The sequence below is a fragment of the Chenopodium album genome, chromosome 12 (genome assembly GCF_948465745.1).
Source record: "Chenopodium album chromosome 12, dcCheAlbu1.1, whole genome shotgun sequence".
Lineage (NCBI taxonomy): Eukaryota > Viridiplantae > Streptophyta > Magnoliopsida > Caryophyllales > Amaranthaceae > Chenopodium > Chenopodium album.
In genome coordinates, this window is record NC_137845.1 from 7,772,561 (window position 1) to 8,055,637 (window position 283,077).

A 283,077-nucleotide genomic window follows, 5' to 3' on the forward strand; every position below is an offset into this window, starting at 1 on the left:
CAAAATTTCCTAAATAAAATTAATTCAAGTCAATGTTTAAATTATATGGTATTAAATACTCCACCTCGTATGTCCAAAAACAAGTGATCAGGGTTCTGGGATGGGCGAGGGTGTTTCTAGCATTGTCTTTTAATACCTTTTCTATCTAAATTGTAGGGAGGAAAATGCATTATCTCTTACGTGGTCCCAACGACTTTCTTAGTCAAGATTTAAGACATTGATATATTTGAGCTCAAGTGTAATCAATATAGTGTACATACAATCCCCCCCCCCCCCCCCCCCCCCCAAAAAAAAAAAAAAAAAAAAAAAATTGAAAAAGAACCAGTTAATCGATCCAAATTTCATCCATGTCAAAGTATGGAGGCAGTGATGGTAATGCTCTTATTGACACCGAGCTTTACCAACTGCTAGTCACCGGGAATGTTATTGGGTTCAACGGAGTCGTATCGAGTAGTCAAGTTGATGTTCTTGAGCTTCGGTGTGCACGTGACAACAACACTGTTCTTCACATTGCTTGTAGCTCCGGTGAAGTAGAGTTGGTGAATGACATTCTTATACAATGGCCAGAATTAATGGTGCAGGGGAATTCTCAAGGTGATCTCCCCATTCACACGGCAATCAAGAATGGTAGAATGAACGTCGTTGTTGTTGATGCCCTGACGAGCTGGTTACAGCAACAGCAGGCATCAGGCGTCGACGTTGTAGTCCATCAGGTATTAGAGTGGAGCGATGTCGAAGGGAACACCGCCCTTCACACTGCCTTGGAAGTGTATGATGATGAAGAGGTCAAGCAGGCAAGGGAGTTGGTTGACTTGTATCCTCCTGCGGCGTATGCCATGAATGTTGAGGGAATTTGTCCTTTGTATTTGGCCATCTTGAAAGAGCTTTCTGATCTTGTACAACACATGCTACGGAAGTTGCAGCCATTCAAACAAGATGCACTCAATTGTTTGACAAAAGGCCAGTCGGTATTACATGTTGTTGTATCTGCCCAAAAGACAGGTATGCCTATGAAGTTAAGGACACTTTTGCAATGACTACAAAAATTTTGTTACTTTTGAAATTCCACCATTGATCATCCTCTTCTATACCTTTCCTCCATTTTCCGTAATCTAATGCATGCTACGGTGTGTATAATTGTTTATTTGCTATTTGACTATATAAGTTGAACTCCTAAAAATTTAGTAATATGTAGAAAAATTAATTCCCGATCTCCCATCAAAACCATTTTTAAATAGAGAAGGTATTGTGTCAGTTCGGACTGACGAAATTTCGTCAGTCCGGACTGACAAAATTTCGTCAGTCCGGACTGACAAAATGCGGATTTTTTATATTCTCAATTGGCGGATGATATCCTCTATTGGCTGGATGATTTCCTCTATTGGCTAGATGATACCCTCTACTAAGTGGATGATATCCTTTATTGGCTATATGATATCCTTTATTGGATAGATGATATTTTTACTAGTTGGATGATATCCTCTATTGGCGGATGATATCCTCTATTGGCTAGATGATATCCTCTACTAAGTGGATGATATCCTTTATTGGCTATATGATATCCTTTGTTGGATAGATGATATTTTTACTGGTTGGATGATATCCTCTATTGGCTGGATGATATCCTCTACTAACTGGATGATATCCTTTATTGGCTATATGATATCCTTTATTGGATAGATGATATTTTTACTAGTTGGATGATATCCTCTATTGGCTGGATGATATCCTCTACTAACTGGATGATATCTTTTATTGCCTATATGATATCCTTTATTAGCTGATGATATCCTCTATTGGCTGAATGATATCCTCTATTGACAGAATGATAATTCTATTTGCTAGATGATATCCTCTATTGGCTGGATGATATCATATAGCCAATAGAGGATATCATCCAGCCATGATATCATATAACCAATAGAGGATATCATCCAGCCAATAAATGATATCATAGACACAATCATAAATGATATCATATAGCAAATAGAGGATATCATTTAACCATGATATCATATAGCCAATAGAGGATATCATCCATCCAATAAAGGATATGTATAACTTGTTTGTGGATATGTATGATTTGTTTGATAATATGTATAACAAATGTGGAACCTCTATTGAAGATCTCGTACTAAGGTCATGGGTATAGCATAACTTGCTCATTTTTCAACCAAAATACATGCATATGTTATCAAATGCTCACAATTCAACATACAATCATATAGGACAATCAATTTCAACAATTATACATCATATAAGAAAGCCCCAATTCGATTTTTTGGGCATTTTTCGAAAAATCCGAGAATTAAACTTTCTCTCTCTTCCACCGTGAATAACTCCGCTTCTCTCCTCCTTCGCCATTGATGTCGTCATCGTCATTGTCACCTACAGGGGGAGAAGGAGATCCACCATTGTTGTCATCGTTGTCTTTATCGTCATCGTCATCGTCATCTCCTCCGCCGCACGAACTATTTGTGTTTTGAATAATGGTACGTAAAACAAGTGTAGCTAAGGAGAAGCATGTAGTTTTTTTTTTTTTTTTTTTGGTAAAAATATGTTAAAAGCTGTTTTTCATTTGGATCAGTTTTACCCTAATGATTTACATATTTTGTCAATCATAAAGATTAACTTATATTTCCTCTTAGTTTATTTTTCTTTGGATTTAAACAAAAATTATCACTTAGTCTAATATTGAAACATTACAAAACTGGATATGTTATGCTGTATATAAATTTAAAATTGACAATAATTGCAGAAATGTTGGAGCACCTACTTCTCTATGATGATGGAAAGCTTATCAATTTAGTGAATGAAGAAGGGTTGACACCTCTATCTTATGCAACTTTTAGAGGTTATCTGGCAAAGGTTCAGATTTTTGACATGAAAGTCCCTAATAGCGCCTTTATATGCAACAAAGACAAATCCTTTCCAATTCACCAGGCGGTACATGGAGGTCATATTAGTATCATAGGGCTACTAAGTAGCTCAAGATTTCTGCTTAATGGAAGAGGCCAAAATATTCTACATTTGGCAACATTGATAGGTGACTCAAAATTGGTCTCTTATGTGCTTAGTTTATCAGATGTAGACCCTTTACTCAATCAAAACGACGATGATGGTAACAATCCTTTGCATTTGGCTACTCTTTCCAAGCATGTTGAAGTGGTTGAACTTCTTATCCGAACTGAAGGGGTCAATGTTGGATTATTGAACAAGGAAGGGTTAATGGCAAACGATTTGGCAAAAGAATTAACGTTTGTAGATGATACAAGCAAAAGAGTGGTTATGAAGCTAAATTTGATGCTAGAAAAAGCTACAAATGATATAAAGTTGTTTCCTATCGATGGTAATTTGCATCTACACTTGGCTAAACGAGAGATAAATGGAGTTTTTGAATCAGTTAGAAGGCTTCAGCTTAAAGACCTTCTAACCCCTGATGAGGGGGAAAATGTTCTCCATATTGCAGCTTGTATGGATAGTACCCAACTGATTCACGATCTCCTTCAAGGACATGCTTGTACTACTCTCATGTACCAAGCCAACAAGAAAGGTGACCTTCCGATTCATTCAGCTGTTAAGGTTGGTAATTTCCAGTCCCTTAAAGGTCTTTTTCAATGGTCTCCATCTATCCCTTCAGATCGTATATGTATAAGGCCGAATATTGATGGAAACACAGCATTGCATGTTGCAGTGCTATATAACCATAGGAAACTTGCCAAATACTTGTATGAAAAGTGTCCACAAGCAGCATATTGCTTAAACAAGGACAATATCTGTCCTTTGTTTCTCGCTATAAAATATTGGAGTACTAGTGAGGACAAATTGATCAACAATATGATCCAAGGACTTGAGGGCAATAGACAGCTTCAAAATCACCTAAAGGGCGCAGAATCAATAGTCCACGTAGCGATTCTTGCAAGGAGCAAAGGTAAGTGTATTGTTTGACAAATTTCCATTATCAATTGTTTGAGGGGATGTCCCAGTTTCTCATAGTGAGAAACAAAATTTGTGTCTCACATGGCATTTTGGTAAATAAACCAACAACTTTATTTAATTGTAGGGCTCACAATAATAAAAATTTGTTGATTTATTCAAAAAATGCCCTATGAAAAACAAATTTCAAATTTCGTTTCTCAATATGAGAAACAGGTGGGGGATGGCCCAGTAAAACAAAATTTGTGTCTCACATGGCATTTGAGTCAAACTATTAAACATTATCAGGTAAATTTGTAGTTGAAATTAATGCATGCAGCTATCTTGAAAAGCATAATTAACAACGCTCCGGGTCTTTTGGATTCACTTGACAATGATGGGCGGAGTCCTCTTTCTTATGCAGCATTTAGTGGTCATGTTAAGGGGGTTAAATTATTACTGAAAAAATGTCCGGATCTTGAATTTAAGCGTGATAAAGATAAGAACGGATCCTTTCCAATTCACCACGCAGCGGAAGGGGGTTTCGTAAACGTCATTAAACTCTTCCACCACTTGCATTTGCTTAATAGCAAAGATCAAAACGTCCTCCATGTTGCAGCAAAGAAGGACGACAACTATAACATCATTGCATATTTGCATAAACGAAAGTTTAAGAAGCTGATCAATACAACTGATGATAATGGTGATACTCCGCTACATTTGGCTGTTAAAGGTTTTCATCTCCGCGCTGTGTATCGTTTGCTGAAATATCGACACATCAAAGGCAATTTAAAAAACAAAGAATTGCAGACACCTCTAGATATATTTATTATGCATATGAAATGTGCAGATGAAAAAGGCCTTTCTTTTCTACAGGTATACATGCCTTCCTCTAGAATATATATTGCTCTGCTACTTTATTTTATGCAAAGCATATTTGACGATGTTGTTTGATAACAAATTTGGTACATTCTTACCTTTACAGATAACTCATAAAAGATCGAGCATACTATTAAAAAAATAAATTTCTGATTGTAGGGTTAATAATACAAGGATGAAAAGATTGATTTTCGAGTTGATAATATTATTTGCTTTTTTGGAAACTCATATCTTGTTTGAGTAAAAAAGTTTGCACGTGTGCATACCAATATTAAAAGAGAGAATATTATGTACACCCGGGTATATTTGTTCAGTTGATTAAATTCTAATATTAAAATTATGCATATAAAATATTTTTCATCCTTTAATATTTATTTTAAGCATGCATCTTCTCATTTGGATCCTTTATAATTCATTACTCCAAACAAATTTAAAATTTCACTCAATTAAAAACCCATGACATGCATATTCTTGTTTCACAATGCAGATCCATCTTATGGAAGTGATGCTGACTATCGTTAATGGGAGAACTTTGTTTTCATCATTTACAAGACGAGATGACCTAGAGGTCAAAGAAAAATTTAAGGAGGTGAAGGCGACAAAAATATATGCATGTAAGGATAGAGGCTCCAATAATGGGGCTACAAGTAAGGAGAGAGCCAACGCTTTTCTGGTGGTAGCGACGCTTATCATTACTGTTACATTTGCTTCAGCATTTAGCCCTCCTGGTGGTTATAATGATCAGACTGGCATGCCAAATTTGGTATCATACGAATCGTTTCAACTTTTTGTCTCCAATAATTCTCAAGCGCTTGGTTATGGAATAATAACAGCTATAATTCTCATTTTAGGCATGCATATAGAAGGATTTATAGGAATAAGCCTTTATTTTGGAGGATGCTATATTTTCATTGGGCTCTTTTATATGGCATATTCATTCCAAAATGCGTTAACGCTATATACTGCTAAGAAAGATTTGCAGACAACCAGGGTTGCGGTTGAAAGTGTCAAGGAGTACAGGCTACATGCAAATATACCATTCAACATAGCTTTTCCATTCATCTTTTGGGTGTTTTCGAAGGTCAAAGTAACATTACATATGTATGTTGGGTTATTGCTACCATTCGCTACCTATGGGCCTTTCATCCCATGCACATGATGCAAAGTGTTACTATGAATGTCTGTGTGATACGTACTTTTGTTTGAAAGCATTATGTGATATACTGGTATGTATGCACTAATATACGATCTTGTACACTTAAAAGGTGTTGGATTGATTCAAACTATTTCCTATATTTTAGGATAAGAATTGTTGAAATCGGTTAGTTCCTATTAGTAGTAGAATGCTATGTTGATTTTATTAAGTTTTTAGTGGTGTAAAACGTGGGACCATGTTTACCCACTTTGTTTGTTAGTTGCTATTTTATACTCCGTAGTTTGTTAGTCGCGTTATGTATAGGGCTGTACAGAGTGCGGTTTAGGCCGTACCAAACCGCAATTTTGCGGTTTGAAAATTGCGGTGCAATTTTTGAAAATGACCAAATCGCAGTTTGCGGTTTGGTGCAGTTTCTAAAAATATTGAGACTTAACCGAACCGCAAACCGCATTAAAAGTGTGGTTTACAATTTTTATACTATATTTTCATTAAAATTATATAAAAAAAACTAAAATATATGAGCTAATCTTTAACTATTAGTTAATTAAAGGTTAATAAAAAGAGTTTAATATTTGAATTATAAACTAATAATTATAAAATAAAATAAAAGTTTTGTTTTAAAAAGAATAATTACAATTTTAATAAAATACGGTTAAACCGCAAACTGCACCGCACCAAATTGCATGGTTTGGTGCGGTTTTTTTAAAAGTGCGGTTTGGTGCGGTTTGAAAAACTTACAAACCGCACTTTTGCGGTTTGGTGTGGTTTATGATCCAAACCGTACCAAATCGCACCGCGAACACCCCTAATTATGTAAGTCAATTTTTGGCTTAGTATTTTCAATTTCTAATGTAATGTAATCAGATTGATAAAATATTTTATCTCTTATCTCTCTCTTTATAATTTCAACAGAAGGTACATAATTAATAAGCTAGGCAATTTTTGACAAGATACTAAATTTATGCTTCGTACTTAAATGTTCCTTATGTGAACGTATGGATTTCTCATTTGCTTTCTTTATTTTTCTTGATGAATGCACTTTTTTGTTTTTTTTGTTTGCTTGCGACTAAATTCAAACTTCAATCTTCTTAAAATAACAGTGGAAATTTGGAGAATTTTGGTTGTTGGGCAACGATGGATGTTGCTGGAGGTGAGTTACAGGTTGGGTAGTGGGGCTGGTGGCGATTAATGGTTCGCATTATGGTGGAGAGATGGTGGTTGGTGGTGGTGGGGAGGTGTCTATTGGGGAGAGGTTAGGGAGGTAGTAATGGGTGCAGGGTGGAAGGAAAGGGGGTGTGTTTATTTTGGTTGGCCATTGTTTTTAAGGGTGGCAACGATGGCGGTACTAGGGTGGTAGTACGTGGCAATGGTAGTGGTGATGGAGAGAAGAGACACATTTCTTTAAAAAAAAAAAGAAAAAAAAAATACTTAACATGTCAAAGGGCTTGTTAAAAGAAGATTGATGTAAAAGGTGGGATTATTTCTGGAATAATCAAACGTGGGATTGTTTTTAGAAGACTGAGCAAAAGGTGGGATTATTATTTTCCAATTTTTCAAAAAAAATAAAGAATTAGCAAAAATAAGTTTTAATCCGTAAAAATAATTTTAGTTTGGTAAAAATACTTCAATTTAGCAAAAAAATAAGTTCAATAAATATAAATTTTAATCAACAGATTTTTCGCCCTATACCTTTGAGTTTAACTTTATTCACCATATATCATCGAGCATTTTCAAATTCACCATATACCACCCACTTCTTGTACAATACCACAAAATGCCCTTCTGCTAACTGTCCTTAGTCTGCCACAAAATTCACTATATACCTAGTTTTTAAAAATTATTTCACCATATATCCAAATATTATAATTGCTACTTTTTAATAAAAAAAAAAAAAAAAACTAGTCGTTGACATTTGTAACGGCTAGTTTATGTATAAAAACATTTTCCTTAAGGGATTGAAGCAACCTTTCACACTTTTAAAAGCATTTTGTGAAAAATGTTGACACACTCGAAGGGGCTGTTCATATTTACTAAATTGAGCTGAACTGAACTAAACTAATATAAACTGAACTGATTTGAGTTGAACTGAACTGAGCTGAACTGAACTGAATAGAGCTGAAACGAATATTTTATGAGAGAAGGAAATTAGGAGCTGAACTGAACTGAACTGAACTGAAATTAAGTTATAGTGAACAGGCTCGAAATCATCCCAGAAGCACAACGAACAAAGAAGTATGGAGGTTTTGTTGGGAAAAATTAAGAAGAGGGCAGTATTATATCAGTCAAAAAGCAAACACCATAAGCAAAAACCCAATGCTTGATGATAGAAATGATAAAGAATCTAATGGATGAGCCAAAGAAATTAGTCGTTACAAATGTCAACGACTATTTTTTTTTTTAAAAAAAAAAAAGAAATAGCAGTTATAATTTTTTGGTATATGGTGAAATAACTTTTAACAATTGGGTATAGTGAATCGACTTTTTAACATCTGGGTATATGATGAATTATTAAAATAACCCTTAACGTCAAACTAACGACAATTAGCGAAAAGGGTATTTTGTGGTATTGTAAAAAAATTGAGTGGTATATGATGAATTTGAGAATAAAATTAAAACTCCGGACTATTAGGTGAAAAACCGTTTAATCAATAATAACATAAATATATATTTACAATCAAAACTACAAAAAGTACACTATATATTTTAAAATAAGCGATATGAATCGTATGTCTAAATATTCCGCATTATCAAAATTAATTTTAGAGTGAACTATAAAGTTGGGTACTAAATAAGCGATATGATATCGTATGTATAATTCTTACAAGCATTTCTTTTCTTATATTTTAAATTACGAATAAATAATACTCAAATAGGCTTATTCAATTTTTATCACTTGTAAGTGGGGAGAAAAAAATTCTAAAATTATTCTTGATATATTACTAAACCTCTAATTTTCATTTTTTCGTCGTATTTATCAATTTACAAACCCAAAATAATAAGCTCGTATCTAACCCACCGATAGGTATATTTTTTCACAAGCATAGTATTAGAAATTATCACACGTAAATAGGTATTTACATACTATATATTAATAGAAGAAAACTATTAAGATATAGAAAGATATTAGTTACACTTCAATTCTAACCAATCAAATGATACATTCATAAAATTAAGAATGGCATAACATTTATAATGTATGTAGAATATATATAACTTATTTTGGAAATATGAGCATTAACTTTATTATGGACATGGTTGTATAATTTTAGATATTCTTCAAATAAGTTTCATTAGTCATTAAAGACAGTTTTAGTTTATTTTAAACTAGTTTTGTGCCCTGAGCGATGCCCGGGTTATTTATTTATATGGCACATATGTATGTTCCCCTAACTCACAAATTATTCTAATCTTTGCTAAAAACAATCAACATTCAAATTATAAACCCTATTTGCATGAAACCTCCTTTTTGGCTCAAACCTCTCGTAGCCACGTACTCATGTATGGTTAGTTGTTACTATCATTACACTTACGAAAAGTTGGAATATTCCTTGGCCAATCATATGACTTAAGTATTGTTGTATCGTAGCTTGACTAATCACACAACTCTATATATATTTAATAATGGATGATATATTTTATGTATCGTGGCTTAAACACTCTTGATTTTTTTTTTGAAATATTTGAAAAAATATGAAATAAAATTATTTAATTTATAACATAATTATTTATATTTTTTTTGAAATAATATTTCTAAGATGGTTATTGAAAGTTGTAATTCAATTTCTACATAAAAATTGGAATTTTATCGAATTTTTTTTAATCAACAATTTTATCCTAAAAATCTATCCAAATTTTATTGAAAACAAACCTTAAACTAACTTTTTTATCCAAAAAAAATCTATCTAAACTAAGGGCCTGTTCAGATTTACTTAATTTCAGTTCAATTCAGTTCAGTTCAGTTTAGCTCCAATCAGTTAAGTTAAGTTCAGCTCCTAATTTCCCTGTCTAAAAAAATATTCATTTCAGCTCAATTCAGTTCAGTTCAGTTCAGCTCCAATCAGTTCAATTCAGTTCAGTTTAGCTCCAATCAGTTCAATTCAGCTCATTTCAGTAAATGTGAACAGGCACTAACTTTTTTATCCTAAAAAAATCTATCTAAATGTATCCAACTTTTTAATCCTACAAAAATATATCAAAATCATATGTCATACTAATAATTAATTATTGCCTATATGGCACGACACTTGGCGAAAAGTTATTACAACGTAAAGTGTCGTTCTCTCGTGACCTAGATTAAAGTTTAGCTGTATATATTAGTTATATGATTTTATAGCATCTTAATTATTATATTGTGTAAGACTTATGGCATAACTTTTGGTAGATAATTAATTTTTTAAGGAAATTTACATAATTGAACTCCTTAATCTTCACAATTTGAAAAATCTATATTTTAATCCAAAATTACATTCATAAAAAATACTTTTATAATCCATTAAAATCAATCAAAAAAATTAAATCACTATGATATAATTTAGAATCAATAATATACAAATATTAGAAAAAAAAATTAATATAAATAAATTCATTTCTAAATAGTTTGGACCTATTAAAATTATTCTAGAATCAATATGTTGATATGTTCTATATGATATATAAAATCTAACCAAAAGTTTTATGCAAACTAATACTCCCTCCGTCCCCAAATGATAGTCCCTTATGGCCTATTTTTAGTCCCAAATTGATAGCCCCATTTGCTTTTTTCAAGTACCATTAATATCAATTTTTTTTTCAAAATTTCCTCCAATTACAACAATATTTGTGCAAAATTTAACTTTCCCATGTAAATTTTATTTTTCAATGTACTTTTATTACTTTCTCTCTCTACTATTTTACATACCCAATGTAAATTTATCTTTTCAATGTAATTTTACTACTTTTATTTAAGTTTCTTAATTCCCGTGATTTTTGCCCATAAGAGACTATCATTTGGGGACGGAGGGAGTATGTCAAGTTTTTTATTTTTTATTTTATATATATATATATATATATATATATATATATATATATATATATATATATATATATATATATATATATATATATATATATATATATATATATATATATATATATATATATATATATTAAACAAGCAAATTATAGAGCTGACATTTTGTCAATCTAATTGGCTTGCTTGTTTTTATACTCATATTGACGATTGATTGATTTGACATTAACGTGTTTTGTAATTGATTTGACATTAACGTGTTTTGTACTTCATATTAAGCTTTAACTAGCCAACGGGCTATTACTTAAGTTATTTTTTTTTTGAAATGTGTTGCATAGTGTATTATATGCATTGGTGTTGTTTTGGAATTTAGATAGGTAATATATACATAGCTATTATGGGGTATAAAATGATACACTCCAAATTAGTTTAGGTTATATTTTAAGTTTAGGAGATGGAATGACTAATTTATTGTGTTATGTTATGTGTACTTTTAGTTTAACTTTAATTTATTATATTGGAAATGAAACACTTTGTCTTTTTACTTATCGCAAGTTTAATTTCAGAATGCATAAAGACTTAAGAAGGGAATATAAAAAGGAAAGATTAAGGACCTGTTCTCTTCATATTATTTTCAGTTCAGTTCAGCTCTTAATTTCCTTCTCTCATTAAATATTCAGTTCAGTTCAGTTCAGCTCCAATAAGTTCAGTTTAGTTCAGTTCAGTTCAGTTCAGTTTAATTCATTTCAGCTCAGTTCAGTCAATCAGAACAAGCCCTAAGGGAAGTAACACGTGGTATAGGAGTGATTATGGTGACATGTGGCTTAGTATATATTTATGGTTTGTACACTAGGTGAAAAAACGAAATTGGCACCGATTCAAAACCCCTCAAAGCCACCGGTTTGAACCGGTGCCAATGTGGGGGGTGCCAATTACTAACTTGAAAAGGCACCGGTTCAAACCGGTAGCAAAAATGATTATTGGCACCGGTTAACCGGTGCCAAAAAAGGGCCCAAAAAAAATTTTCAATGTTTTCGGCACCGGTTAACCGGTGCCAAAAGTGCCCAAAATTTAAATTTTTTTTTTCTTTTTCTTTTTGTTTTGTCATTTTCACATAACAATTAAATCTACTACCATAAATAAGAACATCACAATAATAATTGACGAATTTCAATCAATGTAATCCAAAATTTACAATATATAATCAAATAAAAATTACAATCAATTACAACATATAAATAAATATAAAATATTACAATAAACTCGTAAATAAAAAAAAAATTACAATAAACTCGTAAATAAAAAAATTACAATAAACTCGTAAATAAAATAAACCCAAAAATCGAAAACAAATGAAAATAAAAAAAAAAACCCAAAAATGAAAATCGAAAAAAAAAATGAAAATCGAAAAAAAAAATCAGAATCGAAAAAAAATCAGAATCGAAAAAAAAAACAAAATTGAAATCGAAAATAAAATAAACCCAGAAAAAAAAACCTAAAAATCACAAAAATTAAAACCCCAATACCGCATGCATTAACCCAAAAATCGAAATTGAAATCGAAAAACAAAATCAAAATCGAAAAAAACACAATCAAAATTGAATCGAATAAAAAAAACCCAGAAATGAAAAAAAAAATAATCGAAAAAAAACCCTACAAATCGAAATTAAAAAAATCAAAATCGAAAAAAAAATCTATTAAAATCGAATTATAAAAAACTTGAAATCGAAAAAAACAATCAAAATCGAAAAAAATTGAAATTGGAAAAAAAAACCACAAATCGAAAACACCCAGAAATCGAAATAATTGAAATTGAAAAAAAAATTGAAATCGAAAAACCCCGAAAAAAATTGAAATGGTAAAAAAAACAAGAAATCGATTAAAAAAAATCAAATTCGGTGTTGCATGTTGTGGTCTTCGAATTGTTGGTGGTCTTCAAATTGTTGGTAGTCTTCGAATTTGTTGGTCTTCAAATGAAAGAAAGGACACGAAGGAGATCGAATTTGGTGGTCTTCGAATTTGGTGGTCTTCGAATTTGTTGGGAGAAGGAGATGAGGGAAAAGGAGATCGAGAAAGAGAAATAGGAGATGAGGGAGAAGGAGGAGGACACGAAGGAGAAGGAGAAGGAGATGAGGGAGGAGGCGAAGGAGCTGAGAAGGAGAACGAAAGAAAGAGGAGGAGAGGAGAGAGAAAGAGGAGAAGAGAGAGAAAGAGGAGGAGAGGAGGAGAATTGAAGAGAAACGGCTATGAGTATTAGGGTTGGGGGGTAATAAGGGGCCGGTTTTTTTTATTAAATAATGGCACCGGTTCAAACCGGTGCCCTTTGCATTTTTGGCACCGGTTTGGGCTGAACCGGTGCCATTGCTCTTGGTCTAAAATCCCGCCTATTTCTAGACCGATTTTGGCCACCGGTTTGGCCTGAACCGGTGCCATTTGGGGGCTGCCTATTGCTATTTTTCTACTAGTGGTATTTTTAAATATTAAAATATTGAATAGATGTGTTTCCTAACGTGGTATTATTAATGCTTTAACACGTTTTCTAACGTGGTATTAACGTTTGCACTACGTATTAAGCTTTAATGTGTCTCCTATTATGTGGTTCACCCCTATATCACGTAATAATATTAATGGTACTTGAAAAAAGCAAATGTGACTAACATTTTGGGTCACCAAAAATGACAAAAGTGACTATCAAAAGGGGACGGAGGGAGTATTAATTAAAACTTTAAGGGGGTGTTGGTAGGGGTGATGAACACCGGTCCATTCCCGACCCGGACCGGACCTGCACCGATTGGACCGGATTATATGGACCGGCAGCGGACCTGATTCTGCCGATCCGAGCCCGGTCCGGTCCAAACACGTCCGATTCAGGTCCACTTTCCGGTCCAAGGGGTTTTTGTGTGCGCAAAGGGTGAATACCGGTCCATATCCAGACCAGAACCAGGTTCGACCTTGACCGGGTCACGCGGACCGGTAATGGACCTGAATCCACCGGTACGGTTCGAGTCCGGTTCAGGTCTGGTTTGTTCTTTGTACACCCCTAGGTGTTGGTTTGTAAACTGGTGTATGGTTGACTTGATATTAAGAATGAAACCATGGTGGTATGAGTTTGGAGCTTAATTCTCGATATCATATGTTTGGTGTAAATGTGGAATGAATTTTTTTTTTCTTTTATTTGATACCTAAAAGTATAGAATTGAATGGATCAAACCCATCTCCCTCCTTAGATTTCTATACCCCACACCTACACGCCTGAGGACTTGAGGTATGAGTTTGAAACTCTTAATATCATAAAACAAATACTCCGTACTTCCTCTGTTTTTTTTTTAGTTGCAACACTTCTCTTTTCATGAAATTTTTATAGTACACCCAAATGTACCAAGCATGGTTGTAGACACCCAAATGTGTCTCCCTAAAACCAAACTCAGTGAAGAATATCTTTCACGTCATTTGATTATCGAACGAATTGAAAGTGTGAAAAGTCTAGTGATGCGGTTGTTTTTATTAAATTCTCTCTTTCTGTTTTTGAAAATATACTCTATTTATGAAAATCATTGATGGGCTACGCCGCATTGCGGCTACCTCGGGATTTGGGCCTGAAGGCCGCCATTTCTCCCAAGTTATGGGATGACACGTGTCAAATGGAGATTGGTCCCATTTGGACCAATGAGGGCTTGACACGTGTCAAGCAGAGATTGGCCCACATGGCATGGGTAAAATTACTCAAAACATTTGCCCCTCACAGGTGTGACGTGGCGCGCCACGTGGCATCTATGACATGTGTCACTCAGCCAAATAAATAAACTTTTTTTTTTACTGTGAAAGGATGACTTTTCACATTCTAGGGAAATTACAAGATTGCCCCTGAATTTACCCCTCTATAAATACAAACGTCAACCGTCTTATTTTGGACGTTTCAAAAAAACTTTCTAGAGAGATAAAGCTCACAGATTTTCAGAGAGAGAACGTCTGCCTTTACCGCCTGCCCCGGTTGTTGTAAGGTACCGTCACATTGAACCGGTGCCAATATGGGGGGTCCCACAAAAAATTTGTTCAAAGTTTTTGGCACCAGTTAACCGGTGCCAAAAACGCCCAAAATATCAATTTTTTTTTCTTTTTTCACTTAAAAATTAAATTGACTAAAATAAATAAGAACAACAAAATATAAATCGAATATCATTGAATATAATTGAAAATTTACAGTATATAATCAAAAAAAAATTACAATATAGATCTATAAAATTAATCAACTACAACATATAAATAAAAAAAATTACAACATCACAATCAAAAAAACCCCAAACAACACCTAAATCAATATTCTTGATTCTTGATTCTTCGATTATGTGCACTATTTTGGGCTTGCAAAGCAATAGTATACATGCGCCAATTAAAACATCCAAAAAAAATCGATTAAAATGAATTAGCTGCAAAAAAAATAAAAATAAAAAACCCACAAAATTAAAAAAAATGGAATTAAAATCGATTAAAAGAAAAAAAAATTCGATTAAAATAAAAACAAAATCGAAAATTAAAGAAAACGATTAAAATAAGTTAAAAATCCTAGAAAATAAAAAAAAATCGAATTGAAATAAGTTAAAACATCGATTAAAACAAACCAGAAAATCGAAAATCAGTTAAAAACCTAGAAAAAAAAAACGAATTAAAATCGATTAAAATAAAAAAAAAAATCGCTTAAAATAAAAAAAAAATTGAATTAAAATCGATTAAAATAAAAACAAAAATCGATTAAACCCTATCTTGCTCATGCATGTGTTCTTGGTGGATTAAACCAAAAAAAAATTCGAAGAAACCCAGAAAAATCAACTAACATAAAGCCCAGAAAAATCAATTAACATAAAGCCTAGAATACTCCAAATTGAAATCGAAAAAAAAAATACCTAGAAATCGAAGAAAAATAAATCAAAATCGAAAAAAAAAAAAAATTAAAATCGAATAAAAAAAACCAGAAATCGGAAGAAAATAATCAAAATAAAAAAAAAATCAATCAAAGTTGAAATCGGAAAAAAAAAACAACAAATCGCAAAAAAAAAAATTGAAATCGAAAAAAAAAAAGAAAGGAGGACGGTTTTGCATGTTGGTGGTCTTTGAATAATAGAAGCGAGGAGGACACCAGGGAGAACGAGATGTGGGAGAAATAAGAAAGAGAAATAGAAGGAGGAGAAGGAGATCGAGAAAGCGGAGGAGAGGAGATAGAGAAACGGCTGAGAGAGGAGGAGAGAGAACGGCTGAGAGAGAAAGAGAGAGGAGAAATAGAGAGAGTATGTTAGGGTTGGGGGGGTTAAATGGGCCGGTTTTTTTTTAAAAAAATATTTAATGGCACCGATTCACTTCAAACCGGTAGGCTTTATGTTTTTGCCACCGGTTTAAAGTGAACCGGTGCCATATATCCTGGTTCAACTTCCCACCAATTTTTAAGGCCATTTTTGCCACCGGTTTGGACTGAACCGGTGGCAATTAGGGAGTGCCTTTTTGATTTTTTCTACTAGTGTTTAGGCAAATATGATTATAATTCAAGTGATCGCCAATAATAATTTTGTTTGTGCATTAATATTCAACCAACATAGATTAAACAGGTTTGGGTTAACCTATTGATTGCATGTTAGTCAGAAAGCGCACATGAATATGAGAAGAATAAAGTAGAGGCCTATTTTAGGGCGAGTTCTTGCTCTTTTAGATTGGATTCGTACCTTCATCCCCGAATATCCAGTCATGGTTCCAGAGCACTATGGAGTTAGCGATCTCATGGATCGTGAAGGGGTGTAACCTTCACCCTGTGAACGGTTTACAAGTTCCTAAAACTTGTTGGTGACTATTTTGCTCTCGTTTCTTTCCCTTTGGACGCCACCATGCTTAAGTGTATGATCACAGTGGGGTTCAAGCTTGGGATGACTTGAAATATTCCCTACAATGGTACACTTGGATGAAAAACTACCGCAGTAGTTTTGTTTTTTTTTTTTTTTTTTGAAAAAAGAAATCTGTTTTCAAATATTTCTTCCTTAATGGAAGGAATTTGTTAATTCTTTTATATATCAATAGCATCCAAAATATTTGTCTCTATAATTTTCTATAATTTAATTTATGAGATCCAGAGAGAATTTTTTAGAGAGTGAAATTTGCATAGAGAAAAATGATAGTCCGTGGTGAATTTCATCACGATTATGATTGAAGATCTCCTCTTAATTTTATGCGAATGATGTTTTTGAGAATGAAGGTGAGATTTATGAGGAATTCATGACCCAATAAAAAGGTAAATTTTAGATTTTTTTTAGTATTTTTTGTAAATTACCACCCCAAAATGTATCGTGTATTAAAATAACCACCCATTTTTTTTGAAATTAAAATAACCAACCATATTTTATAAAACATGTAGGTTTTACTAGGAGTGAAAGTTCAGTTTTCGGTTTGGTTTTTTGCCCAAACTGAAACCGAACCACTCTAATTTGGTTTCTGGATTTTAGAAACCACACCGCACCACTTTACTTTAGAAATCGAACCAAACCAAACCATATTTATTTCGATTTTATAAAAAAAAACCGAACCAAACCGAATTTTCATATCAAGCACCATAAAATTCAAATTTTGCAAAAAAAACCGAACCGAACCAAACCAATCAAAACCGAACCAAACCAAACCAAACCAAACTAATCCATACAAACATAATTAAACAAGTTTTAACCTTATCTCACCACCCCTAACCCAGATCCGCAAACATTCCTAGACATATTTACTATAAAGATCGAACTACTATAATCTCGAAAAAATTAAGATAAAACCCTAATATCATTGAACTAAAATTGGAATAAAAAGCACCGAAATATCAGGAAAAAAAAATTGGACATAAATTATAAGTTTAGCATATATTAGTAGAAAAAAAAAACTCAAACCAAATTAAAGGAAAGAAAAAAGAGGACATACCTCACATTCCATCGAAAAAACATCGAATTTGGGTTTTAAAGGTCAAATTCGACCATGAAAACTCTAAATCTAGAGTTTTCATGGTCGAATTTGACATGAAAAACCTTTAGTTGATGGTGTTCTTATCAAAACCTCGAATTTAGTTGATGGTATTCGTAGATGGTGAAGGGGATGAATTTGAAAACAAATTCGTTGATGTGTTCGTTAATGGTGGCGAGGAGAAAGACAAGAAAAAGGAAAAGATAAGAGGAGAATGAAGGCGTGAAGCGAAGAAGAGGAGAGGAGAGGAAAGAGAATGGGCGGAATCCGCAAGAAGAGAAGAGGAAAGGAGAAAGAAAGGGTGGAGAGAGAGGGGGGGGGGGCTGAGAGTGATTAGGGTTTTTTTTTTTGCACTATGTACCTAGGGTAATTCAGAGTTGGGCTAGGGTTTAATTGGATTGGGCCAATATTTCGGTGTGGTTCGATTTTGTTCGGTTTTTCATTTTTGCAAACCGAAATCGAACCACACACCGAATTTTTTTTTAAAAAACCGAAACCGAACCACTTCCAAAAAATACCGAACCAAATTTCTTATTCGGTTTGGTTCGGTTTTAAACCGAGTTTGTTTCACCCCTAGGTTTTACCACCCAATCTATACTCTGACCAGTTTTCCGAGCATGGCCCCACATAACGGATGTTTTTGTTTTTTTAATAAAAGTTGTTTCTCGATTTATTTCCTCCCTTGTTTCACAAACTACTCCCAAACTTAAAATTCTGCATTTTTTCCATAAATCTACCAATTTTTACACCAAGTTTTGCAAATTTACAAGCGAATCCTTTGAAGAACGCACTTAAATTTTTTTACACCAATTTGTACAATGACATAATTGAAGAACGCACTTAATTTTTATTTGTTTTGGTTATTTTGCAATGTTTTATAAAGTAGAATTCAAGTTATACGATATTTGTTGTTTGGAATGTGTTTTATTAGGAATTTAATAATGTAATCGTTGTTTGATTCATTCAATTTGACTAGAATTGGATTTTAGGGTTCTTCATGATGAAATTGTGGGGCACATGCTCGGAAAACTGGCCGGAATATAGGCCGGGGTGGTAAAACCTACAGTTTTGTAAAATATGGGTGGTTATTTTTAATTTCAACAAAAATGGGTGGTTATTTCAACACATGATATATTTTAGGGTTTACAAAAAATCCTTTTTTTATATTTAAATTTATAAATTTCATTATTTGATGGTTGTTTGATGATGATTTATATTTTTCATTGATCATGGTTAACAAATTCGTTAATGAAATTATCTACTTTTTAATAATATTTAGTATTTGCATTTTTTTTCTTCTAAATTTGTGTTATTTTCAAAAGTTGAAGATGATGTTCTTCAAACTATAATGAATGTTCTTTTATTTGTTCGATCCATATTTATCGTTTTAAATGGAATGTAATATGTACTTTTGAGTCAGATTAATATATGTTCTTTGAGTTTGAACTATATGTTCCTTACATTACTAATTATGTTCTTTAATGTATATGTAGATTATAAATGTTCTTTGGGTTTTAATCAAATGAAGTATATTCTTTTTACTTTATAGTATGTTCTTTTGCTTTTTTTTTTTTTTTTTTTTTTTTTTGGAGAAAAAGAATTATACGTATACATGTTTTTTTTTAAAACAATGTATACATGTTCTTCTATGCTCTTTGATTAATTTACATTATTTTATATTAATTTAGAATATCTAATATTTTTATTCTTTTTTGTAGTCAGGATTATGAAGGTTAATGAGAAGTTTTTGGGACAATGATGGACATTTAGATCTAAAGATCATCCATAATATTAATAAAGGACCTCCGTGTTATTGATAAAGAACATGATACTATCCTGTAATGAACAGTAAGTACATTAAACTTATCATCAAAGAACATAAACATTTAAAATAATTTATTAAAAGATTAAAAAAAAATAGCATTATATGCTGTAATAATGTACATATGTAAAAAGAACGTGGTTAAATTATACAAAGAACATTACAACTTATACGCATGGACAAACCAAATAATAAAATGAATATAAAAAATAATAATAATAATAATGAACATGATATTACTATAAGAAGAACATTATTTAAATTTTAACCAGCATGAAAAAAATTTGAAAATGAAATTTTAAATTTTAAAGTTTAAATTTTGAAAATCAAATCTTGAATTATGTTTAAGGAAGAAAAAAAAAATCTCGTAGAGGATAATTATTATGAGAAACTGATTTTTTTAAAAAGATTTACCATAAGATGCGAACTAAAAAGATAAAGTAGTAATTATCTTTTACTTATTTAAAACTTATGCTAAAAAATTGTCACGTTCTTTACCTTTTAACAATAGGTTCTTTTCACTTTAACTATATGTTCTTTACATTTCATTTCAAATATTTAAAAGCACCGTGTTCTTTATGTGTAAGCACTATGTACTTCACGGTTGTACCTTGCTCAGTACACTAGGGTGTAAAACCATGCATTGCTCTTTTCACGCTTGGCGATGCATGTTTTTAATCGTTAATATCTTTAATTACCAATATGTAAAAATTATAAACCTTAAATATTAAAATTGTATAAGTCGAGACGAATCTAACAAGATCCCACATGACTATATTTTTACTTAAGTATAAATCGTTAAAGATAGTCAAAGTGAAACATATGAATAGTGTAAAAGTCAAAATGTTGCAACTATAAAAAAACGGAGGAAGTATTAAATATGGATTTAAACTATTCTAATAAACCCATATCTTGTACTTCCTCCGTCCCCAAATGATAGTCTCTTATGGGCAAATTTTAGTCCCAAAATGTTCACCCCATTTGTTTTTTCCAACAACCATTAATATTAATTTTTTTACCAAAATTACCTTCAATTTGCAATAATATTTGTGCAAATTTAATTTTCCCATGTAAATTTTGTTTTTCTATGTAATTTTATTACTTTCTCTCTCTACTTTTTTGAATACCCAATGTTAATTTACTTTTTCAATGTATTTTTACTATTCTTATTTGTGTTTATTAATTCCCGTGAAAAATGTCCATAAAAGACTATCAATAGGAGATGGAGAGAGTATCTAATTAAATTATAGGTACCAAACATCCCTAAACATTTCCTAATGTCAATGCGTCATTGATTTTTGTACGGTACTCCGTATTAAGCTTTAACGTGTTTCCTAGCGTGGTATAATAAAAGCTTTAACATGTTTCCTAACGTGGTATTAAAAGTTGTGAATTTATGAAATGTCACATTATTTAGTTTTTCTAGCTATGACTATTACATGTTTATTTAATGGTATGGTTTCTATTCACCAAATCATATACCCCATTTGGTTTTTTTTATTTATTTATTTTTTATTTTTTGAAAGAAGCTCTAAAGGACATTAAATTTCATTAATTAAAGTCGTACGACATCTACAATTGACAATTAACGATAATGAAAACGAATTTAACAAAATCAAACTATAATTAATCGGGGAAGGGCTAAGAATCCAAATACATAAATATAACAATTCGGCACAGTCTAGATTCATTGTCTCATACAACTTTTTGAAAGGATACGTCGTCACTTCGCAATTTTGTGAGAAAGTAGATTCTTGTGCTAATTCCGTAACCCGAATCCGAATCATAATCAATCATAGCCCCACACAACCGGAGACAAATTAAACACAAATAAAACCTTGTCTTTAGAAGGAGTCCGAAAACCTTGTCTTTCGAAGGAGATCGAAAAAAACCTTGTCTTTCAAAAGAGATTAACCCTTTCTTTCGAGGGAGACATAATTGTAACCTAAGAAACAAAAAGCTTAAAAGAAAATAACGATTGGGGATTTCCACCGGTGAAATCCGATGGAAGCCCCTTCAAAATTGACAATGAAGGCTAGAGTTAAGGAGAGAAGAGAGAGAGGAGGCTAACTTGCCAACTGATTTGTTCTAATATGGACTTTTTTTTTTAACTTTCTTTCAATTACGCAACTTTGACCATTAATATTTTAAATTGTCTGCAAGTATAAATTATAAAATGTTGATATTATGAAAATATACATGATAACTTGGTAAGCAATCCAACAACATATTACATGACAAAATTTGTTTCTTGTACACTATTAAAACATACAATTGAAAATCACTAATTAAATGCAGGAAAAATTGACATTTGCTACCGGTGAAAGCACCTTGTGTCACATTTGCTACCCGTTTAAAATTTTATTTTACATTACTACCACCCAAATCCCAAAAATATATATATTGCTACCACTTAACAGAATCTCTTAAGGTTTCGTTAAGTGGGGCCAATATTTCATTAAATAATAATTTAATTTATTAAAAAAAAACTTTAAAAAATAAATAAATTCTCAAACACCTCCCTATAGACACCCAAATGTGTCTCCCCAAAAACCAAACCCAGTGATGAATATCTTTCACGTCAATGATTATCGAACGAAGTGAAAGTGAGAAAAGTCTTGTGATGCGGTTGCTTTAATAAATATTTTTCTTTCTATTTTTGAAAATCTACTCTATTTATGAAAAATAGTCAGTTCAATTTAGTTTGGTCCATGATAAGGGTCCAATAATAGTGTAGTTGGATTGGGCTCGAAAAGACCTTTCTAGCAATATATTATAAGCCCAATTCCCATGAATAATGAGGAAGTTATGGCCAAAATACTAAGTTGGGCTCGATATGAATATGCGGCCCAATGATCTAGTGGAGAACCTATTAATTAATATTCCTAAAGTTATTAGGATTGACTTTAATCTTCTAGAATAATCTAGAAGGTTCTTTTAAATTCTAATGGGATTAGGATTGATAATTATATTTTTTGAAAAATAAAGAGTTTGATTTAGAATAAAATAAGTGTTTTATGATAAAACTGATTTTTAAAACTGATAAACGCGGAGTCTAATTACTTAATTATATTAGGGAAAGGATTCCGTACAAAAGCGCATTTAATCTTTTAAGCTAGCGCCAAACGACAAGTCTGTCGCCAAACAACAGACTCTGTCGCCATACGTTATGCTTATCGCATGGCGCTGGATCCTGTCGCCAGTGAAATGAACCAGTTTTATTTCGAGTCGAATTTTATTTTTTTTTCAATTGTTTTCGGACTGTTTTCTTATAAATAGGGTCCTTATTCCCCGTTTTCAAATCATCAAGTCACAATCATTGCCAATCATCAACAATCATCTAATTCTATTCTCTTCTCTCTTTTAAGCTAATAAAAAATAGCTTTTCTTTCTCCCTCTTTCTAAGGCTAGCCGTTTTCAAACACAATTCCGCATTCACAAGTTCTAGACACACCTAGCCAAGTTCGAAGTTGCCTTCGCCCTCGACGTGAAAGGTTGATAATTTCTGAGGGTTTGGTCCCAAATCTCTATTTCAATAATTTAATTTAATTGTTTGATGTAATATTTTCCTTGAAGTTACTAACGCGTGTATTTTGTTATTAGAAAGAGATACGAGGCAACACAATATGTAATCTAATTACTTCTTAATTATTCTTTTGATATATAAATCATGTTTATATTATTATATTAATTCCTAGTATCATGTTAGGATGTTCTTTATTGCTTTCTAGTATCATGTTTAGGTTGCTTTCTATTTCTTTCTTCTATTATGTTAGTATCATGTTAGGGATAAAGCTTTGATCTTTAATGTTTAGTGACATGCTAGGATTTGTTATTAATCATGTTAGTATCATGCCTAGGATCTTGCAGATGTTATTATGCTTTAATGATGAGATTGAGATTATTATTATGATGATGATTGTTGTTATTATTATTATGCTTTATTGAGATGATGATTATTGTTATCATGTTGCTTGATATATATTATTGTTATTGCTTGATCACGCCTTTTACGCAGGTTTAAAGGGAATTTGTACTTGCAATGACGCTTAATAAGATAATTAATAATTTGAATTATGTTAATATGATTTTAATTCAAGTGATCGCCAATAATAGATTTGTTTGTGCATTAATATTCAACCAACATAGATTAAACAGGTTTAACATAAACCTAATGATTGTATGTTATTCAGAAAGCGCACATGATATGAGAAGAATAAAGTAGAGGCCTATTTTAAGGGCAGGTTCAATTTCTTTTAGGTTGGATTTGTACCTTCATCCCCGGATATCCAGTCATGGTTCCAAACCACTATGGAGTTAGCGATCTCATCACTAGGTGAAAAAACAAAATTGGCACCGGTTCAAAACCCCTTAATGCCACCGGTTTGAACCGGTGCCAATGTGGGGGGTGCCAATTAGTGGTTTAAAATGGCACCGGTTCAAACCGGTACCAAAACTCAAAATTGGCACCGGTTAACCGGTGTCAAAAAATCTCAAAAAAATTAATTCAATGACTTTGGCACCGGTTAACCGGTGCCAAAAGTGCCAAAAAATCAATTTTTTTTTTTTTTTGTCTTTTTTACTTAAAAATTAAATAAACGAATCTGCTCAATATATATATAAATCGAACATCACAGTCAATATAAACGAATATGTTCAATATATATATAATCAATAAAATTTTACAGTATAGATCAATAAAAAAAATTACTAACATATAAATCAAAAAAAAATTACAACGTATAAATAAAAAAAAACTACAATATAAATCAAAAAAAAAAAATTACAACATCACAATCTAAAAATCCCCATATTCTTGATTCTTGATTCTTCGATTACGTATACCTGCGCCATTTAAAACATCAAAAATAAATTGATTAAAATGAATAAGTTGCGAAAAAAATTAAAAAAAACCCAGAAAATAAAAAAAATCGAATTACAATCGAAAAACCCAGAAAATAAAAAAAAAATCCAGAAAATAAAAAAAACCCAGAAAATAAAAAAAAAATCCAGGAAATAAAAACAACCCAGAAAATAAAAACAACCCACAAAATAAAAAAACCCCAGAAAATAAAAAAAAAACCCAGAAAATAAAAAAAAATCGAATTTAAATCGAAAAAACCCAGAATCAAAATCGAAAATTGAAAAACAAAAATCAAAAATCAAAATCAAACAACAAAAATCAAAATCAAACCCAGAAAATAAAAAAAATCCAGAAAATCAAAAACCCCGAAATCAATTCGAAAATCAATTAACCCCAAAATCAATTCTAAAAAACCCAAAATCAATTCGAAAAAAAAAGAATAAATTAACCCATAATCAATTCGAAAAACCCCAAAATCAATTCGAAAAAACCCAAAAAAAATCAAAAATTAATTAACTCATAAACCCTAACCTCGAATAATTAAAACAATAACATGCAGAGGAGCTTGGTTGCGGCGGTGGGCAGAAGACAGAAGAGAGGGGAAAGAAGAAGAGAGGGGAAAGAAGAGGAGAGAGAAGGGAGAGAGGTCGAAGAAGAGAGGAAATAGAAGGAGGACGACGACGAAGTAGGAGATCAGAGGACTAGAAAGAAGGAGGAGATCAGAGGATGAGAGGAGTAGAGGCGTAGAGCGAAGCAGAGGATGAGAGGAGTAGAGGCGTAGAGCGAAGCAGAGGATGAGAGGAGTAGAGGCGTAGAGCGAAGGAGGAGAGAGATGGAGTTTTAGGGTTAGGAGAGATCAGAAAGGAGGAGGAAGGAGGAGGAGAGAGAAAGGAGAGATCAGAGGAAGGAGGAGGAGAGAGAAAGGAGGAGAAAGAAAGAGTAGGGTTAGGGTATATATAGGGGAGAAAGGTGGGAGCCGGTTTTTTTTTATTTAACAAGGCCACCGGTTCAAACCGGTGCCCTTTGTATTTTTGGCACCGGTTTGAGCTGAACCGGTGCCATTGCTCTTTGTCTAAAACCCCGCCCAATTTTAGGCCGATTTTTGGCACCGGTTTGACCTGAACCGGTGCCATTTGGGGGTTGCCTTTTTGTATTTTTCTACTAGTGCATGGATTGTGAAGGGGTGTAACTTTCACCCTGTGAACGGTTTACAAGTTCCTAAAACTTGTTGGCGACTCTTATGCTCTATCTTTCTTCCCTTTGGACGCCACCATGCTTAAGTGTATGATCACAGTGGGGTTCAAGTTTTGGCATGGCTTGAATTATTCCCTACACTCCCCCTCCCCATCAGCCACCCTCCCCACTCCCCTTGCCGATGCCGACGAACCCTACCTCCTCCATGTCCCAACTTCCGATTACCCCTAACCCCGACGACGCCCCAAATCTCTTCCCGTGGCCGGTACACCACCTTCTCACCTTCGCGCGACACCACCCCTTCTCTCCTAGACCCTAAACCACGATCCCCTTTCCCTCACACAAAACCCAGAAAAACCCCCTTCCTTACCTTTAAATCTCCCAATCGCTCCTCGCCTAACCCCGAAACCCTAGCGACCAGGGTTTTTGAGGGTGGAGGAGGAACGATTTGGGGGATTCAAGGGTTGAAGAGAGGCAAATTGAATTGGGGGTTTCAAAGTTGAAGATGGGTTTTTCTAGGGTTTCGTGGGAAGGATTTCGGGTAGGGGATTGTGGTTTAGGGGCAAGGAGAACCGGTTGTTGGCGAGAGGAATGTGCTGGCTGGTGAGGGGAATGGAGTGGCAGTGAGGTTTCTGCCTTTGGGGCAGCGTTGATGGGGGAAAGGGAGCACTAGTAGAAAAACGTAAATGGGCAACCCTAAATGGCAAGCAGTTATTGAATTCCGCTTTCAAAAACACCTAAAAAAACCTGAAACAAGCAAATGGCAAACGGTTTTGGGTGAACCGCTTGCAAAATTGTAAATGGCAAGCAGTTTGAACATTGAACTGCTTGCCATTTTAAAAAAAAAACCCTAAAAAATTAGAAGCCCATCATATCTCACACCTCCTTCTCTCTCCTCTCTCTCCTTTCCCCTCATTTCTCACACTCTCTCTCCTCTCTCCCCTCCATTCACGCCTCACTTCTCTCCTCTCATTTTTGGTTTTTTCTAGTAAATGAAAAAAAATTCTCTTATATTTCCAGATTTGTATAATTTCTGTAAATTAATTTTCATTTTGTTTGTGTTTTACAGTGATACTTCCAGCGAGAGTAGTCCATGCTATGAATCGGGATTTCGAGGAGGTTAACCTGATTGCTCATTCACGATTTGGGTATGGATTGTTGCCTGACCACGGTAGCAACCCACCGAGCACCATCGAGCAACCCACCGAGCACCGAGCAACCCACATCAACCCAAAGCAACCAACCAAGCAACAACAACCGAGCAACCCACCAAGCAAGCGCAACACCAACAACAACACCGAGCATCCTCCACTGAGCAAATACCCACATAACTTGACTCATCAAATTTTTTTTAGATCTAAATTTAATTCTATAAGTATTTAGATCTAGGTTTTTTTTTTTATCAAATTTCAGATTTAATTTCTTGCATTTTGTATTTTTTGATGTAGTTATTTTTTATTTTATAATTGTTGGCTGGAATATGCATGTTTTTCGGTGGATGGTGGTGGAATCGGTGGCGCGTGGCAGGGGTTTGGTGGTTGGGGGTACACGTGGCTGAACAAGAGCAGCAACAACAACAATTTTTATTGAAGTTATTATTGTTAATTTATTTTTTATTTTTTTGATGAAAATCTAATATTACATCATTTGATTAATAAAAATAATGTTGGTAAATATGTTAATTGTTTGTATTTCAATTTAAGTGAAAAAATAGCAAAAAAAAGAAAGGCATAATGGGCACCGGTTTGGAGAAAAACCGTTTGCCATTACCTTCAAATAGGAAGCGATTTTGAACCGCTTGCCATTTTAATGGACAATGTCAAGCCCTCCAAGCGCAAGCAGTTCAAAAACCGTTTCCCATTAGGGTTTTGAACTGCTTTCCATTTACTATTTTCTACTAGTGGAGGTGGCTGGAAGGTGGCAGTGAGGTGGTTGAGGATGAAGGGGTGGCTGGACGGTGGTTGGGCCACATTGACAGAAACAGTAACGGCAAAAGTCATTTGGTAGTGAAATATACAGTTAGGGAATTTGTGTGGTAGTAATGTAAAATAGAATTTTAAACGGGTAGCAAATGTGATACAAGATGCTTTCGTTGGTAGCAAATGTCAATTTTTCCTCAAATGCATATATACCATAAAAATCAAAATATAAGAGTAAAAGTTAGCTCAAGTGGTTAGAGATTTACTCCACTTTAAGGAATCATAAGATTGATTCTAATCAACCGCTAGCTCTTAATTAAGACCGTGTTTAACTAAGTAAGTTCTTGAGTGATGATGTCATTTTTTGTGATAGTTTTTTTTTTCCTTTTGCGTGACACTTCGTAAACAAGCTAAGTAAGTTCTGTCAACAACTTTAATATAGAAAACGAAGTATAGTAAATTGAATAGCAATTGTATTCCTTTCTTTTGATTTAAAGATCTATCATTCCCTCTCCTAAACTCCTTCACACCAATATTCAAACGTCCAGAAATTTCTTGAAATTTTCAAACTGTATTTCTTTTGAGAAATCTCTTTCCAATGAATTTATGACAAAATTGAAAAGATTCATTGTATATACAAGTTCTATACTATAATTTGTTTTATTAAAACCGTGCATCGCACGGAGATAATCTAGTTTAAAAATAAAATAAATATATGAGAAATTATTTTGAAACAAAGAGAGTAGCTAATAACTTTGGGAAATGATTTTGGCACACTAAAATTGATTTCGGCACACCTTTATGCGAGAGCACAATTTTCTATGCTCTTCTCAGTTCTCACATAAGGGTGTGCCAAAATCAATTTTCAATAACTTTAGGTACAAAAGCATGAAAAAATTGTGGTTTTTGCATTGAATGAATACTATGGACGGAGTACTTAATAGTCACTAGTCAGTAGTCTTGAATTACAAAGTCAAGTAGTTAGTTGAGGCGGAATAATAAAGGGAATGATTTAGATATACTTTGTACAAAGTATAAGCTTACAAAATGCACGTTTGCGTAATTGCGTTATATAAAACGAATTACGAGTATCATTTATCAATTTAAGTTTTATATAAAGTTTTATAGTGTATGTATATAATCTATACCAAATCCATAGTTGGGTCACTGACAAAGTGATTTATAAATAAACTTTGCTCAGGAGATCGTACTAAAATTGGGATCATAAAATGTGGAGGTTAAAGGTAGGAGAAGGTGCAAATGACCCTTACTTATACAGTACTAATAATTTTGTTGGACGTCAAATTTGGGAGTTTGATCCCAACTATGGCACACCCCAGGAGAGGGAAGAGGTGGAGGAAGCACGTCGTAACTTCTATAACAATCGGTTTGAAGTTAAGCCATGTAGAGATATTTTATGGCGTCTTCAGGTACATTTTCTAGTTTGATGATAAGATTGAGATTTTTTTTATTTTTTTTTTCACAACAGCTAGCTGAACATAAAATAAGAAAATAAGGGTGTTCACCCGATTTTTACTTATTTGAACTTATCTGATATTATCTGAACTTATTAGCCCTTATTAGAACTATAAATTCTTAAATGGACCTAGTTTACACTAATTTATTTTGGACCAGTAGACCACCAACATTAGAGAGACAATATGATTGTTTTATTAATAAAAAAAAAGGTCACTATATTAAAATAAATATTATTATGTTGAAATAAAAGCCAGGCTATAAAAAGTTAAATGGCCAATATAAATAATAAAAATCACACTATGTTAAAATTAGGGGTCACTATATTCAATATAACGGCAGCTACAAATTATTTTAATTATAAATTAAACTTAGTAGCCCTAATTAACCCTTATCACAACTTATCTGAACTTATTTATCCTAAAATTATCTTATTTACTTATCTAAAAGGTAATAGAAGATAAAACCGAGCAACGTTGAAGCCGACACTAGTTAGCAATAAGGTGAGCTTGATATATTAACTTCTTCCCTGTTGACTTTCAAATTAGCACAGTGTTGGAATGCACGGCCTATTCTTTTGATACCGTCTATCGTCCAATGCGTCTCCGTACTTTCCCTTTTCTTATGTACGGAGTAGTAGGGAGTGAACTAACACCGCTGAGTTGGTGAAGATAGTTACCGAGCGAAGGCCACACTCCAAACTCCACTTTAAAGCAGATAGACACATGCTATCCCTTCCGCATGGATCGGAGGGCCAAACTTGCTCATCATTTTTTACCTTGTTTCATGATTTAGAGAATATTTGTTTTGTTAGAGATATGAGATATTAGAAAATATATGTGTGATATATTTTCCATAGATATCATTAAGAGAATAATATATTTAGGTTTATTTATATCAAGATATTATTTAGAGATTATATGTTTAAGGTTTATGGTTATGCTAGTATATCTTCTAGGAATATTATTTTCTATCTTATGAGTTTAGGTTTTGTATAAATACTTAACTTGTTGATGAATAATAAACAAGCCATTCTATTCTATTTCCTCTCTAATTTGTCACTTTTTCATTAATTAAATATCATTATATATACAAGCACGTATACTAGCTAGGGTTAAGGTTATGGATACATTAATTAGGAAAATACTAACTAATAATATACACTAAATAATTTACATGATCTAACATTGATTATAAACTTGCTTTTAGTTATACAATATATATAATAATTGGGAACTAGGGTTTGGCTAAATAAAATATTAAACAAGTTTTTGAAGTTTTTTTTTATTTTTATTTTTACTTTGAAACAACAAGTTTGTAAAGTTTTAATTTCAAGTATAATAAATATTTTTACAATCTATCTATATACTATACTAAAATAGAGGACACTAGCTCCAAAGCTGACACGTGTCCCTATTTTAGTTTTTTAGGTTTTTTTTGTACAATTGTAAAAGATCTTATTATTAAGGAAATTCTAAGATAATATCCTTGACTTGCTTAATATTGTTTCTCAATCAATATTATTCACGGATATTCAGCATACATTTAGTCCATATATATCAGTTGACTTTAGAGTTTAGATTGCGTAATTCAAAGAGAGTATATGCTCTTATTTTGTATAGTATATTTTTGCTATCCTTATTAGTATACGTACATTAAATTGTGAATCAATTATAATGACTTTGCTAATTTTCTACTATTTATAATTTTAACTTTCATAGTAGTTTTTTTATAAATGTAATAAATACATATTTTATCATGAAATAAGTTGTAAAATAGATATTAATATATATAAGGTTTCATGATTAAAAAATTTATAATTTTTTATTGATTATTAATTATATAAAAATTAGGTCAAACTATTCTACCGACATGTATGCAAAGTTTGATTGTCAGTTATTATTTTAAGACAAAGGGGGTCGGGTATATGTGTGGTTAGCCACCATAGGGTTAGTTGGTTATGTTAGTGTTATAGAGGTTACTCAATAAGTGATATAAGCCTTACTTTTTAGTAAGTGTTATAATGGTTACTCTGTCACTGTTGTAAGGGTTACTTTATTTGTACGTTATTTAAGACTTATTCAATAAGTATGATAAGAGGCTACTATAATCTGTTAGTATATTAGGGGTTAATTTGTTGGTGTCATAGGGGTTACTATATGTCTTTTTACAAGCGGTCACACAGTGTTTCAGTCACATAGAAAACGCATTGTAGAATTTGTATATGTCGTCACGAGTGATATGTAAGAATAAAGTGCATTTTTTTACTTCTCTTATATATGTGTCCATTTAATTTTTTCACTATTATCTGATTTAGCATAGAGTGACATGTCGTATTATTAACATGTCTAACTCCAGGCAAAAGCTCCACGTGTCACTATGATATTAAAAATTTTCCCGCTCTTTTCTGTGATCCTAAATAAAGCAGTTATTCACTAAATTTTTAAAGACCTTCTATTTCCTATAAATATTATGCATAATATATATAAGAAAAATATCAGTTTGTAAATATTAGAATAGTATTAATTGATCTTATATAATATTTTATGCCAAAAAAAATATAAATTTTTTTTATCGTATGTAAAGAATATTTTCATTATTTTCCTTAGACTTGATACCTACAAATGATTTATTGTAAACTTCATTTACATAAATAAATATTTACACATGTGAACTTGTATTGAAAATATCAAATTCACATGTGGCTTCAATACTATCGCATGAGTTATTCTAAACTTGATATTTATGTAAAAATCTTGACCCGTAAATATCACAAGTTGATATTTACATCAATTATCTAGATTGATTATAAGCTAGATTATTGAAAATATGCTATACAATCCTCTAAAACTTGACACATGTCATTCTTACAATGAATTTTTTTTCGCCTAATTACTATTTATAGTAATTCTTAAGTTTATTGCAATTTATTAACATGCAATCTAAAGAATTTTTTTAGCTAGTAATAATTAGTTGTGTATAAATTATAGAGCAAGATTCTGAATAGTGATCTTATTACATTAATAGTAATAATAATGTATATGCTATAATACACCAAAAAAAAATGTTATCATATACTTTCTCCGTTTCATTTTAGTTGCAACACTTTCGTAAAATGGAAATGTCACAATAGTTGCAAGTTTGCAACACACTATAATTGAAAGTATTTTATGTCAAAAGTTGTACTATCACTCTTATTATAATCTCATGGCCCACTAAATTATACTATTAACAATCTCTCTCCTCCATTTTAAGTATATTTTAAATCACATGAGACCCACTTTTCTTAAATACCGTGAAAAAGAGTGTGTGCAAGTATTAAGAAATGGAGGAAGTATAAGTAACTGTATACAGGTATATATATTATTATTAATTGTCAAAAAAGCATGCACTAGAAAGTAGAATGTCATAAAGAGTAATAAACAAAAAATATACTTCAAAAAACATAATAAAGAAAAGATATATGGGAAGGAAATAAGAGAATGTTTAGGCATATAGTACTTGTATATGAATCTATCATTGATTTTAAATATCTAATAATTATGATTAAATAAGTGTAGTATTTTCTTATATCCATATTATATATCATTCTATAATGGTGAGCATAAATTGTGATTATCAACGGTATATCTCTAAGGCAATTTTTTATATGTGGTTGGTCACACCGCAGGGTTACGCGAGTTACTCGGTCAGGGATTACTCGAGGGGTTCGGTCAGGGGTCCTCGGTTAGGGGTTATTTGTGGGGTAACTCAGTCATGGGTTACTTGAGGGGTTACTCGGTCAGGGGTTACTCAAGTGGTTATTCAGTTAGGGGTTACTCGGTCAGGAGTTAGGGGTTACTTGAGAAGTTACTCGGTCAAGGGTTACTCGAGGGGTTACTCGGTCAGGGGTTACTTGAGAAGTTACTCGGTCAAGGGTTACTCGAGGGGTTACTCGGTCAGGGGTTACTTGAGGGGTTCGGTCAGGACTTAGTTAAGGGGTTACTCGGTTAGGGGTTACTCGATCACCACATGGTGTGGCCAACCACACAAAAAATCCCCATCATTTAATTTTATCCTTTTGAGTGGTTCGTATCTTGAATTTTTTATGGTTATTATTTGTTATTCTTATATTATATTAATTTAAGTTTTATGCGAGATAATAATGAATATTATTAGAGAAACGTGCATTGCACATGTGATATACTAGTTATACAATATAATTCATATCATTATCGATCAAAATCAAAAAATAATTTTTATGAGGGATTTAAATGGTTAGTATTGAACTTTTTTTATACCCTTAATAATAATAATAATAATAATAATAATAATAATCTAATATATATATAAATAAAGTAGGCATTTTTCGGGAGCATTTGGCGCGCCACATAAGAAAAGGTATTATTTCGACCAATGAAAAATTAGATTAATAATTTATTTTAGAATTAAAAAATTTACTCGCCACTTAAGCAAAAGTGACGAATAAGATTTAAGAATTAAATTTTTGATCACAAATATCTTTAATCTCTCCCTAGCAAATATTACAAAAGTTTGATTTTTATAATGTACTCATCGAGACGAATAAAACTAAATCTCATAGGACTAATTTCCTATAATTTTAATAGTTAAACAATTATAAAGTAGACTAACATTTTAACAGAACGAGTATATTAAATAAACGCATAGGCAAAAGACTTATTTTGATCAATAAAAAAACGAGATTTGTCATTTCTTTTTTAAATTAAAAATTTAAATTGTCACATAATCAAAATTAGTGAATAAGGTTTGGGATTTTAAATTTAAGCGTCACATAATAAAATAAATAAAACAACAAAAGATAGCTTTAGTGTTAAAATTAAAAAGTTATCTTATGATATTAGGAATTATATCCATATATTTAATGAATGATCTTCATAAATATACAAAATTTTAAATTAAATAAAATGATTTACTAGAACCGTGCATCGCACGGGCTTACATCTAGTAATAATAATAATAATAATAATAATAATAATAATAGTTAATATACTAAAATTTCAAATTACAAATAAAAAAATGAAAATTACACATGCATTTAAAAAAAAGAATAGGACTATTAGTGATACATACAGGTGATTAAAATTTTATAAAATAACAAAAATATAAAAATAAAAATTAATGACATCATATATATTTTAGGCGGGGATTTTTTTACCACAACTTGACACGTGTACATTTAGGGAAAGAGATGGTGTCATCGGTTGTTATATTAGTAATAGTTACTTCCTCTGTTTTTTAATAGTTGCAACAATTTGACTTTTATACTATTCATGTGTTTCACTTTGACTAGCTTTAACGATTTATACATAAATAAAAATAGTCATGTGAGATTTTGTTAGATTTGTATCTATTAGTACAATTTTAATATCTAAAATTTATAATTTTTACAAATTGGTAATTAAAGATATTAACGATTCAAAACATGCCTCGACAAGCGAGAAAAGAGAAGTGTTACAACTATAAAAAAACAGAGGAAGTATAAAATTGATCCTAGACTCTAGCCTGCCGAACCCACGTTCTTTGGGGTTAGTTAGGCCTGACCCATGGCTCAGCCCATGAGTAACATGTCAGGCCGTGCTGAGTTGAATGTTCAAAAGGTTGACCCGTGCACGGCTAAGATCCACATTACATTGTGTTGGGCCGTGTCGGGCTTGCATGCAGCAAAATTTCGTTGGTTTGCGATGATGTAACTACATCTATGTAACATTAAGCTAGAACATTAATTATTTAATAACCACTAATTATGCGATTGATCATTTGAACCATATACAGTTCCTAAGGGAGAAAAACTTCAAGCAAACAATAACTCAAGTGAAGGCGGAAGAAGGGGAGGAGATCACATACGAAACCGCGACGACAACACTAAAGAGAGCAGTGAATGTATTCACTGCCCTGCAGTCTGACCAAGGCCATTGGCCTGCTGAAATTGCTGGCCCTCAATTTTTCCTTCCTCCCTTGGTTAGTCGGTAATTCCATCATTTTATAACGAAGTTTTCAAGAGTTATAATGTAATAACCAAATAACATGTACATAAACATGTAATGTCATGCAGGTTTTCTGCTTATACATTACAGGGGATCTAAATTCTGTTTTCGGGCCAGAGCATCGTAGAGAAATTCTTCGTAACATCTATTATCATCAAGTCGGTGTTGGTTTGAACATGGAAATAAATTTAAGGAAATTTTGACTTTTACTGCCGGCAAAAAATGAAAATTGCTTTTACCACTTCTATAATAAAAAGTTGTATTTTTCCCTAAAAAAAAAAAAGTTGATTTTTACCATCAATTACCGCCAAGAGCGTCAACTAACGGATTTCATCCATAAATCCCGTTAGTGGGGCCTACTATGTCCACGTGTCACTACATTATTGGATTATGTTCTTTTTTAAAAAATTTACCCAATAATTATATGGTGACATGTGGACATAGTAGCAGGGCCAGCTAAGGGCCCGGAAATTTAAAGGACCCATTTGTGCTGAGCCCAGCTCTTAAGGTAAAAAATAAATAAATTTGACTCTTATTTTCACGTGAAAGAGGGAAAGCTGCTTATCTTCCTCCTTCAATCCTTCATTTACTCCCACAATTATCTACATTCTTGTACCGCGGTATCTCGAAAATTGCTCCCAAATCCCTTTAGTTTCCTATAATCTTCAATCTTCTTTCCTAATTTCCCATTTAATTTATTGGTTTACTTCCAAATTTTCGATTTTCCAAATTAAATTTCGTGTTTTGTACAATAAAATCGCTTAATGTTTGTTTATCAAAAGATTGAACTTTTCACCCCTATAAATTCATTTTCAATCTCGATCTTCTCCAATTAACCAGTGTTATTATCATACTCAAATTATTTTTGAGAATTAAAAAAAAAATTAAGATTCATAATATTAAGTGGGTATAAGGGGTTAATAAGAAGGACCAAAATAATTGCTCATAGTCAGCCATGGAATTGCTAAAGTGAGTTACGGCAATTAGAGTTGCAAGTTCTTTAAATCCTTTTTGCACTTTCAATTATTAGATTAATTGCATAATTTGTTGTTTTTTGGGTGAATTGTTTTTTTAATTACTTACACTATTGCATTTTTTTTTAAAAAAAAAAATTTATGCTTCCCAAAAGAAAGTACTTCGTATGTGTTTAGAATGATAAACTTATGAGAAAGAAGAAAAATGGAAGGTCTAACTCAACCTCAAAGAGGAACACTTTTAAATTAGTTTGAAGTTTTAGAAAATTAGATTGTATTGGGATGCTAATCATATTATTTATAATTTAAATAAGCTGAGGGTTCGTTTGGCATCTATGGTTTTCTGTTTTTTTGTTTTATAAAAGTATATAATATATGTCCCATAATGAATCAAAAATTATTTAAACTTATTAAAATCATGATAATTTTGAAAACTGACAACAGAAAAGTGGAAACACCTTTCCCTTGTTTCCTGTTTTTGGTTTTAAAAAACCAGGAAACTAAAAACCAAAAATGATGTCAAACAAGCCCTGAGTTATTGGTTTTGTTTAAAATGGTTAATTATTTCATCTATGATATATATTATATTCAGATAATTGGAGAAAAAAATTACCTTTGAATTTTAAAAATTTTATCTCTTAAATAATACTCTAAATTTACACATAAAAAAAATTAGAGGTAATACTTCATTATTTACAAGGGCCAAATTTCTATGTTTAGAATAGGGCCCCTAAAATTGCAAATTTTAAGATGCACCATGGTGCACCTAGAAATAGATGCACCAAATAGGTGCACCTCGCCTATACTTTTGAACATTTAGTAAAAAAATCTGAACAATTGCAATTTTTGAACATGTAGTAAAACATTTGAACATCGCAAATTTCGAACTTCTAATTAAAAAATCTGAACAATCGCAATGCATCATGCATATACTTTTGAACATTTAGTAAAAAAAAATATGAACAATCGCGAATTTTAAACAATTAGTAAAATAATTTGAACGTCGCAAATTTGTAACATTTAGTAAAAAAAAATCTGAACAATCGCAATGCACCATGTCTATACTTTTGAACATTTAGTAAAAATATGAGTAATAACAAATTTTGAACATTTAGTAAAAAAATCTGAACAATCGCAAATTTTGAATTATTACAAGTCAGACAAATTTTGAAAAAAGTTTGTTTAACTCGTAATAATTCTATAGTTTATTAATATAAACTGAACATATACTGTATACAAAATGAACATTTCTTTATAAAATATGAACATAAAAATTGCATGTTTGTTCAGTTTTTGTGACATGTTCATATTTTTTTTAGTAAGTGTTCATTTTTTTTACTAAGTGTTCAATTTTTTTACTAAGTGTTCAAAAGTATAGCCGTCTAGGTGCACCACGGTGCACATAATACTAATTGCCCCTAAAATGATTAAGACGGCCCTGCATGATAGACCCTACTAACGGATTTATGGACAGAATCCGTTAGTTTACGGTGATTGGTGGTAAAAGCCAAGTTCCATTTTTTTATGTGGTGATAAAATAATACCTTTTTTTATGGAGGTGGTAAAAGTAAATTTTTCGTTTTATGCAGATGGTAAAAGTTAAAATTTTCTAAATTTAATTTGTTAAGAAAATAATGGACAGATCATATAATAATTTATTATAATAGAATGAAGATGGAGGTTGGGGACTGCATATTGAAGGACACAGTACCATGTTCTGTACTGCACTCAACTACATTTGTTTGCGAATGCTTGGAATCGGACCTGATGAGGGCGATGACAACGCTTGTCCTAGGGCTCGTAAATGGATCCTTGACCATGGTAGCGTTACTCATATCCCTTCTTGGGGAAAAACTTGGCTTTGTGTAAGTCAAGCAAGTCATATAAATACTACGTATATATTATTCTTTCACATAAGTCATAACTTGACCATTTTTTAATATGTGTGATTCATATACTAATATGTGTGACTTACAACAACTAAAACATATTTCTACCATTTTAGATACTCGGCTTATTTGATTGGTGTGGAAGTAATCCAATACCGCCTGAGTTCTGGATCCTTCCGTCTTTCCTCCCTATGCATCCGGGTATTAAGTTTCAGGATTCGTGCTAGATATATATCTTGTACTCCGTAACACGTGATGTTTACTGCTAGCTAGTGATTATAAATAAAAATTAATTTCTTGACGATTTCTGTACCAAAATTTGATGTTATGCAGCAAAAATGTGGTGCTACTGTCGAATGGTTTATATGCCAATGTCATACTTGTATGGGAAGAGGTTCATAGGTCCAATAACACCTCTCATTAAGCAACTTAGAGAAGAGCTTTACAACGAACCCTTTGAACGGATTAATTGGAAGAAAATGCGTCATTTGTGTGCACCGGTAGGATTATATGGCTTGGCCTTTTATGCATGATATTCAATATGTTTGGGTCCAATTTAGTCCAATTGGGCCTAGTCATTAAATGATCCAATCCAAAGCCCAAGGTCAAGGTTCAACTCTCCAGCCCATGCTAAAGTCAAGATCAGTTCTCAAGGCAAGTCAATTGGGCCCAGGCCCACATCTCTCATATATGCCAAGGTATAAAAGCCATCAATGTTTCATTATTCTAAAAAAAACACAAAAAAGCCTCAAGCAATTAATTCTCTTGCATAGCTTTCTTTCTACACATTGTACTGACTTTAGCATCGGAGGGGCCTTCCTCGGCAATACCCCCGAGGCTAGTTTACGTGTGTTTGCTGTGCAGGAAACCTTCGGCCCAACATAACTTGGACCGAATCAAGTCTTCACCACCTCATCGGACCTTCAGCTAGGTCCCATTGTTTTCATCCGAAACAATTTGGCGCCGTCTGTGGGGAAGACTTTCAAAAAATCTTTAAGCCAATTTCGCTCGTTCTACATCAATCTTAGTTCCAATGGCTAAGAATCGCAAGAACAAAAATGACGGTGCCTCTCCTATGAGAAAGCGCCGAAAGTCACTAGGAGGGGGCCCCCTAGAACGCCCCGCTTCTAGCCAATCTCCTCCCCGGGATAGGAGCCCCTCCGCGGGACCCTACTCTCGTGAGGAGTCTAGGGAGAGATCCGAATCTCCTATTATCCAGTCCAATCATCAACCGAGTCCACCTCGGCCGAATGACGACGACCAGTCCATTCAAAGGACTCAATCTCATGCCCGGAGCCAATCCCGGAGCATTCGCTCGAACTCCCGCTCTCAGCCGAGGACACCCTTGACGGGACTCAATTCTGAGGAGGTAGTGAGAGCCCTAGCGGCCCTCATGGAAGCCATGAAGGGCCAGAGCATGCCACCTCCGCGTGACCGAACTCCTCCGCAAACCAGAAATCAGCGGAGGAACATCGGCCAGGAGGGGGGGAAGCTCTCCTCCTTCAAGGAGCTCGGCGAGTGGGAAGAGGACACTTGGAGAACCGAGAGGGAGAGGAACAGGAACTCTCACTTCTTCAGGAACTCCTCAATTCAGCTCACCACGAGCCGAACCCACAAAAGCAGCAGTTCAGCCTCTCGGCCAGAAACTGCTCGCCGAAGCATTCACGACCGTCTCGGCGGTAGGGAACGGAGCGTGCATAGCCGCCTCTCTTACCCTGCAGCCGAGGCCCGGACCTCCCAGCCAGGGACGAAAACCACTTCTACCTCTCTGAGAGGGCGAAGCGCGGTCCCTTCGGCTGGGAACAAGGGAAAGGCTGTGATGCTACCTTCCAGTTCCCCATTCGAGCAGTGGATATTGGAAGCCCATGTGCCGACGGTAAAAATCCCGTCGCACATTACTTATGATGGGACTTCGGATCCGAAGGACCACATTGCCTCGTACGAGGCCCACATGCATCTTTGCCCCAGGTCCGAAGCGACTTGGTGCAAATATTTCCCAACCACTCTCAAGGGGGTCGCACAATCGTGGATCTCCAAAGGAGTAAAGGAAGGCTCGATAACTGGGTGGGACGATCTGTCCTCCAAGTTTAAGAGCAAGTTTTCCACGGCCAATCGCCGAGAGAAGACTACTGCAGAGCTGATGGGCCTGCAGCAGGGGGAGTCTGAAAGCCTCCGAGACTACCTGACTCGCTTCAGCAACGAGTCATCCAGCATTTCTCAGCTGGACCAAGGGCTGGCAGTTTTCGCTCTTCAGCACGGCCTCAGAACTGGGCCGTTCTCTGACTTCATGGTCATGAATTCACCTCAGACCCTGGAGGAAGCATTGAATGCCTCGGACAAGTACATCCGAGCCGAAGAGTGGAACAAAACAAAAACCCAACCCCAGTCTGGGGGAGGGAAACAAAAACAAGCGCCCTCGTCCGAAGGCCAAGGCCAGAAGACAAAGGGAAAGGCGAAAGCCTCGGAACAATCTTCGGCCAACGAGTCGAAGAAGGAAAAATCTGCTCCTTTCGCGGGCAGATACGAATCCTACACTCCGCTCTCTCTTCCGCGCGCTAAGATCTACAGCGTGACAAAAGAGGAGCAGAGTTACAGAAAGCCGAGACCGCTCCCAGAGTGGTATCAGCGCAAAAATAAAAATCAGTGGTGCGAGTTCCACGAATCAGCGGGACACAACACTGAAGAATGTATCCAGCTGAAGGACCAAATCGAAAATATGGTCCGAAGAGGTACTTGAAAAAATACATCGCGGATCACCGCGAGAAAAAAGAAGCAGAGAGGTCCGAAAAGGACTCTCGGCAGGAGATCGATTTCCCCCGAAAGAACAGCAAAACTGCGGAGGGAAAGTTCCCCCCAATTCATGTTATCTCGGGAGGACTATGTTCTCGGAGGGAGCACAAACGTCACCTCAGGGCTTTGACCCATCAGGTGAATCATGCTGATATACAGCCACCCCAGTCACCGGTGCCGAACATGACGTTCACAGCCGCTGACTGTCGGGGGGTGACGTACCCTCACGAAGACCCGTTGGTGATCATCGCCACGGTGGCCAACCATGACGTCAGCAAAGTCTTAGTTGACGGTGGTAGCGGGGCAAATATTTTGTTCCGAAAGGCCTACGATCAAATTAAGCTGAAGCCCAAGCACCTCACGCCGGTATCCTACCCAGTATCCGGATTCAATGGGGCTTCAACTTTTCCAGACGGGAAGGTTCTACTTCCTGTCACCATCGGCTGCGACGAAGCAGCTAGGAACGTCATGACCGAATTCTTGGTCATTGATGCTCCTTCAGTGTACAACGTGATTTTGGGGAGACCCATAATTCACGAGATCCAGGGAGTCGTCTCAACTTATCATCAGCTGATGATGTACGTTTCAGACGGCGGCTTCCCCGAAAGGATCCAGGGCAGCCAAACGGAGGCCCGAAGGTGCAACTACCTCAAGCCATCCCCTAGTCGTCCAGAGGACGATGACGAGGATGAAGAGGAGAAAGAAAAAGAGCCGAGCACGAAGAAGCCGAAAGGTCTAAGTGCTTCGGCACAAGGTTCTGTACCCAAAGAAAAAGGGTCAGAAAAAGAAAAGGCAAGCTCTTCATCTGAGCCGAAAGACTCAGAGAGCCAGCCGAAGAAAAAGTCTGGGACACCTGCTGACATAGACAGCAGGCCAGATAATGAAGAGTCCGGCCCCGCTGCTATGGAGCTGGACCAGCAGACCGAAACGGTCGAATTGTCTGAAGGAGACGCTGACAAATGTGTAACAATCGGGATGGACCTTGATCCGAACACCCGTTGTGAACTTATTCAGCTCCTCCGGGACAATAGAGATGTGTTTGCTTTCTCGGCAGCCGATATGCCCGGGATAAGTCCAGACCTCATCTCCCATAAGCTTAACGTCGACCCCACATGTCGGCCAGTTAAGCAAAAGAAGCGGAACTACTCCGCAAATAAGAACCGAGACATCGCAGCCGAAGTCAAAAAGTTACTGGATGCAGGTTTCATCGAACCTTGTCAGTATCCAGAATGGCTGGCAAATGTGGTGATGGTTCAGAAGGCCAATGGTACTTGGAGAATGTGCGTTGACTTCACGGACCTAAATAAGGCTTGTCCGAAGGACTTTTATCCCTTGCCGAGAATCGATCAGCTAGTCGACTCGACAAGTGGCCATGCCTTGCTTAGTTTCATGGACGCATTCTCGGGGTATCATCAGATCTTCATGCACCCCGACGACCGAGCAAAGACGGCATTCGTCACGAACGCCGGGGTGTACAATTACAAAATGATGCCCTTCGGATTGAAAAATGCGGGGGCAACTTATCAAAGGCTGGTGGATCAGGTTTTTGCCGATCAAAAAGGCCGAAACATGGAAGTCTATGTGGACGATTCAATCGTCAAAAGCAAAAAATCTGAGGACCATGTTAAGGACCTGGCCGAAACCTTCGCCACCTTAAGAGAGCATCAGATGAAGCTGAATCCGAAGAAGTGTGTCTTCGGCGTGAAGTCAGGAAAATTCCTGGGATTCATGGTCAGCAAAAGGGGGATTGATGCCAATCCCTCCAAAGTCAAAGCAGCTCTAGATCTTCCCGAGCCGAAAACAAAAAGGGATGTTCAGCGGCTCACCGGAAGAATGGCAGCTCTCTCGAGGTTCATTTCTAGAGCTTCGGACAAGGGGTTACCTTTCTTCAAAGCCCTGAAACTCCCAAAAACAAAGGAGCTCGTTTGGGAAGAAGAGCAAAGAAAAGCCTTTCAGCAGCTTCGAGAGCATCTGGCTCAGCTCCCAACATTGGCAAGCCCAGTAGAGGGAGAGACTTTGTACTTATACGTGGCTGTCAGCCCAGCCACTATCAGTGCAGTGCTGCTGAAAGAGGAAAACAAAATTCAGCAACCGATCTACTTCGTCAATCACACTCTGACGGATGCCGAGACTCGCTACCCTCTACTTGAAAAAGTTGCCTTCGCAGTAGTGGTAGCTGCTCGGAAGCTGAGGCCCTATTTTGATTGCCATCAGATAGTGGTCTTAACTGATCAGCCGCTGGAAAAAGTTCTCGGCAAAGTCGAAAAATCCGGTAGGTTGGCCAAATGGGCTTTTGAACTCACTGAGTTCAGCATCAGCTACCAGCCGAGAACAGCCATCAAGGCTCAAGCTCTAGCGGACTTCTTGGCCGAATGCTCGTACCAAGAGACGTTAGACGATGAAAATAAAATCTGGACCGTTTTCACGGATGGATCCTCCACCGTAAATGGTTCGGGGGCAGGGGTAGTTATAACCTCTCCCGAAGGCAAATCTTTTGAGTATGCACTCAAATTTTCTTTCAAGTCTTCGAATAATGAAGCTGAATATGAGGCAGCAATCGCCGGCCTAGAATTGTGTATCTCATTGGAAGTCGATCATGTCTGTCTAAAGACAGACTCTCAGTTGGTCGCAAATCAGATCCGAGGCGAATACGAGGCCAAAGAGCCCTCAATGGTAGCCTATCTCGCAAAGATCAAAGCAACTATTGCGAAACTGAGAACTTTTGAAGTTCAACTGATCCCAAGGGGTCAGAATGCTCAGGCCGACGCACTCTCCAAGCTTGCCAGTTCAACTCTTACTGAGCTGAACAGATCTGTGTATGTGGAAGTGCGCCGAGAAAGAAGTGTCGACGAAGCACCTGAAGTGTGTTGCGCCGACCCAGAGCCCAGCTGGATGGATCCCATCCTAGCTTTCAAGCTTCGGGGAGAAATTCCCGAAGACAGAATTTTGGCTTCCAAACTGAAGAGAACTAGCTCAAGGTTCATCGTCTTCAGAGGAGGGCTTCTGAAAAAATCCTTCTCAGCCCCGTTGCTGAAATGCGTGGGACCAACAGATGCAGATTACATCCTTCGGGAAATTCACCTCGGCATCTGTGGGAACCACATCGGGGGAAGGACCCTAGCCCATAAGGCTTTGAGGGCCGGATATTACTGGCCCACCATGATCTCAGACGCTAAGGAGCTGGTCAGAAAATGCGAGAAATGTCAAAAATTCGCACCAGTCATCCATCAGCCAGCTAGAGACCTTCAGCCGATCCTCAATCCGCTCCCATTTGCCCAGTGGGGGCTGGATATTTTGGGACCTTTTCCAAATGCACCTTACCAAAAAAGATGGTTAATAGTCGGCATTGACTATTTCAGCAAATGGATTGAGGCTGAAGCAGCCTCGAATATCACAGAGCAAACCGTCAGGAAATTTATCTGGCAGAATATTATTACTCACTTTGGTATTCCGAAGGTTTTTGTCTTTGATCATGGGAGGCAATTTGATAACCTACCGCTGAGGCGGTACACAGATCAATTCGGCATCAAATTGGCATATTCAGCAGTGTGTCATCCACAAAGTAATGGCCAAGCCGAAGCTGCAAACAAGCAGATCCTCAACGCTTTGAAGAAAAGGGTTGAAGATCAAAAGTCCAAGTGGATAGAGGAGCTTCCAGGAACCCTCTGGTCACTTCGGACAACCGAAAAAGAGGCAACGGGCTATTCACCTTTTGAGCTGGTGTATGGTGCCGAAGCCGTCCTACCAGTGGAGATCGGTTCTGAAAGTTTAAGAGTGCACCACTTCTCGGCTGAGAACGAACAACTTATGAAGGAATCCCTTGATTTCCTCGACGAAGTAAGAGACTCAGCCCGAGACAAAATGGCCGCTTACAAGCAGAGAATCAGCAAATTTTACAACCGAAGGGTCCATGCAAGGCCTCTCAAAATTGGAGACCTTGTCCTTCGGAATGCTGCTGCAGTTCAGAAAAGCCGAATCCATGGGAAACTCTCAGCTGCATGGGAGGGACCCTACGAAATTTATGACGAGCTTCAGCCAGGGACATACCGACTTCGGCAGTTGGATGGAACTGAGCTGAAAAATCATTGGAATGCTGATGTGCTTAAGAAATATCATGTATAAACCCTTCGGGGCGAAAAATCTTTGTAAGTACATTTTGAATTGTTAATGAAAGGCCTCAGAGCCACCATTTCCACAACATTTTGCAACATTTCATGCTTTCAAGTTTTCATTTTGCTATCTACTCTTTAAGGGCTTTTATTCAGCCTTGTCTGAAACCTTCGCCTTCGGGTAACTGGGTTTCAGATTGCTGACAAGCTCGTCTTTTTAAAGAACCCTGGTCTTTCAGCTGAAGTTCGACTTCAGTAAGACTTGTTCTCCAAAGACAATGAGTCCATGGACAAATCTGGGATATTGCCTTAACTGAGCCCCGTATCCCAGAAAGCCGTTATCCGAGACATTGCCTTCAGTTGGCCTTGTGTTTCGGGTATCCATTTTTATAGATAGACAGAAAATCAAGCATGACAACAACTATTAAAGTTTTTTATCTCAGCCTCATCTGGAACCTTCGCCTTCGGGTAACTGGGTTCTAGATGGCTGACAAATTTGTCTTTTGAAGGAACTCCAGTCTTTCAGCTGAGGCTTAGCTTCAGTAAGACTTGTTCCCCAAGACTCTATGGACAAATCTGAGGTACTGCCTTAACTGAGCCTTGTATCCCAGAGGGCCACTATCTGAGACATTGCCTTCAGTTGGCCCTGTGTCTCAGATATCCATTTTTATTCAGCTAGCTTTTTCTGAAGGATTAAAACCCAACTCAGTAATCCAAAGACTTGGATCTTCAGATTACTGGGGGGGCAAGGAGCACTGTCAGTGCAAGTTCATCTTCAGCAAAGTCTTCAGCTGAAAGCTTTGTACTTAGCAAATTTTGCTACAATTGATCAAATTCAGAAAGAGTAAAGCATTCAAAATAAGGCAAAGCAGTTGAAGAAAAAGCATCAGATTAATGAGAATAATGCTCAGAAAATGAGCTACAAATTCAGATGTTCAAATAAAAAATCGGCAGCCGTCCACAAACGGAAAATAACAGCTGCCGAGGTACACGCAAAAGCAATAAAGCAGTTTGTACATCAAGGCAAGCTGAAGCAAAAGAATACAAGGCAAAAAAATAATTCAGAAGCGGCAAGTCTAAAGTTGAGCGCACGATGAACCGCAAGATTCTGAAGACGACTGCCCGATTTCCTATGCTTCAGCCTGAGGATCAGACTGATCAGCAATGCTGGCTTCAGCCCCAGCAGCAGATGAAGCAGGCCGTGCACCCTGCTGAGCCTCCCTCTCTTCGAGTTCCCTCTCTGCTTCTTCCTCAGCTTCCTCAGCTGCAAGAATCTCAGCTTCGGCTGGAGTTGGGAACTTCATGTGGGGATCTTCTGAATTCTGGATCCACTCAGCACATTTGGACCAGTCCAGATTTGGCTCAGCATGGAGACAGAGTCTTCGGCACACTCTGAGCCCGTTCGTAAATCCCATCTCATACTCTTCTTGAGTGTAAATACGGGTCTTGAGCAGGGCCTCAGCATCTGCCAGCTTCTTCTGTACCTCCTCCAAGCTTTTCTTGGATTGATTCAGCTCTTCAGTGAGCTTAGAGGAAGCACTTTTCTGCTTGTTCAGCTCTTGCTGAACCTCTGAAGTTTCGGCCTTCAGCTAAGCCAGCTCATCATTTATGGCCCTTAGCTGATCCTCAGCCTCTTGAAGCTTGGCTCTCTCAGCATCAGCAGCAGCAGCAGCTTCTGAGAGTTGGACGTTCTGGGCCTGGAGCTTCTCTTCAGCATCCATCCTACTGGCTTCTGAAGCTTCTAATCTTTGCTGCACCTCAGCTTGTGCAATAGCTCCGTCCCTGATTCGGCTTTCAATGACAGCCTTGAATTTAGTGACGTCCACTCCCAAGTGGTCTCGGAGGAAGTTCTCCCCTTCTATCAGCGGGGGAAAAACCTCCTCTTCCATGGCAGTGCAGAAGGTCTGGAGGGCTTCAGCGGCCTTCCTCTCATATTCTTCTCCTTCCTTCTGCCTCTCTTCGGCTGCTGCCTGCTTCAGCTTGGCAAGCTTCAGCTCTTCAAGAGCCACCTTCTGGGCATGCTCAGCCTCATCAACCCTATCTTGTAGGGAATCGATCAGCTCTACAGTGAGAGTCTGATTGTGCACAAACTGAAAAGCAAAGGCACAACTCAGTCAAAAAAAAAAAACTTCAAATCTGAAGAAAATCAAGCAAAAATCAGAGGAAATTACCTTTATCTGAAGCGGAATTCGCCGATCTACTAGTTCGGAATGATGAATTTCGGTTTCTAAGCTTATTCCTCGGGGATTCAGCGAAGTTTCGATACGGATTCAGGGGTTCTCTTGCGGGGTTCAATTTCGTGTGGGTGAAGAAATGAGGAAAGAGTGCGTATCTTTTGGTTTTATTTCCAGAAATGGGAATTTTAAGAGGTTCACGCTTAAAATTGCTCTTTAATTCCTCATTAAGTAACCGTTAAACACGTTTCCCGTAATCTGATGACCCATTATCCGTCCAACTTCCTCCATTATCCATTTAACCGTCATTATTTCACTAATTGCGGTTTAAATTCAAATTTTTGGATTAATTAAATCATTTACTTCCCTCCTTTTTCTGGTTAATCAAACCCGACCCGTCATTCTTCCAAATCGGGTCTGGGGGGCAAGTTGTTTGGGTCCAATTTAGTCCAATTGGGCCTAGTCATTAAATGATCCAATCCAAAGCCCAAGGTCAAGGTTCAACTCTCCAGCCCATGCTAAAGTCAAGATCAGTTCTCAAGGCAAGTCAATTGGGCCCAGGCCCACATCTCTCATATATGCCAAGGTATAAAAGCCATCAATGTTTCATTATTCTAAAAAAAACACAAAAAAGCCTCAAGCAATTAATTCTCTTGCATAGCTTTCTTTCTACACATTGTACTGACTTTAGCATCGGAGGGGCCTTCCTCGGCAATACCCCCGAGGCTAGTTTACGTGTGTTTGCTGTGCAGGAAACCTTCGGCCCAACATAACTTGGACCGAATCCAGTCTTCACCACCTCATCGGACCTTCAGCTAGGTCCCATTGTTTTCATCCGAAACACAATATATTCGTAAATTTTTTGTGTAACTTATTCTTAGTAAACTAAGGAAATTTTGCAAAAACCACCTTTTATAAGAAATATTTTGCAAGAATTCACATTATAATTTTTTTTTGCAATGGCATACCTTAATCAATTTTTTTTACAATGACACACCTTAATCAAATTTTTTTTTGCAATGACACACCTTTGGCCGGAAAAGAGGGTTTGACCCTGTTTTCTGGCGTTGAACTAACCACATGCGAGGCATGTGACCTCTTAAAACCACTCTCCAACTACGCCAACCACCAGTATGCCACTGAAGCCTCCTTAACTACCCCACCGAAACCACCTTACCCACCCCACCACCACCGTTCGGGTGGGTCGCATAGTTGGAAAGTGGTTTTAAGAGGTCACGTGCCTCGCACGTGCTCGAGTCAACGCTAAAAAAAACAGGGTCAAACCCTCTTTTCCGACCAAAGGTGTGATATTGCAAAAAAAAAAAATTGATTAGGTGTGTTATTGCGAAAAAAAATTATAAGGTGGTTTCTTTCAAAAAAATCACTTATAAATTGTGGTTTTTTGCAAAATTTCCATAAACTAACTAATTACTATGGCCATTTATAAATAATAGGAGGATCTCTATTATCCTCATCCATTGATTCAAGATTTAATGTGGGACGCTCTTTACATCTTTACGGAGCCTCTCCTTACTCGTTGGCCATTCAACAAGTTGATTCGAAAGAAGGCACTCGAGGTTACAATGGAACATATTCATTACGAAGATGAGAACAGTCGTTACATAACCATGGGATGTGTTATGAAGGTATCAATCGAAACATACTTATAATTAATGTACAAGTAGCATGGGTGTGATTATAGATAAAATTAGTACTTAAGATATAAATTAAACATTGTAGGTTTTATGTATGTTAGCCTGTTGGGTGGAAAACCCTAAAGGGGATCATTACAAAAAACACCTCGCTAGAGTCCCAGATTACATTTGGATTGCTGAAGATGGGTTGAAAATGCAGGTAATTACCATCAAAGAGATTTTATGGAATATACAGATTATACATGTACATGAAATTAAAAATTAATTCTCCAAAATTATGTTACATGATCATTACTAATCTAAAAAAAAATGAAACGTTATAAATATAAAAAAAATGCAGAGTTTTGGAAGTCAAGGATGGGATTGTTTGTTTTCTGTCCAAGCATTGCTAGCTTCAAATCTTAGCCTCGATGAAATTGGACCTGCTCTTAAGAAAGGCCACTTCTTCATTAAAGAGTCACAGGTAATTCTTTTCTATTGTCAAGTGAAATTTTCATGTGTAACAGTGGCTCCCTACGAACATCAGGCGCGCAATCTGGTAAGCTCTTCTGCAGTTGGCTCTAATGCGCTATACCTATCTGCATAAAGCTATTTGCATATAGATGATAGATACGAATATACGATAGATGTTGTGTAATTGTGCAATAGAACTACTGACGATGATGCTGGTAAAATGACTATTACAAAATATTGAGTTCTAGAAATATTTATTGTAAAACGACTTGATTCTAAGCCTATTGTTGATAATGTATATAATTAGCCACAATACGGAATAAAGAGTTAAGTGATTAACCACAAATATATTTGATGCCAATATTATCATATTCTAAAACATAAAAGCTACCTGATAAAGCACATTTATCATGAGTTCAAATGTTTAGACGAGCAAAACTTCAATATATTACAGGTACTGAGGTACAAAATCAGGTGTTATCAAAAAAAAAAAAAAAAAAAGGTACAAAATCAGGTGAATGCATGGAAGTGATGGAACACACCTAAAAACATTAAACATGACATGTTGCCAGGCCACCCAACGAATGAAGTCATTGACTTCATCCCATCAGCTTGTTCAACCTTCCAACTTTATTCAACGTTGATTCCCACAAAATTTCCTAAGTTGCCCAAAATTTTTTATATAGCGCGCGGAAGATCTAATCTATCCCTGCCAAAATTTTCAGTGAATAAAAACTGATATTTTATAGTGGTCTCTACTGATATTTTTACAATGGTCATTTAAAATTTATAATATGACAACCATAACATTTGATTAATAAAACAATATGATCGGTTCACTTGTTAAAATATGGATACTATTAGGGCGTGTTCTGATTCATTGAACTGAACTGAACTGATTTGATTGGAGCTGAACTGAACTGAACTAAATATAGCTGAAATGAATATTTTATGAGATAAGGAAATTAGGAACTGAACTGAAATGAAATTAAACCGAATAGAATAAGCCCTAAGTCTTCTAAAATCTACAATACAAATATATTTTTTGAAAACTTTAATCTATCATAAAAAATATATATATATTTTGAGATTTTATAAAATAGAAAAATTAAATAAATGAAACTAAAAATTGGATAAATAAAAAATTATTGATAATAATATTTTATACCAAAAATACAGAAATTTAATTTATTATTTGGAGGAAAAGAAATAGTCAAATATAAATTGTACACAAATTTTTGTATGCGGCCTGTTGTTCTGTGCAGCATGAGTTACCCGGGTTTTTCGATCAGGAGTTACTTGAGTTTTCGGGGTTACTCGAGTTTCTCGTTCAGAGATTACTCGAGTTGCCGGGGTTACTCGAGTTTCTTGGTCACGGGTTACTCGAGTTGCCGGGGTTACGTACTATACTCGAGTTTCTCGGTCGGGGACTACTCGATCAGGGGTTACTCAAGTTATCGTGGTTACTCAAGTTACTCGGTCAGGGGTTACTTTAGTTACTCTTGACCGAATAACCCCTCAAGTAACCCCTGACCGAGTAATTAACTAATTGAGTAATCCATAACCGAACCCCTCGAGTAACCCCTGATCGAGTAACCCCTCAAGTAGTTCTTGACCGAGTAACCCCTCAAGTAACCCATTGAGTAATCCATTACCGAACCCCTCTAGTAACCCCTGATCGAGTAACCCCTCAAGTAGCTACTGACTGAGTAACCCATTAAGTAACCCCTGACTGAGTAACCCCTTAATTAACCCCTGACTAAACCCTTAAGTGACCCTGACCGAACTCCTTAAGTAACCCCTGACCGCATTACTCGAATAATCCCTAATCGTGTAACTCGAGTAACCCTTGACCGAATAACCCCTAACCGAGTAACCCATGACCGAGTAACCCCTCGAGTAACCCTTGACCGAGTGAACCCCTCGAGTAACCCCTGTCCAAGCCTCTCAAGTAACCCCTGACCGAGTAACCCCTAACAAAAGAAACTCGAATAACCCCTAATAAAAAAACTCGGGTAATCCTTGCAGCATGGTGTGGCCTGCTGCACCAAAAAGTTACTGTAAATTGTATAATCATTACTCGTAAAACATTATGGTAGTCATATTTCAATTAACCACCATAAACTTTTTAAGTTTTTAGTAAATACTAGATTAATCCTTGTGCAATGCACGTTCGCTAAATATTTATAACAACAATAAATTTGACCAAAAATAATGGTACAGTACAAAAATTATGAATAGATTCACCTAATATTAAAAAGTATGAAATATATTTTTAAAAATTAGAAATATGCGAAAGACTATAATTAAACACATGTAATATTTATAATGAGTTATTTGATTTAAACAAGTTTAATTTATTTTGTACAAATAAATGTCATAATTTAGGGACAATTGTAGATACCTTCTTTTTCTGTAACAATGAATTTTCATAGCAAGTAATTTTGGAGGGAAAACTTTTAATAATATGTTGACAAGTGTCCCTCTAAATTTCGCCTTTTGTATTATGTAATTGATTGATTGATGATACGTACGACTTAGCTAATGTTGTTCTTTTTTTTTTTTTTTTTACAAAAGTAGCTAATGTTGTTCATGTTTATGTATTGTATAAAATAGGTTAAGGACAATCCGTCGGGCGACTTCAAATCTATGTACCGCCATATCTCCAAGGGATCATGGACATTCTCTGATCAAGATCACGGTTGGCAAGTCTCTGATAGTACAGCTGAAGGCCTCACGGTACGTATGACCCCTAAACAATTCAAGTAATACTAGTAAATTATAATTTATACAAAATTTAATTTATAGTTTTATACATTAGGATGTTTACTTAGTTATATAACAACCTTGCGTTTCTTCTATAAAATATAGTGTTGTCTAATGTTTTCAACATTACCCCCGGAGATCGTTGGAGAAAAGATGGACCCTGAGCGACTTTATGATTCTGTCAATGTTGTGCTTTCTCTACAGGTAAAGATTCATTGCTATTGTTACTCTATATTCTACTCAGTATAACCGTAATTAATAGTATTAACGTCAAGAATTTTCGATCCAATTTTTTGGGTTATATAAGTTAAAAAAATTTTGGACCCTATTTTCAAATTTCTAGATCTGCCACTGTTATATTCTATTCAGTATAACCGTAATTAATTTGATTGATATTGACCAAGGGTTTAACAATGTAATATGGCATATTGGCAGTTTTATAATTAACTGTCAGTCTATCACACAGCTTAACTTTTAATTTACTTACAATAGTTACATATCTAAACTTTTTCCAAAATACTTCCTCGATATCTAAAAGGTATCTTAAAGGCTTAAAATACTAGCATACATATCACTATTTTTGTCTATTGTCAAAATTCTAAAAGCTACTTAAAAAATATCAGCATTTAAATCACGGCCAAGTGGCCAACAACCAGAACGTTACACTACCTCACAAAATATTACTCCCTCCGTTTTTAAATACTTGCTCCCACTTTCCTTTTTCGGCCGTTTTTAAATACTTGCTTCATTTTCTTATTTGGAAAGCTTTTACAATATTTAATTAATTTCTTTCACCAATTGGATCCACCATTAATCATATTTATTAGTTTCATGTTCTTTCTCCTCCAATTCTCTCCACTACTTTTGCTTTTTATAATTTTTTTTATTCTCACACCTACTCCACTACCTCCATATTTCATTACTTTCTCCAATTTCTTTTAAAACACCGTGCATGGAGAAATGGAGCAAGTATTTAAAAATGGGTGGAGTAGTATTGTTTTTCTGAAGTGAGCTATGCCATTATTCAATGTTACTTTTTTTTTTTTACAATAGCAAATGCATAACAATTCAATGTTACTAGTCCTTAAAAAAAAAAAGAAAAAAAAATCGATGTTACTAGTTTACTACGGAGTAAGCAGTAAAAACAGTACGGAGTAAAAATTATGTAGGCATCAATTTTTTATATATTAATTATTTATTTTAATTATTCTCAGAGTAAAATTGGTGGGGTAGCTGCTTGGGAACCGTCAGGGGCTCAAGAATGGTTGGAGGTGAGTACGTTATTTTCATGCAACTGATTGATCCAAGTACTAACAATGTTGATAAATTTTCCAATCATTAAATATGATCTATCTTGATATAAATTTATTTGTACAATCTCCAGATTTTAAACCCAACAGAATTTTTTGAAGGCATTGTCATTGAATATGAGTGAGTATCACCTGTAAATCTGTAATTTACATTTTAATTTCTACACTATTATTATGAGTTTATTTTTCTTTCATTATTATAAAGTGATTTTTTTTTCTCTTTTTTAATCGATTAGTAGATAACTAATAGAAAAGAATTATAATAGTTATGTAGAATGCACGGGTTCAGCAATTCAAGGAATAGTTATGTTCAAGAAGTTATACCCAGACCACAGGAAGAACGAGATCGACGATTTCATCGTAAATGCAGTCCGGTACCTTGAGAACACCCAACATCCCAATGGAGGATGGTATGTTGTTATGATGAAACTTGATTACGAAAATACTATACACATATTAATAAATCTAGCTATACATACCATTTGTGTATTAATGTATGTATATAGAACATATCCATTTAATGTTTGTGCACATTGTGTACGCTTTCTTATAGATAAATTTAATCTGATTAATAGCACAAATGATACGCAGGTATGGAAAATGGGGAATTTGCTTCATATATGGGACATGGTTTGCTCTTAGAGGGCTGGCAGCTGCTGGTAAAACGTACTATAATTGTGTTGCTGTTAGGAAGGGTGTCGAATTTTTGCTTGCTACACAAAAAGAGGATGGTGGATGGGGTGAGAGTTATATTTCATGTCCCAAAAAGGTATGTTATTAACCTTGTAACTACGTCCAATGCAAATTAGTTGTCACGTTGTTAGTTTAAAGCTCGCTACTTAAACGGATGTGTCTTTGCACATATATATAAAACAGCCCATAGAATTCATATAGGGCTCGGTGTGCTAGCATTGTGTCACACTAAGACGAGGTGTTGCGACCTTCATGCTAAACCCCTGCCTTATTTTACAATTGCACACCTGTTTGTAAAGAGTTAATAGTTCGTTTGTACTTGATAACACAATTCAATACTTTGTTCTTTTTTTTTTTCATTCGTTAATTTGATATTTAATTAAGGATTTTGATTGGTAAACCACAGGAATTTGTGCCAATAGAAGGAAAGTCCAATTTGGTTCAAACCGCATGGGCTTTAATGGGTCTACTTCATGCTGGACAGGTATTTTCATAATTCTATTAATACACCAAACCTAGCTCTTCATACTTTAATATATACTCCATATTAATTTTGCGAATTAATGACAATTCACGTGTCGTTCAACTTCACAACTATTATATTTTTACTTGGCTCTTAACACCGGATTATATAGACAAATAATCCTTAAGACTACACTTGCCTTTTAATTCCATTTTTGTTTTTTCATCTTATATATAATTGTGTAAAACAAACAATTACATTAATTTATTCAAATTTCCTAATCAACACTTCAACATTATAGGCGGAGAGGGATCCAACTCCTCTACATCGTGCAGCAAAGCTTTTGATCAACTCACAACTCAAAAATGGTGATTTTCCTCAGCAGGTAACATAATCAATCTCCTACGAAAATCATAAATTTAAATTTTGTTATTTCGCAAGTTACATATTAATTATTTAATTACAATATATTATTCTTATGTTAATTAACTTAATTTTACTCTTGTGATTTAAAAACAGGAAATAACAGGGGTGTTCTTGAGGAATTGCATGTTACATTATCCAATGTACAGGAGTATATTTCCATTGTGGGCACTTGCAGAATACAGAAAGCGTGTTCCATTACCTTCTATCAACGCTGCCTAATCAAGTTTATTTATTCCTAGCAACATTGATATTAATGTTACAATAACTTTGCCAAACAATAAATTTTTTTATTTAGTAATTAGTATCCCTCCCTACCTTAAAAAGTAAGAGATTGCGCTTATGAATAGTACACGGATCTATAAGCCCTTCAAATTGTTTGTTTACGTTCTTACCTCATATGTAATTTCTTACATTTATATTCTTCCACGTGTACAGATATAATAATGAGTGTTCATCTTTCTCTCTCCTTAAATTTATGCACTTTTATATTATTTATTTATATTATAGGTAAATATATAATAGGTAAATTTAAAGTTCACCTCTCATGATCGAATTAATAAGATGACTCTATTAGATGGATGAATTTGAAAGATCCTTCTACTCAATTAATTAAATTAAATAGAAAGTGAAATAATAAAATTTAAAATGTTTGATATTTAATGGAGGTTATAGTTTAATTTCATGACGACTTTATCAGTTGGATAAGCAAAAAGTTATTTTTTTGTGAGGGTCAAAATTAAAGATTTATACATAATTGTGTTTAAATGGCATTGAGACCAATGAAATGAATATGATGATTTTGCCGAATTAGATGTACAAGGAAGAAAGGAAATCAAACTGACTACAGTGAAAAATGGAAAAAAAATAAGAATGAAGTCAAGGGAATTATCAAGGGTTTAAAGGCTACAATTGGGGTTGTATAAAGCTTTTTCTACTGCATAGTGAAATTCACGTTTTTGGAAGAAAGTTGAAAATGCAAGCTAATTACTGTATTTTCTCTTATTGCCTGGATGTTATTGTTTATGCGAGTTGGGTGTAATTGTTTCTCTTTTTTAGTTTCATTTTTTTTTAGGAAACGCTTTTTTAGGTTCATATAGTTAATCCCATATAATTTATGTAGAGTAATTACTAGGTTGGGTGAGAGTATACACATGCAAATAGTAAATGCTCTAGAAAACTTTTCCATTATTATATGCATATGCAATGGTAATAAATTGCATGTTAGTATATAATATGTGCTCTATGATTTTTTAACTATGTTTAATCTATTCCTAATTAAGTTTGTAGATTTTTTGCAATATTGTACTGTTGAATAATTGCAAAGATGTTTCCAATGTCGTGAAGAGTTTAAATACAACCCAATATAAACATCAAGAAAGGGCAAGCCACTCCGCGCGCATTGCAATGTTTCCAATGATACGTGTAAAACAAATGCAAGAGTATAGCTAGTACTCGTCTGTGGATGCATTATTTATAAAAGTACAAGTGTTTTTGTGTACTACGTACCTCTTTTTTTCAGTTGACACTGTTTGACTATTGCACCATTCACAAATTTCACTTTGACTAGCTTTTGTGATTTATAGCTACCGATAAAACATATTCATGTGGGTTCATTATTTGCGTCGTCTCAATGTATATTTTATTAATATCCCCTTTTATAATCTTACAATGTTTATAAGGGTCGCTACCACCAGAAGAACATTGGTTCTCTCACTGATTTTAGACACGAATCATAATTATTTTTACCATACCTTCTTTCTTTAACGAGGAAAATCAATCTACAATTATTTTCCATGGTATCCTGTAATGTATCTAGTTAATTAGGTTTAAGAGTACAACTTCATAACAGTGAATCGATCAAATCAATTTATACACTGGGAGAAAAGTGAATATCAATTTCTACTCCATATATACGTCGTACATTGTATTTATTATAATCTCGTACATTACATTTTCAGAACCAAAAAATTGAGAACACCTTCAAATTTCAATATAACGAGGCAAATACGTACGTATTTGATCTACTTTTGGAATTTGATCAATTAATCGACAATTGAACGCATTTTAGGCCGTATTGGATGATTTATAAATGCTTAGTACGAAGTATATATTGTTGTAGAAATTCGGTCAAAGATTAAGATTGTTATATTTTATCTAGAATTGTTATTTTTTTATCTATTTTTTGAATTTGATCCATATATATAATCGATAAGTAGTTATAAATGGGAGTTTATCAACTTTTATTGGAGGATTATTTTAGGAAAATTGCCATTGGTACACCTGTGGTTTTGACTTTTCCCATTGATGCACTCCTAAATTTTTGCCTTCCCATCGTACACCCATGGTTTGGTCTTTTTCCCAACCGTGACTAACACCGTTAAAAAGTATTTCATTAAGTTAAAATAATTTAAGGAAAAGACTATAATACCCCTTTTAAACATCTAATGTCTCGATTTGCGTGTCGAAAATTGTTCGGTTAAAGTTTTGGGAGTCATGTTAGTCCTTAAGAATCCAAATTAACTTCGAAACTAGCAAAAAAATAACGCAAATGTCTCATATGCGTGTTAAAAATGTCTCGATTTGCGTGCTGTTACTTTTTGTGGTGTAACAAAAACTTGGTATCTGCCACCTAAGTCAAAAGAAAAACTGGCTAAAACCGTGAGGGGTTTGTGTTTATAATTAAAAAAATAGGTACAATAAATTTTTGACGGCTTTTGCTTATAAAGCCATCAGAAAAGTTACCAAAAAGAAATGTTTCAAAATGTTTTTCATGACCATCCTATATTATTCTCTCTATTTTGGAACGGCCATCTAATTAAATTTGTTACAAACCATTGAAAAAAATCTCCGATGGTTTTAAAACTATCGGAAATTATGAGCTGACATTCTTTTTATTATTATTATTATTATTATTATTATTATTATTATTATTATTTATTTTTAGAATTTGTTCAAGATTATTTTATAAATGCTCTACATTATAGGGTTTGGATAGAGTAATTAATAATAGAATTGATGAGTAGGGAATGCACGTTATCTGTCTAGCTAATGTGATCAAAATTGAGGCAAAATAACCCACAAATGACGAGCATTGATGAAATAATCTACTATCTACTATATGAAAATAGGAGGGAACTAGTAAACAAATATATTAGGACTTAATTCTATAGGTTTGGATTCTTGTGTGTATATATTGATTGAATGTCCATCACCAATATTTATAGCTGACGATGGAAGTTGAAAAAAATGGCTAGAATATTCCTTCCCTAATCCCTTCATCGTTTTTGTATTTATAATATTCTGGAATTTTCAAGAACCATATCTCTTATTTATTACTTCCAAGTTCAAGAATTTTTTAAAAAGGTTCAGCGAACCTAGCTTGATTTTTTCGAAAGCTTCTAGATATGCACAGGTACACCACTAAAATAATGGGCTTATAAAATTTGGGCTACACCTAACAATCTTATCTTAGACCAAATTTTATGTGTGCTTGTCGTAAGAACCCAAAGGGGTATTAAGTGGACATGTCACCCGTAAAACTTGGCGATAAATTGATATTAGAATATTGTGAAATGTACATATATGTATGATAACGACTTGGATATGATGTGAATGAATAAGCCATAATATAGTAGAAGACTACATAGAAACTTATATGTTTGATCGTCTTCATAATGTCATGAGCACCTTTGTAATTTGAGGACTCTACCTTGAGCTGATATCTTGCACCATTAGAAATATTTAGAATTATTAAGAGTGCCTAGAGACGAGATGATTATATGCTTTAAATCAGGAACATATTGAACATTAGATAAAGTCTCGATCTTATTATCACGTCTTTTGATTCGAATGAAGTAAGTGCCATGAACTTTGCAATGATTTTGCCCATCGAAACATATCTATTCTTTACCAAGCAATAAATCAATAATCGATAAAGAGATCCTTTTGTGAACAACAAATATGTTAGGAACAATCGGAATCAAGCACCCAATCAGGAATTTTACTTTTTTTTTTTTTTTTTTGTGAAGTAACCAAAAGAATATCATCGATTCTATCTTACCAAAAACGACTTATGCAATTTCCTTAGCCTTTTTCTTGTTTCTTCTCTTTTTTAGTTTTTTATTTAACTTTAAGCAATCAGAAACATCGTGCTCATTCGACTTATTACAATCTTTGCAAAAAATCTTTGGATTCATTAATTACTGGTACTATTTATTCAGTGTGATCTCTCTCTTACATGGAATATAAACCTTCAGCATTTCATCAATATTTCAATGTTAAAGTTTTCTTTTAAAAGTAAATTTGATTTAACATCTTCAAAAGATAGAGGACCATTGTTGCCATATAGCATGATCTCCTTGAAGTGCTCATATGAAGGCGGAAGAAAGACAATTAATCTCCTTGAAGTGCTCATATGAAGGCGGAAGGGAGACAATTAATAGATTGCCTTATCGTCATCTTTAATATTAACGTCTAGATTTTCTAGATAATAATAATAAGGAAAAATTGACATTTACTACCAGCGAAAACACCCCGTGTCACATTTACTACCTGTTTAAAAAAATATTTTAAATTACTACCACGCAAATTTCCTAACTGTATATATTGCTACCACTTAACAGAATCCGTTAAGTGGACCCCATGTTTCATTAAATAATAATTTAAATTATATAAAAAAAAAAATTAAAACACCTCCCCTCCCCTTCCCGGCGTCAGCCACCCTCCCCCTCCCCTTGCTGGCGGCCAACTGTTTCCCCGAAATCGGCGAACCCCACCTCCTCCATTTCCCCTCCTGCCAACCACCCCTAACCTCGTGGTCGGTGCACCACCCGCCCGTTGCTAAAACGTCACCTCCGCCGCGAAGTTCCACCAAATTCTTCATCGGCGGCGCCCCGACCTTTCCCCCACCCCTACGCAGCCAACGAACCCCTTTCCCCTTCTTGTTGCCCTGACCACCAGCCCCAAACCACCAAACCACCAGCCAATCGAAACCCTAAAATTCGAAATCGAATTCGAAATCATAAACCACCAGCCCCAAACCACCGAAATCGAAACCCTCGTTTAGGGTGGTTTGGGGCTGGTGGTTTAGAATTAGGGATGGCCGAAAGGTAAGGGAAGGGGAGAGGGTCGATTTCGGTGTGGGGATAGGGAGGGGGGCGATTTCCGGTGGAGGAAAGGGAAAGGGAGTGGTTTCCGGTACGGGGTGGGGGTCGGAGCAGCAACAACGGGAAAAGGGAGGGGGGTTGTCTGCGTAGGTGGGGGAAAGGGAGGGAGTGGGGTCGCGCCGGCAGGGGGGATGTGGTGGGGTCGCGCCGGCGCCGACGGGGGGAGGGGGTGGCAGTTGAGGGGACGGGTGGGCTGCAAGGTGGTTGAATGGTGACAACTAGCCGTTGTTGTGGGCCCCTCAAGCAGAAAGAGTAACGGGGTTAGTCACTAGTAGTTATTTCTACAGACTACAGTTAGGGAATTATGGTGGTAGTAATATAAAATATTTTTTAAAACAGGTAGTAAATCTGATACGTGGTGCTTTTGCTGGTAGTAAATATGAATTTTTCCTAATAATAATAATATTGGAATTGAATTCATTAAGATGAGATCATCGATTGGAAGTACATATATACCTTCTGCCATCTGAAGTGTACAGTGGCAGAGCCACCTTGTGTCCTAGTAGGGCCATGCCCTTCAAGGAAAAAAAAAAAAAAGATCAAGTTAAGATTTTGTTTAAATAGAATACAAAGTACATTATTATGTTCAAGCTTTGGAAGATGTCTTTTCTATCAAAGGTCATGGGTTCTAATCTCTTGCCTAACCATTATTCGATTGATGTCTCTTTGTGAATGTCATCGTGGATCGTGGACAATCCTTTTTCATCCAACTAATAAGTACCCATATGTCTATATTAATCTTATACTTCTATATAAAGTATAAATAATAGTCAAAGTGGTACATATAAATTTGTGCAAAATTCAAAATGAGATACCTTTTAAAAAATTTACAAAATAGAAAAACTGAGAGTATACTTAAGGCATGTTCACTCTAGCTTAATTTCAGTTCGGTTTGGTTTATTTCAGCTCAGCTCCAATCCGTTCAGCTCCTAATTTCATTCTCTCATAAAATATTCATTTCTACTCTATTCAGTTTAGTTCAACTCCAATCAATTCAGTACAGTTCAGCTCAGTAAATGTGAACATGCCCTTAATTGGTCCAGAAATAACTTTCAATCATGGAACCTATTCTAATTTCTACGTTACATTAGGAATTCCCCTCGTGAGGAGGGCTTGTATTCAGTATTTGTATATTCACCCGTAATATATAAAGCGTTAATGAATGTTAATTTCTTAGGAACAATTTCAAGTCTTAAGATTATTTTCATCATTTGTAAAATCATTAACGACAAAAAAAAAATCAACTTATTAGTCAGCACATGCTAGTATAGTAATATCTAGGCTTAAATCTAAAAGTCAGTAAGCAATAACAATCCACAGGATGCTAAAATTAGACAAAGAGAGAGCCCAAAGGGTGCATTTGGACTAATTGATCTTGCTTCACTGGCCACGGAAGCTGTAGCAGCAGCCGCAGTGGCAGCAGCCGTATTGGCAGCAGTATCAGCCCCTTCTGCAGCTTCTCCTGCAGCCGCGGCTCCTTCTCCAGCCGCGATTGCAGCTCCTTCTCCAGCAACAACATCTACATCAACAAATTTACAGTTTCGGACAAGTCCACCTACGGCTGCAACTTCATCCTTAGGTGTTGAGGCTCCTTCGCCAAGACCGTGACCACCCCTACTGGCGTGACTACCTGTTAATCCCCTACCTCCAATCTCACGGAGTGCTGCAATATACACCTGCTTATTTTCCACAACCTTCATGTTGTTATGTTCTTCCTGCATTCCTGTTTGACATATATAATGCAATAACAATTAAAATTTATTTGATAAACTAACAATAATGGGAATGGTTAATCAGATTACATGATTGTAATCTTAATTCAAAAAAAGATGCAGTGGTTCCACGCACTCTTTTTACATCATACCATCATTGTAACACTTGTACATGTTTTGTTTTGAAATTGTTTGTATATTCTATACATTTAATATTTCACTAACAATGCAACATAAATTACACTATACTCTAGGACGAAGAAGATTTGTACGTACATCCTAGCGATTATTATACATTTATACATATAATTACTCCATGGCAAACTAGAATATACCCGTATATTAATGCACGCGATGTATATACTCCGTATATGTGTGAAAAGTAAACTAATAGTAGAGAAAAAAAAATTATGGTAAGAAAAAAATTTTAACGGTAAGGTAGATAATTCAATTTACATCTTTACTATTGCGACCAATATAGGATATATATATACATTATTATATATTTCTGGATCTTGTTTGATTGACAGGTGTTAACTATTATAGAGCTATTCACAAACTAGGGTTGTACTCCGTAACAAGTTTCTTTGAACATCTTCCATACGTACCCTCTAAAACTGAGAACACCATAATTGTAAAGAAAAATGTTGTTGTATCATAAATTTGCAGCAAATTCATGTAAAGAAAATCTTAATTGCAACAAGAATAACAAATTAAATAATAAATTAAAGGAAACAGATACGAATGAAGTAGTAAATACTGTATTTGTTACCTAGATTGGAGCAGTTGGTAGTAATTTCGAGAAGCTGAAACTGCAAAAGAAGAACCAAAACAATCGTAGAGATTCTCATCTTCTGTTTTGTTTTTGTTTTTTTTTGGGTCAAAGTTTAGAGTGGAGAAGTTTTTCGATCTAACGGGTAATTTTTAGGGCAATTGCAAATAAGAATAACAGGAATTTTAACAAAGACTTGTTAATATATACACTCCTCAATCCTAAGTTATCTCGAATTTTAAGTGGCCGTCAAAGTTTATCCTATATCTTTAGCACTTTAATTAGGAAATAAATTTATATACTTCGTATTTGTATTGGGAGGATAAATAATTGAGACGTGAGACTTGAGAAGTTGAGAGTGATGGAATCTCTTACATTAAACAATGTTTTCAGAAAATGAACCTATTATAGATCCTTCCATCCTTTCATATGATATACTTAAGGTGAAATATTCTTTTTTTTTTCTTTTTAATTTTTTTATTCAAACATTGTCTAAATATGGCTTCGATTACACGTTTGATTCACCCATACATTACTCTGTATTTTTCAACCACATTTTGTGATTAATACATAACCAAAATTGTTATAGAAGATATTTTGGTTTTTTGTTCTAATTTTTCTAGAGTATGCTGGTCTTTTGTGAGAAGAGGAGGGAACAAAGTTGCACATGAATTGGCTCACCTTCAACCATGGGAGGTTGGTTGCCGTTTGTAGAGTGATGTCTTTCCGTCTCGTGTAATCGAACTTGGTTCAGTTGATTTAATGGTTTAGTCTCGCCCTTTGGGGTTGTTTCAAAAAAAAAAAAAAAATTGTAGTATTTTAATCTAGTTAGATTGACTTCTTGGGAATTGGGATGTGTATGTAACTTTCCAAGTTCCCACATTTCAATAACAAGTAACAAAGAAAGTACATCACTTGTACTTCGTTCTATTAATATTGCAATAATGGACGTTTTGCGTTATTCATTACCCTTATTTGACCATATAATATGATTTATACGTTAAGTAAAATATAGTCATGTGGAATCTTGTTGGATTCGTCTCATAAAATATTTTCACAATGTCAACTTTTTATAATTTTTACTCTTACACAATTATAGATATTTAGCATATAAAATGTGTTTTGGGACGTGTAATTTCATTGTTGTTGCAAAATTAATAGAACGGAGGAAGTACGATATATTCCTATCAATATTTTCACAAACATTTTCGTGGTAAACTGAAAACTAATTTTGACACGCGTAGTCTGTTCTGATTGGCTAAATTAAGCTGAACTGAACTGAACTTATTGAAGCTGAACTGAACTGAACTCAATATTTTATGAGAGAAGGAAATTAAGAACTGAACTTATTGGAGCTGAACTGAACTGAACTGAAAATAATCTGAAGAGAGCAGGCCCTAAGTGAAGCAATAAAAATTGAGAATTGTACTCTAATGTCAAAAAAAAAATAACTTTGATAACAAATTTAGGAAATTTTGACATTTGCTACTAGGAAAAACACCTCGCTTCACATTTGCTACCGGTTTAAATTTTTTTTTTTACTTTGCTACCACCTAAATCAGAGTTTCTTAAAAATCACTATCACTTGTCTTACACCGTTAGTATTTCCGTTACCACCACCCAACCACCGTCCAGCCACCACTCCTTCCCACCCACCAGCTGTCCAATCCACCGCCACTGTTCAACATTAAACCCACCGCAACCACCACGCAACCACCGTCCAGCCACCACTCCTTCCCCACCCATCAGCTGCCTAATCCCTTGTCGCGACTCCAGCCACCCAAACAACTCCCCTGCTCCTTTTTCCTTTCCTCAGCCGCTCAAACCACCATCAATTACCAACTCTTTCGCTGCCCCTTTCCCCTGTTCCCTCGCATCACCACCAATCGACACCAACAACCACCACAACCAATCCCAGCCACCGCACACAACAGCAACGCTGCCAGCTCCACAACCAATCAGAGAAGCCGCATCAATCGAACCCAAATTCGCAACCCCCTCCCCTCGAAAACCCGCCTCGATCCCAGCCCTGTTCGCAGCCCCCTCCCCTCGAAAACCCGCCTCGATCCCAGCCAAAAACCCCAACTGAGCAAATTGCAAATCTCAAAAACATTAAACCGTAACGAGAGTGGAGAATGTATTGTTTGGTGCGGTAACGTCGAGGTGTTGTTTGGTGGAGAATGTGGGTGAAGGAGAAGGAGGAAGAGCGGTTTTTGTGGAGTTTTCCGGCGGCGAGGTGGAGGACCATGGGGAGGGTGGCGCCGGCAGGGGGAGGGTGGCTAACGGGAGAAGCAAGGTGTTTTAAGGGTGGTTTTTTTTTTTTTTTGAATAAGCTTAACGGAATCAGAATAAACTTAACGGAATCCAAGTGGTAGTGATTTTTAACAAAATTTGATTTAGGTGGGAGCAAAGTAAAAAAAAAAAATTAAACGGGTAGCAAATGTGAAGCGAGGTGTTTCCTCTGGTAGCAAATGTCAAAATTTCCACAAATTTACTTGCCTTTAAAATTCGGTTTTTTTTTTGGGAAATTGACTTAAAATAATACCAACTATTAACGGTGTGTGCAAAATAAGACAACCTCAACTATTTGCTATCAAGAACACAACCTTTTGTACTATATGTGCAAAATGGTACCCCAGTCACCAAAGAAGACATTTAAAGGAATATTCCGTTTGTATTCATTATTATATTATTTTTATTATTATTTTTTAATATTAAAGTATTTGTTTTCAAAAAAACATTTTATGTTAATAACTTCATCCTCCCAAATTAATAATACTCCACCCCTTTGTTAGGCTAGTAAATTGATTTCACTAATGAAAAAAAAAATTTACACTATCATACAAAAGTTAATAGGGTATTTTAATGCATATTATATTGATATAATTAGTTCAAAAAATGTATTGAATGCCAAAATTAACATAATGTTTTCTTTGTTTTTATACTTACAACACACCTTTTGACATGCTAAGCTATTTGAAAAAAATTATTAGACTACGTAAGCGGACAAATTATGTTACAATTTTTAATCGTAGCAATTTAACACTTTCTTCTTCATTTTTTAAACATAACACTTTCTTCTTATTGGTGGTAAATTTTGTTGATAAATTCGTCCTTTTTTCTAGTCTAATATCTCTTTTAAAGTGTGTGTCATGTCAAAAATAATTTGTTATTGTAAATAAAAGGAAATTTTAGAAAATAACACCACAAAAAAAACCCAAATTTTGATTATAACACCACAAAAAAAAAGTTTTTATTATAACACCACAAAAAAACTAAAAAATTTGATTTCACCACCATTTAACTTTTCCATCCAAATAAACCGTTGGTGGGGCCCATAATTGACACGTGTCAATAATTTACTGGTTTAAACAATTAAAAAAAAAAGAAATTTTTTTTTTAAAAAAAAATCTATCCCCTAACCCAGCCAGCCCCACCGCCGGAGCCACCTGCCTAGCCGCCGACACTCTAGCATTGGCTGATGCCCGTCGACACCCCCAGCCCCCACCCCAAACCGACGAAAATCAGCCCACCACGACGACGCAAACCACCCTACATCGCAAACCCAAGGCGTCAGAGAACTCTCCTGCCACCGCAATATCACGCCACCACCACCTACCTCAGCAACATCACCGAAATCCCCTCCCTTACCCAGATCTGTCGCCGACACTCCAATCCACAGCCAAACCCAATTACCGCTTTACATCCCTCACCCTCACCGTCACTGTCACATGAACCCTAACCCGCGCCCAAACCAAATCGAATCGGGGCTGAGGCAGGGTACAATGTGGTGCGGGGTTCAGGTGGTCGGCTAGGCTGGTTGGCCTGGTTTCGTTGGTTGGCTAAGGGGAGTCGGCAGTGCGCGTTAGGGCGACGACGGTGGGCTAGGGAGAACCGGCGCTGGTGGTGAAGGTGGTGGTTGAGTTAAGAGTTTAGGGTTTTTCTTTTTAAAAAAAAAATTATTTTTTAATCCAATAGATAACTGACACGTGTACAATATGGGGCTCCGTAATGGTTATTTGGATGGCGTTAATAACTGGTGGTGAAATCAATTTTTTTTAGTTTTTTTGTGGTGTTATAATAAAAACTTATTTTTTTGTGGTGTTATAATCAAAATTTGGGTTTTTTTTGTGGTGTTATTTTCTAAAATTTCCTAAATAAAAAAAAATTATGTATTTTGGAAAATAAATTAATGATTAATAGTATAAAAAGATATAATAAATATGGAAAAAATATTGCTCGAGATACCTTCCACGATAGTTGGTGTATCATTTTGCACATATATTACAAAAGGTGGTACCGTTGAAAACAAATATCTGAGTTCTTATTATTTTACACCCACCGCTAATAGTTGAAATTATTTTAAGCCAATTTACGAAGGCAACTTTAAAGCAAAGTAAAAGTGCTAAAATACCCCTTAACTGGCAAACCTCACCAGAAAGAAACTGTCAAAACTGAAAAACCCCCGAATTTGATCAAGGTTAGAGAAAAATGGAAGACGACGATGTGCAGCAACATCAAGGCCAACAAGGAGGAAAAGCTATTGTTTTGCTAATTAGCGGAACATTGATTTATTACCATTGTTGTTTCCGCAATTCCAGTTTTCTCTCTCTTCTTTCCGATGTCTTCCTCGTTATTCTCTGCTCTCTCGCCATTCTTGGCCTCCTCTTCCGCCATTTCAACATTTCGTATGTGATTTCTTCTTTTTGATTAATTTTGTGGTTTCCCCATTTTTTTCTTGTTGGGTTTTTGTTGTTTTCCCCAATTTTGATTGTTATTTTAACTGTTTTTTTTTTTTTGAATTACCATTTTGAGATTTTTTTTTTGGGCTTTGGTTTCTTATTAATGAGGGAGATCATGTGGGGTTTAATTTTGTTTAATTTTTCTGCTTTAATGTTGATCTTTTTAGTTTTCTTGTAGTTGATCTTCATAATTTTAATATTTTTTGGCAAGTTTATATTTGAATTGAAGAATTGGGTTTTTGATTTTAATTTTTTGTGATATGCAGTGGAATTTCGGGAAAAGAACTGTTGAAAGTGTATTAATTTTGGGTTTGGATTGTATTTTAATTGTATTGTACTCTATGCAAATGCAGGGTGCCAGTTGATCCATTAGAATGGCAGATTTCACAAGACACTGCCAACAGTATTTTTGCGTGTTTGGCTAATACTGTTGGGGCTGCTGAGTCTGTTCTTCGAGTCGCGGCTACAGGTCATGATAAGAGGCTCTTTGTTCGGGTATATAATTCTTAGTCATATGTGCCTCTTGGCCTTCTTCTTGGTTATGCTGATTCACATTGATATGTATGGTATGATGTTTTCTTATTGCTTGTGTTTCTCAGCATTTGTCAATAGTGGGGCAAAAAATGGGATGTGCATTCTCATTTAATAGTCTTGTTCTAATTATGATTGCGAATCTTATGACATTAACGGTGTGATACCAGAACATACCTGTGCCCTTGGAAATATGGAAAGATCAATTTCACTCATATAACATGTTATATGTTATGTTTTGTTGTTTTCAGTCATAGTAAATGTTGTTATGGAAGCTGTATCTTCAAGTTACTCTAATAAATCTGTCTTGTCCATGTTATGGCCCTAGTATTAGTTGCCACGTTCGTGAACTGTGATCTGATATGGATGTTTAGAGAAGAATTTGGTGTCACAGATTGGTACTTCATAATCGTCTTGTGTGTCTTGCAGGTGGTTGTCAGTCTCTACTTTCTGTCAGTTCTGGGAAGGATCGTCTCTGGGGTGACAGTTGCTTATGCTGGTACCTTCCTTTACCCGTTTCCTTATGTATTATGTGCTTCAATTGGTAAATTTTTATGCAAGTTAATGTGTGTTGTTTGTTGCAAGTTTCAAATTAAAGAGTGACTCTGCATTGTTTATTTGAAAATGAACATCTGATGTTCTGGTGTTTTCTATTAAATACGCAGTAGTCGTAAGTTTCTAATAAATTGATATTGCTATTTGCATCATCACTGGCTTCCTGGCTGGTTATACTTTTCAGTTTCATTAGACCATTCAGGTAGGTATTTGGGATGTATTTTTGCAAATTTCACTGCCCTCAGTCTGGTCTTTGAAATTGCTTTCTCAGCCCTGGCTATGTAACATCATTGGGTGGTCTTTCATCATGCTTTCTTTATGCCCTTGATTGTAGTTTTACTTTTGATGACTTGCACCCACTTGGGTTGCTTACTCCATTCAGAGTCCAATACTTGGGTTTCATTTGGTCACATTCTACAGACTGATTTTAGGCTTTTTAAGATCAGAATATGTGCTTGTTTGGTTTGAGGCTTAGAGAATGATTACATGTCATACTAGCACAAATCAACTTACATTTTTAATCATCTTTTTAATCTCTATTCTGTGTGCTAAAGGATTGTACAATGTACATGGTATATGCTACTCATTTTTCCCTAGTCGTCAACTCATTACGGAGTACTTTTTTCCCCTGCTCTTCCTTGTTGATTATGTTAGTGCTTTGACTAAATACTGGTCACCCTTACCATTGTGTTTGTATTGGTTACATCCAGATCACGTTTATTACGTAGCTAACTTATGGTGCTATTTTCATTCAGGTTTGTGTTTATTTTGCCTCTACATGTTTGTCGAGAGCTCACTGCCACTCAGTAGTCGACTATCTCAGTATTTAGCAAGAAGAGAGAGTGCAGTAGAAATACAGGATTAGTATGTATACAACAGGTCTGATATTCCTGTATACAACACCAACAATACCCCTCTGCTATACCTGTATATGAATATTATATATATGGTACGGAGTACCAATTACTGGTGTACTAATTGTAGCTTTCATTCAGTTTTAGTTGTATGTGTCACAATTTTGGTAAATGGTAGCAATTGTTAAATTGATTGTGTTTATGAAATAAATGCCTTCGTTTATTTTGGAACAAAGCGAGAAGTGTTCATACTCCATAATCCATATGTGTTTTCAATGCTCACAAGTCACAAAGCTAATTAGATTTGGAGGAAATCATGGTTATTCCAACTGTATTTCACAAATTTATCACAACATGCTAATTCTGCAACTGAATTGAAATGTCTTCACTGATGATGTCAATACATTTGAACTATGTACGACAGTGACAAACGAAGCTCAACACTAATGAAGTTTAAACTTTAAATGGCAAACAAGAGGAATTTATCCCCCAAACATGGTGAGGTAGGCCACGGGTAATTGTGCTTCAAGAAACATACTTAGTAATTAGAGTAGTTTCACAGAATTTCTTCATTAATTAACAAAGTTTAAGCCGACACAAGATTAATAACTCAGTCAATGTGCTTCGAACTCCTAAATCCTAAAGAACCTAGATAATTAGATTTCTCTCCTTTTAAATGATACACAGCCTCTCATTATGGTTGTAATAGAGGGCCAATGAGCAAAATTCTAATTGAAGCAAAAGAACATTATCATATATCATCTCCTCTTAAAACAGGGGACGAAGGTTTTTAAGATGCTTATAAATGGCGTCTTTCAAGTAGTAATATGTCTTTCCAGGCTTCATAAAACATCCAGGTGATGCCTGAGTTTGGCATGACTTTCAAAGTACTTGCTCCCCAACCTCTATAAAGCCCCATTACACCTTCTTCCCGAATTACTTCTGCAAGTGCTGCAGCCATATTTGGAGGGCATTTGCCTTGTAGTGCTCCAACCATCAACCTTTTCCGAGCAACCTCAAGGGGAAAGCTAATTGTACTTGCTGTAAGACCTACCAAAATACAACAACAATAAAGCCTTAGTCCCAAAATAATTTGGAGTCGCCTAACATAAATATATATCATACAAAGCAAGACTGAACAAAGTGATTAACCACATAAATGCCTATCATCTAAAAAAAATAATATAAGAACTAGCTTATCATGGCATGGAATGATCTCTCAGCAATAGAAAAGCACAAAATAACTCAAGAGCATTTATGTAACAAAAATAAAAAAAAATGGAGTCTAGTGTTTCACCTGAAACAGCTCCAAGCAAAAGCATCTCAACACGGTTCAGCTTTTTCTTATCCTTTGCAACACAGTAAGACGTCTTTAATTTGTCATACATGAAATAATAGCATGTGCTATATGGGAGCATCCCCACAAGGGTTGGAGCAAGACCAGAATACAAGGCACGAACACCTCCATCTTTGTAAATTTTACCAAGAGCAACTGTTAAATTAGGGTAATCCTCAGGTCTCACAGTCAATCGATCCTGCCAGAAATAATCCAGCAACCAATGTTATTTACAGAGAAAACATCAAAGAATAATACTCCCTCCGTTACGAATTACTCGCAACAATTACTATAAATGGCCGGTACATATTACTCGCAACAAACTTTTTTCTTTCCTTTTATGGTAAGTTTTTTAGTGTGATTTTACAACATTACCCTTACTTATTTTTTTAAACATCCTAATTAAACTACTAATTTAACCTTATTAACTTAAACTTAACATTGATTAACTTAACCATTTTTACCAAAATCATTTCCCTTCCATCTCAATTCATCATCATCTTCATGGGCAACCACCACCACCACTACTACCACCAATCTCCACTCTAGTTACCCAGAAATTTCTCTCTCTTTGTTCATCTCCCCCAATCTCCACCGCAACCACTGCCGATGTCCCATTGTTGTTTGTCGCCGGTTTTCTCTCTCTCCTCTTCTTGTTGTTTCTAAAGCTTAAATTTGAAGGTTTTATGGTGAAATTTAACCATGAAAACTCTTGATGGTTAAATTTGACGAATTAAAGCTTAAATTGACGATAGAGAAGGCATTAATTTGTCATTTACATCCATTTCGTCGGTTAGTCGGTTGTGGGTTTTGGGGTTCTAGGTTCGAGTTCGGGGTTGTGGGTTCTGGTTTTTGAGGTTGTGGGTTTGTGTTCGGGGTTCTGGTTTTTGGGGTTGTGCGTTCGTGTTCGGGGTTGTGGGTTCATGTTCGGGGTTCTGGGTTCTTGTTTTTGGGGTTGTGGGTTCTTGTTCGGGGTTGTGGGTTCGTGTTTTTGGGGTTGTGGGTTCGATTTCGGGGTTGAGGATCTGGGTTTGAGTTCGGGGTTCTAGGTGGTGGTGTTGGGTGGTTTCGTGGTGCTAGATGGTGGTGTTGGGTGGTTTCATGGTGCTATGTGGTGGTGGTGGTGATAGGCTGTTCGTGAATTCATGGTGGTGTTTTTTTTATTTAATTTTTTTTTAAGTTGGATTAATACTTAAGTGTATGCAATTTTTTTTTTTTTATTATTTTTTTTTATTTAATTTTTTTTTATTTAATTATTTTTTATTATTAGAACACCATGTGCAAGGTGCCCCCTTGCACAGGGCCCCTTTAAATATTTTGTCCAATTCTTATTATAAAAAAAAATTATTAAAAAAAAAATTATTATTCTTGTTAATCACGCCAAACAGAAGCAGGCAGCAAGGAGCGAGCAACGCAGCATTCAATCAATTTTCCCATTTTCCCAATTCTCATTCAATCAATTCAACCTTCTTTATTCAACCTTCCATATTAATTTCTCCAAGTTTCCAAATTCCTCCATAATTACATCAACCAACTCTATGGAAAATTGTATTGCATATTTTCCCATTCAAGGATTTTCAACGGGGAAAAAAAAATTCAGTCAAGAAATCAATTTCAATCTTCTGAAATTTTTGTTATCAAACGGTAATTATTTTCCCATATATATGGGTTATCTTCTATTCAATCATCTTCATATATCTTTTCCCAATTGATACAATTATACACAATCAAAAACGAATTGAAGGCTTGAAGCAATTTTTTTTTTCTTTTGAGGGTAACGAATTGAAGCAATCGATTTAAGGTAATTTTTTTATTTTTTTTTAATTATTTCTGGTTTTGATAGTTTCAATTGAAGCAATTTTATTTCTTTTTTTTATTTATTTTTTCTGGTTTATACTCTTCTGTATCTAAGCAATTTTATTTTTTGAAGGTTGAAATTGGTCGTATTATTCTGAACAAAGATTGAAAATCAACGAGATTGAGTAATTCGCCAATTCTTCCAATTGATTGAAACAAACCTTCTGCTTTCCAGGTTTTTTCAATCCATGTATATGATACTTTAATTTATTTTTGAGATTATGCCTCCTAGAAAGTATGAATCTGGGTCTGAAAAGCGTAATAAAAAGAGAAAATTAGAAGTGTTAATTAATTCTCAAAAAGGTGCTCTTGATAAATTCGTTATAAAAGAACCTCAAGTTCCTCTTGTTGAGCCCGTTGATGATGTCCCTATTGAGAATAATAATGTTGATGCCCCTATTGAGATTAATAATGTTAATGTTGATCTTTTTAGTGATATGCCTATTGCGGAGAATGTTGATGATGTGGATGATATTTTTGATGATGTGCCTACTGCCTAGTGCTAATTGCAATGTTAGATGATGTGCCTATTGAGAATGATAATAATTCTGAAAATATTGATGATATGCCTTCTGATAATGACAATGTTGATCACTGTGAAACTAGTTATATGCCTAATATATATGATCCTAGAGTTAGGGATGGTCTTGATTCTAAAATGATTGATTTATTAGTGAAAAATGGTCCTAAAAGAGATAATTCTATTGTGAAAGGTCCTAAAGATAAATCTTCAAGACGATTTACGGCTAACTTGTATACTAGAGTTTTATCAAACGGTGAGAAATGTGATAGGGATTGGCTTGTTTATTCCAAAGAGCTTGATAGAGTCTATTGTTTTTGCTGTAAAATATTTAAAAAAGGAATGGGTAGAGGACAATTGACAAATGAAGGATTTTTAGATTGGGGGCATGTAGGCTTTAGACTTAAAGAGCATGAGACAAGCATAGATCATGTTAAGAATATGACTACTTGGTATGAGTTGCGTCTTAGGTTTCAAAAGAATCAAACTATTAATAAGACAGCTCAAATGCTAATTGAAAAAGAAAAAGACCATTGAAAGAAAGTATTGCAAAGAATTATTTCAATTGTCAAATTTCTTATCAAACATAATCTAGCCTTTCGTGGTTCAAATGGGAAACTATACCAAAAAAGTAATGGTAATTTTTTGGGCTTGATTGAAATGTTAGCCGAGTTTGACCCAATTATTCAAGAACATGACAACCGTATGACTAATAATGATATTCACTTTCATTATTTAGGTCATACAATTCAAAACGAGTTAATACTTTTGCTTGGTTCTGCAATAAAAAATGAAATCATTAGAAAAATAAAGCAAGCAAAATATTTCTCGGTAATTCTTGATTGTACTCCCGATGCTAGCCATAAAGAGCAAATGTCATTGATATTAAGATATGTGAATGTCTCTACTTTTGATATTTGCATAGAGGAATCTTTCTTAGGATTTTTGAATGTAAATGATACAACTGGCCAAGGGCTTTTTGATGTTTTACAAAATGAATTGAAAAATCTTGATCTTGATATAATGGATGTGCGAGGACAAAGCTATGATAATGGATCTAATATGAAAGGAAAACATCAAGGAGTTCAAAAGAAATTTTTGGATTTAAATTCTAATGCCTTTTATACTCCTTATGGTTGTCATAGTTTAAACTTGACATTATGTGATATGGCTAACACATGTAGTAAAGCTAGAGACTTTTTTGGAGTCATCCAACGTATATATACAATTTTTACAGCTTCTACTAAGAGATGGCCAATCTTAAAAGACAATGTAAAAGGACAAATTGTTAAGTCTTTGTCATCTACTCGTTGGGAAAGTCGTGTTGAAAGTGTTAAGGTTATTAGATTTCAAATGTCGGATATACAAGAAGCTTTACTTCAAGTAGCCGATAGCAATGATAAGGATTACAATATAAAGAGTGAAGCTAAATCCTTAGCAAATAATGAGCTTGGTGATTTTGAGTTTTTAATTGCAATAGTAATTTGGTATGAAATACTATTTGCAATTAATTTGATAAGCAAGCTATTACAATCAAAGGATATGCTTATTGATGTGGCTATTAAAAAAATAAGGGGGTTAATTTCTTTTTTTTGAGGGGTATAGAGAAACTGGTTTTTATGATGCTTTGAGTAGGGCTAAGGAAATTGCTATTGAAATGGATATTGATCCTATATTTCTCCAAAAGCGTGAAATTAAAAGAAAAAAACATTTTGATGAGAATCCAAGCACTTCATCAAATGCTCCTCTATCTCCAGAAGAATCATTTAGAATCATTTAGAGTTGATTACTTCCTTTATATTGTTGATCAAGCTATTAGTTCTCTTTATCAAAGATTTGAGCAATTTGAGGAATATGAAAGTATTTTTGGTTTCTTATTCACTCCTCAAAAGATGAAGTCATTGGATGATTTAAGTTTGAAGTCCTCTTGTTTGAAATTTGAAAATGCACTTATGTCAAATGAACAATCATATATTGATGGAAATGAATTATTTGTGGAGTTGAAGTTGTTTAAAGAAATTTTGCATGATGGCATAAAAGGACCTTTTGATATTTTGAGGTTTTTGAATGATGTGGGCTGTTTTCCTAATGCTACTATTGCATATAGAATTTTGTTGACTATTCCTGTGACAATTGCAACTGCAGAAAGGAGTTTTTCAAAGTTACAGCTATTGAAGTCATATCTTCATTCTACGATGCTACAAGAAAGACTTAATGGATTGGCGATGAGAGCAATTGAGAATGATCTTCTAGAGAAAGTGGAATATGAAGACTTGATTGATGATTTTGACTCAAAGAGCGTTAGAAGAAAATCACTTTTTAAATAAATAGAAGTTAATATAGCTTAAGTTGATATGAGCTTTGAGTTGTATTTTTTTTTTACAAGGCTTTGAGTTGTATTTAGTTACTATTATCAACATGAATAAAATATCCGAATTTAATTTTGCATAATTGAATTTATCATTGTTTTATGAAAGCATTTTCATTTTGCAATGTATATATAGGAAAATTGTGTATTGCCTAAATTATAGATTAAAAAAAATGTATAATTTTCACATTATTAAGGGCCCCTTTTTCGATTTGGAACAGGGCCCCTAAAATCATTGCTACGGCCGTGAGTGTATGCCCTTATTTTTCATTAATCATGCTTTCAATATTTTTCCTAGGAGCCCGCAAACTCCCCCTTGTTGCGAGTAACTCGTAACGGAGGGGGTATGTGGCAAATTGAAAACATCAAACAAATTCCCCAGGTATTCAAGAACGACATCATTCTTCACCATATCCCCCCAATAAAATCGAGGAATAAAAAAGAAGTGGCTTTCTAATATGCTTATCAATTAAGATGATGGCTTTTCACGTTTATGTCAATAAACGAATAAAAAGATCAGAAAAGAAGATAATAAAACAGACGGCAAGCCTTCAGTTTAGATACCTTAACAACTTCCAGAGGATGGCAAGCAAGTGTGCCAGCAATACCAGCAGAAGCACCTGCCAGGCCAACTGGAGACAACCATGAGAGAGGAATGGTCAAAGTGATGTCGCCAAATTGAAGCTTAGGATCTCCATCGCGGATCCATTTCTCTTGGGTCGATGTCATTGTTCGCTTGACCCACTCAAATGTTCCAAGCTCAATTGCTTGAGTAGGGACTATGCGCAGCATGTTAATAGTATTTCCTGCCCAGAGACCTTGCCACCCATGCTGCTGAACGACCTCAATGAAGCTTCCAGGTATACTTCTAGACCCAACACCAACAACCATTCTTGTCCTGATATCATGATGTTAAAGTTCCAGAGCACAGCCAAATTAGACACTTAAAATTTGAAACAGCAAATACTCATTGCAACCAAGGAAGTACAACTCAATTGCCTCAGTATTCAACACTACCCATCAAGAAAATAAACTGATGAGTCAAAAATCTCTGATAACAAAAATTACGGACAACAAGCCAAAAATTATAAATTCAGATCGAGTTGTGGACTTATAAACAGCATCTAAGTTACAATCCTGCTACAATCTTCAAGCAGAGTAAATATATATCTAACGAAAACATGCAACACGCTTACATGCACACAAGTTCATTTAAAAATCCAAACACAATCTTAGAAACAGATGAAGATTGGCATCACAATTTTAATAAAAGACAATACAGGAAAGCTACGTTTCAGCATGCAGGAGCAGGACAGCTTAATTTGCATCATGTGGTATCATGCAGTTATTACACCAGACCATGTCAAACGAGTTTTCATGATTAATAAAGAGGGTCAATTCTAATGTCAGATGAAATGAACCATGCAAGTAAGAATCAGAAACTTCAGGTCACAGATTGTCATTAATGTCCAAAACAGTTTCCAACACATTTCGCCAATTTTGCATGCAACCTTTAACATTGCATTCAGGAAGAACAAAACCAATGTAGATACATATACAAGCCAAAAGCAATTAAAACAATGAAGATTATTCGAAACGAGAGCAAACCTGATAGTTTCAAGAGGTGCTAAAACAGCCTTTGTCATTGCCCCTGCAAGAGCACCACTAAGAAATTCACCTACTTCTCTGGTTCCAATAAAATCCTGAGCCACATTATATCAGCATTTCAGTCAAATGCTAAACCATTGAAAGATATCTATTCATGCATGATGAGGTACCAACATAATAGACAGAAGATAAAATCTTACTCAATGTCCAATTTCATCACATGCATATGCAACCAAACCAAATTAAACCTCTTAAGGATTGAATAAATTCTAAAGAAATAAGTCATAAATAAATAAATATACCTGAAACGCTTTGCCAATGTCAGGAACTTGAAGTTTAAGGTCCAAATTTTGGGATTTTTCAAGCTCCATCTCTCTAGGAAGCAAAACAGCTCCATGGACATCCCCAAATACCAACTGCTTGTTATTCTGCAAATTCAATTCTATACCCATTATCATAAAAAAAAATTTAAAAAAGAAACCCATAAATCATCAATATATTCTATAAATACCCATTTCAGCCAGAAAAAATAAATAAATAAACCCAGAGAAAACCCCAAAAAAAAACAGACAAAAAAATCAAAATCAAAACTTTGGAAAAGAAACAGATTGTAGGACATACCTGAGAAGATGGGGATTTTTGGATCATCTGAAATAAATTGAAACCAAAGAAAAAATTGAATATGTTGGTCGCTCCCTCTTCAGTGAGTTGAAGAGGTGCGAAAAGGGGGGAAATTGAGAAGAACTGTCAAAGAAACTATTTTTATTTGTTTTTTTTTTTTTTTAGGGTTTATGGGTTTGGGTTATTTTTGTTGGGCTTAAAAATCTTGAAAAATCTGGGGGAAAAAAAAGTTTGGCGAATTTTATGGGAATTAAGTGGGACCGAAAACGTTGAACGAGGTGCCGCGCCCTTGTTAAGTTGTTTTGGTTTGTTGTTGCTGGTAAGAAAGTAACGTCTGTAGTCTGGAAATTGTGCAGTATTGTGACACGGGTGATGAGAAATTTATGAGCATCTTTTTTGCACTTTTTTTTTAGTTGGATGCTTTTTTAGATTTTTTTTGCATGAGATATTTCTTGTACAACATGAGATAAGTCACAACTTACAATTGGTGATTGTTGATTTGTAGTTGAGTTTGGAATGAGTCTTTGATTTCGATTGATTCAAAATGTGATTGTTTGGTAAAACATACTTACTTTGTATTATACAATATCGTATTAACAAAAAAAAAACCGTACTTTTTAAATCGTAAAGAGAATTAAAATACTTTTTTGTTTTTTTTGTTCCTTCTATTGATGGACAACTTTATTTTTTTTAACCCAAATAAACCATCATTATTCATTTCGAATGAAATTAAGGAACGTCACAAGCTACACCAATAGCAACACAAGGGGGGACCTCCTCAATCCACACCCTCATCTCAACATAATTTCTACTTAAATTTGCTAATTTATGGGCAACAACATTCCCTTTTCTCCCTACATGTGAGAAAGAAATAGAAGAACTTCATGGTTTGCCCTATTATATTTTAAATTTTTTATTACATTCAATATAAATACCTTTGAAGATAAAACAATGCAAGCATGTATTGAACTAGCAGCAATTACAAGTATCTTTACAAGTACCTTTTCAAGACACCAATTTGATCATCACAAATCCGCCCCTTTATATAAATATATAATATATGAAAAAATTGATGGGAGTATAATGACGTTAGGGTTGTTAGTACGTTGAGCATCAATGTAAGTTAGTTATATAATGTTACAATTAGTTAAACTATTTATGGTTTGCAAATGTCAATTGTATATTATGTTTGTTGAGGATTGGATACAAAGAAATAGAATTGATATGGCTTATAAGCTTAGTATGTAACAACTTTGAACACGAGGTCATGAGAGTCAAATAGAAACATTGTAATGTCACGTAGTTAGCAATGGATAATTAAAAGGAAAATGTTATACATATCTCTTAGGGCTACATAAGCATTAAATTTACACTTGAAAATCGTAAAAAGTTAATAATCATCAAAATTTAAACACTAATCTCACTGATTTGCGTGTTTTTGTCATGAATTTCTAATTTTATATAATTTCCAATGTATTTAATACTTATATATAGCCCTTAGGGCTACATATAACATTACCCTAATTAAAAATCACCAAATAATTAATTGAGTGGTGAATGGTGAGTAGATAAAATATCTCTTATTGCCACCTCCTCCCAGGGACCTTCCTTCACTACCGTCACTTGGTCCCCTCCTCCCATGCGTTGTTATAAAATTTTGATGGCTCGGCTATTAATAGTTCAACTTTTAAATTAAATGAAAAACGATGATTATAAACACTTTTAAAATTTCACTCTGACTTTATTTATTTTTGGGCAAAGAGTTTCACTTTCACATACTCCACCCCTACTTGTGGTCTCACAACTTTCACCAATTTTCTATTCAACTCTATCGTACCTATTAAGAAGCGTAAAATACGGTTCATTTAGTTAGCGATAATGTGAATATTATTCTTTGTAATAACTCTAGTTTAATTCTCATTGTGTATTCAGATGCATTAGGGTTTCTCCTTGTGAGGATGATCTCCTTTTTTTTCTTCTCAGCTTAAAAAAAATTAACTCCACTGTACCTAATCTTAAAAAAGTAACCCATACTCCAATCGGGCAATACCATAACCATAACAAGTATCAAACATCTCAATTAAGCTGCCGCAGCCAAACACAGGCAACCCCGCAACTTTCCCTATACTATCTTCCAGTAATCCATGAGATACTTGGATCGATTCTCACCCCCGTCTTTATAGCTCTCTAAACACCAAAAAAAAAAAAATTAGTCAACTAGTTTCCGTCCGAAGTAGGAAGTACCAACCCCACTTCACTAACTCATTCTTCACAGTTTTTCACATCAAAGTCATCCTCAAACTTAACCATGACCATCTTCCTGCACCGAAACCACCGCTACTTCCACTCACCACACCAACTAACAACCGCCCTTCGACACTACTCCCGAATATCGCCGCCCCGGCCCACTGGACCCGACCAAGTGATTCGGGTCGTGAACAATATAGCCCATCTGGGAAGCCCAAAGGAAGGCCCAAAACCCCGTCAACTTCTCTCTCTTCCTCCGTTTCCTTCTGACCCTTTGCCCGCCAAGTGTTCGACGAAATGCCCCAATGGAAAGCAGCATACCCGTGTTACTGCAATCAGTTGGGTCAAGTATTATTTTGATGAAGTTCATGATTCAGTTATTCAGTCTCATTTCAATAAAGGCCTTGTGAGTTTATACGATTGCTTCTTCTATGTTTGGCTCATTGCTGGTTTTATTATGTTTTGAGTAGTTCTTGATCCTGTGCAATGAATTGTATTTAGTTGTATAATTATCATATTTCAATTTCTGGGTATTGTTTATGACTTTATGTATAATTTACGGGTGTTTTTAGACTTTAATCGATCATCGGTATGTATTAAATTTGGGTTTCAGGGTATAGTTCATGTAAATTTCTGGGGTGAAGTATATTGTTTCTAGAAATTAATCATTGAAATGAACGAACTTTCAGGTTTCAGGGTATTGTTCATGTAAATTTTATGGGGATATAGTAAAAATTTTCACTAATTAATCATTTATCCGAGTGAGTTAACATCTAGGAGTTCCTTTATTTGTAAGCTAGCCAGAATTTTACTAGAATTAAATGTAACTAGCTATGATTGTTGCACCTCTGAAATTATGTTGAAAGTTTAGGCTTTAGGTTAAGGGAATTGATGTATGAGGGGAAAATTAAAATAGTGGCATGTGATTAAGAATTGGGAAATGGAAGTGTGCTAATCTTTTTATGTTGTATCTCGGTTATAGGTGCAGATAGAATATCTGAGTACAAAAGGCTCGTCGAGCATCCCAGGGAAGACGTCTATGAGGAAGGTAATGTCCATTTGAGTCATTTGATTGAAGAAAGTCATCTAATAATGTGTACACTTGCAGTTTCTTCCTGCCTGTATTTTCCATGTCGGTTTAATTTTCCTACAATTCTACAGCTTATCTACAGATAAAGCACAATGAAGCCATGAAGGCAGGTACGAAAATCCTTGTACCTGTGTCAATTGCTGAAAGTAGGATTTCAAGGAGATTTGATCCCATACCATGTGGAACTTTGAATCCCAATGCTGATGAAATAGCTTACTTGCAGAGGCTTGTTAAGTACAAGGCAGGTCCCCAGCTATCATATTTGATGTTAATGTTTAATTTTTTCTCATCGGTTTGTTGATTTCCTGATTCCTCCTCTTCTGCTGTAAATTTCAGGATTCAGCTATTATTGTGCTTAACAAGCCTCCAAAATTGCCCGTGCAGGTGACTGCATTAGAAAGCATGTCTTTTTTTTTTTTTTCTGTAGAATAATGTTTGCTTGCAATCAATGCTCATTTTTTCTATTACTGCATTGTGACAGGGGAATTTGCCAGTTCATAATAGCATGGATGCTCTTGCTGCTGCTGCCTTATCTTATGATTATGAGGAAGGTCCTCAGTTGGTAAGCTTTTGTCACAATTGCTTGTAGTATGTTAGTATATGCTTGGCATTTGGTATTATTGATGAACAGTGCATGCTTATTTAGTGATATCTATTGCGAATATGAGTAGTATTTGTATGCCCATTAGACATTGCATCCAGTCTATAGTTGGGGGATTGGGGCTCCTTGAACCATGGTCATTGAAGAGTGTATATTTTGTTCTTTTTTCTTTCCCTATTGCTTTTCTGATTTGGAACTCTATTGATAAAATTGTCTCAACAGGTGACCATTTGCTTGGTGTATTCATGTGCAATAATTTTGAGCATATAAGAACAAATTCGGTGTCATTTATAAGCTAAATGAGTTCTATGAATTGGAAAATTGAGGAAGATTAAGAGTAAGAAGATGATAGTTGAACATCCAATCTAAATATTTTTGCTGAACTATCCAGTGTTTCCATTCTTTAAATTTCATTGTTAGTACTTACTCTTTACCATACCTGTAGGTGGTAATAAAAGGTAGTGAATGAAGAAATGACTTAATTGAAAGTAATAATTAACACTCACATAGGACATTCATGTAAAATTAGACTCAAACTTAAAGATATAATTATCATACCTCAAATTTATGACATTGTATGCAATGAGCTGTGGGGATTGTTTCCTATTAGCCAAAGCTCAGCCAATGAAGTATTGAGCATGAAAAGCTTGCTTGGTTTGGTAACTTTATGTCTTCACAGAGTCTTTGTACATCAAGTTGGTCGTCTGACTCCTAGCTTATGTGTAAGCTACTAGGCTCTGTAAGAGCAAGCTTGTTGCTCATTGTTGCTATTATTTATGGGCCTTTGGGGTACTATATAATCCGTTATGTTATCATTGATAGAATTTTCTCCTTAGTTGTTTTTTTTTTTATTTTTTATTTTGACATATAAATGCTTCTACTAGTGCATCTGATATTCCCCTCTTGTCAGATCAGAAAATATGGAATACTATTTCATCCATATTATTATTTACCAACCTGTCTCTTTTAAGGTACATCGTCTTGACAGAGAAAGTAGTGGTATCCTTTTGATGGGAAGGACAAAGGAGAGCACTTCTTATCTTCAAAAACTGTTCAGCAATATGAATGTTGCAAACACATCATGTCTGGTATTGATTTTCATCCATCTGTCAATATTTAGTGATGATTTTCTAGTCTACATTTTGGTTTGAAGTTGCAAATCTTGAAATCTAAATTAAGTATATTTGTTAGGCCTGGAATGATGCATGTGGAGCTACATTTATGAAATATTGGGCATTGGTCATAGGATCCCCCAGAGAAAAGGAAGGTGTAATATGTGCTCCTCTCACAAAGGTTTTCTCTCGTTTTCTGACACATCCTCCGCCCCCCACACAGGAAAAAAAAGGTGCTTTTGGTACTTCTTTGTTCATATATCAGGTTTATAAAATTTGGGAGCCTTTTTTTACAGGTGCTTCTTGATGATGGAAAATCTGAGAGGGTAATGCTGGCTCATCCATCAGGTTTAGAAGCTTATCAAGAAGCTTTGACTGAGTATCGGGTACTTGGCCCTATGATCAATGGGTGTTCATGGATTGAACTACGACCACATACCAGCTGGAAACATCAGGTAAACTTTATCCTCTTCTGTGTCACTATCGTAAGCTAGCTACCATGTCTATTTGCTTCTTAACCAACGCATGGAATATAAATTAAGACACTCCTATAGCTGATTTGGTTGCTTGACTATGAGAAATTCTGATGCACCAGCAATGCGTTAGGTTTTCTTCCCTATCATGCACATAGTAAAAGAAGATACAAGCCATATTTGCTGTTCTTTGAGTAAAAATGGTAAAATATCTTTCTGTACCATTTTTACTTAGAACTGTTAAGGGGATTAGGTTTCTTGAAATTTTGTATAATCAGGTATGATAAAAGTATTTTTGTCGGGTTAAGCAAGTCAGCTAACTCAAAGGAATCGAACACCATGCAGTTGGACTGTTGGATGTCTATCTTTTTTGATGCTGTAGTCGGAAAATACAGACCACCGCATAATGAATTTAGGTAAAAATATTAAAATGTCATTGATAGGACATTTAAAAAGGAGTTTAGAGCTCAGTGCTTACCAATATTCCTCTCATGGTAATGAAGTTTTTGCTAAGGGCCATGTCTTGATGCATTTTGATGTTCAGTTTTTTAATTGAAACTGAAGCATTTCTTATGCAATTGGAAATGATGATAATTTCATGATATCCCTGTGCCACCTGTAGCTGCGAGTCCACTGTGCTGAAGCTCTTGGCACTCCCATTGTGGGTGATTACAAGTATGGTTGGTTTGTGCATCAGAAGTGGAAGCAGACACCTCAAGTTGACATTGAGCCAATAAGTGGCCAGCCTTACAAGTTGCGGCGGCCAGAAGGTTTGGACATTCAGAAAGGAAGTGTTTTATCTAAAGTTCCATTACTACACCTCCATTGCAGAGAACTCGTTCTCCCTAACATAGCTAAGTTCCTCAGAGTTTTAGGACAGAGGTCTGCAGACTACCACCCTAAGCTCAATGAGAAACCGGATGTCCTCCGAGTTGTTGCACCTATGCCTTCACACATGAAAATCAGTTGGAATGTCATGTCTTCTTATTTGGTCTGAATTACACCCTGCTCATTTCAGATCATCAGATGTATAAATTATTTAGACTGCACTCCAATCTGTACAATTTTGCAAGGTCAATGTAAATAAAAGTTTGCATACTATCTTCAGGTTCAATTTCCTCTCAGTAAGTCAGTACCTTTTCTGAATTTCTCTTCACACGCTTCCTTAAAAGTCTCAGTTAGATCAGCGCTTTGTTCTATCATGCTACGTTCATAGATATAATACCGGAGTACCTAGGCCATTAGAAAGTTGAGAGAAAAGGTAAATGTATAGGATGAAGGGGATAAGAGGGAGAAGGTGAGTTATTGGGATAAAAAAATTTCATTCAGAAAGTATATTCTACTCTTGAGAGTACTATTTCTGGCCTAGTAAAATCATGTTCAATTGTTCATCTTTTCACGTATCAAAAGGACTGAAGCTCAAATTCTAAGTCATTCCCAGATCATATCACAATTTTGTTACAGTCAAATAGCACTTGCTCATGGAAAAATCAAACAAGTGAAGAAAGTAGGAATCCATATTCCATAGTAGTAACTAGTAAGTACCAACCATTTATAGTCTTAATAGTTAATATCTTAGTGTACCACATCATATTTTCAAAGTTACAAGACTTACAACAATTTGAAGCTGACTTCTGTGATGAAAAGTCACACCATTTGTAACTTTTGTAGGACCAAAGTGATAATTTTATGAATAACAAAAAGGAAGAAGTATCCATAGAGCACATTTCACACCAAATGTGTTGTAAGAAGTACCCTTTTTTTTTTTGGTCTAATTACAAAGAAATTGTATGTTGCTCCACTGGTACACTTGTTGCTCAATAGACAATAGTGGTAAGGTTGTTGCTCTATTTTTCATTCGTAATTAATAGCAATCAAGTTTTCCATTTGTTCCCATGAAGACGTAATTGTAGCTAAGTAATTTATTATTTTTTTTAACGGGATAGTAGCTAAGTATTCCCTCTGTTTTTTTTTATTTGGATCAGTTTGACAGGCATATTTGTCGAGATACAATTTTGACTATTAAAATCTTTAATTGTTAATTAGTAAAAATTATATTATGAAACAAGATATTATGACGAATCTAACAATATATTATATAATAACATTTATTTATTTTATAGAGGTGAAAAAAATAAGTCAACCATGATATGTGAAAAATCTAAGTGATGCATTTAAAAAAACACGGATAGAGTAATTTAATAATTGGTTAAAACTAAGAAGTGAGAACTGAGAACACTAGGTTTTTTTTTTCCTTTTTCTTCTTCTTTTGTTGAGAGGGAAAAAAAAAGCGTAGACAACCCTTGAACCCTGAGCAAAGCATCGTTTTTGAAGATTGGCCCAACAAAATAAAAAATAAAAAAACCCATAAATTCTGGGGAAAATCAAACTCCTCACTTCCCTCTCTCCCTCGTCCTCAAAACCCCCATTCCCCGCGCTTTAATTCCTCTTTCGCCGGCGTCGGAAACATTTCTCTCTCCTCTCATCGACGGCGTCGGAAACCTAGAACCGCCGCCATTGTTACACACTTTTCTCTCTCCTCCTCCTTCTTCGCCGCAAAGTAAAATCAATGGAGAGAATACTGAAGAGCAGAAATGAACTTCTCGATCAATGGAGAGCTATTGAACAAGACCAGGAACAAGAGGATGACGATGATCATAGTTGTGATGATTCTTCTCGCCTGAATCGTATTCAACAAGCTAAAGAAAATTGGTCTGTTTTTTTGGATTTTTTTTCTTGAATTTGATTGTTATTTTGGTGATTTTGAATTCCAGTGATTTTCTTAGTGATTCGTGCTACTCGACACATTTAAGAGATTAAATTTCGTTATATACTTGTTTTGACATTTTGGATACTATTTTAAAATGTACGGAAAAAGTTTAAAAGTTGCATTTCTTGGAATAAAACTGTTTCATGATTGGATTTTCCAGTGTACCTCTACTCCAGAAATTGATTGGTTGAAAGAACTTAAGAAGAATAATCTATTATTATGATTGTGTAACCACAAATTTACGAGGGGTTGAGACAACGTGACAATGTTTTCGTGATAGGAGTAGTACGGAGTATTCATTATTGTGCTTGCTTGTTTTGAGTTTAGGATTATGTATGTATAATTGCCAAACATGGAACATGCATAAATTTTGGTGAGTAATTTAGGTTAAGTAAATCAATCAGTATAAAAGATATATTGATGCTTGAAAAGGAATGTTGTATTTAGTGTGAGTGTGTGACATTGATTGTTTCAGGATGGTTAGTTTGAGGCAGCCGAATCTGTATAGCATAGAAGATGATAGATACTTCCTCCGTTTTTACTAAAATTACAACTCTTAGAGTTGGGACATTGTTTAATGTAAGAGGGGAGAGGCAAAATTTTAAAAGTAAACTGTATACCTTATGGAAGACAGAGGGGGGAGAGAAAAAGAGTTGCCGGAGTATGAATAAAGTAGGTGTGGAAATTTGTAAAAAGTTGTTTAGTAAGAAAGTGTTATTTGTGATTTTGAAACATCCAATTTAGGTAAGTGTTGCAAGTTTAGTAATACAGAGGAAGTATTATTGATGATTTGTTCAATTGAATATGGGTTGATTTCTTGAACTTATGAAGTCTTTTGCTTGGGTACTAATGTTAGTAACTCACTTTGAATCATTGATAAGGTAATGTCACTGTATTGAAATTTTCAATAGCTGAAACGCTGCTGTGGTGTTGCTGGATTGTGGTGTTGCTGGATTGGTTGTCAGCTTTGTACTCCGTATTTATGTTTGTTATCCGGCATACATTGAAATTTAGAGGCTGCTTTTCTCGGATATAGTAGAAAGTTGCAAGTATATCAAATTGTCTATTTAACTCTCATGCATGTATAATTTAGAAGTTTTGGACAAAACTATAATGCAGATATTTTCTTAGAATGCTACTCCATGTATTTCCATATTCCTTTATTCAGTATATAAGGTTGTTCACTTGGTATGCTGCTCCATTTTTATACCCCCATCCCCCCCCCCCCCCCCCCCCGCTGCGCTTTTGGGTGTAACACATGAAACTTCTTGCCCTAATCTCCTTTAAATTTGGTTATTTGTCTGATTCAGGTTTTCATCTGCATACAATTTCTTGATTTGTCTGCCCAGTTCGCATCATCCTTGGTGTGGATATTGGGATATAATGGGTCCTTTTCTAGAGACATTTTTCAATTACTATAAGGTTGAGAGCGATGATTCCCTTCTTAAGATGTTATGGGGTAGGGTATCTCAAGAAATGAGGAGGTGTACAGAGTGCATCTCTCGGCACCACCAAGCCCAAGAGATGTACAAAGCTGAATATGAGTCAAGTTTTATTTCTCCCCTACTTAGTATATTGCAGCGCCTTGACGAAGAAAGAGTCTCTGAACACATAAAAGAAGCAAACTCAAGACTTGCACAAGGAGTATCATCTTGATCATGATAATGCTGAGATTGTTAGTTTAATGTTTGAGGTATGCTACGTTGCCTCTTTTGGATTGATCATTATGTATATAAGATTTTGAAACAGGAATTTGGGTTATTTTTAGATGAATCTAATTGAATGTACCGTATTACTCCTATATGTTTTGTATCTGCATTCTATTTTTGGTTTCATTGGAAGGACAATGTCTCTAGTTCTTTTACCTTCTGTTGATCTGTGCCATTTATTTCATAGCTGTGAACATAGGCACACTTGTTTATTATGTCATTTTTTCTTTCTTCTCTTGGCTGAGAAATGTGTTTCTGATAAAGTCCACTAAGAAAATATCCTCTCATGTCAAACCTATAAGGGCCTGCTTGCCAGCCTTTGCATGGCTCTTCTTATGGCTTGTGAATACTTGTATTCTTTCTATCTGAGTGCATTAGTACATCAAGGAACTTTTTTCCTTTCTTTTGTGGTAATGTTCTGTTTGATAATTTTGATTACTCTTTTTGGTTCTCCCTCTAGGCCTCTTCTTGACATAACAAGCTTTTGTGTAATTGATTTTGTTTTCATGCAATTATGATGGTATAGCCAGCTAATTCTGTATTATATACAGCATGTATATTTCTTATACACCATATGCCCATACATATGGAGGCTGTTTCTTTGTGTTGTGATGAATGATGTTGCATCTATATTTTATTTGCAGGTCTTAACGTTCCCTATATTGTTGGACGACGAGTTCATTGTCAACGAATTCCAAAAATTGATTGAGGCTGTTGATGATGCTCATGAATTAGCACTAGCCAAGCAACAGCACTTTCCGGTATTCTTACTTTTAGGTCTGATATATTAGTCTTGTGTGCCTGTACTGTGCTATTGATATCAATTCCCTGAATTTGGCTGTCATTAGGGTGTCTACGCTTTACTTTTTTTCAAAAGCAGAAAATCACGATCTATTGGCCATCGGTTAGCTGGTAATTTGGGAAAGTTGAGGTATTGTACCCTGTCACTTGAAAGTATTTTTACGTTTCGATATTAGTTATAGTGTTCTTGTGGAATTGTTTTGTATAATATGCTAAATCTGGATTTCCAAGCTAACTGCTGACCTCTATTATCTTATGTATTTTTGGGTTGAAACTTGAATATGGTGCTAAGTTTCACTGGTGATGGTAGTACTACATGTCTACATATACCCATATAACATGAGATGTGAGGCATCCGCTGTAACCGATCGATCTAAAATCATTATGATGTGGTTTTATTAATTTTTATTTTGCAAAATGACTGTTCACGAGAAGTTTATTTTGATGCATATTTTGAAGAGTCTTGAGGCCTGGGGCTAAATTGAAAATTATTGAGGATTTGGGATGAGAAACAAATTCCAATCATAGTTCTGCTCATAGATTTGATGTTCATAGGTAAATGATTAAATACATCATGCATGCCTAAGTTCCCATCAAATTATATCTCAAACAAGGTTGCAGAGTGAATCAATTCAATTCTTTATATTGGAACATTACATCAATATCTTCTCTTGCAAGGTCTGCTGCAGAGCTGGAACCTCTCCAGCCTTTTCTTAAGAGATGCATTGGCTTTCTAACTGGTGATGCGATGCAGCCAACTTCTGAAAATTCAAGGCCAAGAGCGCAGATGGATCATGTTACTATATGGTTGGGACTCAAAGCATTGTATGTATCTGTCTGGCCTTCAATTAATGTGGATGATAGAACCTTTAGATGTAATTAATGTGGCTCTGCACCGTTGGTAATTTGAAAGCATGGGACTTCACTTCTTGTACTCACCCAGCTAATTATGTCCTCATATTGATTTGCTGAAGGCTTTCTTTTTTGGAACCTCCTGCACTAGAAGATGGGATATTGGAACCATATCCTGTTTTTCTCAATTTTGTACTGGATCACATCAGCGATGATTCCCCTGATTTTTCTCATGCAGTCAATTGCATGAGGTTGCTCTTTGAGATTTTGGGTATGTTTTAACTGATTTTTGTTGGTATTCTCTTCTTTTAATTTCATTTGATCACATCACTTTGTGACTCTTCCTATATTCTTTTCAGGCTGTAAACTTTGGTTGAGAACATCATTGCCACCAAGTGTTATGCGTGACTCTTTACTTAGTCAATGTTTTCATACACGAAATGAGAAAACCCATAAAGAAATATTTGATCTTTTCCAGCCACTTTTGCAGGCATGTGACTGGCTATTTATCACTTTCACCTTAGCTGTCTAAGTGTCTCCTATATTTCCCACTAGCAGTAATCAATGGGGCTTGTCTCTATGCAGTCTCTTGAATCTTTGCATGATGGAGAATTCGAAAAGCAACGTAGGCATTTCTTATACTTTCTCTTGCATCAAGTAACAAGGAGTAGTAACTTTAGCATGCTGATGAGGAAAAAGGCATGCCAGGTCTTTCCCCCTCCAAAATTTGGTATAGGTTGAATATATGGCTCTAGTAATTTCTGAGTAGATAAGTTTGTTTTCTATATCCTTTGCAGATTTCTTTTCTTATTGTCCATCGTGGTTACAAGATGAACCCGCCTAGCCCACCTTTTGAGTGTGCTCACATGTGGTAAGAATCATACTCTCAACATAATTAATTTTATGTGATGTGAAATGTTGTGCACAATTAAGATTCTTTATGCAGTTTTATTTATTATTGGTTCATGTATTTCTTTTGCTGTTTTGCATCAAATTTAAAATTGACTGTTGGGCTTTGGCTATCTTGATATGCCATTGTTGTTTCCATATTCTATGATAGCCATATTTTACTACACTACAACACTACATGCATTTGATTAATTTGGTTATTAAGGTGATCAGATATATTTATTCTTTTTTTTTTTTTTTTTTTTTTTTTGGTTTTTGTTCCCTCTTTCCTCTGAACTTCATCAATGGCCATTTTGGTGCTATTTCCTTGCAGGGGGCCTTCTCTTGTGTCATCTTTGAAAGATCTGACACTCCATTCTTCTCTGCGCCAACCTGCCATCGATCTTGTACAAACGATTATTGTATCGGATGCTACTGCATTATTGTCCTCCTTATTGCACTGCCAGACTTCAACAGATGATAGTAGCAATTTCTTTGAACTGAGTGAAGAAATTGATGATGCTACTTCATGCTTTGTGCTGGATGACAAGAAATATGTTTGTTGCTGGAATGAATTTACCTTTCAAAGCAATATTGTTTGTCAGGAATACACTGAATGGATGTGTGCTCCTATGCTGTGGTTTGATGTTTTGCTTGACATTGAACCTTCAATCCTACCAGTATCAATTGCTAAGGCTGTCCTGTGGGCTTTATCTCGATTTTCCATGGTGGAGCCTGAAAACAACTCTGAGCTGTCACTTCCTGTTAAAACGTGGCTTTCCTCAGGTGCTGCTGAAGTTGCAGCTTTTCTGGGTTGGAAATGCCCTTCTGGTTCTGATGACAGTGGAGATGGGAAGGTATCAAAAAATTCAGTAAGGGTGTCAACAATGTGTATCCCTTTGATAAGAACCTTTCGAAGGTTGGTGCTTTTAAAGCTTTCTTCTCTGCAATTTACGGAAGACTGTTTTTACAGTGATAGTGGAAACTTTCTTGATTGGCCTCTTTTTTGTGGAAGGTTAATTGGATCTGCAGTATTGAAAATTGTATGCAATTGTGTTTCTTATAGGTTAGCTGCACAATTCATAATTCAACTGGAGCAAGGAGAGCTTCGGAGGCAGTGGACTTGGGAGCCACAGATGGGTGAAAGTCTGATCCTTTTGCTTTCAGACCCTAATGATGTACCTCTCAAAACTTCCATTGTTGAATTTAATGCTTTTTTATTGAAGGAGATTGTGGTGAATTACCTAATAAGAATTATTGCATCTTTTGAACGACCTAATACACTCACACCGAGATTTTAGTAAATTGCCCAATCAATGTATAAAAGGCTCAAGGCGCACCAAGGCGTTTCAAAGTTCCTTGCGCCTAAGGCGCGTCTTATTGAAGTGAGGCGTATATCATCGAAATCGCCTCGCCTAGACCACAAAAAGCGCATGACCCCTAACGCCTTAGCGCCTAGGCGCGCCTTTTCAAACACTTTGCCCAATAAGAATTTGTCACATCTTTTGAACGACCTAATACACCACAAACTCACACGCGTCTATTATTAACTCAAACTTTTGAGATTTGGTGTAAATATTTCCAAGCTCCTTCAATACCATTCTTCACCAATAGTCTCATATATGATCTTAAAATTTTGGTTTTGTTGGATAAGTTTAGATTTGTTGTCGGTTTTTTTTTTTCATCCAAAATATGAGCATTATATGACTTCTATAATAACACACAAGTAAAGATGTTTTTGTTCAAAGATGTCTTGGAGACTGAATTAAAAGAAGCAAATGGTCTAATCAAATTGGGACAGAAGTGTTATTCTTTTCTCTTATTGTTATTTCTTTCCTTTCTCACTTATAGAGTATTTAGAAATTTTTAGACTTTAATGCCTAGTTGTTTTACTATTTTTTGTTTAAACCTTGCCCTAAGCACAATTATCTCATTCCTCCTTCAAACTTAGTGCCTCTAGTATTGCCTAAACCTCCATATTCTCTATATCTTTCTCACTGGCTTTCTTTGATTTTTGCTCTTATAATGTTTTGTATAGTACCACAGATGAAAGTGTGTCTTAAAAATAAAAATGTATTAGTTGGCTATCTATATATTGTCTAATTATTAGGTGGTTTCTTGCAAAAAAATTAATTTTATTTTTCATTATTTCTGATTTTACATAAACTTAGGTATATAGCTGTACATTTTTTTGGGTGCTATAAATTTTGAAGACCTTGCTGCTTGATGCAGAATGTCAGGCAAGTTGGTAGGCGTATTTTGGAGCATGTCTCGGACACACGTGGCCTTGCTTCTGGATTACAGTTTCTCTGTTGTTCAGGATCTTCATTGACTGCAATTTTACAAGGCTTGAAGCATGCTTTGAAGCTGGTAAAACTTTGTCTATGGTTTAGTTGATTTTTAACTTTTTTTTAATTTTTATAATTAGAGCTCAGGTCATATTTCTTAGAGTTCATGTCATGTTGTAGGTTATTATTGAATGATCAGTTATCGATGCCAATAATGTAGTGCTTTGCCTTAGAAAACATCACCAATGATGCTATCATAAATTCATAACCACCATAGTAGAATAAACATTTTTCCAATGTTCTAGTTTATCGTGAATAAGGAAATTTTCAGCAGTTGAGATTTAAATATTTGACAAGGCCATTCCTTATATTGGAAGTCTCCGCTCTCTATTATTTCAGGTACAGTTGGATTCTGTTCTTGTCAATTTCCAGAGTCTGCATCATTTCTTTTTTGTCCTTTGCAAAATTTTTAAAGAAGGGTTTTCACCTGCTGCTCACCCAGTGGGAAATTCTTCTGATGAGCTAAGTCTTAAGTTCGCATCTCAAGGTGGGTTCTTGCAGCAATTGAACCTCAGTTCATTGCAAGTGAATGATGGAAAACAATTGTCCAAGGTAGATAAGAAACTTTGGGAGAGCTTCAGCTCCGAGCTTGCTGAAGTTGCATGGCCGTCTGTGAAAAAGTGCTTGCACAAAGGAAAGGCTTTTATGGATTATAGAATCTCACAGGTACTTTATCAATCCCCATTATGTTTTGTTTATTTTGGTCTTTAAATTGACTGTATGTGATGTGAGGCAATATATATCTTGTTTTGTTAACCTTTTTTTTTTTTAAAGGTTTTGAAAAATCTTTGTTGTGTCATCAAATTACATGCTTGTCTGGTATGGTTAGATGAATGTAATCAATATTTTTACTTGTTACAGATGTCTTGTGTCCGTTTGCTTGAAATCCTGCCCATTTTGTTCGGGGAACTTACACAATCATCTGAGGTGTTTCTTGGGAAAAATTCAAGGAAGATGAATGGATTATCCGACATGAGCTGGCTACATGATCTGGTAGATTGGGGAAAGTCTGAACTGGAAGCAGTTATTCGATACTGGAAACTGTCTATGACCTCTTTGCCTGCTTTGCTAAAGAGTTTATGCAATGAAAGAGCAGAGGCGATTGTCAAAGTTATTGAAAAGTTGATTGCATCAGGTGCATTAGGAATTGTTGTTTGGCCCTTTTTTATTTTATATATATTTTTTTTTATTGTTTTATAATAAAACTTAACTATGTCTTACTTATAATTGCTCACTATGTTCCTTGTGCTGGCCTATGTCTAATGGTTTTCTGAGCAGATGAGGTTCCAACGGATTCATTGAAGGAGCAAGTATCACATCTTTCTGTTTCATTGTCAAATAAAGTTTCATATATTGACAAATGCATTCCAAAGTCAAAATCACTTTCAGATGGATTGGCAGCTGGGAAGAAGAGTTCATCTTTTGATATTGAATCTTCTATGCAAATTTTGGACAGTGTGGCCACTAGAAACAGAAATAGTGACCCTGTGATTCTATTATCAGATGATGAGACTGAAATTTTGGAACCTCCTGTTGTACTTCGTGATGCTATAAAACCAACTAAGGGAGATGTTTTGGCTCCCTCTGCCGATAAGTCAGTTATGCAATCCAATATTGAAAAGAGCTATTCTGAATCTGGCCCTGCAAGGATTTTGTCAGAGGTTGTTGAAGAAAGAGCTCCAAAAGATGTGCTTGCACCAAAGTCTCAAAAACCTGCTGTGACAAAACATGCCCTGACATCAACATCTCTTTCCAAAATAAAAGACAAGCAGATTGGAGAAACTGATGTCCCTAAGAGTATTCCAAAAGAAGGCATCACACTTGACAAAGCCACGGCTAGATCCTTCCCTGCTGAAACTGCCAAAAACAATCATTTGGTTAATGCCCAGAAAAAGGCAGTTTCTGGTTCGAATGACTCAATTTTAAAGGAAATTGTGCGTGATACTGAAGATCCATTAGAATCTGCATTGAAGTCTGCCGGACGTAATCATTCATCTTTGAAAACGCAGATTTCCTCTTTTCCTAAACGTAAAGTCATTCAACTTGCAGATCCTATTGATAGCAGATCTGTATATTTGCGTAAGATGGAGGCAGCAGCCAGACGATTGAAGCCTCCAAAAATGGATGAATGGTTTAGGGCAATACTGGAGATGGACTATTTTGCTGCTGTTGGTTTAGATACTGATCATCAAGAGAAAAATCAGACACCGCTTGGTTTAAAGGAGGTTCCAATATGTTTTGAGTCACCTCAGCAGTATGTCGACATTTTCCGGCCCTTGATCTTGGAAGAGTTTAAAGCACAATTACGCAGTTCTTTCCAAGAGGTGTCTTTATTAGAAGAAATGTCTTGTGGTAGTTTATCTGTGGTTTCAGTAGAAAGAGTTGATGACTTCCATCTTGTTCGATGCGTCCATGACGAGCTTGGTTCTTCTGCATCTAGCAGTTGTGCTGAGAATGACTTAGTTTTACTCACTAAACAACCCATAAAAAATTCTCCTCATAACGTATACTTAGTAGGAAAGGTATGAACTAATAATCTATTCCTCCCCATCACTCCTAGTTGATTCCTGGTAAAATACTCTTTGGTCTCTTTTTATGTTTCTTTCCTACTATGTCTAATGGAGTGTACCCTGTGCTTATGCACGGGTAATATTGGGAGTTAACCTCATATAATCTAAATATTTACAATTTTTGTATCCTTTTTTTAAAGGATGCAAGTATTAGACTCTTAGAGGTATAATAGAGGTTTTTAAATCTAATTTTTCTTGAAATTAGGTATAGTTTTTATTTTTTTTTATTATTTTTTTATTTTAATTTTATATTAAAGGATGCAAGTATTAGACGCTTGGAGGTATATTAGAGGTTTTTTAATGAAATAAAATGTAATTATGGGACTGAAAAAGTAGGGATAGTGCATTCCTTGAACTTAGGGACCAAAGAGCATAGACATTTCTTTGCTTAGTCTGTTTTGGTCGAGGAATTGTGATAGCAAAAAGATTCCATGAATTCTTGCAGAAAACTTTTTTTCTTTTATGCTCATTAATTGCACTGTTTGTCAGTTTCAATTTATCTCAATTGTTGCTTTTCTACTCTATGTAATTCTTTGGTGTGTCTTAGGTGGAGAGACGTGAGAAAGACAATAAAAGAAGGCTAAATATGCTTCTCATAAGATTTTATGTTTTAAGTGGATGTTTACGCTTAAATCAAGCTAGGAAGCAGCTTCTTGAGAGGAGCAAATGGTATCTGAGTCGTATTATGAGTATTACGCCTCAACTTCGAAAATTTCAAGCACTTTCTTCAATTGAGGTTATCCCTGCCCTTCCAGTTATCTTGAAACCTGCTGATCATTCTCATGCCTCTACACAGAATAGAAAGGTAGATTTGAGCAAGCTGTCGCGACCAATGCAGCAAGTGCTCAAGTCAACCTTCAATGGGAGTCAGATTCAAGCAATCAGTGTAGTTTTAGAAATCCCTGATTCTAGAAATGATTTCGATTTGTCTCTTGTTCAGGGTCCTCCAGGTTTGTGGCTTTTCTATGCAACATTAGTTGGCAATGTATCAAATTACTTTCTGTTATGTGATGGTCTTTATATACAGGTACTGGGAAGACACGCACTATTGTGGCTCTTATCAGTGCGCTGCTTGCAGTATCATTACAGTCAAAAACTATTGACAAACAATATGGTAACAATTTGAAACACAACTCTACTCCATTCACCAATTTCCGGAAAAGTATTAGTGAGTCTGCTGCTATTGCAAGGGCATGGCAGGATGCTGCCTTGGCTAGACAACTGAATGATAATGCTGGGAATGATGTGAAAATGCCAAGGTCCTGTGGGAGAAAGAGGGTGCTTGTTTGTGCTCAGTCAAATGCTGCAGTTGATGAATTAGTTTCAAGGTTAGCTGGTGAAGGTCTGTATGGTGCTGATGGAAACATGTACAAACCATACCTCGTACGTGTTGGCAATGCAAAAACAATACATCCGAATTCATTACCATTTTTCATTGATACACTGGTAGAACATCGTCTTGCTGAAGAAAAGATGGCTGTGGGAGATGGAAAGGATGAGTTGATTGTAGAATCTTCGACAACTCTACGTGAGAGTCTAGAAAAGACAGTAGACCGCATCAAATTCTATGAATCTAAACGGGCTAATTTGAAAGATGAAAGTACAGACAAAAATGGTGCTTCTGCGGATGAACATCTTGAAGTTGATAATGGAAAGAAAATGTCGAATTCAGAGCTGGAGGCTAGGTTGCGAAGCCTTTATAATCAGAAAAAGGAGATTTACATGAGGCTTGCAGCAATACAAGCCCGGGAAAAGAAGACTAGTGAAGAAATTAGAGTGTTAAGGAATAAATTAAGGAGATCAATATTAAGGGAAGCTGAAATTGTGGTAACAACATTGAGTGGGTGCGGCGGAGATCTATATTCGGCATGCTTTGAGTCCATGTCTAATAGTAAAATTGCGAACCTGTCTGAACATAACTTGTTTGACGCTGTTGTTATTGATGAAGCAGCACAGGTTTGTATTAGGGTAGTTGTTGTGTTGAACTTTGCCCCCACCCTGAATTATTTCTGATGTCTTCGGACCTTTGATATTCTTCTGTTACTGTAGGCTTTGGAACCAGCCACTCTGATACCTCTTCAGCTTTTAAAATCAAGTGGCACAAAATGCATCATGGTGAGTAATAAAGACTGTTGGCCTATTTGTTCTGAATAAGATTCAATCTTATATTGATGTTTACTTATAAACATGTTTTGAAGGTTGGTGACCCAAAGCAACTTCCTGCGACAGTCCTTTCTAATGTTGCCAGCAGATATTTGTACGAATGCAGCATGTTTGAGCGTTTACAGAGGGCTGGTTATCCAGTCATTATGCTCACTGAACAAGTAACTTGAACCCAACTGCTTACTGATTGTTATTTTTTTCATTTGTTGATAGAAATAAATAGCCTTTTTTTTATTTTTTTCATTTGTTGATAGAAATAAATAGCCTTTTTGTTATTTTTTTCATTTGTTGATAGAAATAAATAGCCTTTTTGTTATTTTTTTCATTTGTTGATAGAAATAAATAGCCTTTTGGTAAACTGTTTTCAATTATCCCTCTCCAAACTGACTCTTACTTATGTCAAAATGTTCAGTTTCTAATGTAGTTGCTGAGCAATATTGGTGTTTCTTATATGCAGTACCGAATGCATCCTGAGATTAGTCGTTTTCCTTCCTTGCACTTTTATGATGGCAAGTTGCTGGACGGTGTTCTGTCATCAAGTAAAGCTGCACCTTTTCACAAGACTCCGGGTCTTGGACCTTATGTCTTCTATAATGTCAGTGATGGTCAGGAGTCCTATGGAAGAAATACTGGGTCTTCATCCCTATATAATGAGGGTGAGGCAGATGCTGCCATTGAAATAGTGAAGTTTTTTCAGAAAAGGTATCTCTTATTAGTTATTATTTTGTGATGCTTGTCCACATTACTTAAAATTGTTGATGTATTCTTATTTGCTTTGTTTAGGTATTCTTCAGAGTTCGTTGGTGAAAGAATTGGTATTATTACTCCATACAAGAGCCAACTTTCCCTTTTACGCTCAAGATTTTCCAGTGTATTCGGATCATCTGTTTCTTCAGAAATGGAATTTAATACTATTGATGGTTTTCAAGGTCGGGAGGTTGACATACTCATTCTTTCAACAGTTAGATCTTCGGATACATATTCTACGCCCAAAATGAATTCTAGCAGTATTGGGTTTGTTGCTGATATTAGGCGAATGAATGTTGCTCTCACAAGAGCAAGGCTTTCTCTGTGGATTTTGGGCAATGAGAGGACATTGAAGAAAAACCGTGATTGGGCTGCTCTTATGAAGGATGCTAGGGAGCGGAATTTGATTATATCTGTGAAAAGACCTTACAAGTCCATATGTGAGAACATATTGGGTACAACCACCTACACCTTATGTTCAGATGATTATTGTGGCAAGGTTAGTGAAGAAGTTAAGAAAAGCCAGCATGGATTGCAAATTGGAAGTAATCATGATAACTTTAGAAGGAAGAGTAAGAACAAGGACACGAAGCATAAGCATGATAAATCTTCTGCGAGTGAGGGCCTTGAAACTGCCAGAACTAAAGAGGATACTACTGAGAAATGTAAGAAGCAGGCTGAGCAGCAGAATATTCATCATAGTGGGAAAAAAAACATTAGGAGTGTCAACCTACCTGACCAAGAAAAAAGTATCCATTATAAAATCACAAATTCACCGGGGTCAAGTGAGCATGTTCATACGAGCGGGAAAACAGGTAAATATACAAGGGATGTACACCAGCTTGAGCGTGAAAATAGTGGTCTTAAGAAAATCTCTGATACACTGGGGTCAAAAGGAGTTGAAAACCCTGTACGACATTCTAAAAATCAGGAACCTGCACGACATTCAAAAAAAATGGACCCTGTAGGGAATTCTAAAAACCAGGACCCTGTTGAACGGCATTCTAAACACCAGGAAGATAAAGGAGGTCTAAGATCGCATGTTAACAGCAAGGTACGAAGTAAAGGCGTGAATGAGGATGGGAGACCTGCTGAGATTGAGAGGCCAAAGGACATGATTTCTAATAGAAAGCAACAGCGAGAGGCTGTGGATGCCCTTCTTTCCTCAGCCCTTTTACCTTCTAAGAAACCTGAAACCTCAGCCAGAACCATGGCCCACAAAAGGCCTCGTTCTCCATCATCAACAGATGGTGTTTCTAAATCGACCAAGCAACAAAGAGGTACAAATGTCTTCCAATAATGTTGTAGATCCTACTACCTCTGTTTCACATTGACCTTAACATTTACTAATTGCACAAATATTGAGACAAAAGGAGAGAGATTGTTGTACGATAGTGAGTGTAACAAATAGGTGATATAATAAAAGAGAGTGTTAAAAGATGGGTGGGGTGTAAGAAAAATGTTGATTAAGTAAGATTAAATGGACATGTGTAAATTAGAGAGAGAGGGGGGGGGGGGGGGGGGGTGGTGGTGGTGGTTAAGATACTAGGATAGAAAAGGGGATATGGCAACCATTGAGTAAGGTAACATGTTATGAACATTTTGAAATGGACCAAAATGGGAATCATTTTGAAATGTAGTATAATGAAACATCTGACTGTTTTGTTATCTTCTTTTCTCCATGTTAAATAAATCATCCTAATTTCAAGATTATGAAGAGATATAATGATTAACCTTGTCTTTATTTGTAAGAAATCTAATGTTAATGCTGGTGGGAGTTTTTGCCTTTCATGATTTATGAATTTAAGGAAATATTTTTGTAATGTTATTGGAAGTACCTTCTAATCTTATGTCATGCTTAAGAAATGGGCTATTTTGTCTTATATGCTTTATATCCCTGATTTGCCCATTTTCATGTTGCTATTATTTGTTGCATGACTTGCAACTCAGTGGATTGTTGTCGAAGTGCACACAAAATTATATCCACTCTACCAAAGGGTAAGTAAGAGACGATCCCATGAAGAAAGTGAATCTAAGAATAGTAAACTAGTAAATGATGTTCCACACAATATGTAGCACACTTTTTTTTTTTCTTTTTTTTTTCGGGGGGTGGGGGTGGGGGGAGTTAAAGAACTAAATTAACGACAAGTTTCACTAGCATAACAATATATGAACAATTAATAATAGAAAATACTTATTGGATCATTAGACTGTAGTCAGGTAATTGTACAATATCATCGACACTTCAATCAACCTTTGAATAAGATAGATAGTTTGTCAAAAACTTGGAATAAGTTCCCCTACCCTTAAGTTTAGTCAGTTAAGTAGTTAACCCTAACAATAGAACAACCCCAACACTATGAGCATGAGATTTAGCACTATCAATTGCATTACAAACTAGAAAGACTTCATCAATCTTAGACAACCACAAGGTCCACAACATTATAGGAACATGATTTAGCCTAGATCATGCGAAGTACAACTCACCCTTGACTATTGATTGGTGCTTGGGTAAGGACCCTTAAGTAATTACAGACTTAACCTCCTTAATAGGTACTCCTTCCGTATTTAAATAAATGAAACATTTCCCTTGTGCAAGTATGCCAATGCAAAACTTTGACTAAAAATATTTTTAATTATCATTAAGTAAAATTTATATGAATTTAATATCAATAAACTATTCATTGAGCCGATTCCAACAAGTACCCACATGACTATTTATTCATATGTATAAATCACAAACATTAGTCAAAGTGAATTAGATAAAAAGTGCAAAAGGTTAAATGGGACTTAAAACGTTTCATTTATAAACAAGGAGGGAGTATGAAATTCAATTCAATTAATTGTTGGCTGCCAAAAGTCATCATTCATAAGAAAAAACAAGTATTTCATGAATACTCAAAATAAGTCAATAGAAATAACGAATAATACGGAATCATTGTCTCAAATACTGATTACATGGCTTCTATCTAATCACCACTGAGCATAAAAGAACTACTCACTCATGTTACAAAGTAGAGAAGCAAATCTTTTAGGGGAACACATTGTCAATTCCAAACTAGAAAAAGAGAGTTCCTCTAGGTTGTTCCTTCTGGACGAGAACATGTGTAAGCGATTTTGAAGTAAGGAGAATGGCCAATGATAGCTTCTTTGAACGCTGAATGTCCATGGAGATTTATAGGGTTAAGATAGAATGTTTCCCCAAGTAAAATCCCAAAAAAATATCGAAGATGTAATAGTTAGAATTTTGGATAATCTATGTTTTGACTTAACTTTTCTTATATGATAGGATCTCCTCAGTAAATAAATCTTCCAAACATCTGTAGATCTTCATAAATTATTCTCAAAACACCCAAATTTTGTAATTTGAAGCCCTTCTTTGAGCCACTGCCAGCAAGTTTCTTTTCTATTTTGGATATCCTGACGGACACGAGTTCCTTTCAGCTTCTCTTCATAATTAGCCACTACCAAGAAAAGATGGCCGCTGCTATTCTTCACTATATATGATTCAAATGCTACAGAGAGTCAGAGACTACCCTAAAATATTAGGAACAAGGCTAGAAAATAATGTCATAAATGACACTCATCAATGAGCTTCCTTTGCTTTCTTCATATACGTAAATAACACTACAAAGGATGAGCAAGGGAGTCTGATCCGGTTGATAGATGGCTTAATTTGTAGCTTAAGGTGCAAGATCAGGTGGAAGTCTCCTGATAATCTGTATATACATGCTTTTCATAATTCCTCTATGAAAGATGATCATTAAATTTTACTGATACCATAATAATGGTAAGAAAAAAAAAAGGGCATTTTAAATACAGTGGGGTGTTTCTGTTTCTCATAACTTCGTTTTTAAGATGTGAGTTCCTCTATTTGATTGTTATCTGGCTCTTTATGAGGGCAAATGATGCCACTTTGTCATTTAAGGATGGATTTTCAAGTTTGTGTTTTTGACTGTTTCATTGGTAGGCCTGCAAGCTGAACAGAGACAGAAGAAAGACAAGAATGTGGAATCACTTAGCTCCAGTAAAAAGAGATGATGTCGTATTATATGGTAAATTTCTTAATCCATCTGAGGAAGGCTACGTTTGTGATTGATTTCCCTGTGCTTGCACATACATGCTGCCCTTTGAGGGGAAATTTTGCTAAATTTGCTGATGTGATTTATGTCAGACTTGTGTTTCCTAATACATGTTTTTCAAATTCTAATAACTTGAGCTTGTTTTTATTTTCCAGGAATGGGATTCAGTTACTGTGTAGTGACTATCTATCACTTGAATAAATGATGTGATTTGCTTTAAGTAACAGAACACTATTCTGCAAAGTGAGCAGGGTTCAAGTTTTCCAGGTCTGACTCTCATGTAATTCAATAAACTTCCTCCATGCAGAACTGATTATTGGTTGGTACACCATCGATGCAGAATGTATGGCCTTCATAAAAGGTATACTGGTCAGCTTATATTTTGAGTTACCACATTGTATATTTATACTTAAGTACATTAGTGATGCTTTTGCAGCCTTGAAGCCCTTGATCTTCAAGAGCTTTTATACCAGTGTAATTTTGATTTTTTTTTTTTCTCTGTTTTTTTTTTTAGATAGAATATTTTGATTTCTGTTTTTCCCCTTAGTCCCTTACGTTAACTTAATCTGTGTTAAGCACTCTTTGTATTTTCTTTTCTTCAGTGAAGTAGATGTTCATGTTTGCGAACTTTAATCCTTCATGCTATTTAGAATTGATTTTATTTTTCATATGTCTCTGTTGCTGATGAATGTATGTTTATGCAATTGTGCTTCCATAGCTTATCATAGTTCTTATCTAGGATACTCTGTATGTTATTTGTTCTCTTTGTTGTTTCATGAGTGGGTTTTCCTGCACAATTTTGCTTATATATTGTCTATTTCTTGAAGCTTGGCTGTTTGAGTTGAAGATGTGCACATATGGCACCCTCTTCGCATGTCTCAAGGACCCGAGGAACCAATCCCCTCACAAGATGAATTATTATACTGTAATATCATCTTGTTCTGGTGTATTATTGGCAAATCAAAGCATGATAAAGTTCAAGTATGTTCTTTTCCTTCTTTTTTTCTTTGTTTAATCTTTTCTCCACCTTTATTGCTTTGAGCTAACTAATCATTTGATAAGCGGCTCTTGGCTAACACCTTTCTTTTGTTTTTCGGCAACAGCCTCAGATCCTCTGGAGCAGTGAAGTACATACATACGTTAAGTCTGCCCTTGTTTTGCTTGTGTATATATGCCAGAGGTTGATGCAAATGGCTAGGATCCTTACTTTATTCTTGCTGTTAGAGATCCCACTTCGGTATCGACATAGCTGTGATTATACCAAAGATACTGGTATTTCATAGGTGAACAGATATAGCCAATTTTTTCTGTGAATACTGTATAGTTGGAAATGTTGTCTAGAACACGATGAAGATCCTGTCTCACATAGGTATATAGTGAATTCTTTTTGTGAACCTCACTGATTGTTGTGTTATTAAGCTACTTGAATACTTATAACATCATAGTGCCAATACATCTCTGGCCGCAGTGGCTATGAGTTTTACCTCGTAGGGTTGTTATGAATTTGATATGTCGTTCCTTAGGTCTTGAAACAATTGTGTTGCAAGAAAACCCCGATGGATGATTTGTGCTTCTATATTAGTAGGTTGAATCATGGTTAATATTTCTAAAAAAATTCAATGAAAATCATTTTTTATACTGCTAAAGCTATTTCAGAAGCTGATATTGAGTTCTGTGATATGGACTTGTAATATTAGACCACTTCTGGTAATATTATTCATTAATCTTGTCAAGTGTAAAAAATTAAGAGGGGAAATAATTATAATGCATGTTTTGCTGAATTTAGTATCCGTATATTTTTACATGATTCAGGCATTAAGAAATAAGCTTTTTCATTGGGTAATTTTTCAGTTGGTTTTCCGTTTTAGATGACATTCCATCTTTGGTGTTACCTCCAGTGTTCTTCCTGCTCCTCGTACACCGGTTCTCAGCTTTTGACTATATGTATTCTATTCACCTCTAAGATGCCCTACCTCTAAAATGTCCTTGGCCTTCAAGTTGTTTTTTTTTTTTTGAACTTTTTCATTATTATTACATGATTGTGATGTTACTTCCAATAATAATACTAGTTGTAACATGTCAGAGAAACTGAAATTGCATTCATGCTCAGCTGTACATGTAATCTAAACTTATTTCTAGATCTGTTATCTTGTCACCATCTTCAACCCTGTTATATCGATATATCGACTGGCTCACCAGTTGTGAATATACCCTTGTTATATTTAATTTCCGAATAAGGTGTACGATTTTCGGATCGAAAATCTGTAACTTTGGGATGTAGTGACTACAGATTTTGTGCAGCTGCACAATTGAGCTACCAATTGCTAATAGGATGATATATTGATTTGGATCACATAAATTATTAATCATACTGATTATTTTATCTTAATGCAGGTTGATTTCATTCTGAATTGTGATTGGTACATAAATGATTGCAATGTAGTTGGCGGAGCAAGTGAAAGGTTGCTTTCTGACGCTCAACAGAAGTTATGATTGAAGAAATGAATTATAAGGTTCATTTTCTCTCTCCTCAACATTATTCTTTTCAGCCATATATCCTTTTTTGGTCAAGTTACTAATCATAGTATTTCCATGTTAAGTAGGTTTATATGGCTGGCAATTACATGATTAATTAGTGCTTTGCATTAGTCGGACCATTAAATAATTGTTTGAATTTTTATGAAATGTACCTTTTGGGAAAATCCAAAAGCAAAGAAATTTTATTTATACAATACAAAAGCAAAATAGTACAGTACTAGTTTGATAATATTTGTTATAGTTGTCCTTCTTGGTTGGTCTCAACTTGAAATTGTCGCAAAAAGTTGTAAATTTGTATGAGATGGGGTAGCTACGAGGAATCTGTCACCAACTCACCTACGTACACACTTGTGGTTTATTTAGATTAGGTTATGGACCATCTACTAGTGTACCAGAAAGGATATACGGAGGTTTTTATGTGCAACTAGTGTCTAATTTTGGAACGGTGATGTTTTTGTTGTAACATTATCCCAACTCGGTATGGTCGTGTGTATAACAGACGATGTATGTACAACAATTTAAGTTATTTCAAATCATGTAAAAGTTTTAGTAAAAAAGAAGGAAAATTTGCAAATTACAGCCATTTAAAAAAAATTACAATTTGCAGACCAAAAGTTCGTATTAATTGTAAATTGTAGCCCAATTTAAGTTTTTCATCGGTTTACATGTTGAAAAATTTTCGGTCAAGGTTTTAGGGGCCATTTTAGCTCTTAAGAGTCCGAATTGAGCTCGAAGTTAGCAAAAAAATAACGCAAGTGCCTCGTTTTGCGTAACAAAAAGTATCGATTTGTGAGAAACTGTAAAAATGAAACACTTACGTTATTTTTTTGCTAATTCCGAGCTCAATTCGATTCTCTAAGGCCTTAATTGGCCCCTAAAACCTTAACCGAAAATTTTTCGACATGTAAACCGATGAAAAAGTTGAATTGGGCTGTAATTTACAATTTATACAAACTTTTGGGCTGCAATTTGTGTATTTTTTTAAATGGCTGCAATTTGCAAAATACGAACTTTAAATGGCTGCAATTTGCAAATTTTCCAAAAAAGAAATAGAAAGAAAAAAAGTCATGTAAAAGTTACTTGTATTTCGTATTTATTACAGCTTGTTCATTTCTAACGAGAGTTGGGCATTGTTCAGTTTATCTTTTTTTACTTATTGCTAGAAAATTTAGTTCAGTTAAGTTTAATTAGGAGGTTAATAAGTTCAAATAAAATAGGAAAGTTAAGGGTCTGTTTTTTTCAGTTTAATTTCATTTCAGTTCAGTTCTTAATTTCCTTCTTTCATAAACAATTCAGTTCAGCTCAGTTCAGTTTAGTAAATCAGAGGGAAGTTATGATAAGAGTATATAACGGCTATTTTAATTTGATTTACAACTACAATATTTTCTAATAAAATTTAATAATCTTCATAATAGTTGTATGGTTTAAGTTATAATAGCAAAATGCCACTTAGGGTCTGTTCTCATCGACTTATTTTCAGTTCAGTTCAGTTCAATTTCAATAAGTTAAGTTCAGTTCTTAATTTTTTTTCTCTTATACAGAGTAAAATATTCAGTTCAGCTCAGTTCAGTCAATCAAAACAAACCTTTAATTTTTTTTTCTTTCGTTCCTACTTTTTTCTTTTTCTTGATTTTTAATCTTAAACTCGAACGGCAAAAAAAAAAAAAAAAAAAAAAAAAAAAAAAAAAAAAAAGGTACGTATCAGTGGGCTACGTCGTCTCCTAGTTAAAGTTTCCTGGTAGCTGTTTTCCACACAAACAAAACTATGGAAAATAATAATACCATCAGTCCATCACCATAAACCCATAGTTTGCATAATTTCATTGATTTGCTAAATAAAATAAAATTCTTGGATTTACTAAACACGTAGCTCGATATTGTTTCATTAAATCAAAGAGTCAAGATTTGGAACAGTAGGAAGATATGCAATTCATGAACAACCCATTCTCTTTGCCTCTTTGGTACATTGCATTTGTACTCACTGCACATTCTAGCACCAATAATGATTACTGATTAGCATCTTCGCCTTTTAGAATAAATGTTCTATGTTTTACCCTTTACCCATTTTTTGTTCCTCCCAACAATGCTTGCAATTATTCATGTAATTAATCATTATGCTCCCGTCCGTCCTAATTAATACGATTTTATACTTCATTTGAAACGTATGTAAATGAGTGGGTGATTGTGGACTTGTGGTACTCAACATAAGAGAAAAAGTAATGATGATTAATTCCTTGAAAAAAAAATTTTGAGGTAAAGTGAATCAAAAGACATGGTTTACATGTAGTTAATTAATACTTAGTACTCTGTAATAATGCAAGGTTATAATTAGAATAAAATGTACTTTTTATTTTTAGAATATAATGTTTTGAAATAATTTGCACTAGTGTATGTATAGATAACATATTATGAATTTTTATATTATTCATTTCGATCTCCACACATAAGTGTTGTTCATAGTATGAACGTGCACATTTATAAAAATTACATCATTCTTGAAAAATAACTAAGTGTGCTTCTTGATACAAAAAAATAAATTAATTAATTAATAAATACTCATAATAATAATAATACTCAAAATAAAGATAATAATAATTGTAGAGGAAAGATTCAATTGTGAGCAAGTGGTTGATCAAATATCGAAATATACATGTGTTATCAGAATGGTAAGGGATAATAATTAAGTTTGATTTGGGATCATCAACCATGTGAACAATCAAGTAGATGCTTGAACCAATGCCATCACTTGTTTTTATACGATATGAAGCATTAACATTTACGATTGATCAAAGTCAATATTGTTATGGATGGTTCCAATGCAAAATTATAAGCTTTATACATTGAACATGTTTCTTTTTATTACAGAAGTCAATTAGTAACAACATAACATATGCTTCTAGGCTCAAAATAAATATTATTCAACTTGTACTCGATCTCTTTTCACGTTCTCATTCGTAACTTTTTAAAGTGCTCGATACAATATTTTGCCAATTTTAACATCAATTACATAGTCAAAATTATATCTTTGTCCTATATTATTATATCCTTGTACAAGATGTATACAATCAGTATTATGGTAAATTTCCTCTTACAGGGTTTGCTCACAATTGAGTCAAGTGATTAATATAGGGTTTGCTAGCTTGTTCGATGAGTCAAAGCAACATGTATGTAGTGACCTTAACCAATGTAGAGATGAATCCACAAAAAATAGTAGACTCTTATCATTATTGATTACAAAACATAACCCTAAATGCTAAAATTTAGTTTTATTTTGTTGAACAAATCTTATAAGATGTCATCCTTTTAGATTATTACTAAATCAAATTAAAAAAATCATACCCTATACGATCATAACCCTAAAATCTTGGAAACAAAATTGGAAACTAAAGATTTTTGTTTCTTTGATAAAATGAAGAAAAATGTTGAAAAATTTGGTTGCACATGATGTGTTTGATTGTGTTGCTTAATTTTCGCCAAGAGGCTTGAAAGTTAAGGTGTTTAAGCAGTAATTTGGGATCATTAATCAAATCATATTGATCGATCAATGAGGATTGTACTTCCCTAGGTATTTGCTGCTTAAGCTAATCATATACAAAGATCTTTATTTCCCTTCACACATTAATTAACTTATTAAATGAAACATGACTTTGATCAACTTGCTATGCTTCAACTTGTCATTAAAATTAACACAAAGACAAGTTAATTATAAGAATCATTTAATGGCCCATCCTCCTTTGACCTTTGACCTTTGACCAAATTACCATCCCTTTTTGTAAATGCCAATTGAGTTGGAAGTACTTATATGGTACATGGTACATCGTCACTTCGATCATAAACTCAGTCACCGGAGCGACACGTTAATATTCACCCATCATCTTGTTACTGTCACCGGTATATCTTTTTAAAGACACGTTTTAAGGGTATTATAATACCAACCTAAATAATGTTCATGAAGTAATGAAATTTTATCTTCAAACACGTATTTCTCTAATTTGCCTTACCCAAATTGATAGTGTAATAATGCATGGTAATGAACATTTATGCATGCCGTAATTAATTGTGATAGATCGACTCACATTACCATTTATAATGAAAATTTACACATAAATTCATTACAATTCTCACAATTGATAACCACTTACCAAACAAAACATGCATAATCATGTATGTTGTACACTAGGGTAGGGTATCCCTAGAGAATTCCCCTTTATTGACTTTTCGTGCACTTTAAACTTGTTAACAGTGCTAATTAACTTAATTAAAGGAGGATAAAATTCTTTTATTAAAATATGTCTACATCTGTAAATTAACATTTGGGCATATCACATGATTAACCTCATTTTTGCCTCCTCCTTCCCCTTAATTAAAGATTAAAACTTCACCAAATCATCTTATAGATAACGAGCCGATTTGGGGTAGATATGTACCTATAAAAAATCAACTATAATAAAATAATATAATTACTCTCTAATCAATGATTAATCAACTTTAATAGGACGGATTTCGTACTGCCTTAAAATTGATTAAAATGATAGTACTACTTCATAATAGAGGTACGTAATACTACCAAATCACATTATCACATGCTAACAATAATAACCCACCTTAAACATTTTGTTAATTAATAGGGACTATAATATAGTCTATTATATAATTATATGTAGGTCTATTATTATTATTTATTTTGATACAATTTGTTGTTTATTTAATTGTTAATACTATTAATTCACGGCAGGATAGTAAGGACTAAGGAGTTCTCACATGGAACCCTTTCTATTGCCATTTTCTCCACGTTCTTCAAAGCAATTCCCCAAATTTCTGATGTCTCTTATAAAACGATTGTGTTATGTGCATGTACGTATACTTCTTCGTCTAGTTGTACAAGAGAGGTGGAGGAATTAGTTGGTGGTTTATTGTCAATTTGTCGTTATCTGCGGAACATATTGAGATGGATTGTCATTATATACGACTGAGTGATAAGTGAATAATGCTAGTTTGGACTATCACGAGGTATTAGATCACCTTAAGTTTTATAATTGACGACCATGCATAATTCTCAACCTCCAACTTGATGAAGAGTAGTAGAAGCGGAATAACACTTGTATATCCATCACTAATAGAGAGTAGTGGTAGCTGATAGCTAATTAATAAGGTACATTTATTTACCGAGCACGGTGAAATATCTTTTAAAATTGTGTTGGTATTGGGTTATTTACTCATCAATGGGTAGATATAGTAATGTTATTTCATATACTGTACATATGTGCATATTTTATACAACAACAATAGCATGTTCATGCATACATTTAGCCACATTTTGACTTTAATAATCATAGTAAGTTTTCTATGAAGAATACAAATTTGACATGTAAAAAGTTGTTCGCCCACTTACTTACCCACTTGGTTCACAGTCATCATATTGCTTGTTCTAATAGAAGTTATCATAGCATAAGACAATTCACATATTATTGGCATATTATGTTAATAAATACGGAGTAATAACATAAAGTCAATCTTAGCTTATAAGTAATTAATCTAGGTAAAAGGTGGTGCAATTTGAGATGAAGTAGAAGTAACAAAGGAAAAAGAATTATTACTACTATATTAAATCAAATTCAAAGGATAGATAATAACATAGACATCTTTAAAAGTCGGAATGTTTATAATTCAATACACAAATTAAATACGAAGTATAAGCGGAAGGTTAGAACCAATACGACTATCAGTATTTGTATCTGTATCCGTTCGTATCATTACCTGGTCAAGTCTCGGCTCATAACGCCTATTGATTTCAGCGCATATAAGATAACAATTTTGCAATAAAAAAGTACTATTCAGATAACTTATACTTTAGTGGTACATTATACATGCATAATGGTACATAATGGTACATTATAATGTACCACTAGAGAGTCAGCTTTTTCCATAAGTTGAAACTTATAAGATGGCAAAAAGTACCACTACACTCATAATAGTCCACAAAAAGTACTATTTAAATAACTTATACTTTAGTGGTACATTATTCATGCATAATGGTACATAATGGTACATTATAATATATCACTAAAGAGTCAGCTTTTTTCTAGAAACAAAAATTAAATCAGCAAAAATTACTTCCTTACCCTCCTATTTACATAGCTTGCCCAATGCCTAGACTCACTCGCCATTACCTTAGTGTATATGTTCAATTCATCATTGTTTAATAAATGACAACAGAGTCACGGGCACCAATGCTAAGAAAAGGGTACTAGTCTACATACATGAAAGAAAGATAGATTTGCGTTTGATGGTTTTTGACTGTTGAAGTAGTTACTAACACTATAATAAGTTTATAATTAATATAGCTCCTGGTATGAAGGGAGGCATTTTACCTTGTATTCCGGGGAACTATACATCTGTTATATGGTAGTTTTGCTGCAACTAAATTTAGTTACACTCTGCTGCCTACTCAAAATCTAACGGTTTATATATTTAATAATATTGAGAAGATTTTTAAACTTATATATCGTATAATTAATTTAGAAATGCATGAAAACAAACCTATAAATCAATATAATAAACACTAATTTAAATTAATATTCTTACAGTTAAAAATTATAATTAATATATACCGATTAAACACATCATTACCATACATAATTAATCGAAATAGTCAAATATGGAGTAGTGTTAGTGTAGAGAGTATATGGCGGTTAAGGATAGGTCAAATTTTAACGAAGTTTTAGTGTACATTTTTATTTGTTTGTTTTGTAATTTTGCTACCTAATGCTTGTTTCTTCTTCGTTCTAAAGTTGGTGCATAATTTCAACGAACCGAGTCGACCTTTCTTGTCTAAGCTTAATTACTTGTTTTAAAGGCAACTAATTAAATCAAATTACCCTTTTTTCTGCCTCATGAAATTAAAATAGTCAAAGACAGTAACATTATGGGGAAGGGCCTCCCAATGGTCTCGCTCATCGAAACAACCATTATATCAAATTTCATGACATATAATGAGAAAATTAGTTAGCTTTTGACTTTATGAAAAGTTAGACATTTTTACGTACACTCCAGTACTTTACCGTTTACATACATTAAAGGGTAATTTTTGTCTATTTAATATCTGTTTGCTCATTGAAGATATACCCGAGTGCATATAAGAAGTTTTAATAATGAAAATTAGGAAATTAAAATCTACTTGAAGCAGTAGATAAGTTTTTGCTTTGTATAAGATGATGTTAATTTTTTTTTTTTTTTTGACAAAAGACGATGATAATTCTTTATTCTATGATATTTCTCAATAACTTGTATATAATCGATTTAACATAACAAACCCTAGTGTCAAGAGATATATATTTTGTTTCCTTTTTTTTTTTTTTTTACAATGATGGATGCAAAATTAAAAAATGTTCATTTTTATAATTGCATTTTTTCCCTCTATTTTATTTGAATTGGAAGTCTCATATTTTGAATACGCTTACTAATCACAAATTCCCTCATGTAACTAAAATAGTAATAATAATACAAAAAAATATACGATAATAATATAGGACTAGTGTCAATGTAAACAAGGTCATGCTTTCATCACCTTGATGATACCAATTTAATCGCGTATAAAAAAAAAAAGAAATTTTTTTTGATGAAATGAACTACAAAGGGTTTTTTATTGTTTTTTTTATACACTCACATATTCCGTAACCCCTTGTCTTACTAAAATATAAAGTTTGGTGCATGGTCCTTTAGGGTCTGTGGCACCAAGCCACCACAGGGTCAAATTTGCTAAATTTGAGATCATTAAACAACATTATTTGATTGGAATCATCAGTTTCTAGTTTTCACATACATAAATTTTAATTTAAGAAACTAACATGAATTTAAGAATGGAAAATGTAATTTATTTTTTGTGGATAGAGTTATTATTTTCGGTTAATGAATTAAAAAAAAAAAAAGTTCAATAAATTATTTTAGCAACCAAAAAAAAAAAAAACTGCAACAATTTTTATAAATGAGATTATCTGAACATCCACTATGAAAAGAAAGGAAACATACCTATCTAGGGACCAATTGGATGTTGGTGTAGTGGTGATTGAGACTACACTTGATAGGGAGGACCTGTGTTCGATCTCCCGCAATAACAATTGAGAGGGGAATGAAGCCTAACTAACCAAAACTGATCCCAAAATCTGGATTAGCCCAAAAGATGAACCGGGTGGGAAAAAAAAAAAAAAAAAAAACATACCTACCTAGGGGAGCCAACTGTCTAGTTGTTGAAAAATCTGGAAACTCCCTTACATCGAAATTCTAAATTAAACACCCCTGAATGATTTATTCGACTCTTGAGGCAGTTGCAACACCAACTAATTAAACTAAATAAAACTTCCACTCTCTCAAACTATATAATAACATAAATATATAATTTTTCAATAGATAATTATATAAACTATAGTTTATTATTTCTTTAAAATATTCAAACTAAAATAAAAAATTCAACCCCTTAACCTTTCCATCCCCTTTAAATTGCCCCCTAACATGGTTTCTTCACCAATCATCCCCTCATCTCACTTTTTGAAAAAAAACAACAACAACAAAAAATAAAATCATGGATTCAAAAAAATCCAACAAAATTAGAGATATAGTAAGGCTACAACAAATCCTCAAAAAATGGAGAAAAGTAGCTAATGCATCTAAATCGAACACAATTACAACCACTGTATCCACAAACACAACCTCGGCCGCCACCACCACCATTGCGAGCAATGGTGGTGGTAGCAGTAGCGGAAACAAAGGCATAAAATTCTTAAAAAAGACACTTTCATTTTCAGACAACTCTGTTTCAGGAACAGAGTATGTTCCAAAAGGATACTTAGCAGTTTGTGTAGGAAAAGAGCTTAAAAGATATGTAATCCCAACAGAATACTTAGGTCATCAAGCATTTGGAATACTGCTAAGAGAAGCAGAAGAAGAGTTTGGATTCCATCAAGAAGGTGTCCTTAAGATCCCTTCCGACGTCGCGGTGTTTGAGAAGATCTTACAGATGGTACAGCATAAGAGGGAGGAGTTTTACTTCCATGAAATGTCTCAAAGTTTTGAGTTTCATGCATCTGATATTGATGTTATGAGTTCTACTTTGAGTGGTTGTTGTTCACCTGATTGTGATCAAATTCTTCAGCCTTCTCTTCCTCAGTTGTGCAGATGATGATTTTCACTACTAATTAAATTTTGGTTATAATTTTTTTCATAAATTTTAGCCATTTTTTTTTTTTGTTGGGTTTGTTTGCCCTTCCCTTATTAACATTTTTTGTTGGAAAAAAAACAAAATGTTTGAAATAAGGGGAATGAGGTAGATTTTTCTCATTAGAACAAAACAAATTTGTTCTGTTTGTAATGGTTGATTAGTTTTTAATAGATCAGTCATTCATGTATCATTAATTCAATATCGTTTTTATTCATATTGTATTTACGTTATTTATATTATCGCACATGTTTATTTTCACGTATAAAGACGGGAAATTAGACTTTGACTTCAAAATAAATATTCCGCAAACTTAATCTATTATTTGATACCAATTCAGTTGTATTTTCTAGGAAGTAGGAACTAGAATTTCATTTGAGAAACAGATTTATTTCTAGAAGTAATGTAATTAATTCCCTTCATTTGCTATCAATCAACAAGCCGTGATGTATGATGAGATTTGAATATTTCCTCCGTTTTTATTTTATTGCACCATTAGGACTTTTACACTATTCACTTAATATTCTTTGACCATCATTTGTAATTTATATATTAGGAAAAATATAGTCATATGGGATCTAGTTAGATTCGCATTAAACTCTACTTTTCAAATATCAAATTTTTATAATTTTTACAAAAGTATAATTGAAGATATTAATAACTAAAATAATGTATTGGCAATCGTAAAATCCCTTATGGTGCAATAAAAAAAAAGAACGGAGGAAGTATTTAAATTGATTGAGAATTGTCCTCTAATTTGTCCTTTCATTCTAAGGAATAATAGTAAAAGTTGTACTGTGCATTTTTATTTAATGATATCCAATCATAGATTATGGATCAGAATATGGTAATCATGTTGTAATTTTCTTGCTTCAAAAAAAAAAAGTTGTAATTTTCTTAATAAACACTATAAGACAGTTTTCCCATGATAGTCGGGAATTAATAATCAAAATTTTGATAGGGAATAACAAATGTTTAATCTTCTCACTTTTAGTTAACGATTATTACTTATTCTTGTTCAAATAAGATCTAAAAAAAGAGAGCATATGTTGAAGACTTAGATGGATCAATAAAATCTTTACTCCACATATATTCCTTTTATTGGATTAAAAAAAACGTCTTCTTCATATTAATTTGGCAACTTAGGAGAGTTTAAATTTTAATTGTTTTTACAACTATAGAAACTATGTTAATGCAAAATAGAGGCATGGGTCAACTTAGTTACAAAATAGCGTAAGAAGATATACTCCTTTTTCTTGGTCTATTCTCAGCATAATCAACACGTGTACACACTTTTTATTGTGTAAACCTTAAACCTTTAATAATTCAATATTTTTAAACGTTAACCATAATACATTTGGCTCAATGCAAGCTATTGATCCAAAATTATTGATTGAATTATAGTACTCCATCCATATAAGCTAAATGTACAACATGAATTATTTCCATATCAAAAAGTCAGAATTAATAAATAAAAAATAATGATTCATGAAGAAAGTGCATGCACGATACAAATCAACCATCATGCTTAAAGTAATGCAGGCTTATACAAGCAATTAAGTAAATTCTCACCCCATAAAACAAGCAATTAATAATTATAACATAATTATATTTGTGGTGCAAATTAATAATAACTTAATAAATAAGTATACAATATATATACATGTAATTTTCCTTATTAAATGAAATTAAATTAAATTGAGAATAGGACGCAAAGTTGCACATGAGCATCTATTCAGAGTAGTAGTTATTATTGCCTATGCAAAGGCAGGCTGTTATGCTGCAATGCAGTTATGCAGGCATAGTGGACGTGGTAACTAATCAATTTTATTTTTCTGTTTTTATTATATTTATTTACGGCTTTTTATTTTTATGCCAACATAAATATACTACTACTAGTATAACATCAGCTCACATGCAGCTCATACGTTAACTGCTCTCTTTTCAACCGAAAAAAACATTTGGGCCCCACTATTCATGTGGACCCATTTCTTTTTCATATTACTTTGATTTTATTTTTTTATTTAATTTTATTTTGGAAAATTTGACAATTACCACCTTATGTTATGTCCATTTTAGCAATTACCACCTTGTATTTTTTATTTTGAAAATTACTACCTTCTATTTTCAAAAACATCAAAAGTTACCACCTTCTTGCCCCTCAACTACCACGTGACGTCATTTTGGGCTCATTTTTTCCCTTTCTTCCCTATTTCCCTCACATTTCTCATTCCTAACTCGATTCTCATCCCCCCTTTCACTTATTTTCCCCCAAACAATAAAAAACACTTCAATTCACTCCTCCAAATCAAAATTGACGAACACTTATTGGTGGTTTGGGGGAAAAAAAAAGTGAAAGGGGAGATGAGAATCCAAATAGGAATGAAAAATGTGAGGGAAATAGGGAGGAAAGGGAAAGAATGGGCCTAAAATGACGTCACGTGATAGTTGGGGGGCAAGAAGGTGGTAATTTTTGATGTTTTTGAAAATAGAAGGTGGTAATTTTCAAAAAAAAAATATAAGGTGGTAATTGCTAAAATGGCCATAACAGAAGGTGGTAATTGTCAAAATTTCCTTTTTTTTTTTATATCAATAATATAATATAAGGATAATAAAACAAAAAAAAAACCTTTCATTTTAATGATAATATTTCAAGTATAAGTGTATAACACTTTTACCTCTTGAAGGACTTTAACCTATGAAATAGGTAGAAATAATTTATGCATTATTTTAGAATGTTTGAAAAACAATTTTTATGTTTCTTAAATTAGTAATGATTCATTAACTTATTTTGACTTTTTTCCAAAACGTTCATACTAATTAAGATTGAGTAATGACTAAATGAGGACAATGTGGATACTATCATAAGGTCTCTAGCTAGTAGGGATGGCAACGGGTCGGATTCGGAGCGGATTATGCTAAATCCGACTCCGATCCGACAGTGAGTCGGAGGCTAAATCCGACATCCGACTCCGACTCCGACATCCGACTCCGAGACTCCGAATCCGATCCGACTTAAAAATTCGACATCCGACTCCGACTCCGATCCGACCCGAATCCGAGTTTCTTTTATTTTTTGATTTTTAGGTTTTTTTAAAAAAAAAATACTAAATCAACAATTTCCAAATTCCACTAAAAAACAGTATTAATGAAAATTCAAAGTACAACAAAGAAAATATTACACAGTACATTGTCAGTACTTGTGAAATTGTCTACATTAGAACAATAATATCATAAAAATTCATAATAAATTACAAGTGCAATACAATTATACAAAACAACCAAGTTCATTCCTCCATGGCTCCATGCAACTCTTGAAGACTTCAATTCTTTAACATCAAGTTCACTGTGAAACTAACCAAGATAAAAAAAAAATGAATTAGTAACATAATTACATAATATATTATTTTTAATTAATTAACCAATCAAAAACATATAAAATTCACCTTTGTTCATTATTCCTCATCAACTTCCACATCTTCATCTTCATAAATTAAAGCTAATTCTAGCTCAATCTTTGTAGTATCTAAAAATCATATAAAAAGATACATTAGTATTATAAATTGACCAAAAAAAACTTTAATTAATGAAATACCTTTCAATAGTGAACGCCTCCAACTTTGAAGACACATCAAAGCTTCAACGGTTTCCGGTAGAAGTCTACTACGATGGGGTCCAATGACCCTCCCACTTGTGCTAAATGAACTTTCGGAAGCAACGGTGAAAATGGGTATCGCAAGAATATCTCTAGCAATCTTAGCAAGGGTGGGAAACCTATGTGACTCCGCATTCCACCAAGCCAAAAGACTAAACTTACTCTCATCAACTACAAGCCTCTCCTCTAACAAGTAAGTTTCCACCTCACATTTTTTAGTCCTCTTAGGAGGTTGTTGCGAAACATGTCTTGCCCACAACCCCTCAACTTCATCAAATTCATCCATGGGCCTCTTACCATTCACATTGACAATGGAGGAAGTTACACTAAAAGGAGTGTCATCATAACTTGCATCCATCTCATAATCATGAACTAAATCAACCAACAATCTTTTCACCCTATCACATTCCATCTCAAAACAATCACCATACACAAGTCTATAATAAAAAGTCACAATATCCAATTTTCTTCTAGGATCCAAAACCGAAGCAACCGACAACATTACATTAATCACATTCCAATATTTATCAAACTTAACAATCATTTTTGAAGCCATAGATTCAATCACCTTATTCCCACAACAAACCCATTTTCTCAAAGCAAGTAAAATTTCACACACTTTTTCAAAGTACAAATTGGCCGTTGGATATTTTCTTCCCGAAAAAGCCTCCGTTGCCCTTTTAAATAGTGCTAACCTTTCACATATCTCACTAGCCATTTTCCAATCTTCTTTACTAGGTAGTTTAAATTTATTCCTTCCACTTTTGCTCACCTTTGAATCCAACCTAGTAAATGCATCTTTATACAAAAGGGCTATTTGCAACATATCATAACATGAATTCCATCTTGTCTTACAATCTAAAGTCAATTTCTTAGTGATAGGAATTCTACAATAATTACAAGCATCCTCAAACTTCTCATACCTTTTTGGTGTTGAAACACAAAAGGCAACAACACTACGAACTTTCTCAATTGCACCACTAATCATTTCCAACCCATCACCCACAATCAAGTTCAATATATGTGCACAACAACGCATATGCAAATACGAACCACCCATAATAAGCTTGCTAGAGTTAAGTTTTTCACGCAAAACATCTACTACGGCATCATTAGTTGTACAATTGTCAAGTGTAATGGTGGATACCTTTTCATCTATATTGAAACTCTTCAAACATTCTACCAATGCCTTGCTAATTGATTCCTTGTTGTGTGGGCATGGCACATACAAAAACCTATCAAACACAATCAAGTTACATACATATTAATTATATATTCAATTAAATGTAAGTTCAAACAAAAATATAAAACTATTAAATTACCTAATGATAAGTTCACGCAAAACCCAATCATCATCAATGTAATGTGCCGTCACCGCCATATACCCTTTCTTGAGTCATTTCTTCATCATTAACCTTTGTTGATTGTTTTGTAGTCACATTAGTAGGTTCTTTTACATAAGAGGATGGATCAACAAACCCCTCATCATCATCATATCCATTAGTAGGAGTAGATGAAACTTCTTCCATACCTAAATGCAAAATTAAATTGGGGATAAAAATCAATAATTTAACACACAACCAAAAATTTAACAAACAAAAGAATTGAAAATCCACAAGTAGAAGAACAAACAAAAAATATCCTTTTTAAAAATTGCATAGAGACAAACACTAAACTGAAGAGGATTAGAAAGAATAGGGAAAATAAAATGAAATCCAAAACAGGCTAGTCTAAAAGATTCTTCATCGCCATTCTGGCACGTCCAAAACATGCCCTTTTTAAGAAATTTAATTATTGGCCTTCTCTCATTTTTTAAAGATGGTTCCCAATTGTTCACCTCTCCCAGCTTGTCCATTTGCAGCTAGTTCACAAGCCAAAAGTTTATCCTTTGCCATGCTCAGCTTCAATTCAGATACCATCCATCTCATACCCCATACATCCCCCTCGGGCCTCAGCATTTGCAATAGCATTCAGAGCAATTAAGAGTGTATACTAGTACAGAATCCAAAATTCGAAATTCGAGCAGAAAAACAAACCAAAATTCAAGCAGAATACACAATCCGAAATTCGAGCAGAATACACAAGTAACACAACCAAAAATTCAAGCAGAATAAAAAAAAATCAAAAAAATCGAGCACAATACACAACCAAAAATCGAGCAGAATAAAAAAAGAATTCAAAAAAATTCGAGCATAATACACAACCAAAAATCGAGCAAAATAAATTAAAAATCAAAAAAAAATCAAGCAAACTATTCGGTGTAACTAAATATTCGAGCAAACAATACACATAATCGAGCAAATCATCAAGCAAACAACACATTTAATCGAGCAAATAATTCGGTTTCAGAATATAAAAAAAATTAAAAAAAATGAAAATATACTTGACTTGTTGACGGTGCTGCGTTGCATCGGTCTGCGGGAGCGCCGGAGCGGTGACGAGTAGGTGGTTGACGTGGAGACGCGCCGCCGTGAAGAGCTATGTGGAGTATTGGAGTGGGCTGTGGCTGGTTGCGTGAAAGACTGAAGTGAGAGTGAGAAATTGAGAATGTGGAGTAATGGAGTGGGTTGTGGCTGCGTGAAATTGTGAAAGAAAGTGTGAGGAGTGATCTAGGGTTTTTAGACAAAAGACCACTTAGACTACAAAATTAGAATTAGATATTTTAATTTGAAAAAAATACATAATTTGTTCATTTAAATCTAACTTTTACATAAAAAAGAATGTCTTATATTTTACACATTACAAATATTAATTGTGTAACAAGAACATAATTTTAAAATTGTGTAACTAAATTATTATGTCATTATATATCAAATTGGTCTAATATTCAAAAAAAAAAAAATTGGTCTAATAAAGTATGGAGTAATAGTCATTAGAGATTTAGAGGTAAGGTTTAAGAATAGATCTCATGAATCAAGGTAGTCCACATTGTTGAAAACTATCCTAATCAACTATTGATCGATCAACATTATACTTCGTTGATTGAGTGATCGACTTTATAGATATAAAATAGAATTAGTAACCGTGAATTAGTAAAAAGTTTATAATTTTGACCGATTAACAATGTTTGTGTTATTGTAATATACTGCGTAGTTAATTGTTTGGAATAAAGATCAATTAACATTATACTTCGCTGATTGAGTGATTGACTTTATAAATATAATAGTGAATTAATAGCTTTAACTATGTTTGTGTAACTGTGAATTAGTAAAAAGTTTAGAATTTAGACCGATTGAGTGTGCTATTGACTTACTATGAATTACTAAAAAAAGTTTAAACATTTGATCAAGACTAAACTATGAATCGATTAACATTATATTCCATTGATGGAGTGATTGACTTTATAGATATAAAGTACAATTAATAATTATAAATAGTTTGTGTTACTATGAATTAGTAAATGTTTAAAACTTTTGATCAAGATATTCAAGAATTAACTATTGAGTATTGATTGGTCTCTGTTGATTGAGCACATGATTGACTTTATAGATATAAAGCTGAATTAATAACTTTAAAGATATATCACATATATGTTTATGTTTATGTTTTTGTGAATTAGTGATTGACTTTATAGATATAAAGTTGAATTAATAACTTAAAGATATATCACATATATGTTTATGTTTATGTTTATGTTTTTGTGAATTAGTAAAAACTTAAAGTTTTAAATATTGATTTTTTTTATAAAAAAATTAAAATATAAGGGACACACCAGGAAGGCGGGAAATGACACGTGTCATTGTTGGTGTGTCTTTTAGTATATAATGCGACGCAACTAAATTGTGTTTATACTGTTTGACGGCTTGACGCAACTAAATTGTGTCATTGTTGGTGTGTCTTTTAGACTTTTAGTATACTATCGATTGATGATTGATGAATCATATAATGTGAGTATGTGACGCAACTAAATTGTGTTTATACTGTTGATTCGTAACAATAAAGAGGTATTACAATAAATTAATTATATCCCTTCAAAATATATATATATATATATATATATATATATATATATATATATATATATATATATATATAAAAGTTAGAGTACACAATTACACAAATCCCAAAAAAAATTGTATATAAGTCGGAGTCGAAGTCGGATTACGGGTCGGATTATCTCGGAGTCGGAGTCGGAGTCGGACATCCGCCGGAGTCGGATTTTTTTCTCGGATTTTTTGTAGCATCCGACTCCGACCCTCCTCCGATTCAGATTCGGATTATTTTATCGGAGTCGAACTCGGATTAATTTTTTCTCGGACTCGGAGCGGATTTTTTGCCTCGGATCGGGGCGGAGTAGGGTCGGATCCGGATTGAATTGCCATCCCTACTAACTAGTAAGATTGAAATAACTTTATAAGGGAACAAGTACTAAACAGTAGTTGATACATTGAAAATTTAGACAATTCAAGTAAACAATGAGAAGCATATCAGTTTTTTCATATATTTAACACCTAGGTGTAACTATACATTCAATTCGCTCCCTCACATTCTTCTTCCTCTGTACTCACAAGACCATATACACGAGAAGGAAAATACAGAAGGTTGTACCACTACATCCGATCTGAACATAAGATAAATTCGTACGGAGTAATATTATAATAATGTAACGAGCTCATATGTGGTCCAATCTTATAAGCACATCTACATACACTTGCCACAAACCATAAGCAACGAGCAACGGCTAAGTCAAAAGCACAAAAGCAGCTGCTGCACCATTCTGATTATCTTATTGTACGTCCAAATAAACTTCTGCAAAACAAATTAAACTATATATATATACTTAAACAACATAAAACCCACATACTCTGATATAACTTCCATCTTTGGAACTATGAACATTTTATCCATAATTTGCATGATGTGTAACATCCACAAAGTTGTAACAGAACATGTGTAACACAAAGAAAGCAACAGTTTATTACACATTTCATTCTGATCTGAAATTATATACATTTAATTTGTTCTTTCCCAAACACCAGTGGATAATAATCCTTAGTTCCTGGCCTCAGTGTGCATGTATGTACATACGTACGTTTTCCTGCAAATTTTATGCTTTGAAATCCTTTACTTTCCCAATGTTTTTGCTGATCCATCTTGCAGTAGATTTTTATTCAATTGAAGTTCCCAGGCCATATACATGCACGGTTAATCTTGGATCTGCCCGGATAATGTTTTTATTACAGCGTACCCGTTTCATTTATCAACTCTGTTACTGAGTGTATATACATGTTATAGAGTTTAATAGACTTTGACTAAATTCAAATTTGAATAGTCATATACTCGTAGCATATCCCTAATAGCCGATAAATATTGATACATTATTCTCAAAATTTGAAAGTGAAACAATTGATTAAGTTGGAGCAGCTAAATAAAGCTGATCCAATCACTTATTGATCCGATTTTTATAATAATTGTTTTATGATATTAGCATATGCATTCATACAATACGTCATCCTTTGAAGTAAGAAACCTTAGCTTAGAAGTGTATGAAAATGGTGCCCACTTCATGCACACGTATTTGATAGGCTAAGGTAAGTGGTGGTTATAGTGAAGAACCAATTAAATGAGTGAAATTAAAACCAACATTGAATAATATATGAATGCATTAGTATTTTTTTTTTCAGATGATATATATGACTTTTACGTGACAAACTTTTGCAACATATATACATGCAGCATAAATCATGGTGCTATTATACAATTCGCCACACTTCCAAAGAGTTCGGTTTATCGTTTTCAGATCATGCATGCGAGATGCGACTATAACCGTGCGAGACTTGGATAAGTTTTTCTTTTCCTTTACCCCTTTATTTAATAAATCCACCGAGTTATTTATATACTATATCTATTCATAAATAATTTCCGAATTATTATTATGTTAGATTGTAAATGAGAACATATTCATCTATTATTGTAAAAATGAGTTAATTATCTCTTAAACTTGATCCATCACAACTTCATATCGTGTCAAATTGGTTATATTCTCGTTTACCTTTTATAGTTCTACACATTTCATACAAACTTAATACATACTACAGAAGAAATTTTAGGTAATCAAGTGAAAATTAAAATTGACGATTACGATATTACATAATATGTGCTATTTACTATCTTTGTTTCCTTTTATCCGTCCTATACATTTATTGCTCATTTAATCAAAGTAAAGAAAAACTTTATCACATTTCTCAAAGCATATTAAAAAAAAAAAAAAATAGCTTATGTTATCCATATTTGTCGAAAAGCATATAAATACTTATGTTAAGTATATCAATATTTTATAAATTTTCTTATACTTAATTAAAGATATTAGTGATACGAGTCATAGCATCATACGAAGTATAATTTGATGCATGCTAGAATAAAGATGTCATATACTTGTATATATACTTTGTATAACATATTTACTCCAATTAAAGGCCTGTTCTCTTCGGCTTAATTTAGTTCAGTTTCTAATTTCCTTCTCTCATAAACAATTCAGCTCAGCTCAACTCAGTTCAGCTCATTTCATTTCAATTCAGTTTAATTCAGTTCAGTTCAGTAAATCAGAATAGGCCCTAAGTAATTAACATTCCATCTTTGCTCACATTCATCTATCTTTCCTTCAATCAATTTGCTCCTAGGCTCCTAGCTTAAGATTGAATTTCCTCCTTATTAATCAACAGTCGTTAACTTATTTTTTGTTTTTAATAAAATGGAATTATACTAGTACATGATTTAAATAAGTAGGATTTAACTCATATATGTAATGAAAAAACATGTAAACCTTTCGTCTTATTTCTTGTGCAATACACTATGCGACATACTAAGTATATCATTTGCTTAGAATTATAGTTACCCATGATTTCATTGGTTTGAGGAGCTACAAACAAGATGAGCATATTAATGAAATAATTTAACTTGTTTAAATGAAGGCATTACTCCCTCTGTAAGGGCTGTTACCATAAGAAAATTCGTCTTCACTTTTCAACAACTTAATCCGTCAATTTTTCTTTGAAATACGTAGACATAATTTGTACTCCATAAAAGATTTGTACGGAGGACAAATGTAAGTTCCTTATTATTCGATTTTGCCAAAATAACATCAAAGTCCCAACTTTGATAAGCGGAAGTAACAAATTGGTATTGTGGTATGATTGCATGAAACAGGTTTTTGAAGTCTGTAAAGTAGTTATTACAGTCAAGATCCTTAATATTTTTGTTCTGTTTTAGAGTCTCCAAAAATAGTAAACACAAAGAGTATAAAGCTCCCAATTTTTAAGGGATTTGCATGGTTAAAGATCAACCTTTGTATAGAAATCACCAGATTCAGTAATCATCGCGCATTCACAATCTGTCTCTTAATTTTAATAATCTAGCATCTAATTGCAATGAACCCTCTCCAACACCCTCGTCGTGATAGTATAATTTGTGATATATAACAACTCAAACCCCTCCTCCACCCCCCTTTGAAGTCTTGGAGGATTAATCCAATGTCGATCTCTTTCTAATAAACCGATATCAACTTTCCCCAACAGAGGGTTCTTTTTTCCTTCCCCTGCTCTTCCCCCGTGGCTACCTTATGCAAGACAAACTTTATGAATGTTTTGCAGGGTAGACACATCCGGCGGCTGATAATATTGAGAGCTCATCATCATCACCGTAATTCACTAGTATCATACAAGAAAATTAAGGGTACGAATACAAGCTTTGATGAGCCATCCTTTCGCAGATGGTGCAAACCACAAATGGAAAAGACAGAAAAGATGGAGAAGATACCGAGAGGATCCTTACCTGTTTATGTAGGGCCACACGAGAAGAGGTTTGTCATCCCTATGACATACTTGACGATGCCAGATTTTGAGAGCTTGATGGAGACAGCCGCTGAAGAATTTGGATTTAAGCAGGAGGGCGGGTTGAAGATCCCCTGTGATGAGGATGACTTCAAGGAGATCCTGTCAAAATGCTTGGCAAATCATAAGGCCACATTCATAACCAGAAACAGAAAGTGGGCAAGAGGTTAGAAATATTTACAGCCAATATTTTGTTATTTTACAATCTAAAATTTCATTCAAGTATATGAAGAAAGATAGGCGAAAAAAGAAATACAGAAAATAGCGGAATCATATGAAAAATATATGCTATCGTTCTGTTATGATATCAATGGACCATTGCAGAGTAGTGAACACATATACATCTCAAAAATATCAAAATTCTAGTGTTCAAGATAAAGTATCAATATATTAGGAACACTATCTAATGCTTCTCACCAAATTTTACCAGTTAGATTTACAACGCTCAAGAGCATAGGGGGGTTGGCTGGCACTGCAAGCAAGGAGGTGGTCGGCACAGCAAGCTGAGACGTTGGCCAGGAGTAGGAAAGGAAGACAGTCATGGCACATTGATGTATATTTATATTTGATTTGTTCAATGTACCATACTGTGGAATAGCGTATCGAAGCGACACCAATTCTCCGTCGGTTTTTTTTTACTTGTATAGGACACATAGTAGCTTCTTTGATTTCATATCTTTCTCGCTATGCAATCCAAATATACTCTGGGAAAGAAAGAATTAGAAAGTCAGAAATATAACCCACGATAACATTAAATTGATCAACTAAAGAAAAAGTTATTTGTGCAGTTTATATGCTTACATGTACATGTACTGTTAAGTTTTTGAGTATCGATCAACAAATGCCTTTGCTTTCTCAGGAGCAAAGAAACGTGCCTGCATATGACACACAAAATGTTACTCATACGCTCATCACATCAAAAATAAGTTGGCTTTTAGAAAAATAAATATGTTCCCAAATTGCAGATTTCGTGAGAACATGCAGATAAATGTGACTGGACGAGTGGACAGAAGTGATAAATAAGAATCCTTTTGAAAAAGGAAAATCCCCAAACAAGGCCTGCTAGTTGTATTTACAAACTTAATAATATTCGCAGATGGTGCAAAGTTGCAAACCATATACAGAAAAGACAGAAAATCCTACTAGAGTGTATTTTCATAGAAAATTTAAAATCAAATGATGATCAACCAAATCACCCTATATACGAAGTATACAAAGTTAAAGTCTATCATACATTGAAAAAGAAACAACAGGTGAAGACTGCTCCAGAAAGCATGGAGAATAGGAATTAACACACAAAAATTAAGATAGTTTTCCATCTACCTTTCTTGTCACTTTTCAGTTACATGTCTAAATTGATTCATGAAGAGCAGATTTATCAGCATAATTGAATAAGAGCACATGACTGAAAAATTTAAAATAAGATTATGGAGCATGATATGTCAGAAAACTTAGGAGACTACCCAGAGTTATAGATATAGATGTTTGTTATCCATTCCGATGTGTAAGATTAGATCATTAAAATGGTTGCAAATTGAATGCAAGGGCATCATAATTAACACACACGTACACACAAGCCAATGCATTTGCTCAAGTGAAAGCTGCATGAACACTCTACATGATAAGCAAAGAATAGCTAATCAGAGGACTTCAATGTCTTACTTGTATAAACATCCGTTCTGCATCTCCAACATTGCCATTTTGTTTCAATATTATCCCCTGCATTGCCAACACATGAACTGTTAAATGGCTTACTACTAAAGACAATAACTTGTGAGAAAGAAAACAGGTATAGAACTCTGAAGAGCTTAAGGGACAGATATATAGCATGACTTTTTGGACCAACTGATGATACAAACCCTTCCTACTTTCGCAAATCAAAGGTCACACGGAAGTATAGCCTTTTCTTAAATGGGCTTCTCTATGGTGATAACGAATTTGATGCTACATACAATCCAAATGGTCAATTAAGACCCTGGCGACCCTAACACTACTCGGAAGCTGCAATATCTTCCCTACAGCCCAGTAGCAATTATTTTAGAAAGAACAAACTTAGAGCATTAGACATCAGGAAATTGGTCAGACATAACTGTAAATTAAAACCTCTCTCTAAATGACAGCTTTTTCAAAGTGTATGAAAGATTTTGAAAAGATCACCTTAGCTAAGTAACCCCGGAAGTCATCAGGATGACTAGAAATCAACTGATCATAAACTGATAATGCATCGCTGATATGACCCCAATCTGAATAGGCTTTTCCAAGCAGCAGTTCAACCTGGACAACAAATATCATGAATTGATAAATACCCTGGACCCAATTTCAACAAGTAGATTCCAATTCAGATGGAAACAAGTTCTTATGGTATAAAAGACGTCGAATCCAGCTTTCCAATAAGAAATTACAGTAAAAATCAGGAGTTTTTTTTTTTTTTTTATTATTATTATTTTTTAATTTCGTATAAAGAGTGTATACAAAAGATGAACTCAATGCCCAATTCCTCCCACATCCACTTCCGTACGACTTACACAAAGGGGAAATTAAGTAAACAAAATTAGAATTCTTAACCAGGTGAGACTTAGACCTATACAAACCAAGATGCAGGATGTGATCATAATTCTGAAAGCACATAAAATAATATTAGAAACATAATAAGCCTGTGGGCGGAACAAATATATAGACACTAAGATCAGCAATAACCTATTTTGTGCTCATAATAGCTTTAGATCAGAGAGATTTGTACTTATACTCTGTGTCTCTGTGCAAGAATCACCAAGAAAGCCTCACTTCGTACATACAAGTACAGGCTGGTTATCCTAGTTCAGTTTCAGAACAGTTGCACAACTAGTTTTTGCAATTATGAAATATTTATGAAGTTTATGAAAATTCAATGTCCCTGAAGAATTATGAATTCAGACTAACTTGAATTGGATCCACATTCTGGGCGTCATTTTCCTCTGTGCTACTTTCTGTCTTGGTAGTGCTATCACTAGATTTACCATTATTGAGACGTTCACGGGAATCCAGAAGGACCTGAACAGCCTACAACCAGAAAATAAAACAAATCCAAGTCAACATATAGGTGTAGGTCAGGAAGAAAACAAAAGCCAAATGTAAGATTTAGTTTTTTTTAGATGAGTGAATGATTTATGCAATGTAAATTCAAAGTCTAGTTTCTCAAAGTACACAGAAATAACAAGTTTGGTTCTAGCAAAATTGCCCACATGTAGCCAGCTATAACAATCAAAATTAGACTGATTCATGCTACCAACATGTAGAAAATTTTAAAATCCCAGCTGAACTACTATGAACAAACTAGACACTAATTCTACAAAACATCACACAGAGCTAAAATTTTAACTTTAGATCATGATGCACACAAGTCAAGGGTGGTCTCTTGGCTAAAAGAAATAATAAGCAAAATTAATTGGCACATCAATGCCTGTCAGTGCAAAATGTCCATTATTGAGATAGCAACACATTGAAAAGTTAATAGTCAAGTAGTAATGCACTAGCATGTGCAGCAGCAAAATTTGTGCTGGCAAGATGATGGAAAAACATAAGACTGCAGAAAATGTACTGCAAAGTCTTGAACAAAGCACTCTAGATTACCATGTTCCATGCTGAAGACCTGAAGTAGACCAACACCTACAACCCCTCATAGCATAAAGCTAATAATTCAAGGAAGACTCTCAAACCAATAATTGATGCACTCAAGTGTACAAGTTGATGCAAATTGCGTATCACAGAAGAGCAAAAACATCTTACAGAACTGGGATTTTTCAATTTTACCCCAATTCATATTGTCTCAAGATGCTGAAGACTAGCATGCAAAAATACTGAATATTGAGTTACTCTACACAACAGAAAGAAACAACTAATCTATGATTGAACCAGATGGCAAACCTCATCAGGCTTCTTAGCAGCAAGTAATGCATTTGTAAGGCCACGCAGAACTTCAAAATCTATACCTTTGGTCACCTTTTAAGAAAACAAAATTTATTTATTGTCAGCAGTCTCAGCATACATGCAGCTCACAGCACACAAAAAATCGATATGAATTCCCTATTTAGACAACTATTTATCTTCATTGAAATTAAATTTACTAGAAAGGATGGAGCATCTCTGAGCACACAAAAGAATAGATGAGAACAGCCATTGATATTTCTATTGCATTAAAAGAAGTTCTAGGAGCAAGTATGCATAGGATATTTTAGACTGATGATTTGCATTAATACAATTATTTTCCTTCCCAGTACCCCTACATAGCAACTCACTTTTACCTATGATGAGCTGATAAGTATTCATTCTTAAATTTAGTGCCAGATAATGAGATAAAAAGAGTTTGTGAAATCATTTGGACAGACTGCAAGCTGCAGCTAATGGAAAATGCAAGAAATAATCTACGCATAAAGACCTTTGCTGAACTTTTGTATGCTGCAGCGCTTCCTTCATAGTCATTGAGCTCATACTTTATCTCCCCCAACAAGCGAAAGACATCTGGGTCACTTGGTTTTTCCTGAGAAATCAGAGCAACATACTTCAGATTGTCTAAATTATTTGAATCATGTTACGATTATATCAAGTAACAAACAACCTTTGCCAAGTTCTCGAGATAAGTAGCAGCCCGAGCATATTCTCCAAGTTCTGCTGATGTTACTGCAGCTCCCTGCACGATGTCTCTATGTTATAAAAGAAATTGCCAGATGTTCTTTATGGCTGAAATGCAAAAACAAGTGACTGATTTTGCTGAAATTATAAGATTTTCATTCCGCTGTATAGACTTTCAAGTCATTATCGAATTCCCATTCCCACCAGTACACAAACATCATTATCCAAGCTGGGCAAGATATATAATATACATGCCAACAGATAAACACCATAATATAATATACGTAGTACAACAATGCTCTGTAAGGAATGGTCCATATTTCAAGCTGAAGGTTGAGTCTCATAAGACTCATTACAAGCTTATAAAAAATACACAAAGATCTTGATCTCCACTAAAAAAATAGGTTTGACCAAGAATAGGGTAAAACTGAAAACAAAAAGGAAATTGGAAAGGAAACAACAAACATATGAGTGTACAGTAAAGTATAAGATACCCAGTGTACAACAAAAACATAGACCATTGTAGCATAAATAGTCTATTAACGTTCCCAAATAAGGATGCCCATAGTTAACGGTTATATGTAGAATAATGCCCAAAGACAAACATAATGCATGAATATTTGATATTTTTAATCAGGAACAAATTTCAAAGAAATAATCACTCACTTCAAGAGCAACTGGATCTTTAGGCGAAGAGCTCAGAGTTGCCTCATATTGCTGAAGCCTACTCTGTTAAGATACAAAAACAAAACTTGTCAATAGGGAGGGGAATTCGATAAATTCCTCCACTCTGGAAACACTCAAAGAAGAATTTTCTTAAATATTATCAACATAATCAATAGAAGAATGTCGTGGCAAGATCCAAACAATATTCTGCAAGTAATTGCAATTTATTGTCTCATACATGATATCCCCAGTCCCTACCATGATTTCATCTCACATGAAAATAGATTGGAGGTACTTAAGGTGTTTCCATAATATTTAACTAAAACACGCAATGACCCTGTTGATGTTACCTTATTATTAATGGTTCTACCCCAAATTCTAATTTCTATAATATTAGGTCACATAGGCATACAACCGAGTAAGCTTCTCACAACCTTAACCCCTTTTTCTTTCTTTTATTCTACATTCATGCTCTCACCTTCAACTTCACCTTTTTCTCTCTTAAAAGATGTGTAATCAAAGTGATTGAACATTCAGCTTTATAGCCTTGCAGTAATTTACTAGAAGTTATAGAAAAGGCAGCATGCTGAAAATGACCGTCCACAAATTTACCTGAAGAACTGCTGTCTCTTCTTTGGACAACTTTTTACTGACTGCTCCATTGTCTTCACTGGAAGTTATGCTGCAAAATATGGGACAAGCCAAAGAGAAAAAAAAAAAAAAAAAAAAAGAAAAAAAAAAGGCACCAAGATTAAATATTGTTACTAAGGTGCACATATGATAGCATTATATTGACACTTTTTTTTATAGAAGACATGTATACATATCATTTAACAGACACATGAGTATATCACTCAGAAAACCAAAACATACAGAAGCATAAGCATCATGATGTCAATACCAAAAGAGTTCCATTGTCATATCTTGAAACCATTTAGCATTAAGAATGAAGACATACGCAGAAAACCACGGTCCAGAAGAATATAAAGAATGCTATGCAGCCTCTAACAAAAGGCTTGTTTACTTCAGTGAAAGATGCTAAAGCATGTGGAAGTGAAGCTACAGAGAGAAAACAATAGTAAGCCTTTAACTTAAGAAGGGATTTCTTTTTTTTTTTTTTTTTTTTTTTTTTTTTGGGCTCAGAAGATGTAAGTGTGACCAAATGAAATGCAACTTTATACTAACAAGAGAAAATTTTATGATGCTAGAGTACCTTCCAGTCGGTAGAAAGTCTCCCAAAGCAAAAACAAGGCCAAAGACCACAACAGCAATTCCAACTCCGATCTACCATATTTTCATATTTCATTCAGAAAATAGCATAGCCACAAATCATGAGAAACTCCACCAATATGCTAGTATAATTGCATGAGACAACTTTCCAACTCAAACCTTAGTCCCAAGCCCGATTGTGTTCTGCTTTGGTTCAATGGGTGCATCATAGTCTATTGCCCTAAACTCATTCGTCGTCTCTGATTTCTTCTTTTCAACAGCGGACCTGATAGAATATATCAGAATTTAGATATTAAGATTCTACCAAGCAGAATGGAGCAAATGAGAAAGAGAATAAAAAAGGAAAGATGCTTAATCATCAACAGAAGTTGACAACGTTTTAATTTATCAATAACAGAGGAACAAAGTTGTGTTTGCACTTTGTTGCATACATTGCAGCATAAAATGAAAGTCTAAGAAGTAAACAACAATTAGACTCAATTTGATTTTTTTATAACAGATATACTAATAACCCATTACATCAGATTAGTTAATAATGGAAACTTGGACAGCTGTTATCCCAACAGTGGATCTTTAACATAAACAATCACAGCTCAATTATTGGGCCACAGCACTCACATACTAGACAAGTAGAGGTTCATTCTCAGCTGCCGAATATCTTTGTCCAATGTCCAACTTCATATGGATCAAAACAGACTAACCATGTTCAATTATCAATAGCACTTGGTCAATACTGAATTTGGTGAAAGACTTTAGAAAGTATAGTAGAATATATCTTGGCAATTATATCATAATTATGTGTACGCAACACAATTGTGGAACAGAAGGTACATGACTTACAAGAACCACTAGTTGAGGGATCAAGGTGAGACATTTTTCTGAAAATTTAAAGCAAATATCATAGCTAACAAGGTCATACAAATTAATGTTGAAGTTCTAATATTGATTAACCATCCAGAATCTTTTTTATCATTTAAATCTGAAGTTTATTCCTCCAATAACCACCAATTGTAAAAGTCGGTAGATTATGAAAATGCCAGAAAATTGCACCTTTTGACTGCTTGAAGCTTTTCCTCAAACTCTAGATCAGACAGAGTTTGCTTAAACTTTTTGTCGGGCCTTGAACTCACTCCTGGTGCTTCTACAAAAATACAGTCTATAATTTTAGAGAGGGCTTTGTAGAAAAAGGAACACAGAAAGAAAGTACACAAAGTGATGAACTGGTTAAATAAATTTCTCAAAGGAAATTTATTATATACATATGATATGTTTATTTGCATGAAGATGTCCATAAATCTTTTCCCATAAGATAAACAGACAAAAATGGGAAGTACTATGAGAAATAAAATAACATCATAATATTCAGAATGAAAACATCACAGTTAAAGCTACAGTTTTTATAAAACATCTTGTATTCGACCTCGAGATAACAGAACCCTCTATAGCAATAGGAAACTGCTTGAATCTATCAAAAACAAGTAGAGGAGGGAAAGCTCCACTTACGACCAGGCATGGAGCTAGATTTCGTACTTGCTGACTTGCTGCACCAAGCAATATAGAAAAGATTAGAAATTGCTATGAGACACAAAGAGTAATGAAAAAAATGACAAATAAATCTAGGGCTGACAGTATGACAGAAGTAAAAAACAAAATCATGGGAACTATATGCACAATCATATCATATAGACCTTGGTGCATACAAGACACAATTTCTTCCCCTTGTTTCAACAAATCTACTTCACTTAAACTCAAACATGTGTCCAACCCTTGAAACTCCCGGGTACATAAAAGTGTATGACACTAGACGAAAACCTTAAATTGGAATTGAGAGACCATAGAATATTGGAATTCCCTGAAATAGTGGATTCTAAACTTAAAATCACACCCTACCCAATCCTTGCTGCCTTGGTCCAATTATCCAAGACCGAATAATACTCAAAAAGAACTACAAATGAATCTAGCATTATGTTCAAAACAACTTTTCATCTTATCTTCAGAGTAGAGAAGGCTAATGGATCTCAGCTCGGCTACGGCACCTTGCCAACACTTTACATTCTACCAACCATCTAAAAGCTCATAAATTTCTGCTTTGATATTGTAGTATCTAGAACATTAGCATTCTTAAATAATTCTAGTTAAGTGATTAAAAAAAAAAAAAGTTGCACGTAATTCATTATGCATTTGGCCAAATTTCAACCAATTCAAAGACTACAATAATATACATCATGTTATAGTTTTATAAATACAATCAGAAATTAAAATTTTCACAAAAGATAAAACTAAAAACCATGACATAAGTACAAACAAAACCCAAATTAGAGGTTAAAAAAAGGACCTTTGTAGTGGAAAATTGCCCTTTTGCTGCTTTGAGCTGCTCCATTTTTTGGTCTGAAAAGATCAAACACCCAACTCAGCCAATAAAAAAAACAAATTGAAAAAAAAATACAAATTAAGTAACCATCAGAAGCAATAATAAAGAAAAGAAAATTAGTGTTTACATTTTTAGTATCATCTTCAGAGCCGAATCCACGAGGATTATCTGAACATTGAACACGAAATGAAGAATAATTGCAGCGTTTTATTATAAAGAAGCTCGAGTAATTCAATGGGGTTGCTGCAACCCACATTATTTTTATGGGTGTTGCTTCAATTTTCAATTCTTACCAAATTTTTGGGGCTTTACCTGCTTGAAATTTTTTTTTTTCTTCCTTTTTTTTAAATATATTTATAAATTCAGAAGAAGAAAAAAATACCAGAAAGTAAAGTAAGAGGGGGTGATGAACAACGAACAACGGACAAATTTGAAGAAAATAATGGGAATTTAAAAGTTTAATTCTTGCTAAACCGCCATTGAATTGTAGTTAGAGCTGTCTTCCTGGGTAGCTTTCCACAGTTTCACTATGAAGGGAGAGTAGAAGATTGAAATGGATAAAGAAGAAACTTGTTAACGAGTGCTTGTTCGCGGGGCAGTTTAATTATGGCTCGTGACTTGTGAGTTATGACACCCATGAGTAGAGCCATTAGAGCCGTAAAGGTGTGTACTATCCGGTCAGGACCGGGATTGCGGATGGTCTAGAAGGATATCATTTCAATCTTTGATTTTTTTTTTTTTACAAATCAATTCATTAATAAAAAGTCACCCGTCATCTACAAATGAAATCTAAATTAACAAATACATAAAATTGAATCAAATTAGGGTTTCCATCATCAGAGCTACGATCGTTGAAAAGATCTTGCACTGTGGTACATCTCTCGCACACATCGCTAGAATATACAATCTTTTCGGAGAGACGGTCTAACGATTTGTTGTAGTTGTAAGGATGATTCTCATCTGATTCGCCTGAACGCATTTGAAAATTTAACAACCGTTGCGATCCCGAACAAATCTTTACCAAAGAATTGACAATAGGGCAAAAGATGATTACTTTTTTGATGAACCCTAACACACAAACAAGCCCTAAACATAAACAAACAACTAAACTAACAAAAACTAACAACTCCACCATAGGGAGACAGACGAATATCTACACTACTTGTGTAGATTTATTGAAACCTAAATTGCAAAACTAAATAAAATTAAGGGAAAAGGGTCTAAAATAGTCTAATTTCCAAAGAAATTAAACTATTTCCGGCCTAATGACCAAGATTTTGGAGAAACCTTAGAAGAGAGGAGGAGAGGAGAAGCGAGAAATTAGCAGTTTGTTTTTGAGTTAATTTTCTACTCCAATCTTTGATTCTTGATTCCGGTTTTTCAACATAATCTCAACATACTAGTACCCTTTTTTTTTCGAATATTCTTGAAATGCTACTAACAATGTTATTTTTTATGTTTAAAATTACAAAACCGATTTTAAATTGAATCGGACAATGCACACTTAAGGACTCAAAGGAGAAAAGTCCCACCGAGCCAGAACCTCATATGTCAACTTGGCCAGAGTGAGTGGGCTAGACCCTTGGGAATTTTCATATGTTAACTTGGCCCGAGTTAGTGGGCTAGGCCCTTAAGAGATCTCATACGTCAACTTGGCCGAGTGAGTGAGCTAAGTCCTTGGGAATGAAGGGAAACTTTAAGAAATACCCCACTCCAAAGTCCTTCCACGGAGTTTGATCTCGGAAACCTTATAATTGTGAGATTCAAACCTAACTAGACCAAGCCTTGGTATGTTGGGAGTTATTGGTTGCCCATAGAATGGAACAAGTATATCATCAGAGTAGCGCAATTTGAACTAATGGGTTCAAATGGGTAAATGAATCCAGAATTAGGGATGGCAGTCCAATCCGAATCCGACCCTACTCTGCCCCGATCCGAGGTAAAAAAATCCGCTCCGAGTCCGAGAAAATAGTAATCCGAGTTCGACTCCGTTAAAATAATCCGACTCCGAGTCGGAGGAGGGTCGGAGTCGGATCCTAAAAAAAATCCGACTCCGACAAATGTCCGACTTTGACGGATTATCCGACTCCGACTCCAATAGATAGTGGATTTTTGTGTGGGTCATGGTGGCATTGGGTGTGGGTTGTCAAGGCCCAAATAGCCCAACATCTCAAAGTATATTAAATAATGTAAAAGAAACTCGGAGTCGGGTCGGATCGGAGTCGGAGGTCGGATATTTAAGTCGGAGTCGAAGTCGGAGTCGGATGTCGGATTTAACATCCGACTTCTTGTCGGATCGGAGTCGGATTTAGCATAATCCGCTCCGAGTCCGACCCGTTGCCATCCCTATCCAGAATGCACCTTTTTTTTTTTTTTTTTTTTTTTTTTTTTTTTTTTGGCTGTATAGAAAATCACCATTAACATCAGCCTCAATATTGTAGAAGCAGAAGAGTAGGGCAAAGGCCAAAGTGAACCAGCTACTTTAACCTAGTCATAGGCTCATAGCAACAACAGGACAGTCCCTGAATTATGTATTTGATTACACACCAAGATTACAATCAGTATAGGATGTACAGCTGACATGTAAAGCACAAAATCGGAGGTATAAATCTAAAATCTAGACTAGATAGTTCGAGAATAAAGCAGAATGGGAGCTATATAACCTGGACTGTCATCTCTTACCTTGTCAAAATGCATAATCAATAAAAAATGAGCATTGTTTAATTCTTCAATCTTCATTAATTAAAAAGAACACAATCCAACTTGCACATTTCTTGGCTCTTATTACCAAAATAATACCAACTAAAGTTTTCCACTCTTCAGATGAGCACTAACCTAACAGTACTGGAATAAGCAGCAGGTGTTTAAGTTTCTCAAACTTGTAGCACGTTTTATAATATCAAAATTCTCAGCGTGCTATAAGAATTAAGAAACAATGCAGATACAGGTATATACGAGCATACATTAACTGGAACTGTGATAGCCTGTACAGGTCAACTACCAGAAAAAACCTCTGGAGATCTGCATTCTTCCAACAGGCAGCTTTGTAGTGTTAATTGTCTTTAGGAGTGTCCTTCGGATGAACTTGTCCATCAACTTGCTTGGGTTTAACTTTCTCTGCTGCCCTACAGAAATGTTACACTCCAGTCAGGAGGAAAAAAAAAGTGAAGATAGTAGGAAAGACAAAAAATCACAGGCGAAATAATAAACCCAAAATTCTGTAAATCACACTTTTCAAAAACAAGTGCCTAGGACACAATCATACAATGAATGGAGGCTAGAGAATAGCACTGAATTATTAATAGACATAAGTCAATAAACAGTGAGCAAAGGCTATAGTCGGACATCTCTATGTCACATGGACTTTCCCAACCAAAGTTCTCAGAGCCAAAAAAATTTTGAAGCTCTGACACAAGTTACAACGTAATAGATGAGCATGATGAATTTGGCCATGTCTAACCTTTGACTCCATCCATATATTGAAATATATACCTAATCATGGTCCCTAGATCCAGACCATCCAGATAGCATAAAGCATGTTTTTAATGTCATTAATTGGACTGTTGTATAAGAAGCTTTTGATCAGAAAGCAGCACTCTGAAACACAAAAACTCTAACAAGAAAATATCGTTTATCAAAAACCAAGACCATACCAGGGTTTCTCGACAACAAGGCATTCACCATTTAACAAAAAGCTAACCAGCACAAGGGTTCATTACATTCCATGAATAAAGCAGACACCAGATCAAACCCCAGAAAGACCGTTTTATAGCAGAACCAGACAATGTGACTGATTTACAGTCCACAAGTAATTAAAAGTTAAGCCATGTGATTGACCTAAAACCCATGAATCTTGGTTTTGGATTCGTAATTCCACAGGAATAAATGAAGTCAACCTGTTACAACCCTGATTAGCACAGGATTTCAATAAGAGCAAGCCATAACATTTGTTCAGCGCCATAGCCAAATTGGTTGCACCAATTTAAGTTCCATACGCTTATTAATTAGACTTGCAACATCTCAACCATTGTAAATTGTATTCACAAAGACGTAACTTCTTATTAGTAAGAACGTGAACCTACCCCATGAATAACCTTGTAAAAATGTAAACATTGTTGTAATTTGTATACATTCAAGTCGCCTTACCCTCAAAATGGACAAAAGCCTTCTTAGAGGCATTGTGTAATGTTATTGTATTGGCATAAACCTTGTTCATAAAATAAACTTTGTCACATCGCTTGACATGAGCCACAATGATCGAGAATAGTACTAGGATAGGTGACCTCCTAAGAAGTCCTCGTGTTAGTTAATGTAGCCAACCCAACTAATGGGATTAAGACGTTCAAGCAAGCAAGTATAGACCTTGTTCATAAAATAAACCAAGCCTAAATATTAAATGATCAACTACGAGTTGGCATGTTGCTCCTGTAACACGAGGATTAGATGTACGCAACCTTACCCCTACGTTACAACATTATTTTCTAACAAACTTTAATTTAATTAAATAGGTGGACAAACACAATTTCCTTAGTAAAACCACAATCATCCATCAGTTATACTACTAACAGTAGAACACAACATGAAATTCAAAGCAAAATTTTAACAATACTACAAATTGAGCTACATTAACAGTATTGAAGCAAATCAATATCATAACTTGTTCTATTTAGGATCAATCAAGCAAAATAATTCATAAATTAAGAAATTGATAAAAGAGGGAAGAAGGGAGATACTTGGAGGAAGAGGAGAGAGATTCTTCTTCAATCCAATTGCGAATCTGGCGGACGTTGCGGCGGAAGATGGCGGAGGAATTCCTGACGTCGCTGCGGAGGATGAGTATGGCGGCGCTTACTCCAGCCACCGTCAATATGAAGTTTGTCAATGCCATTTTTACCCCTTTTGCTCTCTGTTTTCGTCTCCCTATGTATTCGCAGGATTCTCAGCTACGAGCTATTGCCCAAAGCCACTAAAAAAAGTAGAAATGTCAATTTGGGTTGTTATTGACTCGAGTTCGATTATGTCTAGATGAGGTGGGTCAAGTTTTGAGTTAGGCAACGAATAGATTTATTTGGGTCGAGTTTAGTTAGATCAGGTTAATTTTTGATATTTTATGTCTATACCTGTAATGTTAAAAAAAAATTATACTCCGTAGTAAATAAATTGTGCAAGTGACATTAAAATAATAACTAATTTAATAAATTAATACAAGGAAAATGAACAACAAATTAGCTTACAATTTTACACTAAATTTGTGGTTTTCTCTATCAATTGTGTCGGCAATTGGTTACGACTTACGAGTATGTTATGTTGTAATTAGATCATTTTATTTTTATGCTTAGTAATTTGGGATTTTATTAGGTGTAGTCTTATCATATGATCATGTATCAAGTGACACGAGTGTACAAATAAAACCTCCAATTAGGTGTTAAGCTTCTACTCGTATATGTATTTATTTCCTTTTGGAAAATTTGTCAAAAATAAGCAAACCTTTACTCGGTCATCCCAAAATAAGCAAACCTTTTGATTAAGCCAGAGTAAGTTGACCTTTATTGGGTATTTTCTTTAAATCAGTCAGATGACCTACAACATACCAAATAGGTCACTTTTTTCCTAATTCTAATTAATTTTTTTTCTTATTTTATATTTTGATGATTAATTAAATTGTGTTTTAAAAAAAAAAACCCCACCGCATACCAGCGCTCCACCCCATCCCCGCCAGCCACTGCACAAACCACATCCCCCGGAGGTATCTAAAAAATTAAGGGTTTTATATATATATATATATATATATATATATATATATATATATATATATATATATATATATATATATATAAATTTACAAAATTTTAAAAATTAATTAAAATAATACATTTTAATTAAATTTTTAAAAATTGATCAACCACACAATGACATGTGGCATAAGCAACCCAAACAACCGGTTACACTTAAAAGTAATAATTGCTAATTAAGAGTGTTACACTTTGTGGGAAAGTTGCAACATGTAACAACATTTACATGCAAGAAATCATGATTAAACTAAAGATTTAGTGAGAAATTTTTGTTCTTGTTAATGTAATGAAGTAAAAGCAAGAAAAGGCAAATTAAGCAATGAGAAGTTTAAGTGGATTTTCTGCTCTAATGACTTCTGCAATTCCGTTTAATACAGTATAATACACAGATCAAAAGCTAAGATAGGAACTGTCTTTATATAATATATAAACTGTAAATGAATCATGAAAAATGCATGCAAGATTAAGTGCGCCATTCTGTCGCAAAATTTCCTATGAATCTGCTACTTTTGGGAACACACTTTAGGTCTCTCCCTTTTCTGACTATTTAACTGGAATTCAGTTTATCATGATTTCAAGCAGATGTGAATTTATGTGTTCAGGTCATGCTTACTAGTTTAAAATCATTTGTTTCGGCACTAGTTCATGGTGCCAAGGTGCCTCGAGATTTAATGGCAGAGGGTAACGAACAAGGTGATGCAAAACAATTGTTGAGGAAATCCTACAACTTTTTCCTTAATTGTACTTTCAAGGTTCTATCAGTTGGTCCCATCCCAGAACACGTCGCCTTTATCATGGATGGAAATCGAAGGTATGCAAAGATGAACAACATTGACCCAGAGGATAGTCATAGGCCAGGATTCATAGCCCTCATGTCGGTTATCAAGCATTGCTATGAGCTTGGTGTAAAATACATAACAATCTACGCCTTTAGCCTACACAATTTCAGGAGAAAGCCTGAAGAAATTGAGAGGTTGATGAATTGGATGAGAGAAAAAATAGATACATTTCTTGAGGATGATGGTTTTATCAAAAGGTATGGTGTTAGAATATACTTTGTAGGGAAATTGGAGGAGCTAAGTGAAGACCTTCAGGTTGCAACCAACAAGGCGATGGAAGTAACAGCCAATAATACTACAACATACCTGCTAGTATGTGTGGCTTATACTTCAACAGACGAAATTGCTCATGCTGTAGAAGAATCTATTCCTTGCAATGGTACGATTAGAAAACAGGAAAACAACCTTGCTACTTTCAGAATCGAGTTAGCAGAACTAGAAAAACAAATGTACATGGCAGTAGGACCGATGCCAGACATTTTGGTTCGAAGTTCAGGGGAGACAAGACTCAGCAACTTCCTTCTCTGGCAGACCGATAGATGCCTCCTGTATAGTCCTTCTGCTCTGTGGCCAGAGCTTGGGTTAGGCAATTTGGTGTGGGCAGTAATCAGCTTCCAAAGGCACTATCTCTACTTGCAGAAAATACGAAAATCGTTTTAATGTTTTGCTTGCTCCAATATGTTTTTGCTTTGCTATACTTGGGTACACTTAATGTTCTTGGCCATTATATGAGACGTCCATGCTAAATCATGGATCATCATCAACAAAATGAATGTCTGTAGTCCTGTTTTAACTGTTGAATGAATCAGATTAGACACTTTTTTTTATCAGCACATACTATAAACCTCTTACACTCTCACCAACCACTCCAAAAAACTAGCTAATCAACTTCCAAAGGCACCATTACATCCAATGGGACTTGCAGAAGTTGGTCAGTCATAATCTTACGGTCAGATTCCTTCATCGGCTACAGATTCCTCAAATAAGCACCAGATTTTAGCATAGCTGTAATAAAACTAGGCGTAGTACATGTCATTCGCGTGCCAATGCGTGGCAACATACAGGCACATAAGCGCACTACTTAGATGTACAATAGAATTGGTGCAATGGTGCTGATATCTAGCTTTTCTTAAACCAAAATTAAGCAGTAATTTTGCGTATAATCTATTTGGGACATTACATGATTGAGTCCTTGGGGGTCAGCAATTTGCATATGGCAATCAGGCAACCAGTGTTAAATCAGCAAACTTTTAAGAGATGGTGCCTAATATTTAGTTTTGTATCTGAGCATCAACCCAAAAACTATTTTACTCGGACTCTTCATTTCAACTCAACTTGTCGAATAGTCTAAACTCAAACACGGGTATGAGTGTGACAGAAACGCTCCATTTTGGACCAAAATCATGTTATCATACCATGACCTGAGGTTTGACTGACATAAGTAGTTATATTTCAATTGATGGTGTGCATGTGACTTGAATTATTTTATACAACAAACAATTTAAGTCAGCAAAAAAAAATTCACCTAAACAATACAGTAAAGATGACCACATCAAAATTCAATAATTCTGATTCCTCAATGCTCTAAAAACTACAGCCACCACATTGGGGACATCAACTAGCTTAGTTCGATAAAAGCCGTACCTCATATCAAATTCCGTCTACATCACCGCCCAGAATTTAAAAAACAGAACCCCCTAAGTATTAGTAGAGCCTCTAACAGAGTTCCAAAGACTAGAAGCAGCAGAAACAAGCTGAGGCCAAACAGCGGCGACACCGCGAAAGACAACAGCAGAAGTAACACCAATGGCGACACTTTCAGGGTATCCAGGTTTAGAATCAAGCTTCATTTCAATAATAGCAAGACGAGTATTAGCAGTATCAAGCTTTCTAGAAGCTTCCGCCATGAACTTATCTTTCTTCCCTCTTCCAGAAGTAACAACCCTAAAAAGCATGTGTTGAAGGTCGTCAATGACTTTAATGGAGGCTTCATTGGAATTCATTCCTTGGGATTCGTAGTGAGTTATTAGCTCTTGTGGGGTTGGAAGCTTTAGCTTTTTTTTGGTGCCGGAATTTGCGGCGGAGTCTTTGGTGGTTGACGGTGGTTGTAGTGGCGGAGATGAGGTTGAGGAATTGGGGATTTGGGGTTGCTCCATTGTTGGGATTGGAAGAGAGATAAACCCTAAATTGGATTGAATCAGGGGTTTGGGAATTGGGAGGAGGGAAGAAAATAAATGGGTGTTTCGAGATAAGATTTTTATTTATTTGGAGGTTTTAAGAGCATGATAAAGCAGGATATATACTTTGTCAAAAAAAAATACTGTCAAAAAAAAAATTTGTGCTTGTCAGAAAATAAATTATTTGAAAATAATACTCTACTACTTCCTTTATAAATTTTTTTTTTTTTTTTTGTCAAATTTGAGCTTAATTTGAATTTTTTTAGGACTAAATGACCCATAAAATCATAAATGAAATATTTTTAAACACACAAATCCAAAAAAAATAATTAAATATTAACTTTATTAATGACTACATACTGTAAAAAAACAAAAAAAAAATGACTACATACCCTTTAAAGTCAATATTGTTAAGAGTTAAATTAGTCAAGGGTGAATGTCCACACTTTAATTTCTTCATTGCATTTAATGTACTAGCCAACCTTATTGTCACCCTTAATCTTAGCCCACAATGTAATACTCCCTCCGTCCCTTTTTTACCTTCCTATTTGTAAAAGAAAAATGCTAACGAACGCAGATAAGCTTGTTAAAAGTAGAAAAATTAAATTAAAACTAACATTCGTGATTTTGTCATGCTTTCCCAAATTAATACCACTTTACGTAAGATTTTAAATGCTTATCCAACGCCCTGGGGGCGTTCGTTAGCAAAGTACAATTGGAATTACAAAACATTAATTGATATCTTTGAGTAAAACAAAGATAGAATAATATTTAATGTTGCACATGTCATCAATCCTTTGAAACAAAAAAGAGACCAATAACATTTTTTGGTGGAAAAAAAAGGACCAATCATATTCATCTAAATTGATGCACATGAATTCTGAAAATAAGAATGAGAATTAGAAAATAAGAGTGAGAAAATAGAGAAAGCATTAGTTGCAAAACAGAAAAATAGGGATAATTTGGGATATTTGGTAAAAATTTACTTACTAAAAAAGGAAAGTATGAATGTAATTTTAAATACCCAAAAAGAAAAGCGGGAATGTAAAAAAGGGACAAAGGGAGTATTATTTTTCACTACTACAAATAACCATGCAAGTTCACTTGTATGAGGCACACAAAATATTACACAAGAGTATAATAATTCTACATCTCTTACCTTTTTTCTTAATCTTCTAATTTCTATTAATTTCATAACAAATACTCCGTATATGGTTATTAATTGTACTACTGGTTATAATAGGAAGTATGTACCATTTTTTGTGTTTGCTTAAAAAAAGAAACACATCAGGGCAACTCTTTTTCGAAATATTACCTAAAGAATAATTATAATAAAAAAACCTGTCATTTATAAAACGTTGTGCCTCTCAACACATAAATCCAATACTAATCGACAAACCCTAAAAATGTTTTTATTTTTCTTTTTTCTCTTTTTTTCATTTGTATTTTTCAAAATGATCTTCTTAGTTTCTATTTTAATTCCTCGTTTCTTCTTCTTCTTCTTCTCTTTTTTTTGGGCCTTTTTTTTGTATATTATTTTGCAAGTTAGACACTTGGAAATAAAAGGAAAATCTTAGAGTTTTTTTTATTGATATAATATGGACTACTATAAAACTCCATCTATCTTTATACTCCATCCGTCCCAAATATCTGAGACGTTGGACTTTTTTCACTATTCATGTATCTTTATACTCCATCCGTCCCAAATATCTGAGACGTTGGACTTTTTTCACTACCATAATTTTTTACTAACATAATACAAACATATTTATCACAAAATATGTTGTTAGACAGGTATTAATATACAGTTTCATAATATAATTTTAAAAATAATTTTCATTAATATTTAATTATATAAAAATAAAATCAAACTAGTGTAGTGACATGTGTATAATGTTGACTAGGGCCTTGTTTAGTTCGCCTTAAAATTTCCTTATCTGAATTTATCTGATCTGGTCTGATCTTATCTGATCTGGTCTGATCTTATCTGATCTGATATGATCTGGTCTAATCTAATCTGATTGTCTGATTTGACCAAACTTTGACCAGTGTACGATAATCTATGAACAAAAAATATATCAAGTGGGATCTTGTTAGATTCGTAATAATGTGTATTTTATTAATATGTAATTTTCATAATTTTTTTTCATCACGAAATTAAAGATATTTAGCGGTAAAAAACTGCACATAAAACAATGATCTAATATGAACTTATTTATTCTGATCTGATCTAATCTGAACTTATTTTTTCTAAAATAAGTAAAAATAAGGTGAACTAAACAAGACCTAAGTCAAATATTCTGGGACGGAAAGGGTAACTTAGATTGGAATGAGCTTACTATTCCATTACAAGATGCACCTTAAATCATTACTCCATTTCCATATACGAATTATGTTAAAATATTGAAAAGTAAATAATAAAACACTACGACTATTACATGAAAATGAATCCAACATGATCTTACATGTCTTTGTCACACAAGTATTTAATAATTAATAGATATTAATCATCAGAACTTTTAAATTTGACGAAAAAATGCAATCAAATTCACATTCCAAAAAAAAAATAAAAAAAAAAATAAAAAAAAAAAAAAAAATCTCCCATATACCCCAGTTTAGGTATTCCATTCGACTCCCAGACATTTTTAAATGTGCTAATTAGTAAATGAATACTCCGTTATATACTAAACCCTTTGCTATTGCTAATATTCAAGTGCAGCTCGAAAACAAGGTTTGTGGACAAATTTCTTTTGGGGTAACAAACCTCTCCATTTAAATCTTTCACCATTGTCCTCAGGCTAACTGTTAATATTTATAGTCATATACAGAAAAGTACCAATACAAGAGGATATTCGAGATTCTGCCTAGAGAGAGATTTATTCAAAATTTGGAAAAACAAAAAGAATTCCTCTGTGACTAACTCCACAAATCATTTGGGCACCCTCTTATCCACATCGATGGGGGACGAGAAAGGGGTGCTGGTCAGTTAAATCTGCACTTTCGTATCAACAAAGTTACAGGAATACAGGTGCCATGACCAGAGTAATTGTCGCAAGCATTTTTATCAGAACATGAATTGAAGGCCCAGCCGTGTCTTTAAAAGGGTCTCCGACACTGCAATTAAAATCAAAATTTAAACTTCCGTGAGTTCATATATAGATAATCTAAAATTCGAGCATATATAGATAATCTAAAAACATATTGAGCAATCAAGACAAATGTTTGGCCTTAGTCAGTCCTGCTACAGGATATTGATCATGAGTCTTTATAGACTTATAGCCTGTAAACTTTAGTCTTATTCCTCATATAAACAGATGCACAGCCAATACCAATATCAGGAACAACGATCAAAAAAAATATAATGAAGCTGAAACAAAAGCTAGCACTTCCTTTTTCTCAAAAGCTAGCACTTCAATTGAGCTCACCCCTACAGCCAGCAACTACAGTGGCTAGCGACATATTTTCACTCGAAATGGTTGCTCTTGAGTGAAGAAGTAACAGGTACCTTCCCATAGCCATAACTCCACAACTCAATATCACTTATATTTTTTGTTAACACCGCCACCATCTTGACCACCACCCAGCATCAATTTAACTGCTGCCAGTACTCCTCTAATACCAACAACTTAGATCCATTGTCCACATCTGTCCCCATACCCACTTCCACAGCCACCTCCACCAACACAGCAACACTACTACCCGTCTACCAACCTTTGCGGTCATGACCTCACTTTGAGGGTGCAGGCCATCATGCCAAGGGCTGTGGCTAGGCAGTGATTTACCGAGTGTATTTCATCTAAGACTACTAAATTGTCATTTGACGAGAATTGTGGACAACATAATGTATTGATTCATTGAAGTTTAATTGATCACAGAAAGCAGGAGTAATAAAGTTGTGATCAACACACTGACTTGATCCATCGCACAAGGATTAAGATTGAAGATTAATACACATTAACTTGCATTCTTTTTCTTTGGCTGATCCTCAATAAACAGCAAGTTGAAGTTTATACTTCTCACTATCCACTCCAATAAACATACAATACATCACTAGGTTGTTACAATTCAACATAACTGTCCCATTTAGGTTGTTCTGGCTATACTAAGCAGGCTTATATGGTGTGCATTCATATAAACTGATAACCACAGAATAATGATCACTGAAAGCATCTTAAGAATACAAGGTTGATTAAACCTACAATTGATGAAAAGTCCATGCAAGCATAAGCATGCCATGTACAGGGACAGGGTAATGACAGAACAGAACACACCAACCAGCAAATCTCATTTATCAGTAAAAAAATAACTGCAAAAGCTTAGATATCTTTGTAAAGGAGATTAAAAATTTATTATTTTAACTTACGTATCTCCAGTAATGGCTGCTTTGTGACAGTCACTTCCTTTGCCTCCAAGAGCCCCAGTCTCTATATACTTCTTTGCATTATCCCAGGCACCACCAGCAGTATTCAAGAAAAGAGCCATAAGGATGCCAGAAACTGTGGCAAACATCAACATCGCAGCCACAACCTTAGCACCAAGTAATGGGTGTCCAACATAATGTCCTAGTATCCGAAAAACAACACCTGTAACAAACAAACTTATGTCAATAATGATCAGGCAAACTGGCAAATTAAGTATCTAATATTCAAAGCTTTCTAGAGAGAAATATAATAATCTATAACATAAGAGTTTCTTCTGTAGGCAAATAATACCAGAACACAAGAACAAAAAACTTACCAACCACTATTGGTGATATAATAGCCAAAGCACCAGGTTTGATCATTTCCTTCAATGAGGCTGACGCTACAATTGCCACACATCGACCATAATCAGGCTTTTCTTGGTAATCCTGCAGTTGAACGACAATCATTAACTGGTACCAGACACATCACCAATCAGACTACAAACATGATGAGATAAATACTTACCATGATTCCAGGCCTTTCAATAAATTGTCTTCTGACTTCATTTACCACCTCCTGAGCAGTACGACCAACTGCTGAACATGCCCAAGCACTGAAGAGAAAAATAAGCATAGAGCCTAGCAAGCCACCAACAAAAATTTCAGGGACTGCAATATCAACCTGAAACATAGAAAAAATTATAAATTTAGGAAGATCAAAACACTACAAGTACATAAGCAAACAAGCCAAGGTGCAAGTTAATACCAACCTCTTTAAACGGTACATGAGCAAAAGAAGCCACCTCATCCATGTAAGCACTGAAAAGAAGAAAAGATGCAAGTGCAGCAGATCCAATAGCAAAACCTTTAGTGGTAGCTTTGGTGGTGTTGCCAACTGCGTCAAGGACATCAGTAATTTCTCGAACACTTTCAGGCTAGAGAGAAGCATATGATAATCAGTTAGCATGAGCTGATACTGCATATAAAATCATCTAGACTCAAAAATACATTGATACCTGTTGGCTCATCTCCACAATTCCACCAGCATTGTCAGCTATTGGCCCAAACATATCCATGGTCAGGACATAAGCTGCTGTACTGAGCATACCCATTGTAGCCACAGCTGTTCCAAACAATCCACCGGTAGGGTTTCCAGCTTCATCCATCAATCCAGAAGTATGACCCAACCAGAAAGAAGAAATAATAGCTACACTGATAACAAGAACAGGGAGTGCAGTTGACTCCAGTCCCAAACTGACACCAGCAATTATATTAGTCCCATGGCCTGATGAGCTTGCAAGAGCCAATGTACGTACTGGCTCATACTTATAATCAGTGTAGTACTTGGTGATCCATACAAATACATATGCTGTTATGATTCCGACCAGCCCACACAATGCAAAATTTAACCAAGCTGAAGGTGCCTGCTCTGTGTATAGCAACCAGCGCGTTGACTGCAGATAAACAAAGGCATACAAAGAGAGTTCAAAAAAAGAACAGTAAATTATTGTTTGGGGAACAGAATTATCAAAACCAATAAGCACCTTTCTTTCCTTTCCCTCCCCCCCCCCCCCCCCCCCCCTCCCCCTCTTTTCCTTAAGGGAAGTAAGTAGCTAAAGCTCAATTGACAACTATGCCCAAAAAAACAAAATACAATGCTGGAGTAAATGGATGGATTGGTGGAGAAATTGAAGATTGATCTTACCGCACCAAAGGTCAAAACCGCTAATACTATTGTAACAGAATATCCTTTCTCAAGTATTCTCATTGGATCTTCTGCAGCTAAGCCAGCCTCTCGTGTGCCTCTTATTGAAAAGATACCCACAGTAGATACAACAAGGTCAAAGGAATGAACCACCAAAGGGAACAAGATAAAGCCAGTTGGATCTGTCACCAGAAAATGGGCAGCTAGTCAGTCTATAAGATGCAAGAAACTGCAAATATAAAAAACTAAAAAAGAACTTAATGAGGCAATTTTGTCATTAAGAAGCTCCAAAAGTAGCCTAATAGCCTAAAAGTAGCTCTGAAATGAGAGAGAAAGTGGTGAAAGTTTGATTTCAAATGGAAAATAATATAAAATATAAAATACAGCTATGAATATATGTATGACGCAACCTACAGGTACACTTACCTTCAATTTTACAACGCTGTGCCATTGTTCCACCCAATATCATGGCACTTATGATCTCAGCAGCTATACTTTCGAATAGATCTGCACCACGAGCAGCACAATCGCCGACATTGTCTCCAACCTGCAAATGACATCTCAATAGTTTCATCTTTAAAGTTGCCCTAACCAAGGAGCCTCAATATGTTTAACAATAAAGCGACTGCAAAAAAATCCAATAGCAACAAAGTCCACGAGCTGACAACAATAAGCTTGACAAAAACCCCAAACAGAAAAATCATAGTAAAGAAAATAGATGAAAAAGAGGGATACTCCTTTGGAAACATAAAGCTGGAGCAATTCCACTTTCCTGGCATACTGATAGATTTTAATTACATCGATGTTGATTATGCTCTTCTTTTTTCATTGGACACTGGAAGGTCTTTGGTTCTCCAGACTCATGTACTTGTCAAAAGATTTAATCTTTCTCTTTTGATATTATATTCACTAATGCATAGATAAGCACAACAGGCACAATAATGAGAAGATAAACAAAGAGAGGGGAGTACATAGGTTAGACATCACTCCCATAGTCCCATCAAAAAAGTTTAGCATGTCTACAAAATTCATAAATTAATAATTGGTTTACTTAAATTATCTCACATTAGCAGGACAACTGGCCAAGTACAAATTTCATAGTCAGTCATCAATAATTCACTAAGTATTTAATCACAAGACCTGCAACTTTAGAAGATACACAATTTGTAAAGCGAGGAGAGAGATTAAAAAAGAGGACCCGTCTAATGAAGAGAGAGAAAGGGAGATTCATTGGAAATAAAGTAATGTTGCAATTATTTCACAACTCCCTTATAGAATTGCAACTAAAAAAGTACGGAGGAAGTATATGAGAAACTAAAAAACTATAATCTAAACTTCTAAAAATAAATTACCAGATCAGCAATGACAGCAGGATTACGAGGATCGTCTTCAGGTATTCCCTGCTCAACTTTTCCAACAAGGTCAGCTCCAACATCAGCTGCTTTCGTGTATATACCACCGCCCAATTGTGCAAAGAGAGCAACAAACGAAGCTCCAAAGCCGTAACCAACAAGTAGAAGAGGCACTGGCATAATGAAATTACGGAGGATCAATCCTCATGCCAACTTTAGCACAATATACAGGAATCAATTACACAGAAGATGAAATATAACCTATAGTGACAAGGAAAAGCATATCTTCTGTGAAAAAAGCAAGGAACATGGATGAACAATACATGATCACATACCCAATTGTCAAACAGCATTAACTACCAAACCCAAAAATGAACTAGTACCTAAGTGACTGGTGTGGACATTCAACAATTCAGCACAAGATTACATTTATGTCTCACTTTCCATCCTTCAAGCAGAGGCAATTTGTTCTTAACATTTCACATTTTCCAATGAGAAAATTTGAACATGTATATCTCTTATTGTGTATTTGTAATTTTTAAAATAAGTTGATAATTCAAATATACATGTTGAGATGAATCTAACAAGATCCCACATGAGTATATATTTCCTTACGTACATACTTCCTTTGATATATAACAAGTGCAACGTTTCCTGTTTTTGGGAGTTGCATAATAACTGCAACATCACTACTTGTGGAATGAGTTCTCTCTATCTCTCTCCTAATCACATGGGACCACTTCCTTAACTCTCTCTATCTCTCTTCTCTCCAATAATATTGTACATCCCTACACGTTGCACTTATAAAAAGACAAAGGAAGTATTACAAATAATGGTCAAAGTGAACTTTGTGAATAGTGCCAAAATAAAATAAAGCTAAGAACGTTATGAGACGGAGGTAGTATGAAGAAACCATCAAAGGTGAAAAGTGCAAAGAGAGATGATTAAGATTGCATGTAAATAGTGCAAATCAGTACAACTACTGGAAATTCGATTGGATGAGCATTCAACATATTAATCTTAGCATAGTAGCATTGCTATAGTGAGAACAATATTCCCAAGTTTCCCTACCAGGTCCAGATTTGGAAGAATTTTTTTAGTGAGAGTGTGAGACAGCTTCTCAAGTATTCAGATTTCAGAAATGATTATCCAGAGACAATGTAGGGCTTAAAAAGTAAAGGAAACAAAATTTATGTCATACGTTTGAGATTAATCAAAGGATTTGTTCTTCTCCAATTTTCTTCCACAGCCAAACATAGTGAAGTTTGCAATGGAAGATCCGGTATTTATTTTAAATTTTCATGGTCGTCATAGGTAACGTGAATTTAAGGTGACATGTAGCTACCAACATTGGAAATGCTGAGCGTTGTAGCCATAGGGTGTCATCCAGTTTATGAGAATGAGATGAATATATAGCAACTCCATTGTCCTGCCTATAGGGTTAAGGCTTTAATAATGATCTAATCATGGTAAGCTAAAGCCTAAAATTAGTAGCAAATAGCATAGCAATAGGCATGTTCTGCAAAGTCAAGAGACAGCTAGTGTAAACCCTTTTTTTTTTTTTTTTTTTTTTGTCAAAAAACAAAAAGACCCCATACCCAAAGACTTCTCACCTCTGATATGAGAAGGAACAGCAGATGATTACATCTGTTGTTCAATAGTGAAAGAATACCAGTATATAAGTTCTATATCCATTAAATTAAGCAAACACCCATCATGGCATCATGTTCAAGTATTCAGCTCAAACAATTTGTATAATAGAAGCATAATTAGTGGATGATGTAGAGCTCTCATAAAACTTTGGGCTAGGGACTGATACATCTATATATCTTGCACCAATTATAAAGATACCACATCACACTAACAATAAAAAAAATTAAACCAGCTGTTATAGTCAAGAAGACCTTTGCTCCGTTTATCCTAAAAGAAGTGGTCTAAATGAAGCAAGTAGTCAACAGCTTTTCAGTGGTCTAACAACACATCATTCATGCTCAAACATACGAAGATAAATACAAGAAAATATGAAAGAAAAAGAAATAAGATCACTTACGATCTGTGACTTTCATAGAACCATGTGAATCCACCCCCAACCATACATAGAAAGCAGCATAGAGAATGGCAACGCCAAGTACAGCCATGCCTACAACAATAATGGCTGAGAAACCACCAGCACGAACAGCTATCTGGAAGTATTGTCCCATTTCATTATATTACATGCATATATAGATATACTATAGGATAAAAAAAGTTACACACCACCACCAACCTGTAAGGCTTCTCTGGCTGACCGCCTCGCTGCACTTGAAACGCGGACATTTGCACGAACAGACACCCACATCCCAACATATCCAGCTACACCTGAGCACAAAGCTCCCAGCAAAAAAGAAATAACAGTAATAAAAGCAGATGAGACCCTGCACCAGAACACAGAAAGAAAATGATCAAATGATTAAGCACAAACCAAAGGCTTAAAGTCTTTATTTTTAGTGCTTGTTTGGTTGAATACAGGACATAGTTATTCCTAGAAAGTTTTATTCACTTGTAATAGCATTTCCTAGGAAATGCATAGTTTTGTTTGGTTGATCATAGGAAATTTTAACTTCCCACAAGCATTTCCACTTACCTAGGGAACCCAAGTAAGCAAATTTCTCCAATTCGTGGGAAGGGCTTCATAGGAAGTTCAAATTCCCATGTTCTTGCCAACCAAACAACACCATTTTCTTCCACTTCCTATGAAGTTTCAATTTCCGAGTTTTCTTTTGTCAGCCAAACAAGCACCGTAATACCAAAAAGAAATTAGATAATACCTCCCAATGCCAGCAGCTTCTTGCTGTGGAGTTCTATCCCGCAACAAATATATACTGAGAATTACTAGGGCGAGCAGTACAGCCATTTTGGAGATGGTCCCATACTGGGTCCTAAAAAAGCCTTCTGCTCCATCACGTATAGCATATGATATCTAACAAGAGACAAAATATCATATTAAGAGGCAGTCAAATAATCTTTATATCACTGTGATCAAGCAGTGGAGAACTGAACACTATGAAATACTACGCAACTTTCACAAAATTAGGGCACTTCCTCTCAGACTCACGTTCAAAGCAACGAAAAAGTAATAGATTAGCCAATGGAGTCCTTACACAGTCAACTTATCTAGTTTATTCTTTTCTGCTTCCCAAGTTAACCACAAAACATAATTTGAAGAAAAAATCTTGGCTTCAATGCTCTAGTCACAAAATTGCAGTCATTGGTGCCCCCATTTCCCCCACCCAACAGTTCAGATATTTACTGATGTCATTGAATTCATATTCCTAAATTTTTTAATTGCACCATTTGCCTTTTTGAGAAGTCGTATATTAGTTGTGCCATTTCCATGTATGACATGCTATATTCACTTTTTGTTTGTGTACACACACCAATTACCCTAACTAACCTTGCAATATTTGAAAACAACCATTGTTACCCAACCCTAACTACCCTTGCAAATATTTGAAAACAACCATTGTTACCCCACCCTCATGTGTTTGTATCACATGGGCAATATTGGCTTTCCCTGCCTTCTCTTTTTCTTAAATCTGATGCCCTTACCAAAAGGTTTGATTTATAAAAAAAAAAAAAAAAAAAAAATAAATAAAAAAATAAAAAAAAGGAAATAAAAGGAGGAAGTATAAGCCTTTGGTATTACACAATCAAGCAGAAGGAATTAGAAAAACCCTGGTGTAATCTTTTTAAAAATTGAGAGTAACTCATTAATGACTAAAAATGACATTAACAGAAATTACCATACCAACAATCTGTACAATGAGACAGGATAAACATCAAATGCACTGGAAGTGTACAAAATGAATACATGTGAGAGATATTAACAATATACTATGAATGTACCTGGACCATCTCAGGGGGTCCCTCATCCTTTGCCAGAACCCACTTTGTGAGATATGTTGCCACAATGAAGCTGATGATGCAGATGGAAAATACAAAAACAATAATTGGAGAAGTGCTAGCTCCAATATAGAAGATAACTCCGAAGGTCAGAAGCATAAGAATATAAAGAACGCGAGTGTTTAACCCCATAATGAGTTGGAGAACCTGCAAAAGTAGATATTTACACTGTCCGTAAATTGAATACTGAATATTCACTTAAATAAGGCATCAAGGGTAGTACATAAATTCACAAGAGAACAGGGACACTGACACACAGTAATATATGATAAACAATCACTGGAAGTTAGGCTATCAAGTTCCTGTGAACATTCTACGCTGCAAAACTCCATCCAGTCATCCACCCAGATTGTTTCTGGTTTTCCACTGTCCAAACCTTTAAATTAGATTAACCTATCCCTATTAGCCTATTTAGTTTATTTCACAGTTTGCAATTTTTTTAAAGAGAGGTATAACGTAACACCGGAAGCTTGTATGATTGTATCTTTCTGTTCACCGTCAATATTTCACAATGCACTCTGAAAAGTGAAAAGTATTTATCCCTTGCATCAAGCTCAAAACTAGTAGCCTTTGCTTGTCTTTCAAAAAAATGATTCAACAGTGGGGATAAGCACTGCTAACAACCTTGTACACATTGATCTTGCTTTAGTACAAGCTCATTTTCTGCTAAAGCCAATTATGTTTACAACTAAGAAGTGTTTTTTAAATACTAGGAAAAAAAAATATTATACATGTAATACATCCCCATCCGTACAATGTGTTATATTATGGTCTTGTAGTCATCTACTTACTCATACGCGACTATGCAAATACATATGATATGGAATAATTACATTTGCTTTCATTAAAAGTTCCTCGTTATATCCCTAATAATACCAGTAAAGGGTGATTAAGTCTCGCCTGCACATCTTTATAATAATCAATTATCCACAGCAAAAAATCAAACAATAAATTTCATAAACATGTACATGCAAGATAGTACTTGACACTTATAGGTCATGCAAAGCTTTATATATCTGTGCTAGGAATACAATAATATTGTCCGTCTACTATTCTTTGGCTTTTGGATTAGAATGCAATATACTTAAATTAAATAGCTCATTAAACTAATTAAGTTACTTATTTACTGTAAGATTGCAGGCATTATTATATATTGGATCAAGGATCAACCATACAACTAGAAAAAACCTGTCACTATTTTAGTTACGTATGACCATCCCTGGAGGCTTGGACAGAAGTCTCTTTAAAGTGTTAGGATAATGATAATGACTTGAAGTACACTCAGGTAAATTCAAATGCCAAAAGCATACTCACAGGAAATTTTAAAATGGAGAACAACCAAAATAATTACTCGTACAATAGTACATACTTGTAAGTTGTAATGAAGTCTCAATGCATTATTACCCAAACAGCAACAGCAAAGCCTAAGTCCCCAAAAAAAATGGTGCTACAGGCTACAGCTGCTCCTTGACAGACCAACAAAGGTCTGCCAATGATGTTAACATCAAAACCAAAAGCACAATCATGCCTAGGCCCTAAGGCACAATATTGTACTCTATATTTCCCAAATGCCATTCTCATCTTAGATTTCACTATCATTCCGATCATAGTGGTTTCACATAATGAGTCTATGTAAGCAGTTTTCTATTCTCCCTTCTGTCCTTTCTCTCTAGTTGAAAAGCCATAAACATGTATTTACAAGAACTCAAATCTCAGTAAGTCTTAGACTCCCTACCCTGTAATCTACTGGTTCTCACTTTCCTCAACATTCCATACTCAAATAAACTCAACTTTTCCAAAACCAGCAAAAGGTAATGCCATAAACATCCAGAAAAAGTATCACAATTCACAACCATTAACAGATAACCCACAAAAACACAGTATAATATTTGAGAAACATCGGCTCAGTGTTTTCATGACCGTGAAATTGTTGTCTTTTCTTAGCAAAAGATAATAAAAAGGTTAGTCAACCCTAAAACTGATTTTTTTTTCCCCCAATAAGTACCAAACAAGCAAACTAAACTGACACATCAAAACATCTCCGCCCAACAAACTTGCCAAGCTAGGGAAAAAAAAGTCTTACCAAAGGGGTGTAAGGTTTGGATCGCATGTCGGGGAAAGTGCGGGCTCGATCTTGGTAAGACCCCATAGAACCACTCTCCATATCATCCATCATGATGGAATGAGTAGAATTTACCCTCCTGGCCACAGGAAATGGACTGAACTCGCCACTTTGGGGGAACTCACCCCCTGAACTTGGTCGCTGTATCTTGAAACGCTGTTTATCACACCCCTGAGCGCCTCCCAGAGAGTCTGATAACAAAGGACTTTACCTCTCTCAGATACAAATCTCCAAAACAACCTGCTTACGAAACCTTAGCAAATCCTCCGGTCCAGCTTCTTCTCACTTACAAGCAGGTATTCTAACTTCAAACAAGAATTCCACTCTTTTTTTTTTTCTCGTATACCGACACCTCTGTGCATATAAATCACTCAAATAAATTTAATAAGTCCAGTACACTAACAATAATATGAGCATTGCTCTTTCTCTTAGGAAAAACAATCTACATTTTAATTTATATACAAAAACTAGGTTAAGTCCCGTGCCATGCACGGTCATAATTAAACTTTACAACAAAAATAATAAAGAATGGTGTTAATTCAACAATATTTTAATCAAAAAAAATATATGTAACAAAATAGTAGTGTCTAATTAAAGGTATTGATGGTCAAAGTTGTGTCTCGACAAATGTGCAAATCCAACTACTCTTATAACTTATAAGATTTATACAAAGTATGCTACCAAAGTAATTTTTTCTATTTTTAATGAAAATAAATTTTAAGTTGGAGGAAAAAAAATTGATAATATTATAATAATCTTAGATAATGATATATTTCAATACCTTAATTATAATCTATGTTAGTATATTTGTAACTAAAAGATTTCTAGTATGTAAAATATATGTTAAAATAATAATAAAAAAATTAATTGAGTATGATTGGATTATATGTGTTGTCAAAATGGAAATAAGTATTATTATAGGATATATAATGAAAGTCATTAAAATTTGGCAAAAAAAAAAGGGCGGGAAATTTTTTAATGACATCGTGACAAGTGTCACTTTAGGTTCGCTTTTAGTATAGGTTAATTGATTAGCTTATATAGCTCATATATAGTCATTCACACTAAAAAAAAAAAAATCAAATGTTCTACCCCAAAATTACATGGAAAACTTTCCTTCAATTATAATTAATCATTTTAATGGAATTATTTCTACAAAAATCGTTTACCACATACTATTTTCGGATCCATTGCGAACCGAAAAACGAACAACACTTCACAAATTTAACACATTACGAACACTAATTAACATGAGAATAAAAAATTTAAAAAAAAAAAATCAAACCTCATAACACAACAATTTCAATCAACAGCATAGCCCTAAAAATTAGATAATAGCGCCAAAAATTCCGCAAAAAGAATCAAAATCATCTCAAACAATCAAATCAACGAACAAAATCAAACAATATTACAAATCAAAATTGAAACATTTGATAAATGCGAATCGATCAATGATCAAACCAGTCAAATGCTAAAGAGATCCAGAATTGATAAAAAAAAAAATGAAATTAAAACTTACAAGAAGATGAAGATTGAAATGTGAGATGAGATCTTAGGATAATGCTGAAGCTTTCAGCAGCTATTATCAATGGCTTCTCTGTGGGTCACTTGTGCAACTCCTGAAGGAGAGAGAAAGGAGGAGAGAGAAAATGAGAGTGAGAAAAGGGAGAATTTTTGGTGTCTGATAAGTCTGTGAGCGTAGAATTTGTCTTTTTCTCTCTAAAAAACGTAGAATTTTCGCTGTTTTACTCTTTCTTTTTTATTTTTATTCCGTTTTGCCGTATTGTACGGAGTAATACTCATCTTAAAATAGTGTTGACATTTGACTTTGCTTAATTTAATGGTTTATGATAGAATTTGTTATACGGGTGTACTGTATTGTACACCATTCTTCATTTGATGATTAAATGAAAATAATACACTAATCAAAATGAGAACAAAATAAATATAAGGGTACAGTGCACTCGAGTGTATATATAACAATTTCTCAGTTAAAAATTACGGAGTATGAAGCAATGTAGTAGATAATTAATCTGTTTGATACCCAGTAATCAAATATTAGAATGTATAAGGATATTCTCTCATAAATGAGGTAATTTATGATCCATCATAAGGATGGGAAATAAACTAAAATGTTCATAACACCATGTATGAGAAGGTATAATGACCCACATTAGCTATCTAGGACTCTAAGTAGTAGCACAATTTGTTTCACAATATACTTGTCGAAAACTACTCCAACAATCAAAATTATTGAGATCAATAAGAATGTTCGAAATGGGATTAATATTCCATAAGATTGCCTATGAACCTTTAATAGAGTTGGTAAACATGAGATTGTCACCTAAAATATGAAGGAAAAATAAAATTATTGTTCAATTGCAAGAAGGATGTCACAGTGAAAAGCAAATGCTCTAACTATGTAGTTGTACAAAAGTTTTAGTGTTACAAAGCTAAGTTGAATGAAAATTAACATAACCATTAAAACATGAAATGCATGGTAGGTTGAACTTATGGATTGAACAATTTTAATCATACAAGACCAAATTTGATAATGTGTTATCAATCCTTGCATAGTAAGTAAAAAAAAAAATTAATTTTTTAATAGAATACAAAGGCTTATAAGGGCCATAATGTATATTACAGGTTTCAACAAAATTTAACTATTGACATTGTAGTAGAGATTAGTTCTCAGTTCCTAAAAAAAAAAAAAAATAGTTCTTAATTATTGTGTTTAATTGTCATTCTAGATAGGTGTTAGAAGGTAATTAATTTTAAGTGTAAATGTTTGGTTCAACTAGAATTAACAATTTAACATACACATTTTTCTTATTGGATACTATTCAGTTTAGTTGGATAAAGTCAACTGTATAAATTTGAGATTTGGGATCAATGCTTATGTTAGATTCACAACTAAAACCTACCCCAAATATATATCGTCGATCATACCAACAGGCATGGAAAATTAATTTGACACACATTAGTTGTGCCAAAATTATTTCCTAATTATGCACTCTTAACCAAGTTCTGCACATTTCAATTCATAAGGCCATATATGAGGTTATGAGCCATGCGTTCTCATTTTAAGGTATAAATAGATATACAGTCTAAATCTTCACTTACACACAAGTATACAAAATATACTTGCATGATCATATTTATATATACAGGCCACATATAAGCCTACAACTAGCACAATGTAACGTCAATTGAGAATCAAGGTTGGCCTAGTGGTGAGGACCTCATTCCACCCCTATGAGAGAGGTTCGATTCTCATTCCAAATAAGTAGGATCCCTAATAATTGAAGTGTAAAAAATACTTGCATGTTACATACTTAATATTCACAAATTACAATGACAACAACAACATCACACGATTCTCCCCTACATTTACAAGGTTTTTGCAAAAACATTTGGAAATAATTAATAATCCAAGGATCATCTTGTCCTTTGCTTTTTAAACTTCATTGAGTTACTTCTTCTACTCTTTCTCAAACTTGACATCTGAACTTCATTGAGTTGATCCCTTCTTCTCCTCCTCCTATGTGACTTGCCCCCTTTCATACGAACAGACACTTGCCCTCCTCTCTTCAACCTAACACTATTACAACGGCTCGTTCTTCTCCTTCTAACTTGTTCTCTACAAGACTTTCTCTTTCGACCAAGACTTGAACCATAGTTATTAAAATCCCCCCTCTCATCACCATCTGAAGTGGACGATGTACTAATGTAGCCCAACTCAACATCCCTACTTAGTTGTCGCCTTAGACGACGACGTCTGCCACGATAAACTCGTTTGGTGTACCGGATCTTATGCCAACATAAACAACAAACGTAGTCTAATGTCAACCATGAAGTTTCACAAGCAGCCCAACACATTTTGCATAGTGATTTTGCTATACATTGACATAACCCCAACTTATATAACAGGTACAAGAAAACTAGGCCTGCAATCAACAACAAATTAAAAATTGCATTACAAGTATATGCGACTATTGATTCCATGTTCAAATATTCATTATTGGCACTCTAGAATGTCGAGTATAAAGGGTCTTACATATGTACAAGAGACAACAAGCCAGCAGAAATTTCACCAAGTCAGCTATGCAAATGTGCTCAACAAAACAAACAACGTCCCATTTTCCATCACATACATCCCTGTAAAATCAAACCGTGTCACAATTTTTAATTCAAACACTGTGCGTCAACGAACGACAAAAAAACCATTTATATGTAATCATGAGTACGAGTTTAACTCTATGGTATCGACTACAAGAACATAAATTTATCAAAAATAAAATAATTTCGGGTACTATATAATCCAATTCTCATGGAAACGGTAGAGATTATAACAAGGAAATGCCAGAAATGAGAGAAAACTTACTGGCATGATCGACCAAAGATTGATTTGAAAGGAGTCGCAACAATGTTACCGATCACAGAACCAATATCATTAACAACTTTGCTTGTGGAGGCTCCCATTTGTGTGGTTCTATATGCAAACTCACATTAGGCCCATCTATGACATTTTTTTCGTGAGTCTACCAACGTAAATTGCACATAATAAAAATTCTAGCAACGAAATCGATCATTATAGAGTAAGATTTGATTAATAACTTCAGTAAATGTTAAACCACCAAATTAATCCTCCTTAGAATAAACCTGAATTGACTATACTAACATACTGATAACTTTAACAACAAACAAACATACATTGTGCAATTGATAGAATGATAGTCGATTTTTATCAATTCAAAATAGAAAAAAAAAAAAAAAAATTACCCCAAAAGGTTGCTTTAATGGAGGAGAGAAAGGTTTAATAACATATCCAAATACGAAGCAGTTATTAACTTACTACAGTTTTTTTTTTTTTTTTTTTTTTCTTCTTTTCTTTATTTTATTTTATTAAATTATTTTTTGGCTGAATGTGGGCCAAAAGGCCCAAAATCATCGACCTAAATAAAGGAGTAAAGCCCAAAAGCCATAACACCAAATTGTCCAGATAAATCCAGATTTAGATACCCCACAGAAAATTAAAAAAAAAAAAAAAAAATCAAGGGGTTAGACGAATTCTAGGGTTTAAGGAAAAAAAAGAAGAAATCGGTGATCAGATCTTGAGGAGAGAGAAAAAATGGCGATACCAAAAGGAAAGGGAAGAAAAGCGCGAGCAGAGGAAGAAGCCTGCAAGACCATGAAGTGTCTGCAAGAGTGGACTAATTGGAGCTTGAAGAAGGCTAAAGTCGTCACTCACTATGGATTAATTCCACTTATTATCTATATTGGGATGAACTCTGAGCCTAAGCCTACTCTTTCTCAGCTTCTCTCTCCTTTCTAATTTATTATGTAATCTTTTTATTTTGATTAATCGAGATTTTATGATGTTATTAATCCTACTTATTATGAGTATTGAACTATTGATTGTTCAAACTTTGAGAAATTTATGATGAGTTTTTAGAAGTGTTTTTTTGGTGAAACTCTGTTATTTGTTGCTGATTTTTGTGTTTTTTTTAACGTGTTTTGATGTTAATTTGTTAGTCGTTGAATTGTATATTGGCGATTGCGATTGTTAGGTTTTAGAGTAATGGCAAATTTCTGAGCAAGATGATGAATTTTGTTGATAATGGTTAGATTTAGACGAACTAGGTTAAATTTAGGTTGGGAAAATTGGTAGATTGATGAAATTGGTGCTATAATTTTTCTGTTGCTGTTGAAATTGCTAGAATGATGAACTTTGGTGTTGTAATTATTCGGTTGACTTTATAATAGTTCAGTTGCATTCGAAAAATCAAAAAGCTCGAATAATCTTTGTTGTTATATTAGTTCAGTTGCAGTTGAACAGTCAAAAAGCTCGAAAAATCGATAAAGCTTGAATTGCTGTTGGAATGTTGTTATGATCATACAGTCTTGGAATTTTGATTTGGTCATAACTTCAAACTTACTGGTGAATTGGTGATGAACATTCAAAGGTGTGAATATAGGAAATTAGTTGAGTGTTGTGTCTGAAATAGATCTAATAAGGCGATAATAAGTACGTAGTACAAGCTACAAAGCACATAACCTGCCAATTCTCCTTGATAATCCTGCTGCAATCATACATATGCACTTTACACAAGACGCAATTACATCCTAATTATTCTACATTCGTTTGCTTCTTTTAACTACACGTCTATGATACGGGCGAGAGAAACACCAAGATGGCTGAGAATAGTCTGAGACCATCAACACCAAGCACCTTCAAAAAGCGGAGTGGTCGGAGTAACATCTGCTCCAAAAGTCTTGACCAAATCTGAGCACTTGGGGTCTGGAACTTCTGTTTCGGTGTGAAGCTCCAAACCCAGTTCTTCCTCTATGTTATCTGATGCTGATATAAGAAGGAACTCACACCCTTCATAGTTCAGAAAGTCAGGAGGATCAGCTGGCACATAGCGCTTACCCCCAAACTGCCCTTGTAAGTGTGCTGGAAACACAGCCTTGCGTTTGTTTCCAACCCCTTGGAATTCAGATCTCGCGCCACCTTGTTCTGGACTCTTTATCTGGATGATAAAAGAGCCTTCTCGCTCTATGTTGAGCTCTTCTTGAGGTTCATTTTTCTTGTCTTCAGGAGGTAGTTCTAGCTTGTATACCAAATGAGTGTGCATCTTTCTTTCAGAGTACTTGTGCCTTAGAATGCGGTATACACCTTCTCCTAGGGCTCTTGCATTGGGGTTGTGCCGATGTCCCCTTGTAGCAGTATCATATTCTCCTGCATATCACAATGTGTCAAAAATCAGATCAAAAAAGAATTCCAAAGCCTACTCTTGTCGACAACATTGTGATGAAAATAGGAGATGTGAAACCGAATTGTTGGAGCAAGATTAGAAACAGGATTGACATACCTCCTCGAAGAGCATCCTTGACACCATCAATCTTTGTGGTGACCAATTCAACAAATCCCCAAAAAGGCCTGCTCTTCTTACCAGGATCAGGAAGACTCTTTCGTCCAGTAACAATAAATCGAAGAAGTGGTTGTTTCTCTATGTTAATTTCCTGCATAACCATGTCGAATATGAAGCATATACCAGGTTTTCACAAATTTATAATACCAAATAACAGAGCATACATAACAACAGAATAAAAACATTTGTTGCCTATGGGTGCAGCTAATATGACTAATCACCTTTTTTCCATGCCCGCCTTCAGGATGCTTTTCAAGTCGACGATTCTCATCGTCATTTTCACCTTCATCCTCATGATGACTCGAACTAGGATTAAGCCCTGCTTTGGTACCTTCTTTGCCAGAATCAGGGGCTTGCTTCTCCTCCACTGTCATTTCACCAGACTCCGGGCGTAAAACTATGTACATTCTTTGAACATCATCAACACTATGAGCTTCTTCTCTGTTTACCTTGGGCCTGTAGAAGAAAAATATCTCCCCTCTTTCCTGCAACGCGAAATAACATTTCAATTTCATATTCTACTCTTACATTCCAAGTAGGAACACTAAAGATCCTGCATTTTAGACTCTAGAGGATGCAATAGCACCAATTTCAGCTTACAGTTTTATCATATTTTCCTAATAATGTGAATGTAGTAGGGGAAGAACTCTGGTTTTAAGTTCAAATTATATGTTTTTAAAAATAAATCATCTTCAAGTTAGATAAATAACAGGTAAGGTGCATTAGCCCTTCTATAAGAATATTAATGATGAACATCATTGCTGCGACAATTATACTAGGATAGACCCAAGCAGTATCAATCCAACATGCATTTGTCCTAGAATTACCAATACTCCCTATGAGATAGAACATAGGAGGCCAACTCCCCGACTTATAGATATAAGGTTAGAGTTCGAATCTCACTAAACTCGTATTAATAGAATTTTCCGTACATTCCCTTCAATTCTAGTATAAACCTTCTTACCCAAACAAATTAAAATTACATTATTCACAACATCTCACAGTTTTGTCCACTTAACATACTGAAAAAATTGACAATCAACAAATACAAACATTATACTCTGTAGGTTATAACAAATACTTAGAATATTATGTTACTCAAAACTTGAATATGACACATACGTATACGTCTACTTACACTCGAGTATTTAATGGAGAAAAAAAAAATATATAACATACATAACAAAAATAACGTATGGATGAATTAAGTTGAGACAAGAGATAGAATAGAAGACCTGAATTTCAACTTGAGGATCATTTCTAGTCTTAACTTCCTCACCTTGTCCCATTTTTTTGCATGCGGTTGCTTCAAATTCAGATGTTGCTAAACTTAGAAATGAAACGGTTAACTAGAAATCTAGTATAGTCGTCCCATAAAAGTTGATATGTTCAACTGAATATTCTGGTTAAATAAAAGGACACCTGTCCTTCTTCTGATGAATGTCACCGCCACGTTAGTAGAGTTTAGCTTTGCCACGACCACGATCTTAAAGTTTGAACCGATGAAACTTGGCCGTGTTAGTGTGTTACTCACTCGTTCATCGTTCATGTGTTGATTCTAGAGTCCTACTTGTAATACCTAGCCACTCTTCTTTATTTTTGCCTCTTTCATATTAAGAAGTTTGTTATTAGAATTTACAAGTAGATTGCTATAATTCATAATTGACAAAAGCTAAAGAACGTTCCGGAGTGTTGAATAAGCTAGCTAAAAGTAGAATGATTAAATTAAAAATTAATATTAATTACATCGATCAACGCGTGATTTTGTCATGCTTTTCCAAATTAATACCACTTTAGATAATATTTTAAATGTTTATCCAACATCCCAGGGACGTTCGTTAGCAAGATCCTTCATAATTTACGATTTGATTAATTATTCTAAAGAACAGTTGTTATTAATGGGTAATAAATTCTAAAGTTTCAAATAGTTTGTTAATATATATATATATATATATATATATATATATATATATATATATATATATATATATATATATATATATATATATATATATGTGTATATATATATATATTTCGAAATTGAAGAGAAAAATCTACCACGTTTATTCCCCATAAATATAAGAATGCTAAAATTAATACTTCGTATAAGAATACAATGAGAGGTGTATGGATGCATTTAGAGATGCCATTGACCAATGCCATATGCGTGACTTGGGTTTCAAAGGGTGTACTTTTACATGGGAAAGGGGTAACTCTATGACTACTTTTATGCGTGAGCGTCTTGATCGGTTTATTGCTAATGATGGGTGGATGTCTTTATTTTCGGAGTATGAGGTGCGAAATTTCCCTATCTACAGTTCGGATCATGCGCCAATTATGGTGTATTTGAGGGAAAAAATTGATCGTGATATGAATGGGAAGAGCTACAAGTTCGAGCCTCTATGGTTGTCAAGTGATGATTGTGGGGATGTAGTGCATAAAAGCTGGAACACTAGCCTGGAATTTAATATTGACCGTAAGATCGCAAGGTGTGGGGAGGAGTTGAGTTCGTGGGCTAAGAAGGCCTTTGGGTCTGTCAAAAAGAAGATCAAAGTAATAGAGACTAGGCTTCGGGAATTGAAAGAAGGTGTTATGGACGGTGCAACTCTTGAGCTCTGCAAAAATCTTTCCGAGCAACTTGATACTCTATACATGCAAGAGGAGTCTTTTTGGTTTGCAAGGGCCCGAGCAAATGAGCTCAGAGATGGGGACAAAAATACAAAGTACTTCCACCACAAGGCTAGTCAAAGGAAAGCAAACAACCGAATCAACGGATTGCAAGATCAGAATGGGGTTTGGATTCATCAGAGAGTGGATTTGGAGCGGCTGATTGAGGCATACTTTAGGGATCTGTTTGCTACAAGCTCTCCCACAGGTTTTCAGGGAGCTTTGGAGGGCATAGAAGAAGTAGTGTCGGCTGTGATGAATGAGGATCTGGATAGGGAACCCACGGGTGATGAAATTAAAGCGGCTCTTTTTCAAATGCACCCCAACAAAGCACCCGGACCCGATGGTATTCATGCTTTATTTTTTCAGAAATTTTGGCATATTGTTGGGAATGATATTATTTCTTTTGTGAAAAAATGGTGGAATGGGGAGGCGGATTTAAAAGATATTAATAATACTTGTGTGGTTCTTATCCCGAAATGTAAGGAGCCGAAGGTGATTTCTGAGTTTAGGCCAATTAGCTGTTGCAATGTGATCTATAAAATTGTGTCGAAAGTATTGGCCAATAAACTGAAGGGGTTTCTAGGTGAGGTGGTGACCCAAAATCAGAGTGCTTTTGTTCCCAAGCGTCTTATCACGGATAATGCCATTGTTGCTTTCGAGATTTTCCATAACATGAAAAGGGGTGTTGGGGGAAAGGAGGGGAATATTGCCTTGAAACTGGACATGAGTAAGGCATATGACCGAGTTGAGTGGATTTTTTTGGAGTTGGTAATGGAGAGGATGGGTTTTTCCAGTGCTTGGATAGGGTGTATTATGGCGTGTCTTGAAAGCGTTAATTTTTCTTTTAAAATTAATGGGAAGATTTCAGCTCCGTTATTCCAACTAGAGGGTTGAGACAGGGTGATCCTATTTCTCCATACTTGTTTCTGCTTTGTGCTGATGCGTTTTCTACATTGTTGAATAAGGCAGCAACAAACAACCTCATTCATGGTGCCAGGATTTGTAGGGGAGCCCCTAGAGTTTCTCATCTATTTTTTGCCGATGACAGTATACTTTTTGCTAGAGCAAATGTGCAAGAATGCTCCGTTATAGCTGACATTATCAGCAAGTATGAGAGGGCATCCGGTCAGAAAGTCAATCTTAGCAAAACTGATGTATCCTTTAGCAAAAATGTTAATAATGTTCGGAGGGAAGAAATTATCGAAATTCTTGGTGTTCAGGAGGTCGAAAAACATGAAAAATATTTGGGTCTCCCTACAATTATTGGTAGATCAAAGAAAGTGATTTTTGCAGGGCTAAAAGAACGCTTGTGGAAGAAGCTCCAAGGGTGGAAGGAAAAATTACTCTCAAGGCCGAGGAAGGAAATACTCATTAAAGCTGTAGCTCAAGCAATTCCGACGTATATGATGAGTATTTTTAAAATCCCGGATACTTTAATTGATGATTTTCACTCTCTTCTAGCAAGGTTTTGGTGGGGGACTACGGATTCTGGAAGGAAAATGCACTGGCAACGGTGGGATTTGTTGTGTCAACCAAAGGGCAAGGGCGGTTTGGGTTTTCGTGATCTACGATATTTCAATCAAGCGCTTCTTGCTTCTTGCTAAGCAATTTTGGCGTCTCCACCACAACTCTGATTCTCTTCTACATAAGATTCTCAAGGCTAAATATTTCAAAAATTGTGATGTCTTGGAATCATGTGTGGGCTTTGACCCTAGCTATGCTTGGAGGAGTATGTGGGGAGCAAGATCTTTGCTTCTTGATGGGTTGAAATGGAGAGTTGGGAATGGTAGTGCTATTAATGTGTGGAGTGATGCTTGGCTTCCTGGTAACACGTCTGTTTTGGTCCCGACTCCATCTGTGGATAGTGACTTGAATTTGAGGGTTATTGATTTAATTGACCATGGTTGCAATTCGTGGGATGTTGAGATGGTGAACGCTACTTTTATTGCCTCAGAACGTGCCGCAGTCCTGTCTATTCCTCTGTCGAATAGGTGCCCAAGAGACACTATGTTCTGGTGGCCGAGTAAAGATGGTGAATACAGTGTTCGCTCCGGTTATTGGTTCGGAAAATCTGGTGGTTTGTTGGAGGTCGATAGCTCTTGGGATGTGGTGTGGAAGCTAATCTGGAATTTGGATGCTCCCCCGAAATTGAGGCATTTTATGTGGAGGGCGAGTAAAGGGTTTCTTGCGGTGCGTGAAAGACTAACATATCGCCACATTCTAGATGACAGCACTTGTAGCATCTGTGGTAATGGAGAGGAATCCATCATTCATACTCTGTTTCATTGCTCTGCTGCCCAAGACATTTGGGCCGTAAGCAAGTTTCGTGACATCCTTAGTCAAGCCCCTACTGATAGCTTCTCCACAAGGCTTCTATGGCTGAAAGACCAAATCTTGAAGGAGGACTTTAAGAGCATTGCAACCCTCTGCTGGGCTGCGTGGACGTGTAGAAACAAGGCTATCTTTGACACTGAGGCTTTTGATCCGATTGCTGTTGCGACAGGTATGTCAAAGCTAGTCTGTGAGTATAATTCTTATGCTGTAAAAGTCCACCCTCATGTAGCCCACGCTGCTCCTGCTGCTGCTGTGTATTGGTGCAAACCTCCCCAAGGTGTTGTCAAGATTAATTGTGATGCTTATGTTGATAATGTATCTCAGATTGGGGTGGTAGCTAGAGATGATAGGGGGTGTATTCTTACGGCTGCAGTGAGAAAGGGTGGTGATGGGTGGTCGGTGGAGTTGGCCGAAGCTGCTGCAGTGGTTTTTGGTTTGAATTTTGCTAGAAGAATGGGGTATGAAAGGGTTCAAGTGGAGAGTGATGCTCTAAGCGTGGTCTCGAAGGTCAAGCAGAAATCAAAAGGATGCTCACCTTTCTTCCTTATGATAGATGATATTTTAGCTTTGTCTTTGTTCTTTGATTGTTTTTCTATTTCTCATGTAAAGAGGTCGGGAAATACGGTAGCCCACTGTGTGGCTAGGTGGGACACTAGGAACTATGATGAATTTGTTTGTTTTGGTCCATTCCCGCAAAGTCTCTTGACTTTAGCGGAACTTGATGTTACTTAATAATAATATTCCCGATTTTTCTCAAAAAAAACTAGTGAATTTTTGGCGCAACAAATTTAGACATTATCAATAACTATGTACTAAAAGACATACCAGCAATGACACGTGTCATGTCCTGGTGTGTCCTTAAGTTTTTTTTTTTTTTTTTTTTTTTTTTTTTTTTTTTGTTTGTTTGTTTGTTTGAAAAACACTAATTAAGTAAAGTTTTAATAAGGAAAAAAAGGTTGACTAATAGGTAAATTTCCTTGATTGTTTAAAATTAATTATTGTTTACATCTTTACTTTTAGAAAGAATAAAAAAAATCAATCACAACACTAGAAAAAAAAAGCATATAGATTATAATACAATCCATAATAATAATTAATAATTACATAATATATTGATTGATGACTAATAATTTTTTATTATTTGTATAAGATAATTCCAAAACACAATTTAAAACATACCGATATCCAATTATAGATCATAACAGGAGAAAGGTTGAATAAATAATAAGTCATTTGGAAGATATGGATTAATATTGTAAATGACTTGATTTGAGATAAAATAATAGCGTGATTTTAATAGTGAGTATAAAGGGAATTGAAATATTTCGTGAGGTAGATATATAGCTTTAAAAATTTATTTAAGTAACAAGAAAATAATGGTACAACACTGAAATACATAGATATAATTATCATATGCATAACTTTTAAATTACATAATTAGCTAAGGGCCTGTTCACATTTACTTAATTTCAGTTCAGTTCAGTTCAGTTCAGCTCCAATCAGTTCAGTTCAGTTCAGCTCCAATCAGTTCAGTTCAGTTCAGTTCAGTTCCAATCAGTTCAGTTCAGTTCAGCTCTTAATTTCCCTCTCACATAAAATATTCATTTCAGCTCAATTCAGTTCAGTTCAGTTCCAATCAGTTCAGTTCAGTTCAGTTCAACTCCAATCAGTTCAGTTCAATTCAGTTCAGCTCAATTCAGTAAATATGAACAGGCCCTAATTGGATCTTCCATGATTATTTCAATTTAGTAGTTTAAATTCACAATATTATTAGACGATTTTCTTAAACTAATTTTTATTACACTAATTAAAATAGTGTAGAATTGATGGTAATACTAAAAATAACTGTGTGTGGCAAGGGACCTAATCTGGTTTACTTAATTTTCAATAGCATTAGGACTTTTTTTTTTGAAACAAATCATTCATTAATTAAAAGCCATCATGCATCTACAAATGAAATCTAAATTAACAAATACATAAAATTGGATCAAATTAGGGTTTCCTTAATCAAGGCTACTATCGTTGAAAATATCTTGCACTATGGTACAACTCTCGCACACATCGCTAGAATATACAGCCTTTTCAAAGAGGTGATCTAACGATTTGTTGTAGCCGTAAGGATGATTCTCATCTGATCCGCTTACTTGAATGCATTTGAAAACTTGACAACCGTTGTGATCCCGAACAAATCTTTACTAAAGAACTGACAATAGGGAAAAAGTGATTACCTTTTTGATAAATTCTAACACACAAACAAACCCTAAACATAAACAAACAACTAAACTAACAAAAACTAACGACTCCACCATAGGGAGACGGACGAATGAATATCTACACTACTTGTGGAGATTTTATTGAAACCTAAATTGCAAACTTAAATAAAATTAAGGGAAAAAGGGTCGAAAATAGTCTAATTTTCGAAGAAAGACTATTTCCAACCTAAACGGCCAAGATTTTGGAGAAACCCTAAAAGAAAGGAGGAGAGGTGAGAGTTAGTCCAATAACATTAGAAGTAATTTGAACTTATTTAACCTAATTCATGAATTTAAAAAAAGTTCTTGAATTGTAAGGGTCATCACTCATCATTCCTCTATTTACTTTCATTTTTTTTTACTAGAATTTACTTTCATTTTATAAAATGTGTTTCATCTTGATAGAAAAGCTACCAAAATATATTTATTTTGTAACTTAACATATATCTATAAACACATATTAGACCAATCGAAACTCAATAGCATTGCCACCTTTATTAACCTTGCCACCTTTCTCTTTTAATCACCACATACACCACCACCTCTAAATAGCTGCCACTACCACTTCTGCTAACGTTGACATCAAAATCACCATCCCAAATTCACCTATTGGTAGATGTGTCAATTCTAGTACTCAGGTTGGGTTTGATGAGTTCGGGTCGATTCGGGTGTATTTCAAAGTTAAATTGTACTAAGCACCGCCATGAAAGTTTTGCACCTCTACCAATGTGACTGTATATATGTTACTAACCCTAATTTAAACTTGAGTATCATTACTCAATTTTCATTAGGTAAACCAAACATAACATTGATCGGTTTGTAAGGAGTTAGTAAAGCTTTGGATATGTTATATTGCTTTCGATCTTAATAGGATAATAATCAATAATTTCTTTTCAAGCCCGAGCCCATGTCCATAAAGGTGAAACATATGGTTCGCAAGTCGTATAACGATGGTCCACTTAGATCTATAGCCGAGTTTATTCATACCACTACCTGTATTTTCCATAGACGTTCTCTTTTGGTTAGGTTCACTCTGCTAGTGCTTCCCTCCTAAATCCAGGTTCCTTTCCTGCCTTCTTTCAATCTCCAATTTTTCTGGGGTTTTCATCACTCAATTAGAACGAGCTTCAATATTTCCCCCTTATTTCGGCTATCAAATTTGACTAGATTTAATTTCCTCCTCGAATTTCTCTGCAATTAACATCAATTATTTGGTTGTTTCAGAAAACAATCCCAAATTCGAGTTCCTCAATTCCAACATTCTTCACTTCCGCCTGTAATTTTCTCTCCCCTCCTTTTTTTAGTCGTTTTCCCGGGTTTTTCGTTTCTGCCGCATTAATTCATCTCCAAATTTCTTTACTTTATTATAATTTTTTATATAATTTGGGCAAAAGAATTCAAAAATTGAAGTGGGTAACTAATAAAATTGCTATTTTTGTTATCAGGGTTTTGTTTCAAGTAATGCAACATGAATAACCCAATTATCGGTAATCTATTTCTCTCCTCCTTTTTTTCTTCTAAGTTTGCAATTTTTTTTATTTTTTTATTTTTCAATATGTTTGAATTTTACTTTTTTTTTTGTTGGTTTGTAGATCCATTGCAAGGGGATTTCCCAGAAGTGATAGAAGAGTATTTGGAACATGGTGTTATGAAATGCATTGCCTTCAATCGTCGAGGCACCCTTCTTGCTGGTATAATTTTCCCTCTTTTACTATGTTTAATTATTATTGTAAAAAAAAATAATAGTGAAGTTATGAGCTTCAATTTTATTGGCATTTTTTGTCTGAAGAAAAAATATAGCTTTGCTGAATTTTAGAATACAGTGTAATTTGGCTTTGATTAAGTGGTAGAACATATATGTGGGGTTATCCGGTTTGTTTTATCGATTTGAAATTCCGAAATTTGTTGTTACTACATCATATTTTAGGCCAGCATCTCAATACTTGGTTTATTTGTAGCTTTGATTAAGTGGTGGAGAATATATGTGGGTTTATCATGTTTCTATCCTAGAGTTGAAATTTGTTGCTCCGACTTTCGGGCCCTGCATCGCCTTGTTTGTAGTGCTATTAGGTATTAAGGAGTTAGCATCGTTGAATTGATGATGAATGCTTGGACTTTTGGGACAAAGTCATTGATACTGTTATTGTTTTGCTTCTGCTGTAACTGCTTAGAAGGTTACAACTTCAATTTATGTGTTAACTGTTACCGCCATTTAGGTTGGGAAGGAATTCAGCTACTGCCTATAATGATTAATTGATCTAACCCGAACTAATTCGGATATTCAAGAGTAAAAATGAAGAAAAATTTCTCATCTCGTCCTCTGAAAATTCTTCATCTTTGCAGTGCTATATAGGAATGAACACTGAAATGCTGATTCTGTTCATGTTCTGTCGTGGGTAAAGAAGTATGAGAGATTCTTGCAATTATTGACTTGTTTTTGCATCAGAAATCTAGGGTATTTTATTTCGAAACTGTGCTCAATTGCTCATGTACTTAGGTGGACACTCCATTTGCATCCTAATGTCTTAGTGCTCCCAGTATCCCAATGTGTATCTTGTGATTAGTAGCATTCATCAAAACTGAAAAAGGTTTCAAGCTGTCAAGCTGGGATTTCACTTATGGAGTTATGGTCATTATTCTATTTTGTTGTTACTCCAATATATCTGTATAACTTTTGACACTTTTCTATTTACGTAGCTGGCTGCTCCAATGGAAGCTGTGTCATATGGGACTTTGAAACTCGGGGGATTGCGAAAGAGCTCCAAGATAAAGATTGTAATGCTGCCATTACAAGTGTCAGTTGGTCAAAGTGTGGCCATCGCATATTAGCTTCTTCTGCTAACAGAACATTGATTCTCTGGGATGTAGCTACTGGAGAGAAAGTTGCCCAAACAGCATTGGAAAAAGCTCCTTTGCAAGCCCGTCTTTATCCTGGATCTTCTACTCCATCTATGTGCTTGGTGTGCCCTGTCTATTCGCCTCCTTTGATTATTGAAATGAAAGCTGGAACAATCACTGCTTTGCCTGCATCAGTTTCAGATGGGGGAGATGGGCTTTCTGTTCCTTCCCGAAACAAAGTCTTTGATGAAACTACTCCTCACATTCCTGCGTGCTTTAACAAGCATGGGGATCTCGTTTATTTGGGAAATTCTAAGGGGGAGATCCTCATAGTTGATCATGATAAGGCTCAAGTACGTGCCCTTATTCCTCCAGCCGTGGGTGCTGTGATCAAGAACATTGTATTTAGTAGGAATGGACAATATCTTCTCACAAATTCCAGTGATCGGATTATTAGGGTTTATGAAAATATGCTACCTACAAAGGATGGTCTTAAAGCACTAGATGAGATGGATGAAACTTTGAATGATCTTGGTTGGGTTGAGAAGTTGAAGGCAATTGGATCTAAGAGTTTAGTCCTATACCGAGAGTTTCAAGATTCTGTAACCAGAATCCACTGGAAGGCTCCCGGTTTTAGTGGTGATGGTGAATGGGTTATTGGTGGCTCTGCTAGCAAAGGAGAGCATAAGATATACATATGGGACCGGGCAGGACATCTTGTGAAATTCCTTGAAGGTCCAAAAGAAGCTTTGATTGATTTGGCTTGGCATCCGGTTCACCCTATTGTTGTCTCAGTGTCCTACACTGGCTCAATCTTCATATGGGCTAAAGACTACACTGAGAACTGGAGCGCTTTTGCCCCTGATTTCAAAGAGCTTGAAGAAAATGAAGAATATGTAGAAAGAGAAGATGAATTTGATATCATGCCTGAAACTGAAAAGGTCTGTTGGTCATTTCTGTGTGTTCTTGCAATGTTGCTTTTCTTGATTTGCTCGTTATTAATTTGTGTTATATTGATAGGTTAAAGAATCAGAGGCTAACCAGGACGAAGAGGTTGATATTATAACAGTGGAGCATGATTCAACTTTCAGTGACTCGGATTTGTCGCAGGAAGAACTTTGCTTCTTGCCTGCAACCCCTTGTCCTGACGCTCCTGAGCAACAGGATAAAAGTGTTGGAAATTCACTGAAATTGGTAGAAAATAATCACTCAGCATCTCCTTTATCAGCAGATGCAGTACAAAATGGGCTAGCTATGAACCACGAGTCAGGTCATGTTGAAGGTAAATGCTTGATCAATCATCTGTCTGAATCATGTTAAGATTCTCTTGTCAATTGCTCTCGGTAGATGCTATGAAATCGTTGGAGATGCATGTAATTCAAAGTATGTTACGCGTTGGAAATTAGAAAGCAAAAGATTGAAATTAACTAAGGAAATATTAGTATATTACTGCATTCTTACTCAAATGAAATGAGAAGAAAGTGCCTTTAAATAGGTTACCAAATAAATCAACTTCCTAAAGAAACCAACTAATAATCTTGGAGTACTTAGTGCCATAAACAAAGGAACCATATATCCCGCTAACTGAATCATGCTACTAGTTAATGCCACTAACGATGTTGGCTTACTAAAGCTAGAATATAGCAGCTAAATCAGAAAGACTAGTAATTAATATGACCAAAGAATACTTGTTTTTGAAGCATTTTTTGCATTACTTAGGTTATATGTATTGCTATATAGGTTAGGATTTCTGTCTTTACAGGTGAAAAGAAACCTTTAATTATGGGATACTCAAAGATCAGCATATCCTTATCAATATTGACTAGACCAGACTTTCTCATGGCAAAGACATAACCACATGCTAGTCAAGAGGGACTTGATTTGAAGGACAAGTAGCTGTTTGTGGCTCATCAGAACTTTCTTATTGGCAAAAAAAAAAAAAAAACTTCAAGGAGCAGGCCGAAAGATGAGTGATTGTTAGATATGTGTGAAAAATCCTAAAATCATGTTCTCCATATTAGATGTTGAAAGTAAGTGAAGTTCATTGTTAAGCTTTGCTGCTTAAGCTGACTCTTGACTTAGTTTCAACCTTTCAATTACCAATAAAACTAACCTACCTCTAATCAGGTTTCACTCACATAATCTGAGTAATTTTATGTTTGAGTTTGCTTATGTAGGTAAATTGTGTGATAGATAGAATGCACTGGCTATGGACTGGTCTGCGCTTATTGGCCCAAAACAAAGATCCATTATGTACAGTTTTATGGGAAATGTGTCCAATGATGATTTATTTAATTTCAATTAGCAGTGTAAATGCTTAGATATCTATATACCTATATAGGAATATATTATCTCCCAGTCTTTTTGGGTTAGTCTTCCTTTATGCGATAGAATCATGGAGAGTGAAGTAAGAGTTTTAGACTGATGGCAAAGCTCATGTACAGAAAAATTTGAGAAAAAATTGAGGTGCTAAAAGTATGCTCTAAATGTTTGAAAATACAGTTTTGGTTGCGATTGTGGGAACAATTGTGGTTGTCATGATAATTTGAATTCAAAGTCTTTTTAGGATTCTATAATATTTGTACGCAGTATACTATTAGATTAGTTAGAGTAAATTGTTAGAGGCGTAGATCTATTATTGGGGAGATAGGGATTCTTTTCATTGCATCTCTAAATACAGGGTAGCAAGTAACAAATGATTCAGCATCCAATGCTGGGCTATTCAGGGTTTTGAATTGCTTGATTTGGATGAGATCACGGGTTTTTGAAACATTCTATACTGAAATAGACTTTTGGTTCTGTCAACTGAAACTCCTTAATGATACTGCCAAACTGAAACGATGCAGCTGTATTTTATAGTTAAAAGTGACTGGAAGGCCTGATGTGTGTGTTCAATTATCTCCTTTTGGTGGGAGTTACAATTAATAACATGAAAGTACTTCATGCATTTATGCAACTTTACGAACTTACTGAAATGCTGTTTTATTGTTTCAGTTCAAATTCTTAAGTATTCCCCCGTCCCTTTATGTTTGCTCCGTATTCCTCTTTGGGGTGTCCCTTTGAGATTGCTCCATTGCCTTGGTAACTTTCCCACTTGCAACCCCACTTGCTGTCTCTCTCTCTCTCTCTCTCTCTCTCTCTCTCTCTCTGTCTCTCACTCACACACACACATCAACCCCATTTGCAAACCCATATGCACAAATTTGCCTCACTTTTTCAGGTGAACTTTGCCCTGTGGAGAAATCAAAAAGGGACTGAGGGAATATAACTTAAGTTGATGTGTTTAGCCTATGTGTTCAATTGAAAAAAAAAAAAAAAACAAACAAAAAAAAAAAAAACATGTATTACTCTGTATGAATGAGCAAATAGCAGTAAGAACAGAAAGAGAGGACAAATTGCCCTTGTCACAGTCAAAATCAGATTTAATATTAGCCCAATTTTGATGAACAAATCTTACCGAGTAACCTATCTCAAACTCTTAAATTCTCCTTCCACCCTATCTCACAACGGAACTTAATAAGTTATTCTATCCTACAAGTCCACAACAATTACTAGCCAGCAGTTTCAAGGGTTTTTCTTAATGTAGAGATTGTAGACCCAATAACAATATGGAGTATCACTGATTACAAATGAAGACTATGAAGTCCAAAATGTGCTAGATTCATCTGTTTATTTTTTCTAATTGACTTGAAATTCTTCTTAATTTAAGTATATTGTGCTAAAATTGCATGCAAGGACTTAAATGATCACCATCTGATATGTTACTATGTGATAGATCAATCAATAGCAATTCTTAGCTGTCTATTGGGCTCTGGCTGGGCTGGCATAAATGTACTCGACCCAAAAAAGCCTGATCAGAACTTAATCTGAGATAACCTGCTAGCACCAACTTTAAAATGGAAGATCAAAACTGAATCTAAAACCGATTTTTGCTGAACTCGTGACTTGAAAGTGTGACGACACTGCCAAGTATATCGATGCTAGTCATGCTATAAGAGTTACTTGTCAATGATTTTGATATGAATGCCATTTTGGTTTGCAGGTATAGACAATTCTCCTGCAGAAGACACAAGTGGACGCTTGAAAAGGAAGCGGAAACCCTCTGAGAAGGTCTTGGAGTCACAGGCAGAGATGGTGAAGAAACCTGTGAAGAAGGCAAAGCCTTCAGCTAAAGCATTGAAACCCAAAGATAAAGTTGTAGTTGATGAAGATATTGGTGTATCTGTATCTGTGGATGAGGTTTCCGATGATTATTATAGATAATCTATCTATTTCTTTAATGTACACGTAGGACTGTAATGGTATGAAGGAGACAATTGTTAACAAATGCAGCCTAGTACAGGGTATTTCGCTCTAGTTCCATCTGCGCTGGGAGATGAAAGTTATAGTCGAGTGTAGGAGTTAAGATAGTGTTTTTATAGTTAGGTGATAGTAGCTGTAGACAGCCATTAATTATTCAAGATTTTGCCGTAATTTTTTGTAATCCATGAAATCGAATCAGTAACAAAGCTCAACCCAAGCCTAACCACATAGGCCTTGTTTGGTAATTGGCTTTTAGTTGGCTTTTTGGTTGGCTTTTGGCTTTTGGCTTTTGGCTTTTTCTTTTGGTCAAACAGCCAAAATACTTGTTTGGTAAATGGCTTTTCAGCTAGGTGAAAAAGCCGGCTTTTCCGCCAAAAACAAAAAGCTAGTGTTACTAGCTTTTTGGTTTTGGCTTTTGGCTTTTCATTAAACAAATTACTTTTTATCCTTAATTAATAATTAATAATTAATAATTAATAATTAATAATTAATAATTAATAATTAATAATTAATAATTAATAATTAATAATTAATAATTAATAATTAATAATTAATAATTAATAATTAATAATTAATAATTAATAATTAATAATTAATAATTAATAATTAATAATTAATAATTAATAATTAATAATTAATAATTAATAATTAATAATTAATAATTAATAATTAATAATTAATAATTAATAATTAATAATTAATAATTAATAATTAATAATTAATAATTATTAATTAATAATTAATAATTAATAATTATTAATAATTAGTAATTAGTAATTATTAATTAATAATTAATAATAATTATTAATTATTAATAATTAATAATTAGTAATTATCAATTAATAATTAGTAATTAATAATTGGTAATTAATAATTATCAACCAATAATTAGTAATTAATAATTGGTAATTAATTAATAATTAATTATTAATGTGTAATTAGTAATTGATAATTGATAATTAATAATCAGTAATTAATAATTAATAATTATTAATCTATAATTAATAATTAATAATCAGTAATTAATAATTAATTATTAATAATTAATAATTAGTAATTAGTAATTAATAATAAGTAATCAGTAATTAATAATTAGTAATTAATAATTTATAAATAGTAATTAATAATCAATAATCAATAGTTAATAATTTATAATTAGTAATTCATAATCAATACTTATTAATTAATAATTTATAATTAGTAATTAATAATCTATTATTAGTAATTAATAATTAATAATTATTATTTAATAATTAGTAAATTAGTAGTTATAAGTACTTAAAAATTAATAGTTAGTACTCCGTAATTAGTAATTATTAGTACTTAATTATTAATAACTAGTAATTAACAATTGTTAGTAATATGTAATTAATATTAAGTGCTTAATAATTAGTAATTAGTACTTAATAACTAGTAGTTTATAATTAATAATAAGTAATTATAAATTAGTAGTTAATATTTTGTATTAGTAATTAATAATTAATAATACTGATAATAAATGTATAAGAATACATAATAATGCCCTTTAAGGTTGTTTTGCATAGTTACAGTCAAAATCTAACAGCTGATTTTACCAAACATGTTTACATACAATAAATAGTCAAACAGCCACTACAAACAGCCAATACTAACAGCCAGTCAAACAAGCCAAGTTAAACAGCCAGCAGCCAACAGCCAACAGCCAATTGCCAAACAAGGCCATAGTATTTGATTTCACATGTGCAAACCGCTAGGGTTCTACCGGAAACATGTTACAATACTACACCAATTATATCTTATTAGATATAAAGCATTTAATTTAGATCTTCCATTTTTTAGGGGAGCCTCTCCAGTGTAACTGTGTTCCACGTTGGACATGCATAGAGCTGGGTTTGAACCCTAATTTTTTGACGAGAATTACTTTGGACTCTACCATACTCCATATTAGTTTTCCTCTAATTTTAACCCACTTTTTATAATTCGACTCATACACCTGTCTCTAATTTTACTTTTCCCATTTGACGAGGGTCTTACCACAACAAAACTCAACTTAAGACTTTGTTCAATTATCAAAGATTTTTTTCAAGACTAGAGACAAACTTACCCTCAACTCCTCAAGTGCCCATCATTTTTTTTATTGGTAAGGAGAAGGGCCCTATCAGGCCAAAACCTCTCACATATCCTCCCAATTCAGGGTAACGGACTAGTACTTTAAAAGTGGGGGTGGGGGGGAGGGTAAGAGAATCCCTACCCCAAAATGACACTTGTGGGGTTATACTCTATTGGTTGTGAGATACAAACTTTGCCTCTAGACCAAGAGCCTGTTCTCATTGACTGAACTGAACTTATTAGAGCTGAGCTGAGCTGAAATGAACATATTAATTAGTGATTTTTAACTCCGATTAATAATCTTTGATTATTTATTATTATATATATATGTGTATACACAACTATACATCTTAAAATATTTAAGAAAAATACACAATATAATTAAAATATTTATGAAAAATATATTAAAAACACGGAACCCCAAAACATTTTAAAAATATATACTATATAATTAAAAAAAATAAAATATTAAAATGACAAAAAAAAAAACACAAAACACCTTTTAAAAAATTCTAAAAATGAAAAAAAAAATAAAAAATAAAAAAAACAAAGAGTTGGGCCGGTCTTATTTAAAAACTAACTTGATCCTATTTATACTCCTAGCTCGTCAAATAATGAAATATGGTATAATAGTCATTAAGTGAAATATGGTATAACCGTATAATAGTCAATATTATTATTATTATTATTATTATTTTCATATTATTATTATTATTATTATTATTATTATTATTATTATTATTATAGTTGTTGTAATATAAGCTTAAAAGTATGAAATTTGGCTTTATATCATTAGCAATATCATTAGACATGAACTGAACTGAACTTAGGCCCTGTTCTTTTGAGCTTCCGGGCAGAGCAGAGCAGGGGTTAGCAGAGCAGAGCAGATTAAATTTCAGCAGAGCAGATTTTAGGATAGCAGAGCACAACCGAGCCGAGCCGAGCAGATTTCAACATTATACTACTACTGCTACTGCTACTGCTACTCCTCCTTCTCCTACTCCTACTCCTACTACTATTATTAAGTGCATATACCATTGATTTAGGTGAGTGAAATCATAAATAAATGTGTACCGTATTTAACATATGTTAATAGTATAAAGATAAAAGACAACAGTTTACTTATATTCATTTGTGCATATACCATTGATTTAGGTGAGTGAAAACATAAATAAATGTGTACCGTATTTAACATATGTTAATAGTATAAAGATAAAAGACAACAGTTTACTTATATTCATTTCAAAAAAATTTTAAAATAAAATGATTTAATGAGTAATAATGATTTTACTTATAAATATGTCTTAATCATATATTTTTAACCCTCAAAATAATAATGATATACAAAGTACTACTTGAAAACAACCTTTTTTTTTTTAATTCTTAAATTGTATGGAAAGATTTGAAAAATAATTCAACTCAATGAACTAACAATCAATACCCACATAAAATGTTTCCATACATTGTGATTCTAATATCAAATGTTTATAAAAAGAAATTGTTATTATTATTATTTATTTTTTTTGAAAGAATTGTTATAATTATTAGAAATTATTAATTAATAATATTATTAAATAATAATTCTTAATAGTTTGAATTATTAAATATTATTATTGATAATTATTATTATGATTAATAAATATTAATTATTATTAATATTAATAATTATATAATTATTTTTAATATTAATAATTATTATAATTATTTAAAATAATTAATTATTATCATCAATACAATATTAATTATTATTATTGAATATTAATTATTATTGTTATTATTAATTATTATTTGAAAATAGAGTAGAACAAAGCAGATTTGATCTGAGCAGAGCAGAGCAGCTCTAAAGAATGGGGCCTTATTAGAGCTAAACTGAAATTAATATAATGAGAACAGGCCCCAAGTTTATCTTGATCAAGTGCACAAATCATAGGATATCTTTAATGTTTTTTTTTTTTTTTTTTTTTTTTTTTTTTTTTTTTTTGACAAGGATGTCTATAACGATTAGTGATATGGTATGAACTATGAAGTACATTTTGTACTTTCAGACTCATTTTAATACACATTCTAACTTTAATAATATTCATAAATAGAGTAATTAATTAAGAAAAATTCTCAATTTTTTTTTTTTTTTTTTTTTTTTTTTTTTTTTTTTTTTTTTTTTAAGTTAAGGAGAACGATCCTAACCGTACCTCAACCCTCACGGTTTTTTTGGTTCGGTATTTATAGGTCAGACACTATAAGAGTGAGGGGGAAGGGTAAGGGATCCTCATCCTCAAAGAGTCTCTAGTGGGGATTGAAACTCCAACCTCAAGATTGAAAAGTGACAATCTTATCACTAGACTAAGCTTAGCTTGGTTAAGAAAAATTCTCAATGGTATGATAAATTGGTGAGCCTTTACTCCATATACTGATATACTAGTATAATTTTTGAAAATTCATAAAATGTACTATATCTAATTTATACGGAGTTGCATTAGAAGTTCCCCTTGTGAGGAGGGTCTCCTAATGTCCTTTTTTTTTTTCTTACCTTTATTAAAAAAAAAAAACAAAAAAAAAATTTTTTTACGGAGTACTTAATTCGGTGTAAAACAAATTTGGGATAATCATGTACCCCCTAGTGTTTCCCCATATGTACTCATGGATGTTTGTTTAACGAGTAATTTGCTTGCTTCCCCTAAAAAAAAAAAAAAAAAAAAGGAAAAAAAAGGTAGAATCCCGCCCTTAGAAAAATGACTAAAATCCTAAAACAATGTTCATCTTTGAAAACTGAAAAAATAGGATTCAACTTCGAATGTTCAACTCAGAAATTGGGAAATTTGCAGGTAACCCAGTTGATAATTAAAGTTTGATTTGGGATTGCATGCATAGCAATTAGCAATCATTTGCTATGAATTTAACTGATTTTACTGTAAATTGCAAAATTATTATAACCATCAATGCATTCTTGTGTTTGCCCAGATTTTTGATGCCTTAGTTTAGCAAAATACTTCCTTCATTTTTTAATTTTTGCAAAATTTAATTTATTTATTACACCCCAATTCAATCAATTTTTAGCAGATAATTTTTATATGATGCTGCTAAATTTTTTATGACTAACATCAAATTTGCCTGTGATTTACCCACAATTTTGCTATATATATATATATATATATATATATATATATATATATATATATATATATATATATATATATATATATATATATATATATATATATATATATATATATATATATATTTAACTTTGAATTAGTCAACTAAATTTGTTTTCTAGGTACCACTTAAATTTCATAGTAGTTAGAGTGAGAAAGTGTTGATCTTCTCAAACCCCAGTACTACTTGTATCCAAACTGGGTTTATGTTGTTCTTGTATTACTATTATTAGTATACCGTATTGTTTTTATAGATAAGTAATAGCATACAATCCTGCACTATAGCAACTGGGGAGGGGGTAGGTAATTAGGTATCGAATCCGGGCCGAGATCCTTGGAACTGAGGGTGTTCCCTAAGTCTCAATTGAGCAACCTTGGTTGCTTGGTTGTTGCATTAGTAGTAATATCTATTTTTGTATTGAACATTTAGAGTATAATTGTCTTCTTGCAATTGGGTTGATGGGAACTATGATTATAACAAATCTAGGCTTGCCCTAGCTCTAAATTCTGACTACACCTTTCCTATGTTTGGTGTTGTGATCCACCAAATATAATTCTAGGTAAGTAGAATGATGACAATTTTTAAATCATTTTCGGTGGGTAGCGGTTGATATTGTGAAATCTGGTTGCTCGGGATATAGATTGTTAAGATTTCAAGAGTAGAAGTTGCAAATAAGTTTTGGAATGATGTCAGCAGTAGGGGAGGTTTTCTTACAGAGAGGGATGAATATTGATCAGCATTGTGTGATATTAATTGCAAGGAAAAGAGTACACTTTCTTGTCTTTACATTGGGGAGTTATGGACACACAACTACATGCACAGGAAGAGGGTTAGATGCTTCGTCTTCTTTTGGAAATCTACATCATTACAGGCTTGTAATATAATGCTATCTAGTTATATTACACAATACACTGTTAGCCTCAGCGGTGAAAACTACTCTAGGTCATCATTTCGATGCCTTTCATTATTTTTTGAAGCTGCAATCACTTCGAAGCAAGTCTTTAGCTCTCTAAGGGCTTGAGACCATGGAAAAACAATCGCAGTAATGATTGGGTTGTCGCAGAAGCGGCTTATGGCAGATGAATTGAATGGATCACCGTCAAAGTGGCGTGAATTTTTTCAAGATAGTTACATCAATGGGTTTTAGCTTCATTTACAATTTTTTAGTTTTAGAAACATTCCTTTACCAACCAGGATAAAAATAAACCTATACCAATGTATGTGTGGTTTTTTTTTTTTTGTTTTTCTTCTTCTTCTTAATCTAATGTAAGAATAATTATGTAAAACAGCTTGTATGATGAACTGTACAATTTATTTGTAAAATATTTTTGACAAAAGAACATACATCACGGGAAATATGTTCTAACATGGTGAGCTACTGTTATGTATCAGTTGACACCACAAGAAATATGAAATTATTACCATGGTATTTGGAACAGGCTTTCGTGGAATGCTAGCTTCAAAATCCATTACAGAATGGCCAAATTTCAATGCTTGAGATCCATTTCTTCATTTATCTCTCTCTCCCCCCCCCCCCCCCCCCTTCCTTTTTTTCCCTTTAAATCTATGTTTCCATGTAACGATAGCACATGCTAAACATCAGCTCTTTTGTTGCGCTTATTAACAGGCTTCAGCAATTGACAGTTTTGACTTGTTGTATGAGATAAGTTGGCTAAACTGATTGGGGGTAGCTCAACATGTTGTCAAAAACTTGTAAGTCATCTCTTTTCTTTATTCTGTTTCATCTGCATTTGCTGTAAAGAAAAGAAGGTAAAGGTTTAGAGGAGAACACCTTAAAATAATGAATTTGTTGCTGTTGCAAGATGTGAAGAACATATGTTTTTGATTATCTACCTCTTGATGATGTTGTGGATGAGGGGGCCTTTGTGCTGCTCGGAATTGAATTAGAGGCTTCGCTCTGCAATTTTTTTTTAACTTTTTTTTTGTTAGAATATTTGTTAACATCACATTCACAAGAACATAAATCAATAGCACTTATAAAATGTCCCTTTCTCATGGAGGATTCAACATATAAGATTTTTGAGTTTTGAATTACTTTCACCGTTGTCCCAAGTTCTACTCATTTTCCATTTTCACCCGGTTTTCTAATCTCTACTCTTTACTTTATTCCTAATATGGTAATCTTTTATTAGTTTTTTAATATCTACAACCCTACTTTGTGGGACCCAATTGTATTTAGTAAATCTCTTACTCTATATCTCTCTTCTCATTAAAGCAAAAGTACCTACATGCATGGTCTCCATTTTTACTTTTCCCTGGTTTTTGTAGCTACGGACCTACGGTAGCTAAGTAGAACTCAGAAAATTGGAGGGAGTATGAAAGACTAAATAAAATAGGTTTTTGAACTGCATGTATGTCTAAGTGATTTGTGAAGTAGCACATAACCATTAAATTTCAGATAAATGGATGATGGAATTTAGCTTCTTGATTGTCTAGGGGTTAAGTGTCTATATCTGACCATCTTATTCTGCCAAGGGTGGGTTTAAGAGGCATTGAGTAGCTATGATGTGGTAAGTAGTAAGTGGGAACATATATATTTACTTTCTGTTCACCTGACACATAATATTGGGGTGATGTCCTATCTAAAATTCTAGTTTCAATTTGCAGCTAGTTAAATAGAGACGGACAATGAAACATATGCTATCTATAAAATGAACATTTCAAATATAAACGACTGTAATATGCTCTGAGGCTTGTCTCCACTGTCCAAGTTTCTCTGAGAGAATTTGTGGAAGAATGTATATGGTTCAATTTGTATTATTAATATTTTGCCTTTTCTCAGTCAAATTTACTCAGTTGCGTGTTTACTATTATTGCATTTTGTTTTTTTTGGGGGGGGGGGGGGGGGGGGGGAGGGGGAATCTATTATTCCTTTTCTGATCATGTTGTAGCTTCTAGGAAGGCCTTGACAGTTTTACTTCTAGAAGCCATATTCTTTATGTAATTGTTTCAGGCTTTCGGCATTCATGCTAGTAAAACTGAAAAAATTTCCTTAATGCTGACCTGTGACATGGATGTCTGGCTGTGGATAGGGGAAGGTTCTGGTGTGGCAACAAACATGAATTGATGTGTTCTTTCGTCAGCAAAGTCTCTCAACCTCTCTAACTCTGGCAAGACCACTCTCTCAAGATCTGGTCGATCTTTCCTCCTCAACTCAGCACATTGAATAGCTACCTTCGCCAGACCTAAGGCTTCCTCCACCGGCCAATCAGGTACCGACTGATCCAGTATATCAGCAAATGTTCCCTTCTCAATGTAATGCTCCACTTGGTGAGCCAAACCCATGGGTGGCTTAGCAGTTAGCAGTTGGAGAAGCACAATCCCTAGTGAATAGACATCAGATTTAACGCCAAGCATGCCACTTTGCTGATACTCTGGATCAATGTAGCAGAAAGTCCCAGCAGCTGATGTCTTGCAATATTGTGTTATGTGATCAGCAATGGACGGGGGCACCAGTCTTGCCAATCCAACATCTCCAATCTTAGCAACATAATACCTATCCAGAAGTATATTCCCTGGTTTTAGGTCACGATGAACTAGCGGTTCTGGCTTTGTTTGATGGAGGAAATTCAGTCCTGTTGCAATGTCTGCTGCAATACGGAACCTAACTTGCCAAGTAAGGGGTTGGGTTTTCCCTCGACGAAACAGACGATCATCTAAACTACCGTTGGCCATGTATTCATAAACAATGCAACCATATTCTGGGCATGCGCCTAGGAGAAGAACCATATTGGGATGCCTGATGCAGCTCAGTACTTCAACCTGCAACGTATTCAAGGTAAAGAAAAATGATGTGCTGGATTTAACATTTAAATGGGTTTATAAATTTTAAAACTCTTGCATTTGGTGTTACAAAAGTTCAGTTTAAGTTTGGTTTGGATAACTGAACTCTTCATGTGCTTGTGAGATAGGGAAATGCGTTCCACTGAATTTAGTAGACAGAAGAGAACTAGTGTTTTTTTAAGGCTTTGGTAATTTTTTTCCCATGCGATTGAAATTATGTTTAAATGTTCTATTCAAGGGCGTTTTTTTCCTTTGACAAATTTTTAATGTTCCACAATATATGTAGTTTAAAAACTAAAACACAAATCTATCAACATCTTTTCAGCTTCTGATCATAATTTCTCTTAAGCACAAAATGTTTTGTCTCTGCCTTGTAAAAGTCTTTGCAAGCTACATTTTTCTCACCTTTTCATTCTAGACATCTATGATATTATGAAGCCCTTAAAGCAGTAACATTACTCATTTCTATGATGAGACCATGGGAAAAGCCTTGTACATCTCACCCTTTTACATGCCCAAATAAGGCATTGGGGCAATGATATGTTAGGTGTAGAAGTTGATGTATAAATGCTAAAAATTGTCAATTATTTGACCCTTTTGACTCTGTTGACATGTACTGATGGTATATCAGTTGGACATCCAAAGAAGGAAAACATTTAGATAAACAAAAGTTTTTGCATGCATTGGGTGTACAGTAAATTTAATGTACATCCGGTTACTGTATACCAAAAGTTACTCATATTATATCACAAATGTTACCCTTAATTCCATAAAAGTTACCCTTATTACCCAGGTACTTTTTTTCTCACAAAATTACCCTTAAACTATCAAAAGTTACCCATTTACCCATTACTTTTATTCTAACAAAATTACCCTTAAACTGTCAAAAGTTACCCATATTACCCATTTACTTTTATTCTAACAAAATTACCCTTAAACTATCAAAAGTTACCCATATTTCTTTTCTTTAGAACGCAACACAGTAAATTACTGTACACCCAGTTCTTTAAAAACATTTGTCTTAGATAAAATAAAATCAATTTCAGTTGGAGTTGAGGCTTTTTTTTGAAGTAAAGGAAGCAAGCATCATTGTCATCATAATCCTTTTCCACAAATCATCAGTTAACAAATTAAGTCATTCTCAGGTGAATAAAGTGTACTAAGATGGTTATCCATGATTTTCTCCCCAGCATTGGTTGAAATCTGTCTGGTGCATGTGCCGATGTGCGATTAGGTTTTCACAGGTGATTCTAATTTCTTTGTCTACAACACTTAATGGAAGATTGCACAACACTAGCCTCTGATATAGGGACTCATATTTTACTGAAGTAACAAATACTTCTATATGTATTACCTCCTGCTGGAACTGCGTTCTTCCTTGAGCGGCATCTGGACGTAGAACTTTCACTGCAACTCTTGTATGATCAAGATAACACTTAAATACAGGTCCATAGCCTCCTTCTCCAACCTTGAGGGATGCAGAGAAATTATCCGTCGCTGTTTCAATTTCTTCAATGGTGTACCTCTTGTAACTTAAGGCACTATGAGTTGGTCTGTATTCTGTGTTTCCTGCAGTTAGTTTTCTTTCTTCCTGCAGTGCTTCTGCCCTTTCTGCTCTTTTTCTCTCAGCAAGCACCATTGCAACTTCCTCAGGAGTACCTGCTTCTTTCAATTTTTTGTCTTCTTCTAGCCTCCATCGGTGGAGCTCCATTGCCTGCACTTGTTTGACATTCTAACTATCAAATGCCAGATATGTGGAATTATTTGTAAAATGATCCTTGAGAACATAACTTTATTTTGGGACAAAGGGGGTGGGGGTCTGTGTGTTAGTATAAAACGCACTTGTTGTCTTTCTCTCTCTTTCGCAAAAACTGCTTCTTTGCAGGCTTCACCATACATTTGCATGGTTTGCTTTAGCTCAAGCTTTAACCTCCTCATCTCAGCATCTGTTTCTTCCTGTGTTTACGTGAACAGAATTCATATTATTGCAAACATGATTTACCAAAAAAAAAAAAAAAACAAGCAAATAAGCATAGAACTATAGAAGTCATTGGCACATGGTTTGTATTCTGTACATGAGTGGAGACGGTTAACAATACTTGCAAGATTAATAAAAGTCTGCTGCCTCTGTTACGAAAAGAATATGGAAGGATATTTTAGAACTAAACAACCTAGTTATTTTATCAGTTGCATTTTTGCACCTGCTCTTTTTTCTACCAAAAGATTCACCTTTCAAAAAAAAAAAAAAAAAAAATCTTTTTTGGCAGATTACTTCATACATATTTCCTTCTCACAAATGCTATTGATAATATTTCTAGGTTCCCTGGTGGGTAGCTGTTGAAGATTAATGCATAGGTATATATGGTAATATTCGCTATTTGTGTAAAATATATTTTTGATAATATGCTATTTGATATTAAGTGAAAGTACTTCATGTTTTGCTGCAGTAAAATACTTACACTATGCTGTGAAGAAACTGAAGTCCATCCACTGTCTTGCGATGTGTATGAAATTTCAGGCCTTAGGTTAGTATCATTCATCCTTTGTCCACCCCTAGAAGACCCATAACTGTAATCTAAAGTAGAAGAAAATCTTGGTGTACGTGTTATATCCATGTAGTCATATTGCATAGAAAGGCGGTCAACACTTGTTCTGTCAGAACTCACGAAGGATATATCTGTTTCACTTTCTGGAAATTCACTCAACATCAGCCTTTCATTCCATCTGTCTAACCTGATAGAACATTTGTTAAACATGAATGAATATCATCAAAATAATTCTGTACTGTTGAATGGATGAGAATATTGGATACGGATACTGAGATTTAATTAGTATTGGAAAACTGATCGCATTTTTGTATGCTTGTATTCTACCTTTGAAGTCTGTGAAACATGATTTTTTTGCCTCATGTTTCATCATATTTAAGCTTTTATTCAAAGAAAATACCAGTATTTAGTAATTAAGGAATATTGAGATTATTGACACTACTATTGACAAACAGAAATTGAGCTTCCCCTGCTAGTGGATGTACCTCAAGTCTTTTTCTTCACTAGGAGGTGTGAATGAAGGCCTATCCCCTGCTACAGAATTCAGGTATTATTATTTTGAGTTGAAGAAACGTTAAGTAATATATCAAGACAATGGAAATAAAGAAACCTCTAATGCTCATACTACGTCGTGGTGGTGTTGAAACAGGTGTGGAGACATTAGGTTTGTCTTTGACTATGTTTTCTATGTAGCTCTGAAGAGGGGACATGTGTGGAACTGGTCGTGATGCATTGCGTACACTTGACATCTTTGCCTTGGAGATTACATAAACAGTGCAGAAATCAGGTGCTCCTCTTGACACCATTGTTGGTATATCTGCACTCTTGAATTTTCTGTGTCATCATAAAATAAATGTTTAGTAATCAATGTCTATCAGACAAATATTTTTCTTCAAATAATTCTTAATGCTTGCTTTGATTATATGTGATGGAAAATTAAAAAGGTTTCAACTATATTTCTATTACTGCTGGGTAAAAGTCAATAAGATCAGGGAATTGCTCTTTTTGTCTATACAATTTATTCCATTTTGACATGCCATCTGCCTGAAACATTTTATTGAGTGGTTCTCATAGAGCACTATTTACTGCAATATCTGTGAAGTTAGCTGTCATACGTACTTACATCTGATCCATTCTTGTTTGTGATAAGTGAATAGATAAGCTAATGTGAATTGGTACTTATCAAAGGGCATTGTCTGGAGTTATCACCTGATAAATCCACCTTTTGAAGCACCAAGAACCAAATTCTCAATTGCGGCATAATTTGCGTATTCTATTAGAGCCCTGCCTACATCGTTATCTTTGAGTGTGACATCTATGCAGCGTATCTGACCAAGTGCAGAAAAGAAGCCAATTTAGTATGCATTTTAACAAATACCAAAAAGCAAAAAGACCAATAGTGATAAAATTATGACAACTAGCTTATGTGTTTTCAGGTTTTGTTCATAGATCCTGTTGTTAGAATATCATCCTCGCCTCATTCTATTGCATAGTGTTGTTTATATACAAGGTACCTGGGGAAGTATAGCAGACATAGAACCTAGGGAACTATACAACACATGGGAAATGATAAATACAATAATGCTACAATAATGCTAAAGGCATCATCACAATTACATAGGCTAATACACCCCCGCAGTCCGAGCGGGAGGTAATCGAACGCTTAGACTGGAACGAAACTCCTCGAAGAGAATTTGCGGCAACCCTTTTGTAAAAATGTCAGCTATTTGGTACTTTGATGGAACATGAAGGACGCGAATTTGACCACGGCTAACCTTTTCCCTAACGAAATGTATATCCATTTCGATATGCTTTGTTCTTTGGTGTTGCACAGGGTTGCCAGATAAGTAGACCGCGCTTACATTATCGCAGTACACGACAGTAGCTTTGGTGAGGGGGAGGCGCAACTCCAGCAGCAGGTTGCGCAACCAGCAGGCTTCAGCCACTACGTTCGCGACACCCCTGTACTCGGCTTCAGCGCTTGATCGGGATAATGTGGGCTGTCGTTTGGCAGACCATGAGATGAGGTTGTCGCCAAGGAAGACACAATACCCGGAGGTCGATCGGCGTGTGTCTGGGCAGCCACCCCAGTCCGCGTCAGTGTATGAAATTAGTGATGAGAGGGAGGATGGATATAGGTGAAGGCCGAGCTTTAGAGAACCTTGGAGATACCGTAAAATACGACGAAGAGCTTGCATATGTTCTTGCCTTGGATCATGCATAAACAAGCATATTTGTTGCACGGCGTAGGAGATATCGGGCCGAGTGAAGGTGAGGTATTGCAAGGCTCCGGCGAGGCTTCGGTAAAGAGTGGGGTCGGCAATTGGTGGACCGGAGTTCGCACTTAGTTTGGCCTTGGAGTCGACCGGAGTAGTGGAAGGCTTACATGATGACATATTTGCGCGAGCTATTATGTCCTCAGCATATGATTTTTGTGACAAAAATAGCCCATTTGGATGATGGGTTACTGAAATACCAAGAAACGAGTTCAAAAACCCAAGATCCTTCATTGCGAATTCTGATTTTAGCTTGCCCATTATTGAACGTCGTAGAGCCTTGGATGAAGTGGTGAGAATGATGTCGTCCACATAGAGTAAAATGTAGGCAATCTCCTTGCCATGACAATATATGAATAGGGAATTATCCGATTTGCTATGCACAAATCCAATAGTGGAGACAAAGTTGGCAAACCTACGGTACCAAGCACGAGGAGCTTGCTTGAGCCCGTATAGTGCCTTTTTGAGGAGGCATACATGTGATGGATTGTCCTTATCGCGGAGACCCGGGGGTTGATGCATGTATACGGTCTCATCGAGATCCCCATTCAAGAATGCATTTTTGACGTCCATTTGGTGTATCGGCCATGACTTGGATAAGGCAATGCTTAGAACAGTGCGGATGGTGGCCGGCTTGACCACGGGACTAAATGTTTCATCACAATCCACTCCAACCTGTTGATTCCTGCCATTAACAACAAGACGGGCTTTGTGCCTCTCAAAATCACCGTTAGCATTTTTCTTGTGGCGAAAGAGCCACATACAAGGAATTATGTTGACATTAGTAGGACGGGGCACCAACTCCCAAGTCTTAGTTTTAATTAGAGCATGAAATTCGTCAAGCATAGCTTCTTTCCAATTCGGGTCCGATAAAGCCACAATAGGATTTTTTGGGAGAGGGGAGGGAGAAGTGGAAGTGTGTAGATTGAAGGGAGTTTTTGGCTTGAAAATGCCGTGAGAGCTCCTAGTTGCCATTTGAGGGGAAAGAGAAGGTGTTGGATTTGGGAGCTGTAGAGTGTTGGCATTGTTAGTGGGCTGACCCACTGGAATTGGGCCAGATGTGGGAGAGGCGGATTGGGCCTCTGATGGAGTAGGAGAAATTGGGGAGGAGATGGGGCTGTTTGTGGGAGGAGGAGGATGGGCCGTGGGTGAGTTAGGGGGAAGTTGGGCCTGATGTTGTAGTTGGGCCGTGGGAGGTGGAGTAGTTTGGGCTAAGTGATGTAAGATAGAAGGGGAGAGCCCATGATCTAGAAATTCATATGTTTGAGCAGTACGAGAGTGAATTTTTGCAAATGGGAATTGGGTCTCATCAAATACCACATGCCTAGAGATGAAAATTTTGTTTGTGGACATGTCGTAGCATTTGTAGCCACGATGATTAGGTGGGTACCCTAAGAAGACACAAGGGGTAGAGCGGGCTTGAAGTTTGTTGATGGAGGTGGAAGGGAAAAGGGGATAGCATAGGCATCCAAAAGTTTTGAGATGTGAGTAGGAGGGATCTTTGTGATAAAGTATTTTTGTGGGAGAGTGGAGACCTATAGTTTTGGAAGGGAGAATGTTGTGGAGATAAGTTGCCATTTGGAGAGCATGGTGCCAAAAAGAGGGAGACATAGAGGAGTGAGCTAAGAGGGTACGGATCATGTTATTTATGGTGCGTATTTTTCTCTCCGCCTTACCATTTTGAGAGGAAGTGTGGGGACAAGAAAACCGAAAAGCCATGCCATTTTGTTCACAAAAGATGCGGAAGGGTCCATTGTCATACTCTTTGCCATTATCACATTGAAAACACTTAATCTCTCTTTCAAATTGGGTTTTGGCATAAGCACGAAATTGGAGGAAGAATGAGTGCACTTGTGATTTTTTGCATATTGGATAAGTCCATAAGAAATTACTAAAATCATCCAAAAATAACACATAATATAAATGGCCCGCGGAGCTTAATTTGGGAGATGTCCAAAGATCACTATGGACCAAATCAAAAGGCATACAAGTAGTAGAATGTGAGTAAAAAATGGTAACTTGACAAGTTTACCTAGAGGACAAGAAATGCAAATAGAATTGTCTAAATTTCTTTTACAATCCACAAACTTTTTCTTAGACAAAGACTGTAAAATATTTTTGGCAGGATGACCAAGTCTTGCGTGCCAAACTGACGGGGAAAGAGCAGCGAAGGAGAAGGGTATGGTGGTGGAAGAGGTGGCGGTGGAGACGGGGTAAAGGTCGCCGGAGCTATCACATCGCATACGAGTGGTTCCCGTCGAAAGGTCCTTCACAGAAAAACCAAACGGGTCAAACTCAATGGAAACCCAATTATCACAAGTGAATTTTCTTACGGAAATCAGATTTTTAATTAATTTTGGGGCATGAAGAACACCATTTAGGGAGAAAGGGGGGTGGGGAGATGGGAGAGAGGTACAACCGACACCGCGAATTGGAATAGCATGCCCGTTACCAACAATTATATTTCGTTGATTGCTCAAATTAAAATAAGACTTGAGAGTACCTGATTGGGATGTCATGTGGGAGGTGGCTCCGGTGTCCATGTACCACCCCTCGTCTGGTGGCGTGAGGGAGAGAGTGTGGAGAGCAGCATCGATTTCTGTTGGAGCGTAGCTAGGTGCGGAAGAGGTCTGAGCAGAGTACGCTTGCTGTGGCTGTTGTGGTCTGGGTCCTAGCACCCCCTGCTGCCACGGCCCAGCAGGCCTGGCCCATGGTGAAGTCGGATAAGGGCACGGCGGCATCGCCCATGGCTGCTGCCCCCATTGAGCCCATGGTGGGTATTGAGACCATTGATGCCAGGGTTGCCAATTTTGGCCTTGATTGGAGTTGTGGCTGCTGCGGTTGTTGTTGTTGTGGTTCCGTCCACGGCCACGGCCGCCGCCGCCGCGATTCCGGCCGCCGCGACCACCTCCCCTGTTTCCCCTGTTGCTTGAACCATTATGTCGAGAATTGTTCTCATATGAAGGAGAATTATCATTGTGGTAGGAGACCGAATTAATTTCAGAGGTGATTAGAGCAGAGCCAGCAGAGATAGCTTCGGTTGCGGCTTGAGTTGCGAGACGAGATTCCTCAAGAGTGAGCATGGATCGGGCTTTGTAGAAGGAGGGTAGGGGGTCGGTTTGTTGCAAAATTGCTGCAACACTATCATAGGATTTGGGAAGGCCGCGGATTAGAGTGAGCACGAGGCGGTGATCGGAAACAGGGGAGCCGACATTGGAGAGTTGGTCAGCGATGCTCTTAATTTGTTGACAGTAGGAGGAGATATTTGGGAAATCTTTCATGTCAATTGTCGAGAATTCGCTCTCCAATTGAACTGCTCGTGAACTTTTGTTGTCAAGAAAGATATCATGAAGGCGATCCCAAGCCTGTTTGGCAGTGGAGTCGGGTTCCAGAATTGTGAGGAGAAGGTCATTGGATATTGTGGTGTATATCCATCCAAGCACAATTGCATCGAGGCGGGTCCATAGAGCAAGGTCAGCAGGATCTTCTTTGTCGTCTGGGGGGATAATGTGGTCGATTACATCGTACGCACGAGCTTGTATTTTGAAAAGTTCAGCCCAAGAAGAGTAGAGTGTCTTTTTCATCTCTAAAGTGATTGGAATGAGGCTTTTTATGTTGTTGACTGCACAAGCCGGGTGAAAGGGAGTGCTTTTGGGTTGATCACCTGCCATGGCAGAGTTGGAGAAGAGAAAAGAGAGGGAAGAACAGAGGGAGGGAGGCGGATTCGAGAGAGAGATAGGAGGAGATGAAAAGACTGAAAGAATGACCTAATCTGATACCATGTTAGAATATCATCCTCGCCTCATTCTATTGCATAGTGTTGTTTATATACAAGGTACCTGGGGAAGTATAGCAGACATAGAACGTAGGGAACTATACAACACATGGGAAATGATAAATACAATAATGCTACAATAATGCTAAAGGCATCATCACAATTACATAGGCTAATACCTGTCAAGATGTAAGAGATCAACTTGTACTTGTTAGCTTATATTGATATTGCTCCATCACCTAGAGAATTGATCTTTGCTCTTCTTTTGTCTAGATCTTGCTGACTTATCTAGCGTGGTTAATTCTAGCTAGTGTGATTAAGTGTTACATGGTAATAGTATATTAGTATGGTTAAGAAAACATACATCCTTGCGAGTACAAAAGCAGCGAAATGTGAGGAACGGGTCCTTAGTCTTCCTGTCAACTTGTTGATAGTTTGGTGATGTGCCTGGACTTGATGTTGATACAATGGCAGAACTGCCCGCTGCAAGCAACAAAGAAATTATGATTACATCTTGGTGATATTTTTTGTTTGCAATTGCAGATGAGAAATGGCCTATTTGCGTAGGGTTCTGTCTTTTAATTCAAAATACAGCGAAGTGTAACTTATGATCATTTTGGTGATAATTTCTATGATCTACTACAACTTAGTTTTATGGCCTATGTTTGTTGCCATTTTCTCCTGTATCGTTTGCCTTCTAGTGGCTCATTACTTCGTTTAACCTTTTCTCATTTTTCTATTGAAGCTTGCAGGAACTTATATCATCTATTCAAAAGGTGTGGCTGAATGGCTCATCACATGACTCTGCCACTTATCACCCCATTTCCAACCATTGAGAGAGCTAGATTATCATCGGAAGGACTTTATTATAGATTAATGGTAAGCTTACTACCAATTTGTTCATGCTGTAATTGGTTGTTATTTATATATCAGGCTGAAGGTTCATACTCAAAATAATAAAATTCTTGCTGCTTATGAAAATCCGGTGAATAATTCTGCATACATATAGTAGTTTTATTTATTTATTTTTGAAGATATTTTATCTTTATCAGATGGTCATGGAAATAAAAGTGTGCAAGACATATTGTTACTTGGACATAGTTTTTCTTTTATTTACACTTTGGTATGGATGCACAGTCGCATTTGAATTTAATATGAGCTGAGTTTAGAAAATTTTTAGGATTAAAATTTATGTAACTATTTAATTCATTTAAGAAAAAATTCCCACTAGCTAAAAAGATTTATAAAAATTGTACAAGAATATTTTATTTAAAAAAAAAAAAAAAAAAAAAAAAAAAAAAAAAAAAAAAAAAAAAAAAAAAAACTCTCTTTGATTAAAACATTAGCCATCAATATAATCTATCTTGAAATACAGGAGAAAAGCTTAAAAATTTCAAATGAATTGACAGAGAGTAATTTTTTGGTTGGCTTATTGTTATTTTACTAGTATAAAAAGATTTAAAAAATTAACAAATTTAACTTCGTGTAAATTCTTAACAAATTATCTACAATGATTTGACTCCTTATCTTAAGCACAAGCTAAAAGGCCGAATTCCCTGGCCTAATCTTGAAATAATTATCATTAGTTATATCCGTCATAATACAAGTAAATGGAAATGAAGAGAAGGGGTTGGGGTTGGAACCTGCATAAGAAGAGTCAGCGGAAACGTGTATCAGGACAACCGGCCGACCTCGACCAAGAAGGTGGTCAGTGGCCCATCTGATGGCATATTGGCTGCCTTTATCTTTGTCTATTGCCACAGCCACTAGCCCGCGGTCCTCTGCTTTCTTTCCAGCATTCACTTTTGATCCCCACATTGCAGAACGTTCCTCCTTTCTGTACTTTAGTCTATCTTTTTTTTTTTTTCACCTCCTTTTCTTTCTCTGTTAATTAATCTCATGCATGCAAATGCATGCATAATGATCTAAACTCAAATTTGGCCTCATGTTATTCCTGGTTGTTTATTCTCTACATTATTTTTGAGAAAGAAATGAAAGAGAAAATTATCCACCTTAATTTCCTCCAGTCAATGTGCTTCATCTTTTTCTTTCCCCTTATTTCTTTTATTTTTTTTGCTTTCTTGGGCATCCAATTTTTTCCCACCCATATATGTTGTGCTTATATTTAGCTAAAATCTACTATATCCCATGATAAAAGGGGGTAATTCTAAAAAGTCAAACATAAGAAGAGAAATTTGAAAATATTAAGTAATATTATTGAAAACTCTGATATTATTTTCCACGTTATTAATGTTTGTATTCCGGTACATGTTAAAGATTGATTTTTTATTATTCATAAGTACTATTCTACATGCATTTATATACGAGAATTTGTTTAGTAGAAGAGAAAATACATGGATTATTTTATTATGAATAGTTAATTTAGTTAAAATGTGTTTTCATTGTCTAATATTGCAATGAATCTATTTTTTTTAATAATGAATAGTTGGCTAAGTTGGAAGAATTGGTTAGTATAGGTTTCCAATTTATTTCAAAACATAACGTCATATACTAATGGTCAAATTTATGCATTGACAAACGTGCAATTGATAAAGAATGGCTGAAGTGCTGCATATTACTTGTATTTTTGTCTTTTGAGGTCAAACAATATTAGTGAGAAAAGAAAGTCTTGCCATGTTAAAAAAATACTAGCAAATTGATCTGGGACTTGTATTGATTGTGTAACTAATTAACTGCAATATCGATTTTTTATCCAAATCTTATCCGGATCATGGAAAATGACTGGTAATTTGAATTAAAAAAATATTTTTGAAATCTAAATACAAATATTGTCCAGCCTTGATATGAGCAGAGACAATTATGAATTATGATGAATATCAAACTTCCAGGAAATTGATAAATTGTAATTAAATCTGTACGAGGTGTGGGGAATTATGCATAGAGGCTAGATATAAATTTTTCACAGGTATAATGAATATGAATTACCAATGCAGGGCTCTTTTGTTGGTGGACACTTGATCTAAATTGAAGGTGGTGTTATTCCATGAGGTTTTGGGTCTAGTTTGCTACAAGGCGGAATGAATGGCTCATTGATAGTCTTGCAGTGAGAACTTTTGTTCCTTTTGATTTGATTTCTACCCTATATATTTAGTAGGTGTCTCATTATTCTCAATCGTTTTTTCTCCTGGTTTTATTGGGTGTTTATCGTGCCTTAATTTTAGAAACTTTTAATATCTCTAATGAGGTTCCTTCCTAAAGTAAGATGAAAGAGGAGGTGGGGGGGGGGGGGGGGGGGGAGGTGTTTAAAAAATCTCTTTGGTGAAATCAATTTGGAGAGTAAAACAAAAAATTTGAAGAGTAAAACAAATAAAGAATTTAGAAACAAGTGCAAGAATTTATACAAGTTTTATGATTGTCTAAGTTTAAAATGCCTAATTAAAAAAAAAGTGACCTTTGATACATTCTCTAATTGACAATTGACGGTAAAGCTAAATTATTAGGATTTTAAATGAGCTCGTCTGTCTCTTTGATCTCTTCAATCTTTTCAACAGCCTCTTTTATGCTCCATCTTACATCTATATTCTCATGGCAACAACCAAACCCAACCTTCAAAAGTTTGTTCATTTCAACCTTGCTGTAATGAGTACCTCCCATCCCTTTATCAAACACATCTTCTCCCTTTTCCTCTTCATTAACTATATCATTTACCCAGGCCACTAGATTTTCACCCTTGACATTTCCGACAGCAAGGAAGTTGGTCGGGAATTTCCCAGTTAGCACTTCCAGTATGAGAATGCCAAGGCTCCAAACATCAGTTTTCTTTGTAAGACGGCCAAGGTGAGCATATTCTGGTGACTTGTAGGCAACCATGAGCTGTTTAGCATGCTCTGTGTTGATTAATGGTTTGAGGGCGTAATCCATGAGAAGGGGTTCATATGAATAATCAAGAAGTACGTTCGATGATTTGAGATATCCATGGGGCACTATTAAGCTTGAAAGCTCACTGTAAAGGTAAGCCAACCCTCTTGCTATCCCTTTGATAATCTTCAACCGCATTGGCCAATCAAATACTTCATCCTTCGTAGTATGTTTTCCTGAAACAGATCAAGTCACACTACATTATGCTTAAAAAATCTTCTTATGCATAAATGTTTCCTCTTCTAGGAATAGTAATGAAAGGCAGCAATTTAGGCTCTAGAAGAACCAATATATATTGACCATTTGGGATTTGTTTTAACGATGCTCCATATAACAGTCGAATTTATGTCTCTCAAAGAAAGGGAGAGGTTACTTACCATGAAGATGACTAGCCAAGCTTCCATTGTCAACAAAATCAAAGATAAGAAGCTTCTCTTCTTTTCTATAGTAACATGCAACTAAAGACAGCACATTTGGATGTCTTAACTTGCCCATTTTCCAAATGTGCTCATGAAATTCATCCCTTCCCACTCTGCTCATCTGCCTAAACCTCTTCACCACCAAGAGCTCTCCTGCAAATACCTCCACCTTGTAGGAAGACTCAAAATTTCCGCTCTCCAACACTTCTGCTGATGCAGTTAACAGTTCAGAGAGGTCAAACTTTTTCCTGTCATCTCTCACGAAATCTAGCTTCCCTGGTTCCGAACGCTTCTTTACAGTCCTTGGGCGATCCTCGTTTGGTGTCATGTGTGTATCCCCAAAATGGTTGCCATCTTGAGATGCAAAACTATCTAGTTTCTTTAGCTTTGCCTTGCGTTTCTTCTGATATACTATTAGGATTGTTGCTGCCAAGATCACTAGTGCAAGTAGTACAACTAGCACAATTACAGTGGCTTTACTTGATGAATTGGTTAGGTCTTTTAATACTGCACCCCCTGTATTACCTGTGCATGGCTTAAGAGGGGCCCCACACAGTCCCTTGTTGCCTGCATTGATTTGTAAAATAAAGTATAAATTTAACATTTTCCAAGTATCACAACAAACATTGGTCCATTGGTAGGCAGTATAATATGGTCACAGTGGTAATGAGTTCGTATGAGGTACTTTAAGAAAGTTTAATTCCAATGTCCATGGCAATACCTTTTCTTTTGTTGCGAATTTATGAAGAAAAACATTTACATGAGTGTAGAATTGCATTACCATGGACTTTAGCATGAGATATATAATTATACACTAACATATTACCATTATCTGTGCTGTCATTACAGCCTAATTCTATGATGTACGTGTTTTACCTGAAAAGAGTTTTGGATTGAGGTGCATGAGTCTTGCAGGTATTGGACCCTCCAATTGGTTGTTAGCCATATTGATGCTTGGCAAGTTTTTTTGATGAAAATCGGGGATGGTGCCTTGGAATTGGTTGCCATCCAGTTTCAGCTCAACGAGGATGGGTAACGAGGTGAGAGATGATGGTATCCTGCCAGTGAAGGCATTGTTTGCCAGGATTATCCTCCTCAAAGCATCCATTCCAGTAAAGGCATCGTCAGGAATATCACCAGAAAATTTATTGTTAGACAGGTAAACAGATCTCAGTTTAGGCAGACGACGAAAATCTGGGATTGGACCCTCAAACTTGTTATTTTTAAAGCTCAGGGTCCTTAGCTCAGGCAATTGAGAAATTGCATCGATATCAATGGTGCCGCCTACACCCATATTTTCCAGCTTTAATCCCCAAATTTTGCCATGTTCACAGATGACACCTATCCATTTTTTATCTGAGCACGGAGCATTAGAAGGGTTCCAGTTGGAAATAGCATCCATATTCGTGAGAGATGACTTAAACTTTAACAGGGCCTCATCCTCTGTGAGTCCTGATACCGGTGTTCCTATGCCCGTTATTGCTAAAAGAGATAGAATATGGAAGAGGTAGGAAAACGAGGATGGTGGGCGCACAAGCGGAGCAAATGCATGCGCGCCCATCAGCAGTTTTAGGAATATATATTTATGTATTTTACGTGAAGGTAGATAGATAGTAATGCCGTTTGTAATATATTTCCTTTCACGCGAGAGGTTGAAAGGTTGACGGCTAAATTTGGTTTTTATTTGTTAGTTTTATCGTCTTTCATGTTGTATCTTCATCTTCAATCTCTTTCCCCTTTGTCTTTCATGGAGATTACGCAGAGGATACACAAATGTAATGCCAAAAATAGGAGGGGTGGTTTCGAAATTAAGAAGGTTGATAAAAGTAACAAAAATAAAATTATAATAGGGGAGGTTTTGGAGGGTTTACGGAGGTGTTTAGAGGGGAGAGATAGGGTGGTGATGTCTCTGTTGGCTTTACGAAGTGTGAACTTGGCGGTTGATTGCGGGTTTTGGGGTGTTGGGGAAGAAGAAACTGGGATATGAGCTGTGGATTTCGGGTTTTGGGGTGTTGGGAGGAGAAGAATCTGGGATATGAGCTATATTGAGGCCGAGAAGAATGGCCAACCTTTGAATAAAAAGACCACAGTTTTCCTTTCTTTTTGCATTCTATTAATAGTTTTGCCAACTTCTACGAAATAAGAGTTTTGTAAAATTTATGCATTAGGATTCATATGCCTAAAAGAAGTTGAATTTCAGCCTCTGCAACTTTACTGTAAGTTGGTTTTTATCTCTTACTATTTTTCTACGCAGTGATGCGCATTTACCACTCGCGAGGAGAGCTGGAGAGACATCTAATGTAATTTTTCCTTACATTATCGAAGATAAAAAAAAAAAAAAAAAATGTATGTAGAATTGTGTTTTTCTCGGTGATATTCGTATTGTCTGGCCTTCTCATAATATAATGAAATGGGAAGAAAATCATTTTCCATGAAGATAATTTCGTATTTTTCCTTTGTTTGGTAACAAGTTGAAAGTGAGTTTCGTAACCTTTCCTTCTCACCCAAATGCCAAATCCTCCCTCTCCTCTTTGGGGTTCCAGTATCCTTTAAGGTTTAAAATATTTTTCATTAAATAAGAAAAAAAAAATACGAAGTATATGTTTAGAAAAAAAAAAATACGAAGTATATGTTTATCTTTTAGCCAAACAAAATCAAAGTGTGAAAATTTATCACTTTCAATAATATGGTTGGATGTTCGATTCTCACTGCTAATCTAATACGTAGTATTATTTGTTTATGTGATTGTTTCAAAGTAAGATGCTTGCCTGCTCGAGTATCAATTTAAGTGATTGAGTTTTCCTTCATAGGAATGTCTAATGTCTAAATGAAGCTAATTAATTTTCAATTTTTTACAAACAAATAAATAAATACAAACTTGGAATTATTGCCATGAAATTAGACAAATCCATTAGGTTAGACCTTCCTATGGGCCGTTGGCCAAAAAAGGTCACTCAAAATTCAGATTTATTTACACAAAGTAAATACTGTATAATTAAAATACTCCGTATCAAAATCAATATTTATGCTAATCTATATATTAAAAGGCGTTCTTAAAAATGTCCATGTGTCACGTAGACCCCCTTATTACGTCACGTCACCAACTCAACTACTCATTACGGCACGCGGCTCTCCCTTTCATTTGTTTTTCATTGCACTTATAATAAAAAAAATTATTTCCACAAGATTTGAACACAAAACCTCTAATTTTAGAACTAACTGGCTTACCACCAAGCTATGTGATTTTTATACTATTATTTGAATACAAAATATTTATATGTAGCAAGTGACAATATGAGCAATAAATTTAATTACAAGAAAATTGAGACATAAATTACAACATATATTAATGATCCACCCCATGTAATAACCTGGGGCATTGGCCCAAAACTTAGAATATTATTAAAATTTAATGGCAAAAATTGTAATCTCGCTACGTGTCTCCATGGCTTGACAAATCATGTGGCGTCATGTCATGCGTTTACCGATCACTAATGTTTGCTCTCAAAAAATAAGAGAAATTTATTAGCATTAATATATGAACTCATGACCTCCTAATCTTTGTAGTTATACTTTAACCACCACTTCAATAACACAATTTATGATAATAAAGTTATATTAAAAAGAGTAATTCATATTCATTATTTTTAAAATTTCAACTGTCTACTTATATCGATCATATATGTGTATATTTTAACATGCAACAATACAATTACAAAATTAATTATAATACTTTCAATTACTCATTTATAATTTATATAAGTTATAGTTACCACGTATTTGAAGTATTTAAAATATGTGACCCAAATATATAGTAAAATTTTGGTTTTTTCTTTTAAGTTTTAACCACAATATATGTTTATTTGAAGGAATTTTTTTTTATTTTTTTTATTTTTTTTTATGACAACTAAAGAATAAAAATCCTTTTAACAAATAAAGCAAACTAATATATATGATATAACATTTAAGTTATGTCATATTATTAAATAAATAATTTTAATGTTCAATAGTATTTGAAAAGATTAACCAATAATATTTTTTTCTATAAAACCACCAATACATTTCACTTTATTTTATCATATTTTTTTTATACTCCCTCCGTTTTTAAATACTTGCTCTATTTCTCCATGCGCGGAGTTTTAGGAGAAATTGGAGAAAATAATAAAATATGGAGGTAGTGGGGTAGGGGAAGAATAAAAAAAATATAAAAAGTAAAAATAGTTGAGAGAATTGGAGGAGAGCGAATATAAAATTAATAAAATATAATTTATGTTGGGTCCACTAGATGAGAGAAATGAATTAAATATTATATAAGATTTCTAAATAAAGAAATGGAGCAAATATTTTAAAACGGCTAAAAAAAGAAAGTGGAGCAAGTATTTAAAAACAAAGGAAGTATACTACAAAAATTAGGGCATCGTCTGGGGTAAAAGCTAGTTGATTATACATATTAATGTAACATTTTTACAAAGTAGGTTTGGTTTGTGATCGGATGCTCATAAGATTCTAGAATCGGGTGTACACGAGATTTTGCGTATAAAAAAAAAAAAAAAAAAAAAAAAAAAAGTCAATGATTGGATTGATTGCTAATTGCTAATTGCTTAATTAGTCTCAAACTAATATGATGCTCTTAATCAGTACGGAGTATTTTAAGATGTTCACTGACTTCTGTTCATTGACCAAAAAATCCATTATAGACTCTTGTGCAGAGTTGTGCTCGAGGCTCACGTGGAACATTTTGCATTTTCACACCCCTCCTTTTTCATATTATTATTTTATTTTATTTTCTTATTCAAACTTACATTTTTTTTTTTTTTTTTAAAAAAAAATTTTTAATGCATCACTTTTCTAAATTGATTTTTATGTCTTTTCTTACATTGTCTCAGCTCCAATCCTAGTATTTTCTTACTCATACCTTTTACTCCATTTGTTTTTCTTGAGTTTTAGTTACGGTTGCTATTGAAAGCAAGGAAAAGTAGAAAGTATGTGACTACTTTTGCTTTAAAGAGGAAATAAATAGAGAGTAAGATATTTACGAAGTATTTAATATGATAAGGTCACACAAAATAGGGTTGTAAATCTGTAATTGATGAAAAAAAATGAATAAAATATTATCATAATACAAAGTAAAATAAAAGTATGTACCGTGTAGAACTTACAAAAACATATAAAATCGAAAAGTGAGCAAATATTAAGAACTGAAGAAAGTAAAAAAATTATTATCTCACTATTTTTTTTCTTTTAAATTTTTATTCTGCAACAAATCCCACTTACACAATAATTTATTTCATTTAACCCACCTACCTAAAACTATTTTTTTTTTTTTTTTTGAAGGGAGGGTCCTAAAACTAATTAATTAAGTGTTTATCAAATTGATGATTTTACAACCAAAAAAAAAAAAAAAAAAAATGAAGGGAGCATATTTTAAAATGTTTGTAAAATACCAACCAGTCCTTAAAAATAAAAATTGGTATTATAAAAGTATTGTGTTACTTTATACGGTGTACTATACGACGTCTTCCAACATTTTTTTAGTTAACACATTTCTTTTATTCTGTTTATCAATACACAAGTTCAACATTTATATCTTTAATATCAGTATTTGTTAAATTTAAAAAAAAATAAATTGGTATATATTTATAAAAGTATACATTGACAAGATTATTACAAAATCTCACTGGACTATATATACTTCACCATAATTTTGAATCACAAAAGATAGTGACAATAATATTTGTAAATAGTATTAAAAGTTAAAGAAAAATTTGCAAATTGCAGCCATTTAAAGTTCGTATTTTGCAAATTGCAGTCATTTAAAAACAAAATTGCAAATTGCAGCCTAAAAGTTCGTATAAAATGTAAATTGATGCCTGATTCAATTGCAGCCTAAAAGTCGAAAAATCTTCGATTAAGGTTTTAGGGGTCATTTTAGCCCTTAAGGATCCAAATTGAGCTCGGAATTAGCAAAAAAATAATACAAGTGCCTCGTTTTGCGCAACAAAAATGTATCGATTTGTGAAAAACTGTAAAAATGAGACACTTACGTTATTTTTGCTAATTCCGAGCTCAATTTGGTCCCCTAAGAACTAAAATGAACCCTAAAACCTTGACCGAAGATTTTTCGACATGTAAACCGATGAAAAAGTTGAATCGGGCTGTAATTTACAATTTATACAAACTTTTGGGCTGTAATTTGCATTTTTTTTAAATGGCTGTAATTTGCAAAATACGAACTTTAAATGGCTGCAATTTGCAAATTTTCCAATGTTAAAATATGTCAACTAAAAGCGAACAGAGAACACATCAAATTATTTCCTCCATTTTTTTAATCACAACATTCGAAACCCTGTGAAAAATGTTTTCTAATAATGCTATTGTTACTAAGTAGTAAGTACTAACCAGTAACCACGAGCACCTAGACAAAAATGTTTGCTAATGCTACTGTGTGAAAATAATAATGACAATGACGTTCGTCACTCAATTTTGCAACTAGACAAAAAATGTTTGCTCAAGCTATTAACCACGAGCACCTCGTGGGAAGTCTGGGATCATCAAATCTGCTTTGCCTTATTTTTCATTTATTCATCAAATAACTAATATTTTAATTTGAGAATATTATATACAATCAATCAAACATTTATAATTGACTTTACGTTTTTCAATAATGAATATTTTTATGGATCTTTCTCTTTAATTTATTACTACCACTTTCCGTAACCTTGGCTATTTTGTAATGATTATTTTAACTTAGGTTGCGTAAATTCTTACTTGATGAATATCGGTATATTTGTCTAGTAGGTCATTAATCTTTCTTAACAACCTTTATTTTTTTAATTTGAGAGAAGACAACTCATTTTTTATTAACTACATAGAAAATTGGATGTAGTTATCGTCATATAAACAGTTTTTACACATTGATTTCAAAAGGAATTGATTTATCTGATTAGGCGTTGAATGAACAATAATAACATCAAATAAAACAAACTTCCTCCGTCCCTTAATTACATTTCTACTTTTAACATTTATTCCTCACATAATAGAGAGAAGTAGGAATATAATTTTAGGACGGAGAGGGTAGTTTTTTAGGAAAAGTGTTCACATACTACGTTGTAAAATTTTCACTCTTACTTTTGTAAAAAAAAAAAAAAAAAAAAAAAAAAATCAGCATGAATGTAGGCACATGTATAATGTTAATTGTAATATAGTTCTATAATAGTGTTTTTTTCCCAACTCCAATATCATCCCACCACACACTCTATCAATATATAAATAGACACAACCTTCTAAGTATTAGTGAAAAATTAACTCTAAATTAGCATCCAACACCAAAAAAAAAAAAGAAAAAAAAAAAAAAACCATGGAGCTCTTCTTCTTGTATAGCATAGCCCTTATTTCCTCCTTATCTCTACCTTTTCTCTACCTATTCTATAGGCATTATTCGACCTGGGGGTACAAGCTACCCCCAGGGTCGATGGGATGGCCCGTGGTGGGTGAGTCCCTAGAGTTTTTCTCTACCGGTTGGAAGGGATACCCGGAGAAGTTCATCTTTGATAGACTTAAGAAGTACAAACCTAGCCAAGTGTTCAAGACTTCCATCTTTGGTGAAAAGGTTGCGATTTTATGTGGAGCGACAGGTAACAAGTTCTTGTACTCGAACGAGAACAAGTTAGTACAAGCTTGGTGGCCTAAATCAGTTGATAAGATCTTTCCTGCTGCCACCCAACATTCCTCCATAGAAGAAGCTAGGACTATGCGGAAGCTTATCCCTCTCTTCCTTAAGCCCGAATCTTTACAAAGGTACGTGATGCTTACGTACCTATATGTGTATTTATTACTATATATGACTTCAATTATTTTCAACCTCATCTAAATGTGATTATTTCATAATGATGGATTAAATCAACCTAATTAGATCAAGAGTACACATCAATGGTTTAACAATATGATATGTCAATATGATATGTATGTACATCGATATAGTAATATACGTGCATAGTGAAAATTCTATTTCTTCTATATGTAAAAAAAATACGAAGTATATGTTTAGAAAAAAAATAATACGAAGTATATGTTTATCTTTTAGCCAAACAAAATCAAAGTGTGAAAATTTATCACTTTCAATAATATGGTTGGATGTTCGATTCTCACTGCTAATCTAATACGTAGTATTATTTGTTTATGTGATTGTTTCAAAGTAAGATGCTTGCCTGCTCGAGTATCAATTTAAGTGATTGAGTTTTCCTTCATAGGAATGTCTAATGTCTAAATGAAGCTAATTAATTTTCAATTTTTTACAAACAAATAAATAAATACAAACTTGGAATTATTGCCATGAAATTAGACAAATCCATTAGGTTAGACCTTCCTATGGGCCGTTGGCCAAAAAAGGTCACTCAAAATTCAGATTTATTTACACAAAGTAAATACTGTATAATTGAGATGGTTCATTCTGTATAATTATTCGATTTTCAAATTTTTTAAAATGAACCATCTCAATTAAAAGTTTAAAGCTGTATTCACCTGATGTATGATTTTATCACCTTGTATAGGTACATACCCATCATGGACACCATAGCCACCAGGCACATGGAGTCCGGGTGGGAGGGCAAGGACAAGGTAGAAGTGTTCCCCTTAGCAAAGCGATACACCTTTTGGGTTGCTTGTAGGCTCTTCTTGAGCATCGAGGACCCGGTCCATGTAGCCAAGTTCGCCGACCCCTTCAATGAGATAGCCGCAGGGATCATATCCATCCCAATAGATCTCCCCGGGACACCGTTCCACAAAGGGATCAAATCTTCCGAAATCGTAAGGAAAGAGTTGAGAGCAATTATCAAGCAAAGGAAATTAGACTTAGCAGATGGCAAAGCTTCACCAACACAAGATATTCTATCTCATATGTTGTTAACTTCTACCGATGATGGGAAGTTTATGAATGAAATGGATATTGCTAATAAAATTTTGGGACTTCTTATTGGTGGACATGATACTGCTAGTGCTTCTTGTACCTTTATTGTCAAGTTTCTTGCTGAACTTCCTCACATCTATGAAGGTGTTTACAAAGGTAACTAATTAATAACCTTAATTAATTTAATTATGTGCATGGTTTTATTTTTTACTTGTACTTTAATTTGATTAAACATGGATTGTTCTAGTATTAATGTATAGTAACTTGTTATTAATTCGTCGTTTTGCTAGTTAATAAATCCGATTTCCCATATTAAATTAGATGAAATGATTTTTTTCACTCCAGGCATATCTCCTGTGATTGAAGCTTAGAGTCAGTGTTTTAGGATGAATGTCAAAATCAATTTTTGGAGTGAAAAATCTATTCATTTTAATTTTATATATAAGGAAATAAATTTAACAAAGATATAAAGAAAAATATAAAAGAGTAAAAGACTAATGAATGTGTGACTGAATAAAAAAAAAAAAATAGAAAGTAATGAAAAAGCTAATCATTTCTTCATCCATAAGTAATACTATGACTAAACAATGGTAAGTCTTAAATCCATTAAAATAGAGAGGAGGAAAAAAAAAAAAAAAAAAAAAAAGCTTGTTGGGAAAAATTAACTTTTTTTTTTTTTTTTTTTTTTGAAACAACAAAATTAGCTTATTTGACTAATATTAGATAATTGAAAGAGCTTATTAAACGAAAAATACAAATAAGCTCTTGCATACATCTTACATTTTTAGTAAGATGTATGCAAGAGCTTATTCATTAGTTTATCCAAGTATTTAAGGTGATATGACAATTATACCCTCGTTTAACTCAAAAATCTACCACAATGAAATATGTTAATGTTTCATTTTGCATACTAAAAAAGTTTTTAGAAATTGTTTTAAAAAAGGTTTTGGAAAATAAGTTATTTACCAAACACTCTATACAATCAGTTAATACAATGCAATAATCAATTAGTCAAATTAATTATGAATTAGTTAAAATCAGCTAACGCGATCAATTTTAGTTTTCACCTTTTCACCAAACATATAAGTTTTTTTTTTGATTGATAGGTTTAATTTTTAGTTGGTATGAATCATAAATTTAATAATTTTTTAATAAATTAATCGAGAAACCCAATTATATGGATCTTGGCCATCTTGCTAAACCATAACCAATAATTTAGTTGACTAGAGGTATTTTAAAATATTTCTTGAAAATTGTGGCATTTACTCCTCGTTGATGATTTATGGTCTTATCAACTTATACTCTTATAGTAATAATATCGATTTTGTCCTTTCTTCATTACTCGTATTACTCTCAACGCTCGTTACACTCGCACACACTCGGTGGTTGGTAGTCTTGGTACTACTTGTGTTGTCTAGGGACGATAATGACATCATGCTATAATCTATAATCTTTATATGGGAATTATAATAATGCAACATGTCATTATGGTCAGTCGGCAACAAAAGTAGTGTATTTTTCTTTAAAGATTTTATCAAAATCCTAATCCTATATAATATGATTTTGATTTTTATAATATTGTACTATTATTGTTATTATTATTATTATTATTATTATTATTATTAAAGTTTTTAAATGTTGATCACCAAAGTAAATTGTAACAATAAAAAAGATAGATCCGAAAGGAATAGTAAGAAACACTAATTAAGAGAGCCTAAGCTATGTGATCTAATGGAGTAAGGCAATATTGAGTACATTTATATATATGACCTTGAGTATAATTTGAGAGCCTATATATCTTATACTTGAGTACACCTAGAGTTAGTTGTATTCAAAAAGGTATATCTTGCTCATTTTTAGAATTTTAAAAGATAGTAAAATTAAACGAGAGAATCTATGTTATTTTCATATCAAGTTGTTGAATGCATCCTTAATTCAACAATGAACAAACGTAAAATGATTAATGATTTGATTATTATCTAATGGTGGTTGGAATTTTACTATGCAGAGCAAATGGAGATAGCTAATTCAAAAAAACCAGGGGAGCTTCTAAATTGGGAGGACATTCAAAAGATGAAATACTCATGGAATGTGGCATGTGAAGTGATGCGTTTGGCTCCTCCACTCCAAGGTGGTTTTAGAGAAGCCATTTCCGACTTTATGTACAACGGGTTCCAAATTCCCAAGGGCTGGAAGGTAATTTCACTATGACTTCTTATCATTCATTTCGAGTTCTGTTCAAGTCAGGTCAGTTTGACCAGGTTTAACTTTAGAGTCGTAACTTAAACAACTTCTACTACATTTAGCTACTAAATCATGCATGTTTCACAATTTTGACCCTTGTACTAAACTAAAGATTATTTAACATGTATAAATGTACTTAATTGCAGCTATATTGGAGTGCAAATACAACACATTTGAACCCAGAATGTTTCCCGGAACCAACGAAATTCGACCCATCGAGGTTCGATGGGTCCGGGCCAGCACCATACACATTTGTACCCTTTGGAGGGGGACCAAGAATGTGCCCAGGAAAGGAGTATGCAAGGCTAGAGATATTGGTGTTCATGTACCATATTGTCAAGAGGTTTAAATGGGAAAAAGTGCTTCCTACTGAGAAAGTTATTGTTAATCCCATGCCTATTCCGGAGCACGGCCTTCCCGTCCGCCTTTTCCCACATCCTCATACCACGGTTGCTTAATTTGATTAGGATTCGGGGATTCTCCTCATACTATTTTTAAACTCTTGATCTAAATAAAGTATAAATTTTATTTAATTTAACAAGTATCCTTTGCATGTTTAGTATTGCCCTTTGTATTACCCTATATTATACTCCTTACGTCTCTAAATTAGAAGTCTATTCCTCTTTATTATGTGAGTAATAAATATTAGAAACCGACCTTCTAATAAAGGGAAGGAGTGAGTAGTTTAAAAGTTTAGGCAGAGCGAAACATAGAAGTACATAGGAGTATAAACGGTTTGGGTGAGAGAGGTAGTTCCAAAATAGAGATGGGGTGTTTAAAAAAAAAAAAAAAAAAAAAAAAAAAAAAAAAAAAAAAAAGATTGCGTAATACATTGGCATTTGATCGGCCACCAATATAAAAGTATATGTGTTTATATGTGAAAACGATCACCTTGAATAAGGTTCTAGCTAGAGTGGGAAAAAAAACCTTGTTTAGTAGGCTTGTGTTTGATGGGCTGAGCACCTACACAAATAAGCAAGTTAGCTGACCTCAAGGGTGTGTTCAATAAAACCCCCTTGATGCTTAATTTAGCTCGGGGACAAAATATGAGAGATATTCCCTCCATCCCTTTGTTAGAAATCTATTTCTAAAATTTATTACTCACATGATAAAGAGAAATAGGCTTCGGACATAGGAAAATACGATAAATGCTACGGAGTAATAGAATTAGATTTCTTTGTGCAGTGTTTTTGAATGCCTAATTTATAGTTCTCGTATATGATTATAATTTATAATCCTTTAGGGCCTAAAGCATTGAGCTAACAGATAATACATGGGCCATGTTGGGCATTGTTAAGCTGATTTGACTAAGGCCCTGATAGTTAAACCATCAAAAGCCCAATGACGCCAAAGTCTTTCAGGAGCATAATAAAAGCCATTTTGACACCCAAACAACGTGTATCAATTCATAAAACTATTTGATTTACATATTTGATCATGAGATAGGAGAAACTATGTTATACATTGCATCAAGTAATAATGTCAACTAAAAAACTCTCTGCCATTTTATTTCATATTTAGAAGTGAATATTACATATATTCTTCATCCCGAAAAATTAATTGAAACAATAAGTACATAAATTAATAAAGAAGGGCATTCTTGGAAATAAATAAAAATATAATTAAACAGAGTTGGTTGAAGGTAATGGAACAATCTTGATATATTCAGCAAGTGCCCACAATGGGAAATAATTCCTGTACAATGGATAATTTCATAATTTAATATGCATGTCTTCAAGGACGTTCCCGTAATTTCCTATTTTTGACGATACACAACAAATGAAAAACAAAATCAATTTAACTTTCAAAATAGAAATCATTGGAATTAAATACAGTATTACTTTTTCTTTATCCAAATACTACGTAAGTCATTTTTCATGGACAAGCATGTTTTGTAGAGGTATTATTGTTGATTAAAGTTGAACACGATTCACACGAAGATAGTGAAAATAGTTTATTATCATAAATTGATGAAATTAGAGAAAATATGGTGGGAGTTGACAAATTATGTTGATTAAAAGAGAATAAAGTCACCTAAATGTTACTTATTGGTAAATAAATTAGTGGGATAAATTAATTAGTAGGAGCAATTAAATATATATGTTTTGGGAGAAGAATTGATTACCTGATGAGGAAAATCACCATTTTCAAGCTGTGAATTAATCAAAAGTTTTGTTGCACGGTGTAGAGGACTAAGGTCCCTATTCGCCTGATTAGGATTTCATAAACATATAAAATTTAGTAAGACTCAAAGACAATTTTATATACACTTGGGTACAAAGTGTATCTAAGGCTATATTTTGCTCATTTTGATGAACATTGCTCAATGAATCGTTGAATGAGAAAAAAAAATTTAAAAAAAAAAAAAAACTTGGGTACACCTTGCACCACTTGGGTGTATATAGATTTTTTAAGAGTTGGACTTTGAAATTTCAATAAATAATAATGGTTCTTCCACTCAAAGATAAATAGATAAAACCCATTAATATTTGCAATACCAAGAGCCCATTAGTAAATTTACTTATTTTTAAGTACTCCTTTTTAAATCTCATTTTACTTTAATCACTTTAACTAGGTGTTTGTCAATTGAAGACCTTTAATCTTTAATTATTTATTTTTTAAAATCATAAAAAGATCAAAATTTGTAAGAAAACGAGAACAAAAGGAGAACTTCCGCCTCTTTGACTAATATTTATGCTTTATACATAAGATTAATTAAACATAGTTATGTGGATATTTGTTAGAATTGTTTCAAACTATGGCTTCAAATATTTACATTTTATAATTTATAGTTATTGATTATTAAAGATGTCACTGATCAAAATCTTGCATTGATATGTAGATTGTTCAAACTTCAAAGTGGAGCACTTCAAAAAGCAAAGGAAATATAAATCTATAAGTTAGAATGTACCTGCCCACCATGGAGTAGACCCATCAAAGCCCACGCAGTTTGGACCAAATTGGATTTTGTAAGCGGCACAAGTTTCTTTTGTTATATCCATGAGAGCAATACATAAGTATAATTGTATAAATATATACTTCAACAAGTATGCAAAATGCTAAAGGACTAAAATTTAGAAAAATACTGAATTTATAGAAAAAGAAAGTTAGGATAAATAATCTCATTAAAACATGTAATGTTGTCTCTTGTTAATACTTCATGATAAAGTTTTTGTTTATCCTAACATGTTTGACTTTAAGTATACGAGTGATAATTTCTCCTTTGAGTTGGAATTACTACATTTAATTGTTAATTTTTTTTTTTTTAATCCACCAAATCAATTAATTAAAAATAATACAAAAAAAAAAAAAAAAATCAAATTTATATTATGGCAAAGTTGATGTGGCAAAGTGTTAGAAGAAGTTATGAACTAAATTACCTCCTCGTGACATGAAAGGTAGCTCTCACCCCAGCCACCATCCTCCATTTGTGTTGCGAGAAGAAATTCAACACCCTTTCTAATGGCTGCACAATTATTGTATGTCTTTCCTGTCACGGCTAGTCCTTTAAGAGCAAAAAGAGTCCCATACGTGAAGCAAATTCCCCAATTTCCGTACCTACACTCAGTATTATGTCCATCGATGTATGTTATATCTTATATAAATACTAATTTCATCATCTAAATATAGTTAATTTGGTTAAGATTTAGTAAGGGTACATTTTATTTTGGTAGGAACTAAGACGTATACACAACCCTTTTATTTTTGCCACGTCAACATTCAAATTATAACTGACTACATTAACCAGTTTTATGTAATACACATAATAATATAAATGTAGCTACATACCAAGATCCATCAGAAAATTGAGAGTTCTCAAGGTATTCAACAGCTTTTGTGATTAGAGTTTCAATCTCTTTCTTCCTATGGCTTGGATATAACTTCTTGAACAATACTAGAGCTTGAATTACCGAACTCGTACACTCTATGTACCTATAATAATAATGTGTACCACGTACAATCTTCTTATATATGTATTGCTAGCCATTCAAAAAAAATAGTAACAAATGTTGAATTTGTGTAATTGTGAACATTAATTTACTGGTAATTTGAATATATACTCACTCATGCTCAACGATAACGTTGGCAAAGAAATCTGTTGAGTTAATAACCTGAAATGGTCCAAAAGAATATAAGTTCATATTTAGAGATAGCGTTAAAACATACTCCAATCGTCTAAAATATCATTTGTAGTAGTCGTTTTATCTTATACTCCGTAGAAAATAATCATTTTTGTTTTCAAGATGATTCTAACCTATTAAAATTATAACCTTATATAATATAATTTTGTTAACAATATGGAAATTATTTACTCACTTCCAACCATTTGTAACCTCTTGCTGGCTCCCAGGCAGTAAGCCCTCCATTTTTACTCTGCAATAATAAAATCAAGGAGTGGTAATTAAGAATATTGTTAAATACGTAGTATTATACTAGTATAAGTATTTTCGTGTTCGTGTATACTGTGTAAGTAACACCTTCAATTACAATTCACCACACCAAGCTAAGTTGGTCTAGTGGTAATGGTAAGTTTGTCACCTTACAACCAAAAGGTTGTGGGATCAAACCCCACTAGAGGCAATTTGGTAAGAGGATTCTCTTACCTCCCCCCCCTCCAACTCCCAATTTGTCTAGCCCGCTAACTCGGATCGGGTTGGACTTGTGAGAAGTTCCAACTCGGTAGGGCCCTTCTCCTTACCAAAAAAAAAATATTACAATTCACCATATTATCGGCATGCTGCATTTGATATGTGTAACACTTGTTAAAATACGAAAGGAGTATATATATGTTAACACTACATATATGGTACCTGTAAAGAAAGCAAGACATTGACGGAATCAAAAATATGCTTAGTGTGTCCATCTTTTCTCCAACAATTTCAGGGGGCATCGTTGATAAGATTAAGCAACACTTGATATAACAAATACAAGTAGAAAATTAGAGGAAACTATATAATTAACAAATTAAAAACGTACAATTGCATTGATGAAAAGATAAAGGACTACCTTGAGAGCTTCAGCAGTGCAATCAGAAACTTGCCAACCATGATCTGGAGCAGAGAATCCCCAAGCTCCCTTCGAGATGTGACGATACATACTTTTGAAGTCTCCAGATGGATTTTCCTTTATCTACAATTTAAGATTGTTCAGTATAGAGCACATACCTTTTTTTTTTTTTTTTGTTCTTTTAATTTTTTATTACTACGTATAATAATTTGATTTTCACGCTTATTAATGCAGATATTGTACCATTAATATTTATATTACGGAGTAATAATTTTATTTTAGTAAAAAATATAAAAGTTGATATTATGATAATATAAATCAAATTAAATCTAACAAGCCTCTACATACAAATCACAAATTACAATATGTTTCACAATAGATACACTGTTTTTATTTTATACTTTCCAACACATTATATATTTATATTGACCACTAATTTTTCATAAATTAATAAATAAAGCACTATTTTAGTTTGATAATTTACACCATACGTTAAAATATACGTTGAGACTAAGGGCTTGTTTCGATTTATTGAAAATAACTGAACTGAACAGAAATGATTGGGGCTGAACTGAATTGAACTGAACGGACGCATCATGTGTATATAAATAAGGTAAATATGTAAGAATAAGGTGAAGAAAAACTATCATTAGTCACGTTTAAGAAAGTGTGTAACACCGTACCTGTGACTCTTTGATGTAGAAGTGAGCTTTGTTTAAAGCAGGTCCAATTTCATCAAGACCCAGATTTGAAGCTAACAATGCTTGGACAGATAGTCCACAATCCCATTGTTGGCTCCCAATACCCTGCACTTTTAATCCATCCTCGGATATCCATATATAATCGGAAATTCTAGCAAGATGTTTCTTGAAATCATCTCCTTCGGGATTTTCCACCCAACATGCCAACATACATAGCACCTATACAAAAATCACTCTATTAGATACTCCCTTCGTTTCATTATTTATTGCCTATTTCTCAAGAAATATGGTAATTAAGAAAAATGGTGAAAATAGAGGAATATTCTATTAGAAAGATAAATAGAGAATATTGTATGAAAAACATAAAAAATAAGTAATGATTTTTTCGATATACGTGTATTTTGTATAGGAAAGATAAAAAGTAAATGGAGTTATAATTATGCGCAATTTTTAGAAACAGACACAATATCTTGGGATACCCAAAAAAAATACCGACGTGAAATAATGGGACATAGGAAGTAGTAGAAAATACATGCAATTTAAGTAAAAGAATTTTCAAAAAATTTCGCCTTATGGGTACGTAGGCACGTGGCTTGTGCGTGCTATATCTCACTCCAAGGCTCCAAGCTAGATATGTTCGACTATGAATCAAGAACAAATACAGATCAATTGATGATGAATCCTGTTAATGTCACTTTTCGAAAATCTAAGAGTGTTTCTATACACCGAAGAAATTGAAAAACAATACTTACGCCGTTCTTTTTTAGTTGACACGCTTTGTCTTAAGAAACTATTTATAAACTTTTCTTTACTTAACATTTGTGATTTATACCTATGATGAAACATAGTTATACGTGATCTTGTTTAAATCTGCCGACCTAGGTTAAATGAGTTATTCCACCTGGCTCAATATACAGAGTATATTATTAACATCAACTTATCAACGAAAAAAAGAACGAATGGAAGAAGTATATATATAGCTTAGAGCAAAGGTTTTAAAAACTGACTAATTTTGAAACAAGTCAAACAACCCTACCAAACACGAAATGTCCCAATCTAGAATATAATATGATCTGGATAAGTACAACCATTTAACAAGATGTACTAAAATTCAAAATTACTCCACCCAAGCATGCACCCAACTAGAAAACCTAACCCAATTGATGTCTTGATGATGACTCGAATTGACACTTCTACAATAGCAAATTTTTTAAATACTAGTATTACCTTTTCCACACATGCAAGTGTTATGTAATGACTGTTTTCGTCTTCGTAATGTATGTGCTTCATAGTAACCTCCAAAGCTTTCTTTCGAACTAACTGGTTTAGGGGCCATCGAGTAAAGAAAGACTCCACAAAGTAATGTAATGTGTCCCAAATCAAATCTTGAATCAATGGGTGAGGGTAAAAGAGATCTTCCTGCGTATGGTCATCATCATTTAATTAAATATCCAATTGGTACTGCAATAAACTAATTTTACTTCCACGTTTATATAATTGCAATTATTTTATTTTCATTCTTGCCAATGAATAAATTCAGACCATTAGTTAAATGTTGTTACTCAATATGAAAGCACAAATTTAAACAAATAATGTAACAAAATCCCACGTGTTAATATTAATTATGAATCACTTATAGGGTGCATATGAATAGTTTAGCATACAAAACCATGCAATTAAAAATAAACGAAGGATATATTAATTATCAAGGTTTTATATCACTACTGTATAGCTACTGGCCTTGGAATAATAACTAATACGAAGTAATTTGTACGAGTATTATTAAATTTTTGAACTAAAACATAAAATACGGTCCATAAACTTTGCCAAAAGTTTGATTTTGGTCCTTATACTTTCAAAAGTATGATTTTGGTCCCTCAACCACCAATGACTCATCAATTGTGGTGGCTAGTACAATGAGTCAGCAAAATTTAAGGACATTGCCTTATTTTATTGCTGATTGGACTATAGTTTAGGGACTTTCTAATGCTGACTGGACCAAAGTTTAGGGACTTTGCCTTTTTTTTTCCTTTCAATTGCTACTAAATATGTTAATTAACCATATATACCCTTAATTAATCTAAACTATTATTTCCCTTCAAAAAAAAATCTAATACTATTATTTTATTTCTCTATCTAATATTAAATTTATTTAATTTCCCACATTAATTTTAATAATTTTATGTTTTTCTTTCCTCAACTTCTTACCTTCCCCATTTTTAAAGCTCCTTTACCCTACATATCTAACCCACTTCCACCAGCACCACCCTTTCCCACCGGAACCTAAACCCCCACCAAAGCCACCAAATTCCCCATTGTACTACTCCCACTAAAATCACCCAAAACCTAGTCACTCCCTATGAAAACCACCAAAACCCCCACCAACACCATCAACGAACCACCAACATTGCTGCCATAAAAAATGAAACACCAAAACCATCAACACCCCAACCGAAAACCACTAAAATCTCTATCACTCTCACCAAAACCATCACCACTCGCATTGAGATTGACCAATACCCTCACCACTCTCAGCAAAAACCACCTATACCGCCACCACTCTCACTGAAAACCACGCACCACCTCTAGATTTTCAAGCCTCTAACTTACCAATACATCCAAATGTATAACCTATAAAATTATAAGTACATATTATTATCCAAACTTTAAGGTGGTGGTCGTCTCGTGAACTTGACATGGGTTACTCCTTTATTTTTTTTTCTTAAATTCAAAAGTAATTGTTTTCGATTTGATTTTTTTTTTTCAATTTGATTGGCTTTTCTAGATTTTTGGAAATTTTGATTTTTTTTATTAGTTTTAAGACAGTTGTGGTGTAATGATGGTGATGGTGGTGGTTTATGTAGTGACGGTGGATGTGGTGGTGGAGGTTACTATTGTGGTTTTATTTTTGGGGCAAAGCGCGTCGTTTTATTTTGTGGTGTTTCATTACGCCACATGTCTTGCTGAGTCTCTAAACTTTCTCCTTAAAAAATATCTAATACCAAGGTCCCTAAACTTTCACCATTCTTAATATAAAATGGCATGTCATATGGGCAAAGTCCCTAAACTTTACCCTTCATTTGACAACTCATCAATTTAGTCCCTAAACTTTGCCTAGTCATCAATTTTTTCGCCGGAATAAGTGTTTAGTGGTGGTGGAGGGACCAAAATCAGACTTTTGAAAGTTGAGGGACCTAAATCAAACTTATACCAAAGTTTAGGGACCGTATTTGGTATTTACTCGTTTTTTGGATCCAATCAATACAGAATATTACTCCATAGATGAGGGTTATGTATAAGGAGTTAAAAATTGAAAATACAAATAAAGATGAGGGCCCGAACAAAGCAGGGTGGGTTCGCCCAAATCCACTTGCCATGTTTTACCCGATTTTTGATTAAAGGACATGGATGCTTAATAAGCGTAGGATTATTTAATATGCCTTGCACAATATATAGATATTCATGTTATATCATTAATTAGGGTATGATATGATAATTATAGAGAAAGAAAAGCAACTTGTATTAATTCATCTTCTTAGGGTTTAAGAGAGAGAATTAGGAGAGGCGTGAACTTTCATGGTTGTTTGAGAGCTTGTAATCATCATCATCAAATTACTTTATAGTGGATTGATGGGTTTACTCCTGACACTGAGTTCTCACGATAACTCATCTTCCCTGTCTTTGTTGTTTACTTGTTTTCGCTCTTTATTATTGTTGATTGTCATCAATCGCATACAAGGCTACAAGCTAGCATATTCATTAATACTAATTAATACGGAGTATGCCACGTGATAAAGATAAATGTACTTAAATGTGTGCATTAAAACAAAGCATAAGAATAAATGAAACAAGATCTTACGCGACACATTATTTAGGTTTGTGTTTAGTAGAAAGGGTTCTTCTCTAAGCTTATATTTTTCTTACCCAAATTGTAAATTTTTTACTTCGTTATAAACACGAGCTATGAATCACCCCTTTGATTAAAGAGTAGGTAAGCCACAATGTTGCAAATAAATAGGGCACATAAATACTTTAATTAAAATAGGAGGATCTTACCGCAGCACAAGAATGACGAGCTTTCCTCCAACTAATTTGGTCAAAGGGTTCGTTGTAGAGTTCTTTTTTAAGTTGCTTAATTAGTGGTGTTATTGGACCCACAAACCTTTTTCCATATAAGTATGACATTGGCATAAGCACCATTCGAGTGTAGCACCACATTTTACCTACATTTAAATCATATTATAGTCTTAAGTATGTAATTTGAAAGTGTTATATAAGTGATTCATTAATTTCAAAAAAAAAAAAAAAATTATCAGTAAATAAATAAATAAAATTACTGTATGTATACCGACCGATATGCATTGGAAGAAAGGTTGGAAGAAGAAATAACTCAGGTTGCATTGGGTTACATCTAGACCAATCATATAGACCAAGTATCTGAAAGAATACACAAATCTAAGAGAATTAAATATTCTTAATCTTGATCATTTAGTAGGATTATAATTCTAAAGTTAAATAAGTTCCCTCATTGTTATTAAAATTCCAATTTAAATCTTTAAATCTTACGATTTATTATGATTTACGTATATCATACGATTCGATTTACGATTCTACTCGATTCTCATATTTCTCTTAACTAGCGAAAACCTTACAAGTTCAAAACATGCCTACAACGTTATTTATAAATACATATTGTCAAGTATTGGTTGCTTGGTGGATAAACAACTCTTTTCTATTAATAATTAGGTTTTAAACTTAAAATTTAAATATTTTCAATTAAATTTAGATATGACGTCTTGATTATGCATATCTGTAGAATCTTACGACTTTAATAACCTTCTCGATTCTGAGAGGCCCTTCCGATTCAATGTAGAATCCTGATTTTAATAACCTTGAGTTCCCTTCATGGCTTAGCCTCTATAATGAATTTCAGCATATAATAATCAATCAATCAATCAATCAATCAAAGCCTTAATCCCAAAAGTCAGCATATAATAATATACTGTTAAATTTTATGGTCTCTAAAACGCATTTTTTTCATCAGGACTTACACAGAGCCAAGTTTTCCCCCAGGAAGGAATAAGTGTAGCGCTGCCATGGTCAAGGATCCATTTGCGAGCTCTAGGGCACGCGTTGTCATCACCTTCATCAGGTCCTACACCAAGCATCCGCAAACAAATGTAATTGAGCACGGTACAAAACATTGTGCTAGGTCCTTCACAGTGAAATCCCCAACCTCCATCTTCATTCTGCCATAACAACAATATATAATCAGGACGTACTACTAATAGCTATAACTTATGATTGTAAATGGTACAAATTATGAGCACTCATTTTTCTTGTCATGTTCTAAAAAAAGTTAACTCTTTGACAAGCATGCGCTTGACAGTATATAAATTTGATCATAAATATAAGACAAGAATTAAATGACTACCATACTATTTTAATGATATATAATATAATCAGTTTATTTTTTTCACCTTATAAAATGACCACAATTAGTCTTATAATATCTACAATGTAAATGTAAATTTTGAAAATTTTAATCCAACATAAAATAAATATTTTTTGAGAAATTATAAAATAAGATTAAAAATTACATAAATGAAACTAAAAATTTGATAAATTAAAAAAATATTGATAATAATATTTAATATCATTAATAAAGTAATATAATTAATTACTTGAAAAAAATATGTCAATAATAAACTATATAATCATTAAACATTATGATAGTCATATATCAAATGACTACTGGCTACTGTAAAATTTTCACAAGAATAAGGGATCAACCTGATGATTGTAAATGTTACGAAAAATTTCTGTTCGGTGTTGAGCTGAGATAATAGAATTTAGATGTCCTGTAATGTATAAGCAAAATACCTATAGCAAAATAAAGTTAAGTTTGTTAAGGAATTAAGTAGTGAAGAGTTGTACTTATTACGTGTATAAGAATCAAACTATTAGAAGCTGATAATTTCTCATAATTATTATATCATATATGAAAGACGACTGACCAAGGGAGGGATGTAAAATAGAGGAAAAGCAGTATCAGCAGGCCAATGGCCATCCTCAGCTTGCAAAGCTATAAGGTAACGAGCAGCTCTCTTCATCGTCGTTGAGGCGGCTTCGAGTGTGATCTCCTCCCCATCCTCCACCTTCACTTGAGGTATTGTTTGCTTGAAATTTTTCTCACGTAGGAACTGTTAGTTGTTCAATTAGTGTTGCTTTTTAGATTAAAAAAAAAAAAAATGTTCTAGCGCTATTTTGTAACTAGCTAATACGGAATATAATTATACGGAGTAATACAAATATGGCCTAATATATATTTTGGTTATTTTGTGACAGAGTTAATAATAATATATAATCAGACCTGATGCGGCCAAATGAGATCACCACAAGCCTTAACTTGAAAGCGTTTTTCATAAAAGTTACGACGAATATCTTCAATCTCCGCTCTCTCTTCAGAGGTGCCATACTCGGGATCAAATTCCCAAGTTTGGCGCCCCAAAAAGTTGTTATGACTATACAAGTAAGGTTCATTTGCCCCTTGTGCTATCTTCAACTTCCACATTATAAAATATGCTAAAAATGTATCATAGACTAACTTTCATTTAATTTTTGTGTAAACTCGATTTGGAAAGAGAGTAACGAGATTAACTCCAAGGTTTTGAGATGTATTGTGGTGGTATCAATTCAAATTTACATGTGTATATATACTTGTATTTAATTTGGAAAAAGAGTAAAGACATTAATACTGTAAGTAATTCCAAGGTTTTGAGATGTATTATTATGGATAAATTCAAACTAACTTACTTTATAAATACTGTAGGTTTCACATGATTTAGGGCCTATTTTGATTGACTGAACTCAGCTGAACTGAAGTGAACTGAACTGAACTGAACTCAGCTGAGCTGAACTGAACTGAACTTATTAATTAGTGATTTTAACTACGAATTAGTGATCTTTGATTATTTATTGATTATTTATTATTATTATTATTAATATAATTAATTATTGATGATTATTATTATTATTATTATTATTATTATTATTATTTATTGATGATTATTATTATTATTATTAATATTATTATTTATTGATGATTATTATTATTATTATTTATTACTTATTGATTATTATTATTATTATTATTATTATTATTATTATTATTATTATTATTATTATTATTATTATTGTTGTTGTTGTTGTTGTCGTCGTTGTAATAAGAGCTTAAAAGAATGAAATTTGACTTTATATCATTAGCAATATCATTAGACATAAATTAAGAGCTGAACTGAACTGAACTAAACTAAACTGAACTGATTTGAACTGAACTGAATTTCAACGGAAGAGAACAGGCCCTTAATGGTCCATTAAAGCTTTGATTAGTTCAGCTAATAGCAACGTCAAAATAAAACGTACCTCATTTACCAATGAATTGAGCAATCCTTTAGAAGTATTGAAGATTGAGAATATATTTGGCCCTTTACATTAAAAAAGCAAAAGCTAATAACAAACATCTTGGGGTATTGAATAAGATAATTAAAAGTAAATATTAACTTGAAATAAACAATAATTATACCGATTGACGCGTAATTTTGACATGCATTTTCAAATTATTATTATATTAGAAAATATTTTATAGGGTTATCTACTTTAATTACTTGTACTCCTAAAAGCTAACTAGTGAAGTTGTCAACTACTTGCACACCGAAATTGTGGTTGAAGCTTTGCATTGAAAGACTACTATGCAACCATTAATTACAAAGTCATGTTGTTAGTTAAGGCGGGATAAAGCCATAAAGGGTATGATTTAGATATACTTTTTTTTTTTTAATTTTTTATCCAAAGATGGAATTGAGTTTAGGTTTAACGTGTTTCCTATAGTTGTACTTACATTTAGGTTGTGAATTGATGACATGTCAAATTGTCAATCATCATATTCATAGATTGTGTTAAAACATACTACCTTTGTACAAAATATTGTCAAATTGATGACATGTCATGTCATGTCATTTAGTTTCTATGACTATTACCATTGTTTTTTAATCTATACAAGTATATCCCTTAAGACTATGTTTAATTTGCCTTTTTATATCATTAATATCTGTTAATTTTTCATTTGACGTGTTGAGGTTAATCCTAAACTAAATTTGCGAATTAATTACTCCACTTGTAATGTTAATTTCTAACAATGTTGAGCTATGTGCTTATAAAATTATACAGATAAATAAAGGTAAATTTGGTGATATATAGATAGTTGGTGGATGGAGGTGGGTGGTGGATGAAGCATTACCCAATCCACCTCCCATCGATTGTCAGTTCTACAGTCGAGTGGAGAAGGGAAAAGAAAAAAAACTACATTGAAGAGGAAAGAGAAACTAACTGAAGGACCAAGTTCACTTGATAGTGTGATACTAAGTATTAACTATAGGGGGATTTTGGATACATACATGTGTTCTATGAGCACCATACATTATAGGGGTATTTTGGTCATTTATTAGAAACTTTAAATATCAATGATATATTTTGTACACCATTAAAAAAATATATACCCACATGAGGATATGTATGATGCTCATATATACCAGGTATGTATTATGGACTTCTCCACTACAGTATTGAGTAGTCTTTAAAAAAAATAAAAGTATTAAGCATTTACTCCCTCCGTTTTTTTGCCCTTTTGGGATTTTGGCACTATTTATTAAACATATTTAGACCATCTCAATGAGTATTTGTTAAGATCATCTCAATGAGTAGATTATTAATATTCAATTATTATAATTTATAGTTGACGATAATTAAAGATATTATTAGTTAGCGAGTTTAACATCAGCATGTGTGAAATATCACTATGAGGCATTTAAAACTAAAACAGAGGAGGTAATTTTTTTTATATTTTCCAATCTTACTTTTTTATTCTTATTTTGAGGCCCCATTTCTCCATTACAGCTGAGGCCCAATTAAGTGTCAGGCCTGCTTTAAATTACTTATATACTACGTATTACAACAATTGGTATTCTATGCACCATGGTGCACAGTAAACTACATGCTCCAGCCCACACGCGGCCCAATAAACACAGCCCAAACAAAAAACACGCCCAACCCAGAACAAAAAACGGAGTTCCGTTTTTCAGTTTTTTTTTTAAAAAATAACCGTTTTATTTCTTACAAACCGCCACTTTATTTTTTTAATCATTTTAAATCATTCTCTCTCTTCTCATAAATTATAAAGCTTCATCTTATAAATTCATTTGCAATTCTCTCTCCTCATTTCATTTTTCTCACTCAACTCTAAATTTCTCTCTCTAAAAACTACTGCAATTCCATGGCGAACGAAGAAGATTCACCGAAAACACCTTCAAAAAGGTGAACATCTCTCCAATAACTTTGATTTTTACTCGATTTTGATCAATTTGTTAAGTTTTTATTGTTTAATTTTTTGAAATGTTAAATAATAGATATAATTTTGTTTTTTTTTTTTGTAGAAAATCGCAACAAAGTTCGTCTGATGATGAAGACGATAATATGTAAGTAATATTTTGTTCTAATTACTAACAAAACGAGCAATTTAAACCCTAATTTTTGAAATTGAAAAATAATTTGATACAAAATTTTGTTGAACAGGACATTAATTAAGATGTTCAAAACGAAAACACCAAAAACGAAGAAATTGGAAGATATAAAAGCAAGTCCAATTGTTGATCACAAAATTTTGCAAGAATTAAACAAAGTAATTTCAGAAAGTCCATCAAACAGGTATATTTTGAACTTTTAATTCATATGATTCCTGTTCAATGTGAATATATGTTATTTTTTTGAAGAAGAATTATAAATACTCAACTGAAAAACCCAGAATTTTGCATTTATGTTTGTATATATGCATGCATGTTCATCAATTTTAATTATGTATTGATATATTTTTGAACAACCCACAAAAATCTTTTGAACAACAATAAATAGCCACTGAACATATTTCATTTCACTTTGTAATGGAATTATAGATAATAATTAATTATTAAGTTTTCAGATGAATACCCTTTAAAAAATTTTGAACAATAAAAAACAAACACTGAACAACCCAGAATTTTGCATTTATGTTTGTATATATGCATGCATGTTTATCAATTTTAATTATGTATTGATATATTTTTGAACAACCCAGAAAAATCTTTTGAACAACAATGAATAGCCACTGAACATATTTCATTTAACTTTGTAATGGAATTATAGATAATAATTAATTATTAAGTTTTCAGATGAAAACCCTTTAAAAAATTAGGATATGTTCACATAAAATTTAGTTTATATTCATATAATATGTTAATTTTGTTGTAATTTTACTTTATTAACAGTCCAAATGCTGGAGAGCCCCATGAAACATCTGAACAACATCCTGAAACATCTGAACTACCCTCCCAACCCACTGAACACCAAGAACCAAAAAAATCTTCTGATGTACCTCCACAAATGTCTGAAATCCCATCAGAAAATCAACCAGAAACTTCTGTACCCTCATCAACAAGTTCTGAACTAAACAAAGGAACTTCTGAACTCCAACCTGGAATTTCTGAAAAACCTCAACCAAATTCTGAAAATCCTGAACAACCTCAACCAAATTCTGAAAATCCTGTTCAACCTCAAACAAGTTCTGTGGTCCCAACTGAAGAACAAGGAAATCTAGTTCAACCTCAAACAAGTTCTGTGGTCCCAACTGAAGAACAAGGAAATCCTGTTCAACCTCAAACAAGTTCTGTGGTCCCAACTGAAGAACCAGGAATTCCTGAACAACCTACAGGACATATTGAACAACCTACAGGAAATTCTGAACCAGAAGAAAGCAATGGTGACAATAATGGTCAGCCCAATATTGAACAACCTACAGGAAATTCTGAACCAGATGGAAGCAATGGTGACAATAATAGTCAGCCAAAGCCTAGGTAAAATATTAATATGTTTTTGATCATTTTATTATAGTGTAATGTTCATTTAAATACATAAATGTAAATATTTTTTTAACTTATATAAATAATTTAAACAGGAGAAGGAAGCACGTAGCTACAAAAAAAAGGAAGAACACAACACCTACAACACCTACAACACCTACAACACCTACAACAACAAGAGTGTTGCGCAGCCAAAGTACCCCAGAAGGGCAAAAAAGTCCTGTTGAAGCAGAGGTTATTCCAGAATCAGAGTTTAACAGAGTTCAAAAGATTAGAAAGGGGGTTCAAAAAACACAGAAGGGGGTTCAGATCAAAGAAAAAACTGGTGGAAAGGAAGGAGGACAACCTTCAGAAAAGGTTGTTAAAAAGGGAATTCAGAAGAAGGGAAAAGAAGTTCAGAAAAAGGCTGAAGAAGTTCAAAAAAAGGACAAAGGAAAACAAGTTGAGAAGATTGAGAAAAAGAGAAAGAGAAAAGTTGATGAAGATGAGCTGATTGATGACAATGTAGTGATCTTGAGTGATGATGAGGAGGTTAAAGATGATAAGCTAACTGTTAGAGTGGGTCATGTTAAGTTTATGAAGTTTGTAAGTAACTTAACCCCACAACAAAAACAAGCAGTCGAGGATATGGGATTTGGGGCATTTCTTTCTGTAAATTTGCCTCAAAAAGATGCAGTATTTTGTGCTTGGCTGTTAAAACATTTTGAAGAAAACAGCAGCACTCTATACTTGCCACTTAACAAAACAGTGGAGATCACTGAACAAGATGTTCAGATTGTATATGGAGTACCTAGAGGTAACAAAGTTGTTACAGAAAAAGAGCCAAAGAAGGCAGAGGAAGAAGATGAAGATTTGGAGTTAGTGACACCTTTGATGAGGTGGAGGGAAATGTGGGGGTGCAAAACTGGAAGCCCTAGAACACAATGGATATTTGAGAAGTATGAAAGTGAGGAAGAAAAGAAGAACAAGAGGGATCAGCAAGCTTTGCACAGGAGGAAATATGTCACGACAGATATAGAGTCAAAAGAGAAGAACACAGGGGAAGCAACTGAAATGTTCAAAATAGATTTCCTTGTGCTTGCTGTGAACTCAATGATGAAAACAAGCCAAAACCTTCACTGCCACTACAAATTCCTACACTCAATTCAAGATTGTGATGAAATAAAGGAATTGAATTGGTGCAAATATGTGCTACAAAGTCTGATTTCCACAGTGCCTGAGTGGAAACAAAACACCAAGGGTTTTTTCAAGGGACCACTGCCTTTCCTGTTGGTATGCTTCTGACTTTTGTTATTTTAAATTTTTTGTTCATATTGTATTGCATAATGTTCAAAAGTTATACCTATTAGTTCAAAATTAAAAAAGGCATATGATCAAAATGTGTTTGCCTTATTATAGCATTTAAATTATAACTTTTATTCTTATGTTCAAAAGTTTTTGTATGACTGTTCAAAATTTAATTTCTTATTTTCCTGTGTTTGTTTAAAGGTTTTTTCTTATGAGTGTTCAAAATTTTAATGCAATATATTAATATGTTAAAAATTCAAGGTTTTTAATTATGTTTGTTCAAGATGTTAATGCATATCTTGGTTTCATTTTTTTAAAAATTCGTAATGGAAATAATGTTTTGGTATGCTTTTGTCATGGCACAGTTGTTGTATTGTGATCGAGTGCAAAAAAGAGGTATTGAGCAACCAAGGACATACCCAATAATTTCAACTTGGAATAGAGATATGATTCAAGAGAGAATGAAATTAGAGGGAAAGTCTACATTTGGATTGGGAAGTGTGCTAGAAAGAATACAAATACCTGGACAGCAACAACCAAAAGTTGAACAACAAGAAAGTGCTGAATCATATGAGAATTTGCCAACCAAGGTTCATTTTATTTTCTGTTCAAAATTCTTTTCCAGTAGTTCAGATTGTTATGAAACATGTTCAAATGCTATCGTCAACTTATAATGAATTATAAAATCAGTCATAACATCATTAAAGAATACTTTAAATTAAGTCCATTTACTTTTCTGTTCAAATTTTATTTATAATTGTTCAGATTGTTATGATAAATGTTCAAATGAGTTAGTATAAAGTTCAAATAATAAAGAACACTTTAATACTTGATAATCAGATCAGTTATATATTCATTCTTTATATTTCTGATGTTCATCAACTTATAATGCATGTTCAAAATACTGTAAACTTAAGTGAATGATTTTATATTGAAAACAGGAGGAATTTATGGATGATTTGATGGAGATTGTCAAGACTTTGGGAACTTGTGTTTCAAAAATGTCTGAGAAGCTGAAGCTAGGGAAAAATCTGTTCCCTAACAACATGATAATCAAAAGTGTTGAAGGTCTTATTGGGAAAAGAATGAGTGATGCTTCCAATTTGAGTGAAGATGAGGCTTTCTTTGGAACTGAGGCTTTCTTGAAGGCTATTGATCAGATTGAAAGAGAGTATTTGGAGAAGAAGGAAGCTGAGAAAAAAGAAACAGAAAGAAGAGAAGCTGAGAAAAAAACAGAAAAGGAGAAAAGAAGAGAAAGAGCAAAAGAGAAGATGGGGGAGGATTATAACATGGAAAGTGCTTTTAATTTGGAACTTCAAACTCCTCCAACACCAACTGCTCATTTTTCTATGGAAAGTGCAGATCAAGGGGCAGAGAGTACTGTTGTTGGGAAAAGTACTCTTGACCTAACACTTACCATAGGCAGAGGAGAGAAAGGTCATGAGAAAAAAGTGCCTGATATTGGTGAAAAGGGAAAGGCAAAGGAGGTGCCTTTTGAAATGGCAGCAGCTGATGCACATGGAAAGTCAACAGATGTGCCTTTTGAAGACATATTTGATGATCCCACTGACTTTACCAATATATTTGAAACCAATGATGCAACACTTGACGATATTTTGAGGAACCCACTTTCAAAGGATTTTCACTATCAAGGGTAATGTAATTCTATCTGAACATCTAAGTGTAATTTTTTGGGCAGTACGGTAGTAAAGAAAAAGAAAAACATATGTAAATATTTTGGAAGTAATGTAACAAATCTGTAATTTTTTGGACAACTAGGATAGAAGCTGAAAAAGTCAGCATAAATATTTTGGATAAAATCAGAACAAGTACAAATATATATGTATTTATGAATTATTGAATGATATATTTACTATATTATTTTTCTGTGTTCAAATAATTGTATTAGATGCTCATATGTCTTTGTTGTATGTTCAAATCTACAGATCTAAAGAAGAAGCAGGAAAAGAAAAACAAGTTTCTGAAAAATCAAAGGGGTAACTGTATAAGAGCATATATATTCAATAGAAGTTCATTAGCAATTCACATACAGTTCAGTTATATAAACGTATAGTTCAAAAAAACTAACAATACTTTTATATTGTTACAATAGACCAAAAACAAAACAGGATGTGGATGCAAACAAAAGACCACGAAGAGAAGTTACAAAATTGCCAGCTTGCCTAAAATCCCCATTCATGATTAAATATGTGGATTTGTTCAAAAATGTTAGTGCAATGCAAGCAACTTTATCTGATTATGCATTCAGTGAAGGTCCTAAAGAGTAAGTTTTCTAAAATAATTTCGTTGTTCAAAAATTAATTTACTTTGTTCAAATATTTATTTATATAATTCAAATAATAAATTGAAGCTTAACTTAATTTGTTTTTTTTTCCTTGTATTGGCAGGGAAGTACTGTACCATGATGGAGAAAATAGTGTCAATAGGGAAGAAATGAGGACACTTGGAACAGATGAAGAGGTGGACACTGCAGTTATCGATGCTTGGGCTCATATTCTGAACACCAAAGACAAAAAACATAGCATTTACTTCTCCACAATGCCATACGTAAGAAAAAATATATTCAATATTCTTAAATGAACCTTATTTAATATTTTTCTACAAACTGTTCAGTATATTTTGACAAGTGTTCATTATATTTATAATAACTGTTCATTATTTTAATGGTTAATTGCAGTTGATTGTCTGCACAAACAAGGGTGAAAGTGTGAACACCACAAAAGAAGTAAGACATGAGAAGTTTGTTGAAAGACTGAATTATGAAATGGCAAACAGTGGTATCTCCAACACAAAAAAATATAGCGAATTCTTCTTTCCCGTGGCTGCATTTGGTCACTTCTACTTGCTATGTATCAACATGTACAATAGCACAGTTGATTTGATTGATAACAGGAAGCTTCCAATGAATATCAAAGCATCTACCAAATATGAAGATAATCCTCAAAAAATGGTAAAAGTACTAAATTATTTTTTGTTCAATTTCTTCTTAGACTGTGTTCAGTATATTCAGTTGAGATGTTCAAAAAGTATATTTTTATGTTTTACAGCTAGAAGCTTTTGCATATTTTATGCGAACAAAGGATTATACAGGAAGCGATGTTGCTAGAGTCTTAAGTTTCAAGACTGATTTAATCAAGATGAAATGGAGAAGCAATTTGGATTCTAAAAATTGTGGTGTTTACTTGATGAAACATATGGAAACATACACAACAGAGCCTTTGGTAGAATGGAATTGTGATTTGAAAGCAAATAATGTGAGTATCAAAAATACTGTTCAAATGTTTTCTTGTTATGTTCAAAGAATTTCATATATTGTTCAAAACTATATAATTTCGGGTTTAATGTTCAGGTTGATCAAATAAGGAAGCTTAGAGTTCAATATTGTTCAGAAATAATATTAAGCCCCACCAACAAAGAAGGATACAGAGTGAAAATGGCAGCAAGAAGAAGAATGGAGGAGAATTAAAATTTAGATTTATTGACATTTCAAAAGACAGTGATTTTATGTAATTTGTTTGAATTTGATGTTTGATGAAGACAAATGTTGTTTGAATTTTTAATTTGGATTGAAATTGACATAAATATGTAATATTTGTAGTAAATGTTGACATTAACATTGTGTTCAAAAATTAATCCTTAGTAGTTCATTTTATAAAACATGTTTGTCAATATATAATTTGATTAAAAAATAATAACAAAAACTTTATCATGCAAAAATTTTCAAATATATTGAAAATATATAAGAATTTGAATATTATTACATATATTGAAAAATTATGAATTACTTGTCTTGTCAAAAATTGATAACATTGCATCATAACTTGAAACATTCGAAGATCCAGAAGCATGAGACCCTTCATTCCTTGCATTGCGACCGGCATCAAAATACTAAAAACACAAAAATTAAAAGAACAATAATAAAAATAAAAAAAAAACAAAATTTATACAAAAAAACAATAATACAAAATAAAAATGTTCACACTTACTTGAGCCCATTTACTAGTTTCATATCGAAAACTTCTGTTATGATTCACTTCAGATACCTTCCTTTTTTTAGCCTGAGAACCACTTGAAACCTAAAAAAAAATATATAGTTCAGATTATAATGCCTTAAGTTCAAATTAAATGAAAGAAAGTTCAGAACAAAAAAGTTACATTTCTTGCAGAAGACTGAGAACCAGTTGCAGGAAAATTAGTTGAAACATGATGACCATGAACCTAAAGAAAAATAAGGTTAGTTCAGAACTTAAAGTTAATAGTTCAAAAAAAACATTTGTCAGTTCAAAATATAGTTCAGAATCTGAAAACAAAAGTTCAAAAATAATCTCGAAAAGTTCAACAAAAAAAATTACATTTGATAAAGGTGGCTTAGTTGTTGGAAAAGAATTTGAAGCTTTGGACGAGGATGGCTGAGAAGAATTAGTTGAAGCTTGATGACCAAAAACCTACAGGAAATTAAAAATAGTTCAGAATCTGAAAACAAAAGTTCAAAAATAATGTGAAAAAGTTCAGCAAAAAATATTACATTTGATAAAGGTGGCTTAGTTGTTGGGAAAGAATTTGAAGCTTTTGATGAGGATGGCTGAGAAGAATTAGTTGAACCTTGTTGACCAAAAACCTACAAGAAATTAAAAATAGTTCAGAAACTGAAAACAAAAGTTCAAAAATAATGTCAAAAAGTTCAGAAAAAAACATTACATTTGATAAAGGTGGCTTAGTTGTTGGGAAAGAATTTGAAGCTTTTGATGAGGATGGCTGAAAAGAATTAGTTGAACCTTGTTGACCAAAAACCTACAAAAAATTCAAGTTAATTTAGAATAATAAAACAAAAATTCAAGAAAAAATTAAAAAAATTCAATAAAAAAAATTACATTTGAAAAAGATGGATGAGTAGCTCTTGAAATATTTCCAGAGGAAGGCTGAACATTAGTTGTATTTGAAGCTTTTGATGAGGATTGCTGAGAAGAATTAGGTCTTGAAAAATTGTTGGATGATTCACCTTCAAACAACTACAAAATTAAAAGGTTCAAAATATAACATAGAAAGTTCAAAAGAATGACAGTTTAAGTTCAAAACAGAATAAAAATTACATTAGCTGAAGATTGCTGAGTAGATTTAGTTGAAGGATTACTATTTTTGAATCCTTTTCCATTTGAAGCTTGAGAACCAGTTCTGAACCCATCACCAAAAACCTAAAAGAAAAAAAATGAAATTAAACATATATAATACAAAACAGTTCAAAAAAGACAATTAAAATATTTTTTAAAAAAATACTTACATTTGTTAATGAAGAATGAGAAGCATTGTTAGTAGCTTTACTATTTGTACTCTGAACATTCTTTTTCTTAGAAAGTACAGAGAGATTTGGTCCTTGTGTTGTTGGATGTGAATAAACCAAAGGATCTCCATCATCATCTAAAACCTACAAAATTTTAAAAAATTATAAGCTGTTCAATAAGAAAAAACAAAAGTTCAAATACAAAGATCAGAGGTTCAAAATTACCTCAACAACTAATTTTTGGACAGTAGCTCTGGCTTCGTCTTTGTATTTATCTACTTTCTTTTTCCAACCCTTAGCTTTATTACATGCTTTCTTAACAGTACTCTTTGGCCTGTAGTTCCTCTCACCCTTCTTCCTAGCTATTTTTGGATTGTTTATAAACCCTTCTTCATCACCATCTTCTTTAGCTTCTTCACCAACTTCAACCTCATCAATATGAATTGGACCCATCACACTTTCCACCTTTTCACGTAGCATTTGAAAAGTATACTCAACTTCATTTCTTGCTAAAAGATCATCTTGACATGATGTCACTAACTAAACATACTTCCTAACTATTTGAACTCTCCAAACAGCAGAAGGGACAACTTTAACATCTTCACATGGCTCTTCATCAGAAACATGACTACACATAGCCTTCTTAGTCCACCTCTTCACTATATACTGTTCTGGTATTTTTTGAACACAGTGAATATTATATATACGAAGAGAGTGTCCACATAACAACCCCATCTCACTCCAATACTTACAAGTGCAATTGATGTTAAAGGTGAATTTCTCATAAGTAACTTCATGCCTTATAATGTCTTTATTTGGCCTCCAAACATAATAACAAATAGTCTCATCATCTTCATGCTTTCGCTCTTGACAACATGAAATACCTTTTGCAAATTGATCCTCAAATACCACATACACAGAAATAGTATAAATCTCCCTAGCGTGTATGAGCAAACTAACATTAGCTACTGCAAGATGACGGTTACCCCTCAGAAAACGAAAATCTTGCTTACTTTCTTTACGCTTCCATTCTGATATAACATCAAGAAAAGTACTATAAAAGTCACTCAAACCATCTGTTTTATTCAATCTATTAGAAACAGAATGATTTGTTGTTTCACTCCTTTGGGATGACAATACTCCACCCGAAAAATAATCATTTGAATAAGCAGGGCACCATTTCTCTTTGATATCATACAAGTGATTTAACCAATCATTTTCTGAACACTTGTATTTTGTCATCATTCTATTAAAAACAAAAAAAAGATACCAATAAACAAAATAATAATATAGAAGTTCAAAAAAAAAACACCAAAGTTCAAAATATATTACATACAATTCATATATACTTGTTAAACAAAAAGAGTAAACAGATTGAAATTAAATAATTATTAATTCATATATAAACAAAGGTTCAAATCCTAAAAAATAAATTCAAATAATTAACAATAATGTTCAAAACGAAATAAGTCATGTTAAATTCAATAAAATTAAGTCCACAAATACGTAAATATCTGAGTTCAAATTAAGACATAAGAAGTTCAAAATATAAAATAAATAGTTCAAAGAAAATTAAAGAAAGCTTACCTTGGCCAGTAATGTTCAAATTCAGCAGGACTTTCACAGTACTTGAACAAATAATCAAATACTTCTGGAAACCCTTCCAATATTCTCAGCCCTCCTATATTGGTCTTTTAATTCTCACCGAGGTGCCAAGTGCACAAACGGTGCCGAGTACTTGAAAAAATTTCTCGTATTGCTGCAGCAATTGAAGGGGCTTGATCAGTCATTAAGGTTATGGGGTGTCGACATTCTCCCATAGATCTCATAAATGCCTCAAACAACCATACAAAACTGCTGGTCTTTTCATCAAGAACAAAACCCATTCCAAACATCACATTATTACAATGATGATTCATACCAACAAAAGGGGCACAAATCATACCATATTTGTTGGTTCTATAGGTAGTATCGAAAACCATCAAATCACCAAAAGCTTCATAATCCCTTCACATTCTTCCATCCCTCCAAAATACACTACAAAGCGCATGATTTCCATCAACCTCAAACTCATAATAAAAGTCACTCTCTTTGGCTTGTCTTGCAGCAAATGACTTGATCAAAGCATTACAATCACCACCTTCTAATCTGCCAGCTTTTTCAGTAGCTAGAGCATTGTAAACATCAGTAACAGTGTAGCATAGATTAGGAGATCCACCAACTTCTTTCCTCAAAGCACGAAGAGAATCCGTAACCCTAACACCACTAGCCTTCATAGTACTTATGAACTTCAAATGCTCACCTTGCATTTTCCTTTGAGACCTAAGGAGATGTCTTTTCTCAACAGGTATCATAGCATGATTGTGATCCATATTGTGTTTAACAGCAGTCCAAACACCTTTCTCATCAATAACAAAATCAATATAAGCTTCACAACAAGTACGATAATCCAACTTAGAATACTTCTTAGGCACCTTAGAAGAAGTATCCTTCAAACCAGCATTTGAACACACATAATTTCTGCCTCTCCAAACACTTGAAGTACCAACATATCGAACTTTCCCTTTCCTAATACTAAATCCATGCCGAAATGCATAATCATTGTACATTTCATATGCCTCCGCATCACTTTTGACTTGTTTCCACTGCAATTCAGACTTTTCACTTTCCTTATAAACAACTTCATACTTATAAACTGCAATAAACAAACAAAATGCATAACCAACATTATTATAGTTCAAATATAAAAGAACATAGTTCAAATAACAGAATAAGATTGTTCAAATAAAAGAATAGCATGTTCATAATTACTTGTACAATTCTATATTAAAAAATATACATGATCAAAGGTTCAATAAAATGAAATAAAGGTTCAAAAATAAAATGACAGTGTTCATAATATATTTAACTACGAATAAAACGACTAATACAAATATAAAAGAACATAGTTCAAATAACAGAATTAGATTGTTCAAATAAAAGAATAGCATGTTCATAATTACTTGTACAATTCTATATTAAAAAATATACAGGATCAAAGGTTCAATAAAATGAAATAAAGGTTCAAAAATAAAATGACAGTGTTCATAATATATTTAACTACGAATAAAACGACTAATACAAATATAAAAGAACATAGTTCAAATAACAGAATTAGATTGTTCAAATAAAAGAATAGCATGTTCATAATTACTTGTACAATTCTATATTAAAAAATATAGAGAATCAAAGGTTCAATAAAATGAAATAAAGGTTCAAAAATAACATGACAGTGTTCATAATATAGTTAAACTACGAAAAAAACGACTAATACAAATTATAAACAAATAATATTCATAAAATTCATCAAAATATGATAAAATTAAACACAAATTAATAAATTCCAGAAGATAATTTAATTAGTCGATCAATTAATAAATTGAACAATACAACTAATTAAACCTAAATATTATGCAATGTACAAAAGCACATTAAAATTCATAAATCAGCAATCAAATTCAAAACACTTTGAACAACACATACGTATATCTAACAAATTCTGGACATAAATTGTTCAGCAAGAAATTAAAAGAGGCGAAAGTTCAAAATCAAGAATTAATGAATAAATTAATCAACAAATGATCAAAATCATCACAAATTACTAAAATACTATTGCAGAATCATATTAATCACAATCTAATCAAAAATTACAGAAGATTAAAAATAATCTCATCTCCATTATAAGTAACTTTAAAAAACCTAATTATACAATGAATTGTTCAAAAATCAAATTGAAAAAACCTAATTAACAAAAATAATCGAATTCAGAAATCTTACCTCCACTCTCAAGAACTTCAGGAACAGAAATCAAATCCATGGAAAAAACAAGAATGAAGAACAGAGCAATCAACAATGGTGAGAAAAGCACTGAATAAATCGAATCGAGAAAGTAATTTGAGAGAAAAAATTGATGAGAGAAAACTAGAGGAGAGAGAAAATCAACGAGAGAATATTTTCGAATGATATTTGAAAAGGAAAAATGGAGAAATAAGGAAGGAATTGAAAATGGAAAGAACGCGCGAAAACGTTGCAAAATAAGGAAAGAACAGCTAGGTAAGCAGAAGCTACGTGGCAGAAGCTAATTGGTGGTGCACATAGTTCTGTGTGCACAAGGGTGCATATTATAATTTGCGCGTATTACAACTTCACAAGGCTGTATTTGGTCCATGTCCCATTTTGGCGGCAAAAGGTTGGGCCTGCTTTTAATTACCTATACACTTGCGTATTACAACTTTTTTTTTGAATACAGAGTGCAAACCTGTCTTATCAATATTTAATTTGATATTTATTAAGCTTTAACGTGTATTCTTAAGTTATTGTCAAAAAAAAAAAAAAAAAAATCCTAAAGTGGTACTCTAGTAACTACTAATCTGAATTGAGTTGTCATATTAATCATTTAATTTCCACAATTATAAAATCTCTATTTTGTTTAGTATAATAATCCTACATCACGTGTTAGGTTATGAATTGAAGACATGTCACGTCATTTAGTTTTCATGACTATTACCATTAATTTTAATTTATACAATCTACGTTTCATATTATTTGCAATGAAGGAATATTTTATATCGTACTGTATTAATAATACTCCCTTAGGTTTTTTAGAGCTAGAGTTTCCATTTTCATCCGTTTTTTTTTTAAGCTAGAATTCCTTTGTTGGAAACCTTTACAATTTAATAATATATATTTACCCATTATTCATCTCACTTACTTTTACTTTTATCATTTCTCACTCCCCAATGGTCCCAATCTCTCTTACACCACTTTATTTTTCAATAAAATACTACCTTCATTAACAGTTATTTGCAAATTACAACATTTACCAAAAAAGGGTGCTAACTATTCTTTACAGCAAACTTATTTCTTTCCTATTTCAGTAACTTTTTTCTATTAAAACGACCAAAATACCCTGAATTAAAAATTATTAGCACATAATACTACACATAATTACAAAATATTATAACCTTAATCTAAATTAATTATCTAACCCTTCCCACCCTAATAATCAGATTAATCTCAATTCATCTTCCCATTATCTTTCTATCCTCCTTCATCTCTCAATTCATCTTCTTCAACTCTCATCTCTTTTCAAATTCCAATCCATCCATCTAGTGGGTTTCAGATCTGATTATTTGTGGGTGATTTGCTTAATTTGTGGTTGGATTTGGTGGCTTGCTGGTGGATTTGCAGATTTGTGGGGGTGGTTTGTGGATAGGTAATTGGTTATCGGGGTGATTTGTCGTTCTTGGCGATTTTGGTGGTTCGTCAAAGGGTTTCGGTGGTTCTTGGTGGTAGTCGAAGGGTTTCGAGGGTTCTTGGTGATTTTGGTTGGATTTGGTTCGTGGTGGTTTTGGGTTTGGGTTCGTGGTGGTTCGTCATAATAACCCACTATCTTTTCTTATAATTTTTTTTGTTACCTTATCTACCCCACTAACATCTTATTTTATTAAAAAAAAAACTTCCTAAAACTTACAAAATTCCAACTGTAGCTTTTACAAAAAAAAGGAGGAAGTCTTCTTTTATTACAAATAATGTGAAACAGGGATAGTATATCACTTAGAGTTAAGACTACATTTAATTTGGCAATTTAGTTGGTAGTGTGTCTGCTTTGGGGCTTTGCCCCTCTTCTGCACCCAAAAAAAAAAAAAAAAAAAAAAAAAAATCCTTTAAGAAAATTTTGTATTATACTACCCCTTAAAATACCAAATTTTATTTAATTACCCATGATTTCATTTGTTGTATTTCACCGGTCACAGAAGCTCAAAAATTAGATTTCACCACCCTAGCTTATACAAAATGAGCAAAATTTTCAAAGTCATCTTTCTTCACCATACAAGTATTATCTTTGTTCTTTTTTATTCTATTCACTTACTATAGAAATTTTTTATTCTATTCACTATACAAGTATTATCTTTGTTCTTTATTTCACCATAAAGTAAGAGAGAATGCAAAAAAAAAAAAAAAAAAAAAAAAGGGTAAAGAAAGTAAAAGAGACAGTATAGAAATGTATAGTGATTAAGGGTCAATTGACCAAATTGGTAATAAAAAAGACCCTTAGCAATAATATGGTAAAAAACATAACTTCTGCAACAATCGGGGAGGAAAAAAAAAAGTAAACCCAAAGCTACAACTTGATAAAAAAAAAACATTAATGGTTTTGACCAAAAAATCGAAAATTTTCCAACAATCTCTTCAAAATGCTTAATTTAATTAGTTTTCAAATTTTCAAATTTACTTTCCCATTAAAAAATTTCAATTATTATTCATCCCTTTTTATCTTGCTAAATAATCTTGAACCATCCAATTTTATTTCCATCGATTTTTTTTTTTTAATTTCATTAATAAGGGGTTGAAATTTTAAGTTATAATTAATATTTAAAGCTTTTTATTTCCCTAAAATGGGTTGAAAATTTAAAGGGGAAAATAAATAGGAGAATTTTTTTTTTTTTTAAAAAAAAAAAAAGCAAGAAAACTAATTAAATTAGGCATTGACAACGAGTAGGTTATCAGGAAACTATTTATTATTTTGAGCTAAAGATCGCCTGAAACTTTTTTTATCGTTCTTTTTTTTTTCTTTTTTAAGTTGTCGTTGAGGGTTTAAAAAAATTTCTTCTTTTTTTTTTTTACCAAATTATCGCAAAAATTATTTATTTTACTAAAGTATCACTAAGGGTTCTAGAACCGTAGGCCAAGTTCCCAACTAGAACTTGATGTCACTCTTCTTTATTCCTTGGCATCCTTGCTGGAATTCGCAAACAAGGTTCCATAAAACTTATACTTTGTACATTGCATGAAGTAATTATGTCCATAGAACTAAAACCAATGCAACTAAAAAAACGGAGAAAGTAGAAGAAACTATGTGGTAGTTTCTAAAAAACTTATACTCTGTACATTGCATGAAGTAATTATGTCAACTAAATAAGTCTGCTATTTTATTTCATATTTACAAGTAAATATTACATATATTCTTGGTTCTGAAGATTAATTGAAACAATACGTTAATGTTTCAGTCTGATCCTGACTTCCCCAAGAATTCGGACCTGAGATCCTGATACTCCTATCGGCAAGCTGAGAACCTACACAATGAGAAGAAGTTAGCTAACCCCGGGGTGATCCGGGGATAACCACTCCGATGATAAAGTCAGAAAGTGTTTAAGAGAAGAAGGTAAATAAGAGAGAGAAAGTAGAGAGAGAGTAAGAGAGTGTCATTCATGCCCTCATTAATGAGGTCTTACCTACTATTTATAATAGTTTACCTTGACAGGTGGCTCTCATCCATGCAGAGCCTTTTGTGCCAAGTGTCGAGCTTCTGTTGCCACGTGTTGAATTCCGGCAAGCCGACATGTCTTCTTTCTAGAACATATCAACATCCTCTTATAATTATTGGAACCTGGTCACGTGTTTTCACAAGATATCGGTCATGCTCAGATATCGTCCCATACAATTAGCCCCCCAAGTGAGGACGCATGATCATTCATCATCGTTCTCAGTTAACATGGGCAACAAGCTGAATCTAACTAAATAAACTTTGGGTTCCACATCTCATTCTTCAGATTTTTCCTTATGTTGGAAATGTTATTGTGACAACGTTTCTTGTACTCTGTCAAGCGTTGTTTATTAACCAAACCTTATTACTAACCTTGCCGTTGTCGCAATTCGTTTTACTTGCTTGGCTTGTATTCAGACAGATTTGCTTCTATACGTCTATATATTTTTGAGCTCTATATTCTTTTGCTGAGAAGTTTTATATTTATTTACTACTTTAATTACTTTTTATTATTATTACTTATGCAAGAGGACAGTTTTTATACCATAATCGCGTACTGTATCCATTTGCTTTTAGCTTTCAACCGTTCTCCTCCCCAAGTGACCTTGTATGCCGATAGCTTACAAGGTCAACTTGTTATAAAATACCTAGGAGCGAAAAACTCCGTTTTCCTCCCCAAGTGACCTTGTATGCCGATAGCTTACAAGGTCAACTTGTTATAAAATACCTGGGAGCGAAAAACTCTGTTTTCCTCCCCAAGTGACCTTGTATGCCGATAGCTTACAAGGTCAACTTGTTATAAAATACCTGGGAGTGAAAAACTCCGTTTTCCTCCCCAAGTGACCTTGTATGCCGATAGCTTACAAGGTCAACTTGTTATAAAATACCTGGGAGGGAAAAACTCCGTTTTCCTCCCCAAGTGACCTTGTATGCCGATAGCTTACAAGGTCAACTCTTGTATGCTGGGAGCGAAAAACTCCGTTTTCCTCCCCAAGTGACCTTGTATGCCGATAGCTTACAAGGTCAACTTGTTATAAAATACCTGGGAGGGAAAAACTCCGTTTTCCTCCCCAAGTGACCTTGTATGCCGATAGCTTACAAGGTCAACTCTTGTATGCTGGGAGCGAAAAACTCCGTTTTCCTCCCCAAGTGACCTTGTATGCCGATAGCTTACAAGGTCAACTTGTTATAAAATACCTGGGAGCGAAAAACTCCGTTTTCCTCCCCAAGTGACCTTGTATGCCGATAGCTTACAAGGTCAACTTGTTATAAAATACCTGAGAGCGAAAAACTCCGTTTTTCTCCCCAAGTGACCTTGTATGCCGTTAGCTTACAAGGTCAACTTGTTTCATTGAGCACGTTATGGTAGTGTAACCGTTTTTTTTTTTTTTTTTTTTTTTTTTTTTTGAGCGGGAAAATTTTCACACGTGTCATAAATCCAGCCGTTGCTTTTTGAAACTACTTATCGAGCGGGAACCGTCGGATCTCTGAACCGCCTTTCACTTCAACTGGCCATTCAGTTTCCCTTTTTAGATCAAAATAACTTCATTTTCTCATTACTTTGCATTTTTTCTAAGTTCTCTCAAAAGTTAAAATTTTTCGACCAAAGTTCCTACTTTTCTTCTCTTCTTTGTTTTCGGTTTGCGCATTTCAGTACTTCAGGCGTGCTCTTTCTTTCTTCGTCGTTTCTTAGCATTTAAAGGCACTAAATCAGCGATTTTCGTCAAAGGTATTGTCGTACCCTAACCCTTGATTTTGCATGCTATTTTTATGTTCTTATATTTAATTAAATGTCTGAAGACAGTGTTGAAGAGAATTTTCCTAACCTTAGTACTACTAGGCGTCGTTTAATTAGGCAATCTTTAGGCAAAGAAACCGGTAGTAATCAGGGTAATTCATCTTCTCTTTCTGATAATATAGACTACCCGTTTGAGACGTTATCTTCTGAAGAAGAAAAACGCGCTTTTATGATACATAGGACCATTGCTCATCGTGAAAGTGCCCATCACCCTTTTAACCCCGATATCCCTGCTGATACTGAAATTCTTGACGTTGAGCCTGTTAGTGTCCGTTATCACTTACGCAGCTTTACTGGAAGACGGTATTTTAATCACTACGGCACTAACGTTGGCAATATAGGTATAAACACTATGCCAAGGGTAAAGAGTACCAGTTATCAGCCTCGAGCTGCTGCCCGTGAAGCCGCTGAGGCCGCCAAAGCAGCTAAAGCAGCTGAGGCCGCTAAGGCAGCGGAATCCAGCAAGAGACCTGGGCAAGGTCAGGTTGTAAGTTCTTCTGAAGAAGAACCAGTGGACGACATCCCTGCAAACCCTCTGGAAGGTCCGTCATCTCCAGTTCATGATTCAGCCGTCAACTCGGTTTTAGGAGATGACGAGACTCAAGAAGACAGCATAAACAATGAGAGTAGGGATGATATTGTCGATTTAACGGCTGAGGTTATCCAGGAAGAAAATCTGGATGAGGGCTACAATTCTGAGACCGATAGAGCTGAGTTCCGACAACCCATGGTTCTTGCTAACGAAGGGAAAGTCGCGAAGGCAAAGATAAATGAAGCTTTTAGGAAAACAACAATTGAAAAAGATTACTGTCGTCGTGCAAAAAGGTTCTTTAACCTACCTGATGAGTATGAGTTGTCTCTTCCTCCGTCTGGAGCTTCAGTGTTGGATTTCCCGGTTGGTTCCGTGGCTGTTTACATGAAACATTTTGATTTCGGCCTCCATTTTCCTCTACATCCTTTCGTTGCTAAAATTTTGAAGGCTTGGAATGTTTGTCTGGTTCAGTTCACTCCTCAAACAATTCGTGCCGTTATTGCTACTGTTTGGGTCATGTTGTATCGGAATTTCCCTCTAACCCTTAACGTATTTAGACGGTTAATTACCTTAAAGAGGGATGGTCAGTCAGATGGGTGGTGGTCATTATACACTCAACCCCATAAGTATACCGTTCATCCTAAACTATCCAGCTGCAAAGGTTGGAAAGATAGGTTTTTCTTTATGTCGGTCCCAGAGGATTTTCCTTTGAGGAGAACTTTTTTCAAGCCTCATCCCCATTTCGATTCAATCCCCGAGAGAGATCTCGGTAAGCATGAAGAAAGGGCTGTCAATCACTTTGACATCTCTGAATTTGATGAAGGCGACGGCAAGGTCCGTCTAGTTCCTGCGGTGTGGGTGCCGAATGTGAGTTACATTCTGGGCAACGCACCGTTATCTCGTGTCGGTCTCTGTTGGACTGACCAGCATGGTATAACTTATCTTTCTAAGTTTTACTATTATTATTTATCTTTTTTTTTTTTTACCTTGCTTCTGTTGTAGTAAACTTGTTACTTACTATTGTCTTCCTTACCCTTTTGTTTTTTTTTTAGGTATTGACAAGTTGGACAACAAGTTGCTAGGCTTGTTAGCTGACGGAAAGAGGGTTCTCAGGTGTTGTCCTAAAGCGACCGCTTCTTACGACACCTTAGCTTCAATTTGCGGTCGTGCATCGGCTGTTAGTGCTAAGAGAAGAGCTGAATTAATGGCTGACGACAACGCCAAGAAGAGAAAGCTGACATCTCTCGCCAATCGGCGCGGCGATGGTGTGGTGATTTCGAGCCCTAGGCAAGCTGGTGGGCGGGGTGAGAAGAAAAAGGACAAAACGGAGACCGAAAAGTCTCCTCTCACCAAAACAACAAAAATCCCTGAAGCCATAGTAAAAAAGGTTATTCAAGGGATCGAAGTTGAGGACCTTACTACCGTTGAATCTCCTCGTCAGCCTCAACCGACCATCGTTATCGCTCCTTCCACTGCTGGGTCTGATTCAAGCATTCCGGCTTTAACATACCGGTCCAACTAGTGGATAGAAAGAGTTTCCGGCCGGTTTCCAGATGAAGTCCTGAAAGGCTTCGCTGTTCCTGCCGGCCATTCTGGGGACCGTTGGAAGCCCGACATGGATGTTGGCCGGAATGAATCAATGATTACCGACGATCCAATGCAGGGTGGGACCCTTGGTTACCGGCTTCTTAGTAACCTTACTCTTCCGATGGACAGACCTGCTGGTCCAATCGGTCCCCTCGCTGCTGCTCATATGCACAACATGATGAAGGTATGCTTACTTTACTACTTTGCCTTAACCTATTTCTTATATTACGTTATGTCTTACGCACTCTTATTGCTTGTTTCATGGTTTTTGTTAATTCTTATTCGGAAGTACTTTCCTGTTCACAGGCTGTTATGTCTGGTACGGAGCTGGTGGAGATGTACCGTTATTATCAAGAAAAGCACCATCAAGCCTCCTCCAGTCAAAGTGCCATGCAAGAAATCATTAACAACGCTGAGAAGGCCCTGGATGACCTGAGGAAAATAAAAGAAAAAGACGACAGGGAGATGTCGGAGTTGAAGGTTAAGGCTGAAAAGGTTACTGGCTTGGAGTTGGAATTGCAGAGTCTGAAGACTCAGATTGCTGAAAAAGATAAATCCATTGAGCGTCTTCCCTCAGTTGAGAAAGATCTCGGCGATGCCAGGGCTGAAGTAAAAAACCTCGAAGAGAAGGTTATGCGGATGGAAGCTGATAAGCCTGGGATTCGCCAGAGAGCCGTGGGCCGTTACTTGACTTCAGTTGAGTTCTGCTCCAAGCTCCAAGACCGTTTCGATGGAGGTTGGACTGCTGCTCAGAGATGTGTTGCCCACGCCGCCGGTTGGAAAAAGGATGATTGGGCCAAAGTTGAGAAGACTTTCAACGAGGAAGCCTACAAGATCCCTTCCGGCTTCGAGGCGCAGCAATTCTCTGAAGAGGACTTGTACAATTTGGCGCCAAGTGCTGATGACGGCCCCAAAGATCCCAGCATTTTGGACTCCCCAGTGCCTGAGAATGCACAATCTTGAAGGGGCGGGCAGTCATCACCGACATCTTCTTGTGGGTCCTGTATTATTGGGTCTTACCAGCTATAACTCTCTTTTATTGTCTTTTGTATGTGTGAACATCTATTTTGACAATGCTGTTTTATCGGCATATACCCCTTTTTTGTGGTGATTCCTGTCGATTGTCAATTTTATCTGTTATGCAAACTTATTTTTGTTTTCGTTGTCTGCTAACTATCTGTAAATTTTTACACTTTATCGTAACTGTGTTGTTCTCTGCTTATCACTTTCTAATCTGCTTGTTTTTTACAACGTTATGATAATTATATTGCCTTGCCAATTTCAGCATATATTAAAGACAATTTGCAAAAAATAAAAGTGATAGTTTATCTGAAATCCGACAACTTCCAATCGAAAACCTCTTAAAAAACGCCAGCTTTTGAAGATATCAGATTTCAAAACCTCGGCTTTGGAAGATATCAGATCTTTACCTGACTTGAAGAATTGCATTAAAAATTACCATCGTACTATGGATATCACAAATACCATATCACTCCTTGCTCCCCCCAGTGTACATAGTTCGTGTTAGAGCTATGTATACTGAGCCGTAACCGGTCGTTGGTGGTTCAGATTATAACATTGGTCACCTACTGCTTTGTTGTTTCAGCCAGTTAGGTACCCTCTCGGCGATTACATTCTGAGCTATGCCTCATATCGGCGTATACTCGAATTGATTTGGCCGGTATTATATTTTGAACCAGCAACCTCATGAGTTAATGTATACAACTGATCAGGTTGTATAACTGTTAACTTCATGGAAGCGGTTTTGAGCTGTCCGTCCCATTTAACGATGTTCTGTTAAATGGAGGATGCCTATTTCAATGCACATTGTCTGAATGCCTCTTCATTCATCACTGATGTCTTTCTTGATATCAGCTTCACATAAAAATTGTTCATTACACATAGTATTTCTTCAATACAGCTGAGTTCCATACATTTTTTAGAGGTGTCCCATCCAAAGTTTCTAGGTAAAACGACCCTTGGAGGACGACATCTCTAATCCGATAAGGCCCCTCCCAATTTGCAGTCAGCTTCCCATCTTCATTTCCCTTACCGGTCGCTGCTGTTCTTCGTAGTACAAGATCTCCTATACTTAACGGCCTATGGGATACTCTTCTGTTGTAGGCTCTTGACATTCTTTCTTTAAAGGCAGCTGACTTAACTGCTGCTTTCTCTCTCAGTTCTGGCAAAAAATCTAACTGTTGTCGTAGGAGTAAATCATTTTGGTCTTCACAGTAATGCTGAATCCGGAATGTCGGCAACCCGACTTCTGCTGGTATGACTGCCTCTGTTCCAAAAACCAGAGTATAAGGCGACTCACCTGTGGCTTCTCTTACTGTTGTCCTGTTTGCCCATAATATCTCCGGTATCAAATCTGCCCACAAACCTTTTACATCTTCAATCTTTTTCTTGATCGCTGTCACAATTTGCTTATTTGCTGCCTCTGCCTGGCCGTTAGACTGTGGATGGCATACTGCTGCTTAAGCAAATTTCACCTTGTACATCATTAAGAGATCTTTGACTGGCTTACAGTCAAATTGGGTCCCATGATCAAAAATCATCGCCATTGGCAACCCAAACCTTGTGAAGATGTTTTTCCATATAAACTTTTTTACTTCCGATGCCGTTATCTTCATTACTGGTTCTGCTTCTATCCACTTTGTGAAGTAATCAATTCCCACTATCAGAAATTTTCTTCCACCCGTGGCCGATGGGAACGGGCCTACTATATCCATCCCCCATTGGGCAAAAGGGATTGGATTTAGTATCGGAGTTAGGTCATTTGGAGGCAAGTTGATAACTGGGGCAAACTTTTGACACTTCTCGCATTTTTTAACATAAGCCATTGCATCTGCATTCAATGTCGGCCAGCAGTATCCCCTTCTCATTGCTTCCCTAGACAAGGCTCTTGCTCCGAGATGGTTACCACAGCTTCCCTCATGCAATTCTTCTATTAACCTTGCTGATTCAAAATCCGTTATACATCTTTGCAATGGCAGTGAAAACCCCCTTTTGTATATCTGGCCTTGGTACATAACGAACCATACACTATCCTTTCGCAGTCTTTTCAGCTCCCCTTTATCTGTCGGCCCTACACCATGAACGATGTATGCCAATATTTTATCGTACCATTGATTCCCAACATCAACACATAATACGTCCGCCGACATCTCATCTATACTTCTCCTCTTTAAAACCTCCACCATGACTGTCCTTTCCAAGTCGTTAAAACTTGAACTTGCTAACCTTGCTAGCGCATCTGCCTGAGCGTTTTTCAATCTCGGAACTAGTTTGATCTCAAAGTACTGCAACTGAGCTGCTAATTGCTTCATCTTCTCCAAATATTTCACCATTACTGGTTCTCGGGTTTCATATTCCCCACTGAATTGACTTGATACCAGCTGGGAATCAGTTGTCAGAACTAGTCGTTTTGCTTCTGCTGCTATTGACAACTACATTCCGGCTACCGCAGCTTCATACTCGGCCTCATTATTTGTTGCCGTGAACTTAAATTTCATGGCGTATTCAAACATTTTCCCATCTGGAGCCGTTATCACAATTCCAGCCCCTGCCCCCGTTGCTGTGGCTGATCCATCAACTGATACCTGCCATGTTCCCAACTCCTCTTCTTCATCTGTGTATGTGGTTTCAACAATAAAATCTGATAATGCTTGAGCCTTAATTGACGTTCTAGGCCTGTAACTTATTTCATACTCCGACAACTCAACTGCCCATGCCAGTAATCTACCAGATGTATCCATTTTGCGCAATGATTTCTCTAAGGGATGATTGGTGAGCACCTCTATCGGGTGTGCATCAAAGTAAGGCCTCAACTTCCTGGCTGCCACTATTACTGCTAACGCCATTTTCTCTATCACTGGATATCTGCGCTCTGCCGCATTCAAAACATGACTGACAAAGTAAATCGGCTGTTGTTGTTTCTTCCTTTCCACTAACAAAACGGCTGCTACCGTTTTTGGCGATGCCGAGATGTATAACTGCAACACTTCTCCCTTCTCGGGCCTGGCAATTGTGGGAAGAGATCTAAGATGACTCCTTACCACTTCTAAGGCATCACTTTGTTCTTTTCCCCACTCAAATGCCTTATTCTTTCTTAGTACCATAAAAAACGGAAGCGCCTTATCAGCTGATTTGCTGATAAATCTGGTTAACCCTGCCATCCTGCCAGTTAATCTCTGTATATCACGAATGGTTTTTGGTTGTTTCATTTGAAGCACCGCATTCACCTTATCTGGATTCGCATCTATTCCCCGTTCACTGACCATGAAGCCTAGAAACTTCCCTGATCTCACCCCAAAGACACACTTCTCCGGATTCAACTTCATTTGATATTTCCTCAAAGTCTCAAATGTTTCTCTCAGATCTGCTATATGGTCTCCTTTTTCCTTACTCTTTACTATCATATCATCCACATACACCTCAACATTCCGTCCCTTCTGCTTCTCAAAAATCTTATCTACCAACTTCTGGTAGGTTGCCCCTGCATTTTTCAACCCAAACGGCATTGCCTTATAACAATATACACCAACATCTGTTATAAAAGCCGTTTTATTCCTGTCAGCCTTATGCATGCTGACTTGATGATATCCTGAAAACGCATCCAGAAAACTGAGCATAGCATGACCAGAGGTTGAGTCTACCAGCCTGTCTATCCGGGGTAATGGGTAGCAATCCTTAGGGCAAGCCTTATTTAGATCTGTAAAATCCACACACATTCGCCACTTCCCTGTCGGTTTTCTCACCATTACTTCATTCGCCAACCACTCTGGGTATGTGCAAGGCTCAATGAACCCTGCCGCTAAGAGCTTATTTACCTCAGCCTGGATTGCTTCTATTTTCTCAGTTGAGAAATTGCGTTTCTTCTGCCTTATCGGTCTGGACCTTCTATCAACATCCAACTTGTGCTCCATCACTTCTGGATGTATTCCTGGCATCTCACTGGCCGAGAACGCAAAGACGTCGGCGTTCTCACGCAACAGGCTTATCAGGTTACACCTAGTATCCACATCCATATCAGCCCCAACCTTCACTGTTCTACTCGGGTTGCCTGGTTGCAATTCAACTTGGACGGTTTCTCCCCCCGGTAACGGCCTTGGTGTTTCCTCAGGTCTTGCATCAAAGTTTTTCATAGTTAAATCCTGAGCTGTCGGCTCATCTTCTCTTTTTGGGTTACACGGCACCGTAGCTTTACCAACCGGATTCTTCAAAGCTGTCACATAACAGGCTTTTGACATAACTTGACCTCCATACACCTTCTCTACAGCACCCAAGTTCGACACATAGGCTATTGCCAAATGGTAAGTTGACACAACGGCCTGCATGTCATGTATTACTGGTCTGCCGATGATTGCATTGTAGGCCGACTTAACATCCACCACCAGAAACTCTGCCATCAGATCTCTTGCCTGTAGCCCATCACCCATCCTTACCGGCAGCACAATACTCCCTTCTGGCCTCACTGTCGACCCATTAAACCCAATCACAGGGTATGATACCGGCTTCAAGTATTGCCTTCCTATATTCATATCATTAAAAGCTTGCATAAATAACACATTTGTTGAACTGCCTCCATCCACCAGCACTCTTTTGATGTCAGCCCCATTGATCTTGGTTATCAGGACTAATGGATCGTCGTGCGGGAATACTACACCTCGTGCATCTTCTTCCGTGAACACAACTTGGGGTATTGATGCCGGCCGAGGACGGTTGTCTACATCCAAAGCACAAACCAGATGACGGTGCTCCGCCAAATGCTTCTTTGCCCCACTAATCGTCCCTCCATGAATCGGTCCCCCCGTTATCACATCTACCCTTCCTGTAGATAACGGTGGTATTCCTGCATCCCCTTGTCGGACTATTCTTCCTTGTGTCCTTTCGGGCCTTGCTTCTATCTGTTGCCTCTCAACTGCTTGTGCCGGTTGCTGATTCCTGCCTGCATTCAACCGGTATTGTGTTAAGTGCCCTTTTCTGATCAACTCCTCAATGTTGTCCTTCAATTGTGTACACTCCTCCGTATAATGTCCCACATCCCTATGGAACATACAATACTTCTTCACATCCCTTGGCCTTGCCTTCATGGGAATCGGCCTCGACCAATCTTCTCTGTTCTGGTTTACTGAGTAGATTTCCGCCCTTGGTGTGTTCAAGGGAGTGTAGGTGCTATATCTCATTGGCAGCCTTGTCGGTCTGGAATCTTGCCGACTTCCTCCTCCCCTTCCTGGGGCAGGAGCTCTCGGCCTGCTTCCTCCAGACGAGGTCCCTTCATACTGACTTTGCCCCTTTCCGGAAACCACATGTCTGCTACTTGTCTTCATTAGCTCTTCACTCTTTATGTAATCATGAGCTTTGCTGAACGCCGCTGCCAATGTCGGTAGATTCTTCCTTGTAAGATATCTTTTAAAATCCGAATCAACCAATCCATTCATTAAAGCCATCACAGCTATTTCCTGTTGCAATTTCGGAATGGTGTTTGCCTCATTGTTAAATCGCCTGATATAATCCCTCAAATATTCATCCGGTTTCTGCTCCACAGCCATCAATTCTCCAGAGGTTCTCTGCCTTACACTATTACTGACATACTGACCTACAAACGTCTCAGTCAACCTTTCAAAGCTATCTACTGACCCAACTTCAAGGTTGTTAAACCAATCGGCTGCAGCCCCAATCAGAGTTGTCGGAAAGACTTTACACCAGACTGCATCCGAGTTAGTGTACAACATCATATGCCCCTCATAGGACGTTATGAATCTTGCCGGATCCCCTCTTCCATCATACCTACAAGTCGGCATTTTCACCTTTTCCATTGGCTGATCCAAGATGTGCTGGGCAAATGGGGATGCCCTTAACTGCACCACCGTGCGCACTGCCTGACCCTCTACTTGCGAACTTCTTTGCTGCTGAGTTCTGGAACTCACAACATGACTTGAGGATTGTTCATCCCGCCGTGATGTTGTATGCGATCTTACCGACGACTCATGTCGGGGTCTCCTCGACGGGTTCTCCAACTGATTGTGTTGTTCTTCCTGGTGTCGATGCGATGTTCCTCTATCAGCCTGAGCGGCCTCTCTTTCAGCCCGTGCCGCCTCAGCCTCCTTCCTCTTCCTACTCATTGCACTCATCACCCTTGCGGCCGTTTCCAACTCATCTGGAGTGAATGCCGCCATAGGATCCTCTGCCTCCCCTCCTCCTGCAGGGGGGGTTATCGACACGTGGAACTGGTTACCCTCTAGGGTATGGGTTTCATCTACTATTTCCACCTGGGGTTGTCCTACTGGTATTCCATTGTTTCCGGTCATGATTATTGTTGTTGTATGTATGTTTTGTGTGAGGTTCTTAGGCGATAAAAGTGATCAACTGTTGCCCCTCCTTCTAGCGCCAAATTGTTTCAGTCTGATCCTGACTTCCCCAAGAATTCGGACCTGAGATCCTGATATTCCTATCGGCAAGCTGAGAACCTACACAATGAGAAGAAGTTAGCTAACCCCGGGGTGATCCGGGGATAACCACTCCGATGATAAAGTCAGAAAGTGTTTAAGAGAAGAAGGTAAATAAGAGAGAGAAAGTAGAGAGAGAGTAAGAGAGTGTCATTCATGCCCTCATTAATGAGGTCTTACCTACTATTTATAATAGTTTACCTTGACAGGTGGCTCTCATCCATGCAGAGCCTTTTGTGCCAAGTGTCGAGCTTCTGTTGCCACGTGTTGAATTCTGGCAAGCCGACATGTCTTCTTTCTGGAACATATCAGCATCCTCTTATAATTATTGGAACCTGGTCACGTGTTTTCACAAGATATCGGTCATGCTCAGATATTGTCCCATACAGTTAATAATTAATAAAGAAGGGAATTCTTGCAAATAAATAAAAACATAACTAAACAGAGTTGGTTGAAGCTTGAAGCTAATGGAACAAATATATTCAGCAAGTGCCCACAATGGAAGATAATTCCTGTACAATGGATAATTTAATATGCAAGCCTTCATGCCAGCTCTAGTAATTTCCTGTTTTTCAGGATAAATTCTATAACAATTACTAAAATAAAAAATAAACAATTTACCTGCCAAATTGAAATTATTGTTACTCCGTACTTTGTGTACTTTTAATATATCTAAAAGTGCCATTTTTCATGGACTAACATGTTTTGGAGAGGAAATGGCCAAATTTTTTTTTTTAATTTTTTATTTATTTATTATTTTTTTTAATAAAGTTGAACTTAATTCACACGAAGATAGTGGACAAAGATAATTTTTTTATTCTTTATTTTTTTTTTTTTTTGGTGAAATAAGAGAAAATATGGTGGGATTTGACAAATTATTTTGATTAAAAGAGAATAAAGTCACTTGAATGTAATTTCGAATGCGTTCTATTCGCCTGATTTTCAATAATTTAAACTTAACCGATCTTATTTGAATTTACAAAACTTTATAAAATTTATTTTAATTTTAATTTGTATTTGGGTAATCCTTGTAAAAACTTATTTTTTCTGGATTGAACTCATCTGAACTGAAATAAGTGAAAATAAGTTGAACTAAATAAACCCTTATTGGTAAGTAAATTAGTAGGTTAAATTCCACCAAAACAAGAAATGACTAATGAGTTTTTTTTAGTGAATGGTAAAAATAATTTTGTAGGAGATGAATGGTGTTACCTGTTGAGGAAAATCACCATTTTCTAGCCGTGAGTTGATCAAAATTTTTGCTGCACGGTGTAGAGGAATAAGGTCCCTCTTTGCTTGATTAGAATTTAATATTTAAAAAAATAAAAAAAAAAAACAGTCTAAACCCAAGTGATTCTTATATACTACACTTGGGTACAAGGTACATTCAAGAGATCAAGGATATATTTTACTCATTTAGATGATATGCACATTCACAATTAGTCATTTAAAAAAATAAAGGAATGATAAGTATATACGGAATTACGGAGTAACAAGGATTTACATACAATGTAACATACAAAGCATTAAGGCCCTATTCACTTCACCTTAAAAAAATAATATTCACTTAAAATAATTTCAGTTCAGTAAAAATAATTTCAGTTCAGCATAAATAATTTCAGTTCAGTAAAAATAATTTTAGTTCAGTAAAAATCAGTAACTTCAATAAAGAAATATAACAGAAAATCAGTAAAAATAATTTCAATTCAGCAAAATTAATTTTAGTTCAATAAAATTAATTTCAGTTCAGCAAAAATATTTTCAATTCAGTAAAAATAATTTTAGTTCAGTAAAAATAAGGTGAAGTGAATGGGGCCTAAATTAGTATAAATGGGGCTATAATAACATATTATCATCATATCATTGAGCACATATTAGTTAATATTTCCATTGTCATATAACAATTCTAACGCTTTGACTAGCACACTTGCTTGGCAACATACGAAGTATCCATAAGCTTGACCACAAATATAAGTCAAGATGATCAACCTGATGATTGTAGATGTAGCGAAAAATTTCTATTCGGTGTTGAGCTGAGATGATAGAATTTAGATGTCCTGTAAGGTATCAGCAAAATACCTATAGCAAAATAAAGTTAAGTTTGTAAAGGAAGTAACTAATGAAGAGTTAATTATATACTCCCTTAATTTTAAAATACTTGCTCTATTTCTTCATGCACGGAATTTTAGGAGAAATTGGAGAAAACAATAAAATATGAAAGTAGCGATGTAGGTGGAAGAATAAAAATAGTAAATAGTAAAAAGTAAAAGTAGTAGAAAGAATTGGAAGAGAGAGAATATGAAATTAATAAAATATGATTCATGGAATCATGGTGGGTCCACTAGGTGAGAGAAATTAAATATTATAAAAACTTTCCAAATAAGAAATGGAGCAAGTATTTAAAAACGATTGAAAATGGAAAGTAGAGCAAGTATTTAAAAACAAAGGGAGTACTTATTACGTGTATAAGAATCAAACTATTTGAGGATAATAAATTCTTATAATTATTACTCCCTCAGGCCCTGTTCTGTTCACCTTATTTCACTTATTTCAGGGTTAATAAGTTCAGATTAGGGATGTCAACGGGGCGGGGCGGGGCGGGGATTGGCATTTCCATCCCCATCCCCACCTGACATTTCCATCCCCATCCCCACCCCCATCCCCGCGGCGGGTATGAAATATATCCCCATCCCCGCCCCGGCGGGTCTCAGTCTAAAACCACCCCCGCCCCGCCCCCCACGTGGGTATTCATCCCCACCTAATCCCCGCCCCGTTACCCACCTAATCCCCGCCCCAGACCCACCACAGACCCGCCACCATTAACCGTACATAAATATTGAAAATCTAACAAGGCAAATAAACACCTGCATTGTTTCATCCTGCTCATACAGTCATACATAAGTTCATAACATACCAAAATAAAGTACAAAATAAAGTATTTAATGTTACACTCCAAACTAATAAAAATCAAACTCCAAAGTACACAAATTAACAATACTACAAGTATTGAAATACATAAGTAGGAACCATTGAACCCATGAATTATTCATTGAAAACTCCACTTGTTCCGGAATCGATCTCAAATGATTCAAAATCTTCCTCTAATTCTCCTACTATTTTAGCAAATTCATCCTCTTTGAATTGTCCATTATCTGCAAATACAATGTGATTTAATTAATATATATATATATATTTTCATTACTAATAATTAAATAAAATGTTATTCAAGCAATTACCTTTAAGAGCAGCCCATATCCAATTTTGGGAACACATCAAAGCTTCAACAGCTTCTGGTAGTAGACGACTACGATAAGGATTAAGGACCCGACCACTTGTGCTAAATGCAGACTCTGATGCGACTGTAGAAACAGGAATGCTCAATATATCTCGTGCTACTTGCTGAAGAATGGGATATGTGCCTCCATTTGTCTTCCACCAATTAAGGATATCAAATTCTTGGACTAGAGGAATATTAGGAGCAGCCAAGTATTTATCCAGTTCAGATTGTTCATGATTTGGGTCCTTATTATGTTGCAAAAATGCTGCAAATTCTTGCATAAAGACCCCTTCTTTGGTTTTGCTACCACTACCCAAATTAGAAGCTTGTTGGCTACTACTACCTTGACTTTTACCAATCTTAGACCCATATTCATCAACCAATTTGCGGAGAAGATCACTAATTCTACTAACCTCAGTTTCAAAATCAAGATCATCAAAAATTTTTGCAAAATAAAAATGAATCAAAGCCATTTTGTATCTAGGATCTAGTATTGTCGCTACTCCCATCAAACCATTCACACTAGCCCAATATTTGTTGTATTTCTCTAACATAATGTCTGCCATTTTTCTTACATAATCATACGGAGATAAAAGCCAACCAGAAATAGCAACTCTAAGTTCACAAATTTTAGGAAAATAAACATTGGCAGTGGGGTATTTTGTTGCTGAAAATTCGAGGGTAATCACATTAAACACTTCCAATTGTTCACATATTCTCTCAACTTTTTCCCAATCTTCAGGGGTCGGTGGATTCTTATACAAATTATTTCGAGCACTTAAAACAACAAATACTTCTCTATACTTAGTAGCAATAGAAAGCATTTCATAAGTAGAATTCCACCGGGTTTTGCAATCAAGTGCTAACTTTCTACTACACTCCGGAGCTATTTGCTTAGCCACTTGTTCAAACCTTTGTACTCTCTTATCAGAAGCAGTCCAAAACACAACACTATCCCTAATTCTTTGAACACCATTTGATACCACAGCACTCAAACCATCTTGAACAATCAAATTTAATATATGAGCACAACAACGCATATGAAAAAATTCACCTTGCAATAAAAGTGAGCCATATGGAAATGATCCTTTCAAAATTTCCATCATTGCATCATTAGTTGAACAATTATCCACAGTTATAGATGACAATCTAAGATCAAGATTCCATGATTGAATGCATTCTTTCAAGGCATTAGCAAGAACCTCGGCAGTATGAGGGGCAGGGACATATAAAAACCTACCAAAAGCAATTCAATATCTTTTTTATTTTTTTGAAATAGGTAAAAATTTATTTCATCCTGAAACCAATAGCCAGCAGGCTGCAAAGAACAAATCCCAAGAAACACAACATACAACACTGCCCATGTGCCAAAAAAAACAGAAATAACAGAGCTATACAAGGCGTCCTACTAGCAGGAATGACAACATCAGCCAGCAACAGGCAAAAACAATACAACAACAAAACAATAACACAGCAGCCAACAGAAAAAAGCTTCAGCAGACAGAAGACCAGAGCTCAGCAAACAGCAGACCAGAACTCAGAACCATCAGTGACTAACATATCACAACATCAAAATCTTGCTGACAACAATATTTTTTTGACTAAAGCATTACAACTCTTATTCAATATCAGCTAGATTTAACTATATAATCCATCAAGAGACAAACTAATTAACTAAGCATCTAATATCATTGACTAACAATATTAAGGAATCATTTTAATTTATAAGTAAGGAAAGATGGTATAAACACAATAAATAAAGCACTACAAAGACAACCAAAAAATGAAAGAAGTTACAAGTAACCAGAAAAATATACCTTATGATTCGACTTTGCAACTTCCATGTATTATCAATAAAATGTGCGGTGACTGCCATGTAACCCTTTCTTTGGTTGTCAGCAGTCCACATGTCAGTAGTTAAGGCAATCTTTCCTTTTGCTTTCCTCAACAATAATGCAACATTCTCCTTCTCAAGCTCATATCTTTTCATAATATCTTTTCTAGTTGTGTTGCGAGATGGCACTTTAAATCCAGGTTGGAGTGTGTTGCTATATTTTCTAAAACCCTCATGCTCAACCATGCTAATTGGATACTCATGCAAAATAATCATCTCTGCCAAGGCTCTTCTTCCATCTTCTTGGTGGAATTCATAAGGAGCCAATGTCAATGTCTCACTCTGATCGGTAACGCTTTTTTTTGTACCAAATAATCTTGTTTGTCGAAGATCTTGACATACTCTCTTTGGACATATTTTTAAATGATCTTTCAAATGAGTAGTTCCTGCTTTCGACCCACCAGCAAGTTGCTTAGAGCAATGGTTGCACTCAGCTTTAATAACATCACCAAATCTCTTTCTCTTAAAATCAGACCATACTGCTGAAGTATGCCTACTAGTAATTGGTAGGACAGAAGGGTCGGAATTAGTTTCATCAACAGGACTTTCATCAACAGGACTTTCATCATCATCTACTGAAAGTGGAGTATTACTAGCTGAAGTGGGAATACTACTAGCATTATTGTCATTCTTTGATGTCATTCTCCTCTCCTAAAAAAATTGTAATGCCATATTGGTTAATTCATGAAATACTAGATCTCAACAAGTAAACATATCATTATTTAGTATACTAAAATGGATAACCTACTATTTATTGTTTGACCACACATTAACAAAGAGAACATGGCTAAATTAATTTCCTAATGTGAGCTTGTCTGCTTGACTTAGCATAAGAATGAATGAATAATTTCCAGTAATTGAGTTCAGCAATATTATCAACTAATTATATTGTACAAGCTCCAAAAAAAGAAGGCAAAAGCACTTAAGCTAACCAACAATCATATAACAAATACATTCATCAATAAATCAAATCTCAGTTAACGTCCAATGTCATAATATAAATACACACAGCTCCAACACCTTTCTCAATACGGCATGCAATTAACCACCCAAACCATAAGTCCATAACCAATTAACCACCCAAACCCACACCGTAATCCCTCCATAACCACCCAAACAAACCAGAAAATCAAATGCATATAACAAATCGAACAAAATCTAATGAAAAAAAAAAATTGGGGAAAACAAAATTAGATCAAAAATATAAAAGAGAAAGTTAGAAAGAGTACCGGATAATCGAAGATTAAAGATCAGAGTTCCTCAGTTCGAGTGAGGGAGTCCTTGTTCCTTTGAGAGTTTGAGAGAGGCTATGAGAGGTGAGAGAAACAACAGAGTGTTGGCTAATGGCTAGGGTTTTTTTTTTGAAAGCAGTGTTGCCGTGTTGGGCACTTGGGCTAGAGATTTTGTTCTTTTTTTTTTTAAGTATAATTTTTTTAAAATAAATAAATCTGATGGGTTGCTTAAAAAAATATGGTGGGTGGCCAGGTGGGGTGAATTATGGGTATGGGGCGGGTAGGCGGGTATGGGGCGGGGCGGGTAGGCGGGTATGGGGCGGGGCGGGTATGGGGCGGGGCGGGTAGACGGGTATGGGGCGGGGCGGGTCTGGCGGGGATGGGGCGGGGCGGGGATGGGGCGGGTATAACGTAAAATCCACCCCCGCCCCGCCACCCATGGCGGGTATGGATTTTAGACCCATCCCCGCCCCGCCACCCGCCAAAGCTAGACCCATCCCCGCCCCATCGGGGCGGGGATGGGGCGGGTCTCCTACTAGACCCGCCCCACTGACATCCCTAGTTCAGATAATAAGATAAGTTCAGGAAAAATAAGTTCAGATAAGGGTTACTCAGGGCTACCAAATTTAATTTATAACTAAAATAAGTTATAATACGGGCTAATAAGTTCAGATAAGATCAGAAAAAATCAGATAAATTCTGATAAGTAAAAATCAGGTGAATAGAACACACCCTTAGTCCCTATTTTTTTTTTTTTGTCCCATTAGACTTTTCACGGTCTTCAAGATGCGTTTTATAGTGTACTCCCTTTATTTTAAATACTTGCTTCATTTCTCCATGCGCGAAATTTTAGGAGAATTTGGAAAAAAGGTATTAAAATATGGAGGTAGTAGGGTAGGTGAAAGAATAAAAAATTATAAAAGTAAAAGTAGTGGAGAGAATTAGAGGAGAAAGAATATGAAATTAATAAAATATGATTTATGTTGGGTCCACTAGGTGAGAAAAATGAATTAAATATTTTAAAAACTTCTAAATAAGGATATAGAGCAAGTATTTAAAAACGGTCGGAAATGGAAAGTGGAGCCAGTATTTAAAGACAGAGAGAGTATATAACTCTATTTTTATATGCATAAAAATTATAAAAACATGATATTAATAAAATATACAATAATTAGACGAATTTTATAAGATCCCACTTAAGGACATAGGAAGTACTACGAGTCTGTTCACTTCAGCATAATTTCAGTTCAGTTCAGTTCAGCTCCAATCAGTTCAGTTCAGTTCAGCTCCTAATTTCCTTCTCTCATAAAATATTCATTTCAGCTTAGTTCAATTCAGCTCCAATCAATTCAATTTAGTTTAGCTCCAATCAATTCAGTTTAGCTCAAAATTTAGTAAATGTGAACATGCCTTACGTATATCATGAAAGACGACTGACTAAGGGAGGGATGTAAAATTGAGGAAAAGCAGTATTAGCAGGCCAATGGCCATCCTCAACTTACAAAGCTATGAGGTAACGCACAGCTCTCTTATTCTTCATCGTTGATGCGGCTTCGTGTGTGATCTCCTCCCCATCCTTCACCTTCACTTGAGGTATTGTTTGCTTGAAGTTTTTCTCATGCACGTAGGAACTGTTAGTTGAATTATAAAATAATTGAAAATAAAAAAACAAGAGCTGTATGTGAAGCACACCCCCTATAAAAATAAAGAATTGGTACATAGAATACATACTCGTGGAGCATGAACTCAAAGAAAATTATTATAGGGCAGGCCAAATTATTTATTTATTTTTTATTTTTTTTAGTAAGCAATAGGAAAAGGGGTAGGCTGGTGGAGAAAGGATGTGGGTTTTTTGTTGTTATGTAGTTGTCTGAGTGAATTAAGTAAGGGCATTTTATGAATTTCAGCTTTTAAAAAAAATGTTAACCATGATTAAGCATTTACTTAATTGTTTTATGAAGGTCACCATTGGATTATTATACCTAATTAAAGTTTACCGAAGATAATAAAAAATATTACAATGTACAATTGAGAAAATTAAAAAAGTACAGTGTTATCAAAGAGAATTTCCCAAAATTATTTAAACCTTTCTAGCTTGCTAGCAATTGATAGAAGACAATAAAACGCAGTTTCTGTATTCGGCAAGTGCCCACATTGGGTAAATACTCCTGTGCATTGGATAATGTAACATGCAATTCTTCATAAACGCCCCTGTAATTTCCTGTTATTTAAACATAAGATTAATAATACTATAAATTTAATTTTTCTTTTATACAATAAGGTTAAATGGGCCCCAATTGAAGGGTGCTCCTACCACAATACATGCCTGGGGTAAGGAGAGGGGGTTTGTTCCCGATAAGGCCAGACCTCGCACCTTAAGGATGAGATGAGGCGAGTAGGCGACCCTTTAATTTGGCCATTGCACTAGGAGGTCTTCCTCAAAAATAAATTAATTACAGTACCATACAAAGGATATTATTGTATATTTGTATCAATAAACACTTTGCATTGTATATTTGTATGTAACTTGTAAGACATTTAATGAGGCACAACCCATTGATATCTGTTATAAACAAATGTTGTTAATATCATGCCACTTTTGTAAAAAGTAATAATAAAATAGTAGCACTGTGATTTGGACTCCGTTTTGGACTTGTGGTAGGAGGAGAGGAAATTTTGGACTTGTGGTAGGAGGAGAGAGAAACCATCAGTCAAAGACTTGTAGAGAGAGATAAGCAAACCATAAACGAAGAGAGAGAATCCATAAACGAGACGGAACCAAACATAAAGATGATCAGTGAAGACGATGGTGTTGCGTAATCCGGCACACTGTCACCTTCTCATTCAATTGAAATCAGAATACCTCTCATTCGGGGTTGTCTACAGTAAATGCCTTAGATCTACAGTTCTGGAATGGGCGAATTCAAGTAAAATTGTCGAAATAGAAGCTGATAGGTTCACATTATATTAAATTATTTATCCCCTTTTCCAGAAAAATTGTGGATTAATTTTACTCCAACAACGCATCTAAGAGACTGCTTGTGCTCAAATTTCCTGATTTAATACTACCAATTTTCCAAGAAACATAAAACCCAATAGAAAAAGCTGAGCTGAATTTGTTGTGGTAGGTTTGATCTGAATATGAACCTCACTCCGATTCTGGGAAAAGGTAGATCCGCGACTCGCTGAATTTGGGATTTCCTTTGAAAAAATTGACGGATCTAGTCCTTTGTTCCGATTAGGATCCTACGCTTAGGTTATGGTTGAAGGTGGTGGATGGCGTGTGGGAAGGTGGAATTAAATGGGTTAACACTGTTCTCTCCGTTGAAGGTGGTGGATGGCGAGTGGGAAGGTGGAATTAAGTGGGTTAACACTGTTTCCTCCGTCAAATACATTGCTACCCGTCAACACTTTTAGAACGGGGCTAATAGAACGGGAAATTACTTGGGTTTATTCGCATGGACCATTGTGCCCTTCATTAAACTGCCTAAAAGACCGTATTGCCCCTGATATCAACAATCCAAGTTGATATCAGTTATTAACTTGTATTTCCTCACATTTAATATTAGAGCGAAATTGAAACTAATGGTTTTTTAGTAGGAGATGAATTATGTTACCTGCTGAGGAAAATCGCCATTTTCAAGTTGTGAGTTGATCAAAAGCTTTGCTGCACGATGTAGAGGAGTTGGATCTCTCTCCGCCTGATGTTTGTTAGGAAATTGTACAAATTAATTTAACATGCTACTTCATATTACCTAAACATCTTCAATGGGAAGTTAATGAATATGCAAATGGGAAATTAATAAATATGCAAATTGAAAATTAATAATTTGCAAATGGTAAGTTAAGCGTAGCCTTAAGGGGGTATATTCCTGTCTACATGATCCGGCGTATAATAATAATAGCCATGTAAAAATATACTATCTCCACCCTAAGTTTTTTCTTATACTGTACTATGTTCCAAATTTAGTGTTGCAATTAATTCAAAACGGTTTAGTAGCATTCCACATGATGTGTTATTGATTTGCACATAATACTAATAGTAACACTTTAGCAAACATACGATGATACCTGTCCAGTATGAAGTAGACCCATTAAAGCCCATCCGGTCTGAACCAAATTGGATTTCCTATCTATTGGCACAAATTCCTGTAATTTACCAAAATCAAATTGTAGTTAAAGATTGAATTAACGAATGAAAAAAAAAAAAAAAAAAAACTTAAAAAAAAAAACTTAAAAAAATAGAGGAAATATCAAACTTTGCCATCAAGTATAGAGTATAGTCTACTTATATATATAACTCACAAAGGAGAACCATGGTTAGCCTACTAGTTGGAGGACCTTATTTCAGACTTTCACCCCTGTGAAAGGAGTTCGTTTTCTACCCTGAGGGGATTCCTAATTTACCCCTACTTGTAATAGGAGGAGAATTTCTTGGGCTATTATAACTCAAGTTCTAGAAGATTCTAATAATGTTGGTTGGTATTATCATGAATTCATGATACAAGATGATATTATTTTAATACGTAGTACTAACATAGACTTATGTTGATACTTGATACCATGAAATATTTTGCGTTTATTGGCCTGATATCGGTAAAGATATCAACAGGTTAAGTATGTAGAGCCATCAGTGATATAAAAATCCAATTCCACTTTGATGGCCCTAGCCAAGTAAGCCAACCTAATTAAGTATAAAAATCCAATTCCAATTCCAATTTCAATTCCAATTCCAATCGTACCATTGAAGTAATGACTTGTGACAGATTTTCACATTGAAGTAAGATGGTGAATGGTACTCCCCTTTTTTTTTTTTTTTTTTAAATGCATCACTTTAATTTTTACATTATTCACATAATATGGTTGATATAATTTTTTCACTTCTATAAGAGCGATTTTCGTAGATAATGCTAAAATGAAAATTAATTATGTATATACGTTGCTTTTAAAACTATTTCCCGTGATATCGTACAAGTAAGATTAGTGGAGGTTTGTATATTATTTAGCTATTTGAGGCTAAAAATTGCTACTAACAATAGCGGTTTTTAAAAAAGAACCGCTACTGAAATAATGTTAGTAGCGGTTTTCACTTAAAATATACACGGACAATTGTATTATATGAAGTCTTCATCTTCCTCCAAAAAAAAAAAAAAAAAAAAAAAAGGCACAGACACTCCTATATTTCTTCAGTGATAAAATTATAACCCCAATACTCCAAAGCTCTACCTACTACTCCAAATTGTCGGGAAAAGATTAATCACCGGCCACCTACCACCTGCTATTGTGGCCGCCGTCGACCGAACCTCCATGTGCGGGAATTAAATCACCACTCTTCAAATAGAACCGCTAATGTTATTAGAGGTTGTTCAGATAGAACCGCAAATACCGTTAGAGGTTTTATTTAAAGAACCTCTAATACCGTTAGCGGTTCTAATGGTATTAGAGGTTGTTCAGATTGAACCGTTAATACCATTAGAGGTTTTATTTAAAGAACCTCTAATACCATTAGCGGTTCTAATTTATCTAGAACCGCTATTGTTATTAACGGTTTATTACTAGCAAAAAACGAACCAAAAAGCCGAGCCTACGTGTACAGTATCACGATAAATAGTTTTAAAAGCAACGTATATACGGAATTAATTTTCATTTTAGCATTATCTATAGAAATCGCTCCTTCTATAAAATAAATAAATGTTATTATAATACTTCGTATACCATTAGATTAGTCATAATGTCTAGTTTCATAATATAATTTTGTTATAATTTTTACTAATAGAATGTGCTGGTCAAACTGATGCAAATACAAAAAACAGAGGGAGTACATACTTTCTCCGTCCTTTTTAATTACTTGATCCACTTGGACTTGTTTTACACAATTTAATTAATATCTCTCCTTTGACCGTGTTTTATAAATCATATGTAAGAAAAAATATATTCGTATGAAATCTAGTTAGATCCATCTTAATAAATACTATCATAATATATAACTTTTTTTTAATTTTTTATTTGATAAAGAATATAAAGTTATTAATAGTCAAAGCTCTACATTCATATGCATGATAGATTAGTACTTTTTTTTTTTAATGCATCACTTGATTGTTCACACTTGTCGAGGCATAACATAAAACAGGATTTAGAGATTGTACACTATTAAGTTATTACTAGATGAAACCCGTGCGATGTACGGTTTGTTTGAATTTTTTAAAATAATTTTTTTGTATAATATTTATGTGCTAAAATTTGTTATATATTTAGATATAATTTCTGATATCAAAAGATAATATTTTAAATTTAATTAATTTAAACTGGAAAATCTCATTCGCCAATTTTGCTTACGTGTTATTTAAATTATTTAATTCTAAAAGAAATTAATAATCTTGTATTTAATTGGTTACCAATAAAATTTATCATCCTACGTGGCACACTGGAAAAATTAAATTCTACGTGGCTCTCTAAAAATTCGGGAAAAAACTCCCCTTTATATATATATATATATATATATATATATATATATATATATATATATTAGATTAGATTAGAAGTGCACTTTTAAAAATAAAACAGGATTTAGAGATTGTACAATATTAAGTTAAAGATAACATATAAATAGTGCAAAATATCAAATGATGCATTAAAAAAAAAAAAAAAAAATTACCCTTTTGGGACATGAAACATAACTCTCACCCCAACCTCCATCCTCCTTTTGTGTTGTAAGCAAAAATTCAACACCCTTTCTAATAGCAGCACAATTATAGTACGTCTTTCCAGCAGCGGCTAGGCCTCCAAGAGCAAACCATGTTCCATATGTGAAACAAATCCCCCAATTTCCATACCTACAAAACATATTGTGACATTGATCATATATAGAGTACTTCGCATAACTATTATCTATAAGAAATTAAGAACGCATGCATGGCATACACAAACTATTACGGATTTTTTTTTTTTTTAAATGACTGTTATTATATTAATTTTTTATTAGCTAAGTTTGATACATGTTTACTGTCAAAATTATATCTAATTTTAAAATTTATTTATCAATTATGAAATAATTTTTTAATTTTTAAAATAATTTTCTAAATAAATTTTCAAAATTCACTTTTTATTATTACTGAAATTAAACAATAATTCATTTATTAATAATAAAGATACAAAAAAATAAAACATAAATTTTTAAAAATATGAAAAAAAATTTATAATTAAATTTAACATAAAAAAATAAATAGTATAAAATTATTATTGAAAATTTTATTGTATAATAGTCGTTTGAAATATGACTACCACTTGATATATTTTTTCCAATTAATTAATTATATTACTTTTTTTTTTGAGGAAATATTAATTTATTAATGCTATTAAATAGTATTTTTAATTTTTTTTAATTTATCAAATTTTAATTTTCATTTATGCAATTTTATTTTTTATTTTATAATTTCTCAAAAAAAATTTATTTTTATGTTGGATTAAAATTTTCAAAATTTATAATTACGTTATAGATATTATAAGGCCCCGTTCAGTTCACCTTATTTTTGCAGAACTGAAATTATTTTTACTGAAACAAAATTATATTTGTTGAACTTAAATTATTTTTACTGAACTTAAATTAATTTTACTGAACTGAAATTATTTTTGCTGAACTGAAATCATTTTTACTGATTTTCTATTATAATTCTTCTTTAAGAAAACTGAATTTTACTGAACTAAACTTATTTTTACTGAACTGAAATTATTTTTTTAAGGTGAAATGAACAGAGTCTAAGACTAATTGTGACCATTTAATAACGTGAAAAAAATGAATCAATCATATTATATATCATAAAAATAATACAGTAGTCATTTTTCAAATGACTATTGTTAATAAAAAGATAATATAATGGTAGGGTTTTTTTTTTTTTTTTTTTTTTTTTTTTTTTTTTTTTTTGACAAGAATATAATGGTAGTTATTTTAAGATTGACTACCATAAAATTTTAAACTCTGTAATACATAAATGGTACTCGTACATAATTAGAAGTCATAACATACCATCCACCACAAGGATATTGGGTTCTCTCAATGTACTGGACCGCATTTACGATGAAATTGTCGATCTCTTTCTTTCTATGTCCTGGATATAACTGTTCGAACAAAACTAAAGCTTGAACTGCTGAAGCTGTACATTCTACGTACCTAATTATAAGAGTTTAATTTTGTTAGTTGTTTACCCTTTGCAAAAAATATTTGTATTAATAATAACACAGAAATTGGAGTAAAATGTATATTACGAGTAACACTCACTCATACTCAATGACAACATCTTCAAAAAATTCGGTTGGGTTAAGAACCTAGAGATTGTACAAATAAATTTTTATCAATAAGTTCATTTATAATGATAGAAAAATAGTTTAACAATGTAAATACTCAATAAGCTCACCTCCAACCATTTTTGAGCTCCTGCTGGTTCCCAAACAGCTAGCCCACCATTTTTACTCTGAAAATAAATAATTTGACAATATATTATAATATGAGACTCAAGAGCCAACATGGCAAGAAAATACGGGTTTAGATCTTATCCATTGGCAAAATACAAGTTGATCAATTTGTTTTGTCAATCAACAGGGTAAAATCGTCTTTTCCATCATTAAACCTGGGGCATTTGGGTAATTGTACGTATTTTGATTCAGCAACCTTGCCACACATGCACGTCTACGTGTGTTTTGCTGAGTAACAACGTTTTCCAAATTTATGTCTCGCACCGTTACGTCAATTTTGTCCGTTATGTCTTCATCTACCCTATGACCCATACCCCATAAATCATCAATGCACCTAACCCACTTTAAATTGTGAAGCAAAAGCATTATGTAATCCAATTCATTTATATTTGACTTTTATTGTGTATATATGGGCTTTGCTATGTTTTATTTAGACCAATTTTTTATTGTCAAATTTGGTTAATAATTTTATAAAACTATTACTTGATGTGTTTAAATTATTTTTTTAATTATTCAGATTTGGTTTTGTGTTTTATTTATACCAATTTTTATAACTCAGATTCTGGTTAATAATTTTATAGACGTATTTAATCCAGTGTTTAAAAAAAAATTATTTGTTATTATGAATAAAAAAAAAATCAATTACATATCTGGGTGCCTATACGAGTAGTTGAATCGTTTTGTTAATAAGGATGATATAAATCAAATAAATTCATTATTATCTAACTAAATTGCTTACATTTTTGTGTGAGGATCAATAAAGTTTTTGAAATCAATCAAATTTAAAATAAAAAATAAACTTAATTTGTATTCGACTTACCCAACAACCCGATTGATTCGATACAATTCACTCACATCAAGCTTCTCGTTGCGAGATCACTTGCTAGAACTAACAATGGAGCAGAAGGAAGTGTGGATTTTTGAATTCCACATGATATGTGGATATAAATAAGACAAATATATGGGATAAGAACTTGACGTTGACGCTCGGCTACAAGACTAACGCCACTTGCTACAACAAACTAACGCACGTTAAATCGCTTCCTACCTACTCAGCAGGTGACTAAGTACCAGCATTCATAGCCCCCCTTATGTGGACGTTTGCTGTTCACTTTATTTACAAAAGAGCCATTTTGATTGACAAGTTAAATTGATCAAGAAGATCAATGGGGGTGTGCTCCTCATCCATTATCCCTTACCTATAATTTATGTTTAAATTTCCTTAAAGAGGTAGCTTTTGTTGATTAAAATTTTTCTTAAATGAGGAAATGAATTGTATTTCTAATACTCAAAATTGGAGTGAAAAGCGAGAAAATGGAGACAAAGACAAAAGAGAAGAGGGGAGGGGAGGGGAGGGGAGGGGAGGGGGTGGGGGTGTTAGCAAAGTCACGTTAAAATGTTTTTTTTTGTGTTTCATCCGATTTACCCTTTGGATTATTCCAGATACGAGGATCAGTTATGAGTGATTAGGTTTGAGTCCCCTCCCAATTGTTAAAGTCACGTTAATGTGACGGTCAATGCTCAATGGCTTAAAATAAAGCCAATCGTTGGAATTTGGTCAAAGAACTTGTTTTACCGATATATAAAGACCTTTTTTTTTCTCTTTTATGTGTGTGTGTGTATATATATATATATAAACCTTTCTTATAAATTCGACTACTTAAAAGGACCAATTTGACAAATTTTCCTTCAAAATAATATGCGCGGTGATTATCTATAAACATAGCTGGAGCAACAATAGCAACGATTCCTACCTGTAGAGAAAGTGTTGAAGAATAAACCTCTCAAGTGTCACCACATGTAAGTGTCCCACATTGGTTGAAGAAGAGAGAATCAAACACTTTACAAGGCTAAGGGGCTACTCCTCCTATTGCCATATGGTTTTGGGATGGAACCTCCTTGGACTTGTTGAAGTGAACTCTCTCTCTTAGTTTGCGGGTGCGGCCCAGGCCCGCGTTTAACATGGTATCAGAGCCAGGTTCACGGTATGGGACCACTAATGGTTTGAGTATATTGCCAGGCCCAAAGTTTGGGACCTTTAATGGCATTAAGTATTCTGGGCCAAATTGAATTGGATCAAGTGATCCTTGAGTTAAAGGGACCTTACATGTGAGGGGGAGTGTTGAAGAATAAACCTCTCAAGTGTCACCACATGTAAGTGTCCCACATTGGTTGAAGAAGAGAGAATCAAACACTTTACAAGGCTAAGGGGCTACTCCTCCTATTGCCATATGGTTTTGGGATGGAACCTCCTTGGACTTGTTGAAGTGAACTCTCTCTCTTAGTTTGCGGGTGCGGCCCAGGCCCGCGTTTAACAGAAAGCAAGACATTGACGGAATCATAAAGTCGCTCAGGGTCCATCTTTTCTCCAACAATTTCCGGGGGCATTGTTGATAACATTAGACAACACTATACAATAATACAAAAGAAATAATCCAAGTTAATTGCAATTTTAATTTTATTATGTTTTTCTTTTACAAAAGATTGTTCTTGTTTAAGGGTCTTACCTTGAGGCCTTCAGCAGTACAATCAGAGACTTGCCAACCGTGATCTTGATCGGAAAAAGTCCATGATCCTTTCGAGATATGGCGGTGCATAGATTTAAAGTCGCCGGATGGATTGTCCTTAACCTATTTTAATCAAATATGTTGCATTATAAAGTATCATATTTTATTTTATGCATACTCTTATAATCTTATGATCCATTTATAATTATTTAAAAATGCGACATTAGTCACCAAGGTATAAATTTAATCACCATATACTCATGAAAATTTCACTTGATCGATGAGAAAAAGGTTTACTTGTGACTCTTTAATGAAGAAGTGGCAGGTCCAATTTCGTCGAGGCTAAGATTAGAAGCTAGCAATGCTTGGACGGAAAACCCACAATCCCATTCTTGACTTCCAAAACTCTGCATTTTTTTAACATATAATTTTAAAAAATATTGCATGTAACATAAAAGTGTATATTCAAATTAAAAAAAAAAAAACCCTTTGAATAATATAAATTACCTGCATTTTTAATCCATCTTCAGCAATCCAAATGTAATCTTGGACTCTAGCAAGGTGTTTCTTGTAATGATCCCCTTTAGGGTCTTCCACCCAACAAGCTAACATACATAATACCTACAAAATTCGAAGCATTGGTTCAATATTTCATATTGTAAATACTCCCTCCGTATTTTTATAAATGTTACACTTATCAAATACGACCGTATTTTAATAAGCGTTACACTTTCTTTTTTGGCAAAAAATTACATTTTAATATTATATCTCTCTCATCTCATGGTCCCATCCAAATTCACTATTATTTTTTTCCTCTCACATTCATTACTTTATAATAAATTATTAATCTCACTATTTCTTTTATAATTTGGGTGTTGTTAAATGTCGCCCTCGTTCTACATACTAATGTCTGCATTTTTCAACTTAAAATTGTAAATGGACCATTTTTCCCCTCCTCTCCTTCTCACTCTCATCCAACCATCACCTCTTAATTCTCCATCAAAAGCTTTCAACCAATGAACACAAAATCATTCAATCATTCTAATATAGTAATAAATTATATAATTCCAAAGTGTCACAACAATCAATATCACAAAATTAATAGATAACATCATAACAACAATCAATATCACAACATTATCTGATTGAAATTTGGACCTCTGGAAATCCTTAATTAACAACATGAATACTCAAAACTTGTTTGAAGCATTTGACGGCAGAGAAGCTAGGTGGCCAAGGTGGGGGTGCGGAGGAGTTTCTGATGGTGGCCAAGAAACGCCCAATAATTTCGCAACCTAACGTGTCATTGTGGAAACGCCTAAATTTTTCGTTGCCACCTGAAAGTTACGAAATCTTTAGGCGTTTTGGTGGATACGCCTAGATATTTCGTAACCTGCAGGTGGGAACGAAAAATCCACCCGTTTCCACCTGCGGGTTACAAATTATTTGGGCGTTTCTTTTTTTTTAAATTTTTTTTTTCCTGATGGTGGTGGTGGGCTTGGTGTCTGTCGGTGTTAGTGGTGGTGATTGGTGAAGAGATAGTGATGGTGATGGCAATGGCGATCGGGTTAGTGGTTGGTGGGGAGATGGTGGTGCTTCAATGAAAGAAAAAACTCATACGGAGTAAGCGTACTTTAATGGAGCATGCTTCAATGGAGGAAAAAGCTCACTCCTGCTATCTCCTTAGTCGTTGTGGATGTCTTTGAGCTAGCTCACTCTTGTTGTTTTAACTCTCTAACGCCTTTTAGGCCTATAATATAAAGTCTCTTCGTTTAGTGTTAAAAAAGAAAATTAGAAGGGCAAAATGTACTGTTCAAATTAAAATATGGGCGTTAGTATATAAAATCACGACATTTAGCGTTCCACTTTTTTAATACTGTAACTATCCCACTTACCTCTTAATTGCGTAAACATATGTGCCGCTAAAAGTGTAACACTTATTAAAACAAGAAGAAAGTACTAATTTTAATTCGTGTAGTACATCACACCCATGCTACACGTACATTATTAGCATATGTACCTTCTCAACACATCCGATGGTTATGTAACGACTGTTCTCATCTTCGTAATGAATGTGTTCCATTGTAACCTCTAGTGCTTTCTTTCGAATCAGTTTGTTGAAAGGCCAATGAGTAAGGATAGGCTCCGTAAAGATGTAAAGAACGTCCCACATTAAATCTTGAATCAATGGATGAGGGTAGTAGAGATCCACCTGTTGTTTAATCACAATATATAGTAATAAGTTTGATTATTGTAAGTTGTAACAAATCTAACAATATTACCTATGTGTATATCGAAAGTTAAAAAGGCTGGGCTATATGATAGATCTTACAGGTGCACACAAATGGCGCATATTCTTCCAACTTATTTGCTCGAATGGTTCGTTGTAGAGTTCTTCTCTAAGTTGTTTAATGAGAGGTGTGATTGGACCTATGAATCTCTTCCCATACAAGTATGACATCGGCATATAAACCATTCGACAGTAGCACAACATTTTTGCTGCATGTATTACATCAAGTTAATTGCAATACCAAAATATTTAAGAAATTACAGGATACTATATAATACCTGGATACATAGGGAGAAAAGACGGGAGGATCCAAAATTCAGGCGGCATTGGATTACTTCCAAACCAATCAAACAGACCGAGTATCTACAATGGTATGTAGAAACATGTATGTTATTAGTTAATCATATACTACCTCCGTTTCATATTATTTGCAACGATTAGACATTTTTTCTCTCTAGTTTTTGTCAAATCGTTGCAAATAATATGAAACGGAGAAAGTATTTTTTAAGTGTATTGTTCAAGTTATGACTTAACAAAATTATGTTATATGACTTACACAAAGCCAAGTTTTTCCCCAAGAAGGGATATGAGTAACGGTACCATGGTCAAGGATCCATTTACGAGCCCTAGGACAAGCGTTGTCATCGCCTTCATCAGGTCCGATTCCAAGCATTCGCAAACAAATGCAGTTGAGTGCAGTACAAAACATGGTACTGTCCTTCAATATGCAACCCCCAACCTCCATCTTCATTCTATTATAATAAATTTTATGATTAGTCCATTATTTTCTTAAGAAATTTAATTTATATCCATGTTCAAACCAACACCGACCTGATGATAATAGATGTTTCGAAGAATTTCTCTACGATGCTCTGGCCCGAAAACAGAATTTAGATCCCCTGTAATGTATAAGCAGAAAACCTGCATGACATTACATGTACATATAGATGTTATTACATTATAACGAACTCTTGAAAACTTTGTCATAAAATGACGCAATTACATCATAAATGAGAAATATATTGTTAAGGGACTAACCAAAGGAGGGAGGAAAAATTGAGGGCCAGCAATTTCAGCAGGCCAATGGCCATGTTCAGACTGCAGGGCTGTAAATAAATTCACTGCTCTTTTTAATGTTGTCGTTGCGGTTTCGTATGTGATCTCCTCCCCTTCTTCCACCTTCACTTGAGGTATTGTTTGCTTGAAGTTTTTCTCCCTTAGGAACTATGGTTCAATAATTAATTGCATGATTAGTGGTTATTTGAGTTGAGAGGTGAGAAGTTTTGATGTTTTAAAAAATAATAGGTGATAAAATTCAAAAAAAATAAAAAAAATTGTAGCTGATAATGGCTAAAACAGCAACAATTGCAGGTGGTAATTGTAAAAAATCCTAATAAACGACAACAATAATAAACATATTTCCGACTTCCAATATACTAAGCAACAACAATAATAAACGACAATAAGAAAGTAAAGAGATGTAAGGTAGCAGAGGCCCATAACCTTGCCGTTGCAGCAAGGAAGGGTAGCTAGTTTGTATCTCCCCTGTTTTTGCTTACTTGATTGTCATCAAAAAAAAAAAAAAAAAAAAAAAAACAATAATAAACAACGAGTATCATAAACATATTCTCTTGTTAGATGTTACATATGCATAAACTATACTCCAATCCGTAATATTTTTCATTTTCAAACTAGAACGTCATACATTTTCTAATTATATGATCATTGTTCGAGCAAATTTATGACATGAGTTAATCACATTACAATTAAGTTCAATAATTAAAGGAGGGCATGTTTGCACACCATAAGAAAAATAAAAAATAAAAACCTGGAGATCAGAGATCACCACAAGGCTTGACTTTAAAGCGATTGTTGTAAAAGTTACGTCGTGCTTCCTCCACTTCCTCCCTTTCCTCGGGGGTGCCATAGTTGGGATCAAACTCCCAAGTTTGGCGCCCAACAAAGTTATTAGTGCTATATAAATAATGGTCAATTGCACCTTCTCCTACCTTTAATCTCCACATCTTATGATCCTGACTTTAGTGTTTGCAAAAATTTTCTCGAGCAAAGTCTAGTGCAAAGGCAAAAACCTAACACCTTTTGTAACCTATATTCCAACTTTGGTACTATGGATTGGATAAGAAATATAACTACATAATTAATACTTTCGTACTATAAAGAGTATAAACTACTTTATATACTTTCTCCGTTCTTTTTTACTTGATCCGCTTTGACTTTTACACTATTTACCACTTCTCCTTTGACCGTCTTTTGTGAATAATATATAAAGAAAAATATATTCATGTGAGGTCTTTTTGAATTCGTCTCAATAAGTACTATCATAATATATAACTTTTATAATTTTTACTTGTGAAAAATTAAAGTTATTGATCGTTAAAATTTTACATTGACAATCGTAATAAAATAAACAGATCAAGTAAAAAAAAAAAGGAAGTAATATGGAATTCTGGATTTGATATAAATCATATTTTTTTTATGTTAAATCACTAAAACACTTTATAACCTATTATATACTACATTACTACGTATATACTTCAACTAACATATATTAAAGCCGTATAATTAGTTCGGCCACAAGTGACAACAACTAACATCCGGAAACATTATGACTAAAATATTATTTTAATGAGAAATAATATAATCAGCTCATTTTTTTCACGTTATAAAAAAGTCATAATCAGGGTCTGTTCTCATACGATTATTTTCAGTTTAGTTCAGTTCAGTTCAGTTCAACTCTAATAAGTTCAATTCAGTTCAATTCAGTTCAGTTCAGCTCTAATAAGTTCAGTTTAGTTCAGCTATAATAAATTTAGTTCACTTCAGTTCAGCTCCTAATTTCCTTCTCTTATAAAATATTCATTTCAGTTCAACTCTAATAAGTTCAGTTCAGTTCAGTTCAGTTCAGTTCAGCTCTAATCAGTTCAGTTCAGTTCAACTCTAATAAGTTCAGTTCATTTCAGTTCAATTCAGTTCAGTCAATAAGAACAGACCCTTAGTCTCCTACTATCTAAAATTCAAATATAATTTTTGAAAAATTTAATCTAACGCATAATAATGATTTTTTGAGAAACTATAAAATAATAATAAAGGATGACTTTTGAGTGGCTACAATATAATTGTAGTCATTATATTAGATACCATTAATTTTTTTGACTTAATATTAAATGTTGATTTAGATAATTATTCAGTTATATATATATAATATAGGATAATTGACCAAAAAAACACGTTCTTTGATTCAGTTTCTCCTTCAATATTTTGATCCATGATCTTCTCTCTTTTGGAATTCTTCTCTATTCATTTATATTTTAAAGGATTATAACAAATTAAAATACAATGGAGATAATTGTTGATCCAAATTTTTCCAAAAAAAAAAAAAAATCATAAGAACATGAGTATGTCATTGAAGATCTGACCGAAATTAATGGTTTTCATGGTCATGCATATTTTACTTTAAGCTTTGCCCAACAAATGAATTGAGGAGGTCAGGAGGGGAAGGATCAATGGAGCAATCAATAGATCAAGAAACTTGGACATTGATATGAGAAACAATTGGAGATTAAATATATACATGTTTCATGTTTGATTACAGAAGAGAAGCAAAACAAAGTATTGAAGGAGAAACTGATATAACTTTTTTTGTTTTTTTAACCAAATAAATTTTAAAAAAACTAAAAAATCATTTTTGATTCCCAATCAACGGTTTGTATTAGTTAAAGTAGATGAAGGGTTTTGATTTAATCTAATATAATGGCCACAATTTTATTGTAGCCATTTGAAAACTGTCCAATAATAAAAGGGTTTTTCTACATAGGGCATGTTCACTTCAGCTTAATTTCAATTCAGTTCAGTTCAGTTCAGCTCCAATCAGTTCAGTTCATTTCAGCTCCTAATTTCCTTCTCTCATAAAATATTCATTTCAACTCAGTTCAGTTCAACTCTAATCAGTTCAGTTAAGTTCAGTTCAGTTCAGCTCCAATCAGTTCAGTTCAATCCAATTCAGCTCAGTTCAGTAAATGTGAACATGATCATAGTGTCTTTGTATAACTGACTTTTCCAAGTTATGCCTACTGTTTTTTTATATTACACATGGTACCCGTCAATTACAATTTTGTAACACACCATGTCTTTGCCGTTAACCCAACGTTAAGTGGTTTTGTAATTAAATTTTTCTCGTTTTGCATGTCGAAAAAAAATTCTTTTAAGGTTTTAAGGGTCGGTGGTTTAGTTCTTGAGAGTCAAAACTAATTGAGCTTGGAATTGCCAAAAAAAAAAATAATGTATTTTATAAGCCCAATTTACACACTCTAAATTAAATACCCCCAATTATTGATGCTCTTATTTTTAAATACTCCGTATTAAATATTAAAAGCTTTTCTTTAATGAAAAGAGCCAGATAAATTCAAACCTCAATAAATATTGTGGATTGCTCAATTAAATTGATGGAACAAGGCTTTATTTTGACGTTACTAGCTGAAACAAACAAAGCTTTCATGGACCATAAAACCATGTGAGCAAACTGACTTTTGTAAACATTTTTCATTTAAAATTTTTGCTCAAATATGTTTAATTAAATGGGTGAAACTGAAAGCTTGTTGTGAGATTCAATTTTTTGTTTAGGTTGAATTTAAATTTGGACATGTTTGTTGATGAAAGCTTTAATAAGTTATGAGCAAAAACATTAAAAAAATCATAATAATAATAATAATAATAATGATGATGGTTGTAAAAATGAATTAATTTTATATTCGAAAATAAATGCATCATGCATCTTTCATTCTTGGTAACTTTTCACCATCACCTTACACTCTTGACTCTTCCCATATTCCACCACTCAAATTACTTCTTATTCCTCATTCTCATAGTCATCCATACTTAAAAATTTAAACATAACCTCTCACATCCTCTCTCTTTCATAGTCTCCATTATCCTTTGTTGAACTATTAGGTTTTAGTGATTATTAACTAATGATCGATGATTTTCTATCTAACATGCTTGTTAAGATGTGCATAGAAAGAGCAACTTTATCTTAAGACAAGATGCAAAAAACTAGAGCAATCAATGACAAACATACATGGAGTATATATAAAAGGAATATTTGCAATATTTGATAAGCTTAATGATGACCAAGGAACACATGGAGCTAACTATGTATGCTAACTTCATGAGATAAGTATCCTATATATACATAAGTACATGTCAAGAGAGTAAGGGTATGAGGGATACCTCTAGTGGTTAGAGCTTCTCTCCCGATTTTAAAAGATCCTGAGATCAATTCTTATTCCCGCTCTTGTGGCTCTTTAAAAATATATATATATATTTATAACAAAAGGATATTATTTATGTCTCATAAATATCTTTTCATCCTACCTGTCATTAATTAAAATCAAGAGTAACTTTTGTATACATTCGGTGTACAGTAATTTACTGTACATCATGGGTCACTTTTATCAAATTTAGAGTCACTTTTACAATTTTTGGGTAACTTTTATCAATAAAGCATAAATATTTTGTAACAATTATTTTTGTTAGGATAACTTTTATTCATATTAGGGTGACTTTTGCTCATTTTAGAATAACTTTTTAACAGATGTAATTGTACATCCGATTTTTTTTAAAAGTTTGTCTAAAATCAATGGTAATAGTCATGGCAATTAAAGGACGTGACGTGTTATTAATTCCCAGCTTAACAGGCCGAGTACGATTATAGGAAACTATACTACGTTGGAAACTTAATACAGAGTAGTAGAGTACCACTTTAGGTCAGTTTAGGATACAGTTTTTTTTTTAATCGATTATCAAAAAAAAAAAAAAAAAAATAAATAAAAAAAAAGGCCTAATAAATATCAAATTAAATAAGATAAGCTAGGTTGCACTCGACATTAGTATAGATTATTATATTACCTGTCCAAAAAATAAAATGAAGTAGACCTCGACTTGTAATAGGTAGTTGGTCCGATCCATTACCGGCCAGAAAAGGGACATGAAACAGAGCCTCGGCTGTAATGGAATTGTGGGGCCTCAAAATAAGAGAAAAGAAAAATATTGGAAAATAATAAATAAATTAATTAAATTAAATTAAATGCTTAGAACTGTAGGTTTTTATTTCATTTTATTTGTTTTTAAAAAATTCTTTTGAAAGATTACTCAGTACTTTAATACATACTTAAGAGGCTAAGACTCTAAGAGCATCAATATTGGAGGTGGATATATCTTTTTAATGGTATACGAAATATATCATTGAAATTTAAATTTTTCAAAAATGACAAAAATACCCCTATGTTGTAGATGATTATACAACATGGATATTTACCAAGAATCCCTCTATAATTAGTATCACACTATCAAGTGAACTTGGGGCCTATTACGCCTGTTCACTTCAGCTTATTTTCATTTCAGTTCAGTTCAGCTTTAATCAGTTCAGTTCATTTCATTTCAACTCCTAATATCCTTCTCTCATAAAATATCCATTTCAGCTCTATTCCGTTCAGTTCAGTTAAGCTTCAATAAGTTCAGTAAATGTGAACAGGTCCTAGTTTCGCTTTCCTCTTTAATGTCACTATGTCAGTTTACTCTTTTCATTTTCCTTCTTCATTCAGCACTCGAGATGACAGTGGATCAAAGGTGGGTCGGATGATGCTTATGATGCTTTTTCCGCCCCCATTCACTAACGGTCCATTTGTCACCAAATTTACCTTCATCCATCGCCCATATAATTTTATAAACACATAGCTCAACATTATTTAAAATCAACATTACAAGTAAAGAAATTAATTCGAAAATTTAATTTAATTAGGATTAGCCTCAACATTTCGAATGAAAAATTAAAAATCATGAATGATATAAAATGGCAAATTAAACATAGTCTTAAGAGATATACGAAGTATAGATTAAAAACAACGATAATAGCTAATAGTATGTCATGCATGCATGGATACTAAATGACTGACATGTCATCAATTTACAACTCAACACCGAGTACAATTATAGGAAACACGTTGAGGCTTAATATACTTTGTAATCTCCATTGCATCATTGTGTTATACACGTTTCTCGACGCACTGTTTAGACCACAAATAAACATAGGTAAAAAAGTTAAACATACGACTATACGAGTAAAAATTTAGGAGTCGTGATTAAAAATTTTGAACAAATACATGAGTAATAATTTACTAGAATTTACAATACTTGATTTTAGATTGAGAAAGTGTGAGTAAAAATTAAAAACCTTATAAAAAATTAGAACATATAAATAAAATTTAGAGCATATGTGACAGGATAAAGTCTTATCTCCTAATCAAAAGAATTTACCTAAGTCCTCTAACTAAAGTAAATAGGGAAATAGGGTCGAACCACAGGGAAACAAGTCAATTTATTCCTAACTAATTAAAATAATCTAAATTATTAAGTAACCAAATTGTTGTTGTAAAAAGAATTAAACTAAGGAGATTAAAGTAAGGAGAAATCAATTAATAAAGACCCAGGGTATAGGTTCACCAATAAATAATATTATAGGGTAAAACATAATAATCAATCATCAATTAACCAGATCATAAAGGGATTTCGCTACGTATTACAATGACATAATTAATCTACCGGTATTAAATCGCATTTCTCGAATCTTGACCTAACCATTTATAAATTAACCTGCCTGTTGAAACTAAGCCTAAACATCAATTCTTATCTCTCGAATCTCGAATCAATATTACATAACTCATACAATTAAACCAGGCCTAATGTAATTGCATAGCATTACATCAATCAATAGGAAATTAATCAAGCATTGACAGTCAACAACAATAAATTACCCCTTCATATTATTTATGGATCCCCACAAACCCTCGAAAGAACACTACTCACACATAATTAAATAAAGCATAATTAAGAATCAATAATAACAAACTAATAAGAGAGTAATCAAATTAAACTGTAGTCAAAACAAAGAAACAAGAATATAACTATAAGTAATGAAACTACAAAATCAAGAATAAATAAAGACGGAAGAAAACTATATCAAGAAAGCTAAATTATGAGAACTAAGAACAAATTACGTAAAAACATTAAACTAAAGTCAACCCCTACTTTAATTCAAGAAACTAAGAACTATTAAAGATGTGAATAAATTGTGCCAGTAAACTAATGAAAAACAATAAAGATGCTAACTCCTAACAAAACTACGGAAAAGAGTACTAATGAAAAGCTGCTCCTAAAACTAAGCTAAAAGAATTTTAATAAAACAAAAACTGCCCCCTTGTTCCTCCAATAAACGGGTTTTATATCCCACTACAAATATCAAAACCGACTTAAGGAAACAGCAGATCAAAGCAAGCTCGCCCGATCGGGCATTGAGCCCCCCGATCGGGCCTGGTCAATTTGGAAATACGCTTTGGCTTGGGTTGTCAATTCTCCTTTTCTTGACTTGGGCTTAATTACCTCGGCCCAATTTATTTCCTTGCTTCACATGGTCCATGATAATGATTTGGTACGTGAATAATAATAATAATATTAAAACCTTGGACCTCTTCATTAAATCAATCCCTTAATCATCAAACTAAATTTCTATAGTATGACCTTCAGCTTTAAATACTCGATCATAAAATACGATTTGACTATAATACTTTGTAGTGGCTCAATAAGCTCGGAAATCGTCATAAATCTGCAAATTCCTACAAAATAATATCAAATCTACAAAAACACTAGAAAACGTATATTAGTAATAAAAATAGCTTTGCAGAGCTCAAATAAGCACCAATATGACCGTGAAATGGGGAATTAAAATATATATAAAATAGACTATCAATATAATTTAAGATTTAGAAAAATTGAGGAAAACTTAAGAACATTAGATTTAAAATTTAAAACATATGAGTAAAATTCAGAACATGTGAGTTAAAGTAGTTTAAAACATATATACGAATAAATAATTAGAACATTGTATGAATTAATATCTAAAACATATGAATTAAAAATCTAAGAATACACTATTTAAAATTTAGAACATATAATTTAAAATTTAGAACAACTAATTCAAAATTTAGAATAAGCGTGTAATAATTTAAAACGCCCAATTAAATTCTTTTATTATATGTGTAAAAATTTAGAATATAGAGATTGTTACGTTCTCACGTATTAAAAAGTTCTTACACAAGGGCGAGGTTCCCACAAGAGTCTTCTAATATATATACTTCATATATACTATAAAAAGTGACATATTTAACCTAAACCGTACAATTAGTTACCTCGAAACCACCAGATCATGACTCATTTTGAAAAGATTAGATATCCTATATAAAAACTGACTTATTTTTAAATAATTAAGAAATTGGCTTATTTAAAGCTCACCAAGTAAAGATTGATTTATTTTTGACAAATTTCCCTATATAAATTCAATAGTATATATGAAAATTGTTGTCATCTAAAGATTAATTGCATTAATATATCATGATTTATGGGTTAAAGAATAAATAGTTAAGTAAAAATATACATAGTATGACAAATCTAATGAAAATTCTAATTATTTTGATCATACTCTTTGTATTAATTTTATACTATGTAGATGCTAGAGAGATTGATAATAGATTTTTGAGAAATTCTCATTGATAGCCACGTAAAATTGCACATTCTCAATGGTAACAATATTTTTTGCAAATTCTCTTAAGTAGCATTAGTAATCTAATTATTCTCTAACATAGAATTATTTTACTAACTAGGTTAAGTCCCGTGCCATGCACAGTATTGTAGGGAATATTTCAAGCATCCCACACCTGAGCCCTACTGTGATCATACACTTAACCATGGTGGCGTCCAAAGGGAAGGAAGCTAGAGTAAAAGAGTCGCCAACAAGTTTTAGGAACTTGTAAACCGTTCACAGGGTGAAGGTTACACCCCTTCACGATCCATGAGATCGGTAACTTCATAGTAGTCTGGAACCATGACTGGATATTCGGGATGAAGGTACAAATCCAACCTAAAAAAGATTGAACCTGCCCTAAAAATAGGCCTCTACTTTATTCTTCTCATATTCATGTGCGCTTTCTGACTAACATACAATCAATATATTAACCCTAAACCTGTTTAATCTATGTTGGTTGAATATTAATGCACAAATAAATCTATTATTGGCGATCACTTGAATTATAATCATATTAACATAAACAAGATTATTAATTATCTTACTAAGCGTGATTACAAGTACAAATTCCCTTTAAACAAGCAAGAAAGGTGTGATCAAGGAATAACAATAATATATCAAGCAACATAACAACAACAATCATCATCATCATAATCTCAATAAAGCATAATAATATTAGCAAGATCCTAAGCATGATACTAACAAGATTAATAACAAATCCTAGCATGTCACTAAACATTAATGATCAAAGCTTTATCCCTAACATGATACTAACATAATATTAGAAAGAATAGGAAGCAACCTAAACATGATACTAGAAAGCAATAAAAGCATCCTAACATGATACTAGGAAGCAATAAAGGCATCCTAACATGATACTAGGAAGCAATAAAGGCATCCTAACATGATATTAGGAATTAAAATAAAATTATAAGCATGATTTCTATATCAAAAGAATAATTAAA

At 34.3% G+C, this 283,077-nt stretch overlaps 19 protein-coding genes, 2 long non-coding RNA genes and 4 pseudogenes across 27 annotated transcripts; 10 read left to right on the top strand and 15 right to left on the bottom strand.

Annotated features, from left to right (window-relative positions):
• The first annotated feature begins 273 nt into the window (after positions 1-273).
• Positions 274-6,129, top strand: LOC145570212 (uncharacterized). Its single transcript, XM_081629242.1, has 4 exons — positions 274-1,002; positions 2,759-3,931; positions 4,256-4,791; positions 5,282-6,129. The coding sequence occupies exons 1-4, from the start codon at positions 348-350 to the stop codon at positions 5,951-5,953; spliced, it is 3,036 nt and encodes a 1,011-aa protein (XP_081485368.1). The 5' UTR covers positions 274-347; the 3' UTR covers positions 5,954-6,129.
• A 22,825-nt stretch (positions 6,130-28,954) lies between these two features.
• On the top strand, positions 28,955-55,137 carry LOC145571849 (beta-amyrin synthase 1-like). Its single transcript, XM_081630885.1, has 18 exons — positions 28,955-29,165; positions 35,005-35,190; positions 35,285-35,374; positions 37,858-38,055; positions 38,196-38,280; positions 38,413-38,579; positions 48,607-48,798; positions 48,893-49,006; positions 49,148-49,270; positions 51,877-51,999; positions 52,132-52,230; positions 53,241-53,297; positions 53,411-53,457; positions 53,603-53,746; positions 53,928-54,105; positions 54,436-54,513; positions 54,794-54,877; positions 55,012-55,137. The coding sequence occupies exons 1-18, from the start codon at positions 28,965-28,967 to the stop codon at positions 55,135-55,137; spliced, it is 2,292 nt and encodes a 763-aa protein (XP_081487011.1). The 5' UTR covers positions 28,955-28,964.
• An 11,871-nt stretch (positions 55,138-67,008) lies between these two features.
• Positions 67,009-69,395, top strand: LOC145571850 (reticulon-like protein B23). The gene is made up of 4 exons (XM_081630886.1): positions 67,009-67,255; positions 67,663-67,804; positions 68,270-68,339; positions 69,151-69,395. The coding sequence occupies exons 1-4, from the start codon at positions 67,059-67,061 to the stop codon at positions 69,258-69,260; spliced, it is 519 nt and encodes a 172-aa protein (XP_081487012.1). The 5' UTR covers positions 67,009-67,058; the 3' UTR covers positions 69,261-69,395.
• A 586-nt stretch (positions 69,396-69,981) lies between these two features.
• Positions 69,982-77,735, bottom strand: LOC145571851 (putative mitochondrial adenine nucleotide transporter BTL1). Its single transcript, XM_081630887.1, has 6 exons — positions 77,560-77,735; positions 77,241-77,366; positions 76,939-77,033; positions 75,895-76,228; positions 70,547-70,784; positions 69,982-70,299 (listed from the first exon to the last, which is right to left on the bottom strand). The coding sequence occupies exons 1-6, from the start codon at positions 77,584-77,586 to the stop codon at positions 70,049-70,051; spliced, it is 1,071 nt and encodes a 356-aa protein (XP_081487013.1). The 5' UTR covers positions 77,587-77,735; the 3' UTR covers positions 69,982-70,048.
• Positions 77,736-79,721: 1,986 nt separating this feature from the next.
• Positions 79,722-84,180, top strand: LOC145571852 (RNA pseudouridine synthase 3, mitochondrial-like). Of its 2 annotated transcripts, none has more exons than XM_081630888.1 (9): positions 79,722-80,212; positions 80,789-80,854; positions 80,979-81,137; positions 81,233-81,280; positions 81,378-81,458; positions 82,469-82,585; positions 82,689-82,790; positions 82,906-83,064; positions 83,705-84,180. In XM_081630888.1, exons 1-9 carry the CDS (start codon positions 79,868-79,870, stop codon positions 84,077-84,079), a joined length of 1,452 nt encoding a protein of 483 aa, XP_081487014.1. In that variant the 5' UTR covers positions 79,722-79,867; the 3' UTR covers positions 84,080-84,180. The 2 variants fall into 2 exon arrangements, with proteins under 2 accessions (XP_081487014.1, XP_081487015.1); XM_081630889.1 differs by having other exon boundaries at positions 80,146-80,212; positions 80,968-81,137.
• Positions 84,181-85,484: 1,304 nt separating this feature from the next.
• LOC145570225 (uncharacterized) lies at positions 85,485-103,451 on the top strand (annotated as a pseudogene). Its single transcript, XR_014096416.1, has 25 exons — positions 85,485-85,794; positions 87,163-87,545; positions 88,206-88,322; positions 88,410-88,492; positions 89,041-89,187; positions 89,337-89,485; positions 89,574-89,704; positions 89,800-89,922; positions 90,012-90,085; positions 90,437-91,021; positions 91,169-91,280; positions 92,335-92,472; positions 92,790-93,116; positions 93,312-93,585; positions 93,729-94,972; positions 95,568-95,970; positions 96,048-96,976; positions 97,070-97,135; positions 97,219-97,344; positions 97,641-97,885; positions 97,967-99,210; positions 101,901-101,985; positions 102,168-102,373; positions 102,840-102,993; positions 103,116-103,451. The product of XR_014096416.1 is annotated as an uncharacterized LOC145570225 (transcript).
• A 9,664-nt stretch (positions 103,452-113,115) lies between these two features.
• Positions 113,116-113,973, top strand: LOC145571853 (uncharacterized). Its single transcript, XM_081630890.1, has one exon. It carries the CDS (start codon positions 113,129-113,131, stop codon positions 113,723-113,725), a length of 597 nt encoding a protein of 198 aa, XP_081487016.1. The 5' UTR covers positions 113,116-113,128; the 3' UTR covers positions 113,726-113,973.
• Positions 113,974-116,867: 2,894 nt separating this feature from the next.
• On the bottom strand, positions 116,868-117,484 carry LOC145571854 (uncharacterized). The gene is made up of 3 exons (XR_014096633.1): positions 117,357-117,484; positions 117,208-117,287; positions 116,868-117,115 (listed from the first exon to the last, which is right to left on the bottom strand). It is a non-coding gene; the product is annotated as an uncharacterized LOC145571854 (long non-coding RNA).
• Positions 117,485-125,498: 8,014 nt separating this feature from the next.
• Positions 125,499-134,721, bottom strand: LOC145570226 (uncharacterized). Of its 3 annotated transcripts, none has more exons than XM_081629254.1 (16): positions 134,248-134,721; positions 134,085-134,137; positions 133,253-133,290; positions 132,800-132,887; positions 131,909-132,014; positions 131,733-131,803; positions 131,132-131,201; positions 130,520-130,582; positions 129,840-129,911; positions 129,660-129,761; positions 129,149-129,223; positions 128,165-128,284; positions 127,403-127,519; positions 126,908-126,964; positions 126,047-126,120; positions 125,499-125,949 (listed from the first exon to the last, which is right to left on the bottom strand). In XM_081629254.1, exons 1-15 carry the CDS (start codon positions 134,374-134,376, stop codon positions 126,061-126,063), a joined length of 1,221 nt encoding a protein of 406 aa, XP_081485380.1. In that variant the 5' UTR covers positions 134,377-134,721; the 3' UTR covers positions 125,499-125,949; positions 126,047-126,060. The 3 variants fall into 3 exon arrangements, with proteins under 3 accessions (XP_081485380.1, XP_081485379.1, XP_081485378.1); XM_081629253.1 differs by having other exon boundaries at positions 126,053-126,120; positions 132,800-132,890; positions 134,248-134,720; XM_081629252.1 differs by having other exon boundaries at positions 132,800-132,890; positions 134,248-134,720.
• A 2,115-nt stretch (positions 134,722-136,836) lies between these two features.
• On the bottom strand, positions 136,837-138,993 carry LOC145571855 (uncharacterized). The gene is made up of 2 exons (XR_014096634.1): positions 138,854-138,993; positions 136,837-137,240 (listed from the first exon to the last, which is right to left on the bottom strand). It is a non-coding gene; the product is annotated as an uncharacterized LOC145571855 (long non-coding RNA).
• A 1,238-nt stretch (positions 138,994-140,231) lies between these two features.
• Positions 140,232-141,411, top strand: LOC145570769 (dehydrodolichyl diphosphate synthase CPT3 pseudogene; annotated as a pseudogene).
• A 785-nt stretch (positions 141,412-142,196) lies between these two features.
• On the bottom strand, positions 142,197-142,981 carry LOC145571856 (uncharacterized). The gene has a single exon (XM_081630891.1). It carries the CDS (start codon positions 142,905-142,907, stop codon positions 142,449-142,451), a length of 459 nt encoding a protein of 152 aa, XP_081487017.1. The 5' UTR covers positions 142,908-142,981; the 3' UTR covers positions 142,197-142,448.
• Positions 142,982-145,590: 2,609 nt separating this feature from the next.
• Positions 145,591-158,175, bottom strand: LOC145571857 (pyrophosphate-energized membrane proton pump 3-like). Its single transcript, XM_081630892.1, has 15 exons — positions 157,971-158,175; positions 156,413-156,805; positions 154,273-154,476; positions 153,195-153,346; positions 152,654-152,801; positions 152,438-152,570; positions 150,388-150,560; positions 149,462-149,582; positions 149,036-149,217; positions 148,347-148,784; positions 148,101-148,265; positions 147,857-148,012; positions 147,666-147,777; positions 147,292-147,511; positions 145,591-146,042 (listed from the first exon to the last, which is right to left on the bottom strand). The coding sequence occupies exons 2-15, from the start codon at positions 156,503-156,505 to the stop codon at positions 145,943-145,945; spliced, it is 2,397 nt and encodes a 798-aa protein (XP_081487018.1). The 5' UTR covers positions 156,506-156,805; positions 157,971-158,175; the 3' UTR covers positions 145,591-145,942.
• Positions 158,176-162,634: 4,459 nt separating this feature from the next.
• On the bottom strand, positions 162,635-164,675 carry LOC145571858 (uncharacterized). The gene is made up of 4 exons (XM_081630893.1): positions 164,622-164,675; positions 163,608-163,871; positions 163,327-163,477; positions 162,635-163,193 (listed from the first exon to the last, which is right to left on the bottom strand). The coding sequence occupies exons 1-4, from the start codon at positions 164,673-164,675 to the stop codon at positions 162,670-162,672; spliced, it is 993 nt and encodes a 330-aa protein (XP_081487019.1). The 3' UTR covers positions 162,635-162,669.
• Positions 164,676-165,513: 838 nt separating this feature from the next.
• LOC145570770 (uncharacterized) lies at positions 165,514-169,122 on the top strand. Its single transcript, XM_081629911.1, has 3 exons — positions 165,514-166,840; positions 166,918-167,435; positions 167,518-169,122. Exons 1-3 carry the CDS (start codon positions 165,514-165,516, stop codon positions 169,120-169,122), a joined length of 3,450 nt encoding a protein of 1,149 aa, XP_081486037.1.
• Positions 169,123-171,641: 2,519 nt separating this feature from the next.
• Positions 171,642-177,963, top strand: LOC145571859 (protein RBL-like). The gene is made up of 7 exons (XM_081630894.1): positions 171,642-171,702; positions 171,867-171,918; positions 172,088-172,129; positions 172,235-172,333; positions 173,340-174,421; positions 174,501-174,762; positions 177,523-177,963. Exons 3-7 carry the CDS (start codon positions 172,111-172,113, stop codon positions 177,741-177,743), a joined length of 1,683 nt encoding a protein of 560 aa, XP_081487020.1. The 5' UTR covers positions 171,642-171,702; positions 171,867-171,918; positions 172,088-172,110; the 3' UTR covers positions 177,744-177,963.
• An 8,045-nt stretch (positions 177,964-186,008) lies between these two features.
• On the bottom strand, positions 186,009-197,242 carry LOC145570771 (U-box domain-containing protein 52-like). Its single transcript, XM_081629912.1, has 9 exons — positions 197,068-197,242; positions 195,789-195,907; positions 190,583-190,701; positions 189,984-190,207; positions 189,859-189,904; positions 189,287-189,560; positions 188,670-188,783; positions 188,182-188,541; positions 186,009-186,806 (listed from the first exon to the last, which is right to left on the bottom strand). The coding sequence occupies exons 1-9, from the start codon at positions 197,240-197,242 to the stop codon at positions 186,009-186,011; spliced, it is 2,229 nt and encodes a 742-aa protein (XP_081486038.1).
• LOC145572712 (uncharacterized) lies at positions 193,550-195,320 on the bottom strand. Its single transcript, XM_081631687.1, has 2 exons — positions 194,153-195,320; positions 193,550-193,916 (listed from the first exon to the last, which is right to left on the bottom strand). Exons 1-2 carry the CDS (start codon positions 195,318-195,320, stop codon positions 193,882-193,884), a joined length of 1,203 nt encoding a protein of 400 aa, XP_081487813.1. The 3' UTR covers positions 193,550-193,881.
• A 1,630-nt stretch (positions 197,243-198,872) lies between the features above and the next one.
• LOC145571860 (pollen receptor-like kinase 4) lies at positions 198,873-201,283 on the bottom strand. Its single transcript, XM_081630895.1, has 3 exons — positions 200,599-201,283; positions 199,681-200,289; positions 198,873-199,479 (listed from the first exon to the last, which is right to left on the bottom strand). Exons 1-3 carry the CDS (start codon positions 201,281-201,283, stop codon positions 198,890-198,892), a joined length of 1,884 nt encoding a protein of 627 aa, XP_081487021.1. The 3' UTR covers positions 198,873-198,889.
• Positions 201,284-207,079: 5,796 nt separating this feature from the next.
• LOC145571861 (beta-amyrin 28-monooxygenase CYP716A378-like) lies at positions 207,080-211,460 on the top strand. Its single transcript, XM_081630896.1, has 4 exons — positions 207,080-207,519; positions 208,272-208,783; positions 210,636-210,823; positions 211,018-211,460. Exons 1-4 carry the CDS (start codon positions 207,080-207,082, stop codon positions 211,327-211,329), a joined length of 1,452 nt encoding a protein of 483 aa, XP_081487022.1. The 3' UTR covers positions 211,330-211,460.
• Positions 211,461-212,476: 1,016 nt separating this feature from the next.
• Positions 212,477-223,153, bottom strand: LOC145571863 (beta-amyrin synthase 1-like; annotated as a pseudogene). Its single transcript, XR_014096635.1, has 17 exons — positions 222,953-223,153; positions 222,597-222,782; positions 222,373-222,462; positions 221,631-221,828; positions 220,932-221,016; positions 220,636-220,802; positions 217,807-217,998; positions 216,562-216,798; positions 215,879-216,001; positions 215,683-215,783; positions 215,189-215,245; positions 214,937-214,983; positions 214,661-214,804; positions 214,252-214,429; positions 213,783-213,857; positions 212,997-213,080; positions 212,477-212,627 (listed from the first exon to the last, which is right to left on the bottom strand). The product of XR_014096635.1 is annotated as a beta-amyrin synthase 1-like (transcript).
• An 11,501-nt stretch (positions 223,154-234,654) lies between these two features.
• On the bottom strand, positions 234,655-235,356 carry LOC145570772 (protein FAR1-RELATED SEQUENCE 7-like). Its single transcript, XM_081629913.1, has one exon. It carries the CDS (start codon positions 235,354-235,356, stop codon positions 234,655-234,657), a length of 702 nt encoding a protein of 233 aa, XP_081486039.1.
• A 767-nt stretch (positions 235,357-236,123) lies between these two features.
• Positions 236,124-236,723, bottom strand: LOC145570773 (protein FAR1-RELATED SEQUENCE 5-like). The gene has a single exon (XM_081629914.1). It carries the CDS (start codon positions 236,721-236,723, stop codon positions 236,124-236,126), a length of 600 nt encoding a protein of 199 aa, XP_081486040.1.
• A 10,509-nt stretch (positions 236,724-247,232) lies between these two features.
• LOC145570774 (uncharacterized) lies at positions 247,233-252,521 on the bottom strand. Its single transcript, XM_081629915.1, has 8 exons — positions 252,230-252,521; positions 251,291-252,052; positions 250,101-251,173; positions 249,936-250,002; positions 249,585-249,838; positions 248,991-249,476; positions 248,064-248,789; positions 247,233-247,796 (listed from the first exon to the last, which is right to left on the bottom strand). Exons 1-8 carry the CDS (start codon positions 252,519-252,521, stop codon positions 247,233-247,235), a joined length of 4,224 nt encoding a protein of 1,407 aa, XP_081486041.1.
• Positions 252,522-261,268: 8,747 nt separating this feature from the next.
• Positions 261,269-274,678, bottom strand: LOC145570229 (beta-amyrin synthase 1-like; annotated as a pseudogene). The gene is made up of 18 exons (XR_014096417.1): positions 274,264-274,678; positions 273,499-273,676; positions 273,292-273,381; positions 273,017-273,212; positions 272,739-272,823; positions 272,503-272,669; positions 272,191-272,382; positions 270,678-270,791; positions 270,468-270,577; positions 270,171-270,293; positions 269,969-270,072; positions 267,606-267,660; positions 267,470-267,516; positions 267,218-267,361; positions 265,850-266,027; positions 263,266-263,343; positions 262,812-262,895; positions 261,269-261,415 (listed from the first exon to the last, which is right to left on the bottom strand). The product of XR_014096417.1 is annotated as a beta-amyrin synthase 1-like (transcript).
• Positions 274,679-283,077: the final 8,399 nt, after the last annotated feature.

Excerpts from the sequence above, each read along its gene's own strand:
- LOC145570212 (XM_081629242.1), top strand. The coding sequence starts at position 348 with ATGTCAAAGTATGGAGGCAGTGATGGTAATGCTCTTATTGACACCGAG. Across the intron at positions 3,932-4,255 it reads GATTCTTGCAAGGAGCAAAG|CTATCTTGAAAAGCATAATT; the intron begins GTAAGTGTATTG and ends TAATGCATGCAG. Across the intron at positions 4,792-5,281 it reads AAGGCCTTTCTTTTCTACAG|ATCCATCTTATGGAAGTGAT; the intron begins GTATACATGCCT and ends TTCACAATGCAG.
- LOC145571849 (XM_081630885.1), top strand. The coding sequence starts at position 28,965 with ATGTGGAGGTTAAAGGTAGGAGAAGGTGCAAATGACCCTTACTTATAC. Across the intron at positions 49,007-49,147 it reads AAGATGGGTTGAAAATGCAG|AGTTTTGGAAGTCAAGGATG; the intron begins GTAATTACCATC and ends AAAAAAATGCAG. Across the intron at positions 49,271-51,876 it reads TCTTCATTAAAGAGTCACAG|GTTAAGGACAATCCGTCGGG; the intron begins GTAATTCTTTTC and ends TGTATAAAATAG.
- LOC145571850 (XM_081630886.1), top strand. The coding sequence starts at position 67,059 with ATGGAAGACGACGATGTGCAGCAACATCAAGGCCAACAAGGAGGAAAA. Across the intron at positions 67,256-67,662 it reads TTCCGCCATTTCAACATTTC|GGTGCCAGTTGATCCATTAG; the intron begins GTATGTGATTTC and ends ATGCAAATGCAG. Across the intron at positions 68,340-69,150 it reads GGTGACAGTTGCTTATGCTG|GTTTGTGTTTATTTTGCCTC; the intron begins GTACCTTCCTTT and ends ATTTTCATTCAG.
- LOC145571851 (XM_081630887.1), bottom strand. The coding sequence starts at position 77,586 with ATGATCCAAAAATCCCCATCTTCTCAG. Across the intron at positions 76,229-76,938 it reads GCACCTCTTGAAACTATCAG|GACAAGAATGGTTGTTGGTG; the intron begins GTTTGCTCTCGT and ends TCATGATATCAG. Across the intron at positions 70,300-70,546 it reads TTTGCTTGGAGCTGTTTCAG|GTCTTACAGCAAGTACAATT; the intron begins GTGAAACACTAG and ends GTATTTTGGTAG.
- LOC145571852 (XM_081630888.1), top strand. The coding sequence starts at position 79,868 with ATGACCATCTTCCTGCACCGAAACCACCGCTACTTCCACTCACCACAC. Across the intron at positions 80,213-80,788 it reads CTCATTTCAATAAAGGCCTT|GTGCAGATAGAATATCTGAG; the intron begins GTGAGTTTATAC and ends TCTCGGTTATAG. Across the intron at positions 81,459-82,468 it reads ATGAGGAAGGTCCTCAGTTG|GTACATCGTCTTGACAGAGA; the intron begins GTAAGCTTTTGT and ends GTCTCTTTTAAG.
- LOC145571853 (XM_081630890.1), top strand. The coding sequence starts at position 113,129 with ATGGATTCAAAAAAATCCAACAAAATTAGAGATATAGTAAGGCTACAA.
- LOC145570226 (XM_081629253.1), bottom strand. The coding sequence starts at position 134,376 with ATGTGGGTTGCAGCAACCCCATTGAATTACTCGAGCTTCTTTATAATA. Across the intron at positions 131,804-131,908 it reads CAATCGGGCTTGGGACTAAG|ATCGGAGTTGGAATTGCTGT; the intron begins GTTTGAGTTGGA and ends AAAATATGGTAG. Across the intron at positions 130,583-131,131 it reads AAGAGACAGCAGTTCTTCAG|AGTAGGCTTCAGCAATATGA; the intron begins GTAAATTTGTGG and ends GTATCTTAACAG.
- LOC145571856 (XM_081630891.1), bottom strand. The coding sequence starts at position 142,907 with ATGGAGCAACCCCAAATCCCCAATTCCTCAACCTCATCTCCGCCACTA.
- LOC145571857 (XM_081630892.1), bottom strand. The coding sequence starts at position 156,505 with ATGATGGATGATATGGAGAGTGGTTCTATGGGGTCTTACCAAGATCGA. Across the intron at positions 147,778-147,856 it reads TTGAAAGGCCTGGAATCATG|GATTACCAAGAAAAGCCTGA; the intron begins GTAAGTATTTAT and ends GTTCAACTGCAG. Across the intron at positions 147,512-147,665 it reads TATATCACCAATAGTGGTTG|GTGTTGTTTTTCGGATACTA; the intron begins GTAAGTTTTTTG and ends TGTTTGTTACAG.
- LOC145571858 (XM_081630893.1), bottom strand. The coding sequence starts at position 164,675 with ATGGGACAAGGTGAGGAAGTTAAGACTAGAAATGATCCTCAAGTTGAA. Across the intron at positions 163,872-164,621 it reads ATCCTCAAGTTGAAATTCAG|GAAAGAGGGGAGATATTTTT; the intron begins GTCTTCTATTCT and ends TTCGCGTTGCAG. Across the intron at positions 163,194-163,326 it reads CAAGGATGCTCTTCGAGGAG|GAGAATATGATACTGCTACA; the intron begins GTATGTCAATCC and ends TGTGATATGCAG.
- LOC145570770 (XM_081629911.1), top strand. The coding sequence starts at position 165,514 with ATGGATGCATTTAGAGATGCCATTGACCAATGCCATATGCGTGACTTG. Across the intron at positions 166,841-166,917 it reads GTTGGTAATGGAGAGGATGG|ATTTCAGCTCCGTTATTCCA; the intron begins GTTTTTCCAGTG and ends ATTAATGGGAAG. Across the intron at positions 167,436-167,517 it reads AGGAAATACTCATTAAAGCT|CAAGGTTTTGGTGGGGGACT; the intron begins GTAGCTCAAGCA and ends ACTCTCTTCTAG.
- LOC145571859 (XM_081630894.1), top strand. Across the intron at positions 174,422-174,500 it reads TCATGCCTGAAACTGAAAAG|GTTAAAGAATCAGAGGCTAA; the intron begins GTCTGTTGGTCA and ends TTATATTGATAG. Across the intron at positions 174,763-177,522 it reads CGAGTCAGGTCATGTTGAAG|GTATAGACAATTCTCCTGCA; the intron begins GTAAATGCTTGA and ends TTTGGTTTGCAG.
- LOC145572712 (XM_081631687.1), bottom strand. The coding sequence starts at position 195,320 with ATGGCAGGTGATCAACCCAAAAGCACTCCCTTTCACCCGGCTTGTGCA. Across the intron at positions 193,917-194,152 it reads CCACATGACATCCCAATCAG|GACCTTTCGACGGGAACCAC; the intron begins GTACTCTCAAGT and ends TTTTCTGTGAAG.
- LOC145570771 (XM_081629912.1), bottom strand. The coding sequence starts at position 197,242 with ATGTGGGGATCAAAAGTGAATGCTGGAAAGAAAGCAGAGGACCGCGGG. Across the intron at positions 189,905-189,983 it reads ACGTAGTATGAGCATTAGAG|GGGATAGGCCTTCATTCACA; the intron begins GTTTCTTTATTT and ends ATTCTGTAGCAG. Across the intron at positions 188,784-189,286 it reads CAGTTTCTTCACAGCATAGT|GAAGAAACAGATGCTGAGAT; the intron begins GTAAGTATTTTA and ends ACGTAAACACAG.
- LOC145571860 (XM_081630895.1), bottom strand. The coding sequence starts at position 201,283 with ATGGGCGCGCATGCATTTGCTCCGCTTGTGCGCCCACCATCCTCGTTT. Across the intron at positions 200,290-200,598 it reads CAATCCAAAACTCTTTTCAG|GCAACAAGGGACTGTGTGGG; the intron begins GTAAAACACGTA and ends AAATCAATGCAG. Across the intron at positions 199,480-199,680 it reads CTTGGCTAGTCATCTTCATG|GAAAACATACTACGAAGGAT; the intron begins GTAAGTAACCTC and ends GATCTGTTTCAG.
- LOC145571861 (XM_081630896.1), top strand. The coding sequence starts at position 207,080 with ATGGAGCTCTTCTTCTTGTATAGCATAGCCCTTATTTCCTCCTTATCT. Across the intron at positions 208,784-210,635 it reads CTATGAAGGTGTTTACAAAG|AGCAAATGGAGATAGCTAAT; the intron begins GTAACTAATTAA and ends TTTACTATGCAG. Across the intron at positions 210,824-211,017 it reads AAATTCCCAAGGGCTGGAAG|CTATATTGGAGTGCAAATAC; the intron begins GTAATTTCACTA and ends ACTTAATTGCAG.
- LOC145570772 (XM_081629913.1), bottom strand. The coding sequence starts at position 235,356 with ATGACAAAATACAAGTGTTCAGAAAATGATTGGTTAAATCACTTGTAT.
- LOC145570773 (XM_081629914.1), bottom strand. The coding sequence starts at position 236,723 with ATGTACAATGATTATGCATTTCGGCATGGATTTAGTATTAGGAAAGGG.
- LOC145570774 (XM_081629915.1), bottom strand. The coding sequence starts at position 252,521 with ATGGCGGCATTCACTCCAGATGAGTTGGAAACGGCCGCAAGGGTGATG. Across the intron at positions 251,174-251,290 it reads ACAATACCGGTTGAATGCAG|GAAGGGTAGATGTGATAACG; the intron begins GCAGGAATCAGC and ends CGTTATCTACAG. Across the intron at positions 248,790-248,990 it reads AAGCATTATCAGATTTTATT|TTGTCAATAGCAGCAGAAGC; the intron begins GTTGAAACCACA and ends GCCGGAATGTAG.